Source organism: Humulus lupulus, chromosome 3 (assembly GCF_963169125.1).
Source record: "Humulus lupulus chromosome 3, drHumLupu1.1, whole genome shotgun sequence".
In the NCBI taxonomy this organism is placed as follows: domain Eukaryota; kingdom Viridiplantae; phylum Streptophyta; class Magnoliopsida; order Rosales; family Cannabaceae; genus Humulus; species Humulus lupulus.
Window position 1 is genome coordinate 253,814,795 of NC_084795.1, and position 288,358 is coordinate 254,103,152.

Sequence of the window (288,358 nt, forward strand, 5' to 3'; positions counted from 1 at the left end):
AGCCAAGCAATGAAGCCAAACCAGTTAAACAGAAATTGAAGCACCTATTTAGATAAACAGCAAGTGAAGAACAGATGATGGTGACTTTCAGGAAGGCAACCACAAACCGGACACAGTTGAACAGGCACCACAATATGCAGCTTTAACAGATTATCCCTAGTAAGAAGCTGCTCATTAATCACTTGCCAAAGAAGGAATCTATGCTTAGGTAAAGTGAGCTTGCACCAGACAGCCGAATAGTAACTGACAAGCTGCTGGTTTTGAGCTGAATTATACAACTTGGATGGCTGAAACCTCCCAAAACTACCCGCTGCCTGAATCTCAGTGAGACCAAATTTCTCCCTTATGCGACATAACTTCCTCCAATACCAACTACAGTCAGATTTCAAAGTATAACACCAAAAATTGAGGCCTTTCAAATATATAGAGTTAACCCATTTAACCCATAAAATCTCAGGCTGCTCAGATAACACCCAAATATACTTGGCAAGAATTGCTCTATTCCAAAGAGCACCATCTCTGAAACCAAGACCACCATACGCTTTTGGAAGGCAAACCTTCTTCCAAGAATCTAAATGAGGTTTACTTCTCAGACCAGCACTACCCCACAGGAAGTTGCGACACAATTTCTTAATTTCCTTAACCACACTCTGAGGTAAAATAAAGATACTCATCCAATAGTTACGGAGGCCAAATAAAACCGAATGGATAAGCTGGATACGGCCTGCATAGGAGAGGTGTCTACTGGACCAAGAGTTAAGTCATAATCTAATTTTTTGCAAAATTATATCACAGTCCTCATGGCGCCACTTAGTAGGCCTCATAAGAACCCCAAGGTACTTGAGCGGAAAGGATCCTTCCATAAGATTCATCTCCTGAGAAATGAAGTTTCTCACAGTAGAAGAAACTTCGCCAAAAAAGATTTGAGACTTAGCAGAATTTATGGTCAAACCAGTAGCCAAACTGAAATCATCAAGAGCAATTTTGAGAGAAAAGACAGCCGAATGAGTACCCTTACAAAAGAGGATCAAGTCATCAACAAAACAAAGATTGATAAGCTTTAAATTCTTGCACATAGGGTGAAATCTGAAAGAAGGATCGAGTGCAGCAAGTTGAAGTCTCCGAGTCAAATATTCCATGATAAGAACAAATAATAGAGGAGACATTAGATCTCCCTGACGCAGCCCCTTCTTACCCTTGAATTTACCTTGAACACGACCATTCATGAGTAAAGAATAAGAAGTATTCCTTAAACACATCATAATCCATCCTATAAACTTCATAGGAAAACAGAGACCATTTAAGAGGTCCTAAAGGAATTGCCAATCAACCGTGTCATAAGCCTTGCTCAAATCAATCTTTATAGCACATCTTGGGGAAGTAACAGCCCGACCATAATTTTTAATAAGATCTTGAAAGATCATGATATTATGAGCTATTGAACGACCCCTAATAAACGCCCCCTGGTTCGTCTGAACAATAGCAGGAAGAACCATGCCAAACGAGAGCATAAGAGCTTAGCTATACATTTATATAATGTAGTGCATCACGCAAATGGCCTATAATCAATAGCTCGAGAAGGATTGGCCACCTTAGGGATTAAGGACAAAGAAGTTTCATGCATGTCTGATGGAAAACTCTCTGATTCAAAATAGTTACTGATAGCAGAACAGACTTCCTTGCCAATAATCTGCCAGGCAGCCTTGAAAAATCCAGAGCCATAACCATCCGGACCTGGCGATTTGTTAGAGGGAATACCAAATAAAGCACTCCGACTTTCCTTGGAAGAAAAGGGTTTTAACAGTAAAGTTTGATGATCTATTGAAAGCTTAGGTCCCAAGTTTATACAATCCATATTGATGCTGCCTGTAGCTGAACTCTAACTCCCCAAATAACCTCTTAAATGCTCAACAAAATGAGAGACAACCTCAGGAAAATTATCCACCAACTGACCTTGATCATTAACAAAAGAAGCTATACCATTATCAACTCTTCTTTGCTTCAGAAAAGCAAAGAAAAAAGAAGTATTCAAGTCTCCCTTCTATAACCAGTAAACTTTACTTCTTTGGGACAGAAAACTATAGAACATTTTTTCCTGAACATGATAAGCTTCAGCAGCTTCCTTAACACTTTGCTGGTAACCATACTCAGACGGGAAAGCTTGGGATTTTAACTGAGCATCCTGGTACTTTTCATTAGCCATATCAAAAATCAAACCAATATCTCCAAAAGTATTATGATTAAACTTCTTTAAAACATGTTTCAGCCTCAGGGATTTTAAGAAAATAGCCCTTAAACCAGTAGCTTATATAGGTAACTTCCAGCTGCGCCGCGCCACTACAGAGAACTGAGGATGATCAGCCCAAAAATTATAAAACCTGAACAACTTTTTACCCAAACCCACCTTAGACTGAATATTGATAATACAAGAGCAGTGATCAGAAACAACTTCCCATTTAAAGACAGCAGTGGCATGAGGAAAGAGATCAAACCAAGTCTCATTTATGAAAACATGATCAATTTTGGAATAAATGCGAGCTGAACCACTTTGATTATTAGTCCAAGTGAAAAACAAACCTAAACTTCTTAAGGGAACCATATGAGCCACCTCAAGCCAACGAACTGAATCCACCATTTCAACACCAGAAATAGGATTACCACCAACTCTATCCATACCAGAAAAAGGGGCATTAAAATCCCCTAAAATAATCCAAGCTTCATGCACAAGAGAAAGTCTAAGTAACCCTTCCCACAAACTCCTTCTACCTTCTACAGAATTGAAGCCATAAACAAAAGTGATATAGAACTTGTGCTTCTGTCCAACCATCGAAACCAAGCAGTGTACAAATTGAGGAGAATCCTCAAGAATTGTAACCTTGACAAAAACCTTCCTCCACACAATCAAAATTCTACCCTCTGTAACCAAACTAGTATAAAAATCCCAGTTAGGTAATTTTTGCTTCATAAAATCCAAAATTTTAGGACCCTTCATCTTAGTCTCCAAAAAACCTCCAATACCAATTTTGAACCTGCTACAAATATCCACAACTACTTTATGCTTATTAGAACTACTCAGACCCCTTAAATTCCAACTGAGAATGTTACTATTATCCATTAGTAGAAATAGGTAAGGAAATACCACCTTTATTACCACACAAATGCTCTTGAAGAACCTGAAACTGATTGAGTTTATCTTGTCCTTGTCCTGAATTCTTTGTAGATGAAACAGCCTGTTGCCCAGATTTCGGATGAAAGGCTACTCGTTTAGGAGTAAGCCATTTAGTGCTTTGCTGCTTATCTTTATCGATAACTGAGATTGCTTGAGAGTTAAGCTGGTTGCCCTCTGATGTAGTGACTAGTGCCCTTTCCCTTTCAGTAATATTACTCGGTTCCCCTTCCTTTTCCACAGTAACCAAACCTGCATTCTCCAAACCAGTAGACTTTTCCTCCTCAGTATTCGGCCTAGACTTCACCTCCTCTTTAGATGTAGTTTCTTTTTTAACCCATTTTGTTTTCAGCTCTTTTCGACATTCCATCTCAGCATGACCAAAACCAGTGCACGCTTTACATTTAATAGGAAACCATTCATATTCCACTTCTTGCTCCATTATCTGACCAAATTCATTCAGAAATTGGATAGATCTAGGGGGATTATCCGTTACTTCCATCTCCACAAGTACTCTAGCAAACTGAATTCTTGAGCGCTCCCTAGTGAATTTATCAACCATTATCAGTTTACCAAGCGTGCTCACAAGAGCACTAAGACATTTACTGCCCCAATACTGCAAACCTAAGTCAGGCAAGCGAATCCAGAGCGGAACTGAACGAACAAGACGAATGGCGCTAAGATCCGCAGACCAAGGCTTAATAATAATTGGTTTCTGATCAAAATGAAGGATACCATCTTCAAGAACTTGATCCCTTGTAGCTTCATCATTGAATTTGACCATAGTTAATCCCATTGTCATTCTGGAAATCTGAGCTATACCTAAATGACCCCAGACTCGTTTAATGAAACCTTCGAAAACAGCCATAGGTGGATTTGCCCCTACCACCATGCAAATAACAGCAGAACTCCAACTCGCAGATTGGACCTTAACCTCTTCTGCATCTATCCTGGCATATTTCCTTCCATCTTTGAACAAAGGCTCAGAGAACTCAAGTTTCTGATCTAAAAATGAGAGTTTTCTTGCTGAAAATTGCTGTCATTGTCTTTGAGCTGAGGCTTGAAAATCCCCTTCCTCAACCTTATCCACCCACTTTGCCCCATGTGAAATCGAGTTTGCTGGCCCATCTCCAACGAAATCATCCTCCTGAGAACAATTCGTCCTAGGAATCCGTGGCTCTTCATAACCGAAACCTCTCTCCTCTTCGCGAGCCCCTTCTTCTTCGTTCAACCCATCCGATTTGAGGTCAGTAAGAACCTGATCATTAGGACCAGATTTATTCGGATCCCTCTGATCTTGATCCTGTTGTATCTCTTGGTCTTCCGCCCAAATTGCAAGCTTACGAACCAGTTTTTTCCTCTTCGCCATGGGAGAGAGCAAAAACCTCTCTCTCTTGGTGTATTATTTTCACAATATTTTTCAAGTTTTAGAGAGAATTTTTATTGTGTGAAGTGCTTGAGTCCAGCAAGTTCTTAGTGGTTTATTACAGAGTACTTCTGTATTGTTTTTCTTTGTACTAATTATGCAGGTTGAACACACTTGGACATTGTTCATCACGCTTCAGGAGAAGTTTTGCTTCTGAGTCACTTTTCGGGAGGAAAAGTGCAAGTGTTATGATTTGAAGGGAGTTCAAGATCTTAGCACTTCAGAAATTTGATTAGCAGTTTAGATTACAACAGTTGCGACAAATTCAAGAGGATTCTTTATTTGTATACGTCAATTTGGTTTTGTAATCGTTTAGATATTCTTCTATTAAATTTCATTCTCTAGGCGTGGCCCCGTGGACTAGTAGCAATCTGTAAAGATTACTGATACCATGTATAATTTCGTGTGTTCTTTACTTTATGTTCATTTTTATCTTTTGTTGATAAACTGTTTAAACATACCTGGTTTCTGTTCAAACAGTTTCTGTGTCCATTTAAACATTTATGTAATAGTACAATAATTAATTATTTAATTTGAATAATTAAGTTGGTAATCAGAAAAATGGAATTTCAATTGGTATCAAAGCGGTTCACTAAACTCTTAGTGAGATCTTGTGGTTATTTATTTTTCGTTTGATTTGTTTTGTGTGAAATGTATTTCTTTACAGGAGGTAGTTCGGTGTCTCGACCTCCATTGCTTAATGACTCAAACTATCCATATTGAAAAGTTAGGATGAGAGCTTTCATAAAAGCTCAAGATGAGAAAGCATGGAGAGCAATTTTGTCTGGATGGTCACCTCCTATCGAAAAAAGGTGAAGATGGAAGCACAAAGGTAAAATCTAAACATGTTTGGGATACAGAAGAAGAAATTTTTTCCAATTATAATAATAAAGCTCTTCACGCCATTTTCAATGGTGTTGGACAAAAGTTTTATTAAACTTGTTTCCACATGTGTCTCAACTAAATATGCTTGGACAATTCTTCAAACTTAGTTTGAAGGAACTGCAGATGTCAGAAGATCTAGATTTATTATGTTAAAAACTAGGTTTGATGACCTTAGGATGTCTAATTCTGAAACACTATCTGAATTTTATGAGAGATTATCTGATATTTCTAATGAGTATTTTGCACTTGGTGAGAAACTTGATGATTTTGTTCTTGTTACAAAAATCGTTTGAGTTCTTCCTGACAGGTTCAATGTTATGCTCACTGCTATGGAAGAGGCAAAAAAATTAAGTACTATGAAAGTAGAAGAATTGATGGGGTCACTTCTTATCTTTGAGTTGAATCAAAAGATTCATCAAAAAGACAAGTCGAATACTTCCAAAGAGAAAGAGAAGACCATAGCCTTCAAAAGTACTGAAAAAGAAGCATCAGATGATGAAGATGGTTATAAAGAAATGGCAATGCTTGTAAATAACTTTAAAAAATATATGAAGAAGATAGGAAATAAGAAGTTCAATGGCAAGCAATCAAAAGGTAATCCTTCTTCTCTTAAACTTTTTCAAACTAATAAAAAGGGTATTCAGTGCAGGGAATGTGAGGAAGTTGGTCACATCTAGTCTGAATGTGCAAACACCTTGAAAAAGAACAAAAAAGGTATGATTGCAACTTGGAGTGATAATGACTCTGAAAGTAGTGAAGATGAGGAAGGTAATGTCGCTTTCACTTCTATTTTACCTTTTTCTAAATCAGAAAATGAAAAAATTGTTTGCTTAAATAATGTTTCAAAAGATGAAGAAAATTCTGATAGTGATGAATCTGAATTGAATGATGAGTCTTTGAGTGAATCTTATAGATGTATGGTTCATCGGTGAAAGTGTGTTATGAAAATCGGTTATTGGTAAGAAAAAATAAAGAATTATCCTTTGAAATTAAACAACTTACTGATTTAAATAAAATATTTGAAAAAAAAAATGTTAAAAAATGTTGAAATTAATAAGTTGTCTAAAGATTTGGAAACTCTTGAGAAAAATGTTAGAATGCTTAACCCCGGTTCAACTGTTGTTGAGGATATACAGAATGCAGGTCAAAGAAGTCATGTGGGACTTGGTGCTTCAAGTTCTCAAAAAACAAAGAAAATTGTCTTTATCTCGGCTGGGATGCTATCGTCTGATGTTCCTGTGTCATCTTCATTGAAATCTGTTGCATCCAGTACTCGGATTGTTCCAATAGAAAGGACACAGTCAGCAGGTAAATCCAATGATAAGTTCGAAAAATTCATTCCAATTTGTCATTTTTGTTGTAGGAAGGGTCATATTCGACCTAAGTTTTTTACTCTTATGAATTTTGCCAAAAAAGAATATTTTGAGAAATTCAATTATTTTGATAATTCCAAAAGAGTAAAAAGGAAAAATGTTCAATCAAAGAAAATATGGATCAAAAAGAATAATTGTTTTGCTGGTTTTACTAGTGAATATGATAGATCTGCTTCTTCATATTTTTGGTATTTTGACAGTGGTTGTTCAAGGCATATGAGAGGTGACAGGTCTATTCTTACAGACATAAAACCTATGCATTGTGGATCTGTTACTTTTGGGAATGGAATTGAAGGTAATGTTCTTGGGATTGGTACTCTTAACTTTGAAGGGTTACCTAAAATCAAAAGAGTGTTACTTGTGGAAGGACTTAAAGCTAACTTGCTTAGAATAAGTCAAATTTGTGATCAAGGTTATACTATTAACTTTGATAAAGAGAATTGTCTTGTTTTAAACAAGAATGGTGAGAACGTTCTTGAAGGTTTTAGATCTAATGACAATTGCAATACTCTTTTGCCTTCTATTTTGTGTCAATCTGTTGTGAATAATAACACTGATGTGTGGCATGCTAAACTTGGTCACATAAATTTCAAAACTTTGAAAAAATAGTCACATGCAGGGATTGTTCGTGGTTTACCTAAGCTAGGTAAAGAATCTGATGGTAAGTGCAAGAGTTGTCAACTTGGTAAGCAATTAAAAATTACACATAAAAGTGTTTCTGACATAAACACTTCGAAAGTTTTAGAATTGCTTCATATGGATCTTGTGGGTCCAATTCAAATTTAGAGTTTAAATGGGAAAAGGTATATTTTTGTTTGTGTGATGCTTTTTGTAGATATACTTGGGTGGATTTCTTGAAAGAAAAATCTGATACTTTTGATGCATTTAAAACTCTTTGCTTGAAATTAAAAGTTGAAAAAGATTGGAACATTGGAAAAATTGTTCATATAAGAAGTGATCATGGTAAAGAGTTTGAGAATTCTGTCTATGATGATTTTTATAATTCTGTAGGTATTTCTCATGAGTTTTCAGCTCCCAAAACTCCTCAACAGAATGGAGTTGTAGAAAGGAAAAACCGCACTATTCAAGAAATGACTACACTGATGCTAAATAGCAAAAAATTGACCAAACAGTTATGGGCAGAAGCAATTAACACTGCTTGCTATATCACAAACCATGTTTTTCTTCGTCCAGGTACATCTAGAACATCTTATGAAATTTGGAAAGTGTTGATGCTCAAAATTCCATGCTTCTAAAAGATCCAAAGCACGTGCTTAGGCCCCCATGCGCCAACGCCTTCGTGAGGCCCTCATGCGTGCCCAGGATGCGAGCCACGCAAGGCCCTCATGTGCTTGCGCCCCCGCGAGGCCCTCGGGCCATCACTCTCTCGCGAGGCCATCGTGCGCGCCCAGGAGCTGCGCCACGCGAGGCCCTCATGCGTGCCCAGGAGGAGAGCCATGCGAGGCCCTCACGTGCTTGCACCCCCGCGATGCCCTCGGGCCATCACTCTCTCGCAAGGCCATCGTGGGCGCCCAGGAGCTGCGCCATGCGAGGCCCTCATGCGTGCCCAGGAGGCGAGCCATGCGAGGCCCTCATGTGCTTGCGCCATGCGAGGCCCTCATGTGTGCCCAGGAGATGCACCGCGCGAGGCCCTCATGTGCTTGCACCTCCGCGAGGCCCTCGGGCCAGCAACTTCTCGGGAGGCGATCGCACCATCGCCTCACATGCCAGGATCCATGCCGCAAGGAGGCAAGCATAGCAAGGCCCCTCGCCCCTAGGAGCCATGCAAGGCACGGCTAGTGCATGGGTCATTACCGCCTCGTACCTATGCCTCACAAATGGGGGCCACATGGCATTGATCTCATGAAGTGAGATCAATGATTCACACATGGGTGCCAAGTATTATCATATACGTAGCAGGCTTCGTTGAAGAGGCCTCATCTCTCTCCCTAAGATTAGTGCCACCAACGGGGCACCATTTTTCCTATGGTTACGGAGCGCACTGACAAACTAAAAGGAGTTAGAGTACGGACATTGTACCCACACTAGATAAGTAGTGGTGGTACGAGCGAGGTACCTGTTGTGGTCCTCACCAGCCACTCCGCTGACACCCGTACTGGGCGAGTAGTGGAGGCACAATCAAGTACTAAAGTGGAGGTGCTCCCACCAACCCTGATCATGTACTGGAGTAGACACCACTACTTCTAAGACCACTCACCTGACAGTGTACTTGCGTAATGCCTGGTCCCCTGGACCACATTGTATCAGGGGCCATTAGAGCCCACTATAAAAGAAACTCCACTTCCACTTGGAAAGGGGTTTGAAAAATCACTGTAGCATTGCACCATAATCAATACGAATTGAGTTCACCATTTTTCTTCTGCAATTATTCTTGGAGTTTCTACTTAGATTTCTAAAGCTTTTCTTTTGATAATCTCTACATTTCTGTTTTGCTAACTTAACTTGGTTGACGAGTTCTCACCGTCAACAGAAAGGTAAGAAACCAAGTGTTGCTTATTTTCATGTTTTTGGATGTGTTTGTTACATTTTGAGAGATAGAGAAAATCTTGGTAAGTTTGATGCTAAGAGTGATGAAAGTGTTTTTATTGGATACTCCACTAACAGTAGGGCTTATCGTGTGTATAACATGCGAACCCAAACTGTAATGGAGTCGGCTAACGTTGTTATTGATGACGCTAGGGATTTTTCTGAGTTTTCTATTGAGGAAGAAATTGATATGTTTATTGATGAACCTACTGAAAAACTCGAAGAAGCTTCTGTCAGTGATACTACTATGGCAACGTTTGGTCCATTTGTTCCAACAGATCACGAATCCGATGAAACAGATTCTGGACAGACAGAAAAGAAATTTCCAGATATTACTTCGGATGAAGTTCAAAAGGAGCCATCAACAAGGGTTAAATTAAATCATCCAGCAGATTTAATTCTTGTAAATCCAAAAGACAGTATGGTCACAAGAAGAAGGTTTAGTAATGTTGTTCAATTTGTTTGTTTCTTATCTTTAGTTGAGCCTAAAAATGTGAAAGAAGCTTTAATTGATGAAAATTGGATTAAAGCTATGCAGGAGGAATTGGAACAATTTTTTAGAAATAAAGTGTGGATTCTTGTGCCAAGACCGTTGCATACCAATATTATTGGTACAAAATGGATTTTCAAGAATAAATCTGATGAATTTGGTACAATTGTGCGAAATAAAGCAAGATTAGTGGCACAAGGGTACACACAAGTGTAAAGAATAGACTTTGATGAAACATTTGCACCTGTTGCAAGACTTGAATCAACTATATTATTATTGTCTATTGCTTGTTTGATTGATTTCAGGTTGTTCCAAATGGATGTCAAATCCGCATTTCTCAATGGGATCTTGAATGAAGAGGTATATGTTGAACAACCCAAAGGGTTTGAAGATCCCCATGCACCCGATCATGTTTACAAATTGGAGAAAGCTCTTTATGGTTTGAAGCAACCCCCTTGGGCTTGGTATGAGAGACTCAATTTCTTGTTTCTCATGGATACAAAAGGGGTGGAGTAGATAAAACTTTATTTATCAAAAATATTAAATCTAACATAATTATTGCTCAGATTTATGTTGATGATATTGTGTTTGGTTCTACTTTTGACAATGAGGTTCAGGTATTTGTGAAACAAATGAAAGAGGAATTTGAAATGAGCATGGTGGGAGAATTGACCTATTTCTTAGGTTTGCAAGTCAAGCAGTTAGATGAAGGCACATTTGTTTCTCAAAGAAAATATGCTAAGAACTTGGTCAAAAGTTTGGACTTGAAAGTTCAAAGATTTCCAAAACACCAATGGGAACGACTGTGAACCTATCCAAAGATGAAAATGGTGTCAAAGTTGATCCTACACTGTATAGGAGCATGATTGGTAGTCTTCTTTATCTCACTGCTAGTAGACCATATTTGAGTTATAGTGTTAGTGTGTGTGTCAGGTACCAAGGAAATCCCATGGAGTCTCATGTTGCAGCTGTCAAAAGAATCATTCGATATGTCCGTGGGACAGTTGATAATGGTATTTGGTATTCAAAAGAAACTAACTCTAATCTAGTGTGTTTTAGTGATGCTGATTGGGCAGGTAGCACTGATGACAGAAAAAGCACTAGTGGAGGATGTTTCTACTTGGGAAATAATCTAGTTTCTTGGCACAGCAAGAAACAGAATTCTATTTCTCTCTCAACAGCTGAGGCTGAATACATTGCAGCAGGAAGTTGTTGTGCACAACTTTTGTGGATTATGGGTTTGATCTTGACATTTTAACTATTTTTTGTGATAATACAAGTGCAATTAATATTTCAAAAAATCCTGTGCAACATTCATGTACTAAACATATTGATATTCGTCATCATTTCATAAGAGAATTAAATGAAAATAAAGTTCTTGTCTTGGAATATATTGAAACACATAAACAGATTGCTGATATTTTCACTAAAGCTCTTGATTCGGTTTGCTTTGATTTCCTCTGAAAATCTTTGGGGGTTTGTTCTCTTTAAATTTCCTTGTTATTGTGTGGTTACTCTTGATCAAATGTGTGTTGTTTAAGTTTAAGAAAATTATCAATTAATTTGAAAATTTTGTTGTGTGTCAAGCTAGATAATCTGACTTGTGTTTACGAGCGTTTAGTTCTATATTCTTGAGAGAAAAATAATATATTCCTCCTAGGCATATTCTAGTCAATCAATCAATGTTTAATGTTTGAGCTTCCTTTTGTGTAGCATTGTTTAAAACTCCTGTGCAAGAATAGAGCTACCTACATCAGTGTGTGAAAGTCGTCTTTTGAGTAAGTTGGAACTTTGTAATTCGAAGTTATGAAGAGGATACACTACCAAAGAAAATGGCTACCAATGGTGTAGTGTGACAGCGTCTTCACGGGTTACAATTACTTACAATTTCGAAAAAGACTTATGTCAGTGGGCAATGTTCCCTTGCATACAAAGTCACACACTTATGCTTGAAACTATGCAAGAAAAATTGTACACAGTTTATAATAAAATAAAAGAAAAAAATGTGTGTAAGACTCATACATGTTGATTGATTTACTTAAGAATATGTGTTTGTGACTGAATTGTGCATTATTTCTCTCGAATATTCTTTCTAATTTTTCATTTTCATAAGTGTTCTTATCCATGTTATACACTAACACTTATTTTCAGTCACTTGATTCTATTTTTTTTAGGATGACACTCATTGATCAAAGTAGATATTTTTAGTTGGGTTTTATATTTGTGCATTTATATATATATATATAAATATTTGATTGACAAGGAAATTAATGGTGGACCGAATCTTTGTGGCAATTTTCTGAATTTGTGCATTTATTTTATGTGATTTAATATATTCTTTGGCTCCAAAGAATTTATTTTGTCATCTTACTCTATTTTGGAATACCATGATGTGTCTCCTTATTGTTTTTTCCTTTGTTGCCTTTTTTTTAGCATTTAAAAAAAAATGGGAAGATCTCATCTGTTCGTGTAAGAGTACTTTTTGTAGTTTTTTTTATTGTCTCTTTTCATTTAATAAAAAAAAATATATAAAAAAGGGGGTTAAATAGGAAGATTGTGTGAGTTATTCTTTTTTTGGATTACCTTTTTTAGTGTTGGCATTCTCTATTTATTTTATTTCCTTTTATAAAAAAAATTTAAAAAGGGTAAGTTTTTATTTTGGTCGTGTGTAAGAAGTTTGTTTCCTTTTATTTTTTTTTTAATAAAAAGATGGGGAAAATTCTTTTTTCCATGTTTGTCTTAAATGGGAAAGTTTTTATCCTTAAAAATCTTGTCACCTACCCACATTCTCCTCACCCACGATCCCTCTAAGTCTCTTCTTCTTCTTCTTATTTTTGCTTATTGTTTTTGTAAGTGTTTGCTGCTTTTCAGAGAAGGAACGATGGTGAAAAGTCATGGAAATTCCTCTAAGAAGACCCCTGCTACTCAATCCAGAAAGCTGCCATCTCTGTCGCCTCCTCCATCTGTGTCAACGTTGCCTTCATCTGCTCCAGCACCAACGACATCTGTTGGGAAAACTCCCAAATCCAAGGCGCGCAAGAAGGTGTTCTCCCTCTCTACTGAACACCCCATGGTGTTTCCCAATATCACGGCTGATATTCTCGATGACACACCACCATCTGACGTGGTGGTGCCCTCTCCAGCCAAGAACCAATCTCCTTTTCCGATTAAACCATCTTTGGCGACTAGGGAAAAATCCAATCTGTTTCATCCTCTTCCAAAGCTACTGCTGTTGGGTTACTCAAGCTGTCATGAAGCTGAGCCAGTCCAAGAAAAAATCTGTGGCTTCAAAAAGAAAATTGGGGTTGGACTCGTTTTTCCCCCTTGACTGCTGCCAAGAAAAGATTGAAGGCTCATCCCCCTTCTCCGTCTTCCTCTGAACCTGAACCTGAGGAAGCGAAATCTGAGTCTAAAGAAGCCCATGATACCACCTTATCTGATGAATCTGTTCCTGAAAATGCTGAATCAGAGGATGAGTCTGATGAGCCAGAACAAGAAAACGTTGTCCCTACTGAACAAGAAGCTGAATCTGACACAGAGCCAGTTGCAACTCCATTTTCGTCCAAGGCTAAAGGAAAGAGACTTATCTCTGATTCTACACCATCTCACAGACTCTCAGGTGTTCATTTCAAACCTCATTCTTCTACTTTTTGTTATAATGACAATGCTCGTGATATGGTTCTCTATGCTCAAAGGAAATTTCTCATTGAGAAAAATTATGTCTTGAGTGATCATCGTCCTTATGGTGTGCTAACTATGCTTCAAGATCGAAAATGGACAGGTTCTTTGGTTAAATTTACTGGTTTTGTGGATAGAATAGTCAAGGAATTCTATACAAATATTACTAATGAAATTATTGAACCTAAATCTCCTTTGTATTGGAAAGTGTATGTTAGGGGTCATTGGTTCTCTTTTTCTCCTCATGATATTGCACAGGCTTTGCTATGTTTATCTATGATCAAATCATTGGATTTCAAAAAGGTAATAAGAGAAACTTGAATCTTCCTTTTCCTCATGTTATTTATACAATGTTGAGCCTGCAAAAAAAAGATCTAAAGCGAGATCAAGAAGATTTGGTGGCTCCCACTCCTGTTGCTTCCTACAAAGCATCTGCTCCAACTACTGAAGCTGCTGATGCTCCATCATCCAAGAAACCCAAGCCTCAATCTCTGAAGTTTGCCTCGGATGACATTCCTCCTGAATCCTCCTCTGTTCCTACAGATTCAAGAGCTGTTGCTACAGAACTAACTGCTGTTCGAGCCTCTGTTGATTCTTTGACTGCTTAAGTGCTGACATTTGAAGGACTGCAACGTTCTGTTTTGGATGCTATTAAAGCTTTGTCCAAGGACCTAGCGGTTTAGTTTTTCCTTATTTATTTTGTCTTTTGTCCTAAGAACATTGCTACTTTCTTTCGTCTTAGGATTATTGTCTTTGTTTTTGCATTCTGTTTCTTTGACTTCTTTGAAAGACACAAAGGGGGAGAGTACATACCTCCAAAAACATGCTTGTTGTTGTTTTGTTTAACTCTGGACCTTCTTCTTTTAAGGGGGAGTTAAGTCTTCGTTTCGTTATATGTTTGTTATAAGTTAATGCATATTTGTAGGGAGAGTTTTATCTCTTTACTTGTCACTAACATTTGTGTTGCATGTTTTTGAATTAATTTTGTCTATCAAATTGCGAAAGGGGGAGATTGTAAAATCCTTTATTGGCATATTTGATAAAATTGACAAAATTAATTGTGGATGTATTTTCGAAATATATTGTGTGGTATTTTCGAAATGGTTTGTTACCTGTTTTATTGTAAAATGTTTTCTAATCAGATTATTCTATATATGTTAATAAAATAAATATATAACTTCCTATAAAAGAATATATTGTCTTGACTTTTGTATATTTGGAAATTATTAGTATTTATTTTTATTTCTTGATCTGATTTTTTTGGCTAGAAATCATGTACAGCTTGTAGAGACAATGTATATATTGTTTCCTTATTTATTTAAGGAAATTGGGTTTAAAAGCTATCCAGATTCAATGAATTTGTTTGAACGGATTGCCAGTCTATTTGAACAGATTTTGAATTTCCTGTTTGGGAAGATTTTCCATTTATTGGCTAAATGGTTTCTGATTTGTTTTCCACGACCTAAGGGATTCTAAAGGGTACATAGTCATCCTTAGGTCGTTGATTTTTCTTATCTCTCTTGGTGTATTATTTTCCAAATATTTTTCTAGTTTTAGAGAGAGTTTTTATTGTGTGAAGAACTTGAGTCCAACAAGTTCTTAGTGGTTTATTACAGTGTAATTCTCTATTATTTTTCTTTGTGTTGATTGTGCAAGTTGAACACACTTGGACATTGTTCATCAAGCTTCGAGAGAAGTCTTGCTCGTGAGTCACTTTTCGGGAGGAAAAGTGCAGGTGTTATGATTTGAAGGGAGTTCAAGATCTTAGCACTTCAGAAATTTGATTATGAGTTTAGATTACAACTGTTGCGACAAATTCAAGAGGGAATCTTTATTTGTATAAGTCAATTTGGTTTTGTAATCGTTTAGATATTCTTCTAATAAATTTCATTCTCTGGGCGTGGCCTCGTGGACTAATAGCAATCTGCAAAGATTGCTGATACCACGTATAATATTGTGTGTTCTTTACTTTATGTTCGTTTTAATATTTTGTTGATAAACTGTTTAAACATATATGGTTTCTGTTCAAACAGTTTCTGTGTCCGTTTAAACATTTCTGTAACATTACAACAATTAATTATTTAATTTGAATAATTAAGTTGGTAATCATAAAAATAGAATTTCAGTAACTATTATGTATGCTGTCAAATAAAAAAATTAAGTTATCATTTATCCAAGTACCGAAAATAGAAAATTCCCCTACGATAGGGACAAAAGTAATACCCCTACCTAAAAAACTTCCAACGATATAAACCCATATCTAAAACTAGAATCATAGACTCCATCGACTACACTTTCGACTTTTTCAAGGTTTCAAGATCTCTCAATTCCTGCCACACTCATCCCTTGCTCTCATTTGTTTGAAATCTTTCTGCTTAATTTCTAAAAATCTCTAACTTTCATTCACCTATCTTTTCTAAATTAATTTTTGATGTAAATAATGTTTTTATATTTGTTATTTTTATTGATTTGTGATATCTTTTTTAATAAATTTAAATATTAACTTGATGTTTTTTTATTGCATAATTTATTGTATATTTTATTTTTTATTTTTTATTTTTTTATAGTAAAAAAATTCATCCATAATTTTTAATCACAATAAATAATAGGGTATATGCCATTACATCCCTATAATTTTAAAAATATCAAAATATACCCATATATTTTGTTTAAATACTAATTTACATACTATACAGTACAAAACTTGAACACGTTTCAAAATCATTTTGAATAAGATTCTAATATCCTATATTAGTTTTATGTTTTTTTTTATATTCACTAATTAAAATAAATATATTCTTACAAATATTATTTCAAATTTGGGATAAAATTTTATTTTAGAACCGTTTAAAGAAATCAATAATTTAACTAAAAAAATAAATTTTATTTATACATATTTTAAGAAATTATTATTTAAAAAAATACTGTGTTTTATCACACTTAATATATATATATTTTTAATTTCAAATAGTAAATTAATATTTAATAAAATTTTTAAAATAAATTATTTTTATTAAATAAAAAATAATTTTGAATACAGAAAAATTAGTGTGTTATTAATTTATTAAATTTAATTTCTATCAATAATTTCTTTAAATGATTATTTTTAAAAATACAAATATAAACTCCTTAAAAAAAACAAACACAAGTATAAACAAGTATTTAATTTAATGGCATGTTATTCATGTGTAATCATAATTGGACTAAATTTTAAATGATAAATAAATGAGAAAAAATGTAGAAAAATTAAAATCATTATTTGTATTATGTTGTTTATTTAAAGTGACTAGAAATGAAATCAAAATCGTTTTATCCTCTTTACATAATTGGAAAATGGAATCAAAATGTTAAATTGACTAAATTATTATTTTTTATTAAAAAAAAATAATGTAGCATTTTGGTGAGATGGATTTTTGAAGGACAAATTTGTCCTTTTATTTTTACTTAAAAAAATTAAATAATAATAATAATAAAAAAAAATCATTGAGGATAATCGAATTACCTTGGTATTTGGGGGAAAAATATTCATATTGTTTTTTGTCTAGCCCTACTTATCTTCTATTTCTTAGTTTAGTAAACACGTGAATGAAAGTCATTACCACATATATCATTCTCATTGCCATTAAGTAAACATGCCATAATTTTGTGAAAATCACAATAATGTAGGTATGTAAGCACAATATAATTAATAGAAAAAGCACCATATGAGAGTCACATTCTTGACAAATTAATTTCACTTTCTTCACAGCTACAAAATGACATACAAAACATTGCCAAAAAAAGGCGCACGTGATGGAGACCTCGTCCCACGTGTCTGGAGCATCCGTATATAGTGAAATTGCTCAACTCGTTTCAACGCTAAATGACATTATTATAATGACCTTCGATCCAGACATTCCGACGTGTGGTGTGGAGGGAAAAATTGCAGAAACCGATCAAATTATAGAGGGAGAACCAAAAAGAATTTTTTTTTGCTTAAATCACATGTATTGTGTTTTCATTTTCTTTATAGCCAACATAGGGACAAAAAAAAAGCAAGAAAGTGAGAGAAAGTACGATGAAGAATACTAGTAATGGGAGTTTCACAGAATATCGTGACTCTAAGTGAGAGAGCAACATCTATAAGAGAGTCACTTCTGAAGAGCCAGACAATAATTGATAGCATAGTTTCCATTCTCAGCTCCTTCGACCGTCGCCTCTCTGCTCTAGAAACCGCCATGCGTCCCACTCAGGTTATAATCGTGTTCTCTCTCTGTTGTGTGTGTGATTTTTCCCCCTTTCCTTTTTCATAGAATTGGTAGGAAATCAAATAATTAAATGTATATAAAACACTTCAAAAAAAAAAAATGTATATAAAAATTTCATCGCTTCGTGATTTTTTGATAGGTTAAGAAAATATTCATTTTTGTTAATTTTCTGCATTCGATAATTAGCGAAACTTTTGATCCTGGTTTATTTCAATAATTTAGTTATTCTTCTTATATTGGATTTGATGAAACATGGAGCTTATGAGTTTTCTTTGAATTTCATTTTTGGTCTTTTTTTTTTAAGATAAGTGTTGACCTGTGAAACTGGCCAACGGTCGTATGTACAGTATATGACACTTTTTGAACGAAATAAAAATAATAAACGACAGAGTACAGATATCTTTAAACAAACACACATAAATTTTATAGTGGTTCAGCCCTGTTCTGATGAATAGTTTAACCTAATCCACTTAACTTTACTATTGAATCACTCGATAGACAATTACAGTGATGAGCAAAAGTAATTACTCATTACTAATTGGCCCATAGTTTCTCCCCAAAATATTCCACAAATCCCCTTCAATGAAGCCCTGGATCCTTTATTTATAGTACCCAAGGGCTGTTACATGATCAGTAGTACTGAGATCGTGGTTTGGTACACAATTATTAGGTAGTGGAGATATGTGTCCACCTCCCCATGATTATGAGATCGTGAGTCTTCTCAGTGTTTCTCTGGAACATGGTAGAAAATGCACGATTGAAACCTTTGGGAAAATGCTAAGTCTAGATTGGTCTATGAGACTTAGGTGCTAGGCTCAATGGCCCTTTAGAGCTTGGGTGCTAGGCCCATGATCTTCTGGGTGCTAGCCCTGTTGATTTCATTCTGAACGAGCGTGAGTTTTACCCATTTTTAAGAGTGTAGGCCGACCACCCCAAGGGGTTCTTGGGCATGCTTGGTCCGACCACCCCTAGGGGTTAGCTAAGTTAGATAGTAGTATAATAGTAATAATAGTATTATCTTTATGACTGTGGATTTTTGGTTCAGACCGGGTTTTATTTGGACACTAATAGTAGCACTTGTAGATTTTCTAAGTTTAACCTATAGTTTAAGAATATTAATTTTAACCTAAGCTTTGATTAATATGACTGATATTGAGGATAATATTTATTATACTATAAGGTTTAGATAAGAACCAATAAGATAATAGCGCATGTTATGTATAGGTTTATTAATGAATAAGTATTTTGAGGATTAAATCTATTAAGGTTAAAATTTGAATACCCTAGGGTCAGTCAGCAGCTTTGAAAACGTTAGAAGGCTTAGTCAAGGCTGTTTACTCAATTTAAATTAAGCTAAAAAAGTGTAATTTCGTGTTTAAATATTCAGCGTATGCCGATATATCGCAGCTATAGGGGGCGATATATCGCAGTACGAAGATACGGAAAACATGAAACGTTGCACGATTGCCTCAGGCATAATGGCCCAGGCGATATATCGCCTCCTTCAGCATATTTTTGAAAGTTTTCAAAAACGTTCTCCATTCAAACCTTCAACCTCTTGATAAGTCCATCATCTTTTTGAACTAGTCTTTATCCTCTACTGAACGATAATTCAAATTATTTTCACTTAAAAAGCCATTATTTTTATTCAAGTTAAATGAAGATCTTTTCATTCCTAAACTCTATAAATAGGACCTAGTACCCAGCCATTTATTCATCTATTACTCTAAGTTCAGAGGCTGGAAGTTGCTAGGTGAGTGTGAGAGTGTAAACACTGGGGTTGGGAATTATAAGCTTGATCATTATAAGCTTATCAAACACTTGGGGAAGTAAGGTTTATTCACATTTCGGTTCAAGGTTTAGATTGATCATAGAAGTACTCAAGGTATCCCAAACTCTAGTCCATTTCTGTATTATGTTCTTTAAAGTTCTCATAGTCTTCTACTCATTATTCTTATTCTTGGTTAGGAAATCCAAGTTCTTAAGCACAAGGTTTTTGGTAAGTATATTTTGATAGCATAGTTCCTTCTTCACTTTCATCCATTTTCTTTAATATACGCACCATATTATAAATGGTTTTTAGGAGTGTTCTAAGGTCCCAAATCAGTTCTCATATCCCGGTTATTTTGGTAAGGAAAATAGGATAGGATTTATGTGTTAAATGTTTTTATATATTATCTTATGATTTTATGTTATGTAATATGTTATGTTAAGTATGCTTGTAGACTTGGGCATATGACCTATACAACTAACAAGCCCCAAATAGATTGTGGGCATATGACTTGCTTAGCTAGCAAGACCCCACTAATCTAATGGGCATATGACTTGCTTAGTTTATGGGACCCCAAGTAATAATGGCCATTATAGTATGTATGTGACATAAGTGTTATGGTATGTTGTTATGTTGCATTATAAATTTTTATGTATATGGCTATATGTTAGATTTTCCTTGCTGGGCATTAGGCTCACTCCTTTTTGTTTGTATGTGCAGGAAAATAGTTCTAGTGGCGGGAAAGGTTCTTGGTAGCTTGGGGAATGTGTATTGAGGCGGAATGGATTTAAAGAACCGAGAGTTTCGATTTGAGGATGTAGTTTTTTTGTTTCTTATGGTTTTTATATGTATTTTTCCGCATTTTATTATGTAATCTATTTTTAATTATCATTATGTCATGTTTTGATTTTAAAACAATGGGATCCCATATCCTAACTTAATTTTTTATGTAAGTTTGACCTTTGTTTTTTTTTAAAGTTTTAATAAAGTTAAGATCTTATCACTTGTAAGTGTTATTAAGAATTAGTGTTTATGTATAGTTTTCGTTAATGGTCCAAAAGTCTAGAGTACTTGGGTCATTACATTGGGGTCAGGCCGACCAACCCTAGGGGTTTTGGGTTTGGTGTACTTCCAGAAGGTCCTGGACCTATCTTTTTTGCTCATCGGTCTTTTTTCAATACTTAATCGTTTTTCCCTGAATTGTGATGCCACATGTCGTTTTCTCATTCACCACGCCATCCCTGGATTTTTGAGGGATAACATTTGCCTCCCAAGTTTATCGTAATGTGTTCAACATTACGATAAACTTAATCTTGGCCTAAGAAACATATTTTAGCAGTAATTTAACAACAAAGTCCCTTGGGACATTACATAGTACTTTTATCAATTGTCGATAATTTACTCAGCAATAATTTTTCAAGGATAATTGGTAACTCCTAAAAATAATTAGAATTTTCAAGGAAGATTAATTTCCTAAAAATCTATTATATTTTTCAAGTAAATTTGAAGTCCTAAAAATATAATATATTTTTCAAGGATATTAATTCCTAAACATATAGAATATTTTTCAAGGAATTTGAATTCTTATAAATATAGATATTTTTCAAGGAATTTGAAATTTTAACCACACCAGATATTTTTCAAGGAAATTTTAATTCCTAAAAATATATGGTTAGCCTGAGAGGTTATAAGTAGGGCCTCACTTCTCACTTCCTTGCTCTGTGCGCATTAGCTATACGAATCTCCAAGCGTGATTTCTCCAATTCTTCATCAAACTCAAATCTTTATTTGGGTAAGTATTTTCTCCCAAAAATAATTGACTTGTTTGAATCAAGTCTACCATTTCTCTAGAACTTCCTTAGCCTGGAAGATTTCCAGGGTTACAAACCCTAGCATATGTGATTTCAGGTTTGTTAAACTTTCACCTAGGCCGACCACTCTTAGGTTCCCTTGGTCTAGCGATTTTCAGGCTTGTAAAACCCTAGGCCGACCACCCTTAAGTTCCCTTGGCCTGGTGATTTCTAGGCTTACAAACATTAAGCTTGGATAGTTTTTAGGGTTTTAGATCCAGGCATAGGTGATTTCCAGGGATGTAAATTCCATCATGGGCTTACCACCCCTAAGGTTTCCATCATGGGCCGACCACCTCTAGGACTTCCCTTGCCTTATGTGAATTCTCGGCTTATGTACCCCATCATGGATCGGGCACCTTAGGGTTTACATCATGGGTCGAGCAGTGTTTACCTCATGGGCCAACCACCACACCCTTGGGCGACTTCTAGGGATCCACGGTGGTCAACCCAAGCATAAGCCGACCACCTGGAACCCTCAATTTTTTTTCTCTTCTCTTACTGATCTCTTTGGGGTCTTCCTTGTATTGAAAATTTATTGGAGACTTGAACTTTAGTCCTCTGGCATTTTTCTGAGGTCTACATCCTTGGGGTGGTCGGCCTAAGGTGGTAGGTCGACCACCCATGCCCTTACTTTCATGTTTTGTAATCTTAGGGACTCAGGGTGGTCGGCCCAGGCTTAGTTTCACTAGGCCAACCCCCCTTTAAGACTTTGATCAATTTTTCCAAATCTAGGGGAGTCCTATGGTGGTTGGCCTGAGCTTAGTCTCACTAGGCCGACCCCCTATATAGACTTTTTCCCTTGATTTCTTCATTTTTTCTCCTTAGTTCATGGATATGCTCCCAAATATTGGCTTAATTATTTTCACTTACTAACTTTACTCTTTATTTTTACTTTGTTGCAGATGTCTAGCTCTTCTTCATCAGACAAGTCAGTAAGCGAGCATACTCCCCAGGAGTTCTTGAAAGGGTGAGAAGGATTTTTCCTCGCTCTGCTCTATATGTGTTCAGTGAGGAAGACTTCTTGAAGAGGTATAGCCCAATGGCGAGAGTGAAACAGAAAACTCAGCAACCTTCTGAAGATGATCCTCATATTGCCAGGCACATCACCCAAGTCTCTTCGCCTAACTCTTCTCAGCATAGTACTTCCCGTGGCTCTCAGGGCACATCCAATGAAGTCATTCTTCTCAGCGGAGTTTGCCCAGTCAGCGAGACTCCTTGCAATGCCCTTGGCATTGAGATACTAGTCGGGTTCCCCATCACTCTTCTTCTCAGATAGAACATACCGAGGGCTCTCATCGCAAGGCTAGTCATCCTTAGGAGCGTTCTATTCACAGGTTCCGACTGACATGATCTGCCATCAAGTCTAGTGCCCTACTTCCTCTTTGTCCATACTTCCAGAGCGTGGCAGATTATTTTGGTCCAACTTTCATTCTGAGCGTGAAGCTGTCTGCCATGAGGTGCTGGACCTTAGGCGAGTTCTTGGCTCTAAGGATGCAGACATTTCTTTGAAAGATGAAGAGATCAACAATCTCTGCAGTACCATGGAGCTCAAATAGTAGGAAGTGACCGATTTGATTCTTCGGATTACCCAAATGGAGGGGAAACTTGCTTATCAGCTCCAACAATCTGAAGCTAAGAAAGAGAAGTTGATTGCTGACATGGACCAACTGCAGAAGGATGCTCTTGTGGAGAAGGAGCAAGAGGTCAAGGTTGTTCGGGGCAAGGCTTGAGAGGAGTATTCAAAGACAGCTTTCTCTTGCTTCTATTGGATATTGAAGTCCAACAAAGATCTGAACTTGGATTTCTTTCCCGAGAAGACGCGAGCGAAGGAGCTTAGGAAGTGTCTGGCTCTTGAGGCTGCCGAGGCTCAGGGTGGTCTTTCAGATGATACTGCTCGCCCTAGTTAGTATTCTTTTGGTCTTTTACTCTGTCTTTCCTTTCATGCCATTGGTGGGGCACCTTGTACTTGACAATTTTTACATATGACATTTTATGCCTTTATGCTTTTTTTAGGAGTACTTAGTGTATTGATTGAAATTTTTTATTTCCAATGCTTACTAAGTATATCAACTCACAACCATCATTGGTTCAGTTATCAGTATACTCTGAAAACATGTATTTCATGTGCCATACTAACCTTACTCTTTTATATTTTTCATGCTAACAACCATGGTAATGTGAGTAGTATGATACTTCACCAAGTACCATGAACAAAATAGGTTAGGTTGACCACCCCATGGGTGATAGGCCGACCACCAATGCCTCTTTTGTTTTTGTTTTTTGCACTTTCAGAACATATGGTGAAAAAATGTCCTAAAAAACTTGAGCTTGCTTAGTACTTAAGGTCACGCCCTCATTGCTTGTGTATACCCCGATCGATATACTATATGCCCCCTAAGTGATCATGGGTTTAAAAGCCTTGGTCACTTACTACTTGAACATGCCTTGTTTCGAGCGTTTACACACATAGCACTATCCTTTTCACCCAATGATGCAAGCAGCAAAGCTTGTCCCTCATTGGTAGTCGGGTGATGGTTTCATAATCAGTAGTAATGATACTTATACACAGATGCAGATTGTGTAGCAAGTGTCCATCACGATCTATGTAATCTATCGTGTACTCATTCTAATTATTGTAGACAGAAGTGTCTAAGTTGGACCAACCGGGTCTAGATGGGCTAATCGAGCCTGTAACGAGTCTTAGATGAAATTATCGATCGGTCCCCCAAGGACCAGATTCGATTATGATGCGATGATGGCGACTGGTCTTCAGACCAGTCTCTTTTTTTGTCGTATGGGTCGATAGGTTCCTCAAGAACTAGGAACAAACGTGATCAAATAATGGCTACTGGTCCTCAGACTAGTCTCTTTTGTTGATTGTATTGGTCAATAGGTTCCTCAAGAACCAAGATCGAACATGATCAAATAAGTTGACAAAAAGGTCCCCAGACCAGTCTCTCGTTTGGATTGTATGGGACGATAGGCTCCTCAAGAACCAAGATCGAACATGATCCATAAATTTAGCGACAAGGTCCTAGGATTTGTCTCTCGTTTGGATCGTATGGGTCGATAGGCTCCTCAAGAACCAAGATCGAACATGATCCATATTTTGGCGACAAGGTCCTAGGACCTATCTCTCATTTGGATCGTATGGGTCGATAGGCTCTTCAAGAATCAAGATTTAACATGATCCATAAATTTGGCAGCAAGGTCCTAGGACCTATCTCTCGTTTGGATCGTATGGATCGATAGGCTCCTCAAGAACCAAGATCGAACATGATCCATAAATTTGGCGACAAGGTCCTTGGACCAGTCTCTTGTTTGGATCGTATGGGTTAGTAGGCTCCTCAAGGACCAGAATCGAACATGATCTGATAACTTGACGACAAGGTCCTAGGACCTATCTCTCTTTTGGATCATATGGGTCGATAGGTCCCTCAAGGACCAGAATCAAACATGATTCGATAGGGTTGACAGGTCTAAAGGACATGTCCCTCGTTGAAAGAAATTTAAAGAATCAAGTGAAACTTAAGAAATTAAATTCATTCATTCATTGAAGCATAATGGCTGTTACACAGATAATTCGAAAATAATACATTTGCCTTTGGCTCGGCTATGCCTCTTTCCACCAAGTATTCGAAGGGAACGACATTCAGAGTGCCTGCATCTTTGGCATTGACAAGCTTGGCTAAGGCATCAGCATTGGCAATTTTCTCCCTTAAGACATGTGTAATCGAGTATTTCTTGAACTGTGTCAACAGGTCCTTCACCTTGTTCCGGTACTGCACCATCCTAAGTCCCTTGGCTTGATACTCCCCCAGTACCTGGTACACCACTAGCTGGAAATCGTTGAATATCTCCATGGACTGTGAATGCACATCTTGAGGCAAGTGTAATCCTATTAATAATGCCTCATACTCTGCCTTGTTGTTTGAAGCGTTGAATCCAAATTTGAGAGCACAATGGATTCGGTGATTCTCCGAAGTGATCAGTATGATTCATGCGCCTGAGTTGTGTTCATTAGATGCTCCATCAACATATATTTTCCATACAGGAGTATCTCCTTCCATCTCGGTATCTCCATTCTCCAATTGGTAGGAAGGGTCTTGAAGGTTGGTGCCTTCGACTATGAAGTCTGCCAATGCTTGTCCTTTTATTACCATCCTCAAATGATAAGTGATATCAAAATGTCCTAGTTCCACTGCCCATTTGAGTAATCGTCCCAAGGCCTCTGGTTTATGAAGAACTTATCCCAACAGTTGATCGGTTAGGACTCGGATCGAGTGAGGTTGGAAATATGGACGCAACTTTTGAGAGGTGATTACTAAATAGTAGGCTAGCTTTTCAAGAGGGGGATACATCCGCACCTACTAGCCTTTTACTAATATAGTACACATGGTGTTGTACCTTGTTCTTTTCTTTTACCAAAGCAGCGCTGATTGCATGCTCGGTGATTGCCAAATAGATGAATAGGATTTCACCATATATTGGCTTCACTAAGACGGGAGGTTGAGCGAGGTGCTCCTTCAAGGCTTGGAAAGCTTCCTCACATTCCTCAGTCCATTGGATTTTCTTGCTACCCCTTAGTAAGGTAAAGAAAGGGACACAGTTGTTTGTAGACTTTGATATGAACCTACTGAGGGCAGCTACTCTCCCGGTTAAGCTTTGCACTTCTTTGATTATGGTAGGTGACTTCATGTCGATCAATGCTTTGATCTTCTCGGGTTTACCCTCGATTCCACGTGAATTGACCATGTATCCGAGAAACTTACCAGAACCAACCCTAAACGAGCACTTAAGAGGGTTTAACTTCATGCTATACTTTTTAAGTATTGCAAAGCATTCCTCCAAGTCTCGAACATGCCCTCCAACTTCTTTGGACTTGACCAACATGTCCTCAACGTATACCTCCATATTTTTGTCGATCAAGTCTCGGAACATGCCATTCACTAAATGCAGGTAGGTACCTCCCGCGCTCTTCAAGCCGAATGGCATCACCTTATAACAGTACAATCCCTTGTCTGTCTGGAAGCTGGTATGTTCCTCGTCGGGAGGGTGCATACTTATTTGATTATACCCAGAATACACATCCACTACAACAAATTACCCTTTCCATAAAACATGAATATAAGCTTTTTCAAAAAGTATTATAATAAGGGTAAAATTGGATTTCTGAAAATGAAAGGTGGGAATCTAAAAAATTTAAGCGGCAATTGAAAAAAAAATCATTATCTCTCCTCAATCTTTTCTCTCGCCAAAAACCCTTTGCCCGATAGTCAACATCCATCTCCAGCCTTTGTTTCTCTCCATCTCCACCCTTTGCCCGATACACTACTTTCTCTTCCACACTTCCACCTCTTCAGTTCTCATTCACTTTCTTTCTCTTCATCTCCACGTCACTCTTTCACCTCGACCCCCTCTCTCTTTCGTCACTTTCACTCCTCTGCCTCTCTCTCCCTCCTCGACGAAGCCCTAATGCTCTCAGTAAGGTATGTAGGTCTGTATGTGGTCTGAGATTTTATAAATTTTATTTATGATTGTTTTGTTTTACCATTGTAAAACTCAACCAAGCTTTTAATCTCCTAAGTCATCGCCTTATTTTGATTTAAGTTAATTTTGGATTTGTGAGTGATATTTGATTGAGTGGGGTAAAAATCTTTACCCTAAATCATTATAGATTCCTTTAAGATTTCGAGATTAATCACAATATTTGATGATCAATTTGGATATGCAATCTGGAATTTAGTTTTATGTTCTTCAATCTCATTTTTCAAGAACAAGTTTTGGTAATTGCTTTAATTATTGTTCTTCTGTTTAGTATAGAAAATCGCACACCACTTGTTTGATAATAGTGCTCAAATGATTTTTTAATTTAGTGTATTGATTTTTGTTGGTTAAATGTCCATCGCCATGACTTGAGATAATGACAAGTGATATGCGATAGTTCAACAAGGTAAGATTGATTTTTTTTAATATTGATGTTAGTATAAGATATGTTTGGTAGATTACGTGGTTTTATTTTATTTTGATAACAGGGTGTTTTTTGAGCTATAGATGATGTTGCAATCACTAAGGCTTTGGGGTTGCACAAGATTAAGAAACGTTAATGGGTTATTCTAAAACTTATGCAGATTGTGATGGTGGGCGTGGATTGATAAGCTAAGCTCGGTAATAATAGTTTGTGTTACTAAGCATTTGTCTAGTCTACATTATAGCCCCTCCTCTGTTTTCCAACGTGCCCATCACTTGAATATAACAACTTTTTATTTTTTTCTATCTTTAAATCAATCAAATACCTCTTGTATTATTAATTAAGCGTTGTTAGATTATAGATGCATAAAAAGAGATGTAAAAATACAACTGTCTATGACTACTAATGCTGATATATATTATAACTACTATCCCAAATCCTTTCTTGGAGCTATCAGCTACTATGCTTCTGCAGCTGATAGCTAGTGATGCCAGTTGTATGTGGCTGATATCTAATTTCTCTCATGTTTGTTTTTAATTTTTGGGTTATTGAATCATTTTTTCTTTTATATTTTTGTGTAAATCTGGGTTTGAATTATTGTGATATGGACTTGAGTATAGATAGGTGATTATTTTTGAATGGTAATGGATTTGTAATTTTCTTAATATGGTTTTGAATTTGAAATTTGTGAATTGAGAATTTGGATTATTGAAGTTAGTGATTTGTAATACTGATTTTTGTTTGTTAAAAATGAGATTCTAGGTATTTGTTTTAAGCATCAATCTGAGTTTTTTTGGTTTTGTGTTGCTTTAATTTAATATAGTTGCTTCAACATGAGTTTCTCAGAGTATTTTAATAGCATGATAAAAGATTTTGTTACTGGGTATAAGGTGAGGAAGAAGAACCAAAAGATCAATGGAAGGGAAGTAAAAGAAGAAAGAAAAGAAAGAAGGGGAAAGAGAGATATCGGGTAAAAAAAAATCAGTTTTGATTTTTGTAATTAATTATATTTGTTTATGCTTTATTATAATCCTTATCATTATACAATAAAAAAGTTTGCACTTGATTTATTATATTACTAATTTTCCATATTGTTTTGGTAAATGTCTAATATTGGAGTTTTCTATTGGTGTTAGACTTTGCTTAGTCTTGGTAACAAAATATTTTAGCACATGTAATTGAACTGAATTTAATAATTGTTAATTATGAATTAAACAGGCCAAACCAATATTGAAACAAGGAGAAATTGAAAAACTGATTGATCCAAAGCTGGGAGAGGCCTATGATGTTACTCAGCTGAAAAGACTTTCCTTTGCTGCATCACTTTGCATAAGGTCACTCACAAAATGGTGGCCTACCATCACCAAGGTATGAAAAAAACCCTTTTAATGACATACCATTTATCTATATGTATGTATATATATTATACTAATACTATAATAAACATCTGCTAAATAGTATTTAAAAAATCATGATTCATATCAATAGAATAGCAAAACTTGTTGCTTATTCTTGCATGGTATCTATCTAGGCCATTGTTGAGAGGAAATGATATTATATTATATATATATAACTTTGGTTCTAATCTTCTGAGATGCTTTCCTTATTAATATGGTTATATTATCTTTATAAATGGAAATGAATAAGAATATGTATAACTTTGTCAATAAACTATTTTCTCGTGGAGGAATATCATGGGTTTAGCTTAGACTACATATATTGTGCCACATGTTAATACAATAGCCTTTAGTTGACTGACTTGGCCAGTAAGCTACACATAGTTTTTTTTTTCAGTGTTTCCTCATCACATTTTTGCAGTTAAGTTATTCTATAGGTTTCTGTTCTGGTTTTTTATTTTTTGCAGTGCTTTAATTATGCACTTTGGCATTGTTTGGGGATACTAGTGACTCAATGAAGAACCCCTTGTAACTAGTTAGTGTTGGTAAAGACTTGCTTTTTAAAGTTTGATTATGTCTTTGCCTTTTCATCTTAAAAACTATTCAGAGTTGCTTCTTAGAACATGATGATACATTTGTGGTAATAATCTCATTATGTTCTTTTTCTTAGTAAATTATTTTCTCTTTTGTTTTTCTCTTCAAATTCTATAAATGAATTATAGACTTGTACATAATTTGATTTTGATCAAAATTATGCTCAATCTGTTTGATCAAATGCTTACATGGAAATTATGAGTAAGTCCTTTTTTTTTTATCATTATGGCTCTTCATATATCTTTCCAGTTATAAAAGTGGTAATTAATTTTATATTTATTTATTTGTCTAATATTATCTTTATTATTTATATTTTTGAAATAAATTTGAGAGTGATCTGACTTTTTAAGAAAACCACAGAAATGTGATATTTGGAAGGTCTCTAAGTTGCGTCAAATTTTTTTGGGGTTTGTTTAGATCTTAGAACATTGGTTTTTTATTTTATAATACCACTCCATGTCCTTTTTGCTTGTTAGGAAATATTTAGAGTTAGCAACTAAAGATGACCCATCCTGGTACATAAATATAACTTTAGATAATCTTCCTTTACAGTATGCCAAAATCAAAGGCAGAGGCTTTTTTTTTTTTTTTGGCAATTCTTGTTCTTACTTCATCGATAAGTATATAGTAAATTCTTGTTTTTCTTCAAACAAAACAAAGCTCTAATATATCTTAGCATCTTGAATGTGGCTATTCTTACTGCCAATTTTTTTTTTGAATATTAAAATATAATCCTCTTATGAAATAGACCCGTTTTGAGTTATCATTTTTAATTTTTGTAGGAAAAAAAAAGGCTTCGCTATGATGAGCTCAAAATTCTTGTTCACTAATGGTGCCTCCTATGTTTGGGATCCAAGAAAATGGTGCTCATTTGGCTGTGGTGGATCCTGGGAGGGAAGCTGCATCTGCAAAGTACTCTGATTGGGTAAGGTTAGTTCAGTAGATTTCAGGATTCTCATCTTTAATAGCTGAACTTTTTTTTTTTGTTGGGAAAAGTGACAATTTGGTGTGTAGCTAGCATTATTGTTTTTTTATGATCTAAAATCACAATTTTATGTGATGGGTTGTCATTACGATCATAATTTCATATTCAATTGCATAATTGAGAAGTTTTGTTTACTAAAAAAAATGATAATGATATAGCTTTGAGGAGATAAGTTTTATGTACATAATGTGATTAGTTTTTTTTGGCATCAGCTGCTATAATTTGACCTGTGTATAGAAAAAATTCAAAATCAGCTTCAGAAATTTCACATGGGTCTTAGCAATATCATCACATTTTCTTGGGTCTTTGTAATAATATGGCTAAGACCCATATTTGGCAATTTTTAATCCATGTGAAAATTTTCTTATGGGATATTTTCTTAGGTTGAGTTTAAGTATTTATGTTGCTAGAATAATTGATTGTTGGATTAAAAATTTCATTTGCTTGATTATATTCATACAGTTCCTAACACAGACCACTCTTGCAATGGGGATTGGATCAGACTAGGTGCTGGTTCAATCAATATTCCCTCTTCACTATGATGTTCTTTCCCTAGTCTATTTATAAGTACTTTGTTCAGTTTGTTCTTGATATATTGTCAATCCATTTTCCTCAATTTAAACCATTTTATTATACTTTATCTGATATAAGAACAGAGAAGTTGTCCATGAAAAATGTTTGGGTGCATGTGATACTCTTACTAATATGTTTGGTCTTTAATCTATATGAGAGTTTGCTTAATGTTTGGGACCCTGACCCTGTAATTTTGAAAAGACTTACAGATAAGCTGCATCTCATGATGATCAATGACCTTAAAAGAGAGTCAGTTGCTTTCCATGAAATGTTTATCAGAAGTGATGAAGTTCCAGGGGACTCATTTCAAAAGATGCCGTCCTAACCCAGCAAATGATGCCCCTGAAAGTGATAAGGACTTGGTTAAGCACAGATCTCCTGTTATTCCATATGATTTTAGGTGCCCAATATCACTTGAGTTGATGAAAGACCCTGTGATTGTCTCCACTGGACAGGTAATAATATCAAGCCACTGCCTTCACAGATTATAACATGTGTATATTGACAATCATTTTAATTTTACTTGTCTAACTTTTTTGCAGACATATGAAAGATCCTGTATTCAAAAGTGGATAGACATACCTGGCAGTACCAGGGATTGTGTGTCCTCGTCCAGTAACAGGTCTACTCTAGTTATTTTTATTTTTTAATATAATGAAGATATCTACTTTTAGGTTGGTGGTTTATGGCTTGTTCAGAGATTCAAATGGCTGTAAAGAATGAAGATTATGTAACTATATGGGTGTCTAAGATATGGAAAGACAGTCACTTAACATTTTCAGTATGCAACTTCTAGGGGCTTAGGTTTGTTTTCTATATACTTAATTTCTCTGCCAGAACATTATTTTACTATAGGACATAATTTCTTTTCAGCATATAAATCAATATTATTAATGCTCAATGCCCTTGGTATACAAATGTGTATATATATAGATATTTATATACAAGTTTAATTGAGTTCAAATATATCACTGAGAATTTTGTTGCTGTAGATGAGAATGCTTGATTTTTTTTCACTTTTGGTAATTGGAATGATGGTGGGAACCAAGATATAGAAACATTTTAAAGTTAGATACTTATAGTCTAAAGAAGAAGAAACTAAAGAAAGCATTAATATTCATGTACAGAGTCATTAGTTATCATAAGACATTTTACTATCCAAAAAGATAACAACTCACTAACATGGCCCTAGCCATTTGCAGTCACATATTGGCCTATGGTTTGAATTTGGTCTTCTTGTCTTATATAACTGAACTATTCACGAACAATATCATCAATTCATTTTCTTTCTTATGCTATAAATTAGTGATTCTGTTTTTATATGAGTTGCATGACACAACTTTGTTTCAATGTTTCTGGTTTTAAAGAATTGTCCATCTGAGCATTACACACTCTAATATCAATACCTCATGATTAACACTATCTGCAACTTTTGAGGCTTAAATTATACTTGAAAGTTATCTTTGTTATATTACAGCTTTATTTAACTTTTGAGGCTTAAGTTAAAAAAATTGATGAGAAATAAAGAGACTCTAGTTTGTTACAGTAGATGATCTATAAAAATAAAGGTCTCTCCCCATCTTTCTGTGCTATTGGGGGCTATTGTTTCTCATCATTTTTCAGTTTCTGGTAGAGGAACTTGAAAAAGAGATAGTTTTTGTTGTGCCAAGTATATCAGGAAGAACACCACAAAACAGAAGCTTTAATCAAGATACAAATTTAAAGACCAAAAAAATTGATCAAACAAATAACAGTAAAACAAAGAATAACAAAATAACAGGAAACAACACACCAGAATTTACTTGGTTCGAACTAGAGCAAAATTGCTACTAGTCTACATCTAAGGGGCAGCCACTATTATTGATTCTTTCTTGATTGTGATAACTGTCAGTGATAAATTGCTATAAACTTGATTGCAATATCTTCTGATAGAACAAAGAAGGTTATGATACTTTTACTTCTTCATGGATTAACATATATTGGAGTTGTGACAATAATATTATTGATTTACGCAGGTATATGTAGAGGTTTTTGCAGGAGCAATGCTTTTATTAGCTGGAGCACTAGCTTGTTCTGGTAAGCAATTTTCGTTCAAGTTTATCTGCTTTCAATTGTCAGAAGTTCTAGTTATCATCTGTTTTGTTCATTTTCTAGTAATTTTTGTTTCGGTGTAGGAACTAATTAAGTCATTGTTGGTTACTTTTGCTTGATGGGATGACCCAATACACAGTTTTTGTATTATGGTGTCAGAACTTATTACATTTCACAAGATGCTATTGGCTTCTTTTTAGTTGAATGAAGTACTATAAAGGTTAATACTTAAAAGAACCAGAATTCCACTTGCTTCCATATTTACAAGAATATGCAATTTAAGTATGATTTATTTCATTTACAATAAATAAAATAATAATTTCTGACAGCTATAAAACTATAAAATATGTCAAGCAAAAGTGAAGGATTTGCCCCAAATTAACAGGACCTCACATGTAATTTCAAATTCAACACTGATGCTTCCTTGATTTTCTCTATTACATTGAAGCGTTAATATTGACTCAGATTGTTTCAATTGATTCAGAAAGTTTGAGTTACCCATTTTTTCTCAGAAGCTGATGGTTTTAATTCCTTCCAAAGAAATCCTAGAGAAAAAATAAAATCATGATCATTAGAGTCTATTTTTAATGGATTTTGTTATTTGTATTTTTCATCATAAGGTCAAAGTGTTTATATATAATGAACTCTCAGGAGAAGTCACTATTTGGACACTTTTCCATATGTTTGATTTTTCAGAAATTGGAAAAGCACAGGTTGTTTTACACATGTTTTCTTTTACCATTAATGCATGCTAATTATTGTTTGATTATTCTGTTATGTGGTGCGGTGAATAATTTTTACGATCAAAACAAATTACTTGGGTCCTTTATTATTATTATTATTATTTAAGTTATAATTTTTTTTTTGTCTTTCTTTTTTTCAAGGAATATTACTATGCCTGAAAATGAGCAAAGTCAGAACTGAAAGAGCTTCTTCAGAGCTTTGGAAGGTACTTTTTTCCAAGTCATTCTTAATATGATATTACCTTCTTTCTTAGCTGCTTTGAGTTTTGCCATCTCTGATGCTAAACATATTAAGAAGTCTTGACCAACCAAGAGGGTTTCTTCAGGTTTTATTTTCATTTTATTCAAGAAAAAAAATGTAATGACAAAACATATAGAAACAAATGGAACTTCCAGAACATATAGATTGCCAAGGTTCTATTGTTAGATCTCTCCTTAGCCCCCCTAATGATTACTTGGAGTTAAGCATTGATTAGCAGAGTTAGATGTAAATTTTCTTGTTGTAAGGAAGCTTACTTTTCTTGTACATTTTTCTAGAGATTTCTCAACACCATGAAAGCAGTCCAAGGTGCTTTGATAGTAGCATCAAGCATACAGATTATCCTAGGATACAATCAAATTTGGGTCGTCTGTTCTTGGTAAGATTTATCTATCTTGGAATTAGAGGTAGTTGATTCAGGTATAATGCTGAAACCTGAAAACAACAGTATAATAGCTTGTGATTCTTGCTATTCAAATGGTTCTTTAGAGGGAATAAAAATTGGATGGTTCCTATTTCAAGGGGGAAAACAATGATTCCTTTGTTTTTAAGTGTCAAGTGCAGTACCAATCTTTCAAAATCCTGGTATTTCTATGCAATTTATGGTATTGAACTTGGTTTGGTCACATTTTTAGTCTTACTGAACCATTTTCTCTAGTTCAGACGTGATATGGACTAGTCCTTTATGAATGCTGAATGGACATTTGACCATATGGTCCCCATGCATTTTTCTGTTGAAATATGTTTTACTGTACATTGGCTTTAAGGTTTGTTAACTATTTTTTGCACTTTGGAATTGGCACAAATGGGAATCTTCAATTTGTTGTGTTTTGATTATTTAAAAATTTGCCAAGAGTTTCTTTTCTTGATAGGCTTGTTTGATTTTTCTATAATTTTTTTGGTTTACCTTGTTCTTTCTATTGATATTTTTTTTTCTTTATGCTCTAGGTGGTGTGTTTTGCTTTAATGGGCATTGGCAGCTCATTTCATGCTCAAGAAACTGCTGTGAGTGGGTAATTGGAGAGTCGAGTGTGGTAAATACTGTTCTTTTCATGTGTACTGTGTTATGTTTGGGGTCATTTGGGACATGTTACTTTCTGATTCTTTTGAGATCTGCATGTAAAAGCCTCAACTTATCTGCTTGCATACATTTGTTGAAAACATCAGGTTCTGGCCTTCGGGTACTGTGTGACTTCAGGCCATCAACTACAGAGGTTAACATAACAATAAAGCTTTTACTTGTGTTGCTTTTCTCGACAGTGGAGTTTTGTTGTCTCAGTTCACGTTTTGGTGGCATGATAGACATGGAATCTGTCGAGGACGTGGCTAATATTTCTAATGTGTCTAGGATTACTACCCATTCTTTGCAACTATACAGTCATTGTTGACCACTGGACCGTCTCCCTGCAACTGTACAGTCATTGCAATTGTTGTTTATTTCTTTGTGTTGAAAGTAGTAACTTTTAACTATGTTGAATATTTAAGACTCCTTGAATACTTAAAGAACATTTTGTTGTTGATGATAGTGTTGAATGTTTTAAACTAATTTGTGGATTGTTAATACAATGTTTAATGTTCTTACTTTTGTTATTTGAAAATCAAATTCATTTGATGATGCTAGCATATATTATAAAGTTAATTTTAATTATATGAAAAAATTAAAATATAATAGAATAAATTAGTGTTATATAAATAAAATATATAATGAGAATTTAAACTTATTTAAATATTAAAATAATACAAAAATTGTGTTATAATATCTATTACAATAACACTTTTTTATGCAAAGAATTGTGTTATGCAAACTTCATTATATAACACAAATAATGTGTTATACTAAAGTGTAGTATAACACAAAAAAAGTGTTATACTAAAGTGTAGTATAACACAAATTTATAAGTATTGAAATGTGTTATATAATCGACTATAAATAAAATAATTAAACACTTATCTATATATTAAAATAACTCAAAAAATGTGTTATCGTTGACAGTATAATAACACATCTGTATAACAATGATAAAGTGTTATGTAAAGTACCCTGACCTACGATAACATAGTCAGTCTTAACACATCAGAAAGTGTTATGGTATGTTTTGATAACACATTTTCGGTGTTATTAAAAGTATTTTTTTCTTGTAGTGATCCATGAATGAGAGTATTTCATGTACTACTGTTGCATCGACCAGTTGGTCTATTCTGGGTAGTGTGAAGCAGTCTTTGGGGCAGGCCTTGTTTAGATCTGTGAAGTCCACGCATGATATCCGCTTCCCGTTTGGCTTTGGGATCAACACAAGGTTTGATACCCAATCTGGGTAGTAGGCCTCCCTTATAAAACTATTTTCCTTGAGTCGCTCGACCTCATCCTTTTGGGCTTGAGATCGGTCTTTGTCAATCAATCTCTTTTGTTGCCCTAGTGGGTAGTTCTTGTCTACATTAAGGACATGACTTATCACGGATGGAGAAATTCCAACCATGTCCTTATGTGACCAGGCAAAGACGTCCTGGTTTTTCTTCAAAAATTCTACCAACCGTGCCTTAATTTCCACCTTTAGCTCATTCCCAACTTTAATTACTCTAGTCGGGTCCTCGTCATCTAGTAGGACTTCGACAAGATCTTCGACTGGTCCTACCCACATGACGTCATCTCCAAAGCAAGGATCGATGTCCTTTCCCTCGCTTTGGGAAACTTGCTATATAACAAATTTTTGTTAAAAGAAGCCACCGGCTCCAGTAGAGTATTTCTTTCAACGTCAACCTCCATGTTGACAACCTTATCGGTTCCTTCCTTCTCTTCGCAGCAGGATACTACCATGTTGTTTACGCATGGTCCTTTCTTTTCCTTGACCAATGATGCATTATGACATTGTCGTGCCAGATATATACTGCTACGTGTAACGCCATCAGGAGGGGTATCCTGAGCACTACATTGTAAGCCAATGATAAATCTACCACTAAGAAATTTGTCATCACAGTCTCGTGCCTGGGGGCATCCGCCATCTTAACTGGTAGTCTGATAGTTCCTACTGGTGCTAGGCATTCTCCTGTGAACCCATATATCACTTGGGAACATGGTGTCAGGTCCTTGACCGTGAGCTTCATCTTCTCGAGGGATGTTTTGTAGATGATATCAACTGAGCTTCCCGTATCCACCAAGCATCTCTTCACTCGGGCATTGTCAATTTGAATGGTAAGGACCAGAGGGTCATTGTTGGGGTACCTCATGTGCCTGGCGTCATCTTCTGTAAAAGTGAGAGTTTCACTTTCATCCTTTGGATTCTTTGGAGACTGCTCCTCGACTACCATGCACTAGGAAGACTCCCCTACCTCATTTCTTACGATCCTTGCAAATCGCTCACGAGCATTGTTACTGTTGCCTGCTATGTGGGGCCCCCTACATATGGTATCCAGTGTGAAGTTTACGCCCGCTGGCTCTAGTGGTGAGAGTTTTCTTGGTCGGAGGAGAAACTCTATCTCATCCTTCAATTGTTTGCACTCGAATGTGTTGTGCCAATAATCATTATGGAAACGACAAAACTTATTCTTGTCTCTCTTTCCTACTGAGCGCAAGGGTGGTGGCTTTTGGTATGGTACCTCCTGATATGTTGCCAAGTAAATCTCAGCCCATGATGTAATCAGGATGGTATAATTGGTGAACCTGGGTGGGTAGGGCTGATGCTTAGGTTGTTTGTCAGCTGGTGCTAACTTAGCTTTCTTTTCTCCACCTTGCTCAGCCCCTGAGATACTCCTCTTCTTACCGTTGTCCCCATTTCCGCCCTAAGGGTTTGCGCCGTTCTTATAAGTCTTGACAGTGGTCGGATGGTTTATGCCTTTTTCTTCCTTCATGATAGCGACATATAGATTCATGTATTTGTCTACTCGGTCCAGGAACTCTTGCAAGGTGATGATGGGGTTCCTGTGTATGATATCCCACAAGGGACTACGATAAATTATTCTTGCCAAGATGACAACGAACTTCCCTTCATCTCCTACTGTGGACACTCAGTTTGCCTCTCTCATGAAACTTTGGATGTAGTCTTTCGGGATTCAACATTCCCTTGCTTGATGTCAGCTAGCTGATTGGAATAAACTTTTAACAACCCAAAATTACTAATACGGCTTAAGGGCCTTGATTAGTGTGCCGGGAGGGCACAATTGGAAGTTATGAGAATAAATGGTGAAAATGAATGATTATGTGAAAAACATGCTGATATGATTATTTGGATAAATGTGATGCATGACTATGTGTATATGTATGCATGTAGGCCCTGATTAGGTTATAAGGGTATATTTGTAATTTTGGCCTATTGAGGGCATAAATGTAAATATTTGTGATAAATGTTGAGACAACATTATTATGTGGATATATTAGCTTGTGACTTGAGGCGATCCTAGTGAGCGGTTTAGCGGAAAATTCACGTTGGGGATTTATAATCGGCTCGTGGGTGTCCGGGGGTATTTCTGGGAATTTGAGAAGTATATTGGAGATTATTTGATACTGAGGAAAATAATTGGTGATTTGTTAGGTGTTGGGATGTAAGCGGTAATTGTTAGGGACACTCAAGGAATTAGCGGGAATTGGGAGCAAATGACTAAAATGCCCTTGGTATGCTATAAGGCTTAGGATTTAATGGGAGGGCAAAATGGTCATTTGACTGAAAAGAGATAAGTGTTATATTTCTTTTTATTTTTAGTGGATGCTATAGAAAGTTTCAAAAGTTAAAGGAAAGAAAAGAGAAGGAAAGAAAGAAGAAAAACAGGGACTCTTTCTTCTCAGTTCGGTTTGCTCTACTCCTCACCATTCTTTGTGAGTTTTGGGGCTAGAATCTCAGAGTAAGCTCAAGTTGGAACTTAGGGCTAAAGACCTTGGTGAAGCTAAAAGAGTTAGCAGGGATTATCTACTCAATTGAGGTAAGTTTCAATATTTCTGATGAGTTTTTCTGAGTTTTATTAAGGTGATTTCTAAGCTTGAGGAGTTGAAGGGCTTGAGGCTGGAAGGATACTAGAGATAACCTAAGGTCGAAATTCTCCATAGAAGGTAACAAATTCTGGCTTTGAAGTTCTAAGTTTTTGAGTTTCTGGTTGAATTCTTGAGTTTTTGAGTTCAACGTCTGTTTTCTTAGTTTGATGATGCATGTGGTTATGTCTTGTGTTATTGGGTTGTGTGGGGTGAGATATAGGTGATGGTAGACTCAACTTCGTGTGTAGTTGAGGTTTCAAAGGGTTCCAATGGGTTTTGGTTCGAGGAAAATCGAAGGAAGGAAAAACAGGGTGTTGTTGGTCTTTGACTAGCATTGTAGCGCTAGCCTTTGGGTGCTACAACGCTAGGCTTGGGTTTCCTGGTGCTTATGGCTCTACTTATAGCACTATGGCGCCCTCTTTGAAGCGCTGTAGCGCTACCCTGTTTCCAGAAGAGGGTTTTTGGGTTATTTCTTAAGGTTTTTTCCTGGGGGCTTGGGGTTTGATTCCACCACCCCGTTTTGTGGAATTAGGGTTTCCCGGGGGCTCGGGATTGGTTTCGAGGTTAGGTTTTGAAATTGAAGTTTGGTGATGATTCTAATTTTTGGCTGTGACTAGGTGTACGCTAGGCTTGGACAGGATCGTGCTTGAGGGTTGATTTCATTGAACAAAGCTAGCGGAATTAAAGGTAAGAAACTACACCCGATTATGTGTTAATGATGAGACTAAGGTTCCCTATATCTGTATAATGTCATAGATGGTATTATGCCATGGTACATGTGATAAATGACCTAAGAGTGTCAGAATCAATATTTGCGCACAGGGCGCGGCTCGACCACTGGTAGCTGAGGACAGCTTAATATTCACTAAGCTCGGTTTAAGCGGGACAGAGTCAATGGGATAAATAGGGGGTGCGACCTAAGGGTGTCAACCCTGATTAATATATGATTTGATTATTAATGTTAATTGATGAACTTGGTATGCTGAATGCTTGATTATATAACTGTTGTGGATTGTTGAGCATGTGGTTATGCTTATGAGTTATTTGATAGTTGATTTGTAAATTGACTGTTTAATGGTTATGCTCTGTTATCTGGTTTCTTGCTGGGCCTTCGCTAACGGGTGCTACGTGGTGCAGGTAAAGGCAAGGGCAAGGTGGAGCAGTCTTGAGTTGGAGAGCTTTGGGGTTGAATGTACATAGTAAGTTAATTGGCCGCCACAGCCGAGGAGTGATACAGGACGGGAAAAGCCTAAATGTCTGTTTTGCCCTTAGAGTGGCTAGTAGCTGTACTTTTGTTCTGAATTTTTGTAAACTGTCTTTTAAACGTTATTAATTTTTGGATCTCATGTACTAAAATGTTTAAATATATGGAAAGCAGTTTTTGTGACCAAAATCTTTTAACCCTAGCTCAATTATAGTTTCAGTAACACGTTTTTAACTAAATGACTTGATTAGCAAGTCTTGCACCTTTATAAATACACAGTGTAACGGTCTTGGCTATCTAGGGCATTACAAAACTGGTTGAATCTATTCAGCACTGGGTCTTCGAAAATTCCCATTTATGGTACTGGGTCTTCCTTCCCACTGTATGTTGGGAGTTTCGGGATCTTTTATTTTAGTGGTGGTTGAGCTGCTTCGATACTAGCACTGAAGGGACTCCCACTTCTATGAGCCAGCTCGATATTGGAAGGTTTCTTAGTCAAACCCTAAACAGCCATGACGAGTGCATCTATTTGAGCCTGCACTGCTGGTGGAATCGTTGCTCCAGGTAGGGTAGACATCTCTGGTACCTCATCCTGAGCGCTTCTCCTCCTGTTGATGACTTCCCTCAGATCCTGAGGTTGTGCATCTTTCCCAAGCCTATCGAACACAGTATTGGTGTTGTTCATCAGTTCTTTTCCCTTGTGAGACTGAGGGTGTAGGGGTGGCAGGTTTGCCTTGCCCTTGTCGGTGCGACCTTGTCCCCGAGCCTCTCCTCCTACATGACTTTGGGACTTTGAGCGGCCATTTCCATTCCTGTCACGCCTCTCAGATGATTGACCCTCATCTCCTGCGTTGTTTCGTCTGTCCCCACGGGAGGGGGCCTTCGGGTTGGTAACACTCTTACTCCGAGATGAAATATTTTTCTTATTAGTCATGGAGGAGGCAGTCTTGGACAATGCCTCTTCATCCTGTCTTTGGGAAAGTGGCTTTGAGAGTGTCCTTAGGGTACGACTCCTCCCCTGGGACTCCCTGTTACTGTTGTCTCGCATTCCTGCTGCTTTGGCCTGAGCCTCCCTCACCGCCTGAGCACTGGCTTCAGTGTTAGCTCAGGCTAACTAGGTAGCCCTCAAGGGCCACCATTACATCCTGGTACCTCCGGTCAGCTTCCTGCTCCCTCTGGATCACCCTCTAGACCTGCTCATCTATCTCCCATCATTGTCGTTCCATAGTCGCCCTCTGGAGGGCAATTTCTACAGCAAAGGCCTTCTGCCTCACCAGAAACTGCGCCATCTCCTCCTGGTGAGCATCATGTGGATCTTCTACATTAGGTTGGTCTCCAACCTCCATCCAAGGTTCGTTAATAGGATCAATGGGATCCTGAGTGTTGGAATCCTTGGGACTCGTCTTCTTCGTCTAACTGGATTTCGGAGCCATTGTATAATTGATGAAAGTGTGTTTCTTGATTTCGTACTCTCAATGAAAGCACCAAAAGGTTGACCTGTGAAATTGGCCAACAGTCGTATGTACAGTATAGGACACTTTTTGAATGAAATAAATATAATAAACGACAGAGTACAAATATCTTTAAACAAACACACAAAAATTTTATAGTGGTTCAGCTCTGTTCTGATGAGCAGTAATAACCTAATCCACTTAGCGTTTAGTATTGAATCACTCGATAGAAAATTACACTGATGAACAAAAGTATTCACTCGTTACTAATTTGCCCAGAGAATCTCCCCAAAATATTTCTCAGATCCCTTTCAATGAAGCCCTGGGTCCTTTATTTATAGCACCCAGGGGTTGTTACATGATCAGTAGTACTGGGATTATGGTTTGGTACACGATTATTAGGTAGTGGAGATACATGTACACCTCCCCATGATTATGAGATCGTGGGTATTCTCGTTGTTTCTCTGGATCGTGGTAGACAATGCACGATTGAAACCTCTGGGAAAATGCTAAGTCTAGAATGGTCTATGAGACTTAGGTGCTAGGCTCGACGACCCTCTAAAGCTTGGGTGCTAGGCCCGTGATCTTCTAGGTGCTAGGCCTGTTGATCTTCTGGGTGCTAGGCCTGTTGATTTCATTCTGAACGAGCATGAGTTTTACCCGTTTTCAGGAGTGTAGGCCGACTACCCTATGGAGGGTAGAGTGGGCCGACCACCCCGAGGGGTTCTTGGGCATGCTTAGACCGACCACCCCTAGGGGTTGGGGTCAAACCGACCATCCCTTGGGGGTAGGGCCAGGCCAACCACCCCTAGGGGATTTAGGCCTGGTGGACTTCCTGATAGGTCCTGGACCTAACTTTTTTGCTCATCGGTCTTTTTTCCCTGATTTGTGATGTCATGTGCCGTTTTCTCATTCACTACGTCATCCTTTGATTTTTGAGGGATAACAATAAGGATGAATGCAAAAGGCGCTTGAAAATATTGATAAGACGGTTAAAGCAACAGAGTCTATACTGTCGCGATTTGAACTCACTCGTAAGGTTAGCTTACTGAGAGATTTAGAAATATATAATGGGAAATTTGACTCTTAATGTATTAAGTGGTACTATATAACAAAATGATACCAACCTAAAAAAACATCACATTTTTATTCTAGTATTCCTTGGATTCCCAAAAATGTCCCTATCATAAATTTCCCTCTTTTTTTCTCCAATTGTCTTCTCCCTCTCTTTCTCTCACATTTTCCCTCTCTATCTCTCAAGCTCTCATACACAAAAAAAAAAAAAACAAGGTAGCTTAGTCTATACAATTTTTCGAGCTTGGATTTCACGGGCAAGTTGTGAATCCTTTCAAGGCAAGAACTTCATTTTGGATTTCGGATAAATATTGTATGGTTAAGTATATATTTGTTATATGTAGTGAGGAAACTTGTTTATCAACATTGGTTTTTCTATTTCGCATAGATCTGTGTATGCCTTCATGTTTTATTGTAATTTTTCACTGTCGGAATGGGTTTTCGTTCCTTTCTTGTTTTTTTTCTGGGTATTTTGTCTACCTCGATGGTCCTCGATAAAACCCTCATATGCTTATATTATTTCTCTACCTTGATATGCCTCGATTAGACTTGATGGTCCTCAATGGACCTCAATAAAACCCTCATGTGTTTATATTTTTTGTCTACCTCGATATTCCTTGATGAGACTCGATGATCCTCGATGGACCTCGATAAAACCCTCCCATATTAGGGAAAATGGCTACCTCGATAAGACTAGATGGTCCTTGATGGACCTCAATAAAACCCTTAGACTTTTAGGAAAATTGGTGCCTCGATGAGACTCGATGGACCTCGATAGAGGCATAGAACTTAATGTATGTTGTATATGCCTCGATGGGACTCGATGGACCTCGATGGGTTCATAAGAAATTTGTGCAGTCTGCCTCGATGGGACTCGATGGACCTCGATGGGTTCATAAGAAATTTGTGCAGTCTGCCTCGATGTACCTCGATTGTAATCGATAGACCTCGATAGGTTGACCTCGATAGTTTGACCTCGTTATATATCGATTTTTTGCTGTTTGATGTTATAGTTTTTATTTTTGACCTATTTTTTTTTGTTTTTTTGATATAGATTTGTCTATTTCCATATTTTTTTTGCATTCAATGGTATTTGGGAAATAAGGATTGGATTTTTAGGGATGCTGAAAATCAATTTTTCCCTTTGGAGAAGGGTGTAACATATGAGCAACTACTTGACATTCTGTACGATCAGCTTGAAGTCGATAAATGTGTGCATGACTTGAAAATTGAGGTCCCGTACACATGCCTATCACAATCTGTCAAACCTACCGTTACAAAAAATGATAGGCATGTGCATGCATTCATTGGATTAGCATTGAAATATGTAGAGAAGTTGAACCCTTTGTGTGTGACATTGGTTAAGAAGGGAGGTACAAGAAATGCATCAGCCTCTCCTAGCGCTAATAAAGAAGTTTAATTTGACGAGAACATTTCTCCCCCATGTCATGGTTTCAAAGGAACTCAAAGTGAGGTTGGAACATTTGTTCCCGAGACAAATCTGTTAGGAGTGTGTCCTAAAAGCATGTAAAGACATTTGTTTTTCTGTGAATAAATAAATATAATGGTTTATTATTATTGTTATATTTAGATTGTTAAATTATTGTTTGAATAATTTTGTAAATATCAAAAAAATTCCATATTCATTATTGAGGATGTGATCTTGTATTAGTACGAGAGACTTAAGATCACATGAATGAATAAAAATAGTCAACAACAACAAATTAAAGTTATGGAATTCTTTAATTGTATTTGTAAGTACGGTTTACTGAGTATCGCAATGGTACAAATAATCTAGATTCAGATTATTGATGTGGTAAGACATCTCGGTATAGGTGCTTTATATAATATGATTATATATGACATGGACCGATATGAATTAAAGTCTTTATCCAAAAACCATTTAACAATAAAGACTTGTAATTCATATCATAACTGATGATCATTTATAGATCAACCTAAATCCTGAGTGTTCATGAACTCCTGTTCATGTTTATTAAATTTTTTGATTCATTCGTTAAGGTCTCTTCAAAGAATGAGGCTAATGACTTTTGTTTTGGAGATTTAATATCATGGATGGCTGGGAACATGTATCAACAATACGGAATCTAATCTTTCATAACAGATCGTATATTAGTTCCCTTAAGGGTTAATTCTGGAACTTAATGATTTTGAGCTCAAATCTATAATTAGATTATAGATTAATTATTCACTAGTGAATTAATGGTACTTAAGGAATAAGAAGTAAATTAGAAAGGTAAAATGGTAATTATTCCATTCTAATTTATGAACTAATTAATTAGAGGGTTGAACTATTGTAAGATGGTTATATCAATGGACGACTTAAGAAAAGATTTCTGTAAAAGTATATCTATAACATAAAGAGTGCAATTCTGAATTTATAGTGGAGTAATATCATAATTAATAAATTAACTATTATAATTAAAGAGTTTAATTATTTAGTTTATTTATTGGAGCTTAATGTTATAGGTCCATGGTCCCCGAAATGGCTCAAACAATCACTGACAAAGGTAAATACAAAAATGGGCAAAAATGACTTATGTGATAAGTAAAATATTTTTCTATGTATCAAACATAATTATTGTTTAATTATGTGTAATTAATTAATTAAGAATTAATTAATCATTTGACTTAACAAAAATATAATTAATTTTGAATTAATTTATTTTTTGGGATTTTTGGTATTTAAATAATAATAAAAATTGGGAAAAATCAGATGCCATCACTGCCATGTGGTACACGTGTAGCACAATGCACAGTCACTGTGCTACATGCATAAGAGACTGTAATCAGTGCCTTGGTTCCACAATTTTAGTTATTTAAATATTAAATAAATAATGAGATATTTTAATATGAATAAAATATTATTATTTAAACAAAAATATGATAACTGATTAGTTATTTTAAATTGTTTAAAATAACAAATATTTTAATATATTGGATATCTTAAATATAATATATCAATTTTATAGAACGTAACTTTTCAGGGATAGAAAAATATCTAGAAATCTCTCTCAAAGAAAGAGAACAGTGACACAAACAAAAGTCACTATTCTTCACAAAACCTAGGTCCAAACTTTATCAAATCTCATGTGTTGAGAACATCTGATAAATAGTTTTTTGCCTATTGTTTGTATAGCGAGCCCACACTCGTTCTTTGTGTGCTGAGAACATTTTGGAAGATCTTGGTGTGAGATCTCAAGGATTTAGCCATACAAAAAGATAGCAGCAAGGAAGGACCTGAGGTAATTTTTCTATTCATGTCTTTGATTCAATATATATATGCATGTGAAGAAGTAGATCTAGAAATCTTATGGGATTAAACTAATAATTTGATTGTTGTTCCGCTGCGTATAATCTCTGATTTGATCAATAAAAACCAACAAATGGTATCAGAGCCATCTTCACATATTTATATATATTGAATCTGTGTGGGTTTACTTTTATGCTTTTATTTATATTGATGAATGAATGATGGCTTAATGTGATTGAATGAATGAGAATGTTGAATCATTATTTGTATGATGTTTTTGGGTTAGGATTTGTTTATGATTATATCATTGTGTAAGCCATTAAAGGGCATAGGATTTATGTAATTTTATTTGGTTTTTGACACCATAAAATTGTAATTCCGATCACACAAAAGTCAGAACGGATCCGGGGATTCAGAATTCCGCCACCGATCCTCCAAGCCGCTGCCGGGACGTCGTACGGACGCCGTAAGGGACCGTACGGAGGTCCGTACGGTTCCGTACAATCCAGCACCGGCAGCCCCGTTTGACGCCACGTGTCCCCACTTGACTGGTCCAGAATTTTTTTTTTCTAAAATTAATCTGTTTATTTTTTAAAATTTTAATATGTTTAAATATCCTAATTTTGAAATTTGATATTTAAATAATGAGATATTTTTGTTATTTTAACAAACCTTTTTTAATATCTTATTTAGAATTTATTTTTTCAAAATAACCGATTTTAATTTAAATTCATTTCAGTTTTAATTAAAAGTTGTTTTAATTAAAAAGAAAAATAAAAATAATGATTATATAAAAGTTTGTTTTAATTAATCAAAATAATTAGAAAATTGTTTTCTTATTATTATTTTGGACCAACAACGACACATATCCTACTGACAAAGTAAAGAAGCCCCATGGAGATCAAGGCGGTTTTATTTTATTTATTTTAATTTTATAAAGTGGTTGTAAAATTAGAAATACCCAAAAGCACCCAGTTCAACATTTATTGTTTATTTATTTATTTAAATAATTTTTTCATGTGATTAATGGGATTGATAACATGTTCATGCATTGTATGCCATACATAAAAACCCACACAATCATAATCATGCATCTCATTAGTAGAAACATGATTATTAGGATTGTCCTATATATTTATATGAATTGTTTTGTGAAATCAATTGCATATAAATTACTTAGTTTTATTTTGAAAACTTGGTAAAATATCACACCAAATTTTAAGTCTTTATGACTTAATTTCTTTAAACCAACTTTATTTTAAAAGTTTTTTTAGCAAGGTTTCGATGAACATGATTGGTAATTTAAAATTGGATATGGATCTAGAAACTCGCTTTCTTTCCAATTTTAATTATGTTCATAAGGTTTAAAGATGTTATAATTAATTTGGAATTAATTAGGTTAAAAACACTTATTTTAATATAGCGAGTGGGAGAGGGTTGATATCTCAAACATAACCCATAGTCTCCATTATTAATATAACACCGTGAGATATGAATAGCGCCTCGCGACGGCTTTGTTTTCATCCTCCTAAGGAAGGCGTCTAAACATATCAATAGCAAGGTTGTATTTCTTACATAGATAGGAACTAATGATAATTTTAGGCTTGACCTACCCTAAGGCGGCATGTCCTAAGTTAAGTCATGAACTCTGAAATAATGGGTTACACTCACAAAGTTATGATTAAGCTTTTGCAGTGGATAATCATAACTTGACCATTTAAAAGAGAAAATAAAGAGTTATTTTAAGTGTTAAACAATAAAGATAAGAATGTCTTATAAATTCTCTAAAATTAATTTGACCGACCCTAAGGCGGCACTTTAATTGTTAGAAAATTTTATCGTGGAAATTATTCTTTATTTTATGTGTTTTAATTGTGCTCATGCATCACGTTTAATTTCCAAAACTTTGATATTTATTATTCTAAATATAATAATATTTATTTGTACTTATTTATTACCAGCAAAATGTCTATTGGTGAATTACACACCGATGCCTTTCTCAAATCCTTGGTTTTTGAACCTGAAAAATATGCAACATTGGTTTCGAGGCATGTTGACTTTTTTTTCTTATAAGAAGATGATGTCAACTGTCTGTGAAAAACCTCCAACAGAACCACCTTTGGCTACTAGCTATGAAGCAGAAGAAAAATATGAAAATTGGATGAAATCCGATCGGTTGGCACGTTATTGCATGCTTTCAACCATGCCTGACGAAACAAAGGAAAAATATATACACTATGATTCAGTACATGAGATGTGGCGAGCAATGACAGAGGAAGTCTTTGCTGAGTGTCATCGTTTATATCAAACAAAAAAGGTAAATAAGATTTACATATATTTTTCAACTTTGAATAATAGATTCAAATACAATGAATATCATATTCAAATTTTTGGATAGTAGATTCAAAAATATATGCCACTAAACTATTTTTCTTTTGGTTTTCCTTTCGCAGAATCAGAACCCTAAAAAGGAGGAAGAGACTGATGAGGATTTGAATAGCAAGTAAAGAGATGGAGAAGTTGGAGAGTAGTTTTATTTAGTAATTTTTATTGTTAGTTGAACAATTTAAATTATTTTATTTTGTTTTTAGAAATTTTAGATTTCTTTAAACAAAGAAAACTACAGTCTAGAAATTTAGTTTATTGTTAATAATTTTGATTATTAATGTTTAGAAACTTATTTCTATTTTTGCATAACATTTATTTCTTTTATTAATAAAGTGGTTATCATTTAAAGAAATTATCTATTTACTTGTTATGCAAATGCTTTGGGATAAACAAAGTTTACATACTTATAATGAATGACAAATTTTTCATAATTTTGAATTATTTAAAAATAGCTAATCCTAAATCTATTAAACTGATTCTGATAGTGAAACATATATGTAGCACTTGAGATTGGGCCATATTAGTCTAGACGAAATAAATAGGCTTGTAAAGGATAGTCCTTTAAAGATAACCATCTATTGGATCTCTCCCTGTTTGTGAATCCTGTCTAGAAGGAAAAATGACCAAGAGACCTTTCTCAGCTAAAGGTTCAAGAGCCACAGAACCACTTCAGCTAGTACATACGGATGTTGCAATCCACTTAATGTACAAGCAAGAGGAGGTTATGAATATTTCGTCACTTTCATTGACGATTATTCAAGATATGGTTACCTATACTTAATGCAAAGAAAATCTGAAACTTTTGGAAAGTTCAAAGAATTTCAAGCAGAGGCTGAAAAGCAATTAGGTAATTCACTAAAAAGAACTTTGATCTGATCAAGGAAGAGAGTACTTGGACTGTGAATTCAAGAACCATCAACGTGAGCATGGCATTCAATTCCAACTCACTACACATGAAACAACACAGTAAAATGATGTTTCAGAAAGACGGAATAGAATGTTATTAGATATGGTTAGATCAATGATGAGTTTCTCATCATTACCACTGTCATTCTGGGGCTATGCGATTCAATGTGTTCTAGAAATATTGAATGATGTTCCATCTAAGCCTATCTGATAGACACCCATAGAATTATGGAATGGTTGTAAACCTAGTCTACACCATTTTCGAATTTGGGGGTGTCCCGCATACGTGCCTAAAAGGGAAGACCGGGAAGTTGGAAATGCTCTCTGAAGTGTGTATGTTTATGGGATATTCCAAAGAGACTAGAGGTGGAATTTTCTATAGTCCAAAAGAAAATAAAACATTTTTATTGACAAATGCAACTTTTCTTGAATATGACTATGATAATAACCACAAACCTTGCAGTAAGGTTGTACTGGAGGATATGGTCTCAAATAAAGTCGCAAAGTCACCAGCAGCAGTTAATGACAAAACAACCAAAGAAACCACATTTCCTGAAAAGGAAAAACCAGTGCAACGTCGTAGTGGGAGGATTGCGAGACAACCTATTCGCTACGAACATGAGGCACACGTTCTTGTATCAGATACTGAAAAGGACGATCCATTGACTTTTAAAGAAGCAATGGAAGACCCTGATGTTGATAAGTGGCAAGATGCCACGAATCAAGAAATGGAATCAATGTATTCCAATTCAGTCTGGGAACTTGTAGATCTGCCTGACAATGTTAATGCCATTGGATGCAAATGGATCTACAAGAAGAAAAGGGGTGCAGATGGAAAGGTAGAGACCTATAAAGCAAGGCTTATGGACAAAGGCTACACACACACAGAGGGTGTGGACTATGAAGAAACATTTTCTCCTGTGGCCATGCTTAAGTCCATTCGCATACTCTTATCCATAGATGCCATCTATAATTATGAGATATGGCAAATGGACGTCAAGACAGCTTTTCTTAATGGCCACCTTGATGAAACCATTTATATGGAACAACCAGAAGGGTTTATAAAGAAGCATCAGGATCAAAAGGTATGAAATTTTTTGAAATCCATATATGGATTGAAACAAGCATCAAGATCTTGGAGCTTAACATTTGATGAAACTATTAAAACATATGGTTTCGAACAAAATGATGACGAAGCATGTGTTTATAAATACATCAAAGGAAAAATTGTGGTTTTCTTAGTTCTTTATGTTGATGATATCCTACTCATTGGGAATGATGTAGAGACATTATCAAATGTAAAGAAATGGTTGGCTGACAAATTCTAAATGAAAGATTTGGGAGAAGCGAGCTATGTTCTAGGCATTAAAATTCTAAGAAATAGAAAGAACAAGCTCCTAGCACTTTCACAAGAAAATTATATTGATAAAGTGCTTGAAAGATTCTCTATGGAGAATTCCAAAAAGGGTCAATTGCCGACCAGACATTGAATTACTCTTTGCAAAGATCAATGTCCAAAGACACCACAAGAGCAAGAGGTTATGAGAAAGTATCCTATTGCATCAGCTATAGGGAGCCTAATGTATGCAATGTTATGTACTAGACCTGACATATGTTATGCAGTAGGGATTGTCAGTTATTATCAATCAAATCCAGGTTTGGAACACTAGATTGCAGTGAAACATATTCTCAAGTATCTCAGGAGAACGAGAGACTATATGCTAGTATATTCGGGTAGTGACCTCGAACCTACTGGATACACTGACTCAGATTTTCAATCTGACAAGGATAGTAGAAAGTCTACTTCTGGGTCAGTATTCACTCTTGATGGTGGAGCTGTTGTCTGGAGAAGCATTAAGCAATCCAGTATAGCTGATTCAACCATGGAAGTTGAATACATAGCAGCTTGTGAAGCAACTAAGGAAGCAGTTTAGCTGAAAAAGTTCTACACAGATTTGGAAGTAGTTCTAGAAGTGGAGAAACCACTTGTTCTTTACTGTGACAACAGTGGAGCAGTGGCCAATTCTAAAGAACCAAGAAGCCACAAGTGGGGAAAGCATATAGAGCGCAAATACCACTTAGTCAGAGAAATCGTACATAGAGGAGATGTGACCATTCTGAAAATCGCATCAGAACACAACCTGGCAGACCCGTTCACGAAGATGCTTCCAGCAAAGCAATTCGAGGGTCATGTACGTAATATGGGATTGAGAGAAATGCCTCACTTGCTTTAAGTACAAGTGGGAGATTGTTAGGAGTGTGTCCTAAAAGCATGTAAAGACATTTGTTTTTTCTGTGAATAAAAAAATATAATGGTTTATTATTATTGTTATATTTAGATTGTTAAATTATTGTTTGAATAATTTTGTAAATATCAGAAAAATTCCATATTCATTATTGAGGATGTGATCTTGTATTAGTACAAGAGAATTAAGATCACATGAATGAATAAAAATAGTCAACAACAACAAATTAAAGTTATGGAATTCTGTAATTGAAGTTGTAAGTACGGTTTACTGAGTATCGCAATGATACAAATAACCTAGATTCAGATTATTGATGTGGTAAGACATCTTGGTAAATGTGTTTTATATAATATGATTATATATGACATGGACCGATATGAATTAAAGTCTTTATCCAAAAACCATTTAACAATAAAGACTTGTAATTCATATCATAACTGATGATCATTTATAGATCAACCTAAATCCTGAGTGTTCATGAAATCATGTTCATGTTTATTAAATTTTTTGATTCATTCGTTAAGGTCTCTTTAAAGAATAAGGCTAATGACTTTTGTTTTGGAGATTTAATATCATGGATGGCTGGAAACATGTATCAACAATACGGAATCTAATCTTTCCTAACGGATCGTATATTAGTTCCCTTAAGGGTTAATTCTAGAACTGAATGATTTTGAGCTCAAATCTATAATTAAATTATAGATTAATTATTCACTAGTGAATTAATGGTACTTAAGGAATAAGAAGTAAATTAGAAAGGTAAAATGGTAATTATTCCATTCTAATTTATGAACTAATTCATTAGAGGGTTGAACTATTGTAAGATGGTTATATCAATGGACGACTTAAGAAAAGATTTCTGTAAAAGTATATCTATAACATAGAGAGTGCAATTCTGAATTTATAGTGGAGTAATATCATAATTAATAAATTAACTATTATAATTAAAGAGTTTAATTATTTAGTTTATTTATTGGAGCTTAATGTTATAGGTCCATGGTCCCCGAAATGGCTCAAATAATCACTGACGAAGGTAAATACAAAAATGGGCAAAAAGGACTTATGTGATAAGTAAAATATTTTTCTATGTATCAAACATAATTATTGTTTAATTATGTGTAATTAATTAATTAAGAATTTGATTTAACAAAAATATAATTAATTTTGACTTAATTTATTTTTTGGGATTTTTGGTATTTAAATAATAATAAAAATTGGGAAAAATCACATACCATCACTAGCATGTGGTACACGTGTAGCACAGTGCACAGTCGCTGTGCTACACGCATAAGAGACTGTAATCAGTTTCTTGGTTCCACAATTTTAGATATATAAATATTCCTATCACGGTGCATGTTACCATCACATCTGCATGAATGTGGTGGCAAAATTCAAAACTGACCACTATCAAGACATCATGGGGTGTGCAATATACGCATTTTGAATAACAGAATTTCACAAGTTCTTTGACAAGATTAAGGTAATTGATCCGCCCATTGCTCAATATCTTGAAGAAATTGGTTTTGAAAGGTGGAGTAGCGCTTATTTTCCTGGTAATCGATACAATATAATGACTAGTAACTATGCAGAAAGCTTTAACAACAAAACCAAGGAGGCAAGGAGCTTTCCAGTCGCCACTTTTCTTGAATTCATAAGATTCACTCTTGGTTTGCAGATAGACGTGAAAGAGCTGCAAAAACAACAACTGTGTTATCACCTGAGATGGAAAATGATTTGAAGAAAATAGGTGATAAAGAAATTTTCCTGGAAGTCCAAGTCCTTGGTCATCATGAATTTCTTGTGGTCGATGGTAATGGTGATGGTGAGGTGAACTTGCCCACAAAATCATGCTCTTGTTGCATGTGTCCAAACCATTGGGATACCTTGTGTACATGCTTTTGCTGCAGCCAGAAAAAGAAGCATAAACATTTACTCATTGGGTTCCCCTTACTATAGAATCGAGGCATTGATGGACACTTATAACGAAACTATTTACCCTATTGGGAACGAAGATGAATGGGTAATCCCTGATCATATCAGAGATATGGTTGTCGGCATCCTCATTGAGAAAACCTTTGTAGGAAGGCCCAGGAAGCAGAAAGTGGGTAGGCGAAAGACAAACTGCTATGCTTCACGTGGGGAAAAGATCGTCAAGCCACATAAGTGTAGCAGATGTGGTGGTAGTGGGCACAATAGGAAGTCATGTAAGGATAGGCTTTAAAAATTTATGTTATGTAATTATTCAATTGATTTTCCTGCATTTATTATATTCAGTACTTCTTCTAAGACTTTGTTGGTTTTGATCTGAATAAATAGCTCTTCACAAAAAATTTCCTGTCTACCTCGAAATATGTATCGAGTCCTATCGAGGCAGATATATGTATGATTATGACCCTATCGAGGTATATTGAGGTAGATAGGATTATGTATTATTATGACTCTATCGAGGTCAATCGAGTCATATCGAGGCCTATCAAGGAAAATTTGGTTATTATTATTTTTTAGCTATCGAGGCTTACCAAGGCAGTTAGTTTGATCCATCGAGTTTTGTCGAGGCAGACACATTATGTGAATTTAGTAGTTTTTTATTTAATAACTTTTTCAAGAAATAATGTTTGATAAAAAAAAATACAAAACTAACTATATGCTATACTATACAAGAGGTGTATCAAGAAAATGTAAAGAGCATCACAGGGACAAATTCTGATAGAATAGGTGCACACACCACTTGGTCCTGAAATGCTGGATGTTCTCATCGATAACGGTATCTAGTGGTAGCTTGGAAACCAAATGCTCGATATGTTTGATGGCAAACAGACCACAATCCCCACTGCATATAATCAATTTTGTGTCAATAAAAGATTAAAATAACTTTAATATTCAGATTTCAAAATACACTAATTAAATAGGAGAAATACGACAATACGAAAAAAGGTTTTGCATTCTACTCAGGATATGTATGGAGGTCATCATGGTCATCAAACATGCCAGAACACCACAACAACGAAGGCAACAATAAGCACCAAGGCTTGATCACTTCCTCCAATAAAGTCAGACTAAGCACGCTATGGTTGGAATCATAAATGTTGATGCACCACGTTAGAATGTGCGACTCTCTCAACGTGCAAGGGAAAATATACTTCACTCATATTTTGCAAGGATATGAGGAATTGATTATCATCGCCCTTCACTCTCTCTAAAATGATTCCAACGACCTAGGCACACGTGGGGGAAGACGGTGTTCATGATCCCAGCATCCTGTTGAAATGCAGCATGATAAAAGTGGCGTCGGCAGAGTAGCATGTGCAGAGCGACATCAATATGCTAAAAAAACATGAAAATTCGTTAGTACCATCAATATATTTTAAGATTGAATTGAAAACATAAATGTAATTTACATACCAAATCCCAAAGCCAAGTCTAGATTGTGTGCAACTGCAAGAACCATGCCACACCGTGCATCCCAGTATGGATGTTCCGATCTCTCTTGTTGTCGATCCTCCCGATGATCCACTTATGGAAGCTCTTCTCCTACCGCGGATCACACTTCCTCAAATGTTTAGTAACTAGTTCCTTTTTCTTCCTGACAACTTATAGGTCAGCTGGGACTGTCGGCGTCACTGGAAACTACAGATGTCTAGGCCTGTGGAGTGGAGGGTGGATCACCGGTCTCGTAGTCCTTAGGCAAGATATAAAACTCTATATCTGATTTTACGTGGGCGAATCGACCTGAGACCACTGAAAGCAGCTGTGCCAACTGAGCCATGATTGTAGTCTGATTTTGAAGTAAGGTTTCCTAGCCCTCCTCAACCCTTTTGAGCCTCTGCATCAACTACTCATAATCAGGCTGGGCAACCTGACTAGAGAAAGGTGCACAGGCCTGTGAAGTGCCCTCCTCAACCCTCAGGACATCGTCGTAAAAAATGGAAGCTTCCTTTGCAACCTCTGCCAACTTCTCTGCCTCCTTCTCAGGCACTACTACCTCTGCTGTAGTCCCAACCTCCCTCACAATTGATTCCAACTCAGTGAATAATCTGGAATCAACGTCTGGGAGGATATTATAGTAGACTACCTCACTGGGACGTGGCTTCAGCATGGAAGATACCACTAACTGCATGGTTGAATAACATGTGTCAGAAAAACTTTAATAAAATAAACTGTTAATCAATTAATTTGTGACATTTAACAAGATAGTGAGCTGTCGAAATAGTGATATCGGTCTTCGTAGCCCAGCTAAGCATTCTGGGAATCTGGTTCCCACTGTTCTCATCGAACATACTCCCGATAGTTGGCATGGCCTCAAGAGCCCAGTACAGAAGTGCGGGGGCATAGCCATAGAAACTATACTTCGACTCCTTCTATTTTTTGCTCGAACCCTCTTTCTTCTTCTCCTCGTAATGCTTCAATTACTTCTGCATGTCCTCATGAACTCCTCTAATAACCTTCTTGAAGGACAACTTCCCCCACGGATACTTGAAAAAGTAGTCAAGATCCTCAACCATCTTCAGGGAATCACCCCATTTCGCCGTTGTCTTCTCTAGGGCATTCAGTACCCCCTCTATCAAATAGCACAAACCCAACTTAAATGCATCTTCTGGGTTTTTCGAGGCCTTCAAAGCATCTTCCAACTGGCCAAAACTAACCTTCGAATCACCATTAAAGTATTCATGGATGATCCGATCACTTGAAAGATGCTCTCTCAACTCGTCTTGGGATGGGGTGTTCCCAAAATTCAGCGCGGTGACTAGGGCAAACTCTGCAATCCCAAATTTGCAAAGACTGTTGCCCAAGTAGAATTTTCCCTCTTCAACCTTCTTGTTTTCCACCTTCCGCAACATAAGGTGATGCAGGAGAACCCCAAAAAAACTAAACGACTTCGCCTTTAAGAACTATCCCAACAGGCATGCCTGTGCTCGTTCAATTAGCATGTGCCTCTTACACTGCTCTATAAGGGTTTCCAAGTAAGCACTACCCCTATAGGTGACACGACCAGGAAAGTGCTTCTCCATTGGCACAATCAATTCAGGCATCTGAAGAAAAAAAACAAAAAAACTGTTAAAAATACAATTTTAAGTAATCTGATAACTATTGAGGACTATCGAGGCCCATGTAAAATCGAAAAAATGCATAGTTCTATCGAGGCCTATCGAGGCAATGCAAAATCATAATATATATGCCTCTATCGAGGCCTATTGAGTCCTATCGAAGCCTATCGAGGTAGGTGCTAAATCAGCCATAAGTCTTATTCTATGGAGGCATATCGAGGCCTATCGAGGCAGGTGCTAAATCAGCCATATGTCTAATATCATCGATGCCTATCGAGGTCTATCGAGGCAGGTGATAAATCATCCTTATGTCTCATTCTATCAAGGCCTATCGAGGCACCCTAAAACTGAATATATCTAATATCATCGAGATTGAGGTCAATCGAGGCACATTCAAAATCAAAACCTAACATATATCATCGAGTTCTATCGAAGCCTATCTATCCTATGAACAAAACATCAACAAAAAACCAGCCCCGATCTATCCTATGAACAAAACATCAACAAAAAACCAGACATTGCAAATTAAAAAGAAAACCCTCACCTTCGCGTACTTGGGAGTAGTTTTGCCTACTTCGGAGTTGTTTGGTTGCCTCTGGGTGCTTCCGGTCTGATGTTCAAGTGTTGGTTCCGAAGACCTTCTCCGACAATGCTTTTATTCTCCGATTTCGTTGGGTTGCGACGTGTTCAAATGTGGGTTTTGAGAGTTTTTTTTGGTTCGGGACCAAGAGTGAGAGAGAATATAGAGAAACCGAGAGAGAAGAGAAAGAGAGAGTCGGAACAAATGGCAAGGGTATTTTGGGAACTAAGGTAAATAATAAGACCAAAATGAGACTCGTATAGTGATAGGGTATTTTCTAAATACAATCCCTTTATATGCATTTCAAATCAAATTTCCCTATATAAATGGTGTATGAATCTTTAACTAAAAAATTGTTTTTTGTTTTTAAAAGTTAAAAACTGTTTTTTGAAAACAAGTATGAGTGTTTGACATTGTTTTTAGAAAATAATTTTTAAAAACAAAGTTACAAAATATAGAAAATTTTGAGAACAACAAAAGATTGTTTTGTGTTGTTCTCAAATTTTTTATCCATATTTTTTTCTTCTGACATCACTTTTTTAATTGTTGTAACTCACATAATTTATTCTCACATCACTTTCTCTCACATTACTTTCTTTCTCATCACTTTCTATCTATTTATTTTCTCTCTCCTTATCTTTTCTCACATCAATTTCTCTCTTACCACTTTCTATCTTTTTATTTTTTTCTCTCATTACTTACTATATCCTTACTTTCTCTTTCCTTTTTTTTTTTCATTACTTTCTCTCTCGTCATTTTCCCTTTCCTCACTTCTCTCTCTTCACTTTTTTTCTTTTTACTTTCTCTCTCATTTTTTCTTGCATCAGTTTCTCTCTTCTCAATTTATCTTTCTTCAAATTTTCTCTTCTTACTTTCTCTCTCTCCTTATTTTTTATTTTTCTTTCACATTACTTTATCTCATTATTTATTACAAAATTTTAAAAGATTTTTCTATTTGTAAATATATTTATTAAATTTTTATTTATGAATTTTTTTTATAAAAATAAAACTAAAAAATTATTTTTTTTAGAAAACATTAACCAAATAGCTCTTGTTTTTTTTAAACTACAAAAGTTATTTTCTGTTTTTATTTCTGAAAACACATATTTGAAAACAAAAAACAAAAAATAGAAAGCAATATGCCTCTGGAGTCTCTTTCCTTTTTCCATTTTACTTTTTTTAGTTGGTAAACAGCTAGCATTTTCCATTCACCATATCTTATTAGCTTGCTATTACAAGAATTTTGTTAAAAAAATATTAATCCTGTGAGAAAGTTGACATTTTTTTTTTTGAATTTGGCATTTGAAGAATTTAGTATTCCACATTTTAATTTGACGATATAATTATGTTAATCGAGGTTTTCATTCTAAATTGCCTTTCCAATATTATGATTTAGAGGCATCCTCTGTTTTTTTATCCATAAGTTATATATTGCATAAAGGCTGTATGGAATCATACTGCGTTCAACTTCAGTGAATTCATTGTTAAGATTTTGTGGATTGGATTTAGTGAATAATACTATTTGCTCTTGTTTTATGGCTTTTAGTGGCTAAAATATTTTTCTTTGCAAAGATGTTTGGTTCGGAATTCTTACATTATTAAATTAAATATCTAGGCAGAGGCTAAAATACTGAGAGGGCCTCTTGAGAGCTACCTTGAAGTAATTGCGCAGATGAGAGGCATTGTTCGCTTCTTTATCGGAAACAAAAATTTTAGAGGTAGTGATGGTGTTCTTAATCATACCAGTAAGTTGCTTTTAAAAGCTATGCCAAAGCTGGAGGATGAGTACAGACGGCTTTAATAAATTACAGGTTTGTTTTTCTCGTCTCTTATTGTGGTACAGCTATAAGCACAAGTGTAATCTATTTTTTATTATTTTTCTCCCTTTCAGCATTTAGTTTGCGCGACATGCTCGATTCTTGAACAAGATTGTTTTCAATACAAATATTTTCGATTCTTGAACAAGATTGTTTTCAATACAAATGTTTTCGATTCTTGATCCTTGAATATAAGAGAACCTCTTAATAATGTTTGTTTTAGTATCAAAGTGATTAGCTTGAGGACTATGATAATGCAATATTCTCAGTGGTAAACAGTCATCACAATTCTTTTAAAATAACTTTTCCCCTCATGAAAACTGCTGACATGTGTAACACAATATCGTAGGCTGCTGAAGAGAATTTGAACTTTAATGTAATCTATTTCAAGTTCAATAACATTGTCATTTTCCTTGACCACATAACAGCCCTTGATTTCTTAATGTAAATGTTTACTAATTTCACTGACTTCTGAAATATTTGTGTGTGTATATATATTAGGCTTTTCCCTATTTTTAGTTTCCTCCACTCGCATGTAATTTAGATTACATATACTGTAGAATCCAATATTTGGTTTAATACCGCTCTTTGTGGTGTCTATTTTTTTAAAAGCTACATTCTTTTTTGGTTTCAGCAACTTTGATTGCCTTCCCAACTCTTTAAGGCAATCATCAACTTCAACTGGTCATAAAAGTGATGCTAGTGGCAAGGATCACTCTGATCACCACAACAAACATTTAGAGCTGCAGTTTATTTACCAATAACTCTTATTCCACCCAGGGTTCTGCCATTGCTGCATGATTTGGCTCATTAAATTGTTCCGGCTGGCAGTCCACAACAGCTACTAAGAACTTGTAGGCCATTTTTTTTTTCTTTTAATGCGTGATTTATTTTGCACAACCAATTATTTGTTAGAATTATTATATGGGTTAATATAATTACAAACATTATTCCATAATTACAACCATTAATTAAAGTGCCTATCAATTATTAATAACCATAATAAGATGGTTAACACTTACAATTGCATTAGAAGCACATGGTAGCACCCTAATGACTATGTGCTGGCCCATTAAACTATAGTCCACTACCTCATATTACAATGAGTCCAATGAGCCCACTCATACCTCTTAGGGTAATAGGGCATCATACATATAGTGTATCAAAAGGTAATTGGGGGTTAAGAGTGGTTTTGGTAAGGGATTTGCTCATCATAAACTTTATTGCATTTTGCTCTCTTTGAGGGTTTGTTCTTGTGATTTCTACAGAATAGGAGTGGTCATGATGCTCAAGGAGATGGAATGCCCAACATTGGAGGTATGTTCTTCATTATATAATTAATGCTCTAAATAAATGTTTTGATCTTGGATGATAATATGAGCATTGAATGTGTTAATGACATTTTGTTGGTATGCTCATAGTGTTGTAATTTTAACAATTCGTATCTAAAGCCAATGTCATTGATTTTAGGGCTTAATTTTGGCATAAACCTTTTTTTTTTCAAATCTGATTTTTGCATAAAAATTTCAAAATAATGTTGTGATGATGCAAGAAATTGGTTTTGATAATGTTAAATGGGTTTCAACCCGATTTTTTATTTTTCCTTTGTGTTTGGTATGCTGAAATACCAAGCTTTTATTGGTGTATAACAATGGAGGAAACCCATTTTTGGGTTTCATGGTATCATTGAGTTTTTTTTTTTTTTTTTTAAAATGGGTGGAATGGAGGTCATGAATCAAATGGCAATGGAAAGGGGAAGAAAACCCAATCAACGCTAACCAAAATGATGGGCAGAGGCTGAGAAAACGACCGGGTCGGATCGGTAGAAAACAAGTCATCCGCGTGCCCAAATCAAAGGACAGGTACGACGAAAAACGACACGTTGTTTCCATGGGCATAGGAGGATGTTGTTTTTCCAAAATGACATGTCGTATGGGCATGAATTTTTTTTTGAAAAAAAAATCAGAGTCGTTTTTAGGCGCGTGGGAGCGCGTGAGAGGTCCTTTTTTGACCAAGTTTTTTTTTTACCATTTCATTCCTTTTTTCATATCCTACCATGTGTATATGTTTATGCACAAGATTAATTCATGGATTTCATTTCATTTCATAATTGTATTTGTATTTAATCTTTTTGTGGCATAAACATAATTATTTGTTAACAATGGTGAATGCTTATTTTCTTGCCCATCATAAGATTGAGCATGGTAAACTATTTGGTGATGAGAAACATTTAAATATCTATTTATTTAAATTTTGTGTTTTTCCTCCAAAATAATATTAAGATCCATATGAGTAATTAATTATCCTATCGATAATAATTGCTTGGTGAAGATGCTTAATATTGGTGTGGAAAATCTATTAAAATTATGAACCACAATTTGTCTATCCTCTCGATAGTAAATTAATGTATTTGGTTATAATATTTAATAGATTGTTCTTACATGTGAATGAGCTCTATCTTTTGTTTGTTTAAGAACTCCAACATACATAATGATTATTTGTTGTTTTGCGATCATTAATTTGTGAGAAAAGATCACAAATGGCATGATCCTGTTTTAACATGCATTTAATGGTTATTGCTCTTGTTTCTCATTTAGCTTTAAGCATTCCTAGATCCCCTGCCCTCTTGACACTGAATGCAACCAACCACAAGTAGTGTGTTGAATCTATCACGATGAACTTGACTTTCATGAAAGTAGACATGGCCTTGAGAATTGATGCACATCTAAGCGTGTTGATGATGCTGCTGAGAAGGATAAGAAATTCTATGAGGATTGGGAACACTCCAATCATTGTTGCCAGATGCTCATGAGATATCACATGGATGAATCCATTCGTGTTAGTATTCCTATGTCTGAAAATGCAAATGATTTTCTTGCTGCCATTAAGGAAAAGTACAAGAAATTCTCAAAGAATGAGAAGAATGAGCACTTGAACATGCTCCATCACACCATTTATGATGGTTCAAGTGGCTCACATTGACAAGATCATGGGCTATTATCATAAACATAAGGCCATGGGTATGGACCTTGGTGAGGATTATATGGTATGGTTGGTGATGGAGACCATTCCATCTTAGTTTGATGCGATTGGATCAAACTATAATGCTCAGAAAGAACAATGGATTGTTGGGGAGATGTCTGCTATTCTTGCCAAGGAAGACAAGGATATGATAAAAGGTAGGGCAAGAAGAATCTCTATGGTGACAAATCCTAACAATCCACACAAGAGAAAGTTCACTCCCAATATCTCTAGTGACCAAATGCCTCCTAAGAAGAAAGGATTTAGTCCTAAAGGGAATGAACTGTTTGGCTCTTCCTAAACTGGTCATAAGAATGAGTTTTTCAAAGGGAAGTGCAACTTTTGTGAGTACTTTGGGCACAAGAAAGTTGATTGTCGAAAGCTCAAAGGTCACATAGAGAAGAAAGGTAATTGTCTTGTGATGATTTGTTTAGAGTCCACTATTATTGACGTGCCCTCAAATTTTTGGTGGTTAGATACTGGAGCCACAATTCTTGTTATGAATTCCTTGCAGGCAGTGACAAGTCAAAGAAGACCGAGTAGTCTGGAGCAGCATGTGTACATGGGAGACGATACAAAAGTCCAAGTTGACGTTTTGGGGATAGTTAGATTACAATTGAACATGACACTTTTTTGGAGTTACAGGATGTTGTTTACATACCCTCTATTAAGAGGAATTTGATTTTTGTATCTATTTTGGATATACTAGGTTATAGTCTTCATTTTGGAACTGGAAAACTTACTTTGTATCGTGACTCTCTTTTGGTTGGAAATTGAACTTTATGTGGAATTTTATATAAACTTGTTTTGCATGATGTTTCTCCTGTTGCTTCTACTTCTTTTCTTAATGCTATTGTTGGTTCTAAACGTGCAAGATTAGATTTGAAATCTTCTATGTTGTGGCACAAAATTTTAGGCCATATATCTAGAGACTAAATGGAAAGGTTGGTCAAAGATGGGGTACTTCAAGATCTGGATTTTTCAGATTTCATTGCCTGTGTTGATTGCATCAAAGGAAAGTTAACTGCCAAGGTTAGAAAGAGTAAAACAGACAGGTGAACGGGATTGTTGGAGTTAATTCACGCTGATATATGCAGACTATTTATTCCTCCTGCCATGGGTGGTTATAAATACTTCATCCCCTTTATTGATGACTTTTCTCGGTGATTCCATGTTGAGCTCATTTGTGAAAAATATTAATCTTTGGATGCGTTTAAGATTTTTAAGACGAATGTTGAGCTTCAAAAGGGGAAGAAGATCAAGGCAGATAATTCTAATAGAGGTGGAGAATATTATGAGCGTTATGATGAAAATGGAACGAACCTCGGGCCTTTCGCTAGGTACTTACAGGAATGTGGCATTGATGCAAGATATACAATGTCGGGAACATCCCAAAAGAATGGAATCGTTGAAAGGAGAAATCACACTCTTCTTGACATGGTGCGATGTATGTTGATTCATTCTAGTTGCCAGAGTTTTTGTGGGGTGAGGCATTAAAGACTGCAACTTATATTATGAATCAATTACCGAGCAAGTCTATCCCAAAGACGCCTTATGAGCTATGGTCAAGTAAGAAACCAAGCTTGCGTCATTTTCATGTTTGGGGGTACAAAGCAGAAGCAAGGCCCTACATTCCACAATCTACGAAACTTGATCCGAAAACCATTCGTGGCTATTTTGTTGGCTACACCATCGGATCAAGGGGTTCTAGTTTTATCGCCCATCTCACACCACCAGAGTTATAGAATCAGATAGACCTGTCTATTTTGAAGATTATTTTGGTTCAAGTCAAGGGTCAAGAGAAATTGTTTTCAAGGAAGAACACATTTTTATCCCTGTGCTTGTCTCTTTCTCTCCTATTGATGGCCCTATGATTGAATAGATTCCAGTAGAAACTCATGATGAACCTAAAAATCAAGAATATGGTGAAAATCTTGATGTCGGGGATGATGAAGTTGTGGTGAGAAGATCACAGAGAGCCCGCAGACCTGCTATTCCTGATGACTACCTTGTTTATTTTCAGGAACATGAGTTTGATGTGGGAGACACTTCTGAGCCAATCATTTATCAAGAAGCCATGAATAGTCTTCACTCTGTGTTGTGGATGGATGCAATGAAAGATGAATTGAGTTCTATGTCACAAAATGAAGTTTGGGAGTTGGTTGAACTACCAAAAGGTTGCCGACCCATTGGATGTAAATGAGATCAAACGTGACTTGAATGGCCAAGTGGAAAGGTATAAGGCTAGGCTTGTGGCTAAAGGCTATAGCCAGAGAGAAGGTACTGATTTCAGAGAAACATTTTCACCTTTTTCTACCAAAGATTCCATGCAAATCATTATGGCTATATTGGATCATTTTGATCTAGAACTTCTTAAGATTGGTTAAATACATGGTGGAATTTTTTAGGCACGAAGATGTGCTAAAACAATAACGATTTCACAAAAGTCAACATGTGAAAGTTGACTTTGAGTATAGGCATTTTCAAATCAAACTTTTGGGTTGAAAATGCTTATTTGGAGTATATAAGAGTACCCAAAAATTTTGGGACCATTTGGAGGTGTTTTGAGACACCTCGTGGAGTCATATTATAGAGGCATCGACGATACATTGCCTCTTATGCTCTCAAAACCCTAGAGAGAGAAGTACTAGGTGACGTGTCACCTGGTATAGGGTGACGTATCGCCTGGTCCGTTACAGAATGTCTGTACGGTTACGTATTTTAGCTCCAAAACTTAAATTTAAATGCTCTAATATCATTGGTTGAGTCTAATGAGGGTCCTATACTATTTAAGGGGTTCATATGAGTTAATTGGTGAATTTATCACTCACCTCTCTTTCTCTAGCTATCAAGATTACAAGTTTTCTCCAAGAAACTCATCAAGCATTGCTTGACTTGCATAATTTTTAAGGCTTGTTAAATCCCAAATCTTATTGTACTTAGTTGAAGCTTCAAACAATAAGGGAAGGCTTGGAATATAAATTTTGGACAATAATATTCTTATTGTGTATAAGCCTTAGAAGTTCATCAAGTTTGAAGATTCAAGTTTCTCTAAATCAAAGGATGTATCTACTAATCCTAACTTTGTTTTGTGTTACTCTATTATGTTTTCATTGTTAGTATTGATGATTAAATGTTTCTAAATTCATCTTATCATCATTTAAACATTTAGTTTCTTATATTCAAGATTCACATCCATATCATGAACATGTTTATTTGATTATCAAGATAAATATTCATACTTTGAATAAGGTTCTTGCTTAGCTTTTAGGGTTTCAATTATTGAACTATTTCCATCATTAATTGTTTATTTGCAAAGTATAAAACCATATATTCCCAACAATCAAATTCTCTAGTCCTAATTACTTTCTTTTTTTGTGTTTTTTAATAATCAACAATGACGAACATTGATTCATCTTCTACAACTTTCAAATCCTTGTTTCAAGATTTGGTTTTGTTTGACACATAACCATGAAAGATCAAAGAAAGTTCTACTTGGATATGCTCTACATGAATGTGGATATGGATTCAAAGTCTTCATCAACAAAGAATGAGACAACTCAATGGGATTACATACTTAAGGAGATTGGTATCATCAAATTCCTTATTTCTAAATGTGTAGATTTCAAGAATTTGAATAAAATGTATTTGCTGCTATATTTTTGTGAGTTTGAGATTGTTGTTTATGTTAACAGTATAATGGTGAATGTTAATAAACAACTCAAGGGTTATTGTTACACTTGTTTTGTTTGTAAAGCTATTAATCATCATATGAGATATGGTAATTACAAAATTAACCATAATAAGATTAGGGTTAAGGCAAATGATTTTGAGATCATTGTGCTTCTAAATAAATTTCATTTGGTCACTTTAATTAATGGTGAGATCTTTGTGAATTTGATTAATGTAATGCATTTAATGAGGAATGAATTGTAACCCTAATTGAGAATAATACATTCGATGAAGAATGTATGATAACCATAAAGAGAATTGACATAGTTTGTGCATGTAGTGATGAGACTAATGCAACCTTAAGAGAAGGTGAACATGTCAATGCAATTGATTATGAGATCATTGCAAAAGAAAGTGAAGGTACTAAGGTCAAATGTATTTGAAGATGAGACCATTGCAAACCTAAGTAAAGATACCAAGGCCAATGCATTTGATGTTGAGATCATTGCAACATTGATTGAAGTTAATGCAACCCAAGGAAAGGTAAAAGGATGGTGGTATGATACTTGTGCCACCATTCCGGAAACCTATGATAAAACTCTTTTCAAAACCTTTGAAAGTGCAAAGGTGGGACTTGAAGTCCTAATGAGAAATGAAAAGAGATCCAAGGTACTTGGAAGGGGATGCATTAATGTGTTCTTCACTAATGGAAAAAAGTGACCCTAATTAATGTTTTATATGTTCCTGATATGGCTCGAAACATTATGAGTGGAAGACTACTGATTAAATGCGGTATTGAAATGGTATTAGAATTTGGTAAACTGACTTTGACTAAATTGGGCACTTTTTTGGGAAAGGGTTATACATGTGATGGAATGATCAAACTATGTACTCTTGATAGTGACAATAATGATATGACATCTAAATCTTGCAATGATGTTAATTTCAATTCTATTACTTTGTGGCATAATAGACTTGCTCATATAGGTTATAGCATAATTAAAAGAGTTGTTAAATGTGGATTGATTAATTGTGATGTGAATGAGTATGATAAATGTGAATTATGTGTTAAATCTAAAATGGTAAATAAACTTTTCCAAGTGTTGTTAGATGTTCAAACATGCTAGATTTAATATATAGTGATTTACGTGAATTGAATGACATGTTGATTAAAGGAGGAAATAGATACGTCATGACTTTTATAGATGATTGCTCTAGGTATACTTATGTGTATTTTCTTAAGAGTAAGGATGTAACGCCCTGGATAGCAAAGACTGTTACACTGTGTGTTTTTAAAGTACCAGACTTGCTAACAAAGTCAGTTAAACAAAATCGTGTTACTAAAACTATAAGGAACTAGGGTTTAAAATGTTTTGATCTCAAAAGATCCGTTTTCATTAAGAAACATTACTCGTCTACATGGGATCCCAAAAATACAAGTTTAAAGATCGTTTACAAAAGTTATAAGATTCAGTTACATTAACCAGCCATACTAAGGCAAAACAAGCGGTTAGGTAATCCCTGTCCTGATCCACTCCTCGACCATGATGATCGAACGGCTGGCTTGTACATTCCACCTCGGAGCTCTCCGTCTCAGGCTTGGTCCAGCTTGCCTTTGCCTTTACTTACACCACGTAGCACCCGTGAGCCAAGGCCCAGCAAGAAAACACAACGACAGAGCATAAGCAATCAACAGACAAGTCCACAGCTCACATTATATCATAAGTTCTCAAATAGATAATCATTCAGCATGACCAAGTACTCAGCATACTAAGCTTATCAATTTAGTTCACATGTCACAGCACAAATGATAACTAGGGCTAGCGCTCTCAGGCTGCTCCCTACGTTATCCCACTGACTCCGACTTGATTAAGCCGAGCTCAGTGAATATTCTCGGCTACCAGTGGCCAAGCCGCGCCCTGTGCGCAAATACTATGTACGGCACTCTAAGGCCGCTTTACATGTCCCATGGTGTAATACCATCATGGACACGATACAATTCTCGGGAGCACTTTGTCCCATCACAAACATATAATCAGGTGTAGTTTTCTTACCTTTCAATTCACTAGCTTTGATCCCTCGACTCCTTGAGCACGATCCCCCTCGAGCCCCAGCGCTTACCTTGTCACAATCATGGCCAAAGTCATTATAAATCCTCAAGTTCAAAACCTAGCCCAGGGGCCAATTCCGAGCCCCCGGGAAGTCCTAGTTCCACGAAACAAGGTGGTGGAACCAAATCCCAAACCCTAGGTCAAAAACCCTTGCAAACAACCCAAAAATCCCCTTCAGAAAGCAGGGTAGCGCTACAGCGCTCTTGGGAGGGCGCTACAACGCTACAGACAGAAGCCAAAGTCCCTTCAGCATTATGGCCTAGCGCTACAGCGCCCAAAGGCTAGCGCTGTAGCGCTAGTCACAGACAGCCCAGCACCATTTTTCTCTTCTGCGATTTTTCTCAAACCAAAACTCTTCCAACTCTTTCCCAAACTCAAAAACAACCTCATGACCATACTCCACTCATCCCAAGCACCCCAAACATCTAGAGCTTAAGCACATGCATCCACAACCTCAGAATTCACGATAGCCACTCCTAAGCTCTGAAACTCAGTCAAAACCAGCTGAACAACAAAGTTAGAGTTTAGGCTTTATACCTTTGATAGAATTTCGACCATAAGCTGTCTCTAAACCCTCTTGGCTTGCCTCTCCTCAGCCTCAAGCCTGAATTCCCTAAGGTTCCATCCAATTCAACTTAAGCACCATAGCTCAAAAACTAGAAACAAAAAACCAAACCAGTAACTGAAGAGATTACAGAACCTTACCTCAAGTGATGGCCTAATCTTGCTAAACCCTTACCAAATCCTCAATCTTTGCTCAGTAACCTTGTGGCTTAATTGGACTAACTCTCCTCTGAATTTTACTCCAGAAATCCTCAAGAAATTGGTGAAGAAAACATAAACTGACTTAAAGAACTCTCTCTGTTTTCCCTCCTTTCTTTTCCCTTCCTTTTCTTTCTTTTTCAGACTTCTCCAATATTCTACAAATCCCACTAACATAAAGCTTCAGCATATCTATTCCTTACATGCCAAATGACCCTAATGCCCTCCCCTTTATTTCTAAACCTCTAATCCACTTAAGGGCATTTTAGTCATTTTACCCAATTCCCGCTAATTCCTCGAGTGTCTCTAATATTTCCCGCTTAATTCCCGATACCTAATTAGTTATCAATATTATTCCTCAATGTCAGAATAGACTCCAATATATTCGTTAAATTCCCATTTATACCCCTAAGCTCACCCCGAGCCAGGTATAAATCCCCGCCATGACTTTTTCGCTACTTTGCTCACTAGGATCGTCTCGAGTCACAGATCACAGATATATCCACATAATAATGTGGTCTCGACAATTATCACGTATAACAAAGCAGTTATGCCCATAATGGCCAAAATTACGATTATGCCCTTCTAACCTAATCAGGGCCTATATGCATACTAACACACATAGTCATGCATCTCAAATACTCAAGTAATCATATAACATGCTTTAAATCATAATCATGCATCTTAATCATTAAAATCACACATAATTCCCATTATGCCCTCCAGGCACACTAATCAAGGCCCTTAAGCCTTATTAGCGAATTCGGGTCATTACAAAGGATGAAGAATTTTATGAATTTAAAATCTATAAAGCTAAAGTAGAAAATCAATTGGAAAGGAAAATAAAGACTCTTAGAAGTGATAGATGTTGTGAATACTTTTCAAATGATTTCAATATGTTTTGTGAAAAACATGTCATTATGCATGAATGTACTGCACCATATGCTCCACAACAAAATGGAATAGCTGAAAGAAAGAATAGGACTTATCTTGAGATGATTAACTCTATGCTTTTACATCCTAAATTATGTTATAATTTGTGGGGTGAAGCTTAGCTTGCTGCATGTCGTATATTGAATCGAACTCCTATGAAAATAGTAATGTATCACCATATGAGTAATGGAGAGGAAAGATGCCTAACCTAGGCTATCTTAAAGTGTGGGGGTGCCTTGCTTATTGCAAGAGCACAGAGCCTAAAATGACCAAGTTAGGTCAAAGGACTGTTAAGTGTGCATTTGTAGGCTATGCATCAAATAGCAAGGCCTATAGGCTATTAGACTTGGAGTCTAATGTGATAATTTGATCAAGATAAGTGGAGTTCTTTGACAATATGTTATCTTGTGATAACAATTATCAAGAACCCATAGGTGTTGGAGAATCTCTTAAAGAGAAAGATCCAAAGGTTGATGAGCAACCTATATTGCCTCGGAGAAGCCAAAGGCTTAAAGAGTTAGGGTCAATTGAGAAATGTTCTCAAATACAAATACTCTACGGTAGACTTGAAGAAGTCACATGGAAATTTCCTATGATCCTTCAAATTAAGGATTGTCCCAAAACCTACCAAGAAGCAATGTCTTTGAGAGACTATATTTTTTAGGAGGCAATAAATGATGAGATTGATTCAATTATGTCAAACTACACATGGGAATCGGTAGACCTTTTACAAGGTTCAAAACCAATTGGGTGCAAGTGGGTATTTCGGAGGAAATATCACACTGATGGCACATACAATCCTTCAAAGCTAGATGTATAGCCACAGAGTTAAATTAAAGGAAGGAATCGATTATTTTGACACGTGTGCACCAGTTGGTAGGAAAACCACTATAAGAGTACTATTTTCCTTATCATTAATATTTAACCTTTATGTTCATCAAGTGGATGTCAAAACGACATTCCTAAATGGAGATCTATATGGAACAATCAGAAGGTTTTTTTCTAAGGAGAAATGAACATAAAGTGTGTAGGCTTGTCGAATCTTTATATGGTTTAAAACAGGCAGCGAAACAATGACATGAGAAGTTTGATATATCTATTGTTTCATATGGGTGTAGACACAATAATGGACAAGTGCTTATTCTCTAAGGCTTGTGATGGCTATGTCATTTTGTTGTGTCTATATATTGTTAATTGTTGATTTTGAGTAATGAGATGAGAGGTATAATAAAGATAGAGAGGTTTCAATCTTCCACTTTCTAGATGAAGGACCTTTGAGAGGTCGATACCTTCTTTGGTATAAAAGTGAGAAGAAACACTAGGGGTTATGCCTTAAGTCAAGTTCACTTTGTTGATAAAGTATTTGACAAGTTTAATATATCAAAATCAAAGAGGTGAATATACCATTTGATTCAAGCATAAAGCTTGAAAATAATAATGGTAGAGCGGTGGCTTAACTTGAGTATGCAAGTTCATTAGGTAGTCTAATGTACACTGCTCATTGTGGAAGAGCGGATATTGCATATTGTTCAAAATAGTAAAGTCATATTGAGTTTATAATATATTTAGAAATTCATAATTTAGTTTTTACTAAATTAAAGAATGGTTTATATCAATTGTTATTTAGAGGTTAGCTAATTGTTTTGTGGTTAATACGCATTAGAGAAACCTATAAATTAAGGTATTGTAATCAATTCTAAATCATCTCATAATCATTTCATTTTTCAGAGCTAACTTACTTTTCTCTATTTTTTCTCCTCATTAGAGAGAGATTTGTATTTCTTCATAACTAGTAAAATATTTTTGTAACGCCCTGGATAGCCAAGACCGTTACACTATGTGCAAGACTTGCTAATCAAGTCAATTAGTTAAAAACGTGTTACTGAAACCACAGTTGAACTAGGGTTAAAAGATTTTGGTCTCAAAAGTTTAATTTCTTATAATCAAACATTTTTACACGGGATCCCAAAAGTAGTAGTGTTAAAAGACACTTTACAAAACTTCTGGATAAAAGTACAGTTACTAGCCACTCTAAGGGCAAACACAGACAATTAGGATTTTCTCGTCTTGTACCACTCCTAGGACGTGGTGGCCGATCATCTGGCTATGTACATTCAGCCCCAAAGCTCTCCATCTCAGGACTGGTCCACTTTACCCTTGCCTTTACCTGCACCACATAGCACCCGTGAGCCAAGGCCCAGCAAGAAAACACAATAATAGAGCACAATCATCAAACAAACGACTAGATAACTCATTCAGTATAATCATATACTCAGCATTCCAAATATTCACGTTAATCAAGTATTCAGCATACCAAGTACATCATTTCATACTAATAATCAATTCACACATGATAACCAGGGTCAACGCCCTCAGGCCGCACCCTCTCTTTATCCCACTGACTCCGGCTCGCTTAAACCGAGCTCAGTGAATATTAAGCTGTCCTCTGCTACCAGTGGCCGAGCCGCGCCATGTGCGCAAATATTATTTACGACACTCTTAGGTCATTTATCACATGTCCCATGGCATAATACCATCTATGACATCATACAGATATAGGGAGCTCTTAGTCCCAACACAATCACATAACCGGGTGCAGTTTTCTTACCTTTAGATTCTGATAGCTTTGTTCAATTCAATCCTCAAGCATGATCCTGCCTGAGCCCTAGCGTACACCTAGTCACGGTTACAAGTTAGAACCAACTCCAAAATTCAATTCCAAAACCTAGCCTCGGGAAGCCCTAATTCCACCAAACAGGGTGGTGGAATCAAGCCCCAAGCCCCCAGCAAAAACCCTAAGAAAAAACCCAAAAATCCCCTTATGGGAATAGAGTAGCGCTACATCGCCCTAAGGTGGGCGCTACAATGCTACAAACAGAGCCAAAAACGCCCCAAGCATCCAAGCCTAGCACTGTAGCGCCCTAAGGCTAGCGCTACAGCGCTAGTCACAGCCAGACAATCCCCATATTTCTCCTCTTCTAACCTCCTCGAGCCAAAAACCTCCAAAATCCTTCCAAACCTTAACCCAAATCCAAAACAAGCCTATCAACATCTATATCTCACCCCATAAGACCTAACCATACAAAACTCAATCACATGCACCACAAAACAAAGAAATCACCATAGTTGAGCTTAAAGCTCAAAACTCAGTAGTGCAACAGAAATCTCAGAACTTAAAGCCAGAACTTCTTACCTTTGATGGATGAATTTGACCTAGGTTATCTTCCACACTTCCTTAGCCTTGACCTCCTCAAACCCTTAGGCTTAATTCCCTAGAATTCCGATAAAAACTCAGCTTAGAAACCAGTTCAACACCAAATACCAAGAACTGAACAACAACCTCAAAACCTTACATCAAATGGATGAATAACCTCTACCAATTCCCCAAGCCAAATCAAGGACCCTAGTGTTGAGTCCTAGCCTAAGCCTTCTCTGAATTTAGCTCCAAATTCCAGAAAAATTGATGAAGAAAAGCCCAAATCGTACAAGAGAGTAGTGCCCTGCTTTTCCCTTGTTTATTTTCTCCTTCTTTTCCTTTTTCTTTTCTTTTCTTCAGTCTTCTAAAACTTTCTACAACATGACCCTTATCTTGGATTCTAAACATCAAAAGACCATATTGCCCTCCTACTTAAAACTAAGCTTTTAAACATCTTAAGGGCATTTTGGTCATTACTCCCAATTCCCGCTAATTCCTCGAGTGTCTCTAATATTTACCGCTTACTTCCCGACACCTAACTAATCACCAATTATACCCCTCAATATCAAAATAGACTCCAATATATTTCCTAAATTCCCAGAAATACCCCCAGGCTTGCCCCGAGCCGAGTATAAATCCCCGCCATGACTTTTGTGCTAAACCGCTCACTAGGATTGCCTCGAGTCACAAGCTACAAATATATCCACATAATAATGTGGTCTCAACAATATATCACAGATATTTATAGTTATGCCCTCAACGGGCCAAAATTACGAATATGCCCTTCTAACCTAATCATGGCCTACATGCATACTAATACACATATTCATGCATCAAAGATATCCAAATAATTATATAACATGCTTTTAATCATTTAAATCACATATAATCCAGTTATGTCCTCCCGGCACATTAATCAAGGCCCCTAAGCCCTATCAGTAAATTTGGGTCGTTACAACTATCCCCTCCTAATGAGAATTTCATCCTCGAAATTTACCTGAACAACTCGGGATAATGATCCCGCATCGCTGACTCAAGCTCCCAGGTCGCCTCCTCGACCCTACTATTCCTCCATAGCACCTTAACAAGAGGAATCGTCTTATTCCGCAATACTTTATCCTTCCGATCCAAAATCTGAACCAGTTGCTCCTCATAAGCTAAATCTGTCTGCAACTCCAAGTCTTCATACCTCAACACATGTGTCACATCTGAGACGTACTTCCAGAGCATAGAAACATGAAATACGTCATGGGCTCCTGACAACGATGGTGGCAAGGCAAACTTGTAAGCCACCTAGCGGGTTGGGCGGGTTGGTCGGGTCAACCCGCCCAAACAAAAGTGGTATTTTTTTTTTACATTTTTTTCTTTTAAATACTAGTACTAATAGTGTGAAGTTTATCTTTTTTAGCTTAAAACAATATTTTAAATTTATAGTAAAAAAATTAAAACAAAACTTAATTAATTTATATATTTATTTGAATATATTAAAAATAAAAAATTCTTAATTGGGCGGGTTGGGTTATATTGGGCGGGTTGATAATTGTTTTCAACCCGCCCAATGTAATAATTGGGTGGTTTAAATTTTGGTCGGTTTATTCGGGTTGCGTTTTTTGGCGGTTTTTTCAGTTTGGTTTGGGCGGATTATTCGGGTTGGGCGGGTTGTAAAAATTTATGCACAGCCCTACTTTTACTGATAATAAAATGAGATTACAAAGAATTTGGGTTTTAATTAGGGCATAAAACCCCAACACAAAGTTGGGTCACTAGGGATAGTAACTACACAGTAGGCATGAAAAGCTTAAACGGTCCAAGAAAATTGCCTAAATCCTCTCTAAATCACTAAGCCTCCTAGGATTTCGCCTCAAGGGAATTATCAAGCCAATTCTAAAAACTTAAACCTTCATGAATACTTAGTTTAATCTAGGGTGATGGATTCATGGTCAAAATATGCACACTCAATTGGGACACAATCTCACTATGGTTGAATTAGCACAAAAGAACTTTAAGTACTAAAGGCTCACTAATACACAAGAGTTAACCAATATTGCAATTTTGTTTTTCTGAAATTTTATCATCAAGACAACCCACACTTAAACAAAACCATAGCAAAAATTGATTCCAATACAACCTAGACTCTAGACTCGACATAAAACAACCCTAAGAAACATCTAAAACTTAAAACAAGAAATTGCAAGACCCCCCAAACAAAAGTGGACAATTACTTGGGTGTTAGGAATTTTTTTGTACCAATACATCTATTGAGTTATAACCTCTCAATTAGAATAAAATTACTCTTATATACAATTAGTCTTATTCTTGTAATGAGCTCAAGAAATTTCTCTAGTGTCAATAGATAGGTGGTACGGATTATTACATGCTAGTATTAAACTACTTCAACAATGGTTAATGACTTGTCAAATTATATGGATGTTTATTTATTTAACCTGGAAGACTGATATGCATTCACATTTATATGTTAATATGTTGTTTCTTTTTCTTGGCGGGGTTGCAGATCGAGAAACTCTTTGGAAGTAAAGCTTTCATTGAAATGCATGAATCAACGTTGAATTTAACAAAGCCACTAGCCGAGATAGCCCAGAAAACGTTTGGAGATTTTGAAGAAGCAGTTCAAAAAGATGCAACAAAAACTGCTTGTAACTTCCTACTAATCAAGGACTGTTACAACATGTGTTTAAAATAGTGCTAGACTCGCTAAACGAGTCATTTGGACTTAAACATGTGTTTTAAGTAACTAATAGATCCGGTATTAAAAATGTTGGTCAAAGAAATAAAAAATTTCATTAAAAGTTCCAGTCTATACATGGGACCCCAAAATAGAAGTTTAAAAGTTATTTACAACCCAAAGGATTACAAAATAAGCCGACCTAAGTGGCCAAATAGTTCATAGAATATAAACATCATATGTAACCGTAATAATTGTACTCAACAAGCATATTATACAAGTATGCGACCACAGAGTCACACAAGTGCATATCACACTTTGATTTATTCAAGTGGCATCCAAGCCAGACAAGTGCATACTATTGAGATTGGTTAAATACAATGGTTAAGTTGTTTACATGTTGAGGTGCAAAACACTTGACAATTTTCACTTAAATAGAAGTGAAAACATGAGATTGTGTAGAAGGAATCTAAAAGTGACTTTTATGGGTCTAAAGTGATACAATGAGGTAACCAAATATTCCCCAAAAGTTTGGTAGCATTTGGAGCAATTTTAGGACCATTGGAGTGGTCCAAAGTCAGAGAGGGTGGCGATACATCGCCCCCTAAGTGGCGTAGCATTGCCTAAATGCGAAGGGCTTCAAAAGCCCTAGCAGGCGACAAATCGCCTGTCAGGCAATACGTCGCCTACATGCAGGCGACACATCGCCTGGGCGGTCTTTTAGGGTCATACAGTTTACGTAAAATTCTCCAAATGATGTGTTTTAAATGCTCTAATCCTATTGGTTAGACTAATGATGATGCCTACACTATATAAATGGGTTATTAGAGTTGAAAAGTCTTGATCACACTTTCCAATTCTCTCTCTAAGACTCATTCTCTCTCTAGCTCTCTAAGACCAAAGTTTTCTCCAAGAAACTCATCAAGCTTGCTTGACTTGCATGAGTTTCAAGGCTTGTTCAATCCCAAATCTCATTCTACTTAGTTGAAGCTTCAAGCAATTGGGAAGGTGTAATGCCCCGACTAATTCTAGACCTCGGACCATTAAAAACTACTAAACATAGCTACTATTTTGGAATACATACATAAAAAATAACATAACTTTATTTAAAACCCGAAATATCGTACGGAATACAAAATACGGTATGGATACCCATTGTTTAGTACATAAAACATAGAAAACATAAATTTAATAAATTAAAAAAAAATAAGTGCGAGAATACATAAAAACATAAATCAAAAGACTTAAAAAACAATGTCATCCTCGATCTTCCAGCAGTCCATTCAATCCATTCATCATCAACACACATGGCAAGCTGCCATGAATCCTTCCCGCCTTCCATGCTCATTTTCCTGCATCATCTAAAAAGAAAGGAATGAGCCTAATGCCCAACAAGGAAAATCTACTAAAAACATATATGTAATAAATCGTAACATAAGATTATATGATAAAGCATATACTATAAAACATATGACTATAAAAATGTATATCATATAGGACTACAATACTCATGGCCATTAACTCATTAACGTGGTATGTGATAAACCATCTAGGTCCTCAGTCTACTAATCGAGGTAGGTTAGATCACAACTATAGTATATGATAACCCATCTAGGTCCTCTGTCTACTACTCGAGGTAGGGGAAATCATATTAAAAATTATTGGGGCTTGCTATCTAAGCAAGTCATATGCCCAAGTGATTACAGAACATATATCATATCGCATATCATAACATAGCATAAAACATATCATATACATAAACATATAAACACATATAATCTAACCTTTCCTTACAAAAAACCGGGATATGGAGACAAGAACGAGATTGGAACACTCCTAAAACCAACAGTAAAAACCATGAGTTTCTAAAGAAATGGAGATCAAAAAGAGAACTAAACCATCAAGATAGAAACTTACCGAAAAACCTTAAGTTTCAAAGAACTTGAACACCTAACCAAGAATCATAACAAAGAGTTAGGATCTGAATGAAAAAAAAAAAAAAACTAAAGGACCATGAAGTACTAAACTTAAGGATAAGAATACCTTGGATGAGCTATGACTTTGATCTACACCTCGATACCGAAATAACACTCTATCTTACTTCCCAAGTGTTTATAAAAGCTTAGATTGGAAAAGCTTTTAACTCAAAACCCAAGTGTTTCTCTCTATAGTAACCTTAGCAGCTTGGAGGCTCTAAACAATGCTTGAATGATGAGTGAAATGGCTGAGTACTAGGTCCTATTTATAGAGTTAAAGGAGTAAAACTAACCCCTTTTAAAATGAATAAATAAATGAATATAAAATGAAAAGATTTGAATTTTCATTCAACAGATGCCCAGAACTCGGTCAAAATCGTTCAAGAGCAAGTCCAAGTGGTTAAGGCTGTTTTTAAATTTAAATCCTCAAGTTTCAAAAAATGTCTCACAGAGGCGATATATCGCCTACCCTGGGAGATATATTGCTTGGACCTATACGCCGAGCCTTAGTACTTTCGATCGTGCGAAGTCAATGTGTTTTCCATATCTCCGGTAGGCGATATATCGGCCCCTATAGCTGCAATATATTGGCATACATCGGTATATCAAACACGTATTTGAACTTTTTTAGCATATTTTGAATTGATTAAACAACTTTGACTGAGTAAAAATGTGATCCTAACAGCTGCTGGAAGGTTCTAGAGCTTCTAGATCTTTCTTTTATTAAAATATTCTTCTAAAATCCTTAAATAAACATGCTTGTGACAAGTGTCATGCTCTTAATAATTCTATCTAAACCTTAGGTTATAATAGGCAATATTTCCAGGACCAGCAATATTAATCAAACCTTATGTTATAATTAATATTTCTAAACTATAGGTTAAACTTATAAAATCCATAACTGTTGCTATGAGTTTCCAACTAAGTCCCGGCTTGAACCAAAATCCACAAAAACTTACATACTACAAGCTACTACTACTACTATCTAACTAAGTAAAATTTCGAGACACTACAGAAGGCTTGGAATAGAGATTTTGGACAACAATATTCATATTGTGTATAAGCTTTAGAAGTTCCCCAAGTTGAAGATTCATATTGTTTTATCTCTCTAACCCTAACATTGTATTTTGTGATTCTATTATGTTATTCATTGTTAGTATTGATGATTAAATGTATATAAATTAATCTTATCATCATTTAATCATTTAGTTAATTATATTCAAGATTAACATTCATATCATGAACATGTTTCTTTGAGAATTGCCATCATACTTAGAATTTGAATCTTGATCAACATCTAGGGTTTGGAATATTGCATTATTATCATAAATCATTGTTGATTTGGAAAGAGTAAAGCCATATATTCCCAACAATCAAAATCTTTATTTCAAATTACTTTCATTTTGTGTTTTTCATAATCAACAATGAGGGAAATTGGTTCAACTTCTACAACCTTCAAATCCTTGTTTCAAGATTTGGTTTGTGTTGGATACATAACCATGAAAGATCAAAGAAAGTTATATTTGGAAATGCTCTACATGAATGTGGATATGGATTCAAAGTCTTCATCAACAAAGGATGAGACAACTCAATGGGATTACATGCTTAAGGAGATTGGAATCATCAAGTTCCTTATTTCTAAATGTGTAGATTTCAAGAATTTGAATTAAATGTGTTTGCTGCCATATTTTTGTAAGCTTGAGATTATTGTTTATATTAAGAGTACAATGGTGAATGTTAATAAAAAATTCAAGGGTTATTGCTGTACTTGTTTTGTTTGTAAAGTTATTTATCATCATGGGAAATATGGAAATTATAAATTAACCATAATGAGATTGAGGTCAATACAATTGATGATGAGATCTTTGTGACCTTAATTGAATTTAATGCATTTGATGAGGAATGTATGATAACCCTACAGAGAATGGACACGGTTCATGCATGTAGTGATGAGACTAATTCAACCTTAATAGAAGGTGAACATGTCAATGCAATTGATGGTGAGATCATTGCAACCTTGAGTGAAGTTAATGTAACCCAAGGAAAGGTGCAAGGATGGTGGTATGATACTTGTGCCACAATTTATGCAACCTATGATAAAACTCTTTTCAAAACCTTTGAAAGTGCAAAGGTGGGACTTGAAGTCCAAATGGGAAATGAAAAGAGATTCAAGGTACTTGGAAAGGGCTGCATTGATGTGTTCTTCACAAATGGAAAGAAAGTGATCCAAATCAATGTTTTCTATGTTCCTGATATGACTAGAAATATTATGAGTGGAAATCTATTGAGTAAATCTAATATCAAAACGAAGTTTGAATTCGTTAAACTCACTTTGACTAAGTTGGGTACTTTTGTGGTAAAGGGTTATACATGTGATGGAATGATTAAATTTTGTGCTCTTGATGGTGACAATAATTATATGGCATCTAAATCTTGTAATGTAATTAATTCTAATTCTATTACTTTGTGGCATAATAGACTTGCTAATATAGGTTATAGCACAATTAAAAGAGTTGTTAAATGTGGATTAATTAATTGTGATGTGAAGAAGCATGGTAAATGTGAATTATGTGTTAAATCTAAATTGTAAAGAAACATTTTCCGAGTGTAGATAGAAGTTCAAACTTGCTAGATTTAATACATAGTGATTTATGTGAGTTTAATGGCATGTTGACTAGAGGAGGAAATAAATACTTCATGAATTTTATAGATGATTTCTCTAGGTATAATTATGTGTAGTATGAGGCATTTAATACATTTAAAATCTATAAAGTTGAAGTAGAAAATCAATTGGAAAGGAAAATAAAGACTCTTAGAAGTGATAGATGTAATGCCCTGAAATCCCTAATGCGGTTTAATGGTTGGATTAGTAGGCCGAGAGGGCCATAATTGACTTATTATGCCATTAAATGATTATGTGCATGTTTATGAGAATTATATTATAATATGATGTTAAATGCATGCATGTGGGTCCACATTTTATTATAAGGGAATTTTGGTAATTTGGCCTGTTGAAGGCATATTTATATATTTTTGTGCATGTTTGTGATTTATGGATGAGATCCCATTATTATGTGGATATGTTCGAGCTATTCGGCATGAGACGATCTTAGGATGCAAGTTAGCAGTTTTGTCATAACGAGGTCAATTATTCGGATATTGGATAATGATAATGATTATTTGAGGATATATTGGGAGTTAGTGAGATCTGGAGGAAATTCTGGGAGTTTTGACTATTTTGTCCCCTAGGGCGTTTTTGGGACCCCGAACATTTGGATTTATTTGAGATTACCTAAGCTTGAAGTAGCCTGTCAGAAAGAAAACTACGTTCAAACACTTCGACTCTTTCACCCGTTATTTCTTTTTACCGTTCGTTGTAATTTCGATGGAAACTTGGGCTTTAGGAGTCAGAATCAAGCAAGGATCGAGACATAGCAATCCTAGGAAAGATTAGAAGCTTCTTGACTAAAGGATTTAGCGAGAAAAAACTTAACCTAAGGTAATCCAAGCTTTAAGTTTTGAGTTTCAGAGTTTCTAAGCTTTGATTTGGATTTTGTGTGTTGATGAATCTTTGATTTGTTTGAGCCTCATGATTTGATGATTTTAGATCATTGGGATGTTTGGGAACTTTGATTTTTGGATTTGGAGATGTTTAAGTAGGTTTTTGGAAGGATTAAAAGGTGGAAAATCGGGGTTATGGCTGAATTTCTAGGTGGGGTCGCGACCCTATTCTTGGGCGCTGTGGCCTGAGCATGGTGCAGATGGGTGGTGGAGTTGAGGGGCCTGGGGGTTGCGGCACTAGGGAAGTAGGGCCGCGGCGCTTGCTTCAGCCAGCTCTGTCTTGGCTGGGGGCCGCGACTCAGAGTGATGGGGCCGCAGCGCTTGAGGGTTTTTGTGGCCAAATAAGTGTTTTGAAAATGGGAACTCAAACCTTAGGCCTCGGGATCGTTCCTACTACCCGGTTTAGTAGGATTCGATGTCCTGAAGGCTAGGTCTTGGTTCGAGAACCTTTGTTATTCAATTTATTGATGGAATTCCATATTTGGTTATGACTAGGTGACCGCTAAGGAACTAATAGACAGATCGTTCTCAATGGTCGTTCTTTTACTAATTCTCGCTCGAACCAGCGGTAAGAAAATTGCACCCTATACGTGACACGCATGGTTATTCTTGAGGCATGTTGATTTTTAAATGTGGACGTTGATTGCATATCGAATGCTTAGCAAATCTTGCTCATTTTTGTATGGCACTGACTCATTAGTCAGAATTGGCAAGGGTGTCGGTATTAACTGTGAAGCTGTGACTCATTAGTCAGGATCGACAGTAGTATTGAGCACTGGTCACATGGTATTGACTCATAAGTCAAGAACGGTCTTAGCGTGTTTAACACAAGCCGATAATGATTAGATCTAATTGACATTTGCATTAAATGACTCAAATGAGCATTAATGTCGGACCGACCACAAGTTCGATGAAAACTAAAAGCGCTTGTCTAGCCAAAGGCTAGTCACTTAGAGTCAGGGCCAGAGAGCCCCAGTGACTATTTAGTCACATGGTTGTGGGTGCCGAGACCAAAGTGACTACCCATCAGTCACTCATTTGATTAGAGCCAGGGCCAGAGAGCCCGAGTGACTGTTTAGTCACATGGCTATGGGTGCCGAGCCCCGTAGTGAGTTGCTCGCCAGTCATTCATTATGGTTTACCAGAACCTCAAGTGTTAAATCACTCATCTGATTAGAGCTATAAGCTCCTTCATGGTTAACATAACCACAAAGTGATATTCTCTCATCTGTTTAGGGCTATAAGCTCTGTATGATTATAATGATAGTCATTTGATAATATTTATATGCATTATTGAGTTTTCTTGCTGGGCTTTGGCTCATGGGTGCTATGTGATGCAGGTAAAGGGAAAGAAAAGCTCACCCAGCCTTGAGTGGAGAGCTTAGGTGGTGATGTGTACATATGCGGCCGCTTGACCACCACGGCCAAGGAGTTTCTCAGAGGGACTAGGGTTTAACCCTAATTTTTCCGCTTAGGTCAGCGAGTTGTAAATTTAAACAGTAATGACCATTTTCGATTTTAAATAACTTGTAAATGTTTTGATGGGCCCATGACCAGTTTTATGTTTTAAATAAAATATATCATCTCCTTTTGATTGTTTTTCCACCTCAACCTATTAATAACTCCTAGAAGCACGTTTATAACCAAATAACTCGATTAGCGAGTTAAGCACGGTTCAAAGTTCACCGTAATGGTCTTGGAGTAACCAGGGCGTTACGACTTGGTATCAGAGCTACCAAGGTTTAGGGTTCCTGTAAACTAGCTGGGCATGTACACTCACCACTGAAGACAAGCTCGACTCATGGTTTGGTAACTATTTATGTAGTTATATATTTAACTGCTTAAATATAGTATAAATGCTTTACCTGTTTACATGGGATACCTGGATAAGGCTATGCCTTAATACTGTATCATCAGCAACAGTGTGCTAAATAGTACTGATATTGCTAGAACATACTCATTATTATTGTTCATTGTGAACTATTATCTAATACATGTTAAGTGCTAAATGCGATAATCATGTATCCATTTGTATACTTGTATAACTGTGGAATTTGGTGATTATATGTTGATCTTGGACCGTGAGGTGGCAAGAGGTTTTGTTATTACTGCTTAACTGGCTCCATTGATGATTTTAGCAAGGTTTAAGTGATAAGAATGATTCCAAGATAGACAGATTCCTCAGCTAGCCAGGGTGATCAAGGCCAAAACACTAATCAGGGTTAGGAGAATGACCATGGTTAGATTCCACAACCAGCTCCTGAGAACTGGCAGCAATTATTTAATGATCTGTAGGCTATAGTATTGAGGCAGAGAGAAAAACTCCGCCTTCTGAGACAACAGTAGGTTCCTGCAGTAGCCAGTGTATCTGAGGCACCTCCTGTATCGGTGCCAGCAGCTCCCTGAGGTTGGTAACAAATGGGAGCCTCTCTATGAAAGGTTCAGAAAGCAGCAACCTCCAGTTTTTGAAGGCAGTGCAGATCCTGCTAAAGCTGAGCAGTCGATGAGCATGATTACCACCATCCTGGACTTCATGAGGGTGGCTTGTGCCACGTATATGTTTCGAGAGGACGCTCGAATTTGGTGGGAGGTTATATCCCAGACTAGAAACATCAATGCTCTGAGTTGGGAAGAGTTTCAGACTCTGTTCAACGAGAACTATTATAATGATGCCATCAGGGCAGCAAAGGCTGAGGAGTTCATCAGGTTACTTCAAGGGAGTTTGTCAGTAACTGAGTATGCCCTGAAGTTTGATCGATTGGCAAAGTTTTCCATGGAGCTGGTGCCCACTGATGGGTCTAGGAGGGAGATATTTCTCCAGGGGCTACAGCCTAGATCAGCCTATGATGTTCGCATAACCATTATGGCTGGGGTTACTACCTATGCATAGGTGGTTGAGAAGGCACTCACAGCTGAGAGTATAAAGATTAAGATCTGGCGAGATAACGCAGTCAGGAAGGAGTTTAGGAGAACAGGTTCTCCTTTTGTGGGTTCAAGTAGGGGTGGAGGCCCCAGTGACAAGAAGAGAAAGGTTCCTGACACCTTCCCAATTCCAGGTCCTAATAGGCGGCCCCGTGGTATTTCAATGGGTCGTGAAGGTGGTAGTGAAGCCTGGAAGACTCGTCCTCAATGCCCTAGATGTAAGAGGCATCATTTAGGAGAGTTTAAGGAAAATGCCTGCTTTTTGTGTGGAGCAGTGGGTCATTTTAAGAAAGATTGCCCTAAGGTAAGAAAGGAAGAACCCAGGAAAGTGGACAGCTCAGCCCTAACTCAAGTGTTCGCATTGACACAAGCAGAAGCTGAGGCTTCTCCCTCAGTAGTTACAGGTCAGATTCTTAGTGTTGGAACCCCTTATAATGTTTTGATTGATTCTGGTGCTACACATTCTTTTGTTATTAGTAGTATTATTGATAGACTTTGTAGACCCAGTGATTTTTATGCTATGGGGTTTGGAACTTTATTACCCACTGGGGAGTTGGTAGTATCCAGGACGTGGGTCAGATCTTTGCCAGTGACAGTGGAGGGCAAAAAGTTGTCAGTGGACTTGATAGAGTTAGTTATGACTGACTTTGATATGATTCTTGGTATGGACTGGTTAGTGAAGTATGGTGAAATCATTGATTGCAGAAGGAAGATGGTCACCTTTGAGCCTAAAGGTGAGGATCCTTTTGTGTTTGTTGGTACTGTGCATGGACCTCACATACCTATGATATCTGTATTGAGGGGTAGAGATCTAATGCAATGAGGTTGCATTGGGTTCTTAGCTAGCGTGGTTGTTACCACTCAGGTCATGTCAGTGAGACCAGATTAGTTTGTGAATTCCTGGATGTGTTTCCAGAAGATTTGCCAGGGTTACCACCACATAGAGAAATTGAGTTTGTGATAGAATTGGCACAAGGGACGGAGCCAGGTCTAGAGCACCTTACAGAATGGCCCCAGCTAAGTTAAAAGAATTAAAGGTACAGTTGTAAGAGCTATTGGATTTGGGTTTTATCAGACCTAGTTTTTCACCTTGGGGAGCGCCAGTTTTGTTTGTGAAAAAGAAGGATGGTTCTTTGAGGATGTGCATTGAATACAGAGAACTGAATAAGTTAACAATCAAGAACAAGTATCCTTTGCCAAGGATAGATGATCTGTTTGATTAGTTTCAAGGTAAAAATGTATTCTCAAAGATTGACTTTCGTTTTGGTTATCATCAGTTGAGGGTCAAGGAGGGAGATATACGGAAGATTTCTTTTTGCACCAGGTATGGGCATTATGAGTTCTTAGTCATGTATTTTGGATTAACTAATGCCCCAGCTGCTTTTATGGATCTGATGAACAGAGTGTTCAAGGATTATCTGGATCAGTTTGTGAACATCTTTATCGAGGATATCCTGGTTTATTCTCAGTTAAATTCAAAGCATGAATAGCATCTGAGATTGGTTCTACAGAGACTGAGGGAACACAGACTGTTTGCAAAGTTCAAGAAATGTGAGTTCTGGTTATCTCAGGTATCTTTTCTTGGGCATATTGTCAGTAAGGAGGGGATTAAGGTAGATCCAGCAAAGATTGAGGCAGTCAGAGATTGGCCAAGGCCAAAGAATGCTTCTGAGGTTAGAAGTTTCCATGGATTGGCAAGTTATTATAGATGTTTCGTGGAAAGGGTCTCTAAGATTGCTACTTCATTGACTGAGCTGACACCTAAGAATCAGAAATTTGTGTGGTCAGACATGTGTGAGAACAACTTCCAGGAATTGAAGCAGAGACTGATTACAGCTCCAATTCTGAGTCTTCCAACAAATCAGGAGAAATTTGTGATTTACTGCGATGCTTTACATCAAGGTTTGGGCTGTGTTCTGATGCAATCAGAAAGGGTAATTGCTTATGCCTCACGTCAGCTGAAGGAGTATGAAAAGAGATATCTCACTCATTATTTGGAGTTGGCGGCTATGGTCTTTGCTTTAAAGGTGTGGAGGCATTACCTTTATGGGGAGAGGTGTGAGATCTATACAGACCACAAGAACCTGAAATGCTTCTTCACGCAGAAGGATCTGAATATGAGACAAAGATGTTGGCTGGAGTTAGTAAAAGATTATGATTGTGAGATTTTGTATCATCGAGGAAAAGCCAACGTGGTAGATGATGCTTTAGGCTGGAAGGGTCTGGGGCAGATTTATGGTGCGAGGCTGATAGCCAGAGAACTAGCAGATGATGTGACTAGAGCTGGTATAGAGTTGCTGGTGGGCCAATTGGCCAATATTACGCTACAGTCTACACTGTTGGAGAGAATCAAGGAGGGTCAGTTGGGTGATCCACAGTTGATCAAGATCAGAGAGGATGTTTTGGCTGGAGCTTCCAGAGATTATTTAGTGTGTGAGATGGGCTTGTTGAGATACAAGGGTCGGATATGTGTTTCGTTAGACACTGCTTTGAGGCGAGCGATTTTGGTTGAATCTCATACTATACCTTACTCTTTGCATCCATGCACCACAAAGATGTATCAGGATGTGAGGTCATTGTATTGGTGGCCGGGGATGAAGAGGGATGTAGTGGAATATGTGGCTAAGTGCTTGACATGTCAACAGGTCAAGGCTGAGCATCAAAGACCAGCAGGGTTATTGCAGCCTCTGGATATCCCAGAGTGGAAATGGGAGGACATCATGATGGATTTCGTGGTGGGGTTACCTAGGACTGTTGGTCAGCATGATTCCATTTGGGTGATAATGGATCGCTATACCAAGTCAGCTCATTTCTTGCCAGTGAGGACTACATATTCAGTTGATCAATATGAAGATCTCTATGTGAGAGAGATCGTGTGCCTCCATAGAGCACCGAGGTCGATCGTGTCAGATCGGGACCCCACTTTTACTTCCAAGTTCTGGGGGAGTTTACAGAAATCCATGGCAACACAGTTGAAGTTCAATACTGCTTATCATCCTCAAATAGATGGGCAATCTCAGAGGACGATCTAGATATTGAAAGACATGTTGCGAGCATGTGTGCTGGACTTTGGTGGATCTTGGAGTAAGTATCTACCTTTGTAGAGTTTTCCTACAACAACAGTTATCAATCTACCATTGGAGTTGTACCTTATGAGATGCTGTATTGGTAGGTGTTGACCACGATTTTGGCCAACGACAAATAGACGTCAAAACTACAGTAAGCCTTGAATATACGACACCAATAATTTTGTAGTGGTTCAGCCCCAATTTATTGGTAATAGCCTAATCCACTTGGAGTTGTGATATCTAAAGTCTACACTTAAGATCAGATGGACCTAAGCCAACTGAGTTTCTCGAGTGTAAGTAGAAAAATATAGAGTTTCTCTCTCTAGAGAATACAAGCTTTCTCTCTCTAAGCTCTCTCAGAAAATGCCCCAAGAACGCCCCAAGTAACAGTTCCAAAATCTCAAAATTAGAAAGACTCCAAGTCTCCAAAAGATCAGATCCTCAAAATGATGCCATGAGCTCTTTATTTATAGGCTCATGGATTGTACATGAAAAATATCTTGTTTTGACGGGGTCCTTGGTTGTATCAACCAACTTTAATTAATAAAATAATAAATAAATCCAAATTACAACAATATAGCTATTACTTCGAGATATCTGAGAGATTCGTGCGGTAGTTACGAGTGATTCGGGTTGAAGTTGTTACTGAGATTCTATAAAGAAGTCATTGGGTAGTTAACTCCTGAGATTCTGACACATCCAGTCGACTACTCCTTTAATTTGACATAGCTGGTTGGATGAAACCCATTTCTAAGATGACTGGTCGGCCATATCATATTATTGAAGTTACTGGTCGGCCAAAACACATTACTCACTACAACAATTATGCCCATATATTACATTAAAATATAGCATATTTTAATAAGTGTTATTGTCGCATGGTATTAGAAAAAGACACGGAAAATGGGCGGTAAATGAAATACACAGGCGCCAAATGAAACACAAAAGCAATAATCCCTAATTACTCTACACGCCTCCTCTGTTTCTCTCTCACACTCAGTAACTCTCTCTCTCTCTCACTCGTTCAATCTTTCTATCTTTCTCTCTGTTTGTTGCAGGTGTGTAACAAGGTGATGGGGCCTGCGGCTTCGGTCGTGTGACAGGGAGGCTCGACTCTTGGGTCTACGGCGTGGCTAGCTCGTGGGTGTGACGGTGCTTGCGGCGGTGGGTCTACGGCGTGGCTCGACTCGTGGGTCTACCACGGAGATTGACTTGCAGAGCAATGGTCCAGCAGGCTGTACAGGGAGGAGCTCCAGCTGCTTACGCCCAAGAAATGGAGAGGCTAACCGCTAAAGAATCCCTTCTTCTTGCTGTGAGTCTCAAGTTTTAAGAATTTGTGTATTGTAGTTGATAAGACCTAGCATTTGAGCTTTCAATTTGGGATTATTTATTTATTCAGTTTAAGGATTCTGGGGGTTTTTCCAAGCTTCAATTTTTATGGGATTTTTACTTGTTCAAGCTAATCAGGTCGCCATTCTTGGAGGGTCGGTGGGATTTTTTTCAGGGCTGATGTCTTCCACGCAGTAGTTGAGGTGAGTCTTTCTTTGATTTTTGTGATCTGGGTTTGCTTTGTTTTTGCGTTTTGTGTGTCTGGGTTCTTCATGTTTTTGTGATTTTTTTGATCTGGGTTTTCAGCTATTATGGAATTCGTTTCCAATTTCTCGTCGAATCGTTGTGTTATTGATTTGCATTGCACGACCTGTTTGTTAATTTCAATTCCGTATGTGTAATTTTTCTTCTTTGTGTTTTGAGTTGCTCCTTTTCTGTTTTGGTGTGTGATTGCTCTAATATGGAAATTTTAACGAGGTGAATGTAGATATTAGTTTTTTTTTGGATATTTGAGAACTACGATTGTGTAGTTTGTGCTACCTTTTGAGCTCAATCTCTTGGCAATGAGTTCATAGATTTTTGGAATAAATTACAAGAAGGCAGGGCACCCTTTTGGTTAAAACGTCTCGTTTTTACCTTTTCTGCTTAAAAATAAATGTAGATATTATGAATAGATTATTGCTAATGTGATCAATGGAATTACGTTGAGTTATATGCATGGATATACACACACATAATTGAAATAGTTGCCTAAATATATATATATATATTCTTCTTTGCAATATGTTGTAGAGCATTACTATAAATTATAGTAGCAGGTTCACATTGATATACCCACGTTTCAGTACATTTACTAATGTAATTGGCTTATATAATTTACATGGATAGACAGCTGTTGCCGGCTTAGCTTTGTTTATATGGTTTGAGATTTTAGCTTCTCACTTGATACATATGTATAACAATACTCTTATCTTCAAACAATTGGTTTTAATGTGCAGGCTGAAGGATCATCAGCTGAATCTATAGCTGCTCTGGCCAAAGTTGATACTGTTAAGCAGAGAATGGAAGCTGCTTATGAGACATTGCAGGTGGGTATTTGATCATAGAAGTTATAATCAGTGCAGTATTGGAAAATGTTGATGTTGCATTTGATTTACTCATTGATGGATCAACAGGATGCTACTGGGTTAACTCAATTAAGTTCAACTGTGGAAGATGTTTTTGCCAGTGGTGATCTTCCAAGGGCTGCAGAAACCTTAGCTAACATGAGGCATTGCTTGTCTGTTGTTGGGGAGGTAATATTTTTCTATAAATTGTTTTAACATTATACTCTACATTTGATATTTATAAATTTTGATGATTTTAACTTGATATTTTATTTATCGTTTTGCTCATTTTAGGTTGCTGAATTTGCTAATGTGAGAAAGCAACTCGAGGTCCTAGAAGATAGGCTAGATGCAATGGTGCAGCCACGTTTAACAGATGCATTATCCAGCCAGAAGGTCACCAAATATCTTACAGCACTTGTTTTGCCTATGGCTTGCTTTCTGTTCAATTTATCTCTTATTAATTCCTTTTAGTACATACCATACGCAACTTGAATAACTTACATCTATTATCATCCTGCAGATAGACATTGCTCAAAATTTGCAGGGTATTCTCATTCGAATTGGAAGATTCAAATCACTGGAGCTACATTACACAAAAGTTCACCTAAAGCCCATAAAGCAGCTCTGGGAAGATTTCGATTCAAAACAACGAGCTATTAAGCTTGCAAATGAGAAGACTGAAGCTGAAAGGCTGTCAAGCCATGAGTTTCAATCAAGTTCTTCGACAATTTCATTCGCAAGTTGGTTGCCAAGCTTCTATGATGAGTTGATTCTTTATCTTGAGCAAGAGTGGAAGTCGTAAATTCTTCTGACTATATTTTTTTTTAAGCACCGAGGAACATCTTGTTGATACAAAGAAGCTATCACTGAATTTAAGCACTGAGCTTAGACTGTCATCTATAGGTGTATGGTTGCTTTTCCTGAGGATTATAAAACTCTTGTACCAAAGCTACTGATTGAGACAATGGCAACTATTGGAGCAAGCTTTATTTCACGTATCAACCTTTCAATTGGAGAAGTTGTTCCTGAAACAAGAGCTTTGGGAAAAGGTTTGTACGGACTTGTTTTTATGGTGCTTTTAAATTTTGTAGGCATTTAATATTATATGATATCTTTCAATTGGACAAGCTTTAAGTCATGTAATTTTACTTTTGGCAATTTATAAATTATCCTATCTATGTGTTTCTTTTTATTCAGGTTTATTAGATATTATGTCTGGTGACATGCCAAAGGGAATTAAGATTCAGAGGAAACATTTGGAGGCATTGATTGAGTTACACAACGTGACATAGACTATTGCTAGAAATATTCAGCATTCCTTTTCAGATTCTTATCTTCGAGTTCTAATGGATACACTAAAGGCAGTGTACTTTCCCTTTGAATCATTTAAACAAAGGTAAGCAATCATAAACTTTTTTGCACTTCCACATTCTTCTAAAATATCTAGGTTTTTTTTTTTGAAAAATTTTTGCTGTTATTTTTTCTTCGTTATATACTAGATTCTGTAAATGCTATGTTCATTTTTTGATTAATGATTGAATATGTATATAAGGTATGGACAGATGGAGCGGGCCATCCTTTCTTCTGAAATTGCTGGGGTGGATCTCAGGGGAGCTGTTACTCGTGGTGTGGGTGCCCAGGGGATTGAACTCAGTGAAACAGTTCGCAGAATGGAGGAATCTATTCCCCATATCATTGTACTTCTTGAGGCAGCTGTAGAAAGGTGTATCAACTTTACTGGTGGTTCTGAGGCAGATCAAATAATTTTTGCTCTTGATGACATAATGTTACAATATATCTCTACTTTACAAGAGACACTAAGATCATTAAGAGTGGTCTGTGGAGTAGACCATGATGGTGTTGGTTCAAAGAAAGAGATGGGATCAGACAAGAGAGATGGCAACACTGCACGAAAAGTTGAATTGATTTCAAATGAGGAGGAATGGTCCATTGTTCAAGGGGCTTTGCAGATCCTCACAGTTTCAGACTGATGTGTTGTAAATCATTAAAGCAGAAAGGCAGAAAGAGAACATGGCTTCTCCTTCTCCTTCTCACCTCACAGCTATCCCACAACGCATCTCAAAACCCTCCATTTCCCACTGTAAGTAAATCTCTCTCTTTCTCTCTGTATATATAATATATATACATATATATATGACACTACTATTACCCTTAAGATGAACTAGTATGAGAAATAACTTAAACCCTTAATTTCATTGCTAAATTTTTCCTTAGTATATGTAAGATTTCTATGAATTTTAGAAGCTGCAATCCATCACGTAATAGTTTGTTTACACCTCATGGTTATTTTCAATAGCATTATTCTAGTAATTTAGTTGTTTTCCATATGGTTATATTCTAGTGGCATTGTATTAGCTATTATAAATTCATTGTTACTTTTTATATTTATTTTTTCATCTTGAATTCTTTGCTTCGCATAGAATTGGAACCATATGTTTGAAATTTAGAGTATTGTGGCCACTTGCTGTTCTATGAACACTGTTAACTCCATATATGCTAGCTAATTAAGAAGTGAAGTTTTCTCTTATCTCTAGTTTTGTTGCTTTTTGAGTGTAATATATTATTTTTATGCAGTACTCTATTCAATTTCCATGTACGTAACAATTTCCATGAACAAAGTGTAGTCACAGTTTTCTTTTCCTTTTACTGAGAAAAACAAAATCAATAAAAGCCAAGTATTATATATGGTAATATACATTTGGGTGCATGTTAAATGGTAATATGCATCTAGCTATACATGATATGTTTCTTGAATTTTGTTTGTCTTGTTCATGCAGCTTCTAATTGATGGTAACTTATTATTTTAATAACATAATTGCTGGTGCCTTTTGTGTGTTTATAATTTGTTTTTGTTTGCATATTGTAATGTGGTCCTAACAATAAAGTTAAGTTCTTTTGGGGGTTTTGTAGTGAAGGGTCCCTACTACATGTGGAAGAAACTAAATGAACTTATGAGATTTGGGTTTGGCAATTATGAAATTGTTTAAATTTTAGTCGATTGTCATGATAATTAAAGCTTGAATCATTGGAAATAAAACTAGAAAATAGTATACTCAAATGGGTTATGAACCATGTTGAAAATGAAAAGAATTTCTGACTCTTTTGCCGTTGGGCAAGTGATTTTCGACTTCTGATTTTTGGCACTTTTCGTAGTTGTAGGTTCATTGGCGGGTTCCCTCTTGTGCTTTCTCAATGTAATTTCTCTTCTCTACAAAATTATTGAAATACCATAGCCATTATTCAATTCATTTTAGTTATATTTAAGTATAAGTTATAGTGATGAACATAAGTGTATTTGGTACTATATATAGTACATGAATACTCAGACTAAATTCAATCTTTGTAGGGTTGCATTTATATTGTTGATGCATATAAAGTTTACTGGAGTAGCTGTGTTAAAGGGATTCACGCTGGACAAATGGTTCTGCGGCTAGTTGAAGCAATTCGTAACTTTTCAACAATTCTTTCCTTCTCTCAATGTGTATGCAATTATGTACTAAAACACACACACACACACACTATTATAACTCCCAAGACTTGTTACAACTAATTATTACAGAGCTAAAAAACAATGTAATTGTGCCACTCTATTGATCCAAATGGTTTATTTGAGGACTGATATTTGAACAGAAAACTGTCTCATTCCCTTGTTTTCTGGTCTTATCTTTTTCTCATTACGAGCTTCTTTTGCTAATAATGTAATCCAATGACACAGATGTTTATCTTGCTGGGACTGCCATGTTGATCTTTGGCATGGGCTTATACGGATTGCTTATCTTTGACTTAATTACTTGTGTTAATACAGGGTTGCCTACAAAATAATCAGACAACTCTGGAATGGACTCTTTTTCCTTGGATACATATTTGAAACCAAGTATGCCTCTCTTTCCGTCCACATATTAAAAGAGGTTTATTAGTCACTCCATTGGGACTGCATTCATACTGTTAACTCTTTTTTCTGGACTTTTCTTTGTTTCATGTACAAACCTTGTTGTTTCTTTTTCATAGTTTAGTTAGCAAGAGAGTAAATAAAAGGTTGTGCTTTTTATGATTGTTGTAGTTTAATTTGATGAATGTGCATATATGTCTATTTGCTAACTCAGGTAGCTGGAATTTATAGTGGTTATCTCTTGTTTATTTCCTTGAATTTGTATATTTTTTGAGTTATTTTATTTTGTTTCTTAGTCATTGATTTGTTATAATATACGGCTTGAGTGTATTCTAGTTTCTTGTTTGGCCTTTTATTTTCTTGAGTTATTTGATTCCTTCTAGCTTTTCCTTTATTCTGAAGTTGTTTAGAGAGCAATATAAGGGAATTATTTTCTAAGTAGTTGCAAAGAGCAACAATAGAGGAATATGCTTGCTCTTATAAACTCTAGTTAAGATTAAGTTGCATTGATTTGTATTTCCTTGTTTTAATATCAGTAAAGGACATATAGCTGCTTTTTTTATTATTTGAAAAAATAACTTTGCTTGATTATGTTTGTAATGTATCAAGCCTTTGCCTTGCTTTATGAAGAAAGTTATGAAACACTTTATGTCGTCATTGCTCCCTAATGTCTAAAAAGCTATAATGTCTTAATGGCAGCAAGTTGTTTGACAAGTTTGATTTTATTTGCACTGTATTCTCTTTTCTTATTTATATCTTTGGTAAGTTATAGTTTATATGATAGTTATGGGATTGGATTTGCATTCACTTGTTATATTATTTATTTATTTTAGTTTTCATCTTGCAGATGTTCCCAAGCTTTGTTTGAATCTTCATTTTGTTTTCTATTATGCTTATTTATATTTTGATATTTCTTTGCTAGTTGATTTTCTGGCATTTCAGGAACTTGTTACTGCTTGGGTTGTCATCTTGGCTTGCCTTGTCCATGGGTTTGTTACAGTCTTAGTTGCTAGTGAAGCTCATGCAATAACTCTGGCTGTTGAGGGTTTGTTAGGAGTTGTGTTTACAGTGGCTGCATTAACAGATGAAGCAATGGATGTTGGTGAGGTTTTTTTTTTTTTTTTTTTGCTATAAGAGTTCTCTAATATGTCTACAAATTAGTTTATGAATTTTGACCTATATCTAATTTGTTCATGAAATTGTTTAAAATCATGCTTTAAAGTTTAATTAAGTGCTTGTTCTCTTTGTTTAATTAACCCTGTTCAATCCCCAAATAACATCCAGCCATTTACTACAATTCAGAGTTATTTAAGTTCTTGGCACAATGTTCCAGTGATATTTCATTATAAGTCTGTAAAAATTATAGTATAGCATTCATTCATTACCTGGGCTAAATACATGTTAGTTTGGATTCCAAGTGGGTTAATGAAATCTTTTACAGGTCTTTGTTAATTTTTAAGCATCTCCATTTTTTTTTGTCTTTAGCACATATAATCATTAAGCTGTGCAAAATAGGTAGTGGTATGAGGTTCATCTCATCTGATGTTCATGCATATATATGTAATAATCTATTTGGTTTTAAGGGAAATAATGTGTCGAATGTCCATATGTGCTGTTTTAGGTTCAGATCACTTCCAGGACTTGTCAACCAGACCCAAAGGGATATCATAGAATGTGAGAATTTTGTCTTCCGGACAAGTGCACAAAGGATGATGAATTGAAGGATGGAGCAAGTTTCATGCATGGTTTACTTTTGTGTATCTTGTAATGTTTTTGTTTTTCATTTTTGAAGTAAAAAATGTTGAAGAAACTTTATTATGTTATGCTTTCAAACTTAAGTTAGAACTAAGATCTCATGAAGTAGACACATTCATGGTTTGAATTAGTTATTGTTTAATGTAATACTTATGGTTTATCAATATATTGAGAATTACATTTTATGATTAATGTTGAATTTTTTTTTATCAAAATACAATAATGAAAATCTTTTAATTAAAAAAAACCATATAAGTATACTTATCAAAATAAAATTTAAAATTTTATTACTATATGTTATGATTTAAAAACATATTATAAGCGTAAAAAATCGTTATGGTTTATATAATATAACAAACTAAAAATGTTATCAAAATAATCAAATGTAACAGTTGAAAAGTGTTATGAAAAAAGTACAAGATTAAACTTCAAATTTATAACCAAAAACTCTATCTAAATGTTATTATTTGAATATTATAGCACCTAAAAATGTGTTATTGAATAGTTTAAGATAACACCGAACATAACATTCAAAAACTGTTATAGAAAAGACTGGACTTTTAATAACAGGGGCTATGTTAGCATTTTCAGAAGTGCTATCAATAGTCCCGGTTAGCAGTTTTTAAGTGTTATGAATACTGTTTTTTCTTGTAGTGACTGGTCGGCCAAAACACATTACTGGTCGCCCAAGACACATTACTAGTCGAATAACACTATTTTCTGACGTGACTGGTCGGACATATTTTTTTACTGGTCGGTCAAGAACCTTACTGGTCAGGCAGAAACCTTAACTAGTCGGTCAAATTACTTCCTGACCAAATAAATCAATTTCGTGACCAGTAATATCACAACTCCGAAGATTAACTTCAAACCTTTTCACTTCTTTAGTCAACACATTTATTGACTTTTAATGTGTCATTTACTAACCATGCATTGCCACTTGTCCCATCATATTGCCACATCATCGAACAAAATTTTGGGATAACAATAGGAAGTGCAGATTTCCCATTCATTGGGATGAGACATGTGAAAGGAGATACTTGGGTCCTAAGGCAGTTCAGAGGACTAGTGAGACCATTGAGAAGATTAGAGCTCGGATGCTCGCTTCTCAGAGTAGACATAAGAACTATGCAGATCCCAAGCGCAGGAACGTGGAGTTCTAAGTGGGAGACTACGTCTTCCTTAGAGTCTCGCCATGGAAAGGGGTGAGGAGATTTGGAATGAAGGGCAAGCTAAGCCCTAGATTTGTAGGTCCATTTGAGATCCTGGAGAGGATTGGTCAAGTGGCGTGAGCGTGGTGTCAATGGGGGTCGGTTAAGTGGATACACTAGTGGCTCTGAATGACCTCCGTCGGGCTGGATAGCTAGAGACGGTGCTTCCCACTCCTTCCCTGGGGGAAGAGGTTCCTCCGGTCTACCTCCATGCTTAGACGGAGGGGGATCTTTCTTGGAAGCCCTCCGCTCTACTTCGTTCTGGCAAACCTCATCCTCTTGTATTTACCGTAGCTGTTTTGATCGTCTTAGCATTTTTCATTGTTGGAAGTGATGGAAGAACACTGGCTTGATGCTTGTTCTTCCCACAGATAGCGCCAAATTGTTGACGGTGAAATCTCGTCAACGAAATTAGATCGGAAAACTCAAAGGTAAGTGTGGCGATATTTAGACAAGAACTTAGAATGAACTTATGGAAGGATAAACACAGATCAACAATGGAGTAAAAAATGTATATTGCTTAATAGCCTTTGCATATAATGAATTTTCCAACCCCCTTTCTGGAGGGTTGATAATCTATTTATATTGGAGCTCTAATGGCTCCTCGTACATTGTGGTCCCAGGGGGACAAGATTATACATGGGTACACTGCCAGGGTAGTGGCACAAGTTGTGGTGGAGCAGAAGGTTATAGTGTCGGCCTGGTACATAGTCAGAGGCATGCATATAGTGCTTCCACTCTCTGTACAAATCTGTACCTTCACTACATGTGTGATACAGATGTTAGGGTCATGCTTCTGTCCTCCTCATGGTTGTACGTCCTACACCCGTACACGTACGGGTACTTTGTACCTAATGGTTATTCTCGCACCTCCAAGGCATGTATCTGCTCAAAGCTATTCCACGTTCTACTAAGCGTAGGGAAGCTAGTGTGTTGACTTGAACGATACACTCAGTCATCTATTCCACTATTGGCTCAATACCTAATAGTTATTGGGTCTCTCCTATTGCTCCTCGCACGCTCCTTCCAGAGGTCTTAAACCCCATGCGGGTACGCAAGGCACGAGACCATGGTGGTGTAAGGCATCTCAGGGGTCGCGAGACCATAGTGGTGCAGGGCACCTTAGGGACCGCGAGACCATAGTGGAGCAAGGCATCTTAGAGGCCGTGGGACCATGATGGTGCAAGGCACCATAGGGGTCGTAGGACCATGGTGGTGTGAGGCCCTATTGTATGGTTGAAGGATACTAGGTGCGAGGCCATGGGAGCCGCGAGATAAGATGCGCGGATGTGCACGTAAGGCACCTGCGTGTGCACAAGGCCACCTGCGTGCGCGCGAGGCCACCTTGGCCTGGGCACCATTATGCGCGTGAGGCCACCTTGGCCTGGGCACCATCATGCGCGCAAGGCCACCAGCGTTCGCGCGAGACCATCAGCGTGTGCGCGAGGCCATCCACATGAGGTGCACGACGCGAGGCGCCTCTCAGGATGATGGCCCGATGCGCGTGCGAGACCGTGGCCGAGATAGTGGTGCGCGCGCGAGGCCCTCCACATGAGGCACATGGTGCGAGGCCTCCCCCACAAGGCGCATGTCACGAGGCTATGGGAGTTTTGGCCAGAACGTGGTCTCGTGGGACCTATTGGAACGAGCCCGATGATATGGCTGAGTGACCCTCAACCATGTGTTCTGGGTAGGGATTAAAGAATTTTTTCTCTTTGGTGGATTTTTGGCATCCACAAAATGCACCACCTTTGGTTGACAACAACACTGAGATTATCTGATTACAATAACAAGTGGAAGAATTACTGCAGCAACAACAACAACCTCAGCCACAACCTCAGTCGTAGCCATCCCAGCAACAGAAGAATGTAGGATATCCATATGGGGGATGGCTGATGGAAAATTATGTGCCTTATCTAGCTCATTGCATAGAGCTAGTCTACGAGTGTTTCCATATGCAGCACACTCCAAATTTTGAAGGGAAAACTGAACCCTTTGAGGCTGAAGAGTGGCTCAGGAATGTAGAGATGATTCTGGCACACATGAACCTCGACAATGCAAATCGCATATCCTGTGTTTCTTCTCTACTAAAAAAGGATGCCAGAATCTGGTGGGGTTTGGTACAGCAGACTCATGATGTCACCACCATGAATTGGGCCAGATTTGTGGAGCTATTTCAAAAAAAGTACTACAACTCAGCAGTCATCGCTACGAGGGTGGAAGAGTTTGCCAGTCTGAAAAAGGGCAATTTTTCGGTAGTTGAGTATGCTCGGCAATTTGATCGGCTAGCCAAGTTTGTACATGAGTTAGTCCCGAACGACTACTTGAGGGTTACCAAGTTCACCAAGGGATTCAGACCCAAGATCAAATTAGGGGTCAAGCTTGGAAACCTCGGAACCATTTCTTACGCGGATGTTCTATAAACTATAAAGTTGGAAAGGCTCCAAGAAAATATTAGCAAGGAGGAGGCAAGCAAGTCTGAATCCAAGCAATAGAATCAGACTCAGAATGGTTGAAATGACAACAACAACCAGCATTGCAATAATGGGCAGTAAAGAAAGCATCCCAATAATAAGCAGATTGATGCTGACAAAAGAGCACGAACTAACAATGGTAATAATAGGTCGGGTTATGTGGAATACCCTTAGTGCTCCAAATGCTAGAAACAACATACTGGGGAGTGTCATGCAAATAGCAAAGGTTGTTACAATTATGGCCAGGAAGGTTATCGGAAAAGAGATTGTCCACGGCTCAAAACAGAAGAAAAGAATGACAACAAGATGGTTCCAGCCAGAGTCTTTGCCTTGACCCAAGGAGAAGCCGAAACTAGTAACAAGGTGGTCACAGGTCAGCTTCCTATCATCAATAATATATGTTCAATATTGTTTGATTCGGGAGAAACACACTCGTATATCTCGTCAGGAATGATAGAAAAACTAGACAAACCTTCTGAAAGATTTAGAACTAGGTTTGTTACGGAACTGCCTTCGGGAGAAATTGTTCTATCATCACGAATAGTACGAGGAGGACCAATCAAATTCAAGGGCATGGAGCTAGAAGAAGACATGATAGAGCTAGAGATCAAGTACTTCGACATAATACTGGGCATGGACTGGTTAGCAAGACATGGCGCAACCATCGACCGTAGACGCAAGCAAGTGACGTTCAAAACTCCTGAGGGTCAAAAACTATGTTTTATGGGAAAGGTTTCAGGACTACGAACATTTCTTATCTCATCTCTCAAAGCTCAGAGGATGATAGAAAAAGGATGTAACACATTCTTAGCAAGCGTCACAGATGTGGGACATGAAACACAAATAAAGGTTGGAGATGTCCACATTATAAAAGAATTTCCAGAGATATTTCTTGATGACTTATTAGGGTTACCCCCTACTCGGGCAATTGACTTCACAATTGAACTAGTACTAGGAACCGAGCCTATCTCAAAGGCACTATACCTAATGGCACCAACCAAACTCAAGGAGTTGAAAATACAATTACAAGAGCTCTTAGACTTGGGTTTCATCAGACCAAGCCATTTGCCATGGGGAGCACCGGTTCTATTTGTGAAGAAGAAGGATGGAAGTATGCGGATGTGTATCGATTACCATGAGCTGAACAAGGTAACAATTAAGAACAAATACCCGTTACCCTGAATCGACGACTTATTTGATCAACTCTAAGGAGTGATTGTATTTTCAAACATTGATCTACAGTCCGATTATCACCAGCTCAAGGTAAGGGAAGAAGATATACCAAAGATGACTCTTAGGACTCGTTACAGACATTACAATTTCCTAGTTATGTCTTTTGGTCTTATCAACGCTCCAACCGCATTTATGGACTTAATGAACCGAGTATTCAAGGATTTCTTAGATAAATTCATCGTGGTATTCATTGATGATTTTGGTGTACTCCAAGGATGAAGTCGAGCATGAGGAACATTTAAGACTGACCATGTTGCGACTAAAGGAGCATAAATTTTATGCCAAGTTCAAGAAATGCGAATTTTGGCTATCACAAGTAGTGTTCCTTGGCCACATAGTATCAAAGGATGGAGTCACATTAGACCCAACTAAAGTAGAGGCTGTGAAGGATTGGCCAAGACCTAAGAATGTGTTAGAAGTTAAAAGTTTTCTCGGGCTAGCAGGCTATTATCAGAGATTTGTAGAAGGCTTTTCTAAGATAGCCACTTCGCTTACTAACTTGACTCAGAAACAGCAAAAGTTCAACTGGAGGGATAAATGTCAAGACATCTTCCAGTTGCTCAAAGATAAATTGTGTTCAGCACCAGTACTTTGGGTACCGACACCTAACAACAAGTTTTTAGTATATTGTGATGCATCCAAGCAAGGTTTAGGCTGTGTGCTAATACAAAATGACAAGGTGATAGCCTACATCTCAAGACAGTTGAAGGAATACGAGCAACGCGCTATCCAACACACGATATGGAGTTAGCGGCGGTGGTCTTCGCACTGAAAATCTGGCGCCACTATCTTTATGGAGAACTGTGTGAGAACTATACGGATCACAAGAGCTTAAAATATTTCTTCACGCAAAAGTAGCTCAATATGAGGCAGCACAGGTGGTTGGAACTAGTAAAGGACTATGACTACGAAATCTTATACCACCTAGGAAAGGCAAATGTAGTTTCAGATGTGTTAAGCCAGAAGAGTTACAGAAATCTGGCAGCATTATCCTGAATTGAAAAGCTGCTTCAGCAAGAGCTGATAAATGCTGGAATAGAAATAGTCATGGGTCAACTGGCTAACTTGTCCATCCAGTCGAGTTTACTAGATGATATACGGATCAGGCAAGGGCATGATAACGTATTAGTATCACATATGGTTGCAGCCAAAGAAGGCAAGACTACGAATTTCTCTATAGCTGGATAGGGGTTCTTGAGATATAAGGGTCGGGTATGCGTGTCGAATGACCATCGAACTAAGACAATGATTTTAGAAGAGGCACACACTACCCCATACTCAGTTCACTCGGAGTCTATCAAGATGACTCGCGACCTTAAGGAACTATATTGGTGGTCGGGAATGAAGAAAGACGTAGCAGAGTATGTGTCCAAATGTCTAATATACCAGCAAGTAAAGGCACAACATCAGCGAACCCCAGGCTTATTGCAACCGCTTAGTATTCCAGAATGGAAGTGGGAAGACATAGTCAAGGACATCCTGACAGGATTACCACGGACAAGTAAGCAATATGACTCGGCTTGGGTTATGGTTGATAGACTCACAAAGTCAGCTCACTTCCTGCCTGTCAAGACTACGTACACTGCGAACCAGTACGCAAACATTTATGTTTTAGAAATAGTACGACTGCATGGAATCCCTAAGACCATAGTATTCGATAGAGGATCAATGTTCACATCGTGATTTTGGGGAAGCTTGCAACAAGCCATGGTTATGGCTTTTGGTTAGGTGTTTAAGTTTCTTGAAACTTAAGGTATTTCGATAAGTTTCTATCTTAATGGTTTAGTTCTTTTTTTTTATCTTTCTTTTTTAGAAACTCATGGTTTTTGTTGTTGGTTTTAGGAGTGTTCCAATCCCGTTCTTGTCTCCAATATCCTGATTTTTGGTAAGGAAAATAGGTTAGATATATGTGCTATGATATGTTTATGTGATATGTTATGTTGATATGTTATATGTTTGAATATGTTTTGTAGTCACTTGGGGCTTATAGTTGCTTAGATAGCAAACCCCAAGGTTTTTATCATTATCGTTGAGTAGAGTTATGATTTACCCTACCTTGATTAGTAAACAGAGGACCTAGATGGGTTATCATATACTATTTTGTGATCTAACCTACCTCGATTAGTAGAATGACGACCTAGATGATTTTATCACATGCTACGATAATGAGTTAGTGGCCATTGATATTGTAGTCCTAAATGATATATGTTTTTACGTCATATGTTTTATGGTATATGTTTTATGATATACTCTCATGATTTATGATATATGTTTTTAGTAGATTTTCCTTGCTGAGCATTAGGCTCATTCCTTTTATTTTAGATGGTGCAGAAAAATGAACTTGGAAGGTGGGACAGATTCGTGGCAGCTTGGCATGTGTATTGGGGATGGATGGATTGAATAGACTGCGGGAAGATCGAAGATGACGTTGTTTAAAGTCTTTTAATTTATGTTTTATGTATTTCCGCACTTAGTATTTAAACAATTGATTAAAGTTTATGTTTTTATGTTTTATGTACTAAACAATGGGTACCCATACCTTATTTTATATTTCGTACCGTATTTTGGATTTTTAATAAAGTTCTAATATTGTATGTATGTATTCCAAAATAGTAGTTATGTTTAGTAGTTTTTAATGGTCTGAGGTCTAGAATTAGTCGGGGCATTACAAAACACCGTTGTTGTTTCTGACTAATAAGTCAGTGCGTAGCTTAGATAAACAATGTATTAAAAATTTGTTCAAGGAAATAAACATTTTCATTAAAAGTTTCGGTCTGTACATGGGATCCCAAAATAGAAGTTTAAAAGTTATTTACAACCGAAAGGATTACAAAATAAGCTGCCCTAAGTGGAAGAATAGGGTCCAACCCTAGTTCCTCTGTGATATCTCGGTTGTGGCGGTCATGCATACTGCATATGTACACACCGCCCCTAAAAGTCTCCAACTCATGGCTGGCCAAGCTTCTCCTTACCCTTACCTGCACCACATAGCACCCATGAGCCAAGGATCGACAAGAAAACTTAATTAAACCAGTTCAGATAATTCATAGAATATAAACAATATATGTAACAGTAATAACTGTACTCAATAGGAATATTATACAAGTATGTGACCACAGAGTCACACAAGTGCATATCGCGCTTCGATTTATTCAAGTGGCATCTGAGCCAGACAAGTGCATACCGTACTCCCAGGGTGGCCTAGCCATAGCAACCTGCGTTCTACACTTATAGTGCCAACCATGACTTATAAGTCGAGCTTTCCAATCAGGAATAATCAAATGTATTATCTATTTATCATATAATAGAATACAACACATTCTAGTATGCTTAATTAGATATTCACAGGCATAATTATAATCATGCTCATTAACAGGGGCCCAAGCCCTAATTACAACCAGGGTGCAGTCTTCTTACCTCAATTTTTGTGTGAATGATGAAACGAACCCGAGCGCTATCCCTGACCTGAGCCTTGCGAAAACCCTAGTAACTATGCAAGTATACATTCATCAAGAATTAACCCCAGATCCCGAGTTCCAATTTGGACTCTAACTATCGGAACCACTGTTCCCAGTTAAGGGGCCCTAAATGTTAGGAACAATTCCTAGTGTATAGTGGAAATTGCGGTAATGATAGTATTATATACAACGAATTTTTTTCATATAAACAACTTTATATGAGAATCCTTTAATATGCAATATGTTAATCAATATAATATGTATAAGTGAAAATAATACGAAATGATTTACCTCTTGTAGCCTATCAAGAATCCTTGAATCTTTTCGCATTTATTTCGATATTCCTATCCTCGCTAGAGTACTCACACCTAGACATTCCAAGATGTTCTCTACACCTCAAGATGTGGGTGGGAAAATAGAGAAAAAGAATCGATTTTGTGAATCAAAAGTATTCTCAACACATGAGACTCTTGATTATAGGCTAGAGAAAAAGGTTTTTGTTTTGTGTGAAAAAGATGATAGTATTTGTTCTCTGTAAAAAAAATAAAAATACTTGTTTTCTCTATCATATAGAATATATAGACATTATTATCATAATAATAATAAAATTAATCATATTTAAAAATAATAATAATAATAATAATAATAATAACGATAAAAGACTAAGTACATTCAATTTTAAAACCCTTTTTAAAATGTTTTATTAATTAATTAAATAAAATAAAAAAACCAATAACTGATCACCATTAGTAGTGCTACACACATAGAGTAGTCCAAGCCCTATGCATGTGGCACTATCCCTGAAATATGAGATTTGAATCTTCATGTATTTTTATTTTAATTAATTAAAAATTATAAATTCAAATAAGGTATCATCTTTTTAAGGAAAATATAACAACTTAAATTTCAAAATTCAAAATTCAAAATTTGAATTTCCATTATCACCTTATTAATAATTAAATAAATATAATAATTATAACCAATTTTGACTATCCATATTTATCCTTTCACACTTAAATAAAATAATTGATTAAAATCAATTTCTTTTATTTCTACACAATTTCGAAAATTGCACAATTGCAATAATAAATTGTGCAACTTCAATTATCACATAATTGAACATTTATCCCAAAGAATAAATATGCTCTTAAATAGCACATTCACAGTTTGACCCTTGTATCAACTTTTACCTTGATTAGTATTGATAGAACCACCTTGGGGACCTATGGACCAATAATTCCAAGCTCCAATAAATAAAAAATTATTAACCAAAACTCTTTGATTCAATAATCATATTTATTAATCTCATGATTATTCCACTATAAATATGAGACTGCACTCTTGAGAATTAAAGTGTCCATTGATATAATCATTACATACAAATTAATCATCTTTTGATGATTCATAATTAAGTGGGAATAAAATTATTGTTTTACCCTTTTAATTATATATTGATTCCTAGTGTACCATTGACTTTACTAGTGAATCTTAATTCATAACCTGATTATGAATTTGACGTCAATAACCTTTTAAGTTCCAAAATCCAACCCAATAGGGAATCATCATTCAATCTATAAGAAGGTATAGATTCCATATTTGTTAAGCTATGTCCCCAACCGTATACATCATTGAGTCCCCAAAACAATAGTTCTTAGCCTAATCATTCTGACGAATCGTAATGCATGAATCAAAGGATCAAATAACATATATAAGAGTTCTTAGTAACTTTAGGATTAAGATCAGTTTGTATATGATCATCAGTTGATGTTTTTCAGAATACTACGAATGGTATTTAAACAAGTATTATTAAATCACATCTGGTCCAGTTATACATACTCTCAGCATGCAAAGTACATCCACTAAAGTGTCCTACTACACTAGTAACCTGGGTCTAGGTCACTTTTATTCATAATACTAGTGGACCGTACTAGCAGTAATTAATCTAAAGATTCCATAACTTTATTTTAGTGCGAACTATTTAAGTTCATTATCTCAATCTCGATCCTCTCATACCAATATGAGATTGAGACCACATAGATGAACTTGCAAATTTTCTGATATTTACTTAATATTATTAACAATAATATAGTACATAAGCTACATATATACAATAATTCAATTCATTCATTTATTTCATAAACACGTTTGTCAATTAAAATTGCTTTAAGGGCACAATTCCCAATACTAAAAATGTCCCCCGAGCCCCCAATTGGGCTCCCAAACTGAATACCCAAGCCCCTGAGCCTTGCTCTCAAAATTAGGCAAAACAGCTTTTCAGGGTACTTGGCGCAATTGCGCCTGCCCCTGGCGCAGTCGCGCCCACATAAATAGTGGGTTTTCCTGGGTAGTAGTGCGGTCGCACCCCTTATCTCGAGACCCAAATCCCGATTCCAATTTCACCATTTTTGGGACACTAGCGCGGTCACACTAGGTCAACAGAAACCCAAAAACAGTCCAAAACATAAGTGTTTTTCCCCAATCTGTCAAACTCGCGATTTCTCTACCCAACCAGACCCAAAATCTACCCAAACAATAATTCCAGTAGAATTTCGACAACAAAACACACCAAAAATCTTAGGCAACCAAAGCCTAACACTCATCTCACCACAACACATCCACATAAATCAAAACTAGAAAAGCCAAGAAAGCCAAGAACAGGGTTCTTACCTCTGAATTTCTAGTTTTCCAAGCTGCTTTGAGATCCTCAATTGCTCATAATCCCCTAGAAAACTTCAATTTTCCTTTCAATCTCTCAAGAAATCCAACTAGGCCTAGCTTTTGAGTTCCCTTGAGTGTTCTTCCAAGGTGGCCAACAAGTGAGAATGAGAGAGGGAAAATGTGAATGCTCCTCCCCAAAGGTTGCTGCCTATTTTGCAATCTAATGTGGTCAAATGACCACATTGCCCCTTACCCCCACTTAACCTCAAAGTTTACTCCCAAGGGGAAATTAGTCATTTGGCATAATTCCTGTTAATCTCAAATTACCACACATATTCCCAAATAAATCTATCAAACCAAATATTCACCAAGTTAATTCCCATTACTCAATAAATTCCAATAATCTACCAAATTACCAAAATACCCCCAAGCTCACCCCGAGCCGGCTATTTTACCCCATTGTGACTTTTCCGCTAACTTGCTCACTAGGATCGCCTCGTGTTGAATAACACAAATATATCCACATAATAATGTGGTCTCAATCATAAATCACATATATTTAAAATTATACCCTCAACATGTAAAAATTACAAAAATGCCATTCTAATAAGAAAGGGGCCCACGTGCATATTTAATACACTAAATACATGCAAATATGATCATATCATAATAAAATTCACACAATTCACATAATAATGTACTCGTAACACATAAATACATAATTAATTCAATTATTCCCCTCCTAGCCCCCTAATTAAGGCACTAAGCCTTATTAGGGAAATTGGGATGTTACACTGCCATTCTTGATGGAATCGTTCATCCTTTGACCAACTATGTGATCAATTATGTAAATTTCAAATTTTAGTAAGTCACAACTTCTTTGCTTTTCCCTACTTTCTATGGGCTTCCTTTTTGGATGTTGCAATTCTTACATTCTAAGCTGCTTGCTTTAGTACTGTAACTTGTTTCTTTATCTAAGCACCAAAGTGTTTGCAGTTTCATTCGTTGACTTTGTTGTCTTTGGTATAGGTAAAATGATTTGTTTGTCATGTGTCTGACATATAATACTTATTGTTATTTAGTGTATATTCTCTATTACCATTTATGTTTTTTCCTGGATAATACATGAATGTTTCAAGATTTCGCAAGAGTTCATGAAAATTTGACAAGCTAAAAAACAACTAGGAATATTTTTGTCAAATTTCACAAACTATGAATATATATATATATTCTTTTCTCAGTTAGTAATTTTCTCTTTGGAGCTACCAATCAACATTGAAGCAGCTTTTCCAAGAGTTCAATCATAGTCATCCGGAAGAACAATTAGCAACTGTAACTACAAATATTATGATGTCTCTCCAAAATAATCTGGATGGAAAATCCAAGCAGTATAAAGATCCTACATTAACTCAATTATTTCTGATGAACAACATTCATTACATAGTGAGATATGTGCAGAGGTTTGATAGATTTCATTTAACTATATGAGTATATAAATATACATATTTTGCACGGTAGGCTTCATAAACTGATAATGTATTATACAGGTCAGAAGCAAAGGATTTGTTAGGAGACGACTGGCTGCAGATACATCGTAGGATAGTGCAGTAGCATGCGAATCAATATAAGAGGGTTTCTTGGGCAAATGTTTTTCATTTTATTTTTAATGGTGCACATCAGTATCTATTGTAGAATAATACATAGTAATTAGGTATTGTTTATAGGATTAGACTAAGAAACTTAAGTTGCAAAACCATGATATGACAGCTGTTGACCAGTGTTTTGGTCAATGACACTGAGTCAATTTATACAATGGAATAAGAATTAAACGAACTGAAATTAAGTAAATGAGACAAAGAAATTTATAGTGGTTTGGCCCCAAGAGCTAGTAATAACCTACATCCACTTGCACATGTATTTATTAATGAAGTCTAAGGCTCAAGATCAAGAAGAAACAAGGTTCAACTGAGTTTCTAAAGCTGAGATAAGAATACAATTCGAAGGGTTTTGTATGTAAAGTGCATACAAAAGAAATCTCTAGCATTTTCTCTGGTAATTTTCACTTAGGGTTAATTATTGAATGAACTCCTTATTTATAGAGAGTCTTAGTGGACTATGGGCCCTTACAAATGAATCTAGGCCATGCACGTGTAGGTGTGGAATCAGTACATCCAGTTACAAATTCAAATAACACGAGAGTTATACAATTTAAATATCATATACATATATATCTTGGGATATTCGTTGGTATCTCGTGAAATTTGGATCTTCGGGTAAAAGTGTCTTGCTCATCTAGCAATTTACTTGAACTTTGTTGAACATGCTTCTATATTCTGATGTAGTCCTCTCGAGCAGCTACTCCTTCCGACCAATCTTCTGAATTTAATGCAATGTAATGCCACATGTCTCTTTCTTAGATGCCATGTCATCAAGTCCAAAATTGGGTTAAAGATTTTCCCCCCAAGTTTATCCTAGGGCAACCAACACTGAATAAACTTCCAATCTTTGACCAAGTATGCATCTGTTCACCTTCTTAATATTATTTTGCAGCTCATAGCTTTGCTTTTATAGGCAATGATCATGCCTCCTCGAATACACAATTGGCATCTTTTGGGCTTCCTATCCATCTGACACACTTTCCTACTATGCCATCATTGCACCATTTCAGTGGAATACGAGGCACCTTTTCACCAACCCACGCGCATGACTTCACATCACCCCAAAAACTCATGAAGAATTTTCCAAGATGACGTCATCTGCTCGCACCTCAACCGTTGCCTATTAATAGATATTCCCATAACCGTTAATTTTTTCAATTTCAAACTTTCTAAGCTTTCTTTTTCTCTGAAATCTTCTCATACTCGTGACTTTGCTCTTCATTTCCTCTTCCAAAAATCTATTTTTTCTTAAAGTTTTCCAACCAAATCCTTATCATAGTAAGTTTCTAACTTCATTTTATGTGTTTTCATGACTTCTTGCTACATGTCGCATAGTTTCCATGCATTTTTGAAGATTTCATATTTGTGTGTTCTTAATGTTCTTGATTTTTACATAAGAATTTGGTTGTGTTTTTTGCAAAAATCGTTGATTTTATGGGAAAATGTCTCTTTGGGGAGTAGTAGAATAATTTTAGGCTTCCAGATACTCTTGATCTTGTTTCTCAATTTTCTTCCAAGTCTCCTGCTCGTTTACTCCTTTTATGTGCTTAGTCTCATCTTGCTTTCTTTCTGTAGGGTGTTATAACGCTCACCAACATCCGCGCTGATGCAGTAAAACTTGAGGAGGCAATTAGGTAATCGTGGGACTCGCAAAACACTTCAGGGACCGCCATACTCTCCAGTTCCAAGCTGCTTGGGACCTTCAGAAGGATCTCGATAACAAGAATACTGAGATCGATAATAAGGGAAAAGTGATCAAGTTGCTCGAGGAGTAGAGGACAAAGCTCAAGCGCCAGCTGGAGGAGCTTAAGGAGAAGAGGGGTAGCCTTGATGCTCATGTCAAAAAGCTTATGGAGAAGAAGCTCAATTCGGTGGAGGAGATGAGGCAGCTCAAACAGAAGAGTTCGGAGGTGAAGAAACTTCTGGAGGAAGAGTTCCAACGCAAAAAGGAGTTGTGGATACCAAAAATCCACCAAGAAAAAAAAGAAAGTTTCTAGTCCCTTATTGAAGTGAGCGGCTAAGGGGCACTGAAGGTGCTAAGCACACTATAGAGTCAGAAGGTCATCACGTGCCACCAAGAGGCCACATATGTGCAAGGCCCTAAGCCTCACAAAGTCTCTTCATGCCAAATGAGGGACAAGAATTCCACACTGGGAAAAAGTCCCAAGCAATCAAGTCCGAACTCCCATAAGGCCCACACGCATTGCAAGACCATCACACAGGACATTAAGCGCCTCGCACCAGGGTCTCATAGAGGTCATCTCGGCCACACCCAGCACCTCGCGCCTGGGCCTCGTGAAGGTGCCTCGGCCACACCCAGCGCCTCATGCCTGGGCCTTGTGAAGGTGCCTCAGCCATGCCCAGCGCTTCACGCTTCGGCCTCGTGGAGGAGTCTTGGCCACGCCCAACCGAAGTCAATGCTTCACATAGCGAGGCCCACCTTGCCTTGCATAGTAAGGCTCACCTCACCTAAGTGCCCAAGCACCTATAGCCTCGCATAGCGAGGCCATGTGTCTCGCGCCAAGTGAGGTGCACCTAGCCTCGTCGCGAGGGTCTCGCGCCAAGGGCGTCTCAGGAACCAAGGGTGCCTCACGCTTGGAAGGAGCCTCACGTCAGGAGCAGTCTCGCACCTTGCAGGCCTCGCGAGGGACAGCCTTGCATCAGGAGCCTCACCTCGCACCAAGGGTATCGCGAGGCCATCTCATGCGCCCCATCTCGCAAGGGACAGCCTTGCATCAGGAGCCTCGCCTCGCACCAAGGGTGTCACGAGGCCATCTCATGCGCCCCATCTCGCGAGGCACAGCAGCGCAGGTTATGTCCCACTTCGCGCCAAGGGTGTCATGAGGCCATCACGCACGCCCTATCTCGCGAGGCACAGTTGTGCATGTTGCGTCCAACTTTGCATCAAGGGTGTCGTGAGGCCATCACGCATGCCCCATCTCGCGAGGCACAGCCACGCATGTTGCGTCCCACTTTGCACCAAGGGTGTCGCGAGTCCATCACGCACGCCCCATCTCGCAAGGCACAGCCGCGTATGTTGCGTCCCACTTTGCGCCAAGGGTGTCGCGAGGCCATCACGCACGCCTCATCTCGCTAGGTACAACCTCACATGTTTTATCCCACTTCACATGAGGACCTTGCCTCCCAGGCATATTGGAACCATATTCTCCATGATAACGTGTAGGGATTCCAATACTTGAAGAATAAGGTACCTTGTGAGGGCAAAAGCACATGTATGGCCCGAGGAGCTCATATAGGTACGGAATACACCTGCAGAATTAAAGTATGGACACGATGTCATCGCCAAGCAAGTAGTGGCAGTACAAGAATGGTTCATAGCAAGCACTCCCTCAGCACTCTTATGAGGTCTGTACCTGACAAGTAGTGGAGGCACAATATGGTACCAAAGTGGAAGCACTGACATGTACTAGAGTAGACCACCACTCTTCTGACACCACTACCACCTGTGCCATGACCCTGACAGTGTATTCCTGTAATATTTTTTCCAAAGGGACCACCATGTATAAGGGGCCATTAGATCCCAGCTATAAATAGAGCTTTGCCCCTCAGAATGAAGGGTTGGAAAATTCATGGTAGGCTGAAGCTATTAAGAAATATACAGTTTTTACTCCATTGTTGATCTGTGTTTATCCTTCCATAAGTCCATTCTAAGTTCTTATCTAAACATCACCTTACTTACATTTTGAGTTTTCCGATCTAATTTCGTTGACGAGATTTCACCGTCAACAGATTGTCGCCGTCTGTGGGAAGAACAAGCATCAAGCCAACATTCTTTCATCACTTCCAACAATGAAAGATGCTAAGACATTCAAAATGCCTACGATAAATACAAGATGATGAGGTTCGCCGGGACAGAGTAGAGCGGAGGGCTTCCAAGAAAGACCCCTCACCACCTAAGCATGGAGGTAGACCGGAGGAACCTCTTCCCCCAAGGGAGGAGAAGGAAGCATCGTCCCCGGCTATCAGGCCCGACGGAGGTCATTCAGAGCCGCCAGTGCACCCGCTTCACTGGCCCCCGGTGGCACCACGCTCAGGCCACCAAGACCCAGGTCCATTGATGCACGAGCTAGGCAAGGGTCCCAGGGTATGCTCGGTAAGCTCCAGCGGAAGGACTCGCTTCTACAAGGATGAGATTCATGAGTTACATAAAAAGACTCGAAGGCTGGAAACCACAATAGAGAACATGCAAGAGGTCTTAAACAACCTACTGCAAGGAATGTCAAGCATACCCCTTCCTGCGTGTAAAGAGAAGGAGCATGAAAAAGGGGAAAACACTGTCCCCATAGACGATGGGGGAACCCGACTTTCCACCAGGAAAACTCCCCCGACAAGGTCCCATGGGGAACCTAGGCCGATGAAATGCCCCTAGGAGCAAAGGCGGAAGGAAGAAGATGGTCGTAAGAACGAAGCAGAAGTCACCTCAAAAGAAGCCAAATAACTAGTCTTGCTCGAGCTAACATAGCTGCTTGAATATTGTATCATATATCAGTATAATTATAATTTTGCTTAAGAATCACACATGTTAAGTAATAATTGTTTAATAACAAAATTGGTAATTAATGAGTGTGTTGATCACGCTCCCTTGCTTGTACCTTGTAATAAAATAGAAAAAACATGTCTATTGAATTTAAAAATTCTTCGAGCAGTGCAAGTTTTTGAAGAAAAAACATAAAGAATTTAATTGAAATTAAGGGTCATTTATTAAAGAAAAACGTGCCTAAATGACAAAACATTGTTTAATCAATTTTTTGGTTTGCAAAAGTAATGGGAAATACGTGCCTCACAACCAAAAAAATGAACAAAGAAAATAAAAGATGGGAAAATTGTGCCATACAAATAAACCTAGAACAGTTCTGGTCGATATAGTGGACAAACGTGTCTTCGACTAGCAGTTTATTGATAATATCAAGTGTTCCCCATTCCAGTATCTTGTAATTAGTTCACCATTCAGTCGAGCAAATTTGTATGTTCCTGGTTGCAATATTTCTACGATCTAATACAGTCCTTCCCAATTGGGTCCCAAAACTCTTGCTGTAGGATCTTTAGTATTTTGGAACACTTGTCGCAATACTAGATCTCATGGGGCAAACTTTCTATTCTTGACTGAAGCATTGGAGTATTTGGCTACTTTTTGTTGGTAAGTTGCCACTTGTAACTGTGAATTTTCTCTTTGTTCCTCGATGATGTCGAGGTTTTCAGCCAATAATTGGTGGTTTTGATCCTTATCATACCTAGTCCTTTGATGCGATGGGTGGGGGGGGTTAACTCAACTGTTATCATTGCTTCATATCCATAAGCTAGGGAAAATGGAGTATGTCCTGTTGAGGTTCGATTAGTAGTTTGATATGACCATAATACTTATGGAAAAATATCCAACCAATTGCCTTTGACTTGTTCGAGACGCTTTTTCATTTCGTCCTTTAAGGATTTGTTGAAAACTTCTACTTGTTTGATTGCTTGGGGATGAGCAACTGCGGAACAGCTTTTAGTGATACAATGCCTTACACAAAAGTATGTGAATGTTTCACTGTCAAACTGAGTGCCATTATCTGAGACAATATTTTTTGGCAGTCTGTATCTGCATATGATGTTTTCAACACAAAATCGAGCACCTTCTTGGAAGTAATTGTAGCCAGTGGTTTTGCTTCAATCCACTGTGACCATTACGAATTTCACTCCACCCTTTCCTGTTGGAAGTTGGTTGATCAAATCAATGCGCTATACTGCGAAGGGTCATGGGCTCTGCATTTGTTTAAGTTCATTAGGAGTTGCTCGAGGGATTTTGGAGAATCTCTTACACTTATCACATTTTTGGACGTACTCCATGGAATCTTCATTCATCGTGGGCCAAAAATATTCTTGTCTCATTATCTTCTTGGCTAGACTCTGCTCCCTATGTGATTTCCACATCATCCTTCGTGTACTTCTATCATTAGAAACTCGGCTTCTATTTTAGTAACACATCTGAGCAAAGGCATTGAATGCCCTCTTCTATACATTACTCCATCAATAATCATGTATCTAGCAGCTTGTCTTGAAATTCTTCGGGCTTCATTTGTGTCTTGAGGCAATATTTCATGCTCCAAGAATGTGGCTATAGGAGTAATCCAGGAGGGGTTATTATCGAGTAGTAGTGTTTGCTCCATTTCGTTAATACTTGGTTGGGCCAGATGTTCAACTAGTATTATGTTTAGGGTGTCTCCACCCTTGCCACTTGCTACTTTTGCTAGGGCATCTGCATTGGAATTTTGGACACAGGGCACTTGTTTGATGTTAATTTTTTTTAATTGTGCCTAGAGATCTTTTGCCTTATTGAGGTAGGATGCCATTTTTATTCCTCGAGCCTAGTATTCTTCCAACACTTGATTTACGACCAGTTGTGAATCGCTATATATGTCTACTACCACGACTTTAACTTCTCTAGCAAGTAGTAATCCTGCTAGTAGGGCTTCGTATTCTGCCTCATTGTTTAAGGCACTGAAGTTGAACCTTAGCGCGCAGTGAATACGTTGTCCTTTAGGTGTGATAAGTATAATTCCAACTCCATAATTATTCTCATTGGAGGAGCCATCTACAAACAACCTCCATACAGGCCAATTTTCTTCATTGTCTTCAGGCTTCTTTGCATGCTTATTTTCTTCTGGTATTCTAGTGCATTCAGCAATAAAGTCTGCTAAAGCTTGCCCTTTGATAGCAGTCCTTCGCTGGTAGGTGACTTCATACTACCCGAGCTCGACAACCCACTAAGGTCAACTAGATGCCTCTGGTTTTTGCAGAACATGCCTGAGAGGTTGATAGGTTAAAACTATGATAGGATGAGCCTGGAAATAAGGCCTTAATTCCCTTGCTGCGAGTAACAAACAATAGGCCAGTTTTTCAATGGTACCATGATTCTACCCCAACCAGTCTTTTGCCTATGTAATACACTGGATGTTGGATTCTATCTGTTTCTTGGATAAGGTCTGCACTAAATACGTATTGAGTACCTACTTTATACAAGTATAGAGTTTCCCCATCGATTGGCTTCGATAAGACTGGAGGTTGAGCTAAGTGTTCCTTAAGTTCTTGGAAATATTTTTCACATTCTTCCGTCCATTCAAACTTGTTATTTCCCCTTAGCAGGTTAAAAAATGGTACGCACTTGTCAGTGGATTTTGAGACAAATCTATTGAGTGCGGTGGAATCCATCCCGTCAGACTTTGTACTTCCTTTTTCCTAGTTGGGGATTTCATGTCGATCAAAGCTATGATTTTCTCTGGGTTAGCTTCTCTGCCTCTTGCATTGACAATGAAACCAAGAAACTTGCCCGAGATTACCTCAAACGAGCACTTTAAGGGGTTAAGCTTCATATCGTAATGCTTAAGGATGGCAAAGAATTCTTTGGTTCCTTCACGTGCCCCCCCCCCCCCAACCTTTTTTGACTTTACCAGCATGTCATCAACATAGACCTCCTTGTTTTTGCCTATTTGGTCTATGGACATCATGTTTACTAGTCGTTGGTATGTCGCACCAGCATTTTTTAGACCAAAAGGCATTACTTTGTAACAATGCAAAATTACGTCAGTTCTAAAACTGGTATGTCCTCATCAGAAGGGTGCATACTAATCTAATTATACCTCGAGTAAGTGTCCATAAATGTGAGGACTTCATGTCCTTCAGTGGCATTGACTAGTTGGTCGATTCTTTGTAGGGGAAAGCAATCCTTTGGGCATGCCTTATTTAGATCAGTGAAATCTACACAAATCCTCCATTTTCCATTAGGTTTTGGTACTAGGATAGGATTTGAAACCCACTCGGGGTAGAAAGATTCTCTTATAAACCCATTCTCTTTTTAGCCTTTCGTCTTCTTCTTTTATGGCCTTTGACCATTCTTTATTGAGCAACCTTCTTTTCTATTGTACAGGCTTGAAGTTGTCTTTGTCGATATTTAATGCATGGCTTATAACAATGGGGTTGATGCCTACCATGTCCTTGTGCGACAAAGCGAACACGTCATGATCGTCCCTTAGGATGTTTATAAGTTCAGACTTGACTTCCTTTGCTTAAAAAATTCCAATCTTGACAGTCTTTGTTGGCTCGTTCTGGTCAAGTGGGATTTCCTCCAAGTCTTCAATAGGTCCCAATCCATTATCAATGTCCCCAAAGCGAGGATCAATATCTTCTCCTTCTCTTTGGAAAACTCCCTATTTTGAGCTGCTCGCCTCTGAGGAGGAGTTTCCTTGTTGTTCGGTGGTGCTTTTTTTCATTCCTGTTGTTGACTTACTCATCGCTGGTCCAACAAATATCATGTTGGTCATGGCCAAGCCTTTCTTAGCAGTTGTAGTGGAGGAATTATAGCATTCCCAAGCCTCTCTCTGGTTTCCTTTTGCACATTTGATTCCAGCGTTGGTAGGAAACTTCATCATTAGGTGAAACACAAATGTTATGGTGTGCAAATCGATATCAGTCTTACTAAGAGGGCATTAAAAGCTGAGGGAATATCGGCCATGACAAACGTAGCCATAATTGTGTTGTTCGCAGGTGCAGATCCCACTGTTATTGCTAACCTAATTACTCATGCTGAAGTCATCCCTTCTCTAGTAAAACCATACAAAGTTTGCGTGCATGGTTCTAGGTCCCGAGCAGATTACTTCAAGGGTTTTTTCTTTAAAGGATGTTTACTGAGGAACCATGATCTATCATCATCCATGCTACGATCATGTTAGCAACATGGGACTTGATTACAAAACGATCATTATCTGGGAATCTAACGTGTGTGGCATCATCCAGAGTGAATGTTATTGGCTTACATTCATAGTGAGGGGTTTTGGGAGTATGCTCCTCGACTGACAGTACTTCATCTTCTGGTTTGTGGCAAAGTGTCCAGGCATAGCGTTCAAAAGATTTTCTACTTTCGCCTACCAAGTGCGGTCCACCGCATATCATGTCTAGTCGACCAACTACCCTTTCGCCTGCCAGGTGCAGTCCTCTGCATATCATGTCTAGTTGACCAGCTACTGGAGCTGGCTGCAATGGTTGAGCTGGTGCATCCATATTAGGCGCAAAAACTTGGTTTTGATCAACATGACGTCGAATATATCTTCGCATGGCCTGATGGTTCTGTCGGATGAGAAATTCAATTTCGTTGCTAGTTACATTTGTTGGTGTCATGTCCTTAGTCGTTATGGAAATGAAAAAACTTGTTTGTGTCTCTCTTGCTTATATCTTTCCTTATGGGATTAGGCTTCCTATAAGGTACCTCAGCTTGCATAGCTTGAAATACTTCTGCTCGTTAGTGTAGAGTAGGTGGTAAAACGAGGAATATTCTCAAATGGTTTATCATAGGTTTTGGCCCTTTTGTTGTTTTTATTGCCACTGTTCGAGCTATTGTTTCATTTTCCACCCCCCTTGGTTATTTTTATTTCCATTACCATTACCATTGGTTGTATGGTTCTGGTTCTGGTTCTGGTTTGGGGTTCCATTATTCTTGGCTGAGACAACAGAACTGGTACCTGCCTGATTGGCTTGATCAACTCATCTAATGGCCTCCTTTAGTTTAATAAACTTTTCTACTCGATCTAATAAGTCCCTTGTTTAGTAGACAGTTTTTCTCTTTAGGTCAGTCCATAGAGGATGTTATGCCATGGATAGCCAAGACCATTATACTGTGTATTTTAAATAGTGCTAGACTTGCTAATCAAGTCGTTTGGATATAAACGTGTAACTAAGGACAATTATTGGATTAGGGTTTAAATATTTTGATCGTAAAAATAGTTGTTTTCATTAAAAAGTTTGAGTCTGTACATGGGATCCCAAAAATAAGTGTCTACAAGGCATTTACAATTTCAAAATCAATTATAACATAGGCCGACCTAAGCGGCAAAATTAAGTTTTGGCTCTAGTCCCTGTTGATCCCTTGAACGTGACGGTCGAGTAGCTACATATGTACACGCCGCCTCTAAAGCTCTCCAACTCATGGTTGGTCTAGCTTTCCCTTTACCTTACCTACACCACATAGCACTTGCAAGCCAAAGCTCAACAAGAAAACTTAAATTAACAAATTCAATAAGCAACAAAATATAAGTAATAAGCTTAGCAGTGATAATCTGCTCAAACGAACACATAATCTAATTTTAGCAATCAATATAGTTAGACAAGTGCAATCGACACTTCTGAATATTTAGATGAAGTTCAGGCCCGGCTCTCTTAGGCCGGGTTCTCATGTCTTATTGCCGACCCCGACTCTCGTAGGCCGAGCTGCGTTCCACACGCTTACTGTCGCCCCGACTCCCTTAGGTCGAGCTTTCAGATTAAACATAATTAAACATACAGATTGCATAACACATAATCAAATGCAACATATACATAACTAAACCCAAAGATTGAGTCTATAACTCCCAGCAACACAAGCTAGGCATCATTTTTACTCCACAAACCAACCAAAATTCTTACCCCAACTTAACAACCAAAGCTAGCATTAAAAACTTAGTCAAAATCTAAACTAAATCAGAAAATTCATAGTAAAATCAGGTCATAAACCTTACCTCACTAGTGAATCCGACTCCTGAACCAAACCTCAATCCACTCCAACCTCCAATCTTCAATTTTCAAAGCTAAACTCTTCCAACAAGATCAAGCCTCAACCAAGCTTCAAGGGAGGGGGAGAGAAACGTGAGAGAGAGAGAGTGTGTGGAGCTATTGGGTGCTGATTTCTTTTGTTTTCTAGTTATTTCTCAAGGCTACCTAAGTCTATCTCTTGACACTAAAAGACTAAAGTTCTCCTAAATCAAAGCCTTACTATTTAATGCCCCCAAGGGCGATACTGTCATTTGCCACATTTCCCACTAATCCTCAAGTAGCTCTATAAATTCCCAATTAATCCCGACATACTAAACTAATCACCAAACAACTACCCATTACTCGATAAATCCCGTCTACGCACTAAGTTTCCAAAAATAACCCTAGGCTCACCCCGAGCCAGGTATTTGACCTCGTTGTGACTTTTCCTCTAATCCACTTAATAGGATCGCCTTGAGCCAAATACTACAAATATATCCACATAATAATGTGGTCTCAATCACCTAACACATATAATCACATCTATACCCTCAACGAGTCAAAATTACAAATATGCCTATATTTACAAGAACGGTCCCATAAGCATATTTAATACACATAAGCATGCATATATATATATAAACATTCATATTACAATATAATTTACATATGCCACATAATCACACATATCTTCAATTAATTCCATATATAAATCCAATTATGTACTCCCGGCACACTAATCAAGGCATTAAGCCTTATGAGCAAGTTTCAAACGTTACAGAGGACCCTTTACTTGGTACCTAGCCATGATGTCCATCAGCTTTCCATCATCGCTAATTGTCTTCGATCAGACAACCTCTTGCATGAACCTCTGCACGTAGTCCTTCAGAGGCTCATTTGGTCCTTGCTTAATGTCAACAAGGTCGTTAAGTTCAGCAGGCGGGATACGAGCCACAAAGAATTGTGAGTAAAAGAGCCTCTCAAATGTATCCCAGGATGTAATGGTTCCTGGCTCCAGTTTGAAGAACCATTGTTGACCATAATCTGCTAGAGTAGCTAGAAAGATCCTACAATGGACGTCGTCTCTAACCCCTTGGAGGTTCATTTGTATCTCGAAAATGTTAACATGTTAGATGGGATCTTCGCTTCCAGTATACATCTTCCAAGTTGGCATCTTGAACTTGGAAGGTACTATTAGAGCATTGATCTGATCGGAGAAATGAGACCCTTTCCTTCTTTCCAAGTTAATGTCAGTGAGCTTCGGGGTTGTTAGCTCTCGTACCATTTGGGTAATAGTATCCAATTGCACTTAGATTGTAGGAGAAACTAGTGGCACAACAGCTGGTGCTGTAACTAAGATTACAGCAGCCCCCACTTGTGGTGCATGTGGGAATATTGGTGTGATGGGTCCAACAATATTTGACATGTTGCCTTCCCTCAGCTGATCAAGGACATCGTGGAGGTCAGGCTCCTATTTCCCAGCCTTTTAAAGACACTCCCCCTTCTTGGTCGCCCCCTAGAATTTTGACTGTCTACTCGAGGAGGACTATGAGGTGGTCTTGCGGGACAGTTTGCTGCCTCTTGCTTTCTTGGTGGGATAAACGGTCCTTCAGGCTACACATTTTCCCTAGGTGAAATATCTTGGGGCCCAAGTGGCCTTGGCGGAACAAATTTTCCTCTTGGATTTTCATCATGTCGATGGTCATTACACTATTGATGGTCACAGGGTTGGTAGTGCCGACTATCCCCTTCATCATCATCATAACCATATCTATAAGATGTTTGATAACTACTGTTGGCCTCATGGTTATTTCTCCTTCTGCTTCTTCTATGATGATGACCACAATTGTGTCCAGCATAGTGAGGTGGATGGCCTCGATTCTGGCTAGCGGGTCTCTCATTCCTTAATTGTTGGAATTGAGGACCAGCTCCAAGATTTGGGGGCCGCCCTCCTCTCGAGGTTGCTCACCTCAAGTGCTCATTAGCAGGCCTTCCAGTTCAAGACAATTTTCTGGCACAACCTTGTTCTCTATTAGGAAGCGCCTGTTCATCTTGGTGGAGCAGTCGCTGCACTCTTGGCTGAGCTCCCTTATGGGAGTGATGACTCCTAGCAGGTCCAAGAGGGACCACTTGATCACGAGATCGAGCTGATTGGACTGGGCTGGTCCCCGATCAGTTGGTTGAGGAGCGTCAGGTTGACCTTGACCACTGTTCTCAAGTTGAGGGTTTGCTGGTTGAGGCCTTGCTGCTTTGTTTTGTGACAACGCAACCTGAAATAGCCTTGTCACCTTAGAATCATGGCGATCGGCTTCTTCTTGGCGAGCTTCAAGGGCTCGTTGTCTCTGATCCATCCAAGTTTGGAAATCCTATATTTGTTTATTCAGGGCTTTAGCTACAACTTCTTAAACTGCTGCCTGACTTACATGCATGGAGACAAATTGCTCCTACATTTGTCCCACGTCTTCTTTCAGCTGTTCGAGGTCAGGGTTCATATCTTCTCCTTGTAGGAAATTTCATATTACAGGATATTTGTTTATTTTCATGTAATTTACATATTATCAAACAAATATGTAAATTCGTAGAACATGATCCTATGAAATTGATACAAAATAGAGTAAAGTAAAGAAACTTACATTACGCAACGTTACTGGAACTCCTCCCTTCAATCTCTCTAACCCTTGATTCCTTTCTATAGCAGAGTATTACAAATAGATTGAACTAGATTAGCAACATAGTCTTCCTCACCAAGCGTTTGATCAACCTAGAACTAGTGTGGGCTGGTTCTCAACACATGAGATAGAGATCTAGAAGAGAAGAAGAAGAAGAAGAAGAGAGTGAGTAGCCAAGAAAGGATTAGACTGTCTAGGTTTTCACTTACCCGGTGAATCAACTGAGACTAACTTATGAAAACCCTAGATATCATATTCCTTATATAGGCAACTTAATGGGCTTTATTTAAATTTAATTTAACTAAAAAAAAAAAATCAAAGCCTTTAGCTCCCACAAATGGACATGGCCCAATCACTTTGTTTTGAATTTAAATCCCAATTAAACCTAAATTTAATACCTTTTTATTTATTTATCTTTTAATTAATTAATTAATCAATTAAATCCTTATCCAAATTAACCAATTATAATTTGAACTTTGATTTAATATTATTTATTTATATTGACACCAATTTATGAATATTAATAAATTTTCCCAAAGATTCTATTTTATTCTCTAAATCTCATATCTCTGTAAAATTTTCCAAAATCGATAGTCAACTTTAAAAATCCTAATTGATAATTAAATTAATTAATTGAGACATTCTAGATGATTTACTCAAAGGTGATGTGGGGACCATGAATCGATGAAATCAAGCTCCAATAAGTTACCATGAATTTATTTATGAATAATTTCACTACCTTATTAATTCCTCGTTACTCCACTATGGACTCGGAATTAAACTCTTGCATTCATAGAGCATATTTTCCAAACCACAAATATGTTATTCATTGTTATAACCATTACATTCAGTCAATCCTCTATCAATGACTTACTAACAAGCTAGGTGTAAATTACCGTTTTACCCATCATCTGTATATTATTCTTAACTCCCACTAAGTTCCTTATAAATCATATTTTTGTGAACTTAATCACAGCTTCACAGAAATGAGATCTCAATCATTTAACTTTTTGAACAAAGCAATTAAGGAAATCATATTTTCACTTCTCATATATAAGTTATAGATTTTATATCTATGAATAATACTCATACTCAATTACACTACTAAATCTCCAAGATGTGAGTATGGGATAGATCTTCGGGTAAGCTGGTAATGAACAAGCCAAAAGATTTTAATAATATAATTGGTAGAATATTATCACTCAGAATTATGATCGACTTGACCTATGGTCAACGTTGTGACATTGTCTAGACTCAATAACAATGATACTTATTTATTTATCAATAATCAATATTTAATATTGGTCCTAGTCTGATGTAACCAAATACATTTAATCTTATCTACTTGGTCAATGTCTTGGACAAGACATCACACCATGAATGTGTAAGTAGATCATATCATAGATTGCCTAATCAGTGAAAATCAAATGCACTAATTTAATCTTAGGACTCGTTCTTTTGAACATATAACTATAATTATCATCCACTGTGACCTAGTCACTATAATTGTAACCATCCATATGTTCGGGAATTTATGAATGTATGTATTAATTGAATAAACATGTAATAAAAGAAGCGAAAAATGCGATTGAATAAACAAAATGATTTCTACTTTATTGATAATAAAAACGTGTTACATAAGAAATGTGGTTTTATTAAGAGCATAAAACCCAACACTCCTAAGTCCACATGGGGCTCATCATGCCCAAATGTGGTTGCCAAAGGTGGATTTCCGTGAGGAGGAGGAATCTGATGACCAGGATGTAAAGGTGGTATCTGGCTGCTCGAGGGGCAATCAATCTGTCCAGTAACAGTGTTTCCTTCTGGTTCTTGGCTTTGGCTTCTAGTAGTGATAACCATTGTTTCAAATGGATTTGGTAAGGTGGGATCTAGAGTTCAGCTCTCAATGAAAGCACCAAAATGTTGACTAACATTTTGGTCAACGACACTGAGTCAATTTATATGAAGAAATAAGAATTAAACAAACTGAAATCAAGTACACGACACAAATTTTTTTATGGTGGTTCAGCCCCAAGAGTTGGTAATAACCTACATCCACATCCACATCCACTTGCACTTGTATTTATTGATGAAGTCTCAAGCTCAAGATCAAGAAGAAACAAGGTTCAACTGATTTTCTTAAGCTAAGATAAGAATACAATTCGATGGGTTTTGTATGTAAAGTGTGTACAAAATAAATCTCTAGCATTTTATCCTGTAATTTTTACTTAGGGTTAATGAATGAATGAACTCCCTATTTATAGATAGTCTTAGTGGACTATGGGCCCTTACAAACGAATTTAGCTTCTACACGTGTAGGTATGGGATCAGTACATTCAGTTAGAAATTCAAATAATACGAGAATAATTCAATTTAAATACCAATTACATAAATATCTTGGGATATTCGTTGGTATCTCATGAAATCCAGATCTTCGGGTAAAAGTGTCCTACTCATCGAGCAGGTTACTTGAACTTTGCTAAATATGCTTCTTTATTCTGATGTATTCCTCTCAAGCAGCTACTCCTTCTGACCAGCCTTCTGAATTTAATGTTGTGTAATGCCACATGTCTCTTTCTTAGATGCCACATCATCAAGTCCAAAATTGGGTTAAACAAACCTTCTTTACAAATGTAGGAACCCATGAAATGCATTGTTTCTTTGTATATAGTATGAGGTAAAAACATTGAAAATTAGTATTACATGACATGTGTTTCTAGTGGAAAGGAGAATATCTCTAATTCCAAAATTGCTTCCAATTTTAATTAGCAATTCTACAATGCCTCACCATTCAGGGCCTTAATTCCTCGGGCGGCATGATTGAAAGTGGCAATGGCAATGGTAACTCAAGTGGACTTTCAAGGGTGATGGTGAAGGATACATTCAAGACCTTCAACGGCCATTTTGAGGGGCTTCATCAAAGGCGACCACAGTGGACGATTCCGGATAGTGAGTTACGAGAGTCTATGAGGTTTGTTGTCACTGAAGTCCTCTTGCCTGCATACATATCTTTTGCCAAACATTTCAGCCATGTTTTTTTTTTTCTTTGATTCTTTCAAAAAACACTTGCCTATTCCATTTACTCTTTTTCTTATCTTATTAGCTGCACTCTTATTTTTATGGAAGGCCTATGGTTGGAAATGGGAAAAATCCCCAAAAGTACATTGGATACACACTAGAGGATCTTGAGTGAAAGTTGAACGAGTTCTTTGAAGGCAAGACTTGGAATGAGCAAAAGCGATAATTTATTTTTCTGCCAATGCCCACTATATCCATTTACATACGAGTATGAGATAAAATTGAAAGTCATTTCAGGTCCACAAATGTTTTCCTTTTAAATCACTTTGTAAGAGTTTAGTCCATTTGGAGGAGTTTGCTTGGAAGTGTGATACGTGTAAGTAAATTAATAGAAGATCAATAGTTTTGCCTTCATCTTTGAGGAAGTTAATTAAAAGATAAATGGACTATAGGAATGGAAGCATATCTATACAAGGAGTTGCTCAATCTTCATTATGTTTTCCTTCTCTTTTACGTTTTTTATTCCTCTCTACCTGCATTAAATTTAATTATCCATAACCTAAAATTCCTTATCTTTATCATGGCCAAGGCCATTTGTATCTAATTGTACCACTTCCAAATTTGTTCCATGATTTCTGTCTTGGACTATACATTCAGAAAAATGGTTTTCCTTTATATCTCTTCCACGTCCAAATTCTTTGTACGACTTCGGCCACCATCAACCTGTGCAGCTTCCCCCTTCCGGCTGTCTGTGTCTCTCGATCTTCCATTTTGTGACGGTAAAACATCTCTCCTTGGAACCATCTGCTTACCTCTGCTCCAATGAGAAAGCTTAAGTGATTTCAATGAACTGAGTCTATCGACTTTACTCCAAACCCCATACATTTTCACCGCTTAGCCCAAAGAAGGATACACCATAGCCTTTATTGTTGTGCACCTACCAGAAACATGGCCAAAGTTTCTACAATTGAAGTGTGTGGAAGCTTCTCATCTACCAAAAATGAGAGCTTTGTTTACCAAAATGTCAGGCGAAAAGCGATAATAACATTTTCTGATCAACTCCTAACGACTAGCACACCATCTGCCTGGCGTAGAACCCCAACCTTAACCGCGAGCAAGGGAATGTTTGCATGGTTCAAAAAAAGACGTCGATAGAAGGTTTTCACTTCCCAAAAACATTTCATAGGCCATTACTGTAACTACTACTTAACAATTAACATTTCAGTTAGTCTCTCCCTAACTTTCTACAAAGTATATTTTCTTTTGCAAATGTTAACAAATAAATATTTAATTAGGTGTGATGAAATGCATGATAGAGGAAATTTAACAATAAAAAATAAATACAAATATATTTTTTCCCTAAAAATATATATTTTTTAAGCTAATATATTACGTATAGACCTATCGAATTATAATTAAATTTTAATATCTAACTCAATTTTATTAATATATTCAATTTTTACTGATTGAATAAATTCAGTTGAGTCAATTTGAATTGGATGTTGAGTATCCTACTTAATCCTAATCTATAATATCATTTTCTTTCTTAGATAATACTTTCACACAAATATACAATAATATATATATATACTTCTATATAAAAAGTGTGTAGAAAACAAAAATTCTTGTTCTTAACGGTTTGTTTTGTTAAGTTTAACGGAATATACCTTTAAAACTAACTTAAAAATAGATATTTATCAATTATATTAGTATAATTCAAATATTATAAAATATCATTATTGTAAAAATATTTAATATAAGACTATATATATAATAATTATATAAATATAAATTCAAATTTAAAGATTATAAAATATCATTATTATAATAATATATAATAGAACACTAGATATTTAATAATTATATTAATATAAATTTAAATGTTATAAAATATTATTATTATAATAATATATTGTTACACCCAAATTTCGAGATTAAGTAAATGACTTCGAAATGTAGGCTCGTAAAAGAACGGGCTCGAAATAAATGAATTTCCACATTACACTTGTGATGATTATCATGGAATGTCATGGTCATATGGTTCAAGATCTAGCATCAGTGTTCTAGCATGAGTTAGAGGCTCGAAGGAATTAACTTTCTCTAGAGGATGAGCTCGATAGACTTAACGAGTGAGGAGGAAGCAACAACTGGAATGTTGAGCTCGAGGCTATGAGTGATCTCGAAAGCGCATTGAAACAATGTACGAGCTCGATGATGCGTTTACCACACAAAAAAGTTGTTAGGAAATCTTTATTTCTTTGGGATTAGTTAAGACCACGTGTCAAATCCCTATTTTTATGGGATCATTATTTAAATAATGCATTTAAGTTGTATTATTATGATTATTCTGATATTTATTTGAATTTAAATAGGTGATTGTAACTTCCCTAAATTGGGGAAAATATATTCTTGTAACCAGGCCTATAAATAGCCTGGATTCAGTCATTTGTGGACACGGACAATTTTGTACTGGGAAAGACCTTGCCAAATTGAACTCACTTGAAGCTTTCGCACAAAATTCATAATAATAGTGACTCATGGATGTAGGCCAGAATCCTAGGCCTCGTGAGGATTTGTACTATAATCCTGAAAGATACATGCCAATAGTGGAGCTAGAAAATCGTAGGTTGCGTGAACAGCTGGCCGAGGCTACACAGCTAAATGAGGAGATGGAAAGGTGAGCTGCTGAAGTTCAAGCACCACCCCATAGAACTAGGGGACAACCTTGGTGGAGTACGACTGCCAGGATGGCCGAACAAATTGCCCAGTAAGCCCAACTGAGGGTTAGGGAAAATGCCGAGAATAATCAACTTAGGGAAACTTCTCGGAACCCTGGTAGGAACAATCCAGCAGGGAGGGTTCCTGCAAAAACTAGGAATAACTTAGCTCCCATGATAGCTCAGAGTGTTAGCCCAGAGCCTTCCAGGAAAAACTTGAAGCCTGCTCGGGCTAACCCAGAGCATGCCATGTTGAATAACGGGAGGCTACCACCCTCGCCAATTAGGCATCCTTCCTCTCTGATAAGACATCCATCTCCGACACGGGGTGCATCCTAGCCAGTTGCTGGTGGGAACCAAGCATGAGACAGGGCACCTCAGGGGCCTTCTTGAAGTGCTTGAAGTGAGAGTCGAGACAAGAGCCATCGAGCTCGACCCAAGCATAGGGGTGAATGTGAGGCCCCACGAGAGTCTTGATAGGGACATAGACAACCCCAGCCGTTTGGAAGTCATATGTCAAGGTCACAAACGACCGGAATGAGGGCACATGTGGAAAACCCACCTCATAATCAGGCCCCACAACAGCAACATCCAGAAAGGAGCGTTAGCTTTCTTGGCGGAAGTCAAGATTATAGCAGGTCGGTGAGTGTATATAACATCGAGCCTAGAAATTAGAAGAATTATCACAATGAATGTCCTGATCTTTCAGATCACCTAAATTAGAACCAGAGGCAGTGTAATCATCCAAACCCAGACATGCAAACACACTTAAATACCCGGAGAGAGCCCCTGCAACCAGTATATGGAAACCAATATAACCCTATGATGCAACAAGGAGCTGGAGTTCTCACGAACAATAACTAGTTGTTAGTAGTGCAAGCTCCCCCTCCAGTGGATTTGGTCCAAGCGAGGATCAAACAGCTGGAGGAGGCATTTAGGATCCTTCAAGAAGGGAAAAGCAAAGAAAAGGCTTACGACTATGATGAGGAGCTTGAGCCTTTCTCCCCCCATATCTCAAATACACAATTTCCTCATGGTTTCAAAATACCCCACATGGCGCCCTACGATGGGACTACCAACCCAAGCAGCCATATGAGCACATTCAATACAGTGATGCGAGCTAATAACGTTAGATATGAGCTCATGTGTATGCTCTTCCAGACCACACTCGCCGAACCAGCAAAAAATTGGTTTGACAAATTTCAAAGACATTCGATCTCATCATGGGAACAACTATCTAGAGAATTCAAGAAACAGTTCCAAGATGTGAAGAGCATCAAGCTTGAGGCATCCGCATTGACCAATGTTAGGTAGCAGTTTGATGAGTCACTGAAAAGCTACCTGGTGAGATTTAATATAGAAGAGGCGCGAGCTCGTAATGTCAACAAAAACAGTCATCTCATGGCGGTATGGGCTGGAGTATTGCCAGGGAGTCCCCTTTAGGATAACATGTAGAGAAAACCTGTGAGGTTGATAGCCGAGTTCAATACTCAGACTCAAAGTTTTGTCAATGTATAAGAGGAGAGGTTGGCACTAAACTATCTCCATCGTCCGTAATAACTACAACAACAAACGTTAACTAAGCCACCACCTCGGCAACACCCTCCGCAGCGCGACCCTCAGAAGATAACCCTTCTAAAAGAAATAAGAAGGAAGGGAGTAACTTAGAGGCTGACAGGAGTAAGAAAAATAAGGGAGACAAATACTTCTCCATTTATACAGTGTATACCAAGCTTATAGATACTCGAGAAAATATACTTATCGCGAATGAAAAACAAGTCCCTTTCAGGCGACCTGATGCGATGCGAAACCAGAAATCCAAAAGGGATTAAAATAAGTTCTGAAAATTTCACAGGGATATAGGTCATACCACTATTATCCCCAAAAATTGGAGATCGATGACATGACAATAAAAATGACAAGTGGCAAGGAATGATGGGGTGATCTGGCTTAGCAGTAGCCCAATACATCAGTGAAGAGTTTGGACTGCTTGAGAGATGTCATGACCAAGCCAAGTGCACCCGAGGAGAGTACTTGGGCTAGGGTGTGCCTGGTCGGACTTTGGTCCGAGGAGCACTCCAAGGAGGTGTGGTCGGACCTTGGTCCGAGGAGTAGCCCCAAGAGGTCCGGTCGGACCTTGATCCGAGGAGAGCCCAAGGTGGAGTGGTCGGACCTTGGTCCGAGGAGAGCCCAAGGGTGGTGGTCGGATCTTGGTCCGAGGAGAGCCCAATGGTGTGGTGGTCGGATCTTGGTCCGAGGAGAGCCCAATGGTGTGGTCGGATCTTGGTCCGAGGAGAGGAGAGTGCCATGTTAGAGGAAAGATATGGCATGCTAGAGGAGAGTGCCATGTTAGAGGAGAGATATGGCATGCTAGAGGAGAGTGCCATGTTAGAGGAGAGGAGTGCATGTCCTACTACCATGCACTTGTCCGACCAACAAAAGCATGTCCTACCAGCAAGCGTATGTCCTACCAGCACTTGCATATGTCCAGCATGCATGTGTCTGACCAGCACTTGCATGAGTGGTTAGTAGGAGATATGGGTCGGCCAAATAGAGGAGGACTAAGTCAAGATTCCCAGAAACGGCTTCAACAAGAACCGGTCTTGGCACGCGCGGGAATCTCTCATTCTTCCCACAAATTGGGGGTTTTGTTACATTTTGAATGTTTTTTGTAATTTAAATGTAATAAATATAATAAAATATCCCAATTCTAGGGGATATCAGATGTGTGATCCTAAGCCTATAAATATATGGCTTATGGGATCAGAAAGGGGCTTCTTCCTCTTTTGAGATTTTTTGGGGAAATTTTGGGTCTGATTTTTCTAAAGAGAGAAAGTGCTGGTATCATAAAGAATTATTGTATTTTTGCAATCTGTACTGAAGAAACTCAGTTGGCTCAGTCCATCTAATCTTGAGTACAGATCTATAATCACAACTATAAGTGGATTAGGCTATTACCAACATATTGGGGCTGAACCACTATAAAAATCTTGTGTGTTCTTTATTTTATTTATTAAAACGTCTGTGTCGTTTAAATTCTCTTGAAGGTTTGTCGTTTTTGACGTTCTCACGTCATTGGCCAAAAACTTGGTCAACAACCACTGATGAATGTAGACAATTAAAGGATGAGATCGAACGTTTGATCTTAAGAGGCTACCTTGAGCAGTACATCCAAAAACTTAAATCCAGATCAGACCTCACCTACTCAGCAATCTATGGCCCCACATGCGAGAGAGGTTAATAGACCTCCCCCCATTGATGGAGAAGATGTAATAACCATCGCGGGAGGACCACACATCACGGGGTCGGGTAGGAATTCCCAAAAGAGGTATGTCTAGGAGCTCAAAACAGGCGATGGATGTCCCTATGAGCCTGAACCCCGAGCTCTGAAACAACAAAAGGTTGAGTCCCAACCCATTACCTTCACCGAAGAGGATGCCGCACATGTCCAATTTCCTCATAATGACCCTTAGGTCATAACCTTTCAACTCGCCAATAAGAGGGTGCGCCGAGTCCTGATCAATAACGGGAGCTCGGTTAACATCCTCTGTAAGGAAACCCTGGAGAAAATGGGATTGTCCGTTTGAGACCTAAAGTCATGTGCAACAACACTATACAGATTTTTGGGAGAGGGAATAGCCAGTACGGGGTCTATCAAGCTCCCAGTAACCTTGGGAGACTATCTAGTCTTGATAACCAAGATAATGGAGTTCAACATGGTAGACACCCCTTCCGCCTACAATGTACTGCTCATGAGACCAGCCTCGATCGGGTTGGGGGCAGTTACATCTGTCAGACATTTGGCCATAAAATTCCCAACACATATCGACATTGGGACATTGAAAGGAGACCAATTGGCTGCCCGAGAAAGTTATAGCATCTCGATGAGGGGTAAGGGCCAAACAAGTGCACAAGCACTGATTATTATTGAGGAAATAAGCGAAGTCATTTACGAGGTCGAAGAGGAGATCGACCTAAGGATAGATGAGGATAGGGTCGATCTCGAGCCAATTGAAGAGCTCGAAGACATCCAGCTCAATTAGAAGGACACCACCAAGGTGGTGAAGATTGGGAAGAACCTCTCAAAGGACACGAGATAGCAATTTATTCGCTTCCTGAGGAAATATCAGGATGTATTTGGATGGTCACATTCGGATATGATTGGGATCAGCCCCAATATTATAAGCCATGCCTTGAACATCGACAAAAACTTCCCTCCAAAGAAACAGAAAATGAGATTCCTTGATGACGAGAGGAAGAAGGCCTTGAAAGAAAAGTTTGAAAGGCTAAAAGAAAATTGGTTTATCCAAGATGCTTTCTACCCAGATTGGATAGCCAAACAAATTCTAGTCCCGAAGCCCAATGGCAAGTGGCAAACTTGCATTGACTATTCGGACCTCAACAAGGTGTGTCTAAAAGATTATTTTCCCCTACCTCAAATCGATCAACTCGTAGATGTTACCTCGAGTCACGACATCATGTCGTTAATGGGCGCATATTCTAGATATAACCAAATAGCCATGCATGCACCCGATCAAGAGCACATGAGCTTCATGACTGATAAAGGGCTATATTGTTACAATGCGATGCCCTTCGGGCTAAAGAATGTCAGAGCCACATATCATAGACTAGTAAATAGAATGTTTGCTTCACAAATAGGAAACAATATGGAAGTATACGTGGACGATATGCTAGTCAAGTCCAAATACAATTGTAACCATGTTGATGATCTCGCTGAATGTTTCGCTATAATTCAAAAGTACAACATGAGACTTAACCCACAAAAATGCTCATTTGGAATATCCTTGGGAAAGTTTCTTGGATTTATAGTAAATGCTTGGGGCATGGAGGCAAACCTGGATAAGATAAAGGCTTTAATTGACATGCCTTCACCTCTAAAGCATAAATATTTCCAAAGTTTAACTGGACGAATGGCGGCTTTAAGTAGATTCATATCAAAATCTACAGACAGATGCCTTCCATTCTTTAATCTTTTGAGAGGGGCAAAAAGTTTGAATGGTCAGATGAGTGCAAGCTCAGTTTTCAAGCTCTTAAAAAAATCTCCCTGAACCACCTCTTTTATCCAAATCATTCACAGGGGAAATATTGTACTTATACCTTGCTACAACCGAGCATGCAATTAGTGCGATACTTTTTCTGGAGGATAAGAAAGTACAAAACCTGCTTTTTATGTCAAAAAAAGGTTGTTGGGGGCAGAGTCGAGGTATCATTGAGACATGTATTGTCGAAACCTGAAGCATCTATAAGACTATTTAAATGGGTAGTCGAACTTGGGCAGTTCGAGATTACATATCACCCGAGAACGATGATGAAAGGATAGGCCTTGGCATATTTCATAGTCAAATGCACTAGAATCACCAACGAGGAAGTCGTAACCCCAGCCTACGAGATGTGGAGACTTTATGTCGATGGTTCTTCTAACGAAAACGGGCCGAGGACAGGCATTATCCTAATTACCCCGTCAAGAAACAAGTTTCACTCAGCCTTAAGGTTTTGCTTCGAGGCCTCAAATAATGAGGCAGAATATGAGACACTATTAGCAAATCTTCGAATAGCTTCTGAGCTAAAAGAAAAATCCATTCACTACTATAGTGACTCCTAGTTGGTTGTCAACCAAGTCCTAGGAGAAATGTATTGTCCCAGAATTTTTACTTAGCTAGATAGTAGTAGTAGTTAATAGTTTGTAGTATGTTAGTTTTCGTGGATTTTGGTTCAAGTCAGGACTTAGTTGAAAACTCATAGCAACACTGATGGATTTTATAAGTTTAACCTATAGTTTAGAAATATTAATTATAACATAAGGTTTGATTAATTTTGCTAGTTTTAGAAATATTATTTATTATAACCTAAGGTTTAGATAGAATAAATAAGAGCATGACACTTGTCATAATCATGTTTGTTAAGGATTTAAGTATTTTTGATGAATAGTTTAAATAAAAGAAAGATTTAGAAGATCTATAACCTTTCAGCAGCTGTTAGGATCACATTTTGACTCAGTCAAAGATGTTTAATCAATTCAAAATATGCTGAAAAAGTGCAAATACGTGTTTGATATATCAACGTATGCTGAGATATTGCAGCTATAGGGGCCGATATATCGCCTACGGGAGATACGGAAAACACGTCAACTTCGCACGAACGAACGAACGAACGGGGCTCTGGAAAATGGTCTAGGCGATATATCGCCCAGGGTAGGTGATATATCGCCCTTGGTGCATTTATTTTGAAAGTTTGGGATTTTAAATTTAAAAATAGCCTTAACCACTTGGACCTGCCTTTGAACGATTTTGACCGAGTTCTGGGCGTCTATTGAACAAAAATTCAAATCTTTTTCATTTTATATTCATTTATTTATTCAAATTAAAAGGGTTTAGTTTCACTCCTTGAACTCTATAAATAGGACCTAGTACTCAGCCATTTCCTTCATTCATTCAAGTGTTGTTCAGAGCCTCCAAGCTGCTAAGATTACTATAGAGAGAAACACTTGGGTTTTGGGTTAAAAAGCTTTTCCAATCTAAGCTTTTCTAAACACTTGGGAAGCAAGATATAGAGTTATTTCGGTATCGAGGTATAGATCAAGTCATAAGATCAGTCAAGGTATTCTTATCCTTAAGTTCAGATTTTCATAGTTCTTTAGTTTTCTTTTATTTTCTTTCAAATCCTAACTCTTGTTTATGATTCTTGGTTAGGTGTTTAAGTTTCTTAAAACTTAAGGTTCTTTTTGGTAAGTTTCTTCTTTGATGGTTTAGTTCTCTCTTTCATCCCTTTTCTTTAGAAACTCATGGTTTTACTATTGGTTTTAGGAGTGTTTAAAATCCCGTTCTTGTCTCCATATCCCGATTTTGGGTAAGGAAAATAGGTTAGAATATATGTGTTTATATGTTTATGTTATGATATGTTTTATGCTATGATATGTATATGTATATGTATAAATATGTTTTGTAGTCCTTGGGCATATGACTTGCTTAGATAGCAAGCCCCAAGAATTTATGTTGTAGTCGCTTGGGCATATGACTTGCTTAGATAGCAAGCCCCAATAATTTGTATCATTTTTCATGGTTTAGAGTTATGGTTTACCCTACCTCGATTAGTAGACAGAGGACCTAGATGGGTTATCATTTACTACAGTTGTGATCTAACCTACCTCGATTAGTAGACAAAGGACCTAGATGGTTTTATCACATACCATGTTAATAAGTTAATGGCCATTAATATTGCAGTCCTATATAACATACATTTTTATAGTCATATGTTTTACAATATATGTATATGATATGGTCTTATGTTTATGATTAATGATATATGTTGTTAGTAGATTTTCCTTGCTGGGCATTAAGCTCATTCCTTTATTTTTAGCTTGATGCAGGAAAATGAACCTGGAAGGCGGGAAAGATTAGGGCAGCTTGGCATGTGTGTTGAGGATGAATGGATTGAATGGACTGCTAGAAGATCGAGGATGATGTTGTTTAAAGTCTTTTAAATTATGTATTTCCGCACTTAGTATTTTAACAATTAATTTAAAGTTTATGTTATATGTTTTATAACATGGGATCCCATATCACTTTTTATATTTTTACCTTAGTTTGTATTTGGTACAATATTTTGGGTTTTAAATAAAGTTGTGTTATTTCTTATGTATGTATTCAAATTAGTAGCTATGTCATAGTAGTTTTTAATGGTCCGAGGTCTAAGAAATAGTCGGGGCATTACAAGAATACCAGGCTCAAGGAACTAAAATGGCAGAATACTTGGAAAAAGTCAAAACGACAATCAAACAATTCAAATTCTACGTGATTGATCATGTTTCGTGATAGCAGAATTCGAATGCAGATGCTCTAGCTCGACTCACAATAACCAAGGAAGCTGATACACTTAATGTGGTACCGGTCAAATTTCAACCAATGTCGAGCATTGTCGAGCCTGAAGAAGTTGACGTCGGTATGATAGACTCACAACCTAACTAGATGACGCCCATAATCAACTACCTTGAAACCGGAAGCCTCCCAGCAAATCGAAACAAGGCTAGAAAGCTTATGTACAAGATACCTAGATACACTATCATAGAGGGGAGATTGTAAAGAAGAGAATATTCTATGCCATTATTAAGGTGTGTAACTCCACGCGAGGCTAGGAAAATTCTAGAAGAAATCCATGAAGGATTTTGCAGAGATCACATCTGGGGGAGTAGTTTGTCAAAGAAGGTGATTAGGCTAGGATACTTCTGGCCTACAGTAAAAGCATAATCGTTTAAATATGTCAAACATTGTGATAAATGCCAGCGATTCACCTCAATCCTTCGAGCTCCACCATCCGAGCTCACCATGATGAGCTCTCCGTGGCCATTTGTATTATGGGGAATCGACCTCATAGGATCACTACCAACAGGAAAAGGGGGAGTCAAATATGTCATAGTTGTTGTTGATTACTTCACCAAATGGACTGAGGTCTAACCTCTAGCCATAATCACCTCGAAGATGGTCTTGGACTTTCTGGTAAAAAATATAATTGGCAGATATGGGGTACCAAGGAAAATAGTGTCAGACAATGGAACCCAGTTCGATAGCGAGTTGTTTACACTGTTTTGCAAAAAGAATGGGATAATCAAGAGTTTTTCCTCAGTAGTTCATCCACAAGAAAGTGGCCAGGTCGAAGTCGTAAACAAGACTCTGAAGAGCTCCATCATGAAAAGGCTCAAAGAAGCTAAAAGAAAATGGCCAGAAGAATTACCACAAGTCCTATGGGCTTACAGAACAACAGCTCGAACTCAACTGGACATACACCCTTCTCCCTAGCCTACGATTGCGAAGCAATGTTGCCCATCAAGGTCAAAATTCCAACGATCAGATGTGAAGCATACAACTAGACCTCAAACCAATCTCAGCTCGAGGAAACCCTAGACCTAATAGAAGAAAAACAAGAAATAACCTAGATTAAAAATGCTGCTAACCAGCAAAGGGCCACAAGATACTCCAATAAGAGAGTTCGAGACAGACATTTTGGATTAGGAGATTTTGTGCTTAGGCATGTATTTTTGGCAACAAGAGACCCCTCTGTAGTCATGCTCGGGCCTAATTGGGAGGGACCTTACCAAATTGAATTCATCATTCGACCCGGTGTGTATAAACTAGCGAGATTGAATGGATAATTGGTTCCACGAGCTTGGAATAGTGAACATCTATGACCTTATTACCAGGAATATAGGATCAATGTTTATTTATTTGTAATCAAGCTTGTATTTACTTTTTTCTTTTCATTAATAACGCACTTTTCCTTATTCTGATTGTAATTTTATTGTTATATATTTTGCAAGCTCACGAAATTCAATAACCTATGATTTTACAATCATAGGAGATTAAGGGGGCATAAGTGGTATACAATTATACCATAGGCTTGAAAATATAGCATGTAACGTCCTCCTAATCCAAGACCATTACACTGTGTAATTTAAATAGTGCTTAACTCACTAAACAAGTCATTTGGACATAAACCGTGTAATTAAAACTGACCACAAGTTTAGGTACTAAAAATTTTGGTCAAAAGTCATCCATTTCATCAAAAGAGTTTGACTTCAATACATGGGATCCCAACATAGTTTAAAATAGTTACAAACCCAAAAATGTATACAAAGGCTGACCTAGGCAGCAAAATCAGGGTCCAGCCCTAGTTCCAACTGATAACCTCGGCCGTGGCGGACAAGCAGGCCGCATATGTACACTCTGCCCTTGAAGCTCTCCAACTCATGTTTAGTTTAACTTTTTCTTTTATTTACCTGCACCATTTAGCACCCGTGAGTCGTGGCTCAGCAAGAAAACATAATCATGCTTATAAGCAGTACATTATCTTATCACAGATTCATAATTAGCATGCCCAGGAGTAATAACCCTACTCATGCATGCAATCAATCCAGATAAGTGACTATAGAGTCACACTAGGGCCTATATCCCAATTTCTCAAATAACTACCCTTAGAGCTGGGCAAGCAGGTCTGATGCTTAACATTCCAGATGACCCTAGTGGCGTTCAAGTGTATATCTTGCTTCCGGCTTGGCTTAATCCTATCGACCAGAGTTTAGCACGCTATTGCCGCCCTCGACTCCTAAGCCGAGCCTTTAAACCCTCGACTTATAAACCGAGTCCCTAAACCTTCGACTGATAAGTCGAGTCTTTTAACTTTCGACTGATAAGTCGAGTCTTTTAGCCTTCGACTGATAAGTCGAGTCTTTAAACCTTCGACTAATAAGTCAAGTCTTTTCACCTTTGACTAATAAGTCGAGTCTTTTAACCTTCAACTGATAAGTCGAGTCTTTTAACCTTCGATTGATAAGTCGAGTCTTTAAACCTTCGACTGATAAGTCGAGTCTTTAAACCTTCTACTGATAAGTCGAGTCTTTTAACCTTCGACTGATAACTTAAGTCTTTTAACCTTCGATTGCTAAGTTGAGTCTTTTAATCGACTGATAAGTCGAGTATTTTAACCTTTGACTGATAAGTTGAGTCTTTAACCAAGCTCTTTATTAGATAACACATATGAATCCTCAGCTTATAAGTTGAGCTTCCCAATCAGATATACAGACAAGCAGTTATTACATAACACATGTAAACACGGTGCATTAAAAATGTTTAATAAAACATTCTCAACATAGTAATAATCTTATACTATAACTAGGCCAAGCCCTGAACGCAGACCAGGTGCAGTTTTCTTACCTCTAGTCCAAGCATGAGTTAGTTAACCACGAACCCCAACCACGATCCTGTCCTGAGGCCTAGCAATACCCTAATCATAACCATAATCAATTTTATTCATCAATATCGAGCAAATAAAGACCTCTAGACTGATTCCTAGTCTCCGGGACCTCGAATCCTACTAAAACGGTAGTAGAATTTTTCCCGAGCCCTTAGGTTAGAGTTCCTGTCACTCGAAAGCTACTTTGGCCAACATTCCCATTTTGAGCTGCGTCGCCCCTCACTGGCGTTGCGGCTCTCCCCAAGCCAGAGAGCCCAGCCTCTCTTTTCTCTTGACACATGCCACGGTGCAGCCCAGAAGGCATCGCACCGCGATGGCAGTTCAGCGAACTACCCAAGCTCTTGGATTTATGAGGGTCGCGGCGCCCCAAGAACAGGGTCACAACACGACCTCGCAAACCCAGTTTTCTCCGAGCCAATTCCTCCAAAACTCACGCAAAAACAGTACCAAACCCATAATTCAATCCCAAAACATCATCAGTACATCCCAGCCAGCAAAATCCAACTTACAAACGGATCAAAAACCCACCAAAACCATAAAATTCAATCAAGCTTAAGAAACTTAAAAAAAAAAAACAAAAACTCAGAAGTTTAGGAGCTTGAATTACCTCTGATAAATCTATTTCCAGCTAAATTCCTAGGCTATCAAGCTTATAATCTTCCCTAGAATCATTATGACTCTAACCTTGCTTGAATCCAAGCTCTAAAACTCGAGCTTCCTTCGAAAATGCTAACAAGCGTGAATATTGAACGTGAGATCGAGAACAAGAGTGACACTTGAGTGTTTTTCTAATTTAATAAACTAAGTCGAACCCTTATATACGAACAGTCTCAAATGACCAAAATACCCGCACTCAACCCGCTTCTCTCTCAGCACCCCATAAGGGCAAAAATGTCATCTCCACTCTCTAATCTCACTCTATACCCAAATTTCCTCAAATAATTCCACTAAACTTGGAATATTGCTATTTCTCCCAAAATACGACTCACACTACAATGAGTCCCGGTGACTCTCCAGATCACCCAAAATACCACTTGGCTCTCCCCGAGCCGGGTATTTCTCCCCGTTGTGACTAAACCACTACTTGCTCCCTAGGATCGTCTCGTGCCGAATAACTCAAATGTATCCACATAATAATGTGGTCCCAATCAATATACACACTTGTATATAAAAATATGCCATCAATGGGCTAAATTACAAAGATTCCCTTCTAATAAGAAACGGGCCCACATGCATGCTTAATACACCTAAACATGCCAATATAGTCATATGAAAATATAACAGACATAATTCATATAATCATGCATAATCAACTATATAATAATATAACACATGCAATTCACATAATTGAATCAATATCCAATTAATTCACATAAATATTCCAATATTTCCCTCTCGGGCCCCTAATCAAGGCACTAAGCCTTATTAGGAATTTTGGGACATTACATAGCATCAATAAAAGTAATATTACAGTGGATGGATTATTAACTAAACACGAATTTAACAAGTTTGGAACAAACTAACATACACTAATTGACATAATTAAAAGTTGGAATTCTAGATGACCAACGAAATTCATAAGTCGAGATAGGGCTGGAATTTTTTGGAAAATTTTTTGACCTTGCAACCTCGAGACCATACTTGAGGAAGAGGAAAAGTTACTATACTTAAGCAAGAAATAACTAGACTGGCGAGACTACACACCAATAAGCATTTTTAAACGCGAAAATACATGGTAAAAGTAGTGTTCGAACTTGATTATAACGAGGTTGAAATTGTGCAATCGAATGAACTATGTATAAATATATAGAAGTTCGAACTTAAGCATGTCAATATTTGTATAAATAAACAAATATAAAAGAAAATTCTCAATAGTATGCTCAAAATATTTTGAACCTAGAGTATGATGCATAAGGATAAGACGAAAGTTATATGTAGATAATGTGCATAAAGATTTCGAGAAAGAGATTTAAGCATAAAACTACTAGTAAAATATACGAACCTTTAAATAAGATAATAAAATAGCTCGAGCTTGAGCTAAAATATAAATTTTCTCGACCTAAAGGTCCTTAATTAAAAGTATATTACAAAAAATTATAAGGGACGCAACCCTTGTAAAGCAGATAAATTATTTATGGTTGGCAGGAGCAGACTCAGCTTCTTCTCATTTCTCCTCCTTGCCACCCGCCTCTAAGGTGGTGCCCACGTTCATCTCTTCTTCATCCAACCAAGCCTTCCATTTGATCAAAAACTCCTCTTCCTTGTCCATTAGGATTGAGGTGTCGATCTCAGGATTAAGTGACCACATTTGGTACATAGCTCGGTCAGTGGCCCACTCTTTCTTCGCAATGAACTCCTCGAGCATACATTTCTTCTCGTCCTCAAGGATTTCGTAGGTGACACTCTTCTACTATTTAAGGCACTCGATCTCAGCCTTGGCAGCGTCGAAGTCGGCTGTCTTGGTATCAAGCTCCACCTTCAGGCGACTGGCTTCAACCTCGAAGGGGTGAGTGTTGGCTTTTATTGATCAAATCAGAGATTATGCGCAGCGGAACAACAATCAAATTGTCAGATTAATCCCATAAGATTTCTAGATCTCTTTCTTCACACTCATATATATATTGAATCAAGGACAAGAATAGAAACATTACCTCAGGTCCTTCCTTGCTGCTATCTTTTCGTATGGCTGAATCCTTGAGATCTCACACCAAGATCTTCCAAAATGTTCTCAGTCACCCAAAGAACGAGTGTGGGCTCGCTATACAAATAATAGGCAATAACTATTTATCAGATATTCTCAACACATGAGATCTGATAAATTTTGGACCTAGGTTTTGTGAAGAACAATGACCTTTGTTTTTGTCACTGATCTCTTTCTCTGAGAGAATCCTAGATATTTTTCTATCCCTGAAAACTTACGCTCTGTGAAAACTGATATCCAATATTTAATAATATCCAATATATTAAAATATTTGTTATTTTAAACAAATTCAAAATAACTGATCAGTTATCAGATTTTTGTTTAAATAATAATATTTTAATCATATTAAAATATCTCATTATTTATTTAATATTTAAATAACTAAAATTGTGGAATCAAGAGACTCAGTCCTTCTCTTATGCGTGTAGCACAGTGCATGTGCACTGTGCCACACGTGTACCACATGCATGTGCAGGCATGTGATTTTTCCCAATTTTATTATTATTTAAATACCAAAAAATCCCAAAAAAATAAATTAATTCAAAATTAATTATATTTTTGTTAAATCAAATAATTAATTAATTAATTACACATAATTAATCAATAATTATGTTTGATACATAGAAAAGTATTTTACTTATCACATAAGTCCTTTTTGCCCATTTTTGCCCATTTCTGTATTTGCCTTTGACAGTGATTATTTGAGTCATTTCGGGGACCATGGACCTATAACATTAAGCTCTAATAAATTGAAACTAAATAATTAAACTCTTTAATTATAATAGTTAATTTATTAATTCTGATATTACTCCACTATAAATTCAGAATTGCACTCTTTATGTTATAGATATACTTTTACATAAATCTTTTTCTTAAGTCGTCCATAGATATAACCATCTTGCAATAGTTCAACCCTCTAATTAATTAGTTCATAAATTAGAATGGAAGAATTACCATTTAACCTTTCTAATTTACTTCTTATTCCTTAAGTACCATTAATTCACTAGTGAATAATTAATCTATAATCTAATTATAGATTTGAGCTCAAAATCATTCAGTTCCAGAATTAACCCTTAAGGGAACTAATATACGATCTGTTAGGAAAGATTAGATTCCGTATTGTTGATACATGTTCCCAGCCATCCATGATATTCAATCTCCAAAACAAAAGTCATTAGCCTCATTCTTTGAAGAGACATTAACGAATGAATCAAAAGATTTAATAAACATGAACAGGAGTTCATGCACACTCAGGATTCAGGTTGATCTATAAATGATCATCAGTTATGATATGAATTACAAGTCTTTATTGTTAAATGGTTTTTGGATAAAGACTTTAATTCACATCGGTCCTTGTCATATATAATCATATTATATAAAGCACCTTTACCGAGATGTCTTACCACATCAATAATCCGAATCTAGATTATTTGTATCATAATGATACTCAGTAAACCGTACTTACAACTCCAATTAAAGAATTCCATAACTTTAATTTGTTGTTGTTGACTACTTTTATTCATTCATGTGATCTTAATTCTCTCGTACTAATACAAGATCACATCCTCAATAATGAATATGGAATTTTTCTGATATTTACAAAATTATTCAAACAATAATTTAACAATCTAAATATAACAATAATAATAAACCCATCGTATTTATTTATTCACAGAAAAAACAAATGTCTTTACATGCTTTTAGGACACACTCCTAACAGTGAGCTTATCTTGGGCGGCTTTGAGGGCATTCTTGACCTTGGCCTGGGCCTCCCTGGCCTCTTTAAGTGAATTTTTGGCCTTGGAGTGGGCTCCCTTGGCCTCTTTCCGGTTGTCATCAGCCTGGATTCAAGCTGGATGGGCATCGTTGACCAGTTTCTCATCGTTTGCGACCTTCGAGAACAGGAGGGAGTATTGGAGCATAAACCCAAGGAGGGCCTGAAGGGCAAAACAATAACAAATAGAGAATATAAAAATAATTGTGAAATTAAAAATTTGAAGATATAGAGCAGACTCACAGAAACCCCAAGCTCCAAAGACTGGTCGAAGAGATTCGTGGTGTTGTCTCCCCTCGATAACCTCCACACATTGTTACCGAGGTTTCTATAGGACTGGTCAGTCTGCGTAAGCAAGTCAAAGCATAGGTCGAATCCTAAGGCTCTAGACTCCTTCGCCAAGGGATACTCCAGCATATGTGGCATGGCGCAAAACTTGTGAACCACAGTTGGAGTCAAGGCACCCGCTGGCTTCGATGCCTTGTGCTCCACAATTTTTTTTTACCTTTATCCCTAGTAAGGAATTTATAGGGGGAGGAGGAGGAGGATTCTTGGTCTTTGGCTCGCTGGGGGTAGCCTTCGAGGTCGCCAAAGGAGGGTCCTCACTAGCCCTTGCGACCTTAGGGGGAGGAGCGTCCTTCTTTGAAGTTACGCGGACACACTTGCTGCCTCAAGCCTTGGGGCATCCCGAGGATATTATCGACATCTGAGTCCTTATTGCCTAAAAAAGGAAAAAACATTAAACATTAAAGATTTATTATGTTTGGAAAATATATATATATATAATACCAACATTGAAACTGCTAAGTAAGAGGAACATAACTGAAGGACTCCTTTGAGCTTGGGCTCGGGGACCAGGAAATCCCCTATCTTCTGACAAGGCTAAGGGGGTTCCCTCTCTAAAAGTAGGGGACATCCTCGATAGGTCCCTATAATCATTAGTCCCGTATTGGACTGCTATCCCATTCCAAACATCATTTAAACTATATATTGTTTGGTATATCCCCAACCAACTATCGAACCTATGCACCTTAAGATCTACCCCCGACCAGACCATAAAATTGTTTCGGGGATCTTTAAATAGAACTACAACATTGGGCTCCTGTCTAAGAAGGGTGGGATACCACTTGGATAGGTCTAACACAACTTTACCTCCGTTGGACAAGCTCGTCGAGGCCTCGTCTTGTGCTTCAGTTCCCGAGCATGAAGGTTCGACTGAGCGAGGAATGGGGCTGCGTGAGTGTGAGTTCAAGTGTTTCCTCCTAGAGGGAAGCTTGGTCATTGGTACAGGGACGTCTTCCCAGCTCTCAAACTTGCGAATCCCAGTGTCATTTGTAGACTCACCTTCGCCAAGGAGACCGCATCATCGGAGCCTGTCCTCGTGAAGGAGGTAGTTAAGGGACCGTCGACCATACGAGAGCTTGAGAATCTTTTCCCAGTGGTCTTTCGTGTCTTTTGAAGGTTGTCGGTGGTGGTAGTTGGTTGAAAAAATAATTTATATGAGCATTACGAGCTCAAAATGAAATAAAGAAATAACATCAAAGAAAACTACGACGGACTACTTACAAATCTTTTGAAACGAGTAAAATCTGGACAGACTGAGACCGTCAGTTCAAAAGAATATGGTCTTGAAGTTGGGAGTATGGTTGTGGATGTCCTTGAATAACCTTCTCTCCTTTGGGTAGCTCGAAAGATAATAAAAGTCATCCCGACCATGAGCTCGAGAAGGATTACTTTTGAGGCAGAAGAGATATAGGATCTCGCGTGCCGAGGGTCCATCCCACTTCATCTCATGGTATAACAACCTTGGTGCCGCCAGGACCCTGTATGAGTTGGACTGGAGTTGGAACGGGGCAATACCGACGTTGTTAGTAAAATTCCAAAAGTAGTCCCTTAGAGGTAGTAACGCCCCAGCTCGCATGTGCTTGCATGTGCTCACAACTCCAGGCCATGAGATCGATTTTCTTCTCTGGATTGTTTTCACCTGAAGCAAAGCAACTCCTTTCATCAGAGCTAGTGGACCGACACACAAGCTTTTTGGATAGTTTTAATCCGTGGTAGGACAGGAGTTCCAAAATCTTCCTAGTGGACGTGATGGAACTCTGGTAATGCTCAGCCTCGAAGAAAGAGTTCTCTGAGACCGGAGCTGAAGGGACTTTGAAAGCAGTGTGTGTGGTTATTTGGTTCGATGTACTCTCCATGAAGTCAAAGGACAGTTCGCCTGAAGAGAAAGCTATTGTGACCCTACACTTGGGATCTAGCAGAACTAGTCGGACCTCAGGATCTGGATCCAGATGCACGACAAATCCTAATCTCATTCTTATTCCTTCTTCGACCTTGTCAATCTAACATCGGAAATGGGCGTGAATGTCTTCCTGTTCGAGGCGCTCCTTATGCTCCCAGATCAACCGCTAGTTTTGGGAAAATGGAGACTCAATTTGAGGAGACGGTGGGTGGAAAGGAATCGCAAGCTTGAGCCCCCACCAATTCTCTGAAGACTGTGACATCTAACAAGAAAGAAAAAGGTGAGGACCCATTATTTAGAAAAGTGGGAAGGTAAAACTTGATAACTCGAGTATGTAAGCTCGAGATGACAAGTTCGATTTAATTGAGCCCGAAGGCTCGAAATAGTGAGACTGCTCAAATGCCATAACCAAGCTATTAAGAGCTTGGGGCATCGAGAGTGAGTCGACATGCGAGTGGGACGCTTACTTCTAATTTGGAGTATATTGAACTTCTAAGAAATGTGCAATTACCCAAAGAGGAGGTTTCATCCCGATATGTGTGTTAAACCCCTAATAATCATGTTCCTTACATTACTCGAAACTTATATCCTATTACCCTATGATTTAAAAGAACCCATTTTTTACCAGTTTTTTTTACCAATTTTGTCCTAAACAAGTTTCTACCCATCAAACTTATGCACCCTACGAATAAAAAAAAAAACTCCTATATACAGTAAAGAATGCAAGAACATAGCAAGAACCATAAAAAAAAAAGAGGTAAGATCAGAGAACTTACACGTAAGGAGTTGATGAGGAAATCAGTGAGCCGACTGGTAGTATCGGTGCAAAGAGATCCTCGGAAACTCATTTTTCGAAAGGAGATCGAGTGGGAAATTGGGACTTTCTTGAAATTTCCCTTCATTTTTTCTTAGAAAATCATGCAAGAGATTTTGTTCTGGTTCGAGTTTTCTTTCTAAAAGATAAGAATGTAAAGTGAGAGGGAGGAGATGAATGGAAGTTTAAATAGGCAGAAGTAGGTGAAAAGGTGGCATTGGGAAATCAATCTAAGCCCTTGAAGCAGATTGAATCGTGATCCAATGGACCGTGTTTAATTCCGAAGGTTGGCGGCAAGAATGGGAATAGTAAAGGACGTGTGCAGAGAAAAGAGTACTCGAGTACTCTCAGTATGCAATCCCCTAAGGACACCTGTCCACACTCGAGTGTGGTAGGTAGCTACGCTTCCTGAAAGTGAAGTTCAAAAGTTTACTTCTCATAGGATTCGAACAAACACTTTTGAGGAGGCAAAATGTTGCACCCAAATTTTGAGGTAAAGTAAATGACCTCGAAATGCAGGCTCGTAAAAGCACAAGCTCGAAATAAATGAATTTCCACATTACACTTGTGATGATTATCATGGAATGTCATGGCCACATGGTTCTAGATCTACCATTAGCATTAGAGCATGGCTCAAAGGAATTAACTTTCTCTAGAGGATGATCTCGACAAACTTAGCGAGGGAGAAGGAAGCAACAACTGAAATGATGAACTCGAGGCTATGAGTGATATCGAAAGCGTGTTGAAGCGATGTACGAGCTCGATGACGCATTCATCACACAGAAAAGTTGTTAGGAAATCCCTATTTCTTTGAGATTAGTTAAGATCGTGTATCGATTCCCTATTTTTCTGGGATCATTATTTAAATAATGTATTTAAGTTGTATTATTATGATTATTCCGATATTTATTTGAATTTAAATACGTGATTGTAACTTCCCTAAATTGGGGGGAAAATATTCTTGTAATCATGCCAATAAATAGCATGGATTCAGTCATTTGTGGACACAGACAATTTTGTACTGGGAAAGACTCTGCCAAATTGCTTTCACTTGAAGCTTTCGCACAAAGTTCATAATAACAATGACTCGTGGATGTAGGCAGATTACAAACTGTTGAACCACGTTAAAAATCTTTGTCTTTTCTCTTCTTCCTAAATTAATGGTTTATTGCACTACATAATTAAGTTGACGAAAAACGGCATCAATATATATAATCCTAATTTTTTTACTGATTTATATTAAAATTAATTCAAATATGATTATTATAATAATATTTAATACAAGACTAGATATTTAATATTTATATCAATATAAATTTAAATATTATAAAATATCATTATAATAATATATAATACATTTAATTTTGATTAAAAAAAATTATCATTTATCTTTAAAAAAGTTATCATAATATATATAAATATATTTTAAAAAATTATAAATAGTTTTTGGTTTAATTTTTCATTAATATATGTTGACGCCGTTTTTCGTCAACTTAAATCGTAGAGCAATTAAACAATGTTTACTATGAGGCGAATGAATAATAAAGAAAGACAAGAGGGTTTTTACGTGGTTCAGCAATTAACTCTGCCTAGTCCACGAGTCTGTATTATTAATGCTTAAATATTTCTGGAAATTCTTCAGAGATGAATTACCCAGAGCTTATTCTCCAGCCCAAAGAAATCGATCATTTACAAGTGATCCTTCCTCATCTATTTATAGGGAAGGTTACAAAGTTCATTCCCACATATTTCTGGAAGATATTCTGTATATTAATTTAAATAATGACATTAAATACAATATCTCCTACATATATGGAAACATCCCATAAGAATTGGGAATGAATAACAGACTAAATAATATCCCTTAAATGTTGGGATTATACAACAATAAATATGTTCATACATAACGGACTATCCCAGATGACTCATCGGGTCTTCGAGATCAACGATCGACCCTGTGGCTGTTGAGACTTATGGTATTGCTACGAGCTTGCCATCCTACTTCAGGTAATGCTCGGAGTAGATTGACACTATCGAAGCCATCATACTCGAGCCTGCACTTCCCAAGCTCGGACTGTTTAATCCGAAGGCAATCGATAACGGATCTATCCCAATGTCATGTCATTTCGAATTTAGAAAGCATCCTGCGGTTACACATCTTCAAGGTCGTTATTTTACTTCGGAGATCTTACAGTTGGACCATACAATGTTTTCATACATTTCGAGCTCACACCTGACGAGTCCAATTTTCGAGGTCATAACCTCTGGTCTCGAAATCTGGGTGTAATAATATGTTTTATGTCATTCTATTGTATATAATATTGTTTATTTATTTAAAATTTATATAACATCGATACAAATTTAATAAATATAAATAATAAATTTTATAAATAAAACTAAACAAACTTGTATTGCATATTACTTATATCTAGTATGAATATTTATATATATAAGTGATGAACCATGAAAAATATAAAGCAAAAAAAGAAACTAAAATATTGTGTAAGTAAAAAAATTTAAAAAGTAATAACCAAACCATAAGAAATTAAGAAAAATGTTATCTAAAAAAAAGACATTAAGGAAAATGTAAAGTATGAGATATGGTAATTACAAAACGACAGCAATAAAAATTAAGAAACCAAAAATTTGAATGATGGATTAAACGACAACACAAAAATGTCGTTTTTCGAAGCGTCGCCCATCACTTGGCGCCAAACCCTGCCACTTAACCGGCACTCGTGAAACTGCTTTTAAACCGCTGCCTTGTCTTTCTTTTGAAACTTTCTCATTTACTCCTTTCATGAAAATCTGGTAAAATCGTCAACAAAATTCACAGGTACAGATTCTTTGTAATTTAATTTCTTTTTAATGATTTACTATTTAGTTATGTTTCTGTGAAATCGATTTATTGTTATTATTATTATGAAGGAATTTCAGTTTGGCCAATGGTTTTGATTTGCATGAAGAAACAATAGTGATATAAGAAAGGATCTGCCAGTTTTACTAGTGTTAAATTCTATTTTCATTTTTTAAGCTATACAAACCATATAACATGATTTACTGGACAATTTACAATTTTGTATGACTGTTTGTCTCTACTCTAGCAGAAGAATTATGGCTTTTTCATGGCGTTGCAGTGAATCTCAACGCTTCAGCAAAGTAGCCTGTAACATTGCCCTCGTTGGGCTTGTGGGAGGCCTATCAACAGTCTTTCTAATATGTATAATTTCATTCAGCAACTACGTCGACTCAAAAACTGGCCCACAAACAGAGCCTCTTCTCCTCTATTTGGATTCATTCTCTGTCTCAAACTTCCATATTTTCAGGTCGTCTTTTTCGGCCCAATGGCAGGCCCAATTAACATTCCAGAACCGAAACGACAACTTGAAAATCGTTTTTCGTGGTTTCAAGATATTCGTGCACCGCAAAGACAGCGAAGCTCTAACGTGCGCCGTGGTGGAGGATATGGAGATCGATTCGAAGAAACATAAAACGGTGCGTATCGGGTTTGATACTAGAAGATCGTGTGGTTTAGAGAACGCTGTGAATCAGAATGAGGTAGTGAAAGAGTTGGAGGAAGATGTTAAGAGCAGTTCACTTGGTTTCAGTTTGAGGATGAAGATACCTGCGTTTTATCGTATGAGGTTGCTTGGACTTGGAACGACTGTCGTTTTGAGTCCTTTTTGTCCTGATTTGAAAGTTGTGTTTGTGGCTGTCAAAGGCGTAGGGAACATGGTTGGCGGCAGGAATTGCTCAATTCCTGCGCCTAAGCTATAGATTTAGCAATTTTATTTTATTAAAGATTAAATTTTATCAACAAAGACATGTTTTTGCTTTTTTTTCTTCTTTTTTTTTTTTGAATTTTTGTTCATGATTTGTCATTGTATAAATAAATATAAAAACGCAAAAAAGAAAATATAAGTTTATCAAAACAGTAGAGACATTTTATATATACAAAATTCTATAAAAAAAAAAGCTGGCTCAATACTTTCTTTTTTTAAATTAAATACTTTGAAAACATTTATAAAATTAAATTATTTTAAAAAGTTAAATATTTAAAAAGCAATTAATTTATGCTATTTTCTCAACTTTTTATGTTTGAATTCATATTTTTTAATATTTACATATATTTATTAAGAAAATTATCAATTTAAACCATGTATTTTTACTGAATACACGATCGTTCCCTGTATTTTATTAAATGACAATTCAGACCTCGTATTTTACAAAATGAATTAAAATAGTACTATAGACTTGATTTTGGTTAAAATATTTTTTAATATAATATTTTATTCTCAACTCCTCAACCACATTCTCCACTAATATGAACTCATCTCATCTCCAATAACCTAATAATTGATCTTATAATTGAAAATATTTTAACAAAAAATCGGCTCTAGAGTACTATTTTGTAAAACTCATGGACTGACAACATATTCGGGAAAAACATGGAAGTCAAAATAGTATTTTTCCTATTTTTTTGAGCAATCCTATTTATTATTAGTTATATTGATAAATACTTAAAAATAAATAAACCACGACGAAAAATAAACCACATGTAAATTTAAATTTAAACTAATAAAAGAAAATTGAAGCTAATAAGAACTTTAGAGATTAATTTTTTTTAAAAAAAAATCATTTATATGGAATTATAGAGAAAATATAGAATATACAAATTGCATAAAACTTAATAGTACATATTTGTTTTTCTGTATATTTTTATAGTTTTAACTAAAATAATGGGTATAATTTAAAGTGAGACATAAATTGTTTATTTATTTTTAAAAGATATTTATTTGTTAAAATTTTATATTTATATATATTACATACAATATAAACCATTATCAAATATTATCTAAAAATATCAAGGGACCATTTGGTTTGCAGGAATCTGAAAATGAAAATGAGAATCTAGCACTTTCATATGCTTGGTATTGGGTTTGAATTTTTCTAACCCGGGAAACTGTACTCCATTGGTTTTAACTTTTTTTTATTCTAGGTTTAAGTGAAACTCACCTAACATGTGGTTTTTAGAGACCCAGAAATGTGAAATACTTCAAATTTATTATTATTATTATTATTTAAAAAAATAAATAAACCTTAATCCAATATTTTTTTTTAGTTAATGACTTATTTTGTTTTTTAAGCTTATAATATAAAAACGAATATGCATATATCAAACTATAAAATGATAAATAATATTTGTTTATTTAAATAGATTGATATGTAAAACATTTATATCATTACTTTAGTTTAAAATAAAAAAAAATTGTGTTTTTAAATATTATACTAGGTTCTGTATTTAGTAACTGTATTTTTAATTATGTTAAAAAAATATTTCATGAGTAAAATTATTTATAAATTCTAATTTAAGGAATATTTTGGTAATTTTTTAAAGGGTAAATATTAATTTGGCACCTTGTGTTTTATCGAAATACACACTTGGTACCATATATTTATAATAATGATCATTTAGTACCATCTGTTTACCATTCAAACCAATTTGGTACCCTATCCTGGAATGTGGTCAATCTATTTTTCAAATATGACCATATTGTCCATCATTTTAATGATTTATTTGATTTTCTTTTGTTTTTGTTATTTTAAAATGATTCAAAAATATTTTTTTAATTAATAAAATAAAACTATTTTATAAAATGAATCAATTAAATGAATTTTAAAATAAAAATATTTAATAAAAATATTTTAATTAATTAAATAAACATAAATATGTTTAATTCGAAATATAAATTAAAAAAAAACTAAAACCAATATTTTTAAAATAATTAAAGTAAACTAAAAACTTAATAATTTTTTTAAGTTTCAATTAAACTATTTTTGTTTGAATGTATTTTAAATTTTGGCTTTTAAGTTTAGGATGTTGATTTTTTTTTGTTTAAGTTTAGGGGTTAGATTTAATTTTTTATTTTTTTATTTAAATTATTTCAAAGTTTTAATTATACGTTTATTTTTTGTTTTATTAATTCAGAAAATATTTTAAAATAACAAAAACAAAATTAAAATAAAATAAATCATTAAAAAAAGGGGCAATATAATCATATTTAAAATATGAGTTGACTAAATTGGAATAGAGGGTGCCAAACTGGTACGAATTACAAATAAAGGGTACTGGATGATCATTATTGTAAACATAGGGTACCAAGTGTGTATTTCGATAAAACACAAGGCACTAAATGAGTATTTACCCTTTTTAAAATGTCATTTGTTATTCATATATTATATTATTTATTATTTTGATAAAATATATTATTATATTAATTTTATGAAAATATGAAAACTAGACAGATTTCTATACACAACAAAACACAGAAGTGATATTCTAATGAATCATAGATTAGATTTCAGTGCACAACCAAAAACAGTGATACAAGTTTCTAGATGTTTTTCCTAAATATTGGCGTGATTAAATGGCATGGATTTTGGACATGTGGGAACCAAACGACAACATAATTTATGAAGACCCTCGACCAGCGGATAGAAAATCGCAGGATGATTCATCATACAACTGGTCAATACTTAGTCGAAGCTTTACTCAACAGACCATTACCAGGCTGGTCAACACATACTCGACTAGGGCTTGTCAGATGCTGCAGGAAAAACGCTCAGAGTTAGTTAGCACAGAGATATTTCCGCATTTATTTATAATATAGCTTGTGTACGCAATTCATGTAAGGCCCACGACTTGTCTATGTAAATTCCTAACCCTATAAATAAAGAGCTTAGCAAAGTTGAATGTACGTTGAGACTCTAGACAAAAAAGCTAGACATTTTTATACTTTAATGCATCGATTCTTGTACTATGTCAAGCCTACGAAAATAAGTTGACACATGCTCATCTAATCGTGGATTTGGAAATTCACTACAATAAAAAAAAGTATAAGTGGATGTAGGTTATGATCAATCTCTGGGGTCGAACCACTATAAAACTTTTGTGTCGTTTTTGTATTCTTAAGTTTAGTTCTCATTTGATGTTGTTTATTTGACTCTGTGTCCTTGGTCAAATCATTGGTCAACACCAGACTATTAGATTATCCTCTTTAATTTTCCCAAGAATATGAAAACTGTGAAATCTTCAATCCAAACGACCCCTACATATAGATAAATGAACTCTTAAATATAATAAATTAATACTTAAATTATTTGATATTAAATATAATAAAATTTAGGGCATGCCAAGACTCTTATCAAATATATTTTGTACTTTTAGATTTCAAGAGATAAGATAGTGAAAAAAAAAAGATATATATATATATATAATGGGCATATAGAAATCTTCCACCCACATTCACTTAAAATTTATGTAGATATATGCAAAAAGCGTGTATTTAACATATTCTTTGTTTAACTATTTTTTATTATTTTTTTCTATCCACTAAAACAGAATCTTATAAATATTTAATAGAATATATCTTTAAAACCAATTAAAAAATATGATAGGCTAGATATTTAATAATTATATTAATATAAACTCAAATATTATAAAATATCATTATTATTAAATTATATTAATATAAATTTAAATATTATAAAGTATCATTATTATAATAATATTTACGTAATAACCAAGGTTATTATTTCATGTAATCTCCTTAAATACAATCTTATATTATTTTATACTATAGTTTATACTTGAGTGGTTGAATTTTGAAGGATTGCTTAAGAAGTATTTTTATTATAGGCTATGATTTTATGATTTGGAAAATAATTGTAATTTCGATAAATATAATTATTGGGGTTATTATTTATAGATTTTATTTATTTAATGGAACTTAGAAGTACATGGTTAATTTACTATATAATTTTTCTTTAAGAAAATAAGAATTTATAAAAGATGTACACATGTTATTGGTGATAGATGTTGTGTACATGTGACATTAATTTGAGTCCCAATTATTTGAATTTCTATGCATGGCCGAAATTCTCTATGGTATAGCTATTTGAATTTTTAAGCATTTTACCAAAAATTATTTAATAGGTGGCAAGAAACCTTGTCTTGTGGAATCAAAATTTTATTAGGTTGAAGACCAAATGAAGGTGGTGTGTGAAGCATAGAGTTAGGGAAGGCTGGACTTGTTTGAATTTATATGACTATGCGTCAAGGAGAATTTGCAAAGTGGAACTAGAAAGACTAAGCATGTGGAGTCAAAAACTAAAGTAGAGAATGTAGTGTGCTGATTGAACTTGATTGACACAATTTAAATTTGAAAGAGGTGGTTATAGGTGTGGTAGGCTTTTGAGGAATCAAGATTGGACCTTGATGTTAATGTCTATTTTAGATCCTATTGTTGTTTGGTAAAAATTATGCATCTTGTTCTATCTGTTCTGAGGTCTGTTTGATCACGATATTATGAGTTGTATTGTTAAATAGATGAGTTAGTTTATGTGTTAACATGCTATGTTTTGTCCAGCTGGTAAGTTCACACGTGATTGTGTGACGTAACCTGGTCCTGATATACTTACTATAAATAGAATATTGAACTTATCAGATCTAACAAACTCTAATAGAAAACCATAGATTTCAGTTCTTGGCCTTAGCCTTTTTGTTGCAGGTACAAGAGAAAAAGGTTAAAGAAGAAGTTGAGGAAATCTGGCTAGGTTTTGAAGATCAGAGAGGAAGCAAAAACTTGGATCAAACAGTAACTGAAGGGATTTCAGTCAGGTCTTTAAATGGAGTTCAAAGAGAGTGTTCTGTTGAAGCTTGTTGTTTAAGAATTGTTTTTTACTAATTCTTGATTTTACTGTACAATCTGAATAGTTACATCACGAAAGATTGTACAAGTATTCTTAACAATTTCTTGAATGTTTTCAGATCTATGATAATCTTTCTTGAGTTATGAAATTGAAGTTTCTTTGTTTTGAAACTTACGTTCATAGTGATTAAGTTTCTTTCATTAATAACAAGTAATTTGAATTTGTCATTATAGTAGCAAATCCAACTTCACTTGACTTCATCTTGTTACATTAGAGAGTATGTGTCATCAAGAGAGAAGTTGTAGCATTTGAATAGGACGAAGAGAGGGGCTGGCTGAAACTACAATAGGGAGGGAAATTCACATTTTGAAAAAATGTTTGATGATAGTGGAGAAGATTAAGGAAGGGAGTTGGGATCTAGAGCCTGTAAATAGAGCATTAGCGCTCTTCATTTTTTTCACACACTCAAAGCTTCCAAGAACTCTCTCATTTTCAAAAATTGCTCTCCCAATGTTCTTCCATTTTTGTTCATAAATACACCATATATATCTGAAATCACCAAGAACACTACTAGTGTTCAAACTCTTCTTCTTATTTTTCTTTTAAGTTTGAAACATATCCTCGTCATCATCACCATCATAATTCCCACACTTGGCGGAAATATACCTAGCCCAAATCACCATTCTATAGCCAAAACACCATAAGCATAATACAGATCAAACCCTAGTTACTTCAAAGAGTGTCGTCTTTCTCTCAAAGGCTCAAGATATTAGGTATAACACCCTGGATATCAAGACCGTTATACTGTGTATTTTAAAATAGTGCAAGACTTGCTAATCAAGTCGTTTAAACAATAATGTGTTCCTAAAGTTAACTATCAGGTTAGGGTTAAAATATTTTGATCATTATAGGTTAATTTTTATTAAAATAGGTGTTTGGTACATGGGATCCCAAAAACAGGGTTTAAGAGACAATTTACAACTCCTAAAAGTTTTGTTCAACCAGTAGCCACTCTAATGGCAAAATACAAAATTTGAGGCTTTATCCCTGTACTATGCGTCGGCCGTGGCAGACGAACAACTGGCAATGAACACCTCGTCCCCAGAGCTCTCCAACACATAGTTGGTCCAGCTTTCCCTTTCCTTTACCTGCACCACGTAGCACCTGTGAGCCAAGGCCCAACAAGAAAACCATAACAACAAATACATAATCAATAGTAGCAATCAATCAATCATAAGACAGTCATCCGGTAGTTCAACAAATCATAGGCATCAAACTAATAACAGTGAACATGTACATTCAGAAATATATCTCAATCAATATACAAATGCTCGGGGTCAGTGCCCTTAGGCCGAGCCCTCTGTTTACTCAACTGACTTCGGCTAGCTTAGGCCGAGTACATTGTTTAATTAGCTGACCCCGGCTCACAGCGGCCGAGTCGCGTATGGTGCACAAGTCATTAGCCTCGACTCTCTTAGGCCATTTATTCTCATATCCCATATCGATCATTTAGTCATACAGTACACATACTCAAATATTAGGAATCTCAATCCCATTTACAACCATTGAAGGGTGTAATTTTCTTACCTCGAATTCTGAGCGGAGAATACAAAATGGTCTCGAGCACGAGCCTCAGTCCTAAGCCTTGGCGACAAACCTAGTCACAGTGGCCAATGGGTAATCATCAATTTCTAATCCATATAAATATTTAGGAGACATTAGACAGCCACTGAGACCTCGATTTCTACTAAACCGCTAGTAGAAATCTTCCTGAACGCTTATGTTCGAACCCTCAAGCCTTGCTAATCCTAAAAGCCAACCTAAGGCAAAATCCCCTAGGCGGTCCGGGACCTGGCCCTAAGGGTCGCGGTGCGTCCCTCAAGTTAGAGACTCAACCCCCAAGCCTCAGGGGGAGGCAGGCCGCGACTTTCCCCCTAGGGCCACGACGCGCCTTCAAGACAGAGAGCCCACCCAGGGCACTCTAGACATGCAGGCCACGACGCCCATAAGCTGGGTCGCGGCACGCCCCTACGAACCCAAAATTTATGGGTTTTCTCAACATATTTTCCCAAACTTCCAAACCAGAAATCCAATCTCAACATGCCTCCTAACCAAAACCAAACTCAGTTACGAGTTAGAACTTTTATTCACATATCGCAAACATAAACATCAAGAATTCTACTGAAGCTACCACCCTAATTCAACTGAAATTCATTACCCACAAACCCCAGTCCAATTCCCAATCTTAACATCCTAAATTCTTAGCATAAGAACAAGATGAACCTTCACAATCAAAAGTTTGAAACCTTACCTCAATTACAACTTAACTCTCTAGCACCCCTTCTGGTTACATCCAGCTTAATTCCTTCCACAATTCCCAGCTTAAGACCCAAGTTCTTTTGTTGTTTTTCCTCCTTAGCTTCAAGATATAATGTGAGGGAGAGGGACTTGTGAGTGAGAGGGGGAAAGGGTGAGTGTGAGATGTTTCCTAGATTTTCTACTTACTTCCAACACTTCTGAGTACATCTCTTAACCTTTAAAAAGACCTTTTTGCCCTTCTCTTATTAGTCCTCTAATTGTCTATAGGGGTAAAATGGTCATTCCGCTCCCAGTTCCTGCAAATTCCTCAAGTGTTCCTACTATTAACCAATTAACCCCGTTATGTACAATTATTTACCAAATACATATTCATCATCTAATAAATCCCAAAATATTTCTCTAAATTCCCAAAATACCCCTTAGGCTCCACCCGTGTCGGGTGTTAAACCCTGTTGTGACTATTTCGCTAGTCCGCTCACTAGGACTGTCTCGAGCCATATGCTACAAATATATCCACATAATAATGTGGTCTCAATCATAAATCACATAAAATCACATTTATGCCCTTAACAGGCCAAAATTACAAATATGCCCGTATAAGCTATAAAGGCCCACATGCATATCTAATACTCGTAAACATGCATATAATGTATCCATATAATCATATTAATCATGCATGCCACGTAGTCACGTATCTAACCAATTAAACATACATATATCCAATTATGCCCTCCAACACGATAATAAAGGCACTAAACCCTACTAGCAATTTTGGGTTGTTACATTAGGATTGTGTTGTCGTGTTTCAAGGGTTAAGGCATGGTTTCTAAAAGGTTTTAGATTATGAAATTAAGTTATATTTTAGATACTAATTTTAGTCTTTATTTTATATATAAGGTGGTTAACGTGATCCACTAGTATTTACAAGCAATCTCTCTACTCTTTTTTTCCACACCCAAGGTAAGGAAAATCAGATAGAATTAGACTATGACCTTAAGTAAATGTTATGACTCTAACATTTCAGGTACAAGAAGATAAGTGCGTCTGGCCTAAGTGAAGCTCATATATGGACCTAAGCAATCTCCAAAAACTATATGATGGACCTAAGTGATGTCTAGAGGGCTCGAATGCCCAAAACTTTATAAGCACTTTATCTATACTTGACTGATTCGTTTATAGCTATTATGAATATGACAATATTAAGTTTATGATCATGACTTTAGATTTGTATAGATTAGTATGATAATGATTCTATTTGTATGATAGTGTTATTATAGCAATATATATATTTTTATGGTATTATTGAAATAGTGGAATAATTGTGATATGTATGAATATTGTTTGTGTGCTTGTTATGATTGTATTTTCCTTACCGGGCTTAGAAACTCACTCCTTATAGTATAAATGTGCAGATCAAAGTAAGTAAAGAGATAGATGGACGATGGCGAGTTAAACCTAGATAGTTGTTTGCATATTCGTGAGGGCCATATACTTGCTAGAAGATCTAAGACTTATATTTTGCTTCTTAACTAGTATTTTAATTCATCTAAAATAAATGTTGTTGTATTGTAGTATTTTTTGTTAAAGACATCATTTATGATTGTAAAATTGGGATCCTATCTCTTTATGTTATTTTTCAATAAAGGGCAATATTTATGTTTCAACGCTCGTTCTCTATACTATATTTATGAGAAAATTAAAGCGTTATAATTTAATACATATTCTTACTTTAATGGAATCTTAAAAATATTTAACAATATATACCCTTGAAACCAATTAAAAAATACTGCAGCTGAATTATTTAATAATTATATTAATATAAATTTAAATATTATAAAATATCATTATTATAATAACATTTAATATATAATCCTAATTTTTATTATTTTAAAAAAAAAACATGTTACTCTTTCTTTTTTATTACTTAATCTAACTTATATAAATATATATATTCATATTAAATAATAACAAACATTGTAAATATATTATATATAAGTGTTGTGTGTATACAAAGTGTTGGTATTAAATTAGAAAAATATCAAAATACGTAGCGGAATGTGTAGGAAAGAGAATTTTAAAAATTTATTAATACCACCCATGATCATACATATATAGATATATTAAATAACACATATAAGGAATAGAGATTACCCCTCGTAGCCTATCATATCAAGTGTGCTTGAGTCCTATCTTGATGAAAGCTCACACCTTAGCCTTTCAAGTCGATCCTTTAACACACAAGAATGTGTGTGTGCACGTAAGATTCACATGTTGATTTTAGACTCTCTAGATGTACTCTACACATGAGATCTAGAGATGTTTGAGAAGAGAGATGCTATAAAAACTTCTAGAATTTCATTTATAGAAAATTTTGTCGTTTCTTTCTTGGAGATAGTCTGATAACCTAAGAACAACCGACTTAGAAAATAATCAATTATTTCCAGGTTTATAAAGATAATTAACTATTTTAATTAATCTATATTATATTAAAATAAAAATTTATTAGTTACAACCTTTTTAATTATTTGATTTAAATCATATTTAAAAAATAAAAAATAAAAATTAAATACTTAAATAAACAAATTAGTTTGAAATTCAAAATTTAAATCCCACGATAGAAAATATCTACATGTAGCGCCATTCACTGTCTCGCACAGTGGTGGGGTGAGCCATAAGGGTATATCCCAAATTTTCTCATTTATTTGTTTAATTAATTTTAAGACAAGATATTTATCCAAAAATAAATATAAGTTGATTCAAAATTAACTTTATCTTAAAAACTATCAATTTAAAATAAATTATCTTATAATAAGATAATAATTAAATTGTCCCAAATATTAATCCAAACATGATTAATATTTATTTTATCATAAAGTTTTTTAAAATAAAAAACTATACAGCTAATTAATTAATTCACAATTAATCAATCGCCTATAATTATAACATAATTTTTTCCTTGCTCTGAAAAATTAATTCATTTGCAATTTAGTCATTTCTCTATAAATCTTCCTTGTGACATCCTTACCCTTGACATTGTAAGACAGAGACGACCTAGGGAGCATGGACCTATAATACGAAGTTCCAATAAACCAGGTTGTGAGTGTGTAACTACATAATATAAATGTACTTTTATTTAAATCAATAAAATATCTTTTCACATGATTTTAGGACATAAACCCTAACACAAGGAATGTGAGTGCGTAACTACATAAAAAAAAAGAATAACATCTCCCTTCTATCAAGAATAAACACAAATCTTTTACAATCACTCATGCGTGCTTTAAAGAATATCATGGTCAAATGTTTTGTACCTTGAATAGAGGTAAGTAGGGTAGTTTGTGATTTAAAAATATCATATTGGTTGACGCGGTTTTTCGACGACGAGTCTATGCTATAGCTTTTATCTCTCTGGAAATTTTTTATGAAAATTTTTGTAGAGTTTTGGCATACAAAATTTGATCTATTGATCTGTCAATTTCCCCTTTATATATAGGAGTTCACTAGACATATTTGAAAGTCGTTTGACATAATCTGTAACTTAAAAGTTTGAGTTATTTCCCAAATGTATAATTGAATTCACTTAAAGTCATAAACTTTCTGGCATTATACGTTCACCAGGCAGGGGTTACAAGACATTAATTAATAATGTATCCGAGTCTTCAGGAATTAAATTATGCGCATTCCACACGTTGGCAACAAGCTGAATGCGTGCTACGCGATCTAGAGGTTCTTAGAATTTCACTAACTCGAACATTAAGATGCCCAAACTACTCATTATGCGACTTGAGGATCCACCTAGGCGATCTCCTTATTATTTGGTTGGATATGTCTTGACTTGAACTGTTGGTTCAGGAAACTTATATCGCATTCTCAGAGCTTTGAATATCTTCTTAAATACTTGACACCTATACCACGAAAATGATACATCATCTTGTGTTTTTTAGGTACAACATTTGCCCCCAAGCTTTTGCTCGTGTATGACATCACCACTGCTTTTGACAGACACAATAGAGGTTTTTTCACTTCTACTGTGAGAAACGTGCTCACCTACCCTCTCGAGTAGTGGACATGTGTCTTATTTCTATAGGCATCTATTGGGGTCTCGAGTACGGTGATAGCGGTCATATCACCTTTTTGCCATCGTTTTGTCTATTTTATTTTGGCCATTCAATCTAAAATTTTCTCGATCGAACGTCCCTAGATCTTCCTCAGGCTTTCCCTATATATACGCCTTTTCTTCTAATCAACCCCATTATCGCCTTTTCGATTTTCCTTTGAAAACTTCCCCTTTCACTCTCTCTCACTCTACAGAAGCTCTTAAGCATCCATTGTTTGCATTCAGAATCTCGAATCTTTCGATTCCTCAAGCTCCAATCTCAATCACAACTTTTACCAACTGTAAGTGCTCACGATTCGTTGAATTTTTTTTTTAACTTTTTGTTTAATAAATAGGATTTCCCCTTGAACTATTACCACTTGAAATTCGCCCCCCCCCCCCCCCCCCCCCCCCGAATTTTTCACGTTTTAAAAATTCCCCCGAACTATGCACCGTTACCGAATATCAGACTTCCGTTAGTTTATGAGTGACATGGCTGACTGAAAGCTGATTTGACAGTTTGGGCACTAACATGGCACTGCCACATGTATAATTAATTTTTAAAAAAAATTAAAAATTAAAATATAATAATAATTAAAAAATATATATTTTTTACTTTTTTTCCTTTTTATTTAAATATTAAAAAATCATATACAATAGTAACTTTAATAGCATTTGTTATACCAATTTTTTGGGCATTTATGACATTTTAAAAAATAACAATTATAAAAGGATGATGAACATAACACATAGCCTTCCTATTCTCACAAAGCACAAAGTAGTTCATGTTCTCACAAAGCACAAAGTAGTTCCTAATCTCATAAAGCACAAAGTAGTTACTGTTCTCACGAAGCACAAAGAAGATTCTATTCTCACAAAGCACAAAGCAAACTACCAAGCGCTAACATAATGGATTTGGTCACATAGCCACATTCTTCAACCTCTGTTCGCACAAGGCAAACCATTACACATTAACAAGAGGTTCCTATTCGTTCAACACATAGCATCTGCACTAACAATGAATTAGCGTAGGAATACCGAGTCGTCATTTATCAAAATATAATTGTATTTGTGTTGTAATGTATAATTTGCAGGACAAGCCCAATAACTTAGGCCCGTGATCTAATTGTAACCCTAAACTCCTCACTATAAATAAGAGGAGATGGGATAGAAGTAAGGGGAGGCACTTCGTAATGCCAAATCTTCATTCTTGTATAAACATTCTTTATGTAATGCAAAAGTGAAGAATGACTATAGAATAACCGGCGACGGAAGTTCGTTGGAAACTATGGTTCTTCAATCTTAAATATTAATAAAAGTGACTAAGTGGACATAGGTCATATTTTTGGGGCCGAACCACTATGAAATATGGTGTTACTTATTTTATTACATCTATATTCTTGAATCCATGCTCTTATGTTTTCAAGTTGACAAAAACAGTGTCAACGGTTTGGTGCTTTCATTGAGAGAGTAGATTCAAGATAAAGGGTTTCAATCTAACAGAGTATATGAATAAATACTTTGATGAAATCATCTCTAGAACAATCTCAACTTTGTGAAGGGTCAGATTCAGTCCACCTGTTCATTTTTACCTAGGACATTTGCGATGCAATTGCAAGTTGTAAGCAAACACCATATTCATTTTTAAAAATAATTTCACTTAATTGCATCCAAATTGGGGGCATAAGGTTGGAATTAAAAATCTCAGTGATTTCAAATTACAAGGTGAAGCGATCACGACGATTCAAGAAAAGATCCATTTATGGCGTCACCTTGTTCAAGTTGTTAATAGTGATAAAACCATTGTCTGGAACCCTACTTGCATTTATGCATTTATGGAATCGATGGGTATCACAATGAAGCTTGAAAACCTAGAAAGGATCCCCTGTTCATTCACTTGTATACAACACATGAGAACAAAAAGTGCAACCTGATCACCCATGAGTATGCAATATGTTTGCCTATGATTATAAACTATAATTCCTCAAAAAATAGTTGTGCCCTCGTTCATACACTCCAGAGGCGAACAAGGTGTAGGAAACCCCAACTATCCAAAAAAGGAAACCTGTTCGCCCATAATGGCCTATACTAGGCAAACAAGAAGTTAGGAGGGCTCAGAAACCTTGCAAAGCTAGTGTGTATAATTTTACTTGCTTTTATGTCATAATTAGGGGCAAGAACAACAAAAGAAGGACTAGAATAACATGCCAAAAGCATGTAAAGAACTTGTTCGTTTCTATGTCTCCACACAGAAAGAGAACCTGATCGGCCATTGTTGCCTACACTAGGCGAACAGGAATGTAAAAATATGTTTAAAATTCTTCAAATCTGCCAAGGGAAGCATGTTCGCCCATAACATTCAAAGAACAAACAAGAACCCAAGCGAAGATAATTAACAAGATTCAAAATCATGCAAACCTATTCTCGTGCCTAAGAGAATCCTGTTCTCGCGCCTAACAGAATCTTGTTCTCATGCCTAAAAGAATTCAGTTCTCGCACCTAAGAGAATCTCGTTCTCACGCCTATGTACAAGAATCATGTTCACCCTATATCATCGGCAATTCCGAGATGACGTATACGAGATATCAAGGACATCAACTCTCAAGCTTCATGACACCCGAGATCAAATTCGAGCTCTCATGGCAAAGAGGGTCTATCTGTTCGTTTATAAGCCTTTAATACTATTAGGAGTAAAAGGAGCTTCAAAAACAAAGGGATCTTATGGAAATAACAACTAGAAATAATTAGTGAGAATTCTGAGGTCGGAGACATTCAAGCCATAAACAAAATTTATCTTCAAGCTGGCCTATATGTACCCTTCGAGCCCACTCATATAAGTCATCTGAGTTGATCACCCCTTTGCACAAGTTATCCGAGTGGTATCCAGTACTCATACCTGAGTCGGTCATCACTCCACAAAAGTCATTTGAGCCATTAATAGAGTTCATCTCCAAACTAAACTATAGTTCACAACCAGGATGGGGACAGAGTTCGAGATAGTAATCACTCGAGCAGAAACTACAGAATAAATTTATGTTTTTTACCGTACTTGTTTTCAAGATAGTGATCAGACAAGAAATCTCATGGTTTTCGAGATGACATGAATGCCTATTCGAGATGACTTGGATTTCGAGGTCTTATCCGCTCATTAAAAGCTCATGCTACGCAAACAGGAATAAGGAAACTCAGCTTGAAGCATTAGGCTCGGGACCATTTCGAGGTCGCCACAAAACCCTGTTTGCATACACAAGGGAAAACTTGGCTTAACCCTTCAATGAAGCATGTTCGCCTCCTTCATTACCCTTTAATGAAACTTGTTCACCCATGCATTCTTACAAGAGGCGAACGAGAATAAGGGAGCACATCTTGGAAGATTATGCTCGAACTATTTTGAGGTCACCTTGGGATGGTTGGACCAAAATCTTTTGCACACTACTCGAAAGATTATGCTCGAACCATTTTGAGGTCAAAAAAGAGTTGGAGACATCTCAAAGTTTTGCCTGTTCTTTTGACCCTTGAATGAAACCTGTTTGCCCATGCATACACACGTGGAGGCAAACATGATATATCAAAGGCATTCTGAGGAAAACCATGCTATCTTTACTGATGAGATGTCAAGCTTATCGATGCGCATTATCAAGATAACTTTTGAGTTGACTTGAACAAGTTGTTTTTGAAATAACTTGTACATGATGCTAACACGTGGAACGAAAAGAGTCCAAAGAGAACAAAGGAGTCTGTTAGCACAAGCTTGACTACGTAACGAATCTGGATTTACCAACAATATTCATAAATCGATATAGTTGGAATTTTTTGCAAAATAGTTTCAACCTCGTAACCTTGAAACCATACTCGAGGATGAGGAAAAGTTACTATCACTAAGAAAGAAATAACTAGACTAACGAGACTACACGAACAGAACACTAACTGTTCACACACAAGTAGATTGGAACACGTATTCTCCTGTTTACACATCTACATAAAGAAAGCAAGGAGAAATAATTTTAGGGCTCACCTCAGAGTCATGATCACACCAACCCAAAGACGAGCCTGATCGCCTAACTATGTATATTCCATTTCTATTCGTTTATGATATACATAGAAAATGAACATAATTAGAGGATAATCCTACTCGCTTATGGCATGGAGACATACCCTATTCGATAGCCATAAACAAAGTCTGTTCGATCATATGCCTTAACAAGGAACCAACTAATAGTCCAACTCTATGCGTTTACCTTTGCAAACATGTACCAACAAAATAATGGAGTAAAGGTGATAAGGAACCTGTTTGCTCGAGATTACTTCTAGGATACGAACAAGGATCAAAGATGACAAAGCATGTAAAGTCGCTTCACAAACTTTGCTAGTTTTATCTCTATATCATTTCATCTCCGCTCTGACACTTTTCTTTAGCTCGGGGTTTACCGAGCTAATCTCCTATTAAGGAGACAAGAGAAGATTCGGCCCCAATATGTTAGGAGAACAAATGGACATGCTCCTCAGAGATCAACTCATGAGCTAAACCTTGAAGACATGCCTTAAAGGGATATTCTGGTTGCATACCCGGTGTAACCAAACCTAGGTATGAGTAAAGATCCCTTCTTAGAGGGATCTGTGTCAAAGATTTCTTTTAAAAGTGATCGCGATAAGGAAATAAGATAACCTCGAATCTTGATTATAATCATGGAAGAGGACAATTTCAATTCTGATCGTTATTAGAAAAGAAGATAACCTCTAATTATGATTATAATCATGAACGAAGACAACTTCGAATTTCGATCGTTATCAGAAATGAAGATAACCTCAAATCTTGATTATAATCATGAAAGAGGACAACTTCAAATCCTTTTCGTTATCAGAATAGGAGATAACCTCGAATCCTAATTATAATCATGAAAGAGGACAACTTCAAATTCTGATCGTTATCAGAAAAGAAGATAACCTCGAATCCTGATTATAATCATGAAAGAGAACAACTTCAAATTCTGATTGTTATCATAAAAGAAGATAACCTCAAATCTTGATTATAATCATGAAAGAGGAAAAATTTGAATTCTGATCGTTACTAGACCTCAAATCTTGATTATAATCATGAAAGAGGATAACTTCGAATTCCACACTATAAAACCAGCCCGAACCCACGGAGAAAATAATCCAAGACTTATAACTTGGTTACTTTTTTTTTTTTTTTGGGGGGGGGGGGGGATACATGTGTTGGATATAACCATACCACAAAAAGTTGTCTCTAACTTTTGGAAAAAAGTTAAAGTATGGAGATAACTGAGAATGAAAGGCAAAACATTACAAATTTTTTGTGCAACAAAATTGTGAGTAATATTCTAACCTATCATGCTTCTATGAATAAAAGAGTATGAGTTTCGAGCAGTCATAAGTTCATCATACTTATATGTTTAAGAAAGTATGAAGATTTATTATGACAATAATTGAAACACGTAGACATACTTGAAAGTTCAAATAATGCAATCAAGCTTTGAAAAATTCAAGTTAGTAAAAAAGTGAAATTTGGAAATAAAATCCTAGCTAGAAAAATAACTCAGATGATCAAGGATGATTCAAAATAAAACTTAATAAAATAAGATGAAATAATTGAAGTTATAAAATCCTGGTCCTAACTAGGAATAAGGCCTGAATACTAACAGGTAGCTATTAAGCAAACACTTAAACCTGGCTGAACCAGACTCGAACCGAGTGATACACAAACTCAGAATCATCCTCAGAAAAGAAGATAACATTGTGTTGGTTTTTATGGTTTAAATCAGAGAGTAGCAGAAGTAATTTATTAAAATTCAATTAAAACCATAAGCCCAGAATCTCAACATATATGCATTGCATTAAATTAACCATATAAAAGATAGGGAAAGTTACCTCTTGATGCCTATCAAGATTCCTCATATCTTTTTGTATATTTACGATCATCCCATCCTCGCAAGTCCAACGTGACAGATCTCACACATTGATCTTCTAAATTAGCCTCTAACACACGAGGACGTGTGTGGGCATGCAGATTACTAATTTATTCTTCAGCCATGAGAAAGTTGTTGGGAAGGCTTCATCAATACCTATTGTATATTTACAGAGATATAAGATTAAGATAATAAAAGAGAATATTTGGGAAAAAATATTAATATTGATAAATTAGTGTGAATATAAATAAATAATATTAAATCAAGTTTCAAATTATAATAAGTTAACTTGAATAAGGATTTAATTAATTAATTAAAAGATAAATAAATAAATAAAGTTTTGAATTTAGGCCCAATTGAGATTTAAATTCAAAATAAATAGATTGGGCCAAAGTCCATTTGTGGGAGCCCAAAGGTTTTATCTTTTTGTTATTATTTTAATTAATTTAAATTTAAATTTAAATAAAGCCCATTAAGTTGCCTATATAAGGAATATGATATCTAGAGTTTTCACTAGTCAGTCTCAGTTGATTCATTGGGTAAGTGAAATCCTAGACAATCTAAACCTTTCTTGGCCACTCACTCTCTTCTCCTTTTCTATCTCGTGTGTTGAGAACTAGCCCACACTAGTTCTAGGTTGATCAAAGGCTTGGTGAGGAAGACTTTGTTGCTAATCTAGTTTAATCTCTTGATAATACTCTGCTACAGAAATGAATCAAGAGTTAGAGAGATTGAAGGAATGAGTTGTTCCAGTTCCGCTGCGTATTCATAAGTTTCTACATCTTCGTGTTTATGTTAATTTACGAATCTGATATTCATATGTATGTCATATTATTCTATGTTTCTATTATATTCTTAGAAAAATAATAGGAAGAATGCATCTAGATTTAAATTCCAAGACCTTACAAATGGCCTCAGAGTCTGGTTACCTAGATCTAGATGTTTTTAAATACATGATTATATATGTTTGTTGACATGTTTAATTTAAAAAATTTATTTGGATGATACATAAATTTTTATATGCATGTTCTGAATGTTTATGTGTCATATTTCTAATTTAAGTTGTCATATTTTTCATGCATTTTAAGATCTTAATTGGTGCTTGGAAAAATGCACATTGAAAAATTGCACTTTTTGTTTTGTTTTTGGTAGTTGGCGGCTGCCATTATTATTTTTGAATGAAATGATATATATAGATATATGTAAACCCTAAAGAAATATATATTTAACTTTAACTTATTTTTTGTTTTATAGGGCAGCCCCACATATTAAAAAAATTGATTAATCTTATATTTTTGTTTTATACGGCTGAAATTAAAAAATATATATTTTTTAAATCACCGTATATATATTTTAAAAAAGGTGGATAAGATATATTTTTTTTTTTGTTGTGCTAAAGAAATATTTAACTATCCAATTTTAAAATAATTGCGATATTTTCTTTAATCACAATTAAATTAATTTTATGTTTCACTAATTATATGGTAAGTTTTCAATTGAGAAAAACTTTATAGTAATTAATTAGTTTTGATAACTCAATTAATTGTTTTGGATATTGATTAATTTATTTATTTTAGTAATAAATGTAATGATGCATAAAGTTGTGTAATATGTCATATAGTTTTTTATGTTAGGCCCATCCAATTAATAAGAAAATTAACATATCAAGCATCATAATTAAGTTATTTTTTGCATTTGAGTTTTAAACATAAGTATAATGATGGCCCAATTTTTGTTTTGAAAAATGTGGGAAAACTCAAATAAAACTTTTATAAAATGTTAGGTTTTATTTGGGCTCAATTGAACATATAAAGTTTAACTCTTGTGGGCGGTTCCACTTGTGAAGACTCATTTGCTTTGCATTACTAGATTGAGCTTAATCAATTGAATAACAATTAATAAAACGAATGTTCAAATTCCTATCTTTTTGGGCTTTGTGTGTGTAGAGAATGGTGAATAGAATTATATATTTTATTCATACTAAAATAAGAAAGTATGAGAGAAAATAGGAAACGAAATAATTACTATTGACCCTATCTTCTAGCTAATTTACAGCTAATTATTCTAATACTCCCCCTCAAGCTGGAGCATAGATGTTAATCATGCCCAGCTTGTTACAAAGATAATCAACCCGCACCCCATTCAAAGCCTTCGTAAAAATATCTCCTAATTGTTCTCCAGTTTTCACATATCTTGTAGAGATCAAGCCTTGTTGAATTTTCTCACGAACAAAATGACAATCAATCTCAATGTGCTTAGTTCGCTCATGAAACACAAGATTTGAGGCAATATGAAGAGCAGCTTGATTATCACACCATAATTTTGCTGGCACTGAAGTCTGAAATCCTACTTCAGTCAAAAGCTGATATATGCACATTATCTCACACACAGATTGTGCCATAGCCCTATATTCTGATTCAGTACTGGATCTGGACACAACATTTTGTTTCTTACTCTTCCAAGAGACCAAATTACCTCCAACAAAGACACAATAACCTGAAGTGGATCGTCTATCCACCTTGGAACCAGCCCAATCTGCATCTGAGAAACACTCCATCTGGGTGTGCCCATGATCCTTGTAAACAATACCTCTTCCGGGTGCTCCTTTCAAGTAACACAAAATTCGCTCTAAGGCTGCCCAATGATGAATTGTTGGAGATGACATAAACTGACTGACAACACTAACTGAGAATGCAATATCTGGACGAATCACAGTAAGATAATTCAGCTTTCCAACTAATCTGCGATATTTCTCAGGATCTTCAAATGGTTCCCCATCACGTGTCAGATGCACAGCTGGATTCATTGGAGCACTACAAGGTTTTGCTCCCAATTTTCCTGTCTCAGTTAACAAATCAAGTACATACTTCCTTTGAGACAGAAAAATACCTTGTTTACTCCGAGTGACTTCAACTCCCAAGAAATACTTGAGCACCCCCAAATCCTTCGTGTGAAACTGGGTATGAAGGAATGATTTAAGGGAAGAGATGCCTTCAGTATCATTTCCAGTAATAACGATGTCATCCACATACACAACTAACAAAATGATACCAGCAGTTGATCTTAGGAAGTGGTGGAGGTGGTGGAGGTGGTGGAGGTGTAGGCATTGCGGGAGCTATGACCGAGGTAGGTGAAGGAACAAGAGACTCATCAGAACATGTATCAGGCGCAGAGGATGTGATAGAATATACCAACAAATTATCATCCTCCCCCTGACGAGTAGGAGTAGGTGAAGATGATTAATAAGCTGTATTTTCCACAAAAGTAACATCAATAGAAACAAGATATTTGTTGAGATCAGGATAATAACACCTATACCCATTCTAAAGACGAGAATAACCAAGAAAGACACACTTTAATGACTTAGGGTCTAATTTGGTGACATGTGGACGGACATCGCGAGCAAAACAAACACTGCCAAATACCCGAGGAGCAACTGGAAACAATGACTTACCAGGAAAAAGAATTTTAAATGGGATCTCACCATTAAGTACAGAGGATGGCATGCGATTAATAAGAAAGCATGATGTGGAAACTGCATCGGCCCAAAAAGGTTTAGGAACTTTCATTTGAAACAAGAGGGCACGTGCAGTTTCAAGAAGATGTTTGTTTTTACGTTCTGCTACACCATTTTGAGGTGCAGTATCAACACAAGAAGTTTCATGAAGCATGCCATTAGAGGTCATGTAAGATTGAAATTGAGCAGATGTGTACTCTTTGGCATTATCACTTCGCAAAGTACGAACAGACACATTAAATTGATTTTGAATCTCAGCACAAAAAGCACAAAATATAGAAAACAACTCAGAACGATTTTTCATTAAATATAACCAAGTTACAAGAGAATAATCATCCACAAAAGTAACAAAATACCTGAATCTAGGTTGAGACATAATAGAAGAAGGACCCCAAACATCATAATGAACTAACTCAAAAGGAACACTAGCACGTTTATTGACTCGAGGACTCAAACTAACACGATGATGTTTGGCCAAACTAACACGATGATGTTTGGCAAACTGACATGACTCACAATCTAATGAAGACACCTTACTATACTGGGGACAGAGTTTCTTGAGCAGAGGAAGGGATGGATGGCCCAAACGACAATGAGCCTCAAAAGCGGAAGCAACACTCGGACAAGCAATAGAGGATGGTGGAAGTGGATCAAGAACATACAGGCCGCCAGATTCATGTCCTTTACCAATAATCTTCTTCGTCATAAGATCCTGAAACAAACAATGATCGGGAAAGAATGAGATTGAACAGTTTAGATTATGAGTGAGTTGACTAACATAAAGCAAATTAAAGGACAAATTAAGTAAATGTAAGAATGATGACAAAGTGAGCAAAGGTGTGGGAGCAACAGTACCAGATCCAAGAACAGAAGATGGTGATCCATCAGCTAAGGTAACAGTAGAAGTGGGACTATGAGACTGAAAAGTGGTTAAGGGACTGGAATTACCTGTCATATGATCTGTGGCACCAGAATCAATGACCCATTTTGAGGATGTGGAAAGAAGGCATGCATTAGAGTTACCTGAATCAACTATCGCAGTGACAGAAGGAGATGAAGACTTAAGTGATTCCTGATACCTCGAGAACTTGGCAATTCATCAGCAGAAATAAGGACCGATTTGTCAGATGCATCACTAGTGCTTGCAATATTAGCAGAGTGTTTTTGTTGATTTTTGAACTGTAACTTCCTACACTCAAACTTGGTGTGGCCTGGTTTCTTACAATAGTTGCACATGATGCTCCCGGAATCTGGTGTTCGATTATCAGGTCCTTGTGAATTACCTCCTTTGTATCCACTTGGAGTAGAGTCTTTCCATGGTGCAGAATTGTTATGACTCACCAAGGCACTATTAAGAGGAGCTGAAGAGGTAGTTTCTGTGCGAAGAACACGAGTAAGCACATCTTGTAAAGAGGAGACATCAAAACCAGAAAGAACTTGTGACTTTGCAGAGTCAAATTCAGATGAGAGTTTTGCAAGAAAACTCATAATAGCCATCTGCTCTCGTTGGCACTATTGAACCTTCACATCAGGACTAAATGGCAATAACACATTAAGCTCTTCATATGTTTTTTTAAATGCCATAAAGTAACTCATAAGAGACTGATCTTGATTCTCCGCACAATAAAAGGCTTTGCAAACATCATATATGCGAGAGATGTTGTCTTTGCCAGAATACAAAAACTCCAAGTAATCCATTAGTTCTTTAACCAATTCACAATGATTATTCAAACTAATTACCTCATTATCAATAGAATTTCGAATTTGAAGGAACAAGCGAGCATCCTCACAGAGCCATATTTTTCGTGAATCGTCTTTTTCTTTGGGAGGATCGTCAGTTAAGTGATCATCTTTGTCAATACTCCTCAGATACAGTCGAATCGTCTTACTCCATTCCAAATAATTCGAACCAATCAATTTATGGTCCGTGATTTTAGACATCACGGGAACCACATCAGAAACAACCACTGATTTTGAATCTGATTTTATCTCTGCCATAATCTCGAAAGCAAAAACAATTGAAAGAGAAAAGGAAGAAAGTGAACACCAAAGAATGAACACCCAAACACGAAGAAGGCAAAAGTATCAAACCACAAAATGAGAAGAACCGCCGGAGACCGATGCAAGGAGGACGGGGAAGGGCCGGGAGCGTGACAGACGTTGACTGTCACCGGAAAAGAGGCTGGACGCACCCTCACGCGCCAGCGCGAGGGAGTCGGGGCGGCGGCAATTGGCGGCACGTGGGGACCACGTGCGGTGAATCTGGCTGTCGGACTTCGGGGTTTTGCAGATCGACGGCTGGGCAATCCATCTATGTGGGCGGTGAGAATAAACTCGCACTCCAATTAGGGTTTCTGAAAAAGGAACCCTAAACTCAAACCCTAATCTTTTTTTTTTTTTTTATGAACCCTAATTTCGAATCACAATTCTAAGAATTGCTCTTATACCATGTAGAGAATGGTGAATATAATTATATATTTTATTCATGTGAATGTCATATATTTATACAACCTGGGAGAAACTAAAATAGGAAAGTATGAGAGAAAATAGGAAACGAAATAATTACAATTGACCCTATCTTCTAGCTAATTTACAGCTAATTATTCTAACAGTGTGGAAGTTAAGGAGCCTTCGTAGTGGGTCCGACATACTGAACTCAGCTCTCCTCCATGCAAGCTCGAATTGTGAAGGCTCATTTACCTAAGTTGGACTTAATTGTATTAGATTATTATTTTTAGTTGGACCTAATAATTGATTGAAAACAAATTAATTCTAGTGGGGCCTAATGGCGCTTAGATTTCATCTCCCTATGGAAGATGTTCACTAGACTCTTAACATGGTTAAATTTCTTAAGATAGATGGTTATAGATGTACCATCTATATACTCATCCCTATGATGACTATAGGAATTAAATCTATGATAATCAAAGCCACGAGTCAAACTCATAAAGTAAGAAATAATTTGTTTTCGTTACTTTGATAAAATAGATAGTTTATTAATAAAAGTCTAGGACGCTTTATTAATTGATATGTTTCTCTATTTGACTAAGTGAATATTTGTGACTCTTTCCTACCGGGACACATAGGTTCATGGTTAGTTGAAATACCTAAGAAATATAAATAAAAGTTTTTAGTATTTACTTATCTTTCAACATTGTTTATATGTTGTGCTATTTCTGAAATTTGTATGAATGAATGTTTGTCGAACAATGCGTTGATTTCTACTTTATTGATAATTGTAGATCTATGGCCTCAAACCCCATTATCTCTCTTCTATCCAAGGAGTTGTTAATCGGCGAGAACTTCATGAAATGGAAGTCTAATATCAACAGTGTTGATCGACAACAACTAAAAATTCGTGATGATTGAAACTGAACCTGACTTTCCTAAGAGAATGCCTTAAAGTCTGTGAATGAGAAGTTTGAACGTTGGACTGCTGCCAATAACAAGACCAAGGCCTACATTCTTGCCATCATGTCAGAAATGCTAAGGACTAAGATGGAGAATGTCGAAACTACTTACGACATCATGGAGCAACTCCAAGAAATGTTTGGGCACAAGTCAGCGCAAGCTAGTTTCGAGGATACCAAGAAGTATGTGAACTGTAGGATGGCACCTGGCCAACATGCTCATGATCATTTAATTAAGATGACAAACTACTTCCAAGAAGCTGAGCTGCATGGAGCAATAGTAGATGAGAAGACTCAAGTTGGAATCATTCTCAACAGCCTTGCACCCAATTTCCTTACGTTCACCACATACTATTTTCTTAACAAGTTGGACTATGGAATGACTCAGTTATTGAATGAGCTCTAGATGTATGAAGGAATAAATGGTGGATTAAGTAAATGATCTGAGAAGGCTGCTACTACTGGGGGTGCTCAGGGTGAGGCTAACCTAGCCTCGTCCTCGAAGAGCAAGAAGAGAAAGGCAAGATAGGAAAAAAGGAAGGCTAAGAAGCAAGCAGTTGGAAAGGCACCGACAACTAAAAAGTCTGTTGGAGCAAAGCCAACTAGTAAGAAGGCTAAAAGACAATGTTTCCACTGCAAGGAGGAAAGGCAATGGAAGCGTAATTTCCCCGCCCTCAAGGCAACTGGAACTCAAGGTAATAATAATTTATTAGTCTTGGATGCATGTATTTTAGAGAATGATTCTTCTGTTTGGATAGTTGATTCAGGATCCACTAATCATGTGTCTACTTCTTTGCAGCTACTTAGTATCTGGAAAGCGAAGAAGGAGGGCTAGTTAAAGCTTAGAGTTGGAAATGGTGAATTCGTGGAGGTCAAAGAGAATGGAAAAGCCCGTTTAAATTTTGGAAATAAATTTATATTGTTGGATGATGTTTATTATATTCCAAACTTTAGTAAGAATTTAGTTTCAATTTCTTTATTACATCAACAACAATTTTTGTTACTTTCACAAGTTTTAATATATCTATTTCATTTAATGGATATGAATTGTGTGTTGGATGTATGCAAAATTGCTTGTATATTTTGTGACCTAATGAATCACTCGCGCTTAACACCGAATTGTTTAAGGTAGTTGTAATGACTCGACAATTTCTAAGACCTCAGACCATTAAAAACTACTAAAACATAGCTACTATTTTGGGAAACATACATAAGAAATAACATAACTTTATTAAAAATCCAAAATGTTGTACCAAATACAAAATAAGGTAAAAATATAAAATATGATATGGAATGTAAAACATGGTATGGGATCCTATTGTTGCAAAACATAAAACATAAACTTTAATTGTTTAAATACTAATTGCGCAATTACATCATAACAAAATTTAAAAGACTAAAAAATAACGTCATCCTCGATCATTCACGCAGTCCATTCAATTCATTCATCCTCAACACACAAGCCAAGCTGCCATGAATCTTTCTGCCTCTCATATTCATTTTCCTGCATCAAGCTAAAATTATAGGAATGAGTTTAATGCCCAGTAAGGAAAACCTACTAACACATATAACATAAATCATAAACATAAGACTATATCATAAACATATACTATAAAACATATGACTATAAAAACATATATCATATAGGACTACAATATTAATGGCCATTAACTCATTAACATGGCATGTGATAAAACCATCTAGGTCCTCTATCTACTAATTGAGGTAGGTTAAATCACATGGTAGTATATGATAACCCATCTAGGTCCTCTGTCTACTAATCGAGGTAGGGTAAATCATAACTCTAAACCATGAAAATGATAAAAATTCTTGGAGCTTGTTATCTAAACAAGTCATATGCCCAAGGACTACAAAACATATTTATACATATACATATTATAACATAAAAACATATTATAAAATAAATATATAATAACATAAACATATAAACACATATATTCTATCCTATTTTTCTTACCAAAAACCGGGATATGGAGACAAGAACAAGATTTGGAACACTCCTAAAACCAACAGTAAAACCATGAGTATTTCTAAAGAAAGGAGATGAAAATGAGAACTAAACCATCAAAGAAGAAACTTACCGAAAACCTTAAGTTTCAAGAAACTTAAACACCTAACCAAGAATCGTAAACAAGAGTTAGGATCTGAAAGAAAATAAAAGAAAACTAAAGAACCATAAAGATCTGAATTTAAGAATAAGAATAACTTAAATAACTATGACTTGATCTACACCTCAATACCGAAATAACACTATATCTCACTTCCCAAGTATTTAGAAAAGCTTAGAGTGATAAAGCTTTTAACCCAAAATCCCAAGTGTTTCTTTCTATAGTAACCTTAGCAACCCGGAGGCTCTGAAGAATGCTTGAAGAATGAAGAAAATGGATGAGTACTAGGTCCTATTTATAGAGTTCAAGGAGTGAAACTAGCCCTTTTTAATTTGAATAAATAAATGAATATAAAATGAAAAATATTTGAATTTTCGTTTAACAGATGCGTAGAACTCGGTCAAAATCGTGGTTAAGGATGCGTAGAACCAGGTCTAAGTGGTTAAGGATGTTTTTAAATTTAAAAATCCTGAAAATTCAAAAATAAAGCACCAGGGGCGATATATCGCCTACCCTGGGTGATATATCGGCTTGACCATTATCCCGAGCCCCGTTCGTACGTTCGTGCAAAGTCAACGTGTTTTTCGTATCTCCCGTAGGCGATATATCGGCCCCTATAGCTGCGATATATTGGCATACACTGATATTTTAAACAAGTTTTTGCACTTTTCAGGATATTTTGAAATTGAGTAAAACAACTTTGACTGAGTAAAACGTCATCCTAACAACTACTGGAAGTATCTAGAGTTTCTAGATCTTTCTTTTATTTAAACTATTCATAAAAAATACTTAAATCCTTAATAAACATGCTTGTGACAAGTGTCACATTCTTATTAATTCTATCTAAACCTTAGGTTATAATAATAATATTTCTAGAACCAACAATATTAATCAAACCTTATGTTATAATTAATATTTCTAAACTATAGGTTAGACTTATAAAATCCATAACTGTTGCTATGAATTTCCAACTAAGTCCTGCTTGAACCAAAATCCTCAGAATCTAACATACTACAAACTACTACTACTACTACTATGAATCTTGTCTGGAAGGTAAAATGACCAAGCGTCCATTCTCTGCAAAAAGGAGAAAGGGCCAAAGTACCCCTAAGGCTCGTTTATACCGACGTCTGTGGACCGATTAATTTTTAGGAAAGAGGTGGTAAGGAATATTTTGTCACTTGCATTGATGATTATTCTCGATATTCATGTTTTTACCTAATGCAAAGGAAATCTGAAACTTTTGACAAGTTTGAAGAATTCTTAGCAATGGCCCAAAACTAGTTAGGTAAAACTTTAAAGATTTTGAGATCTGATAAGGGTGGAGAATATTTGGATAATCAGTTCCAAGATTATCTTACTGAATATCGAATTCTATCTCAATTCACTGCCCCAGGGACTCTGCAACAAAATGATGTTGTTGACCGTCGGGACCGAACATTGTTAGAAATGGTTAGATCAATGATTAGTTATTCAACTCTATCACCGTCTTTCTGAGGGTATGCCATTCAAACCTCTAACAAAATTTTAAATGTTGTACCTTCTAAGGCTATCTCCAAAATGCCTCTAAAACTATGAAATGGACATGAACCAAGTCTACGCCATTATAGAATTCGGGGGTGTCCTCCTCATGTCCTGAGGAAAAAAGGAAGTAAAGCTAGAATCATGAAATGAGGTTTGCGTGTTTGTATTCTATCCAAAAGGTACTCGGGGCAGTATGTTTTATAGTCCAATTGACAAGAAAGTGATTGTTTCCATAAACACTACTTTTCTAGAAAACGACTACATGAAAAACTTCAAACTTCGGAGTAAAATACTATTGAAAGAAATGCAATTAGGAGGAAATTTTCAACCCATTCTAATACAAATCAATGAGAATGTTGAAGAAGAATTGACAGTTGGTCCAGGTTAGACAGTTACGGTGCCTCATCATAGTGGGAGGGTTTCTTGGAACCCAAAACGCTACGCGATTGATGGTGAAACCAATATTGTAGTAACTGAGATTCATGAGGATGATCCATTGTCCTTTAAATAGGCAATGGTTAGTTCTAAAAGGGATCTGTGGCTCAAAATCATGAACCAGGAAATGGAGTCCATGTACTCCAATTCCGTCTCGGATCTTGTTGAAGCGTCGATGGAAGTGTTAAGCAGTCTGCCATTTCAGATGTCACCATGGAGGTTGAGTACATAGCCACGTCTGAAGCAGCTAAGGAAATAGTTTGGCTGAAGAAGTTCTACGCGAATCTTGGTGTTATTCTAGGAATGGATAAATCACTCATATTATACTATGACAATAATGAGGCTATAGCAAATTCGAAAGAACCTCGAAGTCATAAAAGAGCAAAGCATATAGAGAGGAAATACCACATCATTAGGGAATATGTGTCCAGGGGTGATGTTAAGGTGATGAAGATAGCGTCTGAAGACAATCTGGCATATCCTTTTACCAAGACTTTGGGTGAGAGTGTTTTCGTGAAGCATGTAGAGGGAATGGGTTTGAGAAACATACCTCATTTGTTATAAGAGGGAAAGTGGGAGTTTGTTGGGTTTTATGCCCGTAATAAAACCATATTTCTTAAGTAACACGTTATTATTATCAATAAAAGTAGTAAAAATCATTTTTGTTCATTCAATGGCATTGTTCGCTTGTTTTATTACATGTTTATTCAATTAATACAACATTCATAAAATCTCGAACATATGGATAGTTACAATTATAGTGGATTATAGTTGTAATTATATGTTCAAAAGAACGAGTCCTAAGATTAGATCAGTGAATTGAATTTTCATTGATTAGGCAATCTATGATATGATTTACTTACACATTCGGGGTAGAGTTGTAAATACGGGTCGGACTTTCTAGCATGGCGGGAAACCGACACGAGCCTGGGAGGCACGAGCACGACATGGCATGAAAAAATATGGGCTTGGACTAGGTACAACACGAATTGAAAATTGGCACGACACGACATGACATGGGCTTGAGCAGGGCATGAAAAGACAAGCCTAAATGCATGACACGAAAGCACGAACAAACTAGCCCGAAAGTACGACACGATAAAAAGGCTGATATTTTGACATTAATAATGATAATAAATTTTTATTTGTCAATTATCTATAAATTAAAATGATAATAAAAGTCTATTATTTTTCTCAATGTTTATAAATTTATACATATGTTAATTTATTTTAAGATTTGTGAGTTAATTTTTTTCATATTTATTAGTAGGTATTCAAATTCTAATAATTATCTTTGATATAATTTTGTGAAAAATATTTTTGAAAAATATATAAAAATATCTCAAATTATAATTTAAACAAAGAAATATATTTTGATTGGTGGTGAGTCCATTGATTGTTAAAGAGGATGTGGAGGGTTCAATTCCCCATCCTCACTATTTTAGCAATAATAAAATGGGCCCAAAAGTGCGCCCGAATTTGGGCCAAAATAAGGAAACTGGGTCGACCCAATTTGGGCCTGACACGAAACGATATGGGCTGAGCCGTGCTGGGCTTACTCTTTCAAATATGGGTTGGCCCGGCCCGACCCACATTGACATCTTTGATTCGAGGTGTGATGTCTTGTCCAAGGAATTGACCAAGCAGATGAGATCGGAAGTGTTTGGTTACATCAGACTAGGACCAATATTGATTATTGATTGATAAATAAGTATCGTTGTTATCAAATCTAATCAATGTCACAACGTTGACTATAGGTTAAGTCGATTTTATTTCTGAGTGATAATATTCTACAAATTATATTATTTAAATCTTTTGACTTGTTCGTTACCAATTTACCCTATGGTCTAGCCCAAACTTACATCTTGGAGATGTAGTAGTGTAATTGAGTAGGAGTATTATTCATAGATATGAGATCTATAAATTCTGTGTGAGAAGTGAAAAGGTGATTTCCTTAATTGATTTGTTCAAAAGGTTAAATGATTGAGATCTCATTTCTATGATTAAGTTCATAGAAATATCATTTATAAGGAACTTAGTGGGAGTTATGGATAAAATACTGATGAGGGGTAAAACGGTAATTTGCACCTAGCTCATTAGTAAGTTATCAATAGAGGATTGACTGATTGTAATGATTATAACAGTAATTAACATATTTGTGGTTTAGGAAATACATTCTATGAATTCTAGAGTTCAATTCTGAGTCTATAGTGGAGTCACGAGGCATTAATAAGGTAGTTAAATTACTTGTAAATAAATTCACGGTAACTTATTGGAGCTTGATTTTATGGATCCATGGCCCCCACATTACCTTTGAGTAAATGATCTAGAATGTCTCAATTTATTGATTTAATTATCAATTAGGATTTTTAAAGTTGACTAGGTCAATTTTGGAAAATTTTACAAAGAAATGAGATTTAAAGAATAATAGAGAATATTTGGGCAAATTTATTAATATTGATAAATTGGTGTCAATATAAATAAATAATATTAAATCAAGTTTCAAATTATAATAAGTTAATTTGAATAAAGATTTAATTAATTAATTAAAAGATAAATAAATAAAAAAAATTGAATTTAGGCCCAATTAAGATTTAAATTCAAAACAAAGATAATGGGCTCAAGTCCATTTGTGGGAGCCTAAGGCTTTTATCTTTTTGTTTATTATTTTAATTAATTTAAATTTAAATAAAGCCAATTAAGTTGGCTAGGGTATTCATAAGTCAGTCTTAGTTGATTCATTGAGTAAGTGAAAACCTAGATAGTCTATTCCTTTCTTGGCCACTCACTATCTTCTTCTTTTCTATCTAATGTGTCACTACAACAATTATGCCCATATATTACATTAAAATATAGCATATTTTAATAAGTGTTATTTTCGCATGGTAATAGAAAAAGACACGAAAAATGGGTGCTAAATGAAATACACAGGCGCCAAATGAAACACAAAAGCAATAATCCCTAATTACTCTACACGCCTCCTCTGTTTCTCTCTCACACTCAGTAACTCTCTCTCTCTCTCACTCGTTCAATCTTTCTTTCTTTCTCTCTGTTTGTTGTAGGTGTGTAATAAGGTGATGGGGCCTACGGCTTCGGTCATGTGACAGGGAGGCTCGACTCTTGGGTCTACGGCGTGGCTGGCTCGTGGGTGTGACGGTGCTTGCGGCGGTGGGTCTACGACGTGGCTCGACTCGTGGGTCTACCACGGAGATTGACTTGCAGAGCAATGGTCCAGCAGGCTGTACAGGGAGGAGCTCCAGCTGCTTACGCCCAAGAAATGGAGAGGCTAACCGCTAAAGAATCCCTTCTTCTTGCTGTGAGTCTCAAGTTTTAAGAATTTGTGTATTGTAGTTGATAAGACCTAGCATTTGAGCTTTCAATTTGGGATTATTTATTTATTCAGTTTAAGGATTCTGGGGTTTTTTCCAAGCTTCAATTTTTATGGGATTTTTACTTGTTCAAGCTAATCAGGTCGCCATTCTTGGAGGGTCGGTGGGATTTTTTTCAGGGCTGATGTCTTCCACGCAGTAGTTGAGGTGAGTCTTTCTTTGATTTTTGTGATCTGGGTTTGCTTTGTTTTTGCATTTTGTGTGTCTGGGTTCTTCATGTTTTTGTGATTTTTTTGATCTGGGTTTTCAGCTGTTATGGAATTCGTTTCCAATTTCTCGTCGAATCGTTGTGTTATTGATTTGCATTGCACGACCTGTTTGTTAATTTCAATTCCGTATGTGTAATTTTTCTTCTTTGCGTTTTGAGTTGCTCCTTTTCTGTTTTGGTGTGTGATTGCTCTAATATGGAAATTTTAACGAGGTGAATGTAGATATTAGTTTTTTTTTTGGATATTTGAGAACTACGATTGTGTAGTTTGTGCTACCTTTTGAGCTCAATATCTTGGCAATGAGTTCATAGATTTTTGGAATAAATTACAAGAAGGCAGGGCACCCTTTTGGTTAAAACGTCTCGTTTTTACCTTTTCTGCTTAAAAATAAATGTAGATATTATGAATAGATTATTGCTAATGTGAACAATGGAATTACGTTGAGTTATATGCATGGATATACACACACATAACTGAAATAGTTGCCTAAATATATATATTCTTCTTTGCAATATGTTGTAGAGCATTACTATAAATTATAGTAGCAGGTTCACATTGATATACCCACGTTTCAGTACATTTACTAATGTAATTGATTTATATAATTTACATGGGTAGACAGCTGTTGCCGGCTTAGCTTTGTTTATATGGTTTGAGATTTTAGCTTCTCACTTGATACATATGTATAACAATACTCTTCTCTTCAAACAATTGGTTTTAATATGCAGGCTGAAGGATCATCAGCTGAATCTATAGCTGCTCTGGCCAAAGTTGAGACTGTTAAGCAGAGAATGGAAGCTGCTTATGAGACATTGTAGGTGGGTATTTGATCATAGAAGTTATAATCAGTGCAGTATTGGAAAATGTTGATGTTGCATTTGATTTACTCATTGATGGATCAACAGGATGCTGCTGGGTTAACTCAATTAAGTTCAACTGTGGAAGATGTTTTTGCCAGTGGTGATCTTCCAAGGGCTGCAGAAACCTTAGCTAACATGAGGCATTGCTTGTCTGCTGTTGGGGAGGTAATATTTTTCTATAAATTGTTTTAACATTATACTCTACATTTGATATTTATAAATTTTGATGATTTTAACTTGATATTTTATTTTTCGTTTTGCTCATTTTAGGTTGCTGAATTTGCTAATGTGAGAAAGCAACTCGAGGTCCTAGAGGATAGGCTAGATGCAATGGTGCAGCCACGTTTAACAGATGCATTATCCAGCCGGAAGGTCACCAAATTTCTTACAGCACTTGTTTTGCCTATGGCTTGCTTTCTGTTCAATTTATCTCTTATTAATTCCTTTTAGTACATACCATACGCAACTTGAATAACTTACATCTATTATCATCCTGCAGATAGACATTGCTCAAAATTTGCGGTATTCTCATTCGAATTGGAAGATTCAAATCACTGGAGCTACATTACACAAAAGTTCACCTAAAGCCCATAAAGCAGCTCTGGGAAGATTTCGATTCAAAACAACGTGCTATTAAGCTTGCAAATGAGAAGACTGAAGCTGAAAGGCTGTCAAGCCATGAGTTTCAATCAAGTTCTTCGACAATTTCATTCGCAAGTTGGTTGCCAAGCTTCTATGATGAGTTGATTCTTTATCTTGAGCAAGAGTGGAAGTGGTAAATTCTTCTGACTATATATTTTTTTAAGCACCGAGGAACATCTTGTTGATACAAAGAAGCTGTTATACCTAAAAATTGGAGAATACATCCTAGGAGGCTAAGGAGAATGCATTCTAGGAGAGCTAAGGGGAGTGGTCCTAGGAGACCCCAAGGAGCATGTGGTCCTAGGAGACCTCAAGGGAGTGGTCTTAGGAGACCCCAAGGAGAAAGTGGTCCTAGGAGACCCTAAGGAGGATGTGGTCCTAGGAGACCTCAAGGGAGTGGTCTTAGGAGACCCCAAGGAGAAAGTGGTCTTAGGAGACCCCAAGGAGAAAGTGGTCTTAGGAGACCCCAAGGAGGATGTGGTCCTAAGAGACCCCAAGGGTGTGTAGGAGGCAAGCCTCCCAAGGTTTCCTAAGTGTTGGCTCAAACGTGTCCAAGGTAAGTAGCTAAGGAGGAGGAGTCTCATGCAAGAGGAAGGAGACTTAGATTTTGATAAGGAGAGCCTATACAATGTTCGATCGGGCATGTTTGGGAGATGCTAAAGGAGGATGCCTTGAACTTGTCCAAGGTGAGATGTCATGGAGGAGTTTGCCTCAATGTTGTCAAGGTGAGGTGCCAAGGAGGTTGCCTCAATGTTGTCCAAGGTGAGGTGCCAAGGAGGTTGCCTCGGACCACCTTGGTCCGAGGAGAAGCCAAGGAGATTGGTTCAAGGAGGAACATGGCATGCTAGAGGAGAGTGCCATGTTAGAGGAGAGAAGTGCATGTCCTACCACCATGCACGTTCAACCCACGAAAACATGTCCTACCACCATGCATGTCCTACCACCATGCACGTTCGACCAACACTTGCATGGGTGGTCAGTAGGAGGTGGATCAACTAGCTAGAGGAGACTAAGTCAAGATTCCCAGAGACAGCTTCAACAACATACGCGGGAATCTCTCATTCTTCCCACAAATGGGGGGTTTGTTACATTTCAAATTTTGAATGTTTAAATGTAATAAATGTAATAAATATAATAAAATATCCCTATCATAAGGGGATATCAGTTGAGGATCCCAGGCCTATAAATAGAGAGCTTATGGGATTAGAGAGGGGTTCTTGAGCTGTTTCTTTCTAGAGAGAGAAAATTGGGACTGTCTATTCTAGAGAGAGAAAGTTCTGGAATAAGAGAGAATTCTTGTATTTTTGCAATCTGTACTAAAGAAACTCAGTTGGCTCAGTCCATCTGATCTTGAGTACGGATCAATAAATCACAACTCTAAGTGGATTAGGCTATTACCGACAATCGGGGCTGAACCACTATAAAAATCTCCTGTGTTATTTGCTTTTCTTGTTTATACCGTCTGTTGTCATTTTTATTTCTCTTGAAGGCTTGTCGTTATTGACATTCTCACGTCGTTGGCTAAAAACGCAGTCAACAGAAGCTATCACTGAATTTAATCACTGAGCTTAGACTGTCATCTGCAGGTGTATGGTTGCTTTTCCTGAGGATTATAAAACTCTTGTACCAAAGCTACTGATCGAGACAATGGCAACTATTGGAGCAAGCTTTATTTCACGTATCAACCTTTCAATTGGAGAAGTTGTTCCTGAAACAAGAGCTTTGGGAAAAGGTTTGTACGGACTTGTTTTTATGGTGCTTTTAAATTTTGTAGGCATTTAATATTATATGATATCTTTCAATTGGACAAGCTTTAAGTCATGCAATTTTACTTTTGGAAATTTATAAATTATCCTATCAATGTGTTTCATTTTATTCAGGTTTATTAGATATTATGTCTGGTGACATGCCAAAGGGAATTAAGATTCAGAGGAAACATTTGGAGGCATTGATTGAGTTACACAACGTGACACAGACTTTTGCTAGAAATATTCAACATTCCTTTTCAGATTCTGATCTTCGAGTTCTAATGGATACACTGAAGGCAGTGTACTCTCCCTTTGAATCATTTAAACAAAGGTAAGCAATCATAAAATTTTTTGCACTTCCACATTCTTCTAAAATATCTAGGTTTTTTTTTTTTGAAAACTTTTTGCTGTTATTTTTTCTTCGTTATATACTAGATTTTGTAAATGCTATGTTCATTTTTTGATTAATGATTGAATATGTATATAAGGTATGGACAGATGGAGCGGGCCATCCTTTCTTCTGAAATTGCTGGGGTGGATCTCAGGGGAGCTGTTACTCGTGGTGTGGGTGCCCAGGGGATTGAACTCAGTGAAACAGTTCGCAGAATGGAGGAATCTATTCCCCATATCATTGTACTTCTTGAGGCAGCTGTAGAAAGGTGTATCAACTTTACTGGTGGTTCTGAGGTAGATGAACTAATTCTTGCTCTTGATGACATAATGTTACAATATATCTCTACTTTACAAGAGACACTAAGATCATTAAGAGTGGTCTGTGGAGTAGACCATGATGGTGTTGGTTCAAAGAAAGAGATGGGATCAGACAAGAGAGATGGCAACACTGCACGAAAAGTTGAATTGATTTCAAATGAGGAGGAATGGTCCATTGTTCAAGGGGATTTGCAGATCCTCACAGTTTCAGACTGATGTGTTGTAAATCATTAAAGCAGAAAGGCAGAAAGAGACCATGGCTTCTCCTTCTCCTTCTCACCTCACGACTATCCCACAACGCATCTCAAAACCCTCCATTTCCCACTGTAAGTAAATCTCTCTTTCTCTCTGTATATATAATATATATACATATATATATATATATATATATATATGACACTACTAGTACCCTTAAGATGAACTAGTATGAGAAATAACTTAAACCCTTAATTTCATTGCTAAATTTTTCCTTAGTATATGTAAATTTCTATGAATTTTAGAAGCTGCAATCCATGACGTAATAGTTTGTTTACACCTCATGGTTATTTTCAATAGCATTATTCTAGTAATTTAGTTGTTTTCCATATGGTTATATTCCAGTGGCATTGTATTAGCTATTATAAATTCATTGTTACTTTTTATATTTATTTTTTCATCTTGAATTCTTTGCTTCACATAGAATTGGAACCATATGTTTGAAATTTAGAGTACTGTGGCCACTTGCTGTTCTATGAACACTGTTAACTCCATATATGCTAGCTAATTAAGAAGTGAAGTTTTCTCTTATCTCTGGTTTTGTTGCTTTTTGAGTGTAATATATTATTTTTATGCAGTACTCTATTCAATTTCCATGTACGTAACAATTTCCATGAACAAAGTGTAGTCACAGTTTTCTTTTCCTTTTACTGAGAAAAACAAAATCAATAAAAGCCAAGTATTATATATGGTAATATGCATCTAGCTATACATGATATGTTTCTTGAATTTTGTTTGTCTTGTTTATGCAGCTTCTAATTGATGGTAACTTATTATTTTATTAACATAATTGCTGGTGCCTTTTGTGTGTTTATAATTTGTTTTTGTTTGCATATTGTAATGTGGTCCTGACAATAAAGTTAAATTCTTTTGAGGGTTTTGTAGTGAAGGGTCACTACTACATGTGGAAGAAACTAAATGAAATTATGAGATTTGGGTTTGGCAATTATGAAATTGTTTAAATTTTAGTCGATTGTCATGATAATTAAAGCTTGAATCTTTGGAAATAAAACTAGAAAATAGTATACTCAAATGGGTTATGAACCATGTTGAAAATGAAAAGAATTTATGACTCTTTTGCTGTTGGGCAAGTGATTTTCGACTTCTGATTTTTGGCACTTTTCGTAGTTGCAGGTTCATTGGCGGGTTCCCTCTTGTGCTTTCTCAATGTAATTTCTCTTCTCTACAAAATTATTGAAATACCATAGCCATTATTCAATTCATTTTAGTTATATTTAAGTATAAGTTATAGTGATGAACATAAGTGTATTTGGTACTATATATAGTACATGAATACTCAGACTAAATTCAATCTTTGTAGGGTTGCATTTATATTGTTGATGCATATAAAGTTTACTGGAGTAGCTGTGTTAAAGGGATTCACGCTGGACAAATGGTTCTGCGGCTAGTTGAAGCAATTTGTAACTTTTCAACAATTCTTTCCTTCTCTCAATGTGTATGCAATTATGCACTAAAACACACACACACACACACTATTACAACTCCCAAGACTTGTTACAACTAATTATTACAGAGCTAAAAAACAATGTAATTGTGCCACTCTATTGATCCAAATGGTTTATTTGAGGACTGACATTTGAACAGAAAACTGTCTCATTCCCTTGTTTTCTGGTCTTATCTTTTTCTCATTACGAGCTTCTTTTGCTAATAATGTTGTAATGCCCCAAATTTCCTAATAAGGTTTAGGACCTTGATTAGGAGGCCGGGAGGGCCATAATTGGGTTATTATAGTATTTAATGATTATATGCATGTTTACGTGAATTATATTATTATATGATGGTGAATGCATGCATATGGGCTCGTATGTTAATTATGAGGGTAATTTGGTAATTTGGCCACTGTGGGCGTAATTGTATATTTTGGGTGCGTGATTGTGATTAATTAATATAGCCACATTATAAGGTGGATTGGTTCGAGCTAATCGACATGAGACGATCATGAGATGTAAGTGTTCGGTCTAGTCATAACGGGTTTAAGTTCGGGGCTCGGGGTGAGTCTCGGGGTGAATTTAATGATTAGAGCATTACCGGGAATTAAAGGGTAATGGGATATGATTTATTGGTATTTGAGAATATTGAGAATAGTGGGGATTGGAGAGCGTTAATTATAATTAACGGTATAGGTTGGAAAGGACAATTTTGCCCTTGGGGTGATTTTAGAAGCCTTAAGTGACCTAGGATTATTTAGGTCATTTGGCAAAGGATATGTATCAACCTTTTGAGTTTTAGAAGGCTGTGGAATTGTTAAAAAACAGAGCATCAATAACCTTCTTCCTCTCCCTCACCCGTGTACCATTTTCCTTCCTTTTCTCTTTGGAATTTTGGAGCCAACTTGAGGAGTTAAGCTAGGAAATCAAAGGTGGGAGCTTAGGGTCGTGATTCAGCCATTAAAGGGGAATCAAAACCAAGTTTGAGGTAAGTTTCAGCCATGGAATCCCTGGTTATACTCTGTTTTTGATTTAAGTTTCAGCTTGTGATTTCTTGATAAAGAGTTGGAATTAATGGAAGTTTAATTGAGGTTTAAGTTGGGTTTTGATGTGGGTGAGTTGTAGATGATGTTTGGTGGTTAAATTGGGTATTAGGTTGAGGTTTGGGACTGGTTTGAAGGGTTGGTTTCGAAGGAAAACGCAGGGGAAAGCAAGCTGGTGCTTGCAGGTTTTGGTAATGGGCCGCGGCACGGCTATGGTGAGCCGCGGCCTACGTGCGTTTTTGTGAAGGGTTTGGCTCTATTAGGAAGGTGAGCTGCGGCCCATCAGGGCAGATTTGGCCAGAATAGGGTTTTTGACTTGGGGATGCTTACCATAGGCCTCGGGGTTGGTCCTACTACTTGGTTAAGTGGGGATTGATGTCCCGGAGGTTAGATATTGGTTTGGGAACTTGTGTTGATCATTTTTATTGATGGTATCCTATATTTGGTTATGACTAGGTGACCGCTAAAGGACTAAAAGTTGTTCGTTCTCAAGGGTCGTTCTTTTGATCGTTCTAGCTCGACTTTGAGGTAAGAAAACTGCACCCTGTGTACATGAGAGATGCATGGCTATTATTGATGCATGTTGGTTGATTATTATGTATGACATGCATGGCTATTATTGATGCATGTTGGTTGATTATTATGTATGACATGCATGGCTATTATTGATGCATGTTGGTTGATTATTATGTATGACATGCATGGCTATTCTTGATGCATGTTGGTTGACTATTAAATGTGACATGCATGGCTGTTATTGGTGCATGTTGGATTGCTGGATATATGGCGTATGATGCATGAGAAACATGTGATTGGGACATGCTTTATATACTGAGTATGATATTGTTCAGAGCTTGAGCCTCTGTGTTTATGCATGGCCCTAATAGCACTATTACCTGTTTAGTAAGCATGCTAAATGCCTCGTTTATGGATATGGAACATGTGATATATGATTGGTGGCATGTCTTACTTGTGAATGACACTGACTAGTCAGGGACCGACCCTAGGGTCAAGAATCATGCATTGAATGGCTCTATGGCATTAATGCCAGACCGACCCTAAGGTCGAAGAACTTATAAGCGCTTGCCTGGTCTATGAACAGATGTTTATGGCCAAGGTATATGACCCCGGTGACTGTTTGTCACACGGCCAAGGGACGCTGTCCATGGCATGACTCTAGAGTTGGGAGGAAGGTTATGTTGGTGACCATTCACCATGCACCTATCCTAATCAAACCTATGAAAGGATCACTTGTCAGTTAAGCCCTGGTGACCCTATCGTCACATGGCTAGAAGGAGCGATGCTCATTATTGTGACTTTTGGCTATTGTCACCTATTTGCTTGGACTGATAGTCCTGAATGGTTATTATGATCGTTGTTAACATTATATCATGCTTTATTGGGTTTTCTTGCTGGGCTTCGGCTCACGGGTGCTACGTGGTGCAGGTAAAGGCAAGAGGAAGCTGGACCATCCTTGAGTTGGAGAGCTTAGGTGATGACGTGTACATATGCAGCTACTCGTCCGCCACGGCCGAGGTTTAAAGTGGAACTAGGGTTGAACCCTGTTTTGCCGCTTAGAACGGCGTGTTGTAAATATTTTCTATAATAGACTCTGAAATTATATTTTCGGGATCCCAATGTATATGTTAAACGTTCTAGTGAAACATACATCTTAACCAAAGTTTTTAATCCCTAAACCGCTAATCATACTTAGTTCACGATTTTGGCCAAATGACTCGATTAGCGAGTTTAGCACTGTTTACAAGGCACACCGTAACGGTCCCTAGAGTTTGGGTCGTTACAAATGTAATCCAATGACACAGATGTTTATCTTGCTGGGACTGCCATGTTGATCTTTGGCATGGGCTTATACGGATTGTTTATCTTTGACTTAATTACTTGTGTTAATACAGGGTTGCCTACAAAATAATTAGACAACTCTGGAATGGACTCTTTTTCCTTGGATACATATTTGAAACCAAGTATGCCTCTCTTTCCATCCACATATTAAAAGAGGTTTATTAGTCACTCCATTGGGACTGCATTCATACTGTTAACTCTTTTCTCTGGACTTTTCTTTGAACTTTCTTTGTTTCATGTACAAACCTTGTTGTTTCTTTTTCATAGTTTAGTTAGCAAGAGAGTAAATAAAAGGTTGTGCTTTTTATGATTGTTGTAGTTTAATTTGATGAATGTGTATATATGTCTATTTGCTAACTCAGGTAGCTGGAATTTATAGTGGTTATCTCTTGTTTATTTCTCTGAATTGGTATATTTTTTGAGTTATTTTATTTTCTTTCTTAGTCATTGAGCTTGAGTGTATTCTAGTTTCTTGTTTGGCCTTTTATTTTCTTGAGTTATTTGATTCCTTCTAGCTTTTCCTTTATTCTGAAGTTGTTTAGAGAGCAATATAAGGGAATTATTTTCTAAGTAGTTGCAAAGAGCAACAATAGAGGAATATGCTTGCTCTTATAAACTCTAGTTAAGATTAAGTTGCATTGATTTGTATTTCCTTGTTTTAATATCAGTAAAGGACATATAGCTGTTTTTTTTATTATTTGAAAAAATAACTTTGCTTGATTATGTTTGTAATGTATCAAGCCTTTGCCTTGCTTTATGAAGAAAGTTATGAAACACTTTATGTCTTCATTGCTCCCTACTGTCTGAAAAACTATAATGTCTTAATGGCAGCAAGTTGTTTGACAAGTTTGATTTTATTTGCACTGTATTCTCTTTTCTTATTTATAGCTTTGGTAAGTTATAGTTTATATGATAGTTATGGGATTGGATTTGCATTCACTTGTTATATTATTTATTTATTTTAGTTTTCATCTTGCAGATGTTCCCAAGCTTTGTTTGAATCTTAATTTTGTTTTCTATTATGCTTATTTATATTTTGATATTTCTTTGCTAGTTGATTTTCTGGCATTTCAGGAACTTGTTACTGCTTGGGTTGTCATCTTGGCTTGTCTTGTCCATGGGTTTGTTACAGTCTTAGTTTCCAGTGAAGCTCATGCAATAACTCTGGCTGTTGAGGGTTTGTTAGGAGTTGTGTTTACAGTGGCTGCATTAACAGACGAAGCAGTGTATGTTGGTGAGGTATTTTTTTTTTTGCTATAAGAGTTCTCTGATATGTCTACAAATTAGTTTATGAATTTTGACCTATATCTAATTTGTTCATGAAATTGTTTAAAAATCATGCTTTAATGTTTAATTAAGTGCTTGTTCTCTTTGTTTAATTAACCCTGTTCAATCCCCAAATAACATCCAGCCATTTACTACAATTCAGAGTTGTTTATGTTCTTGGCACAATGTTCCAGTGATATTTCATTATAAGTCTGTAAAAATTATAGTATAGCATTCATTCATTACCTAGGCTAAATACATGTTAGTTTGGATTCCAAGTGGGTTAATGAAATCTTTTACAGGTCTTTGTTAATTTTTAAGCATCTCCATTTTTTTTTTGTCTTTAGCACATATAATCATTAAGCTGTGCAAAATAGCTAGTGGTATGAGGTTCATCTCATATGATGTTCATGCATATCTATGTAATAATCTATTTGGTTTTAAGGGAAATAATGTGTCTAATGTCCATATGTGCTGTTTTAGGTTCAGATCACTTCCAGGACTTGTCAACCAGACCCAAAGGGATATCATAGAATGTGAGAATTTTGTCTTCCGGACAAGTGCACAAAGGATGATGAATTGAAGGATGGAGCAAGTTTCATGCATGGTTTACTTTTGTGTATCTTGTAATGTTTTTGTTTTTCATTTTTGAAGTAAAAAATGTTGAAGAAACTTTATTATGTTATGCTTTCAAACTTAAGTTAGAACTAAGATCTCATGAAGTAGACACATTCATAGTTTGAATTAGTTATTGTTTAATGTAATACTTATGGTTTATCAATATATTGAGAATTGCATTTTATGATTAATTTTGATTTTTTTTTTATCAAAATACAACAATGAAAATCTTTTAATTAAAAAAAACCATATAAGTATACTTATCAAAATAAAATTTAAAATTTTATTACTATATGTTATGATTTAAAAACATATTATAAGCGTAAAAAATCGTTATGGTTTATATAATATAACAAACTAAAAATGTTATCAAAATAATCAAATGTAACAGTTGAAAAGTGTTATGAAAAAAGTACAAGATTAAACTTCAAATTTATAACCAAAAACTCTATCTAAATATTATTATTTTAATATTATAGCACCTAAAAATGTGTTATTGAATAGTTTAAGATAACACCGAACATAACATTAAAAAACTGTTATAGAAAAGACTGGACTTTTAATAACAGGGGCTATGTTAGCATTTTCAGAAGTGCTATCAATAGTCCCGGTTAGCAGTTTTTAAGTGTTATGAATATTGTTTTTTCTTGTAGTGTGTTGAGAACCAGCCCATACTAGTTCTAGGTTGATCAAAGGCTTGGTGAGAAAGATCGTGTTGCTTGTCTAGTTTAATCTCTTGATAATACTCTGCTACAGAAAGTAATCAGGGGTTAGAGATATTGAAGGAAGGAGTTGTTCCAGTTCCGCTACGTATTCGTAAGTTTCTACATTTTCAGACCAAGTTCTAGCCTTCGGAAGATTGAATTCCACCAAACACGGTAGTGGAATCGATCCTGAGCACCCTAGGATAAGTCCCCGCACCTAAAACCTTCTTAAAGCCAAAAATGCCCTTAAGAGCCGTGGCCCTAACCTCAGTCTCTGTAAGACTAACCTGAGATGTTGCTCATGCTCCTCCTTTGACTGTGATTAAATAAAGATATCATCAATAAAGACGATCACAAACTGGTCCAGATAGTCCTTAAACACTCTGTTCATTAGGTCCATAAAAGCTGTCGGAGCGTTAGTCAACCCAAATGACATAACAAGAAACTCATAGTGCCCATATCTAGTACGGAAAGCTGTCTTGGGTATGTCTTAGTCCTTAATTCTCAACTGGTGATAACCAGATCGAAGATCTATTTTTGAGAATACCTTCTTACCTTGCAGTTGATCAAATAAATCATTTATCCTTGGTAGGGGATACTTGTTCTTAATGGTCAACTTATTCAGTTCTCTATAGTCTATACACATCCTTAGTGAACCATCCTTCTTCTTCACAAAGAACACCGATGCACCCCATGGTGAGAAACTAGGTCTAATAAAACCCAGATCCAACAACTCCTGTAATTGTACCTTGAGTTCCCTCAACTCAGCTGAGGCCATTCTGTAAGGTGCCTTAGACACTGGCTCTGTCCCTAGTGCCAGCTCAATAACAAAATCAATCTCTTGGTACGGCGGCAATCCTGGTAGATCCTCTGGAAACACGCCCAGAAATTCACAGACCAACCTAGTCTCTGATGGTGCCACTAGCATGACCTGCGTGGTATCCACCACACTAGCTAGGAAACCTATGCAGCCTTCCTGTAGTAGGTCCCTAGCCCTCAGTATCGAAATCATAGGCATTCGGGGTCCATGCACAGTGCCAATGAATACAAAAGGTTCCTCACCCTCAGATTCAAAAGTTACCATCTTATTTTTACAATCAATGGTCGCTCCATATCTAGTTAACCAATCCATCCCCAAAATCATGTCAAAATCAGCCATGGCTAACTCTATCAAATCCATTGATAGCTCCCTACCATCTACCATCACTAGTAAAGACCTAACCCACCTCCTGGAAACCACCAACTCCCCAGTGGATAACAATGTCCCAAATCCCACAGCATAAAACTCACAGGGCCTACACAAACTATCAACAATCCTACTAGATACATATGATTATGTAGCACCAGAATCAATCAACACAGAATAAGATGTGCCAGCACTAGAAAGTTGACCTGTGACCACTGAAGGCCTAGCCTCAGCCTCAGCTTGTGTCAATGCAAATACTCGAGCCAGAGTCGCGTTATCTGGCTTCTTAAGTTCTTCTTTCTTCAGTCTTGGGCAATCCTTCTTCAGATGCCCCACAAGTCTGCACACAAAACAGGCCTTCGCCCGACACTCACCCAGATGACGTCTCCTGCATCTGGGACACTCTGGATATGTCTTCCAGTTCTCATTGCCGCCCTGGCGGCCAATCTGCACACCCCGTGGCCTCCTATCAGGTCTAGGAGCCAAACTGGTGTCCGGCATATTTCTTTTCTGATCACTGGGACCTCCGCCCCTACCAACTCCTGAGAAGGGAGGTCCCGTCCTCCTCATATCCCTCCTGGATGCATTATCACGCCAGATCTTATTCTCAGCACCCTCTGCAGTAAGAGCTCTCTCCACTACCTGAGCATAAGTTGTCACTCCAGGTATAGTGGTAATTCTGACATCCCGGGCTATCATAGGTTGTAGCCCCTGAAAGAATCTTTCTTTCCTTGTCCCATCAGTGGGCACCAAGTCTGGAGAAAACTTGGCTAATCTATCAAATTTCAGGGCATACTCAGTCACTGACATATTCCCTTGCAAAAGTTTACTAAATTCCTCGGCCTTTGCAGCTTTGACAGCCTCATTGTAATACTTTTCATTGAAGATGGTTTTAAACTATTCCCAACCCATTGTAGTTACATTTCTAGTCTGGGACACCACCTCCCACCAGATTCGGGCATCCTCCCGAAACATGTATGTGGCACAGGCCACCCTCTCATTGCCCACAACTCTCATGAAGTCCAAGATGGACGTAATCATAGCCATCCACTGCTCTGCCTTAAGTGGATATGCGCCACCCTCGAATACCGGAGGGTGTTGCTTCCTGAACCGCTCATATACCAATTCCCAACGGTTCTCCAACTCTGCCTGCTGCTGTACGGCCGGTACTAAAACAGCAAATGGGGCCCCTGAACCAGCATTCCCACCCGGAACTTACTGTTGCCTCAATCGTAATATCTCTTCATTCTGCCTCTGCAGTTGAGCTTGCAAGTCTGCAAGCACCTGTTGCCAGTTCTCAGGGGCTGGTGGAGGGTTCAGACCCTGATCATTACTTTCGACTTGATTTCCAGCACTGGCTGGCTCATTAGATTGCCCTGGAAGCATACTTCCAAGTCTATCTGCAATCAATGACTCAGCTTATCAGGCAGTAATAACAGTATCTCACATCAACCCACGGTTCAAAAACCAATCGAATAAGCATCCACATGCATCGACAATGCTAATAAGCATCCCAATAATTCACACTCAATAATCATGCTAATAAGTAGAGAAATTCATGGTATCATCTAAACAAAAATGCTAATAAGCATATTCTTTGGCATGCATAACCACTTAACAATGTTAATAAAAATTTTCCTTAAGCATACTACAGTGCTAATAAGCATTCTCTATCCAGGGTACACATACAACAACGCTAATAAGCGTTTCTGACATTCATCAAGTTCAATGACGCTGATAAGCAGTCCTATAACATTTACAGATATCTATCGTGCTAATAAACACGTTCCCAACCTACATACAGTAGTCAAGGGCCAGGCCCTATCAGAATAGCTCATGCTTCTTATTTAAACTAGAAAATAAAGCACACATAACTCATTTAAGAAAATATACACATAACTATATTAATAGTTACCTAACCCTGAGTCGAGCTTGTCTTTAGCAGTGAATGTACATGCCCAGTCCAACATTAGGAACCCTTAAACCTTAACTGCTCTGATACCACATTGTAACACCCTGCTAATTAGGGTCCATTACCAGGTGTGTTTTGAAACCAGTGCTGGACTTACTATCAAGTCATTTGAACTAAACATGTGATTAAACCACTAAGGTTTGGGTATTAAAAACTTTTGATCATTTCATAAACATTTCCATTAAGTTAATAACCAGTTCTTTACATGGGATCCCAAAAACATTAGTTTAAAAGCCTGTTACAAAACTCAGATTACACATTAAGCCGTCCTAAGCGACAAAAGTTGGGTTTAACCCTAGTTCCTCTGAGCATCTCGGCCGTGGTGGTCGAGTGGACTGTATATGTACATACCACTGCTAATGCCCTCCAACTCATGGCTGGTTGAGCTTATCTTTACCTTTACCTGCACCACAAAGCACCTGTGAGCCAGAAGACTCAGAAATAAAACTTAATCAACAGTTCAGTGAATAAAACAACCATCAAACAGTAATAACTGAATCCAGTGCATTCATTAAACCCAATTGGCGACCATAGAGTCACACAAGTGCATGTCGCACTTTCTTTCAAGTTGTTGGCATCCGAGCCAGTCAAGTGCATGTTGCACTCCCAGGGTGGCCCAGCCATGGGGGCCTGCACTCCACGTGCATTATGCCAATCTTAGCTTATAAACTAAGTTCCTTATGCCCTTGACTTATAAGTCAAGTCACCATGTGCCTCCAACTTATAAGTTAAAGCCTTGGGATTTTCAACTATTAAGAATCTCCCAGAGCCCATCATATTCTCAACTAATAAGTTGATCCCCATTTAACATTCTAATGATACCCTAGTTTATAAACTAAGCCTCACAGTCATAACAGACAGCGCATGTTTCATATAGCATACTTAACAGATAATCACACAATGCATTATAATACATTCACTCAACAGCCATAAGCATAATCACAATTATGCACGTTACAGCATACCTAATCAGCCATTCACAACATAATTATAATCATGTTCATCACCTTAACTAAGCTCTAATCATGCATTCACATAACAGGTGCAGTTTTCTTACCTTTGGTCCGTATTCAGGTTACTAGCGACAACCCTCCGAGCACGATCCCTGATTCAAGCCCTTAGCGAAAACCTAGTCACAACTGTGATAAGGAAGTTCCCATCAATAACAAGTAAATAACAACTTCCATACCAACTCTTAGCCTCCGGGACATCGAATTCCACTTAACAAGGAAGTAGGATCGATCCTGAGCCCAAATGGTTAAGTTCCCAATCTAAAAATCCCATTTAAGCCAATTTTCCCCTTAAGAACCGCGGCCCCTCACACCCGAGCCGCAGCTCGCCTCTAAATCCAGAGGCGCAGCCTCCCTGGAATCCAACATGCGGCGCGGCGCGCCCTTGAGGTGCCGCGGCCCGCCCCTACATCCGAGCCCTACTGGTTCCAAAATCTTCTTCGTAGGCCGCGGCTCACCATAAAAGAGCCGTGACTCATCACCACGAACCCAGAAATTTCTGGGTTTTTCTGCAACCGAACCCAACCAAAACTCATCCAATTTCATCCCACTCCTCCAATATAATTCCCACAACCTATATATTCATTCTCACCAGTAAAACCCAACTAATTATCACAACAAACCTTATCAAAATTCACAAACTCAACCTTTCAATTATCTAACATGCATAAACACCATAACTCTAAATATTCAGTAAAACCAACAAACAATTTCAGTTCAGATTCCTCACCTCAGCTGTGATGAACACTTGAGCCTAGCCTCTGTTTTCCCCCAAGCCTAACACCTTGATTCCCAAGCTTTACTCTTCAAATTTCCAAAAAAACAACTTAAGCTTCCATGGCACATAGAGAAAACGAGAGACAGAGAAGGAAAGCTGCTGAGTTCCTCTTCCTTTAGTTTCCTTAACCTTCTCAGCAATCCCAGCTCACCCAAACACTAATCTTAGCCCAAGAATGACCATTTTACCCCTTGTTGTAACACCCTGGTTGCCCCAGAACAGTTACAGTGAACGGTGGACCGGAAATTTGACTCGTTACTCGAGTCCTTTGGTCAAAAACGTGCTCTAAGTGTAATTAACAGGTTAAGGTATGAAACCAATAAAAAGGAAATGGATATTTTCACTACAAACTGCTCTGCAGAGCTAAACAAAACATTTACAGGTTGTTCTCAGTACAAAATGGTCATTACTGTTTCAAATTTACAATCCCGCCGACCTAAGCGGCAAAAATAGGGTAAACCCCCTAGTTCCTCTGAGAACTCCTTGGCCGTGGTGGTCAAGCGGCCGCATATGTACACATCACCACACCAGCTCTCCACTCAAGGCTAGGTGAGCTTTTCTTTTCCTTTACCTGCACCACATAGCACCCATGAGCCAAAGCCCAGCAAGAAAACATAACACTTTTCAATAACATTATCAAATGATTATCATTATAATCACACTGAGCATAAAGCTTCAAACAAATGAGTGAACATCACATGAGGTCCTGATAAACCATACTGAGTGACTGACAAGCAAGTCACTAACTCAAATGGAAGAGTGGCTGCTAGGTAAGCCACTAGCCTTCAACAGGTTCTGGTAAACCATACTGAGTGACTGTCAAACATGTCACTGTTTCAAGTGGGAGAGTGGCTGCTAGGTAAGCCACTAGCCTCCAAGCGCTTATTTCATTCATCGACCCTCGGGGTCGGTCTGGCATTAATGCTCTTTGAGTCATTCAATGCTGGTAATTGATTAGATCCAATCTTTGTTGGCTTGCGTTACACGCTAAGGCCGTCCTGACTAAGGAGTCAGCGCAATGTGACCAGTGCCCAATACCACTGCCGAACCTGACTAATAAGTCATAGCTTCACAGTTGATACTAGCACCTTTGCCAAATCTGACTAATGAGTCAGTACCGTGCACAAGTGAGCAACATATGCTAAGCATTCTATACTCAATCCAAGTCCATGTTTACACATCCAACATGCCTCATGAATATCCATGCATGTCACACTTGGGGTGCAGTTTTCTTACCTCTGGTTCGAGCGAGAATGAATTAGAAAAACAACCCTGAGAACGATCAACCTTTAAACTCCTTAGCGGTTACCTAATCATAACCAATTATAATCCATTAATAAAATAAATTAATAAATGGTTCACAAACTAAACCACACTCCCGGGACCAATCCCCCACTCTCGGGACTCCCAAACTACTCAAAAGGAGCAAAGGAACCAACCCCCGAACCTTAGAAACCATCCCGAACCCTAAAATCAACACTTCCTGAAACTGGCCTAGCGCCTAGGCGCCACCCACCAGCGCTGGGGCGCTGTCCCAGAAACAGAGAGGGCTGCTCTCTGCCCTGAGTAGCGCTGGGGCGCTAGGGCTGGCGCTGGGGCGCCAGCTCCAGACCAGCAGCTGCACTGAAACTCCATTCTTGCGATTCTTCTTGAAACCAACCTTCCAAACACATCCCAAACCTTACCAAAACATCCAATTCAACCCCTAAACCTCACCTACATCACCTCCTCACCAAAACCCAATCAACCATACTCAAAAACTCCCCTTGATTCCAACTTTCCACATCAAAATCTAGAGCTGAAAACTATAAAAGAAAAACAGAGTACACCTGAAATTCAAAGACAATTCCTTACCTCCAACTGGTTTTGAATCCTCTTAAGATGATGAACTAAGTCCACAACCTCCAAGCTTTGATTTCCTAGCTTGCTACCTCAACTTGGGACCAAAAAACCTCAAAGAGTGATAGAGAGGAAATGATGTACGGGAAGGTGAAGAAGCTGCTCTGTTTTTGTTCTACAACTTTCTACAACCACTTGAAACATATATAACCCAAGAAAAATGACCTTAATACCCCTAGGTCATCAAAAGCTTCTAATGTCTTCCCAAGGGTAAAATCGTCATCTTTCACCTATTTCGTTAATCATAATTAACGCTCTCCAATTCCCGCTATTCTCAAAATTCCCAAACACCAATAATTCATATCCCGTTACCCTTTAATGCCCGGTAACACTCCAATCATTAAAACATCCTGAGACTCACCCCGAGCCTCGAACTTAATCCCGTTATGACTAAACCGCTACTTTAACACTTAAAGATCGTCTCATGCCAAATAGCTCGAACAAACCCACATCATAATGTGGTCTCAAATTATATCACCAACATGCGATCAAATAATCAATTTACCCTCAACGGGCCAAATTACCATCACACCCCTGTGGATAGAAATATGGACTCACATGCATGCATTTCACACCATATCATAATATAATCAACATATACATGCATTTTATCAATTAATAACACAATTAAGCAAGTATGGCCCTCCCGGCCTACTATTCACGCCATTATACACATCGGAGAATTCGGGGCATTACACTTGTCCTTATCTTATTTTATCAAGTGTTCACAAGGGCAATTTTTTCCTTTGCCTTAAATCCCGCTATCCACAATTTGCATCCTATAATTCCCGCTACTCCCAATATTCTCACATAATTACCAATAAATTCCCATTACCCACTAATTCCCGATAATGTACTAAATTACTAGAAAACCCCGAACCGGGCATTTAGACCCCGTTGTGACTTTTTCGCTAACTTGCTCATCGAGACCGCCTCTCGTTGAGTAACCCAAATATATTCACATAATAATGTGGTCTCAATCACACAAGCACATATTTAAAATCTTTAAAATACAAGCATAATTATATTATAATATAATTCACATATTAACTCAATTATTGCCTCCCGGGCCCCTAATCCAGGCACTAAGCCTTATTAGGAAATTTGGGATGTTACAGACCCCTTCAAACCCAGAAGAATCACCATTTCCAACAACCAAACCTCAATCTAATCAACCCAAAACCATCCCAATGACATAATTTAACTATCACAAACACCTTAACATGTTCCCAGCAGTAAAAACCCAACAAGAACTTAGCTTAAATCCTCATCCAAAACTTTAATTCAATCTTCCATATAAAAATCCCAAGAACACTTAAAACCCAACCAAAAACTACAGAATTAAACAGCTAAAATCATAATTCAATGCTTACCTCAATTTCTGTCTGAACCACCAAATTGCTACTGAATTAGTCCCCAAGATTCCAGCTCAAATCCTTGAGTTTCTAGCCCGAATTTCCCTTTGGTTTCAATGGTTTAGCTTGAGAGAGAGTTTGAGAAAGAGACGAGTGAGCTGAGAGATAGAGAAGGGTCAGTTTAGGTAGCTTCTACTTATTTCATTTGTTTTATTTTATCTAACTTAAGTTACTTAAGTTAATCCCGAGGCTCGGGGTACCAAAAACGTCCCCGAGGAAAAAATGGTAAATTTTCCCAATATTCCTAAACTCTCTAACTTCAAATATATCTTCAATTATTTATTTTCACAACCCGATAACCCAAATAAATATCTAAAACCCAAAATACCCCTTGACTCGCCCGAAGTCAGGTATTGGGTCCCGTTGTGACTTCCCGCTAACTGGCTCCCTAGGATCGCCTCGAGCCACATGCTGCAAATATATCCACATAATTATGTGGTCTCCCCAATTATAACATATAATCACATTTATGCCCTCAACGGGCCGAAATTACAAATATGCCCATTTAAGCTAAACAGGGCCCACATGCATATTAATAACTATAAACATGCATCTCATATATCTATATAATCATATAAGCATGCTTATCACAGAATCATGCATTAAATCATTTAAATCACACATAAACCGATTATGCCCTCCCGACATACTAATAAAGACCCTTAAGCCTTATTAGTGATTTTTGGGTCGTTACAATAGGACTACAACTACCCACGAAAAGGAAGGGATATATTGCAACAGTTGCAGTCCAGGCACAGCGTCCAGGTCGTTGGGGATAGTATAAATGCAATTCTTCCACTGCTGTGGAGAGGGAGATTTTTAGCCTATCGACCAGCACCAGGAATATACCGACCAGCTTGTTAGGAACACTTAGCAGAGATTTTTGCCATTCTGTATTATTTTTACACTTATAATGGTACCTGTTTTCACTAGTCATCTTGTGTAAACCTTAAATATCAATACATATTAAAGAAGAAGTAGGTCATTACCGTTTCTTGGGGCCGAACCTCTATAATTTATGGTGTCTTTTATTAATCATTGCTCATAGTTATTAAGTTGTTAGCTTATTCATGGTTTATTGATTTTTCGAATGAAAGCTCTCTAATTAATTTTTTTAACTCCGCGTTAGTTGACCAAAAAACCAATTGACAATATTATATATACATAAATGTCATTACACGCAAAACTTACCGTGACTGCTGGAAGACTACATACTTAGAGACTAAATATTATATCTAGATATTTTATAAACTCATTAGTTTATAAACATAATAGAATCATAAAAAAACTCTATAGCATATAATCAAAATACATATGATAAAATCTAAATAGTATATAATTTCAGTAAATGTTAAATATAAACAACCATAAAACAAACTAACATATTTAGAAATATTTGTTATAAAATATGGTCTGTTAAATAAAAATTTGAGATTTTTTTAAGAAATATTAACACAACTCAAACTATCAGAAAATTTTCCTAGAAAATATAAGCCATATAGTTTAATTTAAGAATTGAAGCATAATATATTATCACACTGGTAACCCAACCATTCAAAAATTGTGAAAAATAAACAAAGGACATAAAAAAATAAAATAAACTAATGAGTTTTGAAAATGAAGTACGATTATATGATAGAAAACAACTTGAGACAATATTGAGAAAAAAATCATTATCACTAAAACATATAAGAACTACACAAAATAAACCAATTTATTTTACTAGATCAAACATTCAACATCCATATCAACATAAAACAAATTACAAAATTAACTATTTAGTAAATCCATTCAACTAATAATGAGACATGCAACCACTAAATCTTCCTGTTAAAATCAAACACCCAATTCCCAAAAAATAAACCTTATCGTGTATAACATCCTCAATTGCCAATGAAAGTGTTATCTCAGAATACCTAAAAAAATAAATCTTATAGTGTATATTTGCTAGTTTATCATCATATAAAAATACTACACATAAGTATTTTTTTTTATCAAGTCATGTGTAAATACAATGACATAATTAGTTGAATAGTTCGAGTTGACATGCTGAAAATCCTATAACTATTATGATAAGTTTAAAACTAAATAAAAGTATTTTTTTTAACTATTTAGTCCATGAAATGTCTAATTTAATTTATTTTATTATTTTAACTAAACTTAATATAATAAAAAAGGATTCTATTTACAAATTTTTTTGTCTTCTCTGCTTATATGAATCAAATTTTAAATATAAAAGGTTTAGTCAATCAAGCCAAGAATCGAAGCAATAAAATGTACACAAAAAAATAAGTATACAAACAAATATGGTAAGTAAATAAATGGTTTGTCAGAAAAATATGGATATATTGAAAAAATTTCCTTTTTAATTAATGATTAAAAATTAAATCATATTTTGAATTTATAACTAATTATATAATTTATATATTATATAAATGTAAATCGTAACATAATAAATAGAACTGAAAAGATAAATATACTTTATACTATAAAAAGAAAAAAATTCTATAATAGTGGAATATTAATATTTTTTGTAGTACATAATGTAATTTTCCCTTAATACAAATTTGGCACTTAGTTAAGATCCTCGAGGGACAAAGTGATAGAGCACCATTATTAACACATCACGCCAAAATAGCAACAAAAACGCAAAGTAAATCTAGATAAAACTAAAACTAAATTAAATTAATTAGTTGTTGCTCATAGTTTAATCCGATATGCACCACATATAAAAATGAGATTACTTGATTAGAAAAGATTCTTCCTTATATTATTACTTGTGTATTTCATGAGTCTCATTAATGAGCATGATTTCTGGAAATATATACATATATTTATATAATAAATAGATTATGTTTGTAATAATATTTAAACACATTTTATAGTGTAAAAGTGGGAGGTTAGTATGAAATATGAACCCATCCCAAAATTAAATTAAGAATTAATCAGTACATTATAACAATAAATAAGTCTCTGCAGCATTATTTTTGGAATAAGCATATTCCCTCTTGTTCCCTACTAATATTCTCACTATAGTCTCCTAATATTTATTATGCATTTACTTCCTAGCCCAATAAAATTTATAGCAAGCAAATTTTCTAGATTATTTTCGATCCCTTTACTATACTATTTAAATTATTCGGAGTAACACAATACTAATTAATTAACTGTTTGTTTGTTGTCTTCAGTCAATATATACATATACAAAATAAATTATAGATTGAAAATTGCTCATATATCTTTGCCTTTCTTTGATTGTCAATTTAGACAGTCAAGCGACTGGAAATAAGGACGATTTAATTCAAACTTTTTTTTTTGTGTGTGTGGAAGAATTGCCTTTATGTCTTCACTATAAAGTCTACAAAAGAAGTTAATTCATAGGCGGTTGGTTCACTTAGTTTCAGTTAGGGGATGAAGATGCCTGTGTTTTATCGTATGAGGCTACTTGGTGTCCTTTTGTCTTGATTTGAAATGATTTATCTAATGCCTAAAATGGTAAGGATTCAACAAATCACTTTGAGTAATTAATTCTGATTGATTTTTGGCAAATCGCTTTGATCAAAGCTGAAATTATCATAATATTGTGTGATTAATTCTAATTGATTTTCAGAAAATTAATTTGGGTAAGTGTTGATATTACCAGAAGAATTCTGTTCGATTTTATGAAATTAAGATCCCAAATTTGTGGGATATTTGGGCATTAATTAACTTGATTCACACATATTTTTAACTTTACCTGAAGCCTATTATTACACCCTAATTTCGAGAATGAAAATCTTGATCTCAAAATTCAGGCTCGTAAGGTGTAAGCTCGAAATAAGCATATTCGTCATGTAATCAACATTAATGAGAAAGTCAAGGACAGTCTTGCTAAGCAGTAAAAGCGATAACATCGAAATTGGTGAGCTCGGAAACTATGTGCTCTCGAAGGAGTTCCGAGATTATAAGTCAGGCTCAAAGCCACAATGACAATAGTTCAACACTTGAAAAAATCTCTTGATTCAATTCCTGCCATCATACAAGACGGTTCGAGCTCAAGGACTGTGAACTCAAAAAGGATGATATCGGCAACATTACTTGCTAAGAACATAGGCAAACCGAGGAACCGAGCTCGCGATGGGTGAACGGTCTCGAAGGCGTGTGAGTCTAGTGTCCAAGCTCGTAAGCTGTGTATGAACATGTTTACGGTTGTAAAATATCTGTGTTTAAGGGATTAGATGTAATCTGTTATTAAATCCCAAATATCATGGGATATATACGCGTACGTAGTAACTGTATGCATTTAATTGTATTTATTTTAATTGATTTGTATGATATCTCCCTGAAATCTGTGGGAAGATATTCGCTGAATCACTCTATAAATAGAGTGGAATAATTCATTTGTAAGGATGGAAAAATTTGTACGAGGAAGACTCTGTAAAATTGCTTCCAGAAAACTTTGAGAGAATTCCAACAAGTGAATAACATAGACTCATGGACTAGGCAGATTTTAACTGAGGAGCAGATTCCTCATTCTGAGGATTACCCCCAACGGCCTAGAAAGCAACCCATGGTGGATCCGGTTCCTGAAGAAAGGAGTGTTTCATCCAACTCTTGGGGGTCACCTACCCCCAGGCTTGACAAGGATATGTATTACAATCTTGAAAGATATGTTCCAATTGTGGAACTTGAAAATTTCCAACTGCGCAAACAGTTGGCAGAGGCAATGAAATGCAATGAAGAATTATCTAGACTGGCTGCTAACACCCAGGCACCTCCCCAAAGGCCTAGGGGACATCCTCGTGGGAGCACGGCCGCCAGGAGGGCGGAGCAAGTTTCACCACCGGCGTCTCAGCCAACTCAGCCAAGGCCCCAGAGGAGTAACTGGGCTGAGGCTACTGCCAACCTGATTGCAGAAGTACCATCAGGAATAGGTAATAACCGAGCCCCCTAGGCAGCTCAGAACCCGGATCCTAATGCTGCGCGAAACAACCCAGAGCCCGATCGGGCAAACTCTGGACCATCCAGGCCCGACAATGGGAGACAGCCACCGTCACCCATAAGGCACCCACCATCACCATTACGACACCCCTCGCCAGTCCAGGAGGTACCACGAACTGCACATCGGAGGCCATCTCGCAGCGGTAGTAGAGATGGAAACAAACGGGCTAGGCTTGGAAAGGGGAATGAAAGAGAGGCTACCCGAGATCGTAGGGCTCAACATCCTTCAGGAAGCCAAATTTCAAGATCACAAACTGTTGGGACAAGGAGGCCAGCAAGAGACCCACCTCGTAATCATTGAGCCACGCATCTAGAAAGGGATACGAGTTACGTAAGTGAAAGCTTGGACTACACTCGGTCCATGAGCATTTATAACACCAAACCAAGACATATAGGGAATCGCGGAAATCAACCTGATCTGCGAGATCATATAAACCATAATCGGGGTCGAGATCATCCCCTGAACCCTGATCTGTCCGACCACATAAGCAAACAGTCAGCGTATAACCCTGTACTGAAACATGGAGCTGGATTTTTTATTAACGATAACCAGCCCCCTCAGGTCTAGGCCCGACCTCCAGTGGATTTAGTCCAGGAAAGGATTGACTAGTTGGAAAGAGCATTCAGGCTCCTGCAGAACGAGCGTAATAGGGACAAGGCTGAAGAGTCCAATGAAGAGCTCGAGCCTTTTTCCCTGCATATCCCCAGTAGTCCGTTCCCTCGGGGGTTCAGGATAACTCATGTCCCGCCATTTGATGGGAACTCATACCCGTATAGTCATTTGAGTACCTTCAACACCATCATGCGAGCCAGTAATGTTGGGTACAAGCTCAGATGTATGTTGTTCTCTGCCACACTTACAAGACCAGCAAAAAACTGGTTTGAGAAGTTTAAAAGGCATTCGATCTTGTCCTGGGATCAATTATCTAGAGACTTTAAGAAACAATTTAAGGCAAGGATTGGCATCAGTCCCAAGGCCTCAACCTTATCGAATGTTCGACAACAACAAAATGAGTCAGTGAAGAGTTACCTCATGAGGTTTAACCTAGAAGTGGCTCGAGCTCAAGATGTCGATGATAGCGGTCACCTGATGGTTGTTAGAGTGGGTATACTGCCAAGAAGTCCCCTTTGGGAAGACTTACAAAGGAAACCTATCATGTCGCTTACCGAGTTCAATCGGAGGGCCCAGAGGTTTGTCAATGTAGAAGAGGCGAGGTCATCACTGAACATGACCTCTCAGCCCATAACAACAATGACAAACGTAAACTCTGGCTCAATCTCAATGGCCCCATCAACTTTGAAACCCTTTGGGGATAACCCTTCTAAAAGGAAGAAGAAAGAAGGGAATAACCCCGAGGCTGATGGAGGGAAGAAGAAGAAAGGGGACAAATATTTCAATGTATACAAAGTGTATACCGAGCTCAATGAATCTCGAGATAATATTTACCTGCCTAATGAGAACCAGGTCCCGTTTAGACGACCTGACCCCATGAGGAACCAAAAGGCAAAGAGAGATTCAAATAAATACTATAGATTCCATGCAGATATCAAACACACATCCGATGAATGTCGACAATTGAAAGATAAGATCGAAGGCTTGATCTCGAGGGGATATTTCGGACAGTACGTCAAGAACTGAAATACAAATCAAGCTTTGACAAGCCAAAGGGCGGTAGCTGCACGACCTGCCCAGAACAATAACTCCTGAGCTCGGGAGGACGAGCGACCCCCTCCGATTGATGGAGATGATGTAATAACCATCTCGGGGAGACCTCATATTGAAGGATCGGGCAAGAACGCCCAAAAGAGATACGTGAATGGGCTCAAGACTAGAAACGGTTCTCCCTATGAACCCAAGCCGCGAGCTCCAAAACAGCAGAGGGTTGAGACTCAACCCATAGCATTTACAAAAGAGGACGCGTCACACATCTAGTTTCCCCATAACGACCCCTGGTTAAAACTCTCAAACTCGCGAACAAAAGGGTACGCCGAGTCTTGATAGATAACGGGAGTTCAGTGAATATCCTTTATAAAGCCACTTTAGAAAAGATGGGACTCGCGCTTCATGGTTTGAAAGCATGTGCAACAACATTGTACAATTTTTCATGAGAAGGGATTGCCTGTATGGGATCCATTGTACTCCCAGTGACTTTGGGAGACTATCTAGTCTCAGTAACCAAGATGATGGAGTTTGTTGTGGTGGAACTCCCATTGGCCTACAATGTACTGCTTGGGGGACTCGCCCTAGTTGGGCTGGGGGCAGTATTTTCCATTAGAAATTTGGCCATCAAGTTCCCGACTTCTAGTGGCATCGGTACGTTGAAAGGGGACTAGCTTGCGGGAAGAGAATGCTATAGAATCTCCATAGGGGGAAAGAAGCAAACAAGTGCACATGCACTTGTAGTTATTCAGAACAAGGATGGGACGGTCTTCGAGATGGATGAAGAGATCGTCCCCAGGGTAGAAGAAAGGGTTGACCTTGAACCTCTGGAAGAGCTCGAGGAGGCCAGGGTCAAAGAAGTAGATCCCATGAAGACAGTGAATGTGGGTAAAAATCTTTCAAAAGAAGCGAAATAACAATTAATCTGCTTTTTAAAAGAAAACCAGGATGTGTTTGCATGGTCACACTCAGATATGGTGGGAATCAGTCCGAATGTCATGAGCCACACGCTTAACATTGACAAGAGCTTCCCCCCGAAGCAACAAAAGTGAAGACTCCTGGACGATGATAGAAAGAAGGCCCTCCAAGAAGAAGTCAACAGGTTGAAGGCAAATCAATTCATGTGAGATACCTTCTATCCCGATTGGATTGCCAATCCAATTTTGGTTCTGAAACCCAACGACAAATGGCGAACCTGTATCGACTACTCAGACCTTAACAAGGCATGTCCTAAATATTGTTTCCCCTACCTCAGATAGATCAGCTCATAGATGTCACTGCAGGTCACGGCATCATGTCATTCATGGATGCTTATTATGGATATAATCAGATTGCTATGCACGCACCAGACCAAGAACATACAAGCTTTGTAACCGATAAGGGGTTATACTGCTACAATGTCATGCCTTTCGGGCTCAAAAACGCTAGAGCCACATACCGGAGGCTATTGAACAGATGTTTTCCGAGCAGATAGGGAATAACATGGAAGTTTATGTTGACGACATGCTTGTAAAGTCCAAACATAACAATAACCATGTGGATGATTTCGCCGAATGCTTTACTGTACTTCGATAGTATAACATGAAACTTAACCCACAAAAGTGCACTTTCATAGTGTCTTTGGGAAAGTTTTTAGGATTTATAGTAAATTCACCAAGAATAGAGGTTAATCCAGACAAGATCAAGGTATTGATTGATATGCCCTCACCTTGAAAGCATAAGGATGTCCAGAGCTTAACTGGATGGATGGCAGCACTAAGTAGGTTTATTTGGAAATCTATAGACCGTTGTCTTCCCTTTCTCAACTTTTTAAGAGAGGGAAAAAAATTCGAGTGGTTGGAGGAGTGTGAGCTTGCATTCCAAAACCTAAAGAAGCACCTAGCCGAACCACTAATCTTGTTGAAACCTATTGTAACGACCCAACTATTCTAGACCTTGGACCATTAATAACTACTATACTAATCATAAGATAATGTACATATGAAAACATCATAACTTTATTATATACAGAATAGGTTTGAATACATAAAGATTTTACTTAGGATATGGGATCCCATTGTTTTGAAAATAAAGCAAAACATAACTTAAATAAATGGGTTACAAAATCAAGTGCGGAAAATAATACATAGAAATCATAATTTAAAGACTTAAAGACTTCATCCTCTAATCGAACGCTCAGTCCATCGATTCCATCCTGCCTCAATACACATCCCCCAGCTGCCAAGAACCTTTCCCGCCGCCATAGCTAATTTCCTGCACATATAAACATAAAGGAATGAGCCTAATGCCCAACAAGGAAAAACTAACAACATAAATCATATACATAAAATTATATCATAACATATGCTAAAAACATATCATAAACATATACTATAAGCATATCATAAACATATGTCATATACTACTACAATGGCCATTATACTACTTGGGGCTTGTAAACTAAACAAGTCATATGCCCAATAGATTGGTGGGGCTTGCTAGTAGAGCAAGTCAAATGCCCATAAATTACTGGGGCTTGCTAGCTAGACAAGTCGTATGCCCAAGGTCTAATATCATACTATACATAATGTTAACATATCATAACACAACATAAGATAACATAACATATAACATAAGCATACAAAATTCTATCCTATTTTCCTTACCAATATACCGGGATATAAGAATAGGATCGAGACTTTGGAACACTCCTAAAAACCATAATAGAAAGGTGAGTATACTAAGAAAAGGGATGAAAAAAATGAACTACACCATCGAAAGGATACTTACCAACAACAATCTTACGTTCAAGATCTTAGATTCCTAACCAAGAATAGAGAATACGAGTTAGGATTTTGCGTAGAAAAACTATAAGAATAACACAAAAAGGAACTAGAATAAGGAATACCTTGAATGCTTCTATAACCGAACTACACCTCGAACCGAAATATACTATGAACCTTACTTCCCGAGTGTTTATTAAGCTTATAAGGATAAAGCTTATATCCCCAACCCAAGTGTTTAACCACTCTAAAATAACCTAGCAGCTTGTAGACTCTGAACTTAGCTTGATGAATGAATAAATGGCTGGGTACTAGGTCCTATTTATAGAGTTCAAGGATGAAAAGATCTTTATTTAGATTGAATAAAATAATGGCTTTTTAATTGAAAAATCTGTGAATAATCGTTCAGTAGAGGCTGAAGACTCGATCAAAAAGATTATGGACTTATCAAGAGGTTAAGGAATAAAATAAGCTCGGTTTCAAAAACGTTCAAAAATCTGGTACCACAGCTGATATATCGCCCCCTAGTGCTAATATGCCCGAGGCTCGTCAAGGTGGCCGTGCAAAGTTACGTGTTTTTCGTATCCCCGTATGGCGATATATTGCCCCCTAGTGCTTCGATATATCGGCATACGCTGAAATATTATACACGTAATTGCACTTTTTTAGCCTATTTTGAATTGAGTAAACAACCTTGACTAAGTCCTCTAATGATTTCAAATCTGCTGGCAGACCCTAGGATATTCAAATATTACTCTTATTAAATTTATTCCTCGAAATACTTAATTATTCATTAAACATACACATGACAAGTGTCATTTCCTTATTGGGTTTATCTAAACCTTATATTATAATAAATATCACCTTCATAATCAGTTATATTAATTAAACCTTAGGTTATAATTAATATTCTTAAACTATAGGTTAAACTTATAAAATCTACAAGTGTTGCTACGAGTGTCCAACTAAATCCTGGTCTGAACCAAAATCCACAGCCATAAAAATACTACAACTATTACTATTGCTACTACTATCTAACTAGCTAAGTAAAGTTCTTGGACTCTACAATTCTCCCCTACTAAAATGAATTTCTTCCTCGAAATTTACTTTCCAAATAACTCTGGATACCGGCCTTGCATGTTTTCCTCCAACTCCCACGTTTCCTCTCGTTCAGAACTATTACTCCATAGGACTTTGACTATAGGAATGCTCTTGGATCGTAACTTCTTCACCCCTTTATCTAGGATGTTAACCAGTCGTTCCTCGTAACTCAAGTCTTTCTGGAGTGCTATTGTATCGTACTTGAGGACGTGAGATGGGTTTGACACATACTTGCGTAGCATCGAGATGTGGAACACGTTGTGGCTATCTGCTAGGGCTAGCGGTAGGGCTAGTCTATACGCAACTACTCCCACTTTGTCCAATATCTCAAAAGGACCTATAAATTGGGGACTAAGCTTGCCTTTCTTCCCAAACCGCTTCACACCTTTCATAGGAGATATCTTCAAGAAGACTTGATCTCCGACTTTGAATTCCACATTGCGTCGCTTGGCATCCGCATAACTTTTCAGTTGGCTTTGAGCAGCAAGCGTACGCTGTCTAATTAGCGCTACTGCTTCTTGAGCTTTTCTAACAGCTTCGGGACCGAGAAGCTGCCTTTCTCCTACTTTGTCCCAATGCAATGGCGATCAGTACCTTCTCCCATAAAGAAACTCATAAGGTGCCATCCCAATCGTTGACTAGTAGCTATTGTTGTAGGAGAACTCTATCAATGGCAAGTACTTATTCCATGATCCTCCGAAATCAAGTGCACAAGCGCGCAACATATCTTCTAAAATCTTAATTGTACGCTCGGACTGCCCGTCTGTCTGAGGATGAAAAGCTGTACTAAGACTCAACTTAGTACCCATAGCTTGCTGTAAACTTCCCCAAAATCTCAATGTAAACACCGATTCTCTATCCGACACTATTGTCTTGGGGATTCCATGCAACCTTACTATCTCTTGGACATAGATGTCTGCATATTGGTCTGCAGTGTATGAAGTCTTAACAGGTAGGAAACGAGCCGACTTGGTCAGTCAATCTATTACTACCCAAGCGGAATCATGCTGGTTATTCGTCCTTGGAAAACCTATCATGAAGTCCATAGCTATATCGTCCCACTTCCATTATGGTATGCTAAGTGGCTGCAATAAGCTTGCAAGTCGCTGATGCTCTACTTTCACTTGCTGGCATACTAGACAGTTAGACACAAACCCTGCTATGTCCTTCTTCATCCCTGGCCACCAATATATTTCCTTGATGTCATGAGTCATCTTAGTCGACCCTAGGTGAACTGAGTACGGGGTACTGTGCGCTTCTTCTAGAATTGTCTTCTTAATCATTTGATCATTTGGCACGCACACCCGATCCTTATATCTCAATAAACCTTGACTAGATATTGAGAAATCTATGGTCTTGCCATCTCTGACTGCATCCACGTGTGTCGCTAGTGTGTCTTCATGTTCTTGCCCAATCCGTATATCTTCTAGCAGATTTGACTGGATAGACAAGTTAGCCAGTTTGCCGACAACTACTTATATTCCGGCATTGATTAGCTCCTACTGCAGTGGCTTTCCTAGTTCGACTAATGCTGCTAAACTTCCATAACTTTTCCTACTTAGCGCATCGGAAACTACGTTTGCCTTCCCCGGGTGGTATAAGATTTCGCAGTCGTAATCCTTTACTAACTCTAACCACCTGCGCTTCCTCATGTTAATCTCCTTCTGAGTAAAGAAGTACTTTAAACTTTTGTGGTCCGTATAAATCTCGCACCGTTCTCCGTAAAGATAATGGTGCCAAATTTTCAACGCAAAAACGACCGCTGCCAACTCCATATCATGCGTTGGATAACGTTGCTCGTACTCCTTTAGCTGCTGTGAGGCGTAGGCTATCACCTTGTCATTTTGCATCAGTATGCAACCCAACCCTTGCTTTGACGCATCGCAGTAGACTACAAACTTATCGTTGGGTGTCGGTACATAGAGTACTAGTGATGAGCAAAGCTTATCGTTAAGCAATTGGAAGCTTTCTTCACATCTATTCATTCCAGTTGAATCTTTGTTGTTTTCGGGTCAGGTTGGTGAGCGGAGTGGCTATCTTAGAAAAGCCCTCTACGAACCTCCTATAATAACCTGCTAACCCCAAAAAGCTCCTTACTTCAGATGCGTTCTTTGGTGTTGGCCAATCCTTCACGGCCTCTACCTTGATGGGTCTACTGCAACTCTGTCCTTTGATATAATATGCCTGAGGAACGCCACTTGCGAAAGCCAAAACTCGCATTTCTTGAACTTGGCGTAGAGTTGATGCTCCTTCAATCGTGACAAAATCAACCTCAAAATGTTCCTCGTGCTCTACTTCATCCTTGGAGTATACTAAGATGTCGTCAATGAACACTACGATGAATTTATCTAAGTAGTCCTTGAAGAACCTATTCATCAAGTCCATAAACACGGCTGGTGCGTTGGTAAGACCAAAAGACATAACTAAGAACTCGTAATGTCCATAATGAGTTCTAAATGCTGTCTTAGGAATATCTTCTCCCCTTACCTTGAGCTGATGATACCTGGACCGTAAATCAATCTTTGAAAATACAGTCGCACCTCGGAGTTGATCAAACAAGTCGTCGATCTGGGGTAGCGGGTACTTATTCTTAGTTGTTACCTTGTTTAGCTTGCGATAGTCTATGCACATCTGAATACTTGCGTCCTTTTTCTTCATAAATAGAGCCGAAGCTCCCCATGGAAAATGGCTCGGCCTAATAAAACCCAAGTCTAGGAGTTCTTGCAGCTGTGTCTTTAACTCCTTGATTTTTGTAGGTTCCATCCAATACGGTGCCTTGGAGATAGGCTCGGTGCCCGGTACTAATTCTATTGTGAAGTTAATTTCCCAAGTTGGCGGCAACCTTGGCAAGTCATCGGGAAATACCTCTGTGAAATCTCTTACAATGCTGATGTCTTCAACCTTAAGTGGTGTTTCCTTTATCACATCTGCGATGTTGGCTAAGAATGCGTGACATCCTTTTTCCATCATTCTTTATGCTTTGAAAGATGATAATAACGGGGTGCGTAATCCTGAAGCTTGTCCCATGAAGCATAGTTTCTGGCCGACAGAAGTCTTGAATGCCACCTTCTTGCATTTGCAGTCGATGGTTGCGTCGTGCCGTGCTAGCCAGTCCATTCCTAATATTACGTCAAAGTCCTTGATCTCCAGTTCTATCAGGTCTTTTTCTAGTTCTACGTCCTCAATCTTGATTGGCATGCCTCGTACTATCCGTGATGATAGAACTACTTTGCCTGAAGGCAACTCGGTTACAAACCTAGTTCTAAATCTTTCACAAGGTTTGTCTAGTTTTTCTATCATTCCTAACGAGATATAAGAATGAGTGGCTCCCGAATCAAATAATACAGAGCATATATTATTGAGGATAGAAACCTGACCTGTGACCACCTTATTGCTAGCATCAACCTCTCCTTGGGTTAAGGCAAAAACCCTGGCAGGAACCATCTTGTCGTTTTTCTTCCCTTCTGGCTTGTGTTGAGGACATTCTCTTTTTCAGTGTCCTTCCTGAGCATAGTTATAACATTCCTTGGTGTTTGCACGACATTCACCAGGATGTTTCTTCTAACACTTAGCACATGGCGGGTATTCCACATAACCCGGCTTATCTCCCCCATTATTTGTACGTGCCCTCTTATCGCTGTCAGATTACTTATTATTAGGATGCCTTATTTTCTGACCGTTACTGTTGTTGTCGGACTGATTTTTGCTATTATGGTTGTTGTTATGACTGGTCTGAGGTTGACCCTGCTGTCTAGGCTCAAGCTTACTGGCTTCTTCTTTACGTACATTAGCCTGCAACCTCTCTACTTTTATTGTCGTCTCTAGAACGTCGGCATACGTAGTATTTCCCGGGTTTGCTAGCTTAACCCCCAGCTCGATCTTTGGTCAAAGTCCTCTAACGAACTTGTTCACCCTTAGAAAATTAGTTGGAACCATCTCAGATGCAAACTTAGCTAATCGGTCAAACTGCCGAGCATACTCTGCTACCATCAAATTGCCTTGCTTTAGACTAGCGAATTCCTCGACCCTTGAAGCAATGACAGCTGAATTGTAGTACTTTTTGTGGAACAGCTCCACAAATCTGGTCCAAGTCATAGTGGCAACATCATGAGTCTGCTGGACCAAGTCCCACCATATTCTGTCATTCTTCTTGAGCAAAGAAGAGACGCAGGATATACGGTCCGCGTTACTAAGATTCATGTGCATCAGAATTGGCTCCACATTCCTTAGCCACTCTTCTGCCTCAAAGGGGTTTGTAGTCCCTTCGAAGTTTGGAGCGTGCTACTTATGGAACCTCTCATAAACTGGCTCCATGTGCTGTACTGGATACGACGCATAATTCGCCACTGGCCATCCCCTATATGGACTAACTTGTTGGGGTGCCGTAGCCATTTGCTGTGGCTGCGGCAGCGGTGGAGGCTGAGTCTATTGTCGCTGTTGCTGTAAAAGTTCCTCGACTTGTTGTCGCAGTTTGGTGATCTCCGCAGTGTTGTGAGCTGGTGGTGCCGGCGCGTTGCGGCTGGCAGTAGCACGCACTCCCCTTCTGCGAACTGGAGGGGCTTCATTGTTCACTGGAGCAGCATTGGCGGTGTTTCCATTGGTGTGTGCAGATCTTCAGAGTGACATCGCAGCAAAGTTCTAACGGTTGAAAGAAACATGTTAGAACTTTACCTAATAGGCTTCTAAGGCAAAAACTTATTCTAAACAGACATAACCCAGACCTACTGATTATGACTTCTTATGAAAATTATATAAGTCTCCTTTATTATTTAGAGTGGGTTTCTATACTTAGAAAAACAAGTCATCTTTATTATTTTCTAAGTCTGTTTCTAATCATCCTATATGACTTTAATTCTCAGGCTCGAAACTCATATTTGTTCCAAAGTTAACCATATTGAGGGAGGGCTGGGATCAGTAAAATCGTTCCCACTACTATGGCCCCCTAACTCTCAATATAGAAACTTGGTTCATTGATTTGTATCCACCCTCACTGAACTTAGTCATTCTTTATTTTATTCATTATTCATTATGATTGCGACAAAAAAATCAAACTCATACATGATAACAAAAATAACTATGATATTAATTTGGAAAAGAGTTTTCACTAATTACAACCATAAAAGAAAACAATAATAAATAAAAACAAATAATGAAACTAACTATTCTAAAAATCAGGATCTTCTATATCCGATCCTTCATCTAGCATATCATCTTCTATCTCCTCATAGTCCTCATTATCATGTGCCTCAAAATGCCCTCGAGGAAGGCCCTTAAAAATTCTATGCTTCTGCTCATTTATAAACTGAAATTCTACTTTTGAAGTGAACCTAATCAAGAGAAAATAATATCTCATTGCTACCGACAATTCATCTTCATTATCCATTGTCTCCCATATGTCCTCTAAGGCTGCAATTGTAGTACGATAATCTCTAAATAGTCTTATTACTAAAACATATTGCTCTATTGCTCTCATCATGATCTGCTTAGATTCTTGGAGATGACCTATTTCTCTGTGGAACAAAACCAGCCTCCGAGTGATTCTTTCTAGCACTCCTACGGTGTTTCTCGGTTCTCTAATTCTTTTTAAAGCCTTAATGGCTCGGATATCCCCATAGGTTAATGCCCCATTCATTCTTAACTGAAACATAAAGGTTACAATCGTTATCTAAACATAATAACTATAACTTAAGCACTTAATTGGTAGTCATATTCGGAGCTTTGAGTGTGTGTATCGAGGAGAACTTCATGCGAATGAACCATTGCTCTGATACCAACTGTAACGACCCAACTATTCTAGACCTTGGACCATTAATAACTACTATACTAATCATAAGAAAACGTGCATATGAAAACATCATAACTGTAACGACCCAAAATTACTATTAAGGCTTAAGGACCTTGATTAGTGTGCCGGGAGGGCATAATTGGAGGTTATGTGAATCAATAGTGTGAGAATGCATGTTTATGAGTATTGGGTGAGCATGCGGGCCCTGTTCGACTGGTAAGGGCTTAATCGTAATTTTGGCCCGTTAGGGCATAAACGTAATTGTGTGTGATAAATTGTTGAGACCACATTATTATGTGGATAGGTAGATATATATATATATGTATGTGAAATAGGTGAGGACCACATTATTATGTAGATAAATATGCACCTGGTGACTTGGGGCGATCCTAGGGAGCTAGATAGCAGGAAAGTCACAACGGGGCTTAATGCTGGACTTTGGGCAAGTCAGGGGCACTTTAAGTATCGTGTGGTGATTTGGATTATCGGGTGATGAAAATAAATATATGGAGATATATTTAAGGTTAGAATGTTTAGGCGGGTGTACTGGGGAATTTTACTATTTTTCCCTCGGGGACGTTTCCGGTACCCCAAGCTTTGGGATTAGTCTAACAACTTAAGGATATACTTGGAAAGACTTAGAAAATACTAGATAGAAATGTAAACCGACCTTTCAGTCTTCTCTTCCTTCTCTCTCTTTCCTCTCCCTCTTAAGGAAGAAAAAACTCTGATTTTGTAAAAGGAAACCAACCAATTTCTGGGAATTGAAGGGGATAAGCCAGAGGATTAGCTCAGGAACTAATCAAGGACTGGAGTAGAGCCAAGGTAAGCATTGATTTTTTCTCTGTGGTTGGGAACTTTAAGAAAAATGGCTGAGTTTTGAATATTTGTGGTTTTGGCATTTAAGGTGGAATTTGAGGCTGGAACTTTGAAGCTAGGTCAGGGAAACTTGAGGAGAGGTGGTACTGAAGCTAAGGTAAGTTTCAATTTAAAGTTTAATGGTTGAATTCTGCAAATTCCATGGCTGGTTTTGAGAGTGTGGGTTTGAAAATTCAGAAGTTGGAATTGGGATTTTGGTAAGTCTTAGGCTGGATTTTTGGTTGGGTTGTGTTGTCTAAATCATTCTAATGTTGTTATTATTAATTGGTTTTGAGTTGGGGGCTTTGGGATGGTTTAAGGTGAGGTTTAGAGATTGAAAATAGTGGTTTTTTCTGGGTTCGAAGGGTCGGGCCGCGGCATGGTTCTTGGTGAGCCGCGGCCCTTCGAGGTTGTGACATGCTGAGGAAGGAGGGCGGGCCGCGGCATGGTCCAAGCAATGCCGCGGCCCTTACCTGTTTTTGTGCCCATGGAGGGTTCTGTCAGGGGCCATGCCGCGGCGCTTACGGGATTTTGGGATTTTGAGAATTTAGGCATGGGAATTTAACCTAGGGTGCTCGGGGTTGAGTCTTTTACCATATTTGGTGAAGTTCAATGTTCCGAGGACTAGAACTTGGTTTAGAAGCTCATTTAAGATTGTTAATGGTATCCTTTATCTTGGTTGTGACTAGGTGGTAAGCTAGGGCTCGGGGATTGGATCGCGCTCAAGGAGCATCGCTTATAACTAGCTCGTTTGAAAGCCAAAGGTAAGAAAGCTGCACCTGAGTATGTGGTTAGGTTGGGACTAAGTGTTCCCTATGTTTGTATGCATTGTTATGTGAATGTGATTAACCATGTGGACACGATGGGACTAAGAGCTCCAAACATTTGTATATCATGTCGTGAGATGGTGTTATTATGCCATGGGACACGCGATTACCGGCCTAAGGGTGTCGGAATCAATATTTGCGCACTGGGGCGCGGCTCGGCCACTGGGAGCTGAGGCAGCTTATTTGTCACTGAGCTCGGTTAAGCTGGCCAGAGTCAGTGAGTATTACACTGGGGGCGGCCCTAATGAGCCGAAGACAGTGTGTTAAATAGAGGGTGCGACTAAGGGCGCCACCCTGAATGTTATTTGATGGATATGATAACTTACTGATTATACATGTGAATATTGTGTTATGGATATAGTTGGTTGACTGTCTGGATGACAACTGTTATCACTATTTGGATGAATGTTATGAAATATTGAATTCTTGGTTGAGCTTTGTGAAATATTTGATAAGTGCTGCTGATCTTGCTATGTTATTATGCTTTCTTGCTGGGCCTTGGCTCACGGGTGCTACGTGGTGCAGGTAAAGGCAAGGGTAGGCTGAATCGACCATGAGTTGGAGAGCTCTGGGGGCGAGGTGTACATCGTAGCTGCTCGGCCGCCACGATCGAGAAATTGTATAGGAACGGAAACCTAAAATGTATATTTTGCCATTAGAGTGGCTTGAACTATTTGTAATTTCTAGAATTTATTGTAACTAAGACATCTAAACCCTATTTTGAGTCTCCAAGTATTAAACCGTCATTTTTAATGAAAATAGCATGTTTGTGACCAAAATCTTTTTATTCCTACTCTGATAATGGTATAGAGTCTACACTTTGTCTGAATGACTTGATTAGCAAGTCTTGCACTATTTTAAACACACAGTGTAACGGTCTTGGTTATCCAGGGCGTTACAATAACTTTATTATATAAAGAAAAGGTTTGAATACATAAAGATTTTACTTAGGATATGAGATCCCATTGTTTTGAAAATAAAGGAAAACATAACTTAAATAAATGGGTTACAAAATCAAGTGCGGAAAATAAAACATATAAATCATAATTTAAAGACTTAAAGACTTCATCCTCTAATCGAACGCTCAGTCCATCGATTCCATCCTGCCTCAATACACATCCCCAAGCTGCCAAGAACCTTTCCCACTGCCATGGCTAATTTCCTGCACATATAAACATAAAGGAATGAGCCTAATGCCAAGCAAGGAAATACTAACAACATAAATTATATCATAACATATGCTAAAAACATATCATAAACATATACTATAAGCATATCATAAACATATGTCATATAATACTACAATGACCATTATACTACTTGATTTTGTAACCCATTTATTTAAGTTATGTTTTGCTTTATTTTCAAAACAATGGGATCCCATATCCTATGTAAAATCTGTATGTATTCAAACCTTTTCTTTCTATAATAAAGTTATGATGTTTTCATATGTAAGTTTTCTTATGATTAGTATAGTAGTTATTAATGGTCCACGGTCTATAATAGTTGGGTCATTAGACCTATCACGAGAGAAGTCTTGTATTTATACCTCGCTACAATCGAGCATGCCATTAGTGTTGTGCTCGTCCGAGAAGAAAAGAAGGTACAAAAACCAGTGTACTATGTCAACAAAAGGATACTGGGGGCAGAATCGAGGTACCCGTTAATGGAAAAACTGGCTCTTAGCCTGATCCACTCATCTTGAAAGTTCCAACCTTATTTCCAAGCACACCCCATTCATGTGCTAACTGAACAACCACTACGACAAGTTCTATCTAAACCAGAAGCTTCTGGAAGATTGTTAAAGTGGGATGCCGAACTTGGTCAATTTGAGAGCACATACCACCCGAGAACGACCATCAAGGGACAGACCCTGGAGGATTTCATTTTCGAGTGTACTGGAGTATCTAACGATGAAGTTGTAACCCCAGCCCATGAGCTGTGGAAACTTTATGTCGACGGATCCTCCAACGAACATGGATCGGGTGCAGATGCGTTATCCAGGCTCGCTACCACCAGCGAGGCCGATACATTAAATGTGGTCTTGGTAAAATTTCTATCGACCCCCAGTATCAACTAGCCTGACGAAGAAGACGTATGCATGATTGATTCTCAACCTACCTAGATAACCCCAATAGTCAATTACCTCAAAACCAGAATTCTCCTAGCTGAACAGAATGAGGCTCGGAAACTGATGTATCAGACCTCGAGGTACACTATTGTTGAAGGAAGGTTGTATCGAAGATAGGATTTTCTGCCATTACTCAGATGTGTAACTCCACCCGAGGCAAAGAAAATTCTGGAAGAAATTCATGAAAGATTTTTTGGAGATCACACCGAGGGCATAGTCTATCTAAAAAGGTGATAGGACAAGGATATGTCTGGCCCACGGTCAAGGCAGATGCGTTCGAATATGTCAAAAGATGTGATAAGTGCCAGCGATTTGTCTCAATACCACGAGCTCCACCTACTGAGCTCATCATGTTGACCTCCCCATGGTTATTTGCGGTGTGGGGAATCGACCTTATAGGCTCACTACCAACAGGCAAAGGTGGAGTAAAGTACGCTGTGGTCGCGGTCGATTATTTCACAAAATGGATCGAGGCTGAACCCTTGGCCACTATTACCTCGAAAAAAGTTTTAGACTTTGTGGTAAAAAATATCATCTGCTGATATGGGATGCCCAGAAAGATAGTGTCAGACAATGGTACCCAGTTTGACAGTGACCTGTTTACCCATTTCTACAAGAAGAATGGGATAATAAAAATCTTCTCCTCCATCACCTATCCCCAATCAAATGGCCAGGTTGAAGCAGTCAACAAAACCCTAAAAAGCTCCATAAAGAAAAGGTTAGAGGAGGCTAAGGGGAGGTTGTAACGCCCTGGATAACCAAGACTGTTACACTGTGTGTTTATAAAGGTGCAAGACTTGCTAATCAAGTCATTTAGTTGAAAATGTGACACTAAACCATTATTGAGATAAGGTTAAAAGATTTTGGTCATAAAAGATAAATTTTCATTTAAATAAGCGTTTAACACACGGGATCCCAAAAACAGGGTTAAATAACAGTTTACAAAATTTTCAAAGGTTATGTACAACCACAAGCCACTCTAATGGCAAAGATAGGCATTTTAGGATCTCCTGTCCCTGTATCATCCTTCGGCCGTGGCGGCTGAGCAGCTGATTATGTACATTCGTCCCCCAAAGGTCTCCAAATCAGGGTTGGTCGAGCTTACCCTTGCATTTACCTGCACCACGAAGCACCCGTGAGCCAAGGCCCAACAAGAAAACCATATACAGTGCATAACCAATATCATTAATCAAATAATTCATAAATCATTAATCAAATACTCAATATACCACATTGTTCACATAATTAGTGATATCAGTCAACAAACCAATAATCAATCATCCCTATAATAAACATGCTATAATCATCAGATTAACAACAGTAAACATATCATACAATATCCAGGGTCGACGCCCTTAGGTCGCACCCTCTATTTATCCCACTCACTCCGGCTCACTTAGGTTGAGCTCAGTGACTATATAATTAACCTCTGCCACCAGTGGGCGAGCAACGTCCTGTGCGCAAATAATAATTCTGACACTCTTAGGTCGTTTATTTCATGTTCACATGGCATAATACCATTATACAACATTACATACAAGTATATGAAACTCTTAGTCCCAACATAACCACACAATCGGGTGCAGTTTTCTTACATTTGATTCCAAACAGAGAAGGTGAACTGGTTCTGAGCACGATCCCAAGCCTCAAGCCTCGGTGACAAACCTAGTCACAAAAGCTGAAATCTATCAACTTCCCATCAGAAATAAAATATTTAGGGAGTAAAACTAGTCTCCGAGACCTCAATTTCTACTAAATCGGGCAGTAGAAATTGTCCCGAGCCCCTAGGTTTGAACCCCCGATCCCTAAGAACACTTCTAAGCTCAAAACCCCTAGGCAGGTTGTGACTTGGCTCAGCAAGTTGCGACTTGCCCCAACTCAGAGAGCAAGCTCTCACGCCAAAGGGGAGGTGGGTCGCAACTTGGCCAAGCAAGTCGCGGCGCACCCCCAAGTCAGAGAGCTCCCTCGGCCAAAAGGGCCACACGTGCCGCGGTGCCCCCAAGCTGGATCGCGGCACGCCCTGTGAACCCAGAGAAAACCTGGGTTTTCTCCTCCTTCTCCCAGCCATGAGCACCTAAATTTGCCCAGAATTTTCCCTTCAACTCCACACTAAACCAGCCACGAATTTAGACCTATAATAAACACATATTTTCATCCTATAATTCCCAACAATATAAATAGAAATTACACCACAATTCAGACATAGAAATCAAGCAATATCCCTCAATCACTAACCCAATTCAACTAAAATCCTTACCCCAATTCAGTTGCTAACTTCACTTTGAATACCCAAAGTTCTACCTAACAAACCCAGTAATAATTCAGAGCTGAAAAACAAGAATTCATACCTCAAATTATCCAACCTTTCCTCTGAATTTCCAGCTCCAATGCCCAGCTTAATTCCTTCAAATCCCAGCTGAATTCTTCCTCAAACTCCTCCAAGTTCCCCAGCCCAAGCTTGGCTTCAAGCTTCAACAATGAAGAGTGAGAGAGAGAGAGAGAGAGAGAAAGAGCTGAGGGAGTCTTCTATTTCCTTTTTCAAAATTCCACTACTTTTTGCCTCGGTTCTAAAATAAACTGAATATATCTTTAGTTTAGGAAAAGACCATTTTGCCCTCCCAAAATAAAACTAACCTTAACTTAAACTAAGGGTATAATTGTCATTTATTTGCAATTCCCACTAACTCCTCGAGTGTTCCTATTATTTACCACTTAAATCCCATCATCCAATTAATCACCAATTATTTATCCAAAGTCTAATAATCTTCAGTATATCTCCTAAATTCCCAAAAATACCCCCAGACTCTCCCAAGCTGGGTATAAATCCCCGCCGTGACTATTTCGCCAAACCGCTCACTAGGACCGCCTCGAGCCATATGCTGTAAATACATCCACATAATAATGTGGTCTCAACAATTTATCACAAATAATCACATTTATGCCCTCAACGGGCCAAAATTATAAATATGCCCTTATAAACTAAACAGGGCCCACATGCATATTAATACTCATAAGCATGCATTTCACATATCCATATAATCATATAAGCATGATTATCACATAATCATGCATTAAATCATTTAAACCACACATAAACCAATTATGCCCTCCCGGCATACTAAGCAAGGCCCTTAAGCCTTATTAGTAATTTTGGGTCGTTATATAGGTGGCCCGAGGAGTTACCTCTGGTTCTATGGGCTTATTGAACCACAACTCAAACTTCAACAGGGTATACTCCCTTTTCCCTAGCATATGGGCGCGAGGCCATGTTGCATATTGAATTTGAAATACCTACAATACAGAGTCTTGCGTACAATCAGGCCTTGAACTAATCCCAACTCGAAGAAAGTCTAGACCTCATTGAAGAAAGATGAGATGAAGCTCAATTGAAAAATGTTGCATACCAGAAACGAGCTACCAGATATTTCAATAGGAAGGTTCGAGATAGGAAGTTCAGATTGGGAGACCTAGTCTTACGACGTGTATTTCTAGCTACACGAGACCCATCTGCTAGAGTGCTCGGACCTAACTGGGAAGGACCTTACCAGATCGAGTCTATCATTCGGCTTGGGGTATATAAAATGGTGAGACTGAACAGAGAGTTGGTGCTGTGAGCTTGGAATGGCGAACATCTACGACCTTATTATCAATAATGTAGGAAGGATGTTTTTGTTGTAACCAAGCTTGTTTATTTTTCAGACATTTGTTAATAAAAATGTTAAATTCTGTTCAAAAGTTGTTTTCTTTATTAAATGTTGTATTTTTTTCAAACTCTCTTAATTCAATAACCTATGGTCACACTCATAGGATATTAAGGGGGCATCAGTGGTATATAATCATACCATAAGTTTGAAAAAATAAATTACATAGAATAAAAATGTTTGGATCATTAACCCGACATAAAGCGTTAAGTATACACGTGAACTAGCGAAAATGTCTGGATCATTAACCAGACATAGAAGTTATAAGTGTATACGCGAGCTAAAGCTGTCTAGATATAACCAGATTCGCGAGCTAAGATGGTCTAGACATAACTAGATTATCAAAATGATATAACCAGATTAGCGAGCTAAGATGGTCTGGATATAACCAGATTCGTGAGTTAAGATAGTTTGGATTCGCGAGTAAAGATAGTCTGGACATAACCAGATTATAAAAATTACAAGTGTATGGATTAATAACCTAGAACTCGAGCTAAATATGTTTGGAACAAACCAGCTAAAACTAATCGACGGAAAGTTGGAATGTAAATAAACCTACTTCGAGTTAAGTAGAGTCTAAGGCTGGAATATTTCGCAAAAATATAGTTTCGACCTCACAACCTTGAGGAACTACTCGAGGAAGAGGAAAGTGACTAGAAGTGCAAGATATAACTAAACTACTAAAATTACATGCCATATAAGTACTTTCAAGTGCATGGTGAAAGTAAGGTCCGACCTTCACAAATAACGAGACCGGACATGGATATATCGGGTAAACTATGCATGAATGCATAGAAACTCGAGGTTAAATCCAACAAGTCTGTTTGTACGAATAAACGAACATAAAGAAAACCTTTAGTATGAAACGCTTGAAATATTTCGACCCATAAATGTAAAGCAAAAATATTAAAGTACAAGCTGAATGTCAAATCAAATGCATAAAAGTTTTTGACCTAAAAAATTGCGTGCATAAAGATTAAAATTACTATCTGAATAATAATAAAATAGCCCTAGAACGAGCTATGCATTGTCTTTGCCCCAAGGGCATATATATATATAAAAGAAGGGGCATTATAAAAAACTTAATGGGACATAGCCCATGACCTCTCTTTTATGAAGCAAGCTCATCCCTGTCAATTGCATCAAAATTCTCCACTGCCTCCTCTGCCTCGTCCTTGGCATCCTCCTCGTCGAGTCAAGCTTGCCACCTCTTAAGGAATTCATCTTCGAGGTTGTCCAGATAGCTGGTGTCGGGATCAGTTTTTTTGGCCCACATATGGTACATGGCCATGTCAAAAGCATGATCCTTCTTCTGTTTAAACTCCTCGAGGAGGCGAGCCTTCTCACTCTCGATTATATCAAAGGTGGCTTTCTTCTCCTCCTCGAGCTTGGCATTCAGCTCTTCAAGCTGGTTGATTCTGGAGTCTCTCTCCATGATTTTAGAATTCTTGGCCTCCAGTCTTGACTCAAATTCGGACACCATCGACTTTGTAAACGCTGAGCGAACTTCGCCTCCTCAGCATAGGACAGGCTCAAGTGAACTTCGTTGTTCAGCTTGTAGTTAAGCTAAGCGAACACTGCGAAAGCCTGTACACAAACAAAAATGGGTTAGTAAACATACAGGATAAGTCTAAATGAGCAACATGACAGAGTAAAAGGACTTACCGATGTGAGGAGCTCGCTGCCCTTGTAAAAAATTGTATTGGTGTCGCGGTAGGAGGTGAGAAAATGTCACTGAAGAGCGCCAAGGTTGCTGAGGCTTTGGCCAACTCGGGATAGTACCTCTGAGCCCAGACTAACTCTGTGTGTCCCCGCAGTGTGATCGATTACATAATCGGGGACATGGGGCGAGACTAACAACAAGCGTTCTCCTGTGGAAACTTGCTTCTTTGGAGCTGAAGCTGTCTGTTTGGAAGTTTGGATTGAAGGAGGAGGTAGGGGTCGGTGGATACTCTAACCTCGGGGTTTGGGTCAGCAGGTAGGCTCGGGCCATGAGTGTCTGAAACAGGAGAGGTTGCCTCAGATTTTTTCAAAATTTTGGAGTGGTGCCCTGCTCTCTACGATGCCCTTGGGCGTTTCCTTTGCTTAGCTCCCGAGCGGTGGTTGAGCACGTTGTCTAAATCAAACTCCATGTCACCTACACATACATAATTTACACATTAGTGATCGAGAAACATACAAAAGAAACCTAACTGGTACTCTCCCCCGAGCTTGTGTTCAGTGACCAAGTAATCCCCCATCTTCAGAGGATGCTGGGGGAGTTCCTTCCCTATATGTGGGGGATAGCCTCAAAAGGTCTCTATAGACATTTTTCCAATATTGAAGAGCGACCCCATCTCAAACTTCGCTTAAACTATACATAGTTTGAAATTTTCCTAACCAACTATCAAACCTATGAAGCCTCTCATCTACCCAAGACCAAGCATGGAAGTAGTCCCTAGGATCCGAGAATAGGATCAGAATATCGGGTTTGTGCTTAAGCAAGGAAGGATACCACATGACAGAGCTAAGTATAACTTTACCTCCACCACCGGAGCTCGAGGCCTCATCGTGGGGTTCATTTCCCGAGGTGGGCCTGTTGTAATGGCGAGCCACAGAGGGACGGGCCCATGAGCTCGATGACCTCTTTCTCAGGGGGAGCTCCTTAGTGGGAAGTGGCACGTACTCTCACTTAAGGTACTTGTGGTATGTAGAGTCTTTTGTCGACTGGTCTTGCTCTAGGAGGCCGCAGGTTTGAAGCCATTCTACATGGAGAAGATAAGATAGGGAGCGCCGACCATACGACAGTTGGAGCAGTGCTGTCTTGTGCTCTGCCATTGACTCTGAAAGAGTAGGACGATGATAGTTGGATGGAGAAATGGATATGTGTTATTATTTCAAGCCTAGTCATTAAACGAAAAAAAAGGGAATAAGTATGAGTACTTACAGATGTGTTGGAATGAGTAGAATTTGGAGGGAGCAAGGCCATCCCTCCAAAACAAAGCCAACTTGAAGTTTGGAGGATGGTTTGGCATATCCTCGAAAATATTTTTCTCCTTCGGATAGCTCGACAAATAGTAGAAGCCATCCCCTCCTCGAGCTCGAGAGGGGTAGCATTTTAGACAAAAGAGATACAAAATCTCATGTGGTGAGGGTCCTTCCCACCTCAGCTCATGGTACAGGGACTTGATGGCACACAAAACCCTATAAGAATTGGTCTGGAGTTGGAATGGGGTGAGCCAACAAAAATCTAGAAAATCCTTAAAAAAGGATTTCAGGGGTAGTAGGGCCCCAACCTTCATATGCTCGCGACTCTAGGCCGCGAGTTTAATCTTGCTATCGGGTGCGCCATCACCCGAGGTGTAGCAGCTCCGCTCGTTTGAGTTGCAGGTTGACACATCAGTGCGTCGGAGAGCTTTAGGCCATGGAAAGCTAGAATGTCAAAAATTTTACCTGTTGAGGTGACCGAGCTCCAATAATGTTTTGCCTCAAAAAAACTATCTTACAAGGTCGGAATAGATGCCGATCGAGAAGTAGACGGGCGATCGGAAGGGTCCTCCATCAGCGAAAAGGAAAGTGCACCAGGCTCATAAGTAACGGTGACTTTGAGTTTGGGATCAAGCGAGATAGGTCTAATCTCAGGGTCCAGATCTAGATAAATCACGACCCGTAGTATTTTCCTTTTTCTTTCCTCGACCTAATCAATCTGACGTCAGAAATGGGCTCGGATGTCCTCTTGTTCGCACCTAGCATGGTGCTCGCGTATCAGTCACTAGTTCCAAGTGAAGGGAGACTCTAGACTGGGATTTGATGGAGAATAAGGAATTGTGAGCACTGATCCCCACTGATTCTCAGAGTTCTACGACTTCCAGCAAGAAAGAAAAGGGTGAGGGCCAGCCATAATAGAAATCAGAATATAGTTTTGGTGATTTGAGGTCGAAAACTCGAGATCACGGAGTAAGCTCGATCAAGACTGAGGTCTCGAAAGGACAGATCGAATTTGAGAAAGAACCCCAAACTATTGTAAAGTTTGGGCTTCAAGCATGTACTTGACGCGAAAGCGGGATAGTATGGATTCTTAAGAATTATGGATTTTCAGGAGTAAAGTTGACGGTTACCCAAAAAGGTGATATTTTTGGGAATTGTGCAATTAAATACCTTAATTCAGAACCCCATTTCTTGGCTTACATGATACACTACCCTTGATCTAAAAAGACCATATGTGTGCATATTTTACACTAAATATGGGTTTTAGAACTATGTTGTCAAAGAATTTGAATCAAAAGTTTGTACTAAGCAATATTGCTAAGACTACCAGCTACAACATACATTTATACGGGAATGAAAAACATAAAAATACATGAATACATAAAAGTACGAGAGTCAAGAACACGAAACTTACACACATAAGCTTGCGGGTACAGTGAAATCGATGATTGGAGGAGCGATTGCAAGAACGATCTCACGGAGTTGAAAATGCCAGGGTTGTTGTGTCTTCTCGGCTTAGAGAACATGCAAAGATGAAAATGGAATTTTAAGCTCTGGTTTTTTTTCTTTTCTCTTTGAAACTTGAAATGTAAAGATGAAAGTGAAGAGGAGGAAGATGATATAACTATATATATATATGCGTCCCAAAAGGAGGTCGAAGGTCGAGCCGAATAAGGACTTTGGTTGGATTTGGTATTTGATCAGACAGTCGGAAAAAAGCTAAAACGTGAAAGGACGTGGGCGTGTTGGAAAAGTACTCAAGTAATTTGTTTGAGCAATCCGTGGTTGACGCTTGGCCACACTCGAGTGTGGTAGGTGGCCCGATTTTTGAAGGTGGCAATTCAAAAGTTTCCTTCTCATAGGATTCAAACTGATACTTTTGAGGGGGAAAAATATTACACCCTGATTTCGAGAATGGAAATCTTGATCTCAAAATTCAGGCTCGTAATGTGTAAGCTTGAAATAAGCATATTCTTCATGTAATCAGCATTAATGAGAAAGTCAAGGACAGTCTTGCTAAGCAGTAAAAGCGATAACATCAGAATTGGTGAGCTCGGAAACTACACGGTCTCGGAGGAGTTCGGAGATTATAAGTCAGGCTCGAAGCCACAATGACAATAGTTCAACACTTGTAAAAATCTCATGATTCAATTCTTGCCATAATACAAGATGGTTCGAGCTCAAGGACTGTGAGCTCAAAAAGGATGATATCGACAACGTTACTTGCTAAGAACATAGGAAAACCGAGGTACCGAGCTCACAATGGGTGAACGGTTTCGAGGGCATGTGAGTCTAGTGTCCAAGCTCGTAAGTTGTGTATGAACATGTTTATGGTTGTAAAATCCCTATTTTTAAAGGATTAGATATAATTTGTTATTAAATCCCAAATATCATGGGATATATATGCGCACGTAGTAACTATATGCATTTAATTGCATTTATTTTAATTGATTTGTATAATATCTCCCCGAAATCTGTGGGAAGATATTCGCTGAACCACTCTATGAATAGAGTGGAACAATTCATTTGTAAGGACAGAAAAATTTGTATGGGGAAGACTGTAAAATTTCTTCCAAAAAGCTTTTAGAGAATTCTAATGTAACGCCCCAAACTCCAGGGACCGTTACAGTGTGCCTTGTAAACAATGCTAAACTCGCTAATCGAGTCAGTTGGCCAAAATTGTGTAACTAAGTGTGATTAGCGGTTTAGGGATTAAAATTTTGGTTAAGATTTAACGTTTCACTAGAACGTTTACTGTATACATTGGGATCCCAAAAATATAATTTCAGAGTATACTACAAGAAAATATTTACAACAGGCCGATCTAAACGGCAAAACAGGGTTTAACCCTAGTTCCTCTTTCAACCCTCGACCGTGGCGGTCGAGCAGCCGCATATGTACACATTGTCAGCTAAGCTCTCTAGCTCAAGGATGGTCCAACTTTCTTTTGCCTTTACCTGCACCACATAGCACCCGTAAGCCGAAGCCCAGCAAGAAGACTTAATATGCTCATGAACAGTAATAACATGTCATCAAATCATAAGGCACACGCCTAGAAGATATAGCCCTAATCAAATAGGCACCCAAATCCACATAACGATGGGTATCCAGGATAAGAAATCCTGCCCTCCTGAGTGGATGACTATCAAGTTAATCTCAATTTGATAAGTGATTTAACACTGGTGGTTCCGGTAACCATACCAGGCTGATAGCCCTGAATAGAAAAGTGATAGTGGTACAAGTCACTAGGTGGGATCTGTTCCCTTTATAGATAAGTGATCCTTTCACTAGCTTAAACATGATAGGTGCATGATTATTAGTCACCAACATAACCTTCCTCATGACTCTAGAGTCATAACTATGGAACATTGTTTCCTAGCCATGTGACAAGCAGTCACCTAGGCCTTAGGCCCTGGCTCTGAGTAACTAGTCCTAGACTAGCCAAGCGCTTATAATTTTCATCAACCTTTAGGTCGGTCCAGCATTAATACCCCATATGAGTCATTCAACACTGATATCGATTAGATCTAATCTTCATTCGGCCCTGCGTTCAAGACGCTTATGCCGTTTCTGACTCTTAGGTCAGTGAAACACGACCAGTGTTCAACCCATTGTGAACTTGACTAGTAAGTCACAGCTTCACAGATGGATCTGACACCATTGCCGATTCTGACTAATAAGTCAGTACCATACATAAGTAAGCAATGTCACCAAACATATATCATATATCTAATATTCGATTACAGGGCATTCATCATGCTTACTTAACAAATACTAGCACAATTAGGATCATGCAAAAACACAGAGGCTCAAACTCTAAACAATATCATACTCAGTATACAAAGCATGTCCTAACCACATGTTTCTCGTGCATTACATTTAAACATCCAACATGCAACAGGAATAACCATGCATGTCACATATACACAGGGTGCAGTTTTCTTACCTCCGGTTCAAGCGAGAATTAGAACAAGAACGACCCTTGAGAACGATCGATCCTTAATCCTTTAACGGTCATCTAGTCCTAACCAAACATAACCTCTGATTAATGAAAATCAACAAAGATAGGGTCTTGACCTAAACCCCACTCTCGGGACCTCGAAACATGCCCACACGGTGAGTAGATTCAATCCCAGGCCTTAAGGATTGAAACCCCGAGCCAAAAACCTTAAAAACACTCAAAACAGGGTTATGAAGAAACAGGGTAGCGCTACCCTCCTAGCGCCCCAGCGCTCTTCACAGAGCCAAACCGCCCTAGCCTCCTCTGCAGGTAGCGCTGTAGCGCCCTACACTGGGCGCTGTAGCGCTACCTTCAGCCAGCAACAGCCCAGAAAATCCTTCCTTTGATTCCACCATTTCTAACTCAAACCAAAAGCTTACAAACATCAAATTAAGTCCCAAATGAACCCAAATACCACCTCCACATGTCCTAGGCACCATAACCCAAGAACCCTGGCCAAAACTCCAATCAATTCCCAACTTTCAACTCAAAAACCAGCTGAAACTTAACTAAGAAAACAGAGAAAAACCAAGAGTTCTAATGGCTAAAAGCTCACCTCAATCTCAGCAACACACCCTCTTCAATGGTAGAGCATAACCCTAGCTTATCCCAGCTTGGTTCCTTGGCTTGATTCCTCAAACAAATCTTGAAAATCCAAAGAGAAATGGAGGAGAAAAGGTACGGGAGAAGCTTTGAACTTATGCTCTGTTTTCTACTTCTTTCTACAGCCTTAATGGCTGATATCTATCCTTGCGTTGAAAAGACCAAAATACCCCTAGGTCTAATAAGGGTTTCTAAAGGCTTCCAAGGGCAAAGTCGGTATTTACCACCTATTTCGTTAATCATAATTAACGCTCTCCAATTCCTGCTATTCCAAATATTCTCAAACACTAATAATCCATATCCCATTACCCTTTAATTCTCGGTAATGCTCTAATCATCGAAATCACTCTGAGACTCACCCCGAGCCCCAAACTTAAACCCGTTATGACTAGACCGAACACTTGCATTTAATGATCGTCTCATGTCGAAAGGCTCGAACAAATCCACATATAATGTGGTACCATCCAAAACTCACCCACATGCACGAAAATACACAATTACGCCCTCAACAGGAAAAATGACCAAAATGCCCTTATAATTAAATGTGAACCCATATGCATGCATTTATCATCATATAATAATACAATTCACATAAACATGCATATATTCATTGAATAGCATATTAAATCAATTACGGCCCTCCCCGCCTACTAATCAAGGTCCTAACCCTTATTAGGAAATTTGAGACATTACATCTAACAAGTGAATAACACAGAATCATGGACTAGGCAGATTTTAACTGCTGAACCATGTAAAAAACTGTGTCTATATTGTTTGGTTCCTCTGGCATTTTTGTTTAATTGCTCTTCATTTCTAAGTTGACGAAAAACGGCGTCAACACCTATAAAAGGAGGCTTCTCCCCTCATTCTAAGACACACAGATACAGAGTATCACACACAATAGTCTTAGTCTCTTTCTCTCTTCTGTCTTTGTAGTATTTTCTAGTGATAGAGGGAAGGTTTGTTTCGAGTTCGTCTAAGGAGACACAATGGTGCTTTCGTCTTGCTTGATAGTTGTTGTTGGGGTTTTATGCTCTAATTAAAACCCAAATTCTTTGTATTCTCATTTTATTATCAATAAAAGAATAGAAATCATTTTTTCACTTGGTCAATCACATTGCTCACATGTTTTATTTTCATGATTATTTGTTTAATATAAACTTCTATTAAATCCCGAGCATATAACTAATCTTATTTATAGTGACGTAATCATAGTGGAATATAAATATGATTATATGTTCAAAATAATTTAGTCCTAAGATTATTTAGTGCACCATATTTACACTAACTTGCCAATCTATGATATGATCTACTTACACATTACAATGTTATGTTCTTTCCAAAACATTAGTAAAGTAGATAAGATCGGATGTATTTGTTACATCGGACAGGACCGATATTGACAGTTGATAAGATAAGTAAACATACCGTTATTATCTATTCTAGTCATATCATATAGTTGACCATATGTCAATTCAATCTCAATTCTGAGTGGTTAGTATTCTAACTGATTGTATTATTTGAGTTCTTTGACTTGTTCGTTACCAGCTTACCCTACGGACTAGCCCATACTTACATCTTGGGAACTCGGTAGTATAATTGAGTGAGAGTGTTAATCATAGATATTAACATCTATAGCTTCTGATGAAGAAGTGAAACGATGGTTTCCTTTTAGTTTGGTTCAAGGTGTTAAATGATAGAGATCTCATTTCAGTAATTAAATTAGTTTACTGAAATATCATTTACAAGGAACTAAGTGTTTTAAGGATAAAATACAATGAGGAGAAAAACAGTACTTTAGTCCTATCTCATTGTAGATCATATATAGAGGATTGAGTGACAATTATGGTTGTAACAATGGATAATTAATAGCATATCTATATTTGTTATAGAGTGTTCTATGAAGTCAAGAGTGCGAGTGCAATTCCGAGTCTATAGTGGAGTCACGAGGAATTAATAAGTTAGTAAATTTATTTGTTAGATTTATGATAACTTATTAGAGCTTGATTTTATAGGCCCATGGTCCCCATTGTACATTGGATAAAATCATCTAGATTGTCTCAATTAATTGATTTAATTATCAATTAGAATTATCAAAGTTGACTAGGTTAATTTTGGATAGTTTCACAGAGTTATATAATTTTGAGAAAAAAAGATAAATTATGGCAGATTTATTAATTAGGATAAATTGATATCTAAATTAATAAATAAGTTTAAATCAAGGTTCAAATTATAAATAATTATTTTGGTAAAGGATTTAAATAATTATTTAATTAATTAAATCAATAGAAAATAATATAGGTCTTGTTTTTAAGTCTAATGAGCTTATAATCAAATGAGAAATTTCACAAGCCTAAAGCCCATAATAATTTTGACCTAGGGCTTCAAATTGGCTATTATTTTATTGATTTTTTAATTAAATTAAATGGCCTAATTGAGTCTATAAAATGAGTGCTTAGAGAGAAGTTAAAACATAAGTTTAATCGCTGGTTTTCTGATAGTATTAGATTCTCTCTAAACACAAGTCATTTTCTCAACCTCTTTGTTAGTTTCTCTTCTTCTCTCCGTATCTATCTCATATGTTTAGAATTGCCCACACTAGTCTAGGTGATTCTAAGGATACATTGGAAGACTGTGAAGAAAATAGAAGATCGGTTCAGTTTCTTGATAATACTCTACGACAGACAGGATACAAGAGTTAGAGAAACTGAAGGAAGGACTATTTAATTCTGCTGTGTATACTGTAAGTATTCTATTCATTGTTTCTCTTTGAATTCAATTTTAGAAACATGTTTTAGGTTATCTCGTATTAATTTATTTAATATTAGATATACATGAAAATAAATAAAGATCCTATATAAGTTTTCCCAACAGTTGTATCCTGGAAAATGGTTGTCACAAATCCTCTAGCACCGTTCAGGTAGAGGGGGCAAATCTGCTTTAAAGAAATAACGTTTTGCGTGCCTTGACTTTGGTTTATTCTTGGTATTGTATTTTTGTATTTATGTTATTCAATTAAATATATTTTTGTATTTAATATATTTCATTATTCTCCACTATATTATTTCTAACATTCTTAAAGCAAATTTTTTGACTCGAAGGAAATTTTAGAATTTGTCTTTTAATTCTACTTTTGCAGTTTAATCGGTGCCAATAACTTCTACACATATATATTATATGTGCACTAATCTATTTTCTGTACAATTTTCCTTCTCTTTACGTTATTTTTCTTTATTCTAACGTTTTTTTTTCCAACTTTTTTATATTGAATTATTTATACTCAAGCATATATGATGTATATGCCTTTTTTTCTTTATCATTTCAGAGTTAGTATATATAAATATAATATACATATATGCATAGTTGTATGTTCATATTCTATTATATATGAAATATCTTCTGATACATATTTTAACAATATGGTATAGTTCATATACAAAATAATATAAAAATGAAAATAGGTACATTTCTATTTTGCATACTTATGCATATATTCATATATAATTACATACGTTTAATATATTTTATTTCTTGGTATACATATATATACTAATATGTACTTGGAAATAATATATGCATTTATATGCCTGATGTTTATATTCTATACTATCTATCACATATATACTCACATACATACTTTTTATATATAAATTGATAAGCATAAAATCATATATATATATATAGGATAATTCTTCTATAGGGACTTCACTTTAAGCCCTACCAGTAGGGCTCTCAGTGTTTCTTAACCTATGAACAGTTTTCGGCGCGATTTTTTTTTATGACCGTGTATATTGTAGCTATTTAGAGTATCCTGCAAATTTTCAGAAAATTCTGAATAGTTTACAATACCGAAAACTAGGTTCAAATATGTTATTTTCCACACGCATAAAAAATATTAGTCATGCGTGCAACAACATGTTTGAGTTTAGTTTTTTGTACTGTAAACTATTCGGAATTTTTGAAAATTTGCAGGATGATCTAAATAGTTACAATATACACGGTCATAAAAAAAATCGCGTCGAAAACTGTTTAAGGATCGAGAACAGTGAGAGCCCCACCGGTAGGGCTTAAAGTGAAGCCCCTATAAGAGAATTCCCCTATATATATATAAATGTTTCATGTTTATTTTCATCATTTTTTTTAATGCATATGTATTAATAACTTCGTAGTCAATCTATATATTCATTGTCAACTTAATTTTGATTAATCTATACGTATCTTCTATATAATAAGTGTGTAGATAACGTAAATTCTTAGTTTTAACGGTTTTTTATTTTTTTTAGTGTTAACTTTAACGGAATATTCTTACATTTAACAGAATATTCTTATATTTAACGGTAGTTTGTAAACACTTAAACTAAAATAAACAAAATAATTAAAAAAAAAATGATATTTATGAGATATTTTACAATTATAGTTATTTAAAAATAATAAATAATTAAATAAATTAAAATATGATATTTTTCAGATATTTTACAATAATAATTATTTTAAAATAATAAATAATTAAACAAATTAAAATATGATATTTTTTAGATATTTTACTATGATAATTATTTAAAAAATAATAAAATCATACGTTGTATAACTTAAATAAAATTTAATTAATCTTAAATTCACTTATTAGAATAATATCATATAATATAATCTACTGTGAATTAGCAACAAATTGCTTTTTTTATAAAAAAAAAAACTAGCAAGAAACTTAAATTTAAAATCTACATATAATATTTAATATTACATTAAACATATAATATATAATCTCTTGTTGTCACTCTCAAATTCAAAAACTAGAACAAACATAAACTTAAAATAAAAATAAATAAATTATTTAATTAAAATCGAAAATTTATTTCAAAATTTATATGACATTAATATAACTTTAGTAAAAATAATTAATAAATTCTATAAATAAAACCAAGCAAACGTGCATATGCTTGTATCTAGTATTTATTTATACACATATGCATGAAATTTTATATGTAAAGTTACATATATATATTCATATATACATATATATATATTTGTCTGTTGCGTCATACCCATGTATTTATATTTGCTATATTATGCATATTGTGTATACATATTATGTTTAATGGGTATTTAGTTTCAATATGCAAATTTATATTATTTTACAATATAAATTTATATGTACTTATTTCTCTAACTATTATGGGACTGTTCAGATATGGCTGAAACACATGGATGTTATTCCTACTGAAAGCACGAGTGGATCTTCCCCAAAGCTGGCTTCGAACACAAAGAACACGTCTTCAAGGGACCTGCTTGTGCAAGTTTCAGTTCCAACGATTCCTGTGAGCCATAATGAGAAACCGGAAAAAGTCACTGGTGTAAATTTTAAGACTCGGCAGCAGAAAATGCTATTATACTTAACAACATTAAGTCTTGCGAGATTCTTGAAAGAGGATCCTCCCACTGTTGGAGAGGATGAAGTAGATGTACAAACTCAACATGCAGTTGAGGCATGGAAGCACGATGAATTCCTTTGTAGGAATTATATTCTGAATGGCTTGTGTGACTCGTTGTATAGTGTGAAGAAAACAACTAAAGAATTGTGGGACTCCTTGAACCACTAGTACAAAGCTGAAGATGTTGGAGCCAAGAAATTCTTGGTTGGTCAATTCTTGAACTTCAAGATGGTTGATTCCAAGGATGTGATAAGCCAAGTGCAAGATCTTCAGTTGATTATCTACGAAATACATGCTAAAGGGATGGTCTTGAGTGAGTCTTTCCAAGTAGCTGCAATTATAGAGAAGCTACCCTTGCATGGCTAGACTTCAAAAATTATCTGAAGAACAAGCGAAAGGAAATGAGTGTTGAAGATCTCATTCCCAAACTTCGAATTGAAGAGGATAACAATGGTGCTGAGAAGAGATCCTCAAATACCAAAACTGCCAAGGCTAATATGGTTGAGCATGACAAAGGCTCCAAGGGGAAGAAGCCTAAGCCCAAGCCAGGGTCCAAACTAGGACCAAAAGGTGGAGTTTCAAAGAATCTAAAATTCCAAGGGAAGTGCTTTAACTACAATAAGAGAAGACATAAATCGTCAGATTGTAGACCACTGAAAAAGAAAGGCAATGAGGCCAATACTGTGGAAGCCATGTGCCAAGAGGTCGCTGACCTAGACGTATGTGTTGTGGTCTCTGAAATAAACCTAGTGGATGCTAATCCAAAGGAATGGTGGCTCGATACTGGAGCTGGTTGTCATGTTTGTTCAAACAAGTCTGCCTTCTCCGACCTTACTTTGGTGGAAAATGGAGAGAATATCTACATCGGCAACTCAGCAACCTCTGAGATAAAGGGGCAAGGTACTGTGTACTTGAAGATGACATCTGGAAAGAGTGTCAAGCTCCAGAATGTGGTGCATGTTCTGACATTTGCAAGAATCTGATTTCTGGAACATCGTTGAGCGTACATGGATTTGAGATGGTTTTTGAGACCCAGAAAGTTGTACTGACTAAAGTTGGTGTTCTTATTGGAAATGGTTATGTAGAGGAAGGAATGTGGAAGATGAATGTAATTGCTTTTAAGCAAAAGATTATTATTAATAATAATAATGCTACTACTTCTTCCATTTACTTGCTTGAGTCTTCAAATTTATGTCATGGTAGACTATGCCATGTTAATTATGTACTTTGTGTTGACTGATTAACTTGAATCACATACCCACATTTAATATTGATTCCAAACATAAATGCGAAACTTGTGTAGAGGAAAAACTAACCAAGTCATTGTTCCAAATAGTTGAAAGAAACACTGAACCCCTTGATTTAATTCATAGTGACATTTGTGATTTAAAGTTTTCTCAAACAAGAGGATGTAACAAGTACTTTATTACTTTCACTGATGATTGTACAAAGTATTTTTATGTATACTTTCTGAAAAGCATGGATGAAGCTATAGAGAAATTTACTCTCTATAAGTAAGAGGTTGAAAAATAACTTAATAAGAAGTGACAGTGGTGGTGAATGCGTACAACCTTTTGATGAATTCTATGCACAACACGTAATCATTCACAAGGTCACACCACCTTATTCTCCACAATCCAATGGAGTGGCAGAACGGAAAATTCGCACTCTAAAGGACAAGATGAATGCTATGTTAATAAGTTCTTGATTACCACAGAACATGTGGGGTGAAGCCATTTTGTCTGCTAACTATCTGTTAAAAAAGATTCCCAAAAAGAAAGAATAAAAGACGCCCTATAAGCTTTGGAAAGGTAGGCTACCTTCTTCCAAATACTTAAAAGTGTGGGGGTGTTGGGAATAGTGCCCTCAAAGCATTTGTAATGGGCAATATTTTTAATTGTAATAAATAAATGGATTTAATTGTTATTGTTGGAATTAGTGCCCTTTAAAGCATATGTTTTGAACAATGTTTTATGAAATAAATAATTAAAATGAATTTTTGCATATATTGTTTTGTTATTTTTATTATTCGAATAATACTATATGAATATCATAAAATTCTCAAATTCGTTATTGTGACTACAATCTTGTATTGGTATTGTAGGGAACAAATTTAAATTGTTCGCGGTAAAACAAAGTTATGTGGAATCTTTCGATTAAATACTGTAAGTATGGTTCACTAGTATTATGATGTTGACTCATTTTTTAATCAACTGACACGAAGTAAAAATAATTAATTCGAGAGCTTTCAGTAGAACAATAAATGAGCCAAAAACCTAATAATAATGACCAATAAATAATAAAGAACACCAGATTTATAGAGGTTCAACCCCAAGAATTGGCAATGACCTACTACCTCTTAGATTTGTATTAATCTTGAAGGTTTACATAAGATTAAAAGGGATTACAAGTGGATTTATATGTATAAAAGATAACACAATAAGGTAGAATCACTACTAGGTATAAAAATAAGTTGTTTGGTATGTTTCTAAACAATGCTCGGTAGGCAAGTTTGTGAACCCCCTTTACTGCGGTGAAGGGTTTGTATTTATAATGCTCTGTTAGCCCAAGGGCTGCACACGGGCATAACTAATGGTGGAAATAACCCATTATTCTTGTAGGTAGTTACAATCCTATTCGTTAGGAGACTTGACTGAGTCTTCAAAGTTGTAAAGCATCCTCGGCGGGTGGTTGGACGATTCTTGCGGACTGCTAACGGTGAGTGTAACCTATTCTCGCCGACCAGATTTGGCTATCCATCATATCGAGCAGCTGAGCTTCTGGTTGTAAGCAATGTTAGAAGGACTTCCCCTCAAGATTGGGAAGGGTGTAGCCATCATGGACATAGGCTTCCTGAACATCTTTCATTGCCATTTGCTTAACAATTTTCCTCACCAAGAACCCCTTATAGGAGACTCAATGTTATGCCTTGGTGTGGGTCTTGGGACAAGTGTTTACATTCTGTAAACTGCTTATCCCGTCGAGCAATAACTTGTCATATACCCCGTAGGTATACACCGACTAGCCTATCGGGGGGTCTACCTAGTCTATTCCACGTGTCCAAGCTCAGTGCCACGTCAGATATGTCAAATTTTGGGATAATATTTTCCCCCCAAGTTTGCAATGGTGCAAAGGCAGCATGGAAACTTGCTTTTTAAGGACATACCATCTGCCCCTACCACGTGGCACTATGCATGACCCAATTAGTTGCTTTAGTGTTTCACCAAATTTCCAAAAAAAAAATGACACTTTACTCATTCTCGCCTCTTTATTGTAACCATAAAGTGCCATAATTACCTGACTGCACTGACGGTTGTGCAACTTTCAAGAAGTGGGCTGACGTGTGCGGCAGTTGAGAGGATGTGATTGGAGAGAAAGGCGGATGGGAGGCCAAAGTTTATTGCTGAAGTGCATGAGGAGGCATACTGGCAACAATTGAAGAGACTGCTGAGTGGACGGGTGCATTAAATTTTTTCAGGAAAAAGGTCGCTTCTCTTTGCCTATAAATATGGGTGCCCCACCCTTTCTTTCTTTTTCATCTTCTTCTTCACTTCACGCAAACCAGGGTCAAAACCCTAAACCTTCTCATATCAGTTCATTCAAGAGACAGCCTGTGCCTAGACTTATGCGGCCCATGGTCTTCACACCACGAGCACGTTCCTAGTGCTACATTCTTGCAACAAGTAAGTTTTAAAATTTCTCTATTTGACTTGGCGTTGTGTTGTGAGAGAATTTTTTTTTCTTTTTCTGGGTTCTTGACTGAAACTGTGAGTGGTTTATTGAGAAGATCTTTGGGTTGTATATGCATGTCGCTTGAATTTGAGTTTGAATGAATGTTTTGGGTAGTTCTAGGCATGTGTCGCTCATATTAGCCTTTGATTTCTTGAAAATCTGCCTCACGATGCCTTTTTTGACTGATTTGTGTTCGGTGTTCTTGAAGAACACGATGAACAATTCTTGAAATTTAAATTTTTTCTTTTCGTTTCCTCGTTATTTCTTGCTCCTGATCTGCTTTATTTGTTGTTCGATGCTTCTCACTGTTCTTCATGTCATACTGGTCGGTACAAGACGTATACATTGACCAACATTGTTCAGTGCTCTCACCTCTTCCTTTCCCCCTTTTTCTTGTACGCGCAGACTGTTTGGGAGGTGATCACGGGATTGACATTGACCTGTCGCAACAATCACCGTGGGATGGAACCAACCAGCCTTAAAAGTCCCCTTTGCTTGCTGGTGACTATGGCTCGTACAAAGAATACTGCTAGTGCGGACGATGCACAAAATTCCACATGGCTCGCAGTGCCACTCTCGCTGGAAATCAAGAAGCATCGCCCACTAACAAAGGACCAACCAGATCTGACCAGGAGGAAGACTCTGGGCTAGAATATGCCACAGAACCCCCCTATACGTAGCTCCTGCAAGTACCATCTCCGATAAGCAACTGAATAACATCAAGGAGCATTTCAAACTTAAAATTTCCACGATTCTCAAGTCCACCACCTAGCAGGGGGGCAGAGAATCCCAAATTTGGGTTTTGCACTTGGGGCAGGTACCACATTACTGTTGGTGCCACTCTGCCCCTCCTGCCATACTTTCGAAGTGTGGCAGACTATTTTGGGATTTGCCCTACTCAGATTAGTCCTAAAGGTATTAGGTTTCTATCTTCTCTGTACGTCTTGTACAAATCCAAGGGTTGTCTGGTGCCTTCTATGCATGAAGTAAACTATCTGTTTAATCTAAAGTCCAGCCCCCGCCAGGGCCGCTCAGGGTATTTCTATTTTAGCCATAGCGATTCAAACATCTATCTAGCCAATACCGAAGCCATTTCTAAGGTTAGGGAGTATGCTAGCCAGTACTTTGTCACCACAAACATTGCTGCCAACCATCTTTCTTTTCAGCGCAATGGTCATTTTAGTTGTGCAACGCCTACTAAAGAAATGGAGAAACGGGCTCAGAAGCTGGCCGCTGTAGAACCAAGCCACAAAGACCTGGTCCCCTTGATCATTGAGGAGAGGCTTGTTGGTGCTGGGCTTTATCCTAACCCTAAGGCAAAGGGTAATGGCAGCACACCCAACAAACAGTCGCCCAACAAATTGTCACCTAGAAAAGAACTGCCAAGTAAGCAACTGCCCAGCCAAGCGCCACCTAGCAAGAAATAGAAAATCTCCATTGTACCTCTGGCCAGACCCTGAGTTGCACCTCGCACCAGGAGTTTAGATGGAATTTATATCAGAGATACCACTGAGCAGACTGCCCCTCAAGCTGATATTGCCCCCCAACACGAAAAGGGGAAAGAGATCTTGGTTAAGCGTATGGATCTTTACTCATCAAATAGTAATGAGGATACCTGTTTGGGGCTAGTGGTTGCTCATAGGGATTGGAAGAGGGTGATCTGACACCACCCATTTTTGCACTTATTTATAATTTGCTGTTTATTTCTACATACTTTGCCCTTGCTCGGTCTACTTTCTAACCACTTGCTTTGTTTTACAAATATGTCATCTGTTTCTTTAAGAAGTTTTCTCAGAGACAAGCTGGTAGTTCTGGCGGTGAGACTCCTTCAACCAAGTGCCAAAAAAATGATATCCCTGCTGAGACCACTGAGCAGGCAGATTAGATCCCCGAAAAGACCCCCACATTCAAGAAGGTGCACACCCATCTGGAAAAAGTGGGGGGGACAAACTCCTTTAGGCAAAATTGGCCATGGAAAAGGCAAGGCAACCCCTACCAAGGAGCCCATCTCTGTTGCTTCTACGACAGAGCCTCCTACTCCAAGCCAGGTTCAAGAGGGTGACGTTGAGGATCCTACGGAGGAGCCCAATGAACCTTTGAAGAAAGCCCTGGCAATCCATCAGGCGCATGTGAAGAAAGTACCTGCTTCTCAGGAAAAACTCATGGCTGACTTGGGCACAAGATCTCTGGAGAACATTACCAGGAATGGTCTTCAGGATGTCGTTAGGGTCAATACTTTATTTTCTTAGTGCTTTGTTAATTTCTCCTCTCTGTTAATTTTTCTGACTTCCTTCCTTTAATGTTGCAGGGTTTCTTGGCACTTAGTTATATTCACCACCAGGTCAACATGGTGAACAAGAAGGTGGGCAGTTTGTTGAAGGAATCTAAAGAGAATGCCTCCCTGAAGGCCCAGAATGAATAGTTGATCAAAGATGCTAAAGGCACACCCTAGTAGATAAAGTATCTGATAAAGATTGCCGAGCAAATTTCTACAGAGAAATAAGATCTCAAAATTGTCGCTGAGCAAAGGGAGTTATGTTAACTGGCTGGAGACAAGGGTGGGGAAACTCAAGCAAATAACCCTAAACAATGCTGAAGAGGGGACGACCGTCCAGAAAGAAAAATAAGACCTGGAGGAGGCCCTCAATGCCGAAAAAGCTGTAAGGGCTGCTGATGCCATGACCTACGAGGCTTTTGGCATGAGTACCTTCTACCACTTCTGGGTGCGCAACAAAGGGGTGGATAACGGCTATCTGGGAGAGGACTTTGATGAGCTCATGCAGTACCGTACTAAGTCAGAACAAGTCAAGGCCTAGACTACGTCTTTTGACCAGTTTCCCGTTGTCCAAGATCCGACTTTCTCTGTCTTTGAGCAAGATAATGTGGGGGAGCATATTAATATATCAGCCCCAAGGAAACTGCTATGTCCTCCGGTCAAAATGATTCAGCTGACACCTCTATCTCTGCCGACCAACCTCAAGACCAACCAACCATCTAGCCTCAAGACCATTGAAGCACTTAACATTTCTAGCATTTATTTTCTTTTTGCATAAAAAAAAATGGTTGAGCCGGGCAAGCTTTAATCTCGAGCATCCTTTTATTTTTGTGAAGATAGCATGGTTGAGCTAGGCAACCTTTAATCTCGAGCACTTGACATATACATTTGAAATGCTTTTGTTTTGACTGTATATATGCCTGTACCTTATTTTATATTGCTGCTTGGTATATACTATCTTTGGAGTTGTGCGGCTCTATAAATCAGAGTTGTTCAATTCTTTCGAATGGGTTGTAGAAAAAAATTGTTCAACCCTATCTACAAGAATTTTTTTATGGCTACTTTTGTTGCTTGGCACATGCCAAACAACGCTCAAACACTTTAACATCAATGAAAATTAATGTTTCTTAGTCCTTTTAATTACACTCTTTTTCCTATGTTTCTCCATGAATGACTATGGTTCCCCCCCAAGTGGCCGAGCAGGATTTATAACTCTTGGGTTATCCTCTTGGTCACTTGCAAACTGACCAGAGTTGCTCGTACTAACCTGTCCGGGACCACTTGGGTTTGCCAAAACCTACAAAGGTTTCATACACTGCTGACAATCCGTGAAACAAATCTCTAGTTAGAAAGATAATCATTGTAAAAATAAGACTTGTAAAAAATGGACAAGAATCGTGTCTTGTTGATTTAAAATTAATCATACAAGTTGCGTCACCACTACCATAGCTTACATTCATAGATATTAATTATTACAATAGATGGGCAAACTGTGCCTATGTGCATAACTAATATAGCTAAGGGGCAATTCGTGGCTGTACCAATCAGTTAACGACCACTTAAGAATGATCTTATTGGTAGTAATTCCTCAGGTGCTCCCCGTTGCAGTAACGTGGGACATGTGCTAGTTGGAGATCTTTTTCGTACCATGCTAGCTTGTACGTGTCGAGTGGTAGTATCTCTGCAACCCGGTAGGGGCCTTCCTAGTTCGAACCTAATACTCATGCTGTGGCATCTTGAAATTCTGGGAATATTCTTCGCAGGACTAAATCACCCACATTGAACTTGCGTTTTTTGCTGGAGTTGAAGTACCAAGCGACTTTTTACGGGTGGGCAGCCAGGAGCATGTGGACTTTTCGCGTCTTTCTTCAATCTGCTCTAAGTACTCGACCAGCAGCTGGTGGTTACGATCTTGGTCATATGGTGTATGCCAGTGAGATGGTGGAGTCACCTTTACTGGAAATATTACTTTATATCCATATGTGAGTGAAAAAGGGTATCACCAGTGGCTGTTCATTTGGTAGTCCTGTATGTCCAAAGTACTTCAGGAAATCTTTTAGGCCAGTTTTGTTTAGCCTCTTCTAAACGCTTCTTGAGAGTGTCATTAAGAGTCTTGTTAACTGCATCGACCTGACCATTTGTAACAACCCTCAAAACATACAAGACCAAAACATGCAGAAATCTAAACTTTTACTTTAATTCATTGTAATGAAAATCCAAATAAAAAAACTTTTAAAAAGATCGTGTGCGCACACTTTTAGTTTTAGCAAAACAAATGACAACTGCTCTTTTATAGAGTTAAATCAAAACAAATGCCATAAAAGAAATAATAAGCTCCCAACATTTCTTTTCAAAATGGTGTTCCATCAAAAACCTCCCCAGGTCGGGCCGCATGTACATATCCACAAGCAAACTCTGGTGCTCACTACTTCACTTTGCTTTTGCACTTTCCTAACACATGAAACAACTAGGTAAGAGAAAACGCTTAGTAAGAATAGCCTTCCACAAAAATATACTAAACCTAGTAACGAGTTACCCGAAGGTAGATACCACTAATGTTCATTAGGATATTGGATAAAATTCCAACCCTATCATACAATTCTTTATAATATCCATACAGAAATCAAGCACATTGGTTACGCCCAACAACCCATTTTATACATATCATATCAACCTGCACTCAAAAAATCCTAGAACACGCAAGATATATAATTATACAACTTAATCAATTCAAATAAACACAAAGGATTCTGGCTCCAACCCAGATTCACTATTATCATCCTGGCTCCAACCTAGACTATATTACCATGTGAATTTATCTTACCATGTCCTAGCTCTAACCCGTACTAAAAGTTTACCATGTCCTGGCTCCAACACAGACTATAATCTCACCATGTCCTGGCTCCAACCCAGACTATAATCTCACCATGTCCTGGCTCCAACCCGGAATATAATTTCACCATGTCTTGGTTCCAACCTGGGCTATAATTTCACCATGACCTGGCTCCAACCCGGACTATAATTTCACCATGTTCTGGCTCCAATCCAAACAGTATTATAATAAGGTTCTAGCTCCAACCCAAACTCACTTACCAATAAGCCACAAAATACATACGCATTGCAAAGGTAGGCATTAAGCGTACCCTGGTCTTCATGACAAAAAAAAAACTACAAGCACACACTAGTATATTCATGTTGTAGCCAAGAAAGAGAAAGGCTAACTTACTTGGAGTCCTTAGCTCCTAGCTGGATCTTTAACCATATCTAATTTAGTTTCTCTCAAAATTTAATAATTTTCAAGATAAAGGAACCTATTAAAAAATGTACGACAATCTGGGCAGTGGTTGCTGCCCAGAAATTTCATTTTCAGATTATTAGGGAAAGCTTTGAAAAACCATTACTCTTTAACCATTGTACATTTTCCTCTAAAAAATTTCTTTGATCCTTATACATATTTAAAGTAACAGTTTACCAAATTTCATGACTTTTTGCTTAGTAAAACATATTGAATATTCAAAATAATCTGGGCAGTGCATGCTGCCCAGAAATTTTCCAGATTGCATCAAGATGCCAAAAAGTTCCTAACTTAAATTTAAAAACACCTTTTTTCAATTTTCCAAAGCCTAAACTCATGTAATCAACTAGAAATATGAAACGATGCAAATTATTTCCACAAAAGAGGTAGTAAGATACGATCTAATCTATTAGAAATCAGACCACGAAAACTTGGCAACATGCATTTTTACACATTCTAGCAAAAATAAACACAACTAGAAAAACCCTAGACAAATGCATGCATGCAAATAAAAAAATCAACAAATCTAATCCTAAGCATAAAATAAACTCCAAAGACCAATAAAATAGTCTATACAACCAGATCTACTAATATAAACAAAAAATAGTCAAGAACCAACCAAAAATTCTACCTTTGATAGTTCTAGCTTGGAGATGAGGTTCCCTTAGCCTTTCAAACTTCCTCCTTGTGTTCTATACACTCAAACCAAGCCCCAAGGTTCCACATGCAGATTTTTTTTAAAAGAGTGTTAGGTTAGAAGATGGAGACGAATGGAAAAATGTAAAAACTCTAGAATCCTTACCTTTGTTTTCACTAGATCACCAGAAAGCTTCAAACTTTGAGATCTTCTTAGAACAACTTCCCTTTAGACCCCTTAGGATTTTGAGTTTGAAAGAAAAAGAGTGTACTAGGGTTCGAAACTTACACTTGCCTAGATATCTCTTGAGTTTTCTTCCTTATTCAATGGGGAGAGAGTGCTCTTGCTCTTGGATAGAAAATGGTAGCGATGGAGGGTAGAGAGAGACCAAGCTTCAGTTTTGGGGGAGAGAAATGGAGAGAGTTCTTTTTGTATTCTTGAATTTTTTTTTTAAAGAAATAATGATTGGATGTGTAAGAGGGAAATGATTGGAGGTTTAGCCAATGGGTGAGGTAGCCTCTTACTCATCCTAGGGTAGGTGTCATAGAAACTTGAGTACACTAGGGCATATCCTAGCTGCCCATCACACCCTCTCTCCACCTTTGGAAATGACTAAAATGCCCTTGCCCCTTTTAACTCACTTCTAATGCACTCAAGGGACTTTTGGTAATTTCACTCTCCAAATTTAACCAAAGTTTTACCCTATAGTTTTTAAATATCTCAAAGCTAATATAAAGTAAATGTGACCAAAAATAAATTTTGTCACATAACACATAATTTTGGCAATTAACTCAATTTGACCAAAATGCCTTTAGAGGCTCGGGCAAGAATTTCCATTCTTAAGCTCGGTAGATAGGAATTAAATCCTCAATCAATTTTTCTGAAATTGACTAGCTCGACTATACAGTCCCAGTTGCCAAATATTTTTATGCCATAATATTCCTCATTTTACCTAATTTGAGATTTTTCCGTTATTATGGTTTGCCCCTCGGTACAAGACCAATTTTCTTTACATAGGCCTAAACTATTTATCAATTTAGCACAACGGCTATAAAATTCACGAAATCACATAATTTCACACAATATTATTTATCAAAATAATATTTCACAAAACTCTTCACCAGCTCCAACTGACTACTAATGGTGTTCAAGATACGAGATGTTACACCATTGGCTTAGGGATGTGAGACTACTAAGAAGCATTTTGTGATGCCATACTTGGCACATAAATCAATGAACAAATGGCTGTCAAACTGGGTTCCATTGTTGATCACTATTTTCTGAGGTAGATCAATCCTATAGATTATATTTTTCACCATGAAGCTCAGTACTTTCTTGGAGGTGATGGTTGTCAGTGGTTCAGCTTCAGTCCACTTGGGGAAATAATCATCTGCTTCCACTGCATACTGTAGTCCCCTCTTTCCTTTCGGTAACTGACCAATAATGTCAATTCTTCAAATGGTCAAGGGCCACAGACTTTGCATCTAAGTAAGCTCATTTGGAGCTGCTCAGGGTATCTTGGAATTCTCTAACACTTATCACATTTCTAGACATATGAAAAGGCATCTTCATTCATGGTTGGCCAAAAGTAACCTTGCCTTAGAATCTTTTTGGACAAACTCTGCCCCTCAGCATGGTTCCCGCAGAAACCTCTATGCACGTCCTCCACTAGCTGTCCAAACTCTTTTTAGTTGCGCACCTGAGCAATGGCATTGAAAATCCTCTTCTGTAAATAACACCATCCAGGATTAAGTACCTAGAAGCTTTTCTCATCATTCTTCTAGATTTGTTACGGTTGCTAGGCAGGGTATCGTGCTTTAGATAAGTTGCAATTGGGGTCATCCAAGAGGGAGTGTTGTCTATCAGAATGACTGGTTCTAGCAGGCGGATACTGAGCTTTGCTAGGTACTCAATCGAGACCAGGTTGATACAGCATTGCTGGCTAGTCTCTGCAGTGCATTTGCCATGGCATTCTTTTCCCTTGGTATATGCTGGATGGTGTATGTCTTGAACTGGGCAAGCAGATCTTTGATTTTGCTAATGTAGGACATCATTTTTTCAACCCCGGCCGTATACTCTCCAAGGATTTGGTTGACAACAAGCTACAAATTTTTGTATATGTCTAGAAGTTCGGCTTTCACTTCTTTCTCTAGCTTTAGGCCCACGATTAATGCCTCATACTCTACTTCATTGATAGATGCATTAAAACCAAAGCGAAGCGCGCAGTGGATGCGCTGTCCTTCAGGGGTTATTAGTGTAAGATAGGCTCCAGACAGACGGTCGGTAGATGAGTCGTCGACATGCTTCTTCCAGATTTGTGGTCCACGGAGCTGTCCAGGGTATTAGACTCTGATACTTGCTTGGTACCCTATTCAGTGTCACTACTGGGCTGTGATCTAGACTCTGATGGCTGCTTGACCATCTGCTTGTCCGGTTCTGGTACACCTGTACACTCAGCTACAAAGTCTACTAGAGCCTAAACTTTAATTGATGTTCAGGGCTGGTAGGTGACCTCATATTTTCCTAGCTCTATTGCCCATTTGAGTAGCCGACTAGAGGTGTTTGGCTTTTGGAGGACTTGGCGCAATTGCTTGTCGGTAAGAACCTTGGTGTGATGAGATTGGAAGTATGGACGAAGTTTTCTAGAGGACAAGAGCAGGCAGTAAGTTGATTTTTCAATTAGAGGATACCTGCTTTCTGCCTTGATTAGCCTTTTACTAACATAATAGACTGGATGTTGGACTCTATCTTCCTCTCTGACCAGGACTACACTAACAGTATGCTCCATTTCTGCTAAGTATATGCACAGTTCTTCATTTTCAAGAGGTTTTAAAAGGATCAGAGGTTGTGTCGGCTGCTGCTTTAAAGCTTGGAAAGCTTGTTCGCACTGCTCAGTCCATTCAAATTTATTGCTCCCCCTTAGGATGTTGAAAAATGGAATACACTTATCAGTAGATTTGGAGACAAACCTGCTTAGTGTTGCTATACGCCCCATCAAGCTTTGCACGTCCTTAAGCCTACTTGTGAGTGCATGTTGAGCAAAGCTTTTATTTTTTGGGGCTTGCTTCTATTCCTGTGAAGTTCGCTATAAACCCTGAAAACTTGCGTGACCCCACACCAAAGAAGCACTTGAGAGGATTCAACTTTATCTTGTACTACTTTAGGATGTTGAAACATTCCTGCAAGTCGCCGATGTGCCCCCCAACCTTCTGGGACTTTACTAACATATCATTAACGTAAACTTCCATGTTACTGTCGATCTAATCCTTGAACATACAGTTTATCAGTCATTGATATGTGGTTCAAGTGTTTTTGAGGCCGAATGTCATGACCCTGTAGCAGTATAATCCTACGTATGTGTGGAAACTAGTGTGCTCCTGGTTTTGGGGATGCATGCTATTTTGGTTGTACCCTAAGTAAACATCCATAAACGTTAAAATCTCATGACCGACTGTAGCATCGACTAGCTGGTCAATTCTTGGAAGTGGGAAACAATCTTTTGGGCATGCTTTATTTAAGTCTATGAAGTCTATGCATACCCTCCATTTGCCATTAGGCTTTGGTACCAATACAGGGTTGGACACCCATACCGGGTAGAAAGCTTCCTTAACGAAATTGTTATTCTGAAGCTTCTCCACCTCCTCCTTCAATTCCTTAGCCCTATCTTTATCAAGTAACCTCATATTCTTCTGTACGGACTTGAAGTAGGTTGTATCAATGTTGAGGGCGTGGCTTATAACGGTTGGGAAGATTCCTACCATATCATCATGAGACCAAGCGAAAACATCTTGGTTGTCCCTGAGGAACTGGATTAAAGAGGATCTTAAGTTCCTGGACAACCTCTTCCCCACCTTGACAACCTTGTTCGGGTGCTCTAGGTCAAGCGGGACTTCTTCTAATTCTTCAAATAGGCCTACCCCTTTGTTAATATCCCCAAAACGGGAGTCTATGTCTTGCACCCTGTTTTGGGCCTCGTCCCATTTCTGGCTATGCAGGCTGAGCAGTAGAGACTGCCTTTCCTACTTTTTTCAGTGAAGAGATAAAGCACTCCCTAGCCATTAGTTGATTATCCTTGAGACTGTTGGGTTTTATGCCCTTAATAAAAACCATATTTCTTATGTAACATGCTATTATTACAATAAAAGAATTGGAAATCATTTGTTTATTCAATCGCATTGTTCGCTTGTTTTATTAGATGTTTATTAAATTAATACAAACATTCATAAAATCTCAAACATATGGATAGTTAGAATTATAGTGACTAGGTCAAAGTGGATTATAGTTGTAATTATATGTTCAAAAGAACGAGTCCTAACATTAGATCAGTGCATTGGATTTTCACTAATTAGGAAATCAACGATATGATCTACTTACACATTCGGGGTGTGATGTCTTGTCCAAGGCATTGACCAAGTAGATATGATCGGATGTATTAGGTTACATCAGACCAGGACCGATATTGATTATTGATTGATAAATAAGTATCGTTGTTATCAAATCTAATCAATGTCACAACGTTGACCATAGGTTAAGTCGATCTTAATTTTGAGTGATAATATTCTACTAATTATATTATTTACATCTTTTGACTTGTTCGTTACTAGCTTACCCTATGGTCTAGCCCATACTTACATCTTCAAGATTTAGTAGTGTAATTGAGTGGGAGTATTATTCATTGATATGAAATCTATAACTTCTGTATGAGTAGTGAAAATATGATTTCCTTAATTACTTTGTTCAAAATGTTAAATGATTGAGATCTCGTTTATGTGATTAAGTTCACGGAAATATCATTTATAAGAAACTTAGAGGGAGAAAAGGATAAAATACTGATGAGGGGTAAAACGATAATTTGCACCCAGCTCGTTAGTAAGTCAACGATAGAGAATTGACTAACTGTAATGGTTATAACAATGGATAACATATTTATTGTTTGGAAAATACGTTCTATGAATTCAAGAGTTCAATTCTGAGTCTATAGTGGAGTCACGAGGAATTAATAAGATGGTGAAGTTATACGTAAATAAATTCACAGTAACATTGGAGCTTGATTTCATGGATCCATGTTCCCCGCATCACCTTTGAGTAAATCATTTAGAATGTCTCAATTAATTGATTTAATTATCAAATAGGATATTTTTAAGTTGACTAGGTCAATTTTGGAAAATTTAGAGAATAAAATAGAATCTTTGGATAAATTTATTAATATTGATAAATTGGTGTCAATATAAATAAATTAAATTAAATCAAGTTTCAAATTATAATTAGTTAATTCAAATAGGGATTTAATTAATTAATTTAAATAAATAAATACAAGGTTTTGAATTTAGGCACAATTGGGATTTAAATTCCAAATAAAGAGATTGGCCCCAAGTCCATTTGTTGGAGCCCAAAGCTTTTATCGTTTTGTTTATTATTTTAATTAATTTAAATTTAAATAAGGCCCATTAAGTTGTCTATATAAGGAATATGATATCTAGGGTTTCATAAGTCAGTCTCAGTTGATTCATTGGATAAATCAAAACCTAGACACTCTAATCCTTTCTTAGCCACTATGTCTTCTTCTCTTTTAGATCTTTATCTCATGTGTTGAAAACCAGCCCACACTAGTTCTAGGTTGATTAAAGGCTTGGTGAGGAAGACTGTGTTGATGATCTTGTTCAATCTATTGATAATACTATGCTAAAGAAAGGAATCAAGGGTTAGAGAGATTGAAGAAGTGAGTTGTTCCAATTCCGATGCGTACTCGTAAGTTTCTACATCTTTGTGTTTATGTTAATTTACGAATATTATGTTCATATGTATTTCATGTTATTGTATGTTTCTATTATGTGTTTGGAAAAATAATAGGAAGCATGCATCTAGATTTAAATTCCAAGATCCAACAATTGGCCTCAGAGCCTTGGTTGCCTAGATCTAGATGTTAAGAATGCATGATTATATGTGTTTGTTGACATGTTTAATTTTAAAAGTTTAATTGGATGGTACATGAAATTTGATATGCATGTGTTTGAATATTGATGTATCATATTGCTAATTTAAGTTGTTTTATTTTTCAAGCATTTTGAGATCTTAATTGATGTTTGGTAGAATGCACATTGAAAATTTTCACAAATTTTTTTTTTGGTAGTTGGCGGCTGCCATTTTTAATTATGAATGAAATGATTTATATGTATTTATATAAACCTAGTTAGGATTACGTCAACATATATATATATATTTGTAGGCAGCCCCACGTTTGTGTATAATTTTTTTTATTAATCTTAATTTTTTTTGTTTTATACGACTGAGATTAAAATATATATATATATTTTTTAATAATCATATATATGTTTAAATAATCATATATATATATATATGTATAATAAAAAAGTTAGTTAACATATTTTTTTTTGTTTTTGTTGTGCTAAAGAAATATCTAAGTATCCAATTTTAAAATAATTGAGATATTTTCTTTAATAATAATTAAATTAATTTTATGTTTGATTAATTATATAGTAAGTTTTCAATTGGGAAAAACTTTATGGTAATTAATTAAAAATATAATGATGCATAAAGTTGTGTAACATGCCATATATGTTTTAATGTTAGGTCCATCCAATTAATAAGAAAATTAACATATCTAGCATCATTATTAAGTTATTTTTTTTATTTGGGCTTTAAATATAAGTATAATGATGACCCATTTTTTTGTTTTGAAAAATGTGGGAAAACTCAAATAAAACTTTCGTAAAATTTTAGGTTTTATTTGGGATCAAATGAACATGTAAAGTTTCAATTCCTCTCTTGTGGCTGGCTCCACTTGTGAATGCTCATTTGCTTTGCATTACTAGATTTGGCTTAATAACAATTAATAACATGAAGGTTCAAATTCCTGTCTTTTTGGGCTTTGTGTGGAAGTCAGGGAGCCGTAGTAGTGGGTTCAACATACTGAACTCAACTCTCCTCCATGCAAGCTCGAATATTTAAGGCCCATTTACCTAAGTTGGACTTAATTGTATTATGTTATTCTTTTTAGTTGGACCTAATAATTGATTAGAAACAAATTCATTATAATTTGTGGATTAATTTTGAATGGATATTTTTAGAATTAATGGGAAAATAATAAACTATGGTTTATTGATTATTTTAATAATTTGGCAAACCCAAGTTGGTAATTTTCAAAAGAATAAAATATTAAATCTAGAAAAATTAAATAATGAGTTTTTTAAAATTTGGATTTCATCTCCACCCTTTGTTTTAACGAGGATAGGGTTTAGTGGGGCCTAATGGCGCTTTGATTTCGTCTCCCTACGAAAGGTGTTCACTGGACTCTTAACGTGGTTGAATTTCTTAAGATAGATGGTTATAGATGTACCTTCTATAGACTCATCCCTAAGATGAATATAGGAATTAAGTATATGATTATCAAAACCGTGGGTCAAACTTATAAAGTAAGAAATAATTTGTTTTCGTTATTTTGATCAAATGAATAGGTTATTAATAAAAGTCTAGGACGGTTTATTAATTGAGTTGTTTCTCTGTTTGACTAAGTGAATATTTGTGACTCTCGCCTACTAGGACACATAGGTTCATGGCTAGTAGAAAAAGCTAAGAAGTAGAAAGATAAGTTTTTAGTATTTACTTATCTTTAAACATTGTTTATATGTTATGCTATTTCTAAAACTTGTATTAATGAATGTTTGTCGAACAATGCGTTGATTTCTACTTTATTGATAGTTGTAGCTCTATGACCTCTAACCCAATTATCTCTCTTCTATCCAAAGAGTTGTTAATCGGCAAGGACTTAATGAAATGGAAGTCTAATATCAACATAGTCTTGATCGGTGACAACTCAAAATTCATGATGATTGAAACTGAACCTGATTTTCTCAGAGAGAACGCCTGGAAGGCCATGAGGGAGAAGCATGATCGTTGGATTGCTGCCAACAACAAGGCCAAGGCCTACATGCTACCTAGCATGTTAGAAACACTAAGGACTAAGATGGAGAATGTCGAAAATACTTACGACATCATGGAGCAATTCCAAGAAATGTTTGGGCACAAGTCAACACAAGCTAGTTTCAAGGCTACCAAGAAGTATGTGAAATGTAGGATGGCACCTGGCCAACATGTTTGTGATCATTTTATTAAGATGATGCTATACTTCCATGAAGTTGAGCTGCATGGAGCAATAGTAAATGAGAAGACTCAAGTGGGAATCATTCTCATCAACCTTGACCTAGTTTCCTTACGTTCACCATGAACTTTTTTTTTTTAACAAGTTGGACTATGGAATGACTCAGTTATTGAATGAGCTTCATATGTATGAAGGAATAAATGGTGTACTGAGTAAAGGACCTGAGAAGAAGGCTGCTACTACCAGGCGTGCTCAGGGTGAGGCTAACCTTGCCTCTTCCTCAAAGAGCAAGAAAAGAAAGGTGAGGAAGGACAAAGAAGGCTAAGAAGCAAGCAGCTGTAAAGGCACCATCAATTGAAAACCCTGCTAGAGCAAAGCCAACTAGCAAGAAGGCTAAAGGACAATGTTTCCACTGCAAGGAGGTGGGGCATTGGAAGCATAATTGCCCCGCCCTCAAGGAAACTGGAATGCAAGGCAATAATAATTTATTAGTCTTGGATGCATGTGTTTTAGAGGATGATTCTTCTGGTTCGATAGTTGATTCAGGATCCACTAATCATGTGTGTACTTCTTTATAGCTACTTAGAAATTGGAAAGCGGTGAAGGAGGACGACTTAAAGCTTAGAGTTGGAAATGTTGAATCTGTGGAGGTCAAAGCGAAAGGACAAGCCCGTTTAAATTTTGGAAATAAATTTATGTTGTTGGATGATATTTGTTTTATTCCAAACTTTAGTAGGAATTTAGTTTTAGTTTCTTTGTTACATCAACAACGATTTGCTATTACTTTCACAAGTTTAAATATATCTATTTCATTTAATGGATGTGAATTGTGTGTTGGATGTATGGAAAATGGCTTGTATATTTTGCGGCCTAATGAATCACTCACGCCTAACCACGAGTTGTATAAGGTATTTAATCCTAGGACGACCAAACGGCAGAAGATTGATAATGATCACATGACATACCTTTGGCATCTTCGCCTTGGTCATATTAACTATGATAGGATTAAAAGACTTACAAAGGCTGGGCCTTTGAAGGAACTCACAATGGGTAACTTACCTATCTGCGAATCTTGTCTGGAGGGATAAATGACCAAGCCTCCATTCTCTGCAAAAGGTGAAAGGGCCAAAGTACCATAGGGCTCGTTCATACTAATGTCTATGGACCGATTAATGTTGAGGCGAGAGGTGGTAATGAATATTTTGTCACTTTCATTGATGATTATTCTTGATATTCATGTCATTACCTAATGCAAAGGAAATATGAAACTTTTGACAAGTTTAAAGAATTCTTAGTAATGGCCCAAAACCAGTTAGGTAAAAAATTAAAGATCTTGAGATCTGAGAGGGGTTGAGAATATTTGGATAATCAGTTCCAAGATTATCTTACTGAGTGTGGGATTCTATCTCAACTCACTACTCCAGGAACTCCGCAGAAAAATGGTGTTGCTGAGCGTCGAAACCGAACGTTGTTAGAACTAGTTAGGTCAATGATTACTTATTCAACTCTATCACCATCTTTCTAGGGGTATGCCATTCAGACTGCTAAAGACATTTTAAATGTTGTACCATCTAAGGTTGTCTCCAAAACGCCTCTAGAACTATGGAATGTATGTGAACCTGGTCTACGCCATTATAGAATTTGAGGGTGTCCTGCTCATGTCCTGAGGAAAAAGGAAGGAAATCTAGTATCGCGAATTGAGGTTTGCTTGTTTGTAGGCTATCCTAAAGGTACTCGGGGTGGTCTGTTTTATAGTCCAGCTGACAAGAAAGTGTTTGTTTCCACAAATGCTAGTTTTCTAGAAAATGACTACATGAAAAACTTCAACCCTCGGAGTAAAATATTGTTGGAAGAAATGCAATCGAGAGGAAATGTTCATCCCATACCAATGTAAATCAATGAGAATGTGGTAGAAGAATAGAAAACTGGTCCAAGTCAGACAGTTATGGTGCCTCGTTGTAGGGGGAGGGTTTCTCGAAACCTAGAACACTATGGGATGGATGGTGAAACCAATATGGTAGTAACTGACACTCATGAGGATGATCCATTGTCCTTTAAACAAGAAATGGTTAATTCTGAAAATGATCTATGGCTCGAAGCCATGAACCAGGAAATTGAGTCCATTTACTCCAATTCCTTCTGGGATCTTGTAAAAGCGCCGATGGACTTTAGGCTCATTCAATACAAGTGGATCTACAAGAAGAAAATAAGTGTTGATGGAAAGGTTGAGACATATAAGTCTCGACTTGTAGCAAAGGGTTATACCCTAAGAGAGGAGGGAGTTGACTATGAGGAAACTTTCTCTCCAGTGGCCATGATAAAATCCATTCGCATACTCTTATCCATAGCTGCAGCTCTTGATTATGAGATTTTGCAAATGGACGTCAAGACAACATTTCTAAATGGCTTTCTTGGTGAGACCATTTATATGGATCAACCAGAAGGATTTGTAGCAACTTGATAGGAAAAGAAAGTTTACAAGCTCAAGAGGTCCATTTATGGTCTTAAACAAGCTTCGCGCACTTGGAACTTAAGGGTTAATGAAATAATTAAGACCTATGGTTTTGAGCAGAACGTCGATGAACCCTATGTTTACAAACTGAGGTAGAATGACGTGAAAGTGTGCTTGGTACTTTATGTAGATGATATTTTGCTCATTGGCAACAATGTCAAGAAATTATCAAACATAAAGAACTGGCTCGGGACAAGATTTTGTATGAAAGATTTAGGTGAAGCTAGTTACATTCTATGTATCCAAATCATTCGGGACAGGGAGAACAAGATATTGGCGCTATCTCAAGTAGCATACATAGATAAGGTACTTGAACGTTTCTCTATGACAAACTCGAAGAAGGGACTGTTGTCATCCCGACATGGAGTTCATCTTTCTAAGAAGCAGTCAACACAGACTCCTCAAGAGGAAGAAGAGATGAAATAGATTCCCTATGCATCCACAGTTGGAAGTCTTATGTATGCTATGTTATGCACTAGACCGGACATCTGCCATGCATTGGGAGTTGTAAGCAGGTACCAGTCGAATCCTAGTAGACAACATTGGGCAGCGGTCAAGCACATATTGAAGTGTTGGTCTATTCAGGTGGTTTAATGGACCCAATAGGCTACACTAATTTTGATTTGCAGATGGATGACGATGACAGGAAGTCTACTTCTGGAATGGTGTTTACTCTTAGGGGTGGAACTGTGATTTGGAGAAGCGTTAAGCAGTCTGCCATTTCATATTCCACCATGGAGGTTATGTAGATAGCCGTGTCTGAAATGGCTAACGAAATAGTCTGGCTGAAGAAGTTCTATGTAACGCCCTGGATAGCCAAGACCGTTACACTGTGTGTTTATAAAGGTGCAAGACTTGCTAATCAAGTCATTTAATTTGAAACGTGTCACTGAAACTACAGTGGAACTAGGATTAAAAGATTTTGGCCTCAAAATCTTCATTTCTTATAAACAAACATTTTCTTTACATGGGATCCCAAAAGTAGTAAAGTTAAAGACCGTTTACAAAAGATTCAGGATTTAAATACAGCTGCTAGCCACTCTAAGGCAAAACATACAAATAGTCTTTTCTCATCCCGATCCACTCCTCGGTCGTGGCGGCCGATCAGGTGGATATGTACATTCATCCCCGCAGCTCTCCATCTCAGGATTGGTCTAACTTGCCCTTGCCTTTACCTGCACCACATAGCACCTATGAGCCAAGGCCCAGCAAGAAAACACAATACAGAGCATAGTCATTAAGTAGACAATCAGATTACTCATACAGTATAAATATGTACTCAACAGTCTAAGCATTCATGTTATTCAAGTATTCAGCATACCAAGAATATCATTTCATATCAATAATCAGTTCACATATGATAACCAGGGTGAACGCCCTTAGGTTGCACCCTCATTTATCCCACTGACTCCGACTCGCTTAAACCGAGCTCAATGAATATTAAGCTGTCCTCAGCTACCAGTGGCCGAGCCACACCCTGTGCACAAGTATTATTTATGGCACCCTTAAGCCATTTATCACATGTCCCATGGCATAATACCATCTATGACATTATACAAATATAGGGAGCTCTTAGTCCCATCACAAACACATAACCGGGTGCAAATTTTCTTACCTTAAGATTCGCTAGCTTTGTTCAATTTGATCCTCAAGCACGATCTCGTCCGAGCCCTAGCGTACACCTAGTCACAGCCATAGATCAGAACCATCACCAAACCTCAAATCCAAAACCTAGCCTCGGGACCAATCTTGAGCCCCCGGGAAGCACTAATTCCACCAAACGCGGTGGTGGAATCAAACCCCGAGCCCCCGGGCAAAAACCCTAAGAAATAACCCAAAAACCCTTTTTGGAAACAGGGTAGCACTACAGCGCCCTTAGGAGAGCGCTATAGCACTACAAACAGAGCCAAAAGGCTCTGGAACTTTGGGACCTAGCGTTGTAGCGCTAGTCACAGCACATCCCAACACAGCTTTTCCTCCTTCAAATTTTCCCGAACCAAACCTTCTCAAAACTCAACCAAACCTCAACCAAACTTCAAAACAAGCCTCCCAACATCCTTAACTCATCTCATACATCCCAACCACACATAACTCAACCACATGCACCCCAAATCAAGGAAATAACCATAGATGAACCTAAAGCTCAGAAACTCAATAAGAACAACAGCTAAAACCACATAACTTAAGCCAGAGTTTCTTACCTTTGATGGATGAGCTCAACCTAGGTTATCCTCCACACTAGCTTGGCCTTCACCTCCTCAAAGCTTCAGCCTCAACTCCCTAGAATTCCCCATCAAAACTCATCTCAAAATCAACAACAATACTAGGAACTAGAAACTGAAAAGCTACCTTGAACCTTACCTCAAATGATGAGTATCCCCTGCCAATTCCTCAAGCCAAACCAGGGATCTTAGCCTCAAGCTCTTGCCCAAACTCTTCCTGAATTTTAGCTCCAAGAAACCTCAAGAAATGGTGAAGAGACCTCCAACTGAGAGAGAGAGAGAAAGAGATTGACTTCTAATTTCCCTTTTTTTCCTTTTCTTTTCTTTCTTTCCTTCAGACTTCTAAGACCTTCTACATATTCCACCAAGGTGTAAAGCATAATAACACTTATCTTTTATAAGCCAAATGACCATTTTTCCCTCCCTTTATCTCTAAGCCTTTAAGTCAACCTAGGGGCATTTTGGTCATTACACCAAATTCCCGCTAATCCCTCGAGTGTCTCTGATATTTATCGCTTACTTCCTGACACCTAACTAATCACAAATTATATTCCCCAATATCAAAGCAAACTCTAATATATTCTCTAAATTCTCAGAAATACCCCCAAGCTCGACCCGAGCCGGGTATAAGTCCCCGCTTTGACTTTTTCGCTGAACCTCTCACAAGGATCGCCTCGAGTCATAGATTACTAAGATATCCACAAAATAATGTGGTCTTGACAATTTATCACAAATATATATAGTTATGCCCTCAATGGGCCAAAATTATGATTATGCCCTTTTAACCTAATCAGGGCCTACATGCATACTAATACACATAGTCATGTATCACAGATATTCAAATATTCATATAACATGCATTTAATTCATTAAATCACATATAATCCAACTATGCCCTCCCAACACCCTAATCAAGGCCCTTAAGCCTTATTAGCAAATTTGGGTCATTACATTCTATATGGATCTCGGTGTTATTCCATGAATGGATAAACCACTCATATTGTACTGTGATAATAATTGGGCTATAGAGAATTTGAAAGAATCTCAAAGTCATAAAAGAGAAAAGCATATAAAGAGGAAATACCACATCATTAAGGAATATGTGCCCTGGGGTGACGTCAAGGTGATGAAGATAGCGTCGAAAGACAATCTGGCGGATCCTTTTACCAAGACTTTGGGAGAGAGTGTTTTTGTGAAGCATGTAGAGGGAATGGATTTGAGAAACATGCCTCATTTTTTTTAAAAAGGAAAGTGGGAGTTTGTTGGGTTTTATGCCTTTAATAATACCATATTTCTTAAGTAACACGTTATTATTATTAATAAAAGTAGTAGAAATCATTTTTTTTATTCAATTGCATTGTTCGCTTGTTTTATTACATGTTTATTCAATTAACACAAACATTCATAAAATCTTGAACATATGGATAGTTACAATTATAGTGACTTGGTCACAGTGGATTATAGTTGTAATTATATGTTCAAAAGAACGAGTCCTAAGATTAGACCAGTACATTGGATTTTCACTGATTAGGAAATATACGATATGATCTACTTACACATTCGAGGTGTGATGTATTCTCCAAGGCATTGACCAAGTAGATATGATCAGATTTATTTGGTTACATAGGACTAGGACCGATATTGATTATTGATTGATAAATAAGTATCGTTGTTATCGAATCTAATCAATGTCACAACATTGACCATATTTTAAATCGATCTTAATTATGAGTGATAATATTCTGTTGCTTATATTATTTAAATCTTTTGACTTGTTCGTTACTAGCTTACCCTATGGTCTAGCCCATACTTACATCTTGGAGAATTAGTAGTGTAATTGAGTGGGAGTGTAATGCCCCGAAATACCTAATGCGGTTTAATGGCTGGGTTAGTAGGCCGAGAGGGCCATAACTGTTTAATTACGCCATTAAATGATTATATGCATGTTTATGTGAATTATATTATAATATGATGTTAAATGCATGCATGTGGGTCCACATTTCATTACGGGGTGTTTAGGTAATTTGGCCCATTGAGGGTGTAATTGTAATGACCCAACTACTCTAGACTTTGGATTATTAATGAAAACTACACATAGACCCTATTCCTTAACAAAACGTACAAGTGAAAAGATCATGACTTTATTAAAACTTGTAAAAACAAATGTTAAACTTACATAAATTCTCAAGTAGGATATGGGATCCCATTGTTTTAAAAACAAAACATAACATAATGGTAATTAGAAAGAGATTACATAAATAAGTGCGGAAAAATACACATAAAACCATAAGTAAAGACTTCATCCTTGAATCGAAACTCTCGGCTCTTTGAATCCATTCTGCCTCAACACACATGCCCAAAACTACCAAGAACCTTTCCAGCCACTAAAGTTATTTTCCTGCACATATAAACATAAAAGGAGTGAGCCTAATGCCCAGCAAGGAAAATCTAACACGTAGGCCATATACATAAATTTCGTAAAGAAACATAAAACATATCATAATACTTATGTCACATACATACTATAATGGCCATTATTACTTGGGGTCCCATAAACTAAATAAGTCATATGCCCATTAGATTAGTGGGGTCTTGCTAGCTAAGCAAGTCATATGCCCACAATCTATTTAGGGCTTGTTAGTTGTATAGGTCATATGCCCAAGTCTACAAGCATACTTAACATAACATTTTACATAACACATATTCATAAGATAACATATAAAATCATATAACATAAATCCTATCCTATTTTCCTTACCAAAATAACCGGGATATGAGAACTGATTTGGGACCTTGGAACACTCCTAAAATCCATTTATAATAGGGTGAGTATATTGAAGAAAAGGGATGAAGTGAAGAAGGAACTATACTATCAAAATATACTTACCAAAAACCTTGTGCTCAAGAACTTAGATTTCCTAACCAAGAATAGGAATAAGGTTAGAATACTGAGTAGAAGACTATGAGAACTTTAAAGAAAATAATACAGAAATGGACTAGAGTTTGGGATACCTTGAGTACTTCTATGACCAATCTAAACCTTGAACCGAAATGTGAATAGAACCTTACTTCCCAACTATTTGGTAAGCTTATCGTAATCAAGCTTATAATTCCCAACCCAAGTGTTTATCCTCTCACACTAACCTAGCAATTTGCAGCCTCTGAACTTAGCTTAATAGATGAACAAATGGTTGGGTACTAGGTCCTATTTATAGAGTTTAAGAATGAAAATATCTTCATTTAACATGAATAAAAATAATGGCCTTTTAAATGAAAATCATTTGAATTATCGTTCAGCAAAGGCTGAAGACTCGCTCAGAAAGATGCTGGACTTATCAAGAGGTTAAGGATTTGAATGGGAACATTTTTGAAAACTTTCAAAAACACATCGAAGGAGGCGATATATCGCCCCTATAGGCGATATATCGCCTGGGCCATTATGCCCGATGAAATCGTGCAACGTTTCGTGTTTTTCGTATCTTCGTACTGCGATATATGGCCCCCTATAGCTGCGATATATCGGCGTATGCTGAATATTTAAACACAAAATTACACATTTTTAGCTTAATTTGAATTGAGTAAATAGCCTTGACTAAGCCCTCTAACGTTTTCAAATTTGCTGACTGACTCTAGGGTATTCAAATTTTAACCTTAGTAAATTTATTCCTCAAAATACTTAATCATTATTAAACCTATACATGACATGTGCTATTATCTTATTGGGTCTTATCTAAACCTTATAGTATAATAAATATTATCCTCAATATCAGTCATATTAATCAAACCTTAGGTTAAAATTAATATTCCTAAACTATAGGATAAACTTAGAAAATCTACAAGTACTACTATGAGTGTCCAAATAAATCCCGGTCTGAACCAAAAATCCACAGTCATAAAGATAATACTATTATTACTAGTATACTACTATCTAACTAGCTAAGTAAAGTTCTTCGACTCTATAGTAATTGTATATTTGTATGCATGTCGGTGACCTATTGTTGAGACCACATTATAATGTGGGTTTGTTCGAGCTATTCGGCATGAGACCATCTTGGAATATTAATTAGCGGTCTAGTCATAACAGGTTTAAGTTCGGGTCTCGGGATGAGTCTGGGGATGATTTTAATGATTAGAGCGTTGCCGCGAATTAAAAGGTAACGAGATGTGAATTATTGGTGTTTGAGATTATCGAGAATAACAGGAATTGGAAAGCATTAATTATGATTAACGAGATAGGTGGGAAATACCAATTTTGCCCTTGGGAGCCTTTAGAAACCCTTATTAGACCTAGGGGTATTTTGGTCTTTTTACCCCTAGGATAGTTATAAGCCATTGAAGGCTGTAGAAAGGTAGTGAAATCAGAGTAAGTTCAAGAGCTTTCCCGTACCTTTTATCCTTCTGTTTTCTTTGTGATTTTTGAAACATTCTTGAGGATTCAAGCTTGGGAAGTAAGTCTTGAGAGTTTGGGAGTGTGTTCCACCATTGAAGAGCATCATAATTTGAGCTTGAGGTAAGTTTCTAGCCATTAAAATCCCTGGTTTGCTCTGTTTTAGTTATGGTTTTCAGTTGGGATTTCTAGGTTGGATGATTGGTTTTGTTGGGAGTTTTGGCTAGGATTCTTGTGGTTGCGATGCTTGGGGTATGTGAGGATGGTTTTTGGGTTCATTTGGCATCAAAACTGGGATTTGGAAGCATTGGAACCAAGTTAGAACTGAAGGAGTCGAAGAAGGAGGTTTCACGGGAGAGCTGTTCTGGGGGCAGCGCTACAGCGCCCATCAAAGGGTGTTATAGCGCTACACATGACTTTTCTTGGGTGGTTGGGGGTTCTGAGTATTGCACTGGGGTGCTATTGAGCAGCGCTGTAGTGCTGCTCTGTTCCTGCATAATTCTGTTTTAAGGGTTTTTGGCTTGGAGTTTCAATCCTTAAGGCCTGGGATCGAATCTACTCACCGTGTGGGCATGTTTCGAGGTCCCGAGAGTGGGGTTTAGGTTAAGACCCTATAATTGTTGATTTTCATTAATGGAGGTTATAATTGGTTGTGATTAGGTAACCGCTAAGGAATCAAAAGGTTGATCGTTCTCAGGAGTTGTTCTTGTTTTATTTCTCGCTCGAACCAGAGGTAAGAAAACTGCACCCCATATGTGACATGCATGGTTGTTCATGAAGCATGTTGAATGTGTAAATGTGGACATGGATTGATTATTGAATGCTTAGCAAATCTTGCTCATTTGTGTATGACTCTGACTCATTAGTCAGAATTGGCAAAGGTGTCAGTATCAACTGTGAAGCTGTGACTCATTTGTCAGGTTTGGCAGTGGTACTAGGCACTGGTCACACAGTACTGACTCATAAGTCAGGAATGGCCTTAGCATGTTCAGTGCAAGCTAATAAAGATTAGATATAATTGACGTCTGCATTAAATGACTCAGAAGAGCGTTAATGCAGGACCGACCTCAAGTTCGATGAAAAACTAAATGCGCTTGTGTGACTTACCCATCAATCACTCATCTGTTAAGTTAGAGACTTACCCATTAGTCTCTCATTTGTTAAGCTAGTGACTTACCCATCAATCACCCATCTGTTCAGCTAGTGACTTACCCAATAGTCACTCATCTGTTTAAGCTAGTGACTTGCTTGTCAGTCACTCAGTATGGTTTACCAGAACCTCAAGTGTTGAATCACTCATTTGATTAGAGATATAAGCTCATTTATGGTTATTGTAAACACAAAGTGATATTCACTCATCTGTTCAGAGCTATAAGCTCTGTGTGATTTTAATAATAATCATTTGTTAATGTTTATATGCATTATTGTGTTTTCTTACTGGGCTTTGGCTCATGGGTGCTATGTGGTGCAGGTAAAGGGAAAGAAAAGCTCACCCAGCCTTGAGTGGAGAGCTTAGGTGGTGATGTGTACATATGCGGCCGCTTGACCACCACGACCAAGGAGTTCTCAGAGGAACTAGGGGGTTTACCCTATTTTTGCCGCTTAGATCGGCGGGGTTTGTAAACTTGAAACTATAATGACCATTTTGAGTTGTAAATAACTTGTAAATGTTTTGATGGGCCCATGAACAGTTTTATGTATGAAATAAAATATATCCTTTCCTTTTGATTGTTTTCCACCTTAGCCTGTTAATAACACTTAGAAGCACGTTTTTAACCAAAGGACTCGGGTAGCGAGTCAAATTTCCAATTCACCGTTCACCGTAACTATTCTGGGGTAACCAAGGCGTTACAGGGAGTATTATTCATAGATATGAAATCTATAACTTCTGTATGAGAAGTGAAAAGATGATTTCCTTAATTTCTTTATTCAAAAGGTTAAATGATTGAAATCTCATTTTAGTGATTAAGTTCACGAAAATATCATTTATAAGGAACTTAGTAAGAGCTAAGGATAAAATACTGATAAGGGGTAAAACGACAATTTGCACTCAGCTTGTTAGTAAGTCATCAATAAAGGATTAACTAACTATAATGGTTATAACAATGGATAACGTATTTATGGTTTGGAAAATATGTTTTATGAATTCAAGAGTTTAATTTCAAGTCTATAGTGGAGTCACGAGGAATTATAAGGTAGTGAAATTATTCGTAAATAAATTCACAGTAACTTATTGGAGCTTGATTTCATGGATCCATGGTCCCTGCATCACCTTTGAGTAAATCATCTAGAATGTCTCAATTGATTGATATAATTATCAATTGAGATTTTTCAAAGTTGACTAGGTCAATTTTGGAAAATTTATAGAGATACGCGATTTAGAGAATAAAAGAGAATCTTTGGGTAAATTTATTAATATTGATAAATTGGTGTCAATATAAATAAATAAAATTAAATGAAGTTTCAAATTATAATTAGTTAATTTGAATAAGGATTTATTAATTAATAAAAAAAAAGGTTTTGAATTTAGGCCCAATTGGGTTTTAAATTCAAAATAAAGAGATTAGGCCCAAGTCCATTTGTTGGAGCCCAAAGCTTTTATCTCTTTGCTTATTATTTTAATTTATTTAAATTTAAATAAAGTCCATTAAGTTGTCTATATAAGGACTATGATGATATCTAGGGTTTTCATAAGCCAGTCTCAGTTGATTCATTGGGTAAGTGAAAACCTAGACACTCTAATCCTTTCTTAGCCACTATCTCTTCTTCTCTTCTAGATCTCTATCACATGTGTTGAGAACCAACTCACACTAGTTCTAGGTTGATCAAAGGCTTGGTGAGGAAGACTGTTATGCTGATCTAGTTCAATCTCTTGATAATACTCTACTAAAGAAAAGAATCAAGGGTTAGAGAGATTGAAGGAAAGATTTGTTCCAGTTCCGTTGCGTATTCGTAAGTTTCTACATCTTTGTGTTTATGTTAATTTACGAATCTGATGTTCATATGTATGTCATTTTATTCGATGTTTCTATTATATGTTTGGAAAAAAATAGGAAGCATGCATTTAGATTTAAATTCCAAGATCCTACAGAGACACCCGATACATTCCCAAGTTTGAAACTTGATGAGCAAATGGAAGATTGAAGTTATTGCTTGGAGGTCATACAGGGTCAGTCAGCCTATCATGGCATTATATGGAGAAGGGATGTCAATTACAATAAACAAGGCCATGACAGTATTGCTCTTAGGTGCCGCCCCCACTGTTAGAGGCAGCCTTATGCTTCCTGCTGGGGCCATGCCGCTTCCTGTGAACCTGTACAGCAGCTTCTCACATGGCTCCGGATCTTTGATGCTCAAATTCATTACCTCCATGGTATTCTTGAACACGATGTTGAACACTATGGTCGATCATTGTGCGGGACACAATCATGATGAACTCACACTCATAGCGAGGCTGTTTGGGAGTACACTCCTAGATAGCTAGTACATCATCATTCTGCCCATATCTAAGGGAACAAGTATATTTTTCTCGTGCCTTTCCGGTATTACCAGTCAAATGTGGTCCTCCACAGATCATATCCAGCCGGCGACTGGTGGTGATAAGAATGGTTGATTACCTTGATACTACTGCGGGGGTTGTTGTTGAGGATGTTGGTCGGTAGTCGGTCGTACATACCTCTTCAGATGAGCATTATTCTACTGAATGTGGAAGTATATTTCTTCCTTCTGGTGGTTACATTCATTGGTTTCATGACCATAGTCATTGTGAAACCAGTAGAATTTAGTAATATCCCGTTTGTTAGCATCCTTCCTCATCGGCAGGGGTCTTCGATACGGTACCACCGCTTGGGTGGCATTGAAAACATATGCTTGGGGCTCCATTATGATGGAATAAGTAGTAAACTTAAACACAAACTCTCACGATTTGGGTTGCTTGGTGGTTTTAGAATTTTTGCTACCGTTCTGACTATTATTATTTCCAGCTCCATTGCTGCATTTTCGATTTTTTGCCCCATTTTACATTCTTCTACAGTGTTAGTGGTATTCCCAGCTTCTGTTTTCCCCTGTCTAGTAGCTAGCTAGCATTATCCCCTTTCCTCTCAGCTTCCACAAGCTTAATAAATTCTTCTGCCCGGTCAAGGAACTCCTGGGTGGTGCGCGCAGACTTTCTTTTCAAACTGCACCAGAATGGGATTTTCACTCCGATTTATGAATTAATGGTTATTAATTTACCATCATCACTTAGATATTTCACCCTTGTGGCTTCTTGCATAAAACGCTGAATGTAATCCCTTAAAGGTTCATTGTCTCGTTGTTTTATGTCCACCAAATCATTCGGCTCGGCTGGAAGAGGTCTTGCTGAAGCAAATTGGGAATAGAAAATGCGGAAAAATCCATCCCATGAGGTGATTGACCTTGGCTGCAGCTTGAAGAACCACTGCTGGGTGATTTCTAACACGGTGGCAAGGAAGATCATGCACCTAGCATCATCCCAAACACCCTGGAGATCAGTCTGTAGCTCAAAGTTGTGAACATGGGACACTAGGTCCTCTCGCCCAGTATACATCTTCCATGTTGGCACCTTGAACATGACGGGTATGGGCAGCTGGTTGATATGTTCTGAAAATGATGAACCGCTCTGCCTCCCCAATTCAATGTATGTTAATTTGGGAGTTGTTAGGTCCTTTACCAACAGATCCAGTTGGGCCTGGACGTTTGGGTCTGTACCTACCTGGGGTTGTGCTGCATTATGGACCTCATCCATTCTTGGGTCCCGAACATGCTCAGGTAAAGCTATGTTGTTCATGTCCCGATTTTCCCTACTGTGATTAGGAGCATCTCGGAGGTCTTCACCCCCCATAAGGCCCATCTGATTGAATACGAAATTTGGTCGAGGCCTGCCCCCCAGCATTTTGGCTGTTTCCCGGGCCTGGTACTGGGGCTACTCCCTTGAAAACTCCACTTCGAGGTTGTTGGTTGTTCAAGACGCCCTTCCCTTGTGGGACAAATAGTCCTTCAGTCGGATTACCCCTAGCCTTGATTATTCCGCTGGTGGGCTCGACTCTCTTGTTTGGAATAGTGCCCTTAAAGCAATTGTAGTTGACAAATGTTTTAAATGAAATAAATAATTGAATTGAATTATTATATATATAGTCTATGTCCGATATTAAGTTGATAATATTAAGTAAATATCAAAAAATTTCAAAGTTCATCTATGTGGTCTTAATCTCATATTGTATGAGAGGATCGAGATTGAGATAATGAATTTAAAACAGTTCGCAGTAAAATAAAGTTATGGAATCATTAGATTAGTTACTGCTAGTACATTTCACTACACTACAACAAAATAGACATTTAATATCTCCCCCTAAGGGAGACGTTGTTGCAGGAGTCATCTAAAGTGACCCTATGATGACTCCCATGGGGAGACTTTGTAGACATTTAACATGTCCTCCTGGGAGTCATCATAGGGTGTAAACGTACACCCTATGATAACTCCCAGGGGGAGACATTGAAAGTCTACAAAGTCTTCCCATGGGAGATGTTGAATGTCTACAAAGTCTCCCCATGGGAGATGTTGTAGGTACCTACAACGTCTCCCATGGGAGGACTTTGTAAACATTCAATGACTCATATAACCAGTCATCATGGTTTTGTATTTTTTTTTTAAATAGTTATGTTCAGTATATTAATTAATAGAATTAAATATATTAATTTTTTTAAATAGAATTAAATATATTAATTTTAAAATTTAAATTATATGCAAATTTAAATTGTGAATTTTCATTAATAAAATTAAAATGTGTATATAATATGTTTTTGCTAGCTAAATATACAAAATTGTAATATTTGTTGTTAAACATACAAAATTAACAAATATTACACTAGCTAGCTAGACATATAGTAAGAAATAAAAAGTAAAAAAAAAAAAAAAACCTAATATGTGGGACAATGACTTTGAAATATCGGTAGCATATGGTTCGCCCAGTGTTGTCTTATTTCATTAATCTGTGCTGGTGTATATGTTCTAGTGTTTAGCTAAAAAAAATACAAAGTAAAATATATTATTAATTATATATACTTTTATAATAAATAAATTGTTAACTTTGTAAAAATTTATATACATATCTCTTTCTTTAAGTAACGTCAAGATTGTGAATGTTCAATGTAATCCTTCAACATTCTCATCACATAATATCCACATGCCACATTGTCAGGTTGGTGTGGACACTAATATTTAAATAAAATGTCAAGCAATTAATATAAAGAATATTAGTAAATTTTAATTATAAATTTTCAAAATAATTAAACTCGTAGTTACTTACTTTCGGTTGCACAATTTCTATATTATTTGGAATCTCGGGAGGTTTTGGTAGATTGCTCAGAAAAAGGTTGGAAGCATTGACTATTACTGCCACAATTTCTTCACGGTTTTGAGTTCACCGGATCACAACAACAAACGTAATATGCATATGGGGCAAATATAATCAACATCCAATGATCACTGCACAAGAAAAATAATAATTGGTATAAGTCTCCAATGCAAATGTTATAAGGACTAAGTATCTGACAATAACAAATTTTTTAACTTACCCATGGTTCCAGGGGACAATCATAAGTTGCTCACTTGATCTTAATTGACGACAGTGCTTGAATAGACCTTGAACACGCTCTTCGAATGAACTTCCTTTAGTGGCTACAACATTATTATTGAAAAATAAAAACTTATTTTGGTGCCCTTGTTCTACCAAAAATTTGTATAATAACCTATTCAAAAAAGAAGTAGTACTCAAAAATATAATTTAGGAAATTTGTTGGTAAAACGAATCAAATAAGAAAGGTTAATTAAATAACTTGTGAGATACCTCATGTAGCAAATGACAACTCTTTGTCCAATCTTTTCCATTCGAATAAATTGAAGTATGTCCTCTTTGCATACGTAAAGACTTGAAATATCATGACCGAATACATCCTCATCTATGCCTGGATTGACACAGTTGTTGTCATTCCAACGAGATATAATATTGTATATCTGTTCCAAAGGACTGGTGTCTTGTGTCAGAGGATCACTCAAACGTTGTATTCTTTCTCGTGGTTTTTGTGTTGAGGGACTAATTGGTCGCTCTGATATGTTATTACTTCTAGAACAAGTATGTAAAATAATATTAATAATTACAAAATTTACAAACAAATTGAAATATATAATAACAAATATGATTATATAAGCATGATACATCACCTGTTCATGTATATCATCATATACGATGACCAATTCCTTAGGCCACGATATAGGATGCCCAATAGCCTGAATGACTATGTACATATTCTGATCAGGTTTTGCATAAGGAAGAGGCATCACCGGCTTAATAGCGTCAGTAATCACCACTTGGTAGTTGTTACCTGACTCTTTGTCAATGAGCTTGCCTGATGCAACAATATTGGATAGTGAACCAATGGCTAACTTACAACTAGGTACCTGCACATTATAATAAGTAGCATTATGTATATATGTGTGTATGCATGTACATACATAGTCATTTTCAACTATCAAATTGAAATTACCTCAGACACAAATGGCGCTGGTGGGTTGGGCTGATAGTAAGATGGTGCTGGTGGGTCGAGCACATAGCAAGATGGCCCTGGAGGGTCGGGCACATAGTAAGATGGTGTTGGTGGGTCGGGCACATAGCAAGATGGCCTCGGTGCATTTGGAACTACTGGTGGGACTCCAATATTGGATCCTTAACCGCTCTGTTGGGCCATGAAATATGTCAACATTTCCTCTTGCTTACGAAAATGTTCTTCTAGACGCGCTTCTTGTTGACGATGTTGTTCTTCTTGTTGACAAAGTATTTCCTCAAACTCATTTCTCATAGCACTAGCCAAAATAATATCTTTTGATTTCTCTTTCATTTTGGTAGGTTTTAGAGTATCCCAAAACAATGCAGGAGACACACTGTGACCTTTAGCCCGAACACGCCCTCGTGGCTCAGGGGTGCCCAATGCCCTCGTTAACACATCATCAGGGCCTTGGGGTTCCCATTGACCATCCTCAATGAGTTTTTGATAATGAGCATGTAAAATATAAGTAATTAATTTGAGTTAGTTATATAAAAATAAATATGATTTATATAAGTTCAAAATAAAAACCAATAATGAATATAGCAAGTAACAGTATATATAAAAACTTACAATGCTTTTTTGAACCTTAGTTGCCTCTCCAATAAGTTCTCCTTCTTTATTTCTTCGGTCGACCCATCGTCCATAAGTCAGCTCTATCAATATCAAATAATTGTTGCCCAGTCTGTTGCTGGAGCATCTTTTCCACACGCACGTAACCTCCTCTAGATAGGTTTTGGTTGTATTTGTTCATTGCTCGATATTCTTGCATCTGTAATCTCTTTTCTTTCCACTATTGTGTTAATCTTGAGTTTAAAAATTCTAACCATTGCTCATCATTTATGATGTCCTCAAATCCATGTGGTTTCCTAGGCGGAAACTCATCTGGTCTTTTCTCTAAAGCATTGTAGATGTGTTTCCTTGTTGTGTCAGTCTTCCACGGTCCAAACATCTTTGCTGCGTATTTCATTGTCTGCTTTTTGGAACTATATTCCAACTGAAAAGTTTTCTGCAAATTTGAAATAATAATCATATTAAATCACATATTTTAAAATCTTTAAGTAAAATAGACGTAATTAAATCATACCTTCATTCAATCCCATATCTTTGTTTTGGTCTCCGCTGAAACTTCGTTCCAGGAGTTACAGTTGATGGGCACAACAATCCTCACTACAGAACGCAACGCTGAAGATTGATTACTTCTTGCAGTACCTGTTACTTGACCATACTCATTGACCGTTACAGGTATAACATTTCCTTCACTTCTATTCTTAATCAATTTATTCATCCATATGCATCCTCACACATTTTTTTCATCTGTAATCTCTTGGCTCAATATCAGGATTTTGTTGAGGATTTTCCTCCTCATCACTATCACCAAAAGGATCCGACATCTGTGAAACATAAAAATCAGTATGATAAGTTATTTATATATATATAGAACAAAAATATGACAAAAAAAAAAACATATCATAAACAAACCAAAATCATTTTTGCAAGTATGACAAACATAATTATATTATACCTCACATCAAGTTATCAATCCATAAACCTTCACCATTATCACGTAAACAAACACCATCATCATCAATTTCATCATTACATATTGGTGAGGTGAATGTGATTGATACTTCTTGAATAGGTATATCATGCAAATCACCATCTTTGGTATTCCATTCTTTTGTTGGCGTTGTAAGCACAATTGACCATTGGTTGTCTGAAGGATCATTCACATAAAATAGTTGTTTTGCTTGTGCAACCATTATAAATTTGTTAGATTTGTGCCCTAGTTGATTTAGGTTTACTAATGTGAAACCAAAATCTTCATATATTATGTCGCTGTCAGTCTTCACCCATTCACAAAAGAAAACAGGTACTCGAGTTGTGATATAATCTAACTCCCAAATTTCTTTAATTACTCTATAGAAAGTCATATCACTTTGAACAGGATTTTTGTCTTTCGCGCTGGATATTTGCATAGTTCTAGTGACAAGACTAACACCACTATTTTGTATGGTTCTGTTGGTATCACGCTCCCTAGTATTGAATTGTGTACCATCGATTATATATGATGAAAACTTTATGACTCTTTGAGAAGGGCCTAGAGATATCCACTTAACAATGTCTGACACATTATTTGATGTGTTTTTCAATTCATTGACAACCTAATAAAAATAAAACTAGTCAAACAACATACATTACTATATAATAAAAATAAAATAAAAAAATCAACATAATACACCTTATTTTCTATCTAACTATTATAAGTATAATAATGTTCGTCTTGTAACCATTTGGGGTTTGCTGACTTTGATGGAAATTTTGTCTTGATCCAGTTAAAATGTTCCCTTCAAAATTACATATGCTGCTAGTGAACTAATTGTGAAAATTATCACGTATTTACATTGCATATGCATTATCTATGAAGATAAACTTACTCGATATTAGGCTGAATTTCATTAATATTTTACAATACAAGATGATGTGCTTCATCTAGTTCATCCCGACTCATTGTGCAAACAACACTACCTCGACGACTCTGAATCTTAGCATTATTAACTTCATTTACCCCAATCCTCTGTACACCAACCATGCATTCGGAACAAAATTCAACTGCCTCTTCAGCAATATAACATTCCACAATGCACCCTTCTGGGCGACTTTTATTTCCGACATACCCCTTAAGAATCTTCATATATCGCTCAAATGGATACATCCATCTTAAATAAACGGGACCACAAAATCTCAATTCTCTAACCAAGGGAACTGTAAGATGAATCATTATATCAAAAGAGGAAGGTGGGAAGTATTTCTCCAGCTCACACAAGACCTCAGCAATTTCATCATGTAACTTGGGAAACTTAATAGGATCAATCACCTTACAACACAATGACTTGAAAAACAAACATAACCTTGTGATAATCTCTCGAACTTTTTGAGGTAAGACATAAAAAATTGCCACTGGTAGCAAGTGTTGCATTAGAATATGACAATCATGATATTTCATACCACTCAAAGTACAACTTTTCATGCCTACCAAGGACCTTATATTTGATGAATAGCCATCTGGAAATTTTACATTAAATAGATAGGAACAAACTTCCTTCCTTTCATCTTTAGTGAGCGTGTAAGCAGTAGGAGGCAAGTATGTTCGTCTCTTATCTATTTTCGGAGTTAATCCTTCATGTATACCCATTGCAGCCAAGTCTTGTCTAGCCTTAATTCCGTCCTTAGTTTTCCCAGGAATATTCAAAAAAGTTCCAATCAAACTATCACATACATTTTCTATGTGCATAACATCTAAATTATGTCGTACAAGTAAGAATTTCCAATATTCAAACTCGAAAAGAATAGATTTCTTTTTATAACAACTTTTGGGCTCTTCCACAACCTTAACCTTCCCACGACCCTTTCGCTTTGTAGGTGTACAAACTTTAGGCTTACCTAACTTAAACATGATTTTAGACATCTTCTCAAGTACTTCACTCCCATTTAAAGGTTGAGGAGCCTCCTACAACTCTTGTTTTCCATTTAATGCCTTTTCCAAGTTCAATATTTATGCGTACTAATCAAGAACTTCCTATGACCCATATAACATACTTTTCAGGAGTGTTTAAAATATTCATAACATGTTTTTTCTTCACAAACGGGACAAGCCTTATATCCTTTCACTCTAAACCCGGATAAATTTCCCTAAGCAGGAAAGTCATTGATAGTCCACAACAATACAACTCTAAGATTAAATTCATGTTGCCTGTACACATCATAAACCTTAACCCCTTCATCCCACAAAGTTTTCAAATCATCGATAAGAGACGACAAATATACGTCGATGCCATTACTAGGTTGTTTAGATCCCAATATCAACAAGGTCAACAAGGTAAATTTTCTCTTCATGCACAACCATGGGGGTAGATTGTAAATGACAAGCATAACAGGCCAACAACAATACTTACTTCTAAGAGAAGTGTGTGGATTAATCTCGTCAGTCGAAAAACCTAGATGAATATTACGAGACTCATTTCCAAAACAATTCCACTTCAAATCAACCCTCTTCCAAGCTAGGGTGTCAGCTGGATGCCTTAATTTACCATGATTTATTCTCTCATTAGCGGACCACGATAAATTTTTAGCATGTTCAACATTTCTAAACAACTGAATGAAATGAGGAATAGGAGGAAGGTACCATAAGAACTTGGCGAGTACTCCTTCCTTGACATCCTCACAATTTCTTTTCTTATGCCATCGTGACTCACCTTAACTAGGACACATTTTTGCATCTGCAAAGTCATTCTGATATAATATGAATTCATTAGTACATGCATGAATTTTTTCATATTGCATGCCCAATGAGCATATTGTTTTCTTTGCTTCATAAAATTAAGTTGGCATTTTGTTACACTCCGGTAACAAATCATTCAATAAACAAAGTAGATCAGTCATCCCTTTATCACTCCAACTGTGTTTAGCTTTCAAATTGTACAACCTAAGGAGTGCGGATAACTTTGTCAATTTTTTACAACCAGGGTAAATCGGTTTCTCAGCATCACTAAGTAGTGTCTCAAACTTATCTGGGTCTAATCTGGATCCATAATGTGCCTCATCAATCATTTCATCTAATGCATCATAGAGTAGTAGTAGTAGTAGTAGTAGTAGTAGTAGTAGTAGTAGTAGTAGTAGTAGTAGTAGTAGTAGTAGTAGTAGTAGTAGTAGTAGTAGTAGTAGTAGTAGTAGTAGTAGTAGTAGTAGTAGTAGTAGTAGTAGTAGTAGTAGTAGTAGTAGTAGTAGTAGTAGTAGTAGTAGTAGTAGTAGTAGTAGTAGTAGTAGATTTTGGTTCAAGTCGGGACTTAGTTGGATACTTGTAGCAACACTTAAAGATTTTATAAATTTAACCTATATTTTAAGATCATGACACTTGTCATGTGCATGTTTATTGAGAAATTAAGTATTTTTTTAGGAATAGTATTATAAGAGTAATATTTGAAAACCCCAGAATCTGCCAGCAGCTTTAAGTTCATTATAGGACTCAATCAAATTTGTTTACTCAATTTAAATTAGGCTGAAAAAGTGCAATTACATGTATAATATTTCAGCATATGCCGATATATCGCAACTCTAAAGGGAGATATATCGACACTCGGGGGAATACGAAAATCACGTAACTTCGCACGAACGTTTCGACAAGCCTCGGGAATATAAGCCCAGGCGATATATCGCCTACCATGGGCGATATATCGGCTCCGGGGAAATATTTTTGAATGATTTTGAAACCGAGCTCAATTAATCCCATAACCTCTTGGCAAGCCTCAGAATATTTTTGACTGAGTCTTAAGCCTCTACTGAACGATTATTCAAATGTTTTTCAACTAAATATTCATTATTTTATTCAAGCTAAAAGAAGATCTTTTCATTCTTGAACTCTATAAATAGGACCCAGTACCCAGTCATTTCTTTCATTCTTCAAGCTGAGTTCAGAGCCTTCAAGCTGCTAGGTTTACTTTAGAGTGTTAAACACTTGGGTTTGGGTTATAAGCTTTATCATCTTAAGCTTATTAAACACTTTGGAAGTAAGGTTAATAGTGTGTTTTTCGATATCGAGGTGTAGTTTGATTCTTGTGCATTCAAAGGTATTCCTATTCCTAGTTCATTTTTGTATGTTTCATTAGTTTCTTATAGCTTTTCTCTACTCAAATCCTAACTCGCTGTTTTCCATTCATGGTTAGGCATCTAAGTTCTTTGAACTTGAGGTTTCTTGTCGGTAAGTATCTTCTCGGTGGTTTAGTTCATTCCTTTTCATCTCTTTTCTTTTAGAAGTAATCACCTTTCTATTGTTTGTTTTAGGGGTGTTCCAAAATCCCGTCCTTGTTCTCACATCCCGGTATTGGTAAGGAAAATAAGATAGTTATTATATGCTTATATGATTATGCTATAATATGTTATGTTATGATATGTTTTTATATGTTATGATATATATGTTTTGGGGTTTATAGTTGCTTAAATAGCAAACCCCAACAATTTTATGTTCTTGGGGCTTATAGTTGCTTAGCTAGCAAACCTCATTGTATTTTGAGGCTTATAATTGCTTAGTTAGCAAACCCCAATGTTTACCATGTACATGGGTTAGAATTGTAATATATATTTATAGTATATGATTATGATATAGTTTATGTATATGTTTTATGTTATTAGTAGATTTTCCTTGCTGGGCATTAGGCTTATTCCTTTATTTTTTTATATTTGCAGGAAAATAATTATGGTGGTGGGAAGATTCTTGGCGGCTTGGGATTTGTGTATTGAGGAAGAATGGATTCGGTGGACTGCGTGAATTATTCAAGGACGAAGTTGTTTTTAGTCATTTCAATTATGTTTTCTATGTATTTTTTAAGATATGTTTTATTTTCAAACAATGGGATCCCATATCCTACCCCAAATTTTATAGATTTCAACATTTACTTTATAGTTTTTAATAAAGTTGTAAATGTTTCATATGTATGTTTTCTTAAGAATAGTGTCTATGTATAAGTTGTTTTATTGGTCTAAGGTCTAGAATTTGTTGGTTCATTACAATTGGTATAAGAGCAACGGTTCATTCGCATGGAGTTCTCCTCGATACACACACTCAAGCTCCGAATCTGACTGCCAAGTAAGTGTTTATGATTATAGTTATTATGTTTATATGTATAGCTAACGATTTTTAGCCTTTATGTTTTAGTTAAGAATAAATGGAGCATTATGGATATTCGAGCCATTAAGGCCTCAAAAAGGATTACAGAACCTAGAAACACCGTAGGAGTGTTAGAAAGAATCACTCGAAGGCTACTTTTGTTCCACAGGGAGATAGGTCACCTCCAAGAATCTAAGTAAATCATGATGAAAGCTGCGGAGCAATATATTTTAGTGATTAGATTATTTAAAGATTACCCTATTGTAATTGCAACCTTAGAAGAAATTTGGGAGACGATAGATGATGAAGATGAATTGTCGGTAGCTATGAGATATTATTTTCTCATACTTAGGTTCACTTCAAAAATGGAATTTCAATTTACAAATGAACAAAAACAAAGAATTTTTATGAATCTTCCTCGAGGGAATTTTGAGGCACAAGACAGTGATGACTATGAAGAAATAGATGACGATATGTTAGATGAAAGATCGGATGTAGGAGATCCCGATTTTTAGAAAAGATTAGTTTCATTATTTATTTTGTTTATTTGCATTTATGATTGTATATAGTGAAAAACTGTTTTTTCCAAATTAATATCATGGTTATTTTGTTAACATGTATGAGTTTGATTTTTTTTTTTTTTACAATCATAATAAATAATGACTAAGTTCGGTGAGGGTGGATACAAATCAATGAACCAGGTTCTCTATATTGAGAGTTAGGGGGCCATAGTAGTGGGAACGATTTTACTGATCCCAGCCCTCCCTCATTATCGTTAACTTTGGAACAAAGATGAGTTTCGAGCCTGAGAATTTAGTCATATAGGATGATTAGATACAGACCTAGAAAATAATAAAGATGGCTTATTTTTCTAAGTATAGAAACCCACTCTAATGATAAAGAAGAGTTATATAATTTTCATAAGAAGTCATAATTAATAGGTTCGAGTTATGCTTGTTTAGATTAAGTTTTTGCCTTAGAGCTTATTAGGGTAAAATTTTGACATGTTTTTCTCAACTGTCAGAACTCTGCAGAGATGTCGCTCCGAAGATCTGCTCACACCAATGGAAATGCCTCTAACACTGCACCAGTGAGCAATGAAGCCCATCTGGTTCGTAGAAGGGGAGTACGTGCTACTACCAACCGCAATGCGCCGCCGCCGCCAGTTGATAACACTGCGGAAATTGCCAGAGTGCGACAACAAGTTGAGGAGTTATTGCAGCAACAACGACAACAAGCTCAGCCTCAGACTCAGTCTCTGCCTCCGCCGCAACCACAACTACAGCAAATGGCCCCAGCAACCCCACAAGTTGGTCCATATGGGGGATGGCCAGTGGTGAACTATGCACCATATCCAGTTCAGCCCATGGAGCCAGTTTATGAGTGGTTTCGTAAGCAACACGCTCCGAACTTTGAAGGGACTACAGACCCCTTCGAGGTGGAAGAATGGCTCAGAAATGTGAAGCCAATCCTGATGCACATGAATCTAGGCAACGCGGACTGCATATCCTGCATTTCGTCTCTGCTCAAGAAAGATGCCAGAATATGGTGGGACTTAGTCCAGCCGACGCATGATGTTGCCACCATGACTTGGACTCGATTTATGGAGCTGTTCCACAAAAAGTACTATAATTCGGTTGTCATCGCTTCAATAGTCAAGGAGTTCGCTGGCCTGAAGCAAGGGAGTTTATCAGTGGCAGAGTATGCTCGGAAGTTCGACCGATTAGCCAAGTTTGCACCAGAAATGGTTCCAACTGACTATTTGAGGGTGACCAAGTTCGCTAGAGGACTTCAACCAAAGATTGAGCTAGGGGTTAAGCTAGCAAACCCAGGAAATACTACCTATGTCGATGTTCTAGAAACGGCAATAGAAGTAGAAAGGCTGCAGGCTAATGTTAGTAAAGAAGAAGCCAATAAGCCTGAGCCTAGACAGCAAAGTCAACCTCAGACTAGTCGGAACAACAACCACAACAACAACAGCAATCAGTCCAACAACAACAATGGTCAGAAAAGAAAGCATCCTGACAATAAGCAGTCTGACAACGATAAAAGGGCACAGATGAATAATGGAAGTAATAGGCCGGGTTATGTAGAATACCCGCAATGTACTAAGTGCCAGAAGAAACATCCTGGTGAATGTCGTCCAAACACTAAGGGATGCTACAACTGTGATCAGGAGGGTCACCAAAAGAAAGAGTGTCCCCAACTCAAACCGGAGGGAAAAAGAGACGACAAGATGGTTCCTACCAGGGTATTTGCTTTAACCCAAGGAGAAGCTGATGCTAGCAATAAAGTGGTCATAGGTCAGGTTTCTATCCTCAATAATATATGTTCTGTATTATTTGATTCGGGAGACATTCATTCGTATATCTCATTAGGAATGATAGAAATACTAGACAAACCTTGTGAAAGATTTAGAACTAGGTTTGTAACAGAGTTGCCTTCGGGCAAAGTAGTTCTATAATCACAGATAGTACGAGGCGTACCGATCAAGATTGAGGACGTAGAACTAGAAGGAGACCTGATAGAACTGGAAATCAAAGACTTCAACGTAATATTAGGAATAGACTGGCTAGCAAGGCATGGCGCAACCATCGATTGCAAATGCAAGAAGGTGACGTTCGAGACTCCTGACGGCCAGAGATTATGCTTCATGGGACAAGTTTCAGGACTACGCACCCCGCTAGCATCACCTCTCAAAGCTCAAAGGATGATAGGAAAAGGATGTCAAGCATTCTTAGCCAGCATCACAATTGTGGTAAAGGAAACACCACTTAAGGTTGAAGACGTGCGCATTGTAAGAGAATTCCCTGAAAATGACTTACCAGGGTTGCCGCCAACTCAAGAAATTGACTTTACAATCGAATTAGAACCGGGCATCGAGCCTATCTCCAAGGCACCATACCGGATGGCACCTACAGAACTCAAGGAGTTAAAGACGCAACTACAAGAACTCCTAGACTTGGGTTTCATCAAACCAAGCCATTCGCCATGGGGAGCACCGGTTCTATTTGTGAAGAAAAAGGACGGAAGCATGTGGATGTGCATAGATTATCGCGAGCTAAATAAGGTAACGATTAATAATAAGTACCCACTACCCCAGATTGATGACTTGTTTGATCAACTTCGAGGTGCGACCATGTTTTCAAAGATTGATTTACGGTCCGGGTACCATCAACTCAAGGTGCGGGGAGAGGATATTCCTAAGACAGCTTTTAGAACTCGTCATGGGCATTATGAGTTATTAGTTATGTCTTTCGGTCTTACCAACGCTCTAGCTGCGTTTATGTACTTAATGAATAGGGTCTTCAAGGACTACTTGGATAAATTCGATGTAGTGTTCATCGACGACACCTTAGTATACTCAAAGGACGATGTTGAGCACGAGGAACATTTGAGGATAATCTTATCTCGACTAAAGGAGCATAAACTCTATGCCAAGTTCAAGAAGTGTGAGTTTTGGCTTTCGTAAGTGGCGCTCCTTAGGCACATTATATCCAATGACGGAGATGCAGTAGACCCATCTAAGGTAGAGGTTGTGAAGGATTGGCCAAGACCAAAGAACACATCTAAAGTAAGGAGCTTTCTGGGATTAGCAGGTTATTATCAGAGGTTCGTAGAGGGCTTTTCTAAGATAGCCACTCCGCTCAACAACCTGACCCAGAAACAGTAAAGATTCAACTAGACTGATAAATGCGAAGAGAGCTTCCAGTTGCTTAAGGAGAAGTTGTGCTCAGCACCAGTACTTTGTGTACCGACACCCAATGATAAGTTTGTAGTCTACTGCGTTGCATCAAAACAAGGGTTGGGTTGCGTGTTGATGTAGAATGACAAGGTGATAGCCTGTGCCTCAAGACAGCTGAAGGAATACGAGCAACGCTATCCAACTCACGATATGGAGTTGGCAGCAGTGATCTTTGCGTTGAAAATCTTGCACCATTACCTTTACGGAGAATGGTGCGAGATTTATACGGTCGACAAAAGTTTAAAGTACTTCTTTACTCATAAGGAGCTCAACATGAGGCAGCACAAGTGGTTAGAGCTAGTGAAGGATTATGACTGTGAAATCTTATACCACCCGGGAAAGGCAAACGTAGTTGACGATGCGCTAAGTAGGAAGAGTTATGGAAATATAGCAGCACTAGCTGGAATAGAAAAACCGCTACAGCAGGAGCTGATCAGTGCAAGAATAGAAGTAGTCATCGGTAAGCTGGCTAATTTGTCTATCCAGTCAAATCTGTTAGAGGATATACGGATTGTGCAAGGACATGATGACACACTAGTAGCACATATGGATGCAGTTAGAGAAGGTAAGGCCACAGATTTCTCAATATCAGGTGAAGGGTTATTGAGATATAAGAATCGGGTATGCGTGCCAAATGATCAAAGGATTAAGATGAAGACTCTAAAAGAAGCGCACAGTACCCCATACTCATTTCACCCAGGGTCGACCAAGATGACTCACGATCTTAAGGCAATGTATTGGTGGCCAGGAATGAAGAAGGAAATAGCGGAATTTGTGTCTAAATGTCTAGTATGCCAGCAAGTGAAAGCAGAACATCAGCAGCCTGCAGGCTTATTGCAACCACTTAGCATACCAGAATGGAAATGGGATGATATAGCTATGGATTTTGTGACGGGTTTTCCACGAACAAATAACCAGCATGATTCGGCTTGGGTAGTAATAGATAGACTAACCAAGTCGGCTCATTTCCTTCCTGTAAAGACTTCATACACAGCGGATCAATACGCATACATTTATGTCCAAGAGATAGTACGGTTGCATGGAATTCCCAAGACAATAGTGTCCGATAGAGGATCGGTGTTTACATCAAGATTTTGGGGAAGCTTACAGCAAGCCGTGGGTGCTAAGTTAAGTCTTAGTACAGCATTTCATCCTCAGACAGACGATCAGTCTGAACGCACCATACAGATACTAGAAGATATGTTGCGTGCTTGTGTACTTGATTTCGGTGGATCATGGAATAAGTACTTACAACTGATAGAGTTCTCCTAGAACAATAGCCACCAGTCAACGATCAGGATGGCACCTTATGAGGTAGGAGAAAGGAAACTTCTCCATCCCTAAGCTATTAGAAAAACTCAAGAAGCAGTAGCGCTGATTAGAAAGCGTATGCTCGCAGCTCAAAGCCGTCAGAAAAGCTATGTGGATGCCAAGTGGCGTGATGTGGAATTCAAGGTCGGGGATCAAGTCTTCTTAAAGATATCTCCTATGAAAGGTGTGAAGCAGGTTGGGAAGAAGGGCAAGCTTAGTCCCCGTTTTATAGGTCCTTTTGAGATATTGGACAAAGTGGGAGCAGTTGCATATAGATTAGCTCTACCGCCAGCTTTAGCAGATAGCCACAATGTGTTCCACATCTCAATGCTACAAAAGTATGTGTCAGACCCATCTCACGTCCTCAAGTACGATACGATAGCACTCCAGAACTTGAGTTACGAGGAACGACTGGTTAGCATCCTAGTTAGAGGGATAAAGAAGTTACGGTCCAAGAGTATTATGATAGTCAAAGTCGTATGGAGTAATAGTTCTGAACGGGAGGCAACGTGGGAGTTGGAGGAAGATATGCAAGGATGGTATCCGGAATTGTTTGGTAAGTTAATTTCGAGGACGAAATTCTTTTTAGTATGGGAGAATTGTAGAGTCCAAGAACTTTACTTAGCTAGTTAGATAGTAGTAGTAGTAGTAAAGTAATAGCTAGTAGTAGTTATAGTATGTTTATTACTGTGGATTTTGGTTCAAGCCGGGACTTAGTTGGACACTCGTAGCAACACTTATAGATTTTATAAGTTTAACTTATAGTTTAAGAATATTAATTATAACATAAGGTTTGATTAATATAGCTGATTAAAAAGATGATATTTATTATACTATAAGGTTTAGATAGAACCAATAAGATCATGACACTTGTCATGTGCATGTTTATTGAGAAATTATGTATTTTTTGAGGAATAGTTTTATAAGAGTAATATTTGAAAACCCCAGAATCTGCCAGCAGCTTTAAGATCGTTATAGGACTCAGTCAAAGTTGTTTACTCAATTCAAAGTAGGTTGAAAAATTGCAACTACGTGTATAATATTTCAGCGTATGCCGATATATCGCAGCTCTACAAGGCGATATATCGCCACTCGGGGAATACAAAAAACACGTAACTTCGCACAAACGTTTTGACGAGCCTCAGGAATATAAGCCCAGGCGATATATCGCCTACCATGGGCGATATATCGACTCCAGGGCAATATTTTTTAATGATTTTGAAACCAGAAGTCAATTCAACCCATAACCTCTTGGCAAGCCTCAGAATCTTTTTGACCGAGTCTTAAGCCTCTGCTGAACGATTATTCAAATGTTTTTCAATTAAATATTCATTCTTTTATTCAAGCTAAAAGAAGATCTTTTCATTCTTGAACTCTATAAATAGGACCTAGTACCCAATCATTTCTTTCATTCTTCATGCTGAGTTCAGAGCCTTCAAGTTGTTAGGGTTACTTTAGAGTGTTAAACACTTGGGTTGGGGTTATAAGCTTTATCATCTTAAGCTTATTAAACACTTGGGAAGTAAGGTTAATAGTGTGTTTTTCGATATCGAGGTGTAGTTCGGTTCTAGTGCATTCAAAGGTACTCATATTCCTAGTTCATTTTTGTTTGTTTAATTAGTTTCTTATAGCTTTTCTCTACTCAAATCCAAACTCGTTGTTTTCCATTCTTGGTTAGGCATCTAAGCTCTTTGAACTTGAGGTTTCTTGTCGGTAATTATCTTCTTGGTGGTTTAGTTTATTCCTTTTCATCTCTTTTCTTTTAGAAGTACTTACCTTTCTATTGTTGGTTTTAGGAGTGTTCCAAAATCTCGTTCTTGTTCTCTCATCCCGGTATTGGTAAGGAAAATAGGATAGTTATTATATGCTTATATGATTATGCTATAATATGTTATGTTATGATATGTTTTTATATGTTATGATATATATGTTTTGGGGCTTATAGTTGCTTAAATAGCAAATCCCAACACTTTTATGTTCTTGGGGCTTATTGTTGCTTAGCTAGCAAACCTCATTGTATTTTGAGGGTTATGGTTGCTTAGTTAGCAAACCCCAATGTTTACCATGTACATGGGTTATAATTGTGATATATGTTTATAGTATATGATTCTGATATAGTTTATGTATATGTTTTATGTTATTAGTAGATTTTCGTTGCTGGGCATTAGACTTATTCCTTTATTTTTTTATATTTGCAGGAAAATAATTATGGCGGCAGGAAGATTCTTGGTAGCTTGGGATTTGTGTATTGTGGAAGAATGGATTCAGTGGACTACGTGAACGATTCAAGAACGAAGTTGTTTTTAGTCATTTCAATTATGTTTTCTATGTATTTTTCGCACCTGGTCTTATAAAGAATTTATTTAAGATTTAAGATATGTTTTATTTTCACACAATGGTATCCCATATCCTACCCCAAATTTTATAGATTTTAACTTTTACTTTATAGTTTTTAATAAATTTGTAAATGTTTCATATGTATGTTTTCTTAAGAATAGTGTCTATGTATAAGTAGTTTTAATGGTCCAAGGTCTAGAATTAGTTGGGTCATTACACTTCATTAGGTCTACTTGGCGGAGTTGGAGCGACATGCATTCTCTCCCCATGCATATACCAAACCGTGTCACTTTTGTCGATTCCATTGAAAAATAAGTGTTGTTTGATCTTACTAAGATCCATTTTCCTTACATTTCCACACCTAATACATGGGCAACGAGTAAATTTTAGGTCTTTCACATTTTTTGAACAAAATCTTAAGAATAAATCGATCCTCTTTTTATATTCCACGGATAACCTATTTGCTGACATCTATTTTCTATCCATATCTTCTCTTATGTCTATGAAAAATTAAACAATAAAAGCTAGATAAGCATACGATTGAGCATATGAAAAATTGGGCAGCATTTCTTCTATATTAGTACCCTAGTCATCCGTCAATCTAATCAAATCCAATCAAAAAGCATAATACAATTCAAATATAATAATAAAATACATAATTCTAGACAAAAATGGACAACATTTCCCCTATAATATTGATCTAACATCTGTTAACAACAAGTCAAACAATTCAAACAACACACAATAAGTTTCTTCCATATAGCTCCACAACACACAAACAAATTTTCCAGAACCTACTTCACTAAAACACACAGTTCTCAACCTTCTGTTATCACCGCAACACACAATTTTAATCTCAGAACCTATTTCACTATGGATGAATATATAAGATATTCAAACTCCTCTAACAAAAACTTAATAATACTAAAACAAGAAATAAGATAAGGCACACACCTCTTACAATTAATAGTCTTAGCTAGCAAATTTACTTCTATTTGCAATGGACGTTGCTATTCAATTCACAACCTACAAAATTAAATTAATTAATAAATAAAAGATTACTAAACAAATATCACTAAATAATTGGATTAACAATAACTTATTCTTGCAATTTTAGAAACTTAAAAATCTCAAATGTGTGCTTGAGATAGAAATTTTGAAGCAAAAATCTCTCTAGTTAAAACCACAACCTACAAAATTAACTTAATTAATAAATAAAAGATTACTAATTAAATAAGAAAATATAATATATAATCAACCTACTTCAATGTTAATAAATTTTTTTTTAAATATATATACAAATATATATAATTTTTGAATTAAATAATAATATAAATAAAAATATCATAAACATATATGATTGAATTACTTATATCTATACATGAAATTTAGTATGTAAATTAAAATTAATTTATTTTTCTTATTTTAGACATATATATACGTAATCAACTTAAAAAAATTAATTAAAAAAATCTTCAATTTTCAGATTAAATAGTAAAAAAAATTGAAAAATAGTAAATAATGTTGTATTATAATAATATCCCAATCATGTATGTCAAATATTCATTAAAATTATTTTTCAAACTTTAAACAAATATTTCTAATATCCTAAAATTACCCAAAACTGCAACATATACAAATACCCTAAAATCCCAACATTAACCAACTATAATTAAAGAAAATAAAAAAAAATTATTCTAACTATTATACATTAATTAAATTTTAAAAACATACCCAAAACAAATTTTTGGAGATGAAAATCATGCAAAATGGAGGCTGAGATCGCCCAAAATCGCCCATTAATCACCCAAAATGGAAGATCTTCCGCCTCTAGTTCGTATGGCTCGAGGAAGAAGGAGGTGCAATAAGGTTATATATAGGGGAGGCCTCTAATGTCTCCCCTGGGAAGACGTGTAGACTTCCAATGTCTTCCCTAGGAAGACATGTAGACTTCCAACGTCTCCCCTGGGAAGACATTCGATCTGGCACGTCTTCCCAAGGGAGACGTTGGAAGTCTGCACGTCTTCCCAGGGGAGACGTTAGAAGCCTCCCATTGTCAGATAAAGATATCATTTAATTATTTTATTACGATTTTTTAATTTATTCTAAATAACGTTTCCCATCACTTTTAATGACTTACCCACTTAGTCATAAACAAGAACTTTTAATGACTTACAGCCTTAGACTTGAAATATCCTTGAATACTTTTAATGTCTTACACCAATGGTGTAAGTCATTATAGAGAGTCATTAAAAGTGAAAATTGTTGTAGTGCTAGTATTATGAATACAAGCGCCCTAGATCTGGGTCATTAGTGTAGTAAGACACTTTAGTGAAGGTACTTTATATATAGTGATATATAGAGCTAGACTATATGTGATTTGTTAATACTTATTTAAACACCGTTTCGTAGTATTAATCAAACACATCAAATATACACGATGATCTGAATCCTAAGGTTACTATGAACTCTTATATATGTCATCTGATCATTTGATTCATGCGTTAAGTATTTCAGAATGATCAAGCTAAGAACAATTGTTTTGGAGACTCAATGATATATATGGCTGGGGACATAGTTTAACAGATATGGAAACTATAACTTCTTGTAAATTGAATAATGGTTCCCTATTGGGTTGGCTTTTGGAACTCAAAAGGATATGA

General features: G+C 37.0%; 4 protein-coding genes, 1 long non-coding RNA gene and 3 pseudogenes across 17 annotated transcripts; all 8 read left to right on the forward strand.

Annotated features, from left to right (window-relative positions):
• The first annotated feature begins 17,607 nt into the window (after positions 1–17,607).
• Positions 17,608–124,164, forward strand: LOC133825571 (exocyst complex component EXO70A1-like; annotated as a pseudogene).
• Positions 26,629–35,634, forward strand: LOC133823655 (uncharacterized). 13 transcript variants are annotated; one of them, XR_009888438.1, is made up of 12 exons: positions 26,630–26,925; positions 27,357–27,389; positions 27,491–27,604; positions 28,298–28,377; positions 28,626–28,775; positions 30,181–30,328; positions 31,158–31,411; positions 31,499–33,032; positions 33,932–33,996; positions 34,328–34,428; positions 34,998–35,083; positions 35,217–35,634. It is a non-coding gene; the product is annotated as an uncharacterized LOC133823655 (long non-coding RNA). The 13 variants fall into 13 exon arrangements; XR_009888439.1 differs by having other exon boundaries at positions 27,568–27,604; XR_009888435.1 differs by lacking the exon at positions 27,357–27,389 and having other exon boundaries at positions 27,472–27,604.
• On the forward strand, positions 88,365–91,420 carry LOC133823654 (conserved oligomeric Golgi complex subunit 7-like; annotated as a pseudogene).
• On the forward strand, positions 94,011–95,015 carry LOC133823653 (uncharacterized). The gene is made up of 2 exons (XM_062256507.1): positions 94,011–94,345; positions 94,869–95,015. The coding sequence occupies exons 1-2, from the start codon at positions 94,025–94,027 to the stop codon at positions 94,923–94,925; spliced, it is 378 nt and encodes a 125-aa protein (XP_062112491.1). The 5' UTR covers positions 94,011–94,024; the 3' UTR covers positions 94,926–95,015.
• A 23,552-nt stretch (positions 124,165–147,716) lies between the features above and the next one.
• LOC133821606 (uncharacterized) lies at positions 147,717–148,774 on the forward strand. The gene is made up of 2 exons (XM_062253797.1): positions 147,717–147,789; positions 148,061–148,774. The coding sequence occupies exon 2, from the start codon at positions 148,068–148,070 to the stop codon at positions 148,728–148,730; it is 663 nt and encodes a 220-aa protein (XP_062109781.1). The 5' UTR covers positions 147,717–147,789; positions 148,061–148,067; the 3' UTR covers positions 148,731–148,774.
• Positions 148,775–173,022: 24,248 nt separating this feature from the next.
• LOC133825572 (uncharacterized) lies at positions 173,023–173,340 on the forward strand. The gene has a single exon (XM_062258496.1). It carries the CDS (start codon positions 173,023–173,025, stop codon positions 173,338–173,340), a length of 318 nt encoding a protein of 105 aa, XP_062114480.1.
• Positions 173,341–181,461: 8,121 nt separating this feature from the next.
• Positions 181,462–184,797, forward strand: LOC133823659 (conserved oligomeric Golgi complex subunit 7-like; annotated as a pseudogene).
• A 69,710-nt stretch (positions 184,798–254,507) lies between these two features.
• On the forward strand, positions 254,508–255,222 carry LOC133825573 (uncharacterized). Its single transcript, XM_062258497.1, has 2 exons — positions 254,508–254,972; positions 255,064–255,222. The coding sequence occupies exons 1-2, from the start codon at positions 254,508–254,510 to the stop codon at positions 255,220–255,222; spliced, it is 624 nt and encodes a 207-aa protein (XP_062114481.1).
• The last annotated feature ends 33,136 nt before the right edge of the window (positions 255,223–288,358 follow it).

Coding starts and splice junctions, on each gene's coding strand:
- LOC133823653 (XM_062256507.1), top strand. CDS start 94,025: ATGATAGTTATGGGATTGGATTTGCATTCACTTGTTATATTATTTATT. Junction 94,346..94,868: donor TAACAGATGAAGCAATGGAT/GTTGGTGAGGTT, acceptor GTGCTGTTTTAG/GTTCAGATCACTTCCAGGAC.
- LOC133821606 (XM_062253797.1), top strand. CDS start 148,068: ATGGCTTTTTCATGGCGTTGCAGTGAATCTCAACGCTTCAGCAAAGTA.
- LOC133825572 (XM_062258496.1), top strand. CDS start 173,023: ATGGAGAATGTCGAAACTACTTACGACATCATGGAGCAACTCCAAGAA.
- LOC133825573 (XM_062258497.1), top strand. CDS start 254,508: ATGACCTCTAACCCAATTATCTCTCTTCTATCCAAAGAGTTGTTAATC. Junction 254,973..255,063: donor TAGTAAATGAGAAGACTCAA/GTGGGAATCATT, acceptor GGAATGACTCAG/TTATTGAATGAGCTTCATAT.